Source organism: Onychostruthus taczanowskii, unplaced genomic scaffold, assembly GCF_017590055.1.
Source record: "Onychostruthus taczanowskii isolate IOZ18803 unplaced genomic scaffold, ASM1759005v1 scaffold3, whole genome shotgun sequence".
Taxonomy (NCBI): domain Eukaryota; kingdom Metazoa; phylum Chordata; class Aves; order Passeriformes; family Passeridae; genus Onychostruthus; species Onychostruthus taczanowskii.
The window spans coordinates 10,178,744-10,467,101 of record NW_024500349.1 but is presented as its reverse complement, the minus strand read 5'-3'; the positions used below and the strand labels follow the sequence as shown (position 1 = coordinate 10,467,101).

Below are 288,358 nucleotides of genomic sequence, written 5' to 3'. Positions count from 1 at the left end.
AGTATCCCTGTTGTTAACACTAGATACATGCAATTCTAAATAAATACATGTAATATTCATCTGAATTGCATTCCCATGAATAAAGCTGGACTCAAGCTCTGTGCCAAAGGAAGGAGGACCCTGTGGGTTGCTGTTTTCAGAGCAGCCCTGGCAGAGGGGGACACTGGCGGCAGCTCTGCCCCCGTGCTGTGTCCAGCCAGGACCATTTCATTTAACCAAATCTCTTTGCCTTTCCCAGAACTCTCAGGTTAAAACAACATTGGCTAATTCATGACACAAATGCCAACTGAAACACATCTATTTCCAGTAGCAGGAGGTAACACTTGATTCAGCTCTGAGGAGGCTGTGCAGGGCTTCTCTGCCTGTCCAAATGGCAAGGACTGAGAATAACTACCCACCAGCTTTGTTGGGCTGCTGGGCACCCATGTACATCTCTGCTCTTCATGTGTGGTCAGAGCCAAAGTTGCTCAAGATCACCCCTACTGACATGCTCTTCAAGCCTCTCCCCAAAAACCTGGATTCCCTTTACCCCTGTCACTCACACTTTTTTTTTGCTGTATTTACACATGAAACTAGAAAGTAGCAACAGCAATAACTGAGCTGTTGAAAAAAAGTGAAGTGAAGAGAAAACTGGCCAAAATGGAGAGGAGTCCAAAAAGCTAGCAGGGAAGAAGGATGAGGAATGAGCCACCCAAGTGAAAAGCAGTGAGCGGATCTGAGCACAAATCCCACAGTGAGAAAAGCTGGTCCTGGCACTCTGCTGAGGGAACAAGGGTGATGTGCCAGGAAAAAGAGATGTGGTAATGAAGGCTAAGGACAGAGTGACTGACAGGCACTGGCACTGCCAAACACCGACGTGTGAAAAATTGTCCTCACTGTCCCCTCTACTGGTTTGCAGCTTGACAAACCTGTGCCCAGCTGGCTCGTAGGAGGTGCTTGGAAGGACTGGGGACAAGGAGTAGGTACAAGGAGAGCACAAAGATGAGGTGCACCTGAAATCTGAGGAGCAGATATTTGGCAGGAGGACAGAGGCATTCAGGGACACTGTGCTGTCAGGATCCCTCTCCATCCATCTTGGCAAATCTGCAACAGTGCTTACTTATACTTTCATTCCTGAAATCTAGTACCATGCTCCAGAAACAGATCATTATTTCCAGCATGCCAAGCTCAGAGTTTTTCACTGTGCCCAGAAAACAAGCCTCCCCACGGCCTGCTCCATCCCTGACGGTCCTGCAGGAACACTTGGGTGAGGAATATCTCACTGTGGCTGACTAAGTTTTTCCTTTCTGATTTCAGTGACATAATTAGGAAAGCACAAATGATGAGGCTTTTTGAGAAGGCATGCTCCTTCCCTCTTTACTGGCACATCTGTAGCAGTCCTTCACACTACATTTGTGTCATAGATTTACTTCATTTTTGTTGAAAGAAGGGGTTGTCAGAAATTTGAAAATGGAAACTGAGCCAGGGTCCTACCTTAATCCTTAAAACTACACAGCTGCCTCAGACTCCCTCACACAGATTGCTTAAAAATGTGGTGGTATGCAATAACTTACCATCATCAACTGGCAGGGAATGGCAGATAGCACGTCAGGAGATACCTTCAGATTATAAAGCATGTTCCTTCTAGAATGTTCCTGAAGCCCAGTATTAAAAACAGTCAGCAAAAATTATTAATTCTCATTATACTTGATTAAAAGACCTGCATTTTCTCAACTGTGGTACAAGTGATGACCCTAAATAAAAATGCACATGCCATTTCTGAAGCAAGAGAAAGAAATGTTAATTGATTCTCTATAAATTGGAAAAACGTAATTCTGTTACCAGCCCCATGGCTCTTATCACAATATCAAACTTCACTGGACTGTTACCAAAAACAATCCTACAGCTGATTCAGAAAGCACAATAACTCATTCACGAGCTTCTTATTTCCTCCAGACTCAGTGATTAAGAGAGGGATCCTTCAGGGGAATTTAGTGGTGCTAAGTTCCCATTTGCCAGAGGAACAGTCATACATTACCACAGGTGATGGTTACAAACCAGGTCTGAACGTGGTGGGCACGGGAAGCAGAGCAGGTTGTCAGTAAGAGCCGTGCATCACCTACAGCCAGAATGAGTTGGTGAACTTGCACACCCAGCAGTAAACACCCATTCAAGTACCCCCACTGGAAAACATGACATTTACTTCAACAGGTGGTTTTCCCTCGGCAGAGGCAGTGTCCTGTGGACAGTGCTCCACTGCAGGGGTCTGGCTGACCTCCATACAAATGACCTTCACTTGGCTTTCCTTTGAACAGTGCCTCCATAGAAAACATTTGGGAAATACTAGGCATATCCCTGCAGAAATCATCAGACAATCCTGTTTGACCCTTTAAGAATAGATGAAAGGTACAGAAATGAACCATATTTCTCAATCGTTCTGCAGAAATAATTCAATTATTCAAAGTGCTGCCCTATCCCACGCTAGACTGTTGCTCCAGTACATAAAATAATGTGTGAGACTTGTTCAGCATCCAAAATTGAAGTCATCAAGTTCTACAGATGTTGAAAGTTCATATACAGTCATGCAGAAATGACAAGAGCTGCAGGCAGCTATAAAGTATCGTGGCATCCATAATCACTTTAGAACCAAAGAAAAATAAAAGCAACAGTTGACTAAAAAAATCCCCAACATACTGCAGTCAGAGCTGCTTATTCCTTGTCCTACCTGCCAAGAACACAGAAAAACTTATGCTTCTTGCAACAACCCTCTATATATTTAGAGATTTGAATATTGCATGTTCGTCTCTTTCACAGGCTGCCCCAGGCTAAGCTCCCCCTGTTTTTTCAGCCCTTCTGTCACATCATGTTTTGGAGATCATTGTCCTCATTCTCGTCCAGGTTCTTTCCAAAGTGCAGTCCACAAATGCAGACTCCACCCTCCACCTCAGACCCTCCTTTTCTGATTTTGCAGACAGGAACATAGCATGTACCTCTGAACTTGCTGCTTTCCTGCAGCAGCAACACACTGAGACATATCCTCAACTGATCTCCAAAAATAAGAAGTTAATCTCCCTGTTGCAGATTTTAAGGCTACTCCAGAGGATATTCTTGAAGAGTTGTCTGGCTAAGGCAGTCCAAATATCAGTGCAGGAGGTAACTGCTGGCTGGGAAGGGAGTCTGGGAAAGCTGGCATCAGCAAGGTGTGTCTGAGATGCACAGCCAGTACCACATTCAGCTTGTGAGACACAGATGGGACCTCAGACATCTTCCAAAGCTCTGCTCCCCAGCCGTGTTCCTGTGATGGGCTCTCCTCTGTGCACAGTTGTTCTTTTCACTAGGGAGTTTCATCTCATGCTTTTTTCAGAAAAAATACTTTTCACTTACTGTATACCCCTACCTTGTGAAAGAAAAGATCACATTGTAGCCAGAGTCACCTCTTACTTCTTTTACTTTCCTTGGTCCATGCTGGAACAACTTTTTTTGGCATTCTTGGGACTCACACTTTATTTATTATTTAAAGGAATTGCCAATTCTCCTTAACTCCTTTTTCCTTCAGGCTTCCTCCCTGAAATTACGTACTAATTCTGATTTTACTCCAGACTTTTTGTCTATAGTTTGTTCTTCTCTCACTTTGTATTCCTGAACAGCAAATACATTACCTTTTATCTTCATAGTCAACCCGTTTTGTTTTACTGGTTAGACTCAAACCTAGAATTTACCATTTTAAATTACATTTTATATCTATAAAGAAAGTGAAAAAAATCATTTTCCATCTCATTCATATAGGTAGGAACAGGCACATGTATTTATGAAACACATTATGGTGACAAGTGCTGGAATTTCTCGCCAGTCTGCATCCCACTCATCCCTTCCCAGCAGATGTGCAGATGATTACAGCCCTCCGTGACCGCCTGCCATGCTGTGTGCTTTGGATGACACTGCTGGATGCTGAAAGGCAGCCTGGTCCACCTGATTTTCCTACTACAGAAGCCTGCAGGAACATGTGCAGCCACAGTGCTCCTTCTGTCAGAGCCAGTACCTCCTGTGAAAGCCTTGTCCTCCTCGTGGGTGCAGCACTGCCGAGCACGCAGCCATGGGGGCCTGTGGAGTTTCCTTCTGCACTGGTGGGGTTCAGTCCCCACTGCGTGTTTGGGCAAGGAACCAGCCAATCTTTCTTCTAAGGAACAGGTTCGGACTTCCTTTGCAGCGTTCTCTCTCTCATTAGCAATGCTGCTGCAAACCCTCAACCTCCCAGCTTTTGCATTTTCAGCATCCACTCCATCTGGACCCCTGGAATGACAATCCTTTCTGTACCTGACTTTTCCTCACCCAGGTCTTGCAGTCTGCTTCCCCAGAAGTTTCCCCAGAACTATTCTCCACACTGGAGCGTGGTGGTCTCCTCACCTTCACAAAGAGAAGGATAACCTTGGTAACAGCCCAGGACCCAGGCTGAAACACAGTGTGTTTGTGGTGACCATGGGGCCTGGCCCTCAGAGAGGCAGGCCAAGGCAGGTCTGGGCTCTGCAGCACTGTGCTCCACCACTGCTGCCTCTCAGGCTGTGTCCCAGCCCAGCTGTCAGCCACCTGAAATCCTCCTTGGTACCCTGTCCACTCTCAGGTGCTGGGGCTGGGTGTTCACAGGCTCTCTCCCAGCCTAGCTGCCTCCTGCTTTTTTATTAGATAGCAAAAAGAGGGCAGAGATGCTACTTCTCATTAAACTGATGTAGCTGGGGAAGCTGCAGCAGATGGCTCTGGCTGGAGGGATTATGTGGCTGTGCTGGGATTCTCCATAAAGTCATCTCAGACAGAACCACTTTTCTCATAATCTGAAAAGGCCAGATGAGAAAGTCTCTTAAAGCAGCTGAGGAGTAGGAGCAGCATGAAAACCACAACAAATCTCCTTCATTAGCTTCTGAACAAAGGTATTGCTTCTGTCTGCCAGTGCAGCTTGTCCCACAACAGCAGAAATGGGGCTGGCTGCACCAATTCTAGACATCAGCTCTTTTCATTACAGGATTCCCTTGTCAGAAGGAGAGCCAAGATTCGCCTAGGTGAGCTGATGTCTCGTCTAAGGAGGGACCTGCATCAAAAGCCCAGCATTTGAGAGACCTGTTTTTGCCTCAGTGTGCACAGGTACCATTGGCTTTGTTAGCAGTTACTATGTGTGTCAGGCATTAAAACCCCCAGTATTCAAAAGGAGTCAGGTAGAAGTTTTCAGCTGCATCATTTTAGCTATTTTTCTCACCATTTGTGTTCAATATCTCTGAAAATATTATGAGGTTGGCTTTTTCTGTGTTGAACATTATGAACACTATGAACATTATGAAAGAGATGGTAACTATGTCCCCCTACTTTTTTACAGTCTATTCTCCATACAGGTTATGTCTTAACCTACCAAGTTAAGATCACCAAGTTAAGATCACCAAGTTAAGATCACCAAGTTTCTCCAGTCTCAGGACTGTGCTAAGATCAAATATGGGCAGGTGGCTAATAAAACAGGGCCATTTCCAAACTGTTTATGACCTGATGCCTTAAATTATTTTCCAAAGAATCAGGAATAAATAACTCAAGTTTGTGTGTCCTCTCAACATTGAAAGAAGTGTTTCTGTGTATTTAAATAAAGAGATTTCTGCAAGCCTACATATTTTTTGACATCTCCAGAAACACTTAGCAGTTTGGATTTTTGTTTTGGGGTTTGTGGTTTTTATTGTTGTTGTTGTTTTTGTTGTTGTTGGGTTTTTTTGTTTGTTTGTTTGTTTGTTTTTTTAACCTGTAACATTTTGAAGTTGGCATCTGCAGCATGGTACCTCAACTACAGGACCTGGGAAAGGCTGAGCTCTCAGAGGCAGGGACTGCTGGGGAGTGGGAGTGTGATAGCAAAGTAGCAAAGGGAAGCAAGTTTGTAGAGTTGTCACTGATGGGTAACTTACATAAAGTAGAGTAGGCATGGGGGAATAATCATGCCTAGGTCAGAAAATCTTTCCAAAATTCATTACTTATATGCATGCAAATGTTAGAGGGAATTTTAGACAAGCTAATTCACCTAATATACTAAATTATTGCTGATAGGAGTTCAAACTGATTAATAATCAAGCCAAGATACCCAGTTTCCTCTTTCTTTTCTCAGTACTTTTAGTAGTTGTCATTGCATTTTGTTTTGAAACATACTGGCTGTGCAGTGTGAGGGTCATTTCCTAGTTTTTGAAATGCTCCAAATCATTTTTGGGACTGAGAAGCAACTATTTCCTATCCTCAACTAAAATTATGAGGGCCAATCCCATAATTTCTCCCAAATCCAGGCAAGTTTTCACTCAGCCTGAGCACTGATCTACTGCTGGCACAACCCAAACCCACAGAAGACACTGTGACCCTTTCAGCTGCCTTTGACCCATGAATGAGCAAGTAAGGGACAGAATCTCCACCCAGGTCACTCCCAGGGAAATATATTCTTAATTCAAGATATGGGATTGTGGCACAGAGGAGGTATTTTTGCTGAGAAACCAGCCTGTGTCCAAGCATATTTGGGAAGTCAAATATACAGAAGCCAAGTCTTAGTTCTCACATTAAAATCACTCACTTAGGTTCTTAATCATCTCATTGCAACATTCTGTTTATGCTGCCAAGCTAGGCTGGTCAACAGAATTTGTTTTGTCTCCAGTATACTCCAGGATGAGCACAACAGGCTAAAATATCCCACATCTTGTGGGAGCTGCCAGGGCCTCCTCCTTTGTGAAGACAGAGAGATGACAAATCAGGGCAGAGAGCAGAGCAAAGAGAATGGGCAACACAGCATTCCCAGTCTCTTGTCCAAATTGTCTACCTCCCAGATTGCAAAAGCCAGAAATAAAAGGAAGTTATGCAGCCCTGTAAGAAGCAAGGGACACGTAGACAGAAATACAGAGGAGAGCTGGTGTCACGCAGCAACAAGTTGTTCCAGAAGAGAAGATGCAACCAGGAAAACAAAGCTGACTGGCAAGGTCCAAGGGGATTTTCTTGGAACTGCTCTCCTCCATGAATAGAAGCACCTTGTGAAAATGTCTCTGGGAGTCACAGCCTGCAGTGCCCCTCTCTCAGCAGACTTGCACTGGGAATGCACCTCCAGCAAGTGCCAGCAGGAGCCAGAGCCTCCCCACAGAGGCTGAGCACTGCCACACTGCCTCCAAGTTCTAGGTTCTGAGCACCTAAGAATTCAAGTTCTCAATGTGCAGAAGGTTTATGGCTTTTGTCAAGCCATAGCCTTAGTAAATGGAACTTTGATCAAAATCTATTCCTCTGTCTCTAGATACCCTCAACCCCCTGGTATATTCTCTCTTGGTCAGAAACTATTAGCTTCACATCACAGATTTTTGGCATGGCACCTCTGTAAAGAAACAGGTTGCAGCTGTAGCCAAGCATTTGGCTTAGCTCAGCACAGCAGGAGATGCTGGAAGCAGGGGGTTAAACATGTTGGAGTAACCACAGCCCTTCAACTTCCCCTTGCAGCCAAACTCAGAACATGCCAAGTGCTGCGTTCCAATAAAATGCAACTCACACAATCTGTAAGTGCAATAAAATAGCTGTTAACAATTCTGTAACTCTCCCTCTTTTAGCTTATAAAAGCCTGAAGGTCAGCTGGAAGTCAAGCTGCATTTCTTTGGAAAGAGGGCAGGCCAATCCCGGGTGACCTGTTCCTGTCCTTTTGCCTCCTCCGCTGGGGTTTCTGAAGGGCAAGCGCTGTGCCTCGAGGGGGTCTTCTGCCTTATTCCCACCACAGGGGAGCCAGCAGAGCACAAGGGTGTGTGCCCAAAGGGGAGCAGGTACCAAAGGACCTTGCCCATTCCAGGGCAGCTCAGCTCTGCCTTTCATCAGTGACACTGAGTGAACATCTCAGTTGATGTTCCCCCTTCTCTGGACTTGACATTGCAGATGCTCAGGACCGTGGAGTGAAAAGAAAAGCAATTTCAAACCCTGTCCCTCTAGGAATGAGCAAGTCTTAAAATCATCTGGCGACCCCCAGGTTGGCTGAGGTTTGGGGCTAGGTATGCACACCAAACAGTGCTCCTGCAGTCATGTAGGTTGAAATTTAGGGTCAGGGGGCTCATCGGGGGGCTGAAGCAGCTCTGCCTCGCATGAGAGTGAGGAAGCAGGATGGTGAAGAGAGGAAGAACAAGGGTAACAGAGGCAGAAAAAAATCATCACAACCCTTCATCACAAGACACTTCATTTCTAGTTTGGCAAATCAAGTGAATTTACTTGTCATCTCTAGGCTCAAAAGCCTCCTCACGTAATCACTGAGATTTGGAGGGACAGAATGTGCCAACACTAAGAGTAAAAAGAATGAGGGTGAAAGCAATGTTTTCCCCAGTAATTTCCCAGTTGTGTTCCCAAGTATAAAAAATTCTTGAAAGAAAGAACATCCAGACAGGCCAGACAGAGGGCTGAGCCACTGGAGCAGCCCTGGTGAAAGCTGCAGTCGTTGCAAAATGGCATAATCCTCTTCAGTTAATTACCAGTTGAGAGAGCAAAACCTTCATGGCCAGATCCTTTTATTGCTTTAGTAAATGTAATGTTATTATATTTTACATTTAAACTCTGATTATTTCAGCTAAGAAAGGAGGGACTCAAAAGGGAAAACAAAGAAGTGCACTGACCTGCAAAACCAGTTCAAACATAGGCTTTGAAATCAAGCATTTTTTCCAGGATGACACAGGAATACTCAAAACCCTGCTCTTCCTAACAGGCTTTTGCTCACCATTACTTTATTGTAGTTGAGGCCAGGGCCTTCAGGGGGAGATTTGGATGAGCACTTCGAGGAAGGAGGAAAGGTGAGGCTGAGCACCATCAGCAGACTGAGTACTGCCCTCCCCTCCAGGTGCAGAAAGCCCACGTGAACAGAGGAGATTCTAAAGTTTAGGCAGATCTGCAACACTCACACAGATCAAGGGCTGACCTTTTAATATTTTTTTTTTTTATTTTAAGAAGTGCCCTTTAGAAATTTCATTTGCCATAACACCATTGGCAGTAGGATACAATGGCAGTGTAAGTAACAGCAATATGCACTAAAATAATGATGAAACACATTCTGTTTTTCACCCAGCTTTGTGTCTTCAGTCTATCTTTAATCAGGGAAAAATCTGGGTCCCTTGGGGGTTTGATTACAGGAAACCAGCTGTAGTGCTGGAAGAAGACAGAGCCTTTCCAGAGGGAGCTGGTGGGGTTTGTGTCTGATGTACTACAAAAGTTCAGACTGGCCTCAAATCAACTCTGTTCTGCACCCTCTTCTGGGAAGCACCATGGAGATATGGTTAAGGTGTGGGTGGTAAAGAGCTGGGGAAACAGCAGATGAGTACAGAAAACAGCCCTGGGATGTGTCACGCAAGGCTGGCATCCTGTCACCTTCACCCGCCAGTGCGTGCCTCCCCTCCGTGCTGCTGCTGCCGCCACTTTGGGGAAAACAGCTGGATGAGGCCAGTTTTGTCCCGAGCCCGGCGGGTCCCTGTGGCCTGATCTCACCGTGCTGGGACAGCGGGGGGCGATGGGGGGCGGCGGGGGCGATGGAAGCAGTGGATGCAGTGGAAGGCGGTGGAGGCAGAGGGAAGTGATGGCTGAGGCGGATGCAATGGAAGCGATGGATGGGGTGGAGGAAGATGAATGGATGCAATAGATATGATGGATATGGTGGATTCGATGGATACGGATACAGTGGATTCGGTGGATGCGGTGGATACAATGGATATGGATATGGTAGATGCAGTGGATGCAGTGGATGCGGTAGATGCAGTGGAGGCAGAGGGATACGATGGATGCGGTGGATACGATGGATACGGATACGGATGCGGTGGAGGCAGAGGGATACGGTGGATACGATGGATATGATGGATGCGATGGATACGGTGGATACGATGGATACAGCGGACGCGGCGGAGCCGCCGCTGCCCCGGGCGGGCGAGGACAGAGCCCGCGCGCGCAGCGCCACCTAGCGGCGGCCGCCGAACGAGGATGTCCCAGCGGGAGCGGGAGCGGCAGCGGCAGCGGCAGCGGCAGCGGCAGCGGGAGCACTCCTGGGACACCGACTCACATCAGCGACAAAAGGATCGCCCTGACCTCCGCTGGACGCGGGGTGAAACACAAGGGATGAGGAAAAGGCTGAGGTACTTAACGCCGTACTGGCGCAGGTTTCCACAGAGCAGCTGTTCTCTGGGTACTCAGCCCCTAGGATGGAAAATGAAGATGGGGAGCAGAATAAAACCCTCATAATCCAAGAGGAAATGGCCAGCGACATGTAACACTATTTGGCCAAGAAGGCCAATGGCATTTTGGCTAGTACCAGCAATAGCGTGGCCAGCAGGGCCGGGCAGTGATTGTCCCCCTGCACTCGGCACCGGTGAGGTTGCACTGGACTCAGTTTTGGGATCCTCAGCACAAGAAGGACAGGGCTGGAACAGGTCCAGAGAAGGACAGTGAAGCTGGGGAAGGGACCAGAGCACAAGTCTGATGAGAAATGGCTGAAGGAGCTGGGGTTGTTCAGCCTGCAGTAAAGCAGGCTCAGGGGAGACCCTACCACGCTCTGTAAGTGCCTGACTGGAGGCTGTAGCAAGGTGGAGGTCAGTCTCTTCTCACACACAGGGAGTGACAGGAAATCATCTCAAGATGCACCAGGAGAGGTTTAGACTGGATATTAGGAAAAAATTTTTCATGAGAAGGGTGGTCAAGCACTGGAAGAGACTGCCCAGTGAAATCACCATCCTGAAAGTGTTCAAAAGATGTGTAGATGGGGCACTTGGGGACATGGTTTAGTGGCAAATATGGCAGTGCCAAGTTAACAGTTGGATGCAGTGATCTTGGAAGACTTTTCCCTTATGATTCTGTATTTCTACATGTGCTGCCCACTGAAAACTCTGTCAGGGGGGATAAGGGAATTGCCCTTTTACAGCCGAAGGAGACTGACAAAAGGAGGTGAAGAACAGCAGGAAGACAAAACTAGGCAAAGGAAGATGAGGCCATGATAGTCAAAACTTCATCACCAAGATCATAAAAATGCAATGGATGATAAAATCCTACCTAGAAAAAGAGAAATTGCATGACTGAAATATCCCAGCAAGACACTTTGGTACACAAATGAAGAGGGGACACAATCCCTGACCAAAGATTAAGATCACTAACAGGACATTGCAAGCAATTTAAGAGACATAGAAATGTGCTGAGAAGAAAAACAAGCCTCAAACAATTAAAAGGAAGAGTAACATTTCTAATAAAATGGCCCCGATGGCTCAAAATGGAAGAAGTAATCAGGCTGATTTCTCAGTTCTGTGAAGTCTCTAAAGCCACTATAGCCTACTTCTGCATTGATTAAAATGCATTAATAATCTCTGAGTTTTAGATTAATATTGAAAAGCAGATTCAGTTAAAAATATTTCCCATAGTTCATGGAAGTCCTGTCACTCATCCCAGGAAATTCCAGAAAATGTAAAAGCACACAGAAAAGACAGCATTTAATGATATTGAATACAACTTCACTTCAAAATTTCCTATCTGTGCAGAACTCAAGAGTGTAACAAAATGAACAGGCATTTCTGATTTGACTTTTACCTTTTTCCTTCCCTCAGCAAAGTACTAGGCCCCACAGCTTTTTTTGAATTCAGGGGTTTTAGGGTACACTCTTTCTGACAACACTTCTCATTTATGTACAATTTGCTTGGAAAAAAAAAAAAAAAAGATGACAGTATTAAAAAGGCACATCAAAAGAATTACAACTCTGCTAGATTCCCAGGTAGAAATTCTATTTCTTGAATAACTCTGTGTAAATGAATTAATCATTCCAGTTTTAAAAAGAAAATCTTATAAACTCTACTATGAAGAGGTACAAAATATAAGGTTATTTCAATATTTCTACTTGTCAGCCTGGGATGCCATTGCTGAAAAAATGTGATTAACAAAATTTCCTTGTGAAAAAAATATTGCAATAATCCAAATCCCCCTGGAGTTGAACAAAGCAGTAAAAAGAACAGAATGTCATTAAATAGATTTTTTTTCTAAACAACAATGTCAAAGTCAACAGCAGGTTTCTTTTAGGTGGTCCCATCTAAAACTATACATCACCACAAAAGCCTGAGGCACTTCAATGTTTTCACACTACATCTGACAAAATCTCGTGCCCATGGGTCAGCACACAGGATGTGAGCAGAAGTTAATCTTGTGATATGAGCAGCTTACCTAAAAATAGTAGCAGCTATTTGGGTCAATGCATGATAATGAAACTCCTTTTCAGACTACTAAATGCTGAATAATCAATCTATAGCATGCCTGAAGTAAAGTCTCCTACTACGTTCTATCCAGGGATGATGTGTGCCACTCCCAGCTGCAAAAGGCAGATTTGTGTGAAACTCAGACCACTGTCAGTTTTTACCAATGCCATGAAGGGCACTCATGTGAAACTGCAAAAGCATTGAACAAACTCCCATGAGCCACCTATCAAAATGCTGTCTTCTGATCAATAAACTATTCTAAACTGAGCCTTTAATCTCAAGTAGCTTGAAACAATTGCTGACATTTCAGATTAAAACAAGTCAGTCACAAAACTACACCTAACATATAAACTCCACTTAATCTTATACTGATCAAGGACCATCAGTACTGACTCTGGGTACTAGAGAATGTAAACAAATTCAAATATATTAACAATTAGGAGAGAAAGCCATGAATGTTACCTAGGAGAGAAACACAGAGATTTAGGGGCTTATACCAAAGTTTATTCTGGGTGGAGTATGAGAGCCCCAAAATTGGTGACATTGCTTTTTAAGCAAAAGGAAACCAATATCCAGAGGAACAGGGGTCTGGCCTAGCATTACCAAAATTAGATTTGAGTTGGCCATAACAGCAGTGCTCAATGCAGTTCAGGAGAGTGCTGACACTGATGTGGTTTTCTGAACACTCCTTTTGGTGGTTCTCTTGCTCTGGCTCTCCAGATTTGGATGCCTTGCATGTACCAGAGAGATTCCTGCATTATGGAGCTGCCTCAGCTACTTTAGCACTAAGAACTCCAACTGGGTAAAGAAGTACCAGCCTAAGCAGAGGCTTTTTATCAGGCCATGCACTAGGTCTGTCTCCTGAGCCAGGGGCAGCACTGGACCAGCTCAGATACCACATTCTGCACCCCCTCACACCCAGCCTGGCACCAAACAGTTTCAGCTGCCACACAAGTGAGGCAGATTGTCTGGAGATGGAGAGAAAACACATACAGTGACAGAGCCCGTGCCTCTCTGTACCAGCACAAGGGCAGAGCTCTGCTGAGCACCTGAGCTGGCCCAGGAGCTGTGGCAGATCCCCAGCCTGGCTGGCTGCTCAGGACCTGCAGCCAGGGCACGTGCTTGCTCACAAGGCTCCCGCAGGGGAGTCCGCAAGATCCTCACACAACAACCAAGGAGTTCAGGAAATGCTCCAAACCCATCAGATGGCAGATGAGGACAGCCAAGCAGATTTTCTCTCTCTTGAGAGAGGTTTGGTTCTGATGAGACAATCCAGCACCAGAATAGCAGTTCAGTGTTAGTTTAACAAGGAGTAGTAGTAGAAGAGGAATAGCATTTCCTTGGAGACAGTGCTTCCTTTATATACCACACCAAAGATGCACAGTTTACTTTGGGATGGGTGCTTTGTTTAAAATATATTAAGAACATGCTTGATAATTAGACCTTGATTTATGCTTACCTGAAAGCTCATGTTAATAGAGCAGTTTGATTGTTAGAATTTTGTTCAGATGCACAGAAGGTACAAATTCAGAGATTAAATTTTCAGATGAAAGCATACATGCATCCAAACATGCTTAACTTGGAGCAGGCTCTGTGTCCCAAGTCCCTGCTCTCTGCATATGTAGCTCAGAATTTTAAGAGCATTTGCCATTTGAGCTTACAGCTAATCCAAGTGTTACTCTGACCTGCCCTTCAATGTCAGAAGGTGTCAGCCCTGCCCGTGCTTGGCTCCTTGGTGTGAGCCCTGTCAGCCTCTGAAGTCAGTGACATATTCACCAGGCAGGTTTCTGCTGGGGCTTTACTCCCTGGAACACTTCAGGGCTGGCAAAAAGGCCTCAGCAGGAGCACATCACCAGGAGCAGGGAAGCAGTAAGCAAGGGTCTGTTCTTTCTGCAGGAAGCTGGGTGTCAGATAAGCTGAGTGAAGCCTCACCCACACGGAGCAATTCCTTCAGTGAAACAACCTGTAAGGCAAACCAGAGTCCTGGAAAGATCTTGTCCTATCAATGCAATACATATATTCCACCCTACACACATCCACACCCCTGTCTCTAATTGTCCAGGTGAGGAGGTGCTGGGGGATGTAAGAATAAAATACACAACAAATTAATCGTCTTCTTTTAATTAAATGAAATTCAGATGCCACCCTAGGTCAAAGTGAACTCTGGGAGTTTTTACCCTAAAACCAGAGCAGTATCAAGAGGTTCAGTTATCCATGATAACTGAACTGAAATGTTACTGCAAGCAGAAAGGCAGTTTTATTTAGCAAGTGAAGACAGGGACATGCTGTCAGTGGTTTAATAGCTTTTCCACTTTAAAAAAAGTAGAAGACTTACTGTGAAATTGAATCTCCAACACGAACAAATTTAATAAACCTTCCAAACGGGGGAAGAAAAATCCTTTGCTCTGAGGATGGAGAGCAGCAGCTAAAGAAACCTGGGTGGCATGATGGACATCCAAGTTCCTTGGCACCATCACGTAGTCCAGGCTTGCTGACAACACATTCACCTTCTGTAGCACCATCTGCCATGGGCTTTGGTCATTTTACCAAATAACTCTTCCCAGGGTAAGTTTTCTGCTACTAATGAGGATGCATCCAGCAGAACAGGAACCCCAGTCAAATTCTCACAGCATCCCAATTACACTGAAAAAAGATGCAAACACAGAATTTTGCCCAGAGAAGTAAGACCTTGTCAGCAAATCTGCCTGGCCAGGCAATACACTGAAAAAAGATGCAAACACAGAATTTTGCCCAGAGAAGTATGTAAGACCTTGTCAGCAAATCTGTCTGGCCAGGCAACGGAACTGTCCAGGCTGTTCAGAACTCTAAGGCAACACACTAACTGATCTCCATGGACCAACTTCAGATTTGGGAGAATGAGGAGAATCAGTTTGTGACTTGCACTTAAATTCTAGAAATTCTAGCTGCTGATACAGAGGACTATGACAGTATTTTCCATGAGTGTTTTTTTTTTGTAACAGACAGTGAAAAGGAAGATGAGGTTGAATTAACATTCTGAGCATCACTGTATTAACACACTTTTACACAGCCAGATTCTGAGATTTCAAACTGGAGCACAGGGATTAGTCTTTGAGCATGGTGCTGCATGCAGGAGTAGGTAGCATCCCTTTGCAAATGCTCTCTGGCACGTGTGACTAACAGACGGTGACAAAATACTGTCACACATACTGAGTAACTGCTGGAAAGATCAGGTCACTCAAGCTGTGTTTGCAAGCCTGCTGTGCTAACTCTGGTAAGTGAAGCTGTGTAGTACAGCTGCACACAGCCCATCAGCTCCAGGGAGGACCATCCAGGATGCAACATCCTTCCCAGGATGTTCCTAGCTCCCATGGGAGACAGAACCTGACAGCTCATTCTCTAGAAAGTCCTAGTTCAGGTGGGTTAGTGCCTTTATTAGGGAGGAGAAAAGTGCTTTGTGACTTTCAGATTCTCAGCTACCTGGAGCCCTGAGTGGTAGAGAGTCTACATCAGTCCTTTCCCTCAGAGAGGTTCCCCAAACAAAAAAGCCATAGTTGGAAAATACAGAAGTCTGTATCAAGGAGCATCTAGGAAACAGTTCCAGATGGGTTAGTATAGCAGCAGCAACACAGGCATCTATTGAGGTTAGGAGGATAAAGCTGATGCCTACAGCTATGAAAGACAGTATTTTCGAGCATCTGCTGTAGACCAGAGACAGAAAATAAACTTAACAGATATCTAAAAAGAGTGATGCGTAACTGGAATCCAAAACTAACAATGCTGAAAATATTTTTTTGCAGAAGTCAACGTCTGATATGGATCTCAATTGCAAATGAAAGCTTTTGCTTGACTGACTACAGGAAAACAACTGTCAAAAAAAGGGATTTTTTTCGTTTTGCTAGGCAACAAAACATATTCCTCCCATATCAAAAGCTCCAATTCTTAAGAAATAATATAAAACAAAAAAGAAAACCAAAACAAAAGAAACCTCCACATATCATTAATCAGCAATGATGGGCAGAAGAGTAGTGCTGATGTCACTGTGATAGCACTTTAGCTCAGAACATTTCTCTGCTGCAAACTTCCAAAAGTCGAGGCATTTTTTTAAAAACATTCAGATTTGCCTCATTATAATCTTGTTTCTAATCTTGTAATCATGTAAATGAGATTGATTTGGTCAGGACAAAATATTCCAGGATCAGCATGACATATTCACAGAAACATCCAGCTAATTCCAAGAATGGACTTGATATTTAACTATATATAGAACAGCTGTGTGTTGATACAGAGGTGAAGTGATTGCCCCTCACACACAGCGGGCTCACGAGTCCCTGAGGCACCATGGCAGTGATGCTCAGGGTACATCAATCTTTTCCTTGCAGCAGAACATACAGTACTGCCCATGGCAGCCAAACTCACAGCAACAAAGGACTCTGCTTTGCTAAGTCCTCAGGTTGTCACCACAGGCAAGATGACACTGGAATGAAAGGGTGACGGTAAGACATGGCCTTCTTTGACCCACTGACTTAGGAGGCGTGGCACAACTACCCAGTATTTTCTCATGTATCTTTGGGGATAGTCCTGCAATGAGGCTGCTCCAAAAAAGAATGGATATTTTAAAAATTCTTCCTGGCCTCAATTATACACTCTTTCTGAACATATTTTTAATTGCAACAGTAAAGACAGCACCAGCATCCACCAAAAGATAAGATGCTCCTGCCAAAAGAGATGCAATTAATGAAACAAGTCTGAAAAGAAATTTGCATTGCTACAGAAGATCAGTGTAGGCAGGGAAAGTTGATGCAAATTGAGCAGTTGACCACAGCACCTTCAGATCAGGGTCAGTGAAAAGAATACATTCACCTGCAGAAGAATTAGAGTCCCTCAACAATGAAGTAGAAACACGAATTCCTTGATCAGTCATGTCATTTTATAATCATATTAAGCTGCTCCTGCTGTAGTCCTTGAGCATGCCACAACATGTGACAAATTACTAGCCCAATGGCACTGCCTGCAGTATGATGTACCAGCTCAGACCATCTCCTCAGTTATTCTGAAGGCTGTTTTTCTATTATGCTAAACAGGTGCTTAGCAAATGCATAAGAAAATCAAAAGCAACGTATGCAACAACAGTTCTTGCCCCAGTTTGTTATCACTTTTCCATGACCATCTCTATGAAGTAATTAATACAGAAAACACATCCCACAGCTCCAATAAACACCTTCTGAACACCTGCCTAGGAAAAATACAAGGTTTGATTCAGGGGAATTTCACTTGATTTGACTTACAGGTGCAGAGCAATTCAGTAAAACCCATTTAATTAACCAATGTGAGGGATAGCATCAGCTTCAGGATGGATAATTAATGAAAAACTGGTAATCTAGTAATAGGTCTCAGCACACCTGCTCATTTTTGTCCAGCTTCATATAGAAGATTTGATAGGGAGGAGAAAAATCCATGTTTTTTTCCCCAAGGAGTTTACAGAACGCTGGCTTTGGCACACTACAGAAGCCAAAGAGGGTCTCCAGATCACACAGTAAGGCCAGGACTGTATTTGCATCTTACTGAAGCCATTTTGAAGGACCTTAACCTGACCTACACTCTTCAATTAATGCTGACTTTAAAGCAGTGCCTGCAATTCCCTTCCCTAACTTGTCTAGTACTAGACAAGTCTGTCAGGCTGTCCCTCCTCAGCTGACAGCAGCTCCAGGTGTTGGAAGGGTATGGGGGATGGGGAGGAAAGCTATTGCATGGGGAGCAAATACAGAACCCAACAAGGTGAGGACATGTCACTAGATGGTGACAAAGCAGCCACCTTTACTGCAGTTAGGGAGGGCATCACCTGAAGAAAGAGCAAGTCTCTGTGTGATGGGTATTTATGCAGGTGGTTTGAGGGGGTTAAAGTGGCACATTAATCCTTGTGACTCCCAAATTATCTGTGACCACTCGTACTTTATGAAAGTTTTCAAGTGATAAACAGACTAGCATTTTTTAGGCTGGAAAGGACACTCTTCTGCAAAACTGCAAGATCAACAGGCAGTAGTTAAACATAAGAAAATTAATTCAAAATAGAAATTAAAAAAAATAATCCAAAATACTTTTCTAAAAATAAAATTAACTTCTGAGGCTCATTGATATAGGATGTTATAGAGGGCAGTATAACAAGCAAAAGGAAACAAAATAAGCTCATGGAAAATAGACCCAGCACATCTGTTAAGATAGAAACCACCTTTGTCTCACCAAGTAACAAAACAGCAAAATACCTAAACTAAGGACAGCTACTGGTGAGAGATCCCTTGCACACTCCCATGCACTTCACATGCTATCTCCCTACACTTGGGCAACTTCCAAAAATAGGATGCAAAGCAAATATGAAAGTCTCAGGAAGAATTTTGCCACTCCATCTTGGGTCTCTAGAAATGCAGAAACAATGTATGCTCCAATTAATTCATTCAAGATTACTCCCATCTTCTGAGAAAAATCAAACATCTGCATGATATGAAACACAACAGAACATACTGGGTTAAAAAGTGAGTAAAAATTACAAGTTCATCTGTCCCAACTTCCCATTGTTGTTGTTAGTTAGGTATTTCAACATGCTCCATTTGCAATGTTTTGTTAAATCAGAGCATTTAGCTTCTACTGATTTTAAAAACCTGATTTTAAAAATCAGTCCAAGCTCACTCAACACAAAAATTGAGTACCATTTCTGGTGCTGAAATTATTTTTTAGGAACAAAACACAAAATATCACATGTTCACATGTCAACATTTGTATCATTAAGTTCTTTTTTTTTAATCCATCTCCTATTATCTTTCCTACTTAACAGACTGCCGTGACATATACACCTCTACAAGTATTAAACTAGAACTGCCATCACGATTTCTGTCATTTTTAAGCAAAGAAAAAGTCACGTTTATTTTGTAGTAGCAATAGTTTCTTTTTTATTTTTAATATACTTTAGGAAACAATATACAAAGCTGAGCTTTTCCACCATTTTCAAATGGTGAGTTGCTCCAATTACACAAATTCAGCGTCTTGTGATGGTTAAGAACAGCAGTCAGCACCAGACTTAAACAGTTAGCTACAACACAAACATCCTTCGAAATGAAATGTCATAATATCAAGACAGGTAAACCAGGAGTTAACATATGACAACTGTTGGGGAGGTGTCTTAAATCATCCTTGTTGAATTTTATATTTCCTTAAATATTTTATACATATTTTCTTGTTTACAAGTTTTAAACAAAACCTTCCTTGAGGAATTATTTAAGTACAAAAATGTTCAACAAGAACAGTTCTAATAAAGAATCCCCAAAAAGACCAAATTTTAATGTGTTGACCAAAGGAAATGAAAACCAGTGTTTCTTTGCTTTAACATGTTTATTACAACAGATACAATTCACATCTGACTAGCTTTTTTTTTTTCCTCTTTCCCCTCCCACAACCATGTTAACATGTTCATTGGGCTATTTCCTTATATTTGAGCAAGTAATGTACTTTCAGCACACATGCCCAGCAGTACTCTAAGTCCATTCTTACAGGGTGCAAATGGAAATACGTTTCAATAATTTATACAAACAAGTGGGTTATGCTCAATCACTGCAATTTTAAGCTACTGTACACAGGAATGAAAAGATTATAGAAAAAGTGCCATAGCAACAGTGCCTTAAGAAAAGAGAAAATTAGAAGCATTAAAAAGCTGATAAAATCAGATTTAGGATTTCACGGGGAAATGGAACACAGAAGATGAAAAACATTTCTCTGTAAAACAGAAATGGAGAAGCACTGCTCTCGACTCGGTGCAAGTGTGGAAACAGTTGTTTCGTGGTATTTTGTACATTGCCCAAACTGTTGCAGCCTTAGACACAAATCGCCTGGCGCTTGCATTGAATTTTAGGAAATGAAAAATTTCAAAAAAAAAAGAAAAAAAAAAGAAAGCTAATTTTGCAGACAGGTTTACATGTAAGAGGCTAGGTATTTAGCCACCTCAGCATTGATTAGTTTTGGATGTCTAAGCTCTGATACACATGGCTTCCCATGGCTTCACTCTACAAAATATATTTACAACGTGAAGAATACATCTACAAGAAATCTACATTTCAAGGGTTTTACAAATCATTCTTGTATCTTTCCCCTGAATTTGACTCCCTCCTGTCCCCTTCCCCATGTCAACTTTTTTTTCTGCCCAGCTCAACGGTCCAAAGTCTACTCAAATGCAGCTCAAAAGTGTTAAGACTGGGCATCAGTTTAATAGTTCCTGTACTCAAAACCATGTGCAATTGTTTACAATTTTTCACACCATGAAGGAATTCTGATTCTTTAGCTTTTCAAGTTCTTTAATTTGTTGCCTCAAAAATAGTATCCTGCAAGAGAAAAGAAATTAATTAGTATAAACTGTTCCACTATACAGATGTATTAAATAAGCATCAACACAAGTACTTTTACAATTTCAGTGAAATATACCAATTTCCTTAGCCCCATTAAAAAATTCAGATATCAAGTTAATTCCCAATCTATTCAATAATCTACAACGATGTGCAGATGCACAAAGGCTTGGTATGTTTGACACTTTAGTTAAAAAAACTAAGTTGCTGTATTTCTATTATGACTGATACACAGTTGTGTTTAGGTCTGCTTTTCACTTGAATGTAACTTCCAGAAAAAGCAGGACACTGGCAAGTAAGCCAAGTAACTGAATAATCGGGAGAACAACATTATGCCTTTGTCATGCAGTTTTCCAGATTGTAAAAAAATCTAAAGTGCTCTTTTTTTTAAAAAAAAAATGGAGTCTTCTTCTCACTTGCTTTTTAAAAATATCTGCCTCTGTGGCTAACAGTAGTCTCTACTTATGGTAAGCTCCAATCTCAAAAATATTTGAGGCATCATTAAAAGGCATGCAAGATAAAAAGTAAAAAATACACCTTGCTTCAAAACAAATTGTATTGCTCACAACTTCTTATACCTTTTTTCTCTTCTTCTGAACTGACATAAAACAATTACCGTGACTAACAAACATCTGGTTCACAGGACTCTCTCCCAGAATTTTCAATTAACATTTTGAAACCACTTTTCATGATGCTGAAGTGAAATGCTAACATGTCAGTGAAATAAGAAAATACTCAGGGAGAATTTAGGTTTTATAGAAATATTCTATGAAAGCTGAAGTAACTTTAACAAATGCAGAAAAAGGAACAATTCAGCACTTTTGTGGAACACTTTACAAATATGTGCCCAGTTCATTAAAAATTAATTTTCTACTGAAAAGTAGGTGGAAAATAATGTATTAATATAGAGACACCGAAAAGATAATATTTAGCTTCAAGGCATGGGCATATAAAATATATCAGTCAATGAAAAGTGCCTTTTCACATGCTGTCAGTTAAGATTCAAACAATGTATGTGTTTTATCTAGAGATGAAGTTCCTTCTTGGAAGAAATTTAAGTAGCACTCTTCTGTGCAGAAGTACAGAAATAGTAACATCACTTAAATGTATTGATTATGATAATCCCATCCTTTGCGAAAGCCTCCCCCATCAACTTGGTTACTTATGCCTTGTATTCCACATCTTTGGGATTGCAGCAAAAATAAAAGATACAAGTTACTATAGGCTCAAAGTCATAATAATAATTATCCATTGACAGCTTAAGGATACAAAGTGTACAAGAAAGAAGGTGCTATTTAATGAGCTGAACAGTGACATTTGACACATTACTTCAGATCAAATGTGCAGAGACAAATGACACCTTAGGAAATTAAAACTGTAAGAAACCAAGCCATTCACTAAATATACTACAGAAATCATAATTCATGTAGTGAAGTTATGAAATAAAGCTTCAGAAAGAATGGGTATCTTCAATTCTTTATCAGGAAAGGTTTACAAATATACTATAGCCTGCTTCTAAAGGATTGTTTTGCTATCTCCCAAAATTCAAGAGCTTCTAGAATAAATGCAGCTATTTTAACAGCATGCAACACAATTAAGGTGGCTTCAAATAGTAGGTCAGAAGCACTGTATTCAAACTGTAGTGTGACTTAATAGTTGGGATAACATCATTGAAAGAGGAAACTGAGTATGGAAGCAGATACAAAATCATGACTACTGGTGAATATTCTGAGCATGTATTTTATGATTACAGTTTCCAATCTTGCACAAAAGTATTCAAAAGCCTGGCTGTGTATCACTGAAATGATACACAGGACACCTGCTATCACTGACTTCAGAAGCCAAATCTACTTTGCTATAAGCAAACATTAATTTCTCCTTCACTTGTGATGTAAATTACACCTGTTCAAACTCGCTCTGGCTTTAGATCTATTGAATTTCTCATATCAACTGTAGTGTTTCAGATCAGGATAAAATGTGCAGACGTGCATCTATGCATTATGTATGGACTGATACTCTAGAAGCATGCTGAAATACTGTGAGCTCATCAGTTCTTTGTAATGCACTAAGGTTTCTGCAAGATACTTCTTTTCTATCCAAGTAAAAGCAGATACAGAAATTGCCTATCTGCTTCTGTTTAGTGGAGAGAAACAGGCAGAATGTACACATGGAAGACAGCTTGCAAACATGGCAAGTACTGGTGTACTTACAGTCATCAGTAAACAGAACTCATGCAAAATAATGCAAGAATGGAAGTCCTAGTAACACCCTAAAAACTGAAGATAAGCACAGAGCACACACTTACCTTTGCTCACGCAAAGTTGCTTGAATTTCACATACTCGAACTAAAGACCTTAAATTCTTTAATTCAGTACAAATTTCTGACATATGCACACTTCCCATGTTATGGGCTTCCTCACGTAATCTTGATGCCTGCAGTGGTTAAACAAAGGTTAGGATTTTGAATCATGCATTGGAAACAACTGGCAGCAGCCAAAGAATTGCTGGATCAGTGTCTCTTGAAACAGCAACGCACTCTAATTTCAAAAGGCAGTATTAAATCAGAAGCACATTAAGTTCTCTACAAAAGCCCATTCTGAATCACAAATAAACAACACTGCTGCCCAGAAACTGTCTAACCTATGCCTATGCTAAGGCAGGGCTAGTTTAGACTTTTTGGATCCTAAATGTTTAGCCAACCATCTTGAAACATAATACGTGACAGGGCTTGGAGTTTCTGAAATAATTTTTTCAAGTAGTTCAAAGTCTCCAACCATTATTCCAACAGCAGACTTAAATTTCCCATTAATCCTTACTGACAAAAATAAGTGAATGCCATCTTCTTTCTAGCTAACTTCTACCTGACAAAAAAAAAGCTTTGCAACCCTTTTCAGGTGTTCTCTAACAGACCAACTCCATTACTTGAACATTCCCACTTTGTCAGCTGGAGATAAGCAGGAGTGTAAATTTAAAGAGCATGACCTATCCAATTCCCAATTTGTGCATTTCTTGCAGTGTCATCACTGTACTGCATATGACTCCAGGGAGCTCCTCAACAGCACCAAGGATACCAGCATAATTATCTGAGGCCCCGTGCATTACACTGCAATAGGGAACAGGACTTCTTTCAAGTGGCACATGGAAAAATTGTTTCAAAATACAGCCTTCCCTACAACATTACTGTTTAGCAATGTTACCCTCTGCTACACTGGGTCTGGCTGGGATGGAATTAATCCTCTTCATAGAGAAGAGAATGGTGCCATGTGGTGCCATGTTTTGAAACTGTGACCAAGCCAGTGCTGACAACACAGCATCGGGGTTTCTCCCTTTCTCTCTGACCTGCTCTCCACCCAGCAAATCCATTGTGGGTGGACAACAGGCAGGGAGGGAACAAAACTGAGACAGCTGACCCAAACTGACCTCAGGGATATTCCATACCATACATGTGCCATGCTCAGCAGTAAAACTGGGGGGGCAATGTTCCAGGGTTGCCATGGCTCGGACTGGCACTGCACTGGCTGGCTGGTAGTGACTGCTTCTGCATCACTTTCCCCCACCCTCTTTTACTCTTTGACCTGCTTTTACCTCAACTCAACTTTTCTCACTTTTGCCTAATTGTTTCCCCTATCCAACTGGAGCAGAGTGAGCAAGTGGCTGTGTGGTGCTTAGCTGCCTACTGGGATTCATCCACATCTGCTTAGGTACTTGTACACTTAATTTTCCTTCCCAAAAAGAATGTTACTTAGCACAGGTCTCCATCAACTTTTGGCATTTCTCCAGTTCAAAGCAGCATTTTGTGTTCTAATTCCTACATTAAAAGTTTTTGTTTCTGGAGTTTATTAACATCCAGGAGTAACCTGGTCTCCAGTAGAATATAACTGCCCATGTCTTCTCTGCACAACTCCAGTTACTGAATTTTTTTCAGTGTCCCATGTTAAGTGCTTTTTATGAGTTCTGTGAGCTAATTGCTATAATTCAAGAATGTTTTAGCTATTAACTACTGCACAGCACATTTCAAGTCCAACTGCTTTAGCACATACCTGTCCTGACTCTTCTAATTTATTTATTTATTTTTCAGTTTACTCCAGCATGTACTCTTTTGCCTTAAGTTCAAATTACACTATATATCTGGCAATGATCCGAAGAAACCAAGGCACTGGATTTTTAGTCTCTCCACTTTGATCTATCTTATCTTCTTACTATGTACTGCACCTATACTTTCATTCACTTTTATATCAAATATCTCACTTAAGTGCCTCAAGTGCTACTATTCAAAACTGGTTTATAAACAAGACCACCATGTGAAATCATCTGAAATAGCAGGCAGGGCAATACAGCACAAAGGGAGAAGTATCCAACTGAGTAATCACTGCTAGCACTAGCTGAGTTTTTTTGATCTCTTTATTACCAGCAAGGGAAAAAGACCCCAAAGCCTATGCACTGCATAAATCTGCTTTCTATATTAAGATACTTGTGAATTCAGTACACCGTGAAAATAATACTTTCAAAACTACAGACCATGGCCACAGGTAAGTGCCTGTGCTACACTATTTCCAAGACACTCTGCAGCAATGCCTCAATGTTTGACTCAGTACAGGTTGGTAATGTCTTAAAACCAACTTTATCAAATCAGGGAACAGAAGCAGGAATCCTAACAGGGTCTCAGTTTAGACTGTGCTTGTGAGAGTCATCTCACAAGTTACTATCCGAAAGTCTCCAGCGTAGAATTGTGCCAGCATGCAACAACTCTTCAGAAGACCAAATTAAACTGGGCTAGGTAAGATTATTACCCCAAACAGACTGCACCAGATATGGCTGCCTGTGGAAATAACTAGATTCAATAACCAATATGGTTCCTTTGAGTAATACATTCCAAGCAGCTGACATGCATCCAGTTTCCTTGTATTACTACAACAGAACAGGTTTCATGTAATTAGCTATAATATATGGATGACAGTTTGAATGGATTTCCCATTATGTAAAAATAGCCCAAATTCAGTCTGAGTATTCTACAATAATTTACAAACAAGGTAGTTTCTTTTTCACTTTGTAGAACTAACATGTCAGTAACTAAAATAATGGAAAATTCTCAAATAGTCTAATTCTGTACCTACTTTATAATGTTTTCCACATAACCAAAATATCATTATGAAAAAGTCTTGAACTCTATGTTCTGCATAAATTTCAACAGAACTTTAGCAGTATGAAAATAGTTATGAGGATAGCTATTCATCTGAGGGAGTTTCAAAAGCATTGACACACCAAGTGAGACTGAAAATACCCAAGCACTGGAAGGCAAACACATGTAAAACCTGCAGGTCTGGCCTAATCTCTCTCTCCTCTCTTCTGGCTGAGGACAAGAATAAGGGTTTTAATACTTTTAATTCCTAGAAAAAACAACATGAGTAAGAAAGCCAAATTTTAAGCTACATATTATGCACTCTGACAGGTAACAAAGCAAAGGAGCACTCACCTGCTTTTCTGCGTGATCTGCAGGCCAGCCTTGAACGTGCTTTATAAGGTTTTCATTGAAGTGTGCTGCTAGCGTAGGTGTTAATGAACATGTGGGTCGTACAGATGTGTTCTGTGGTGCAGGTGTTGAGTTTGATGCACTACTGCTAGAGGTATGATTTGGACCTGGTGATGGACTTCTTTGACTACTAGAAGAAAGAATTTAAAAAAGCAAGTGAGTGTTTAAAAACATATCTGACTCTATAGGGAAATGAACAATGAAAATTTCATTGCTTCCAGGCACAAAAATACATAAAGTGTTCAAACCACAAGTAAATACTTCTGGTAGACCAAACATGTGCCACCTTTCTACAAACCCCTAACTTTAATTGGAAATGAGTGCTACAATGTAACAGGAGGATTTTGTTGTTTGGTAAGGTTCTGTGTTTGTCTGGTTTTTAACTGTGGGAGCTGTTCAAGAGATGTAAGCTGTGTCTAAATGGTGTTGGATAGAAAATATATGTATGTTCTTCCTTAGAACAGCTGAAAACCTAAGATTTTCAGTAATGATGTATCAGATGGGAGGCAAACAGGTTTATTCAAAAGAGGTGTGCCAGAATCATTAAGAACAATGTCTGATGTCCTGATCTCAAAATACAGTCATATGGGATTTGAGGAGTTTACTACTCATGTCACAACACAATCTACATGGTTTTGTGACACTGTACATCTTTACTGAATGCACTCAGGAGAACAGAAGTACCACAGGAGCAGTGTGTTTGTAGCCAGCAAACCTGACTGCTTTACTGAAACACACTCAGCATAACAGTGATGGTACCTCACAGTTAAAATGTTCTTTGGCGCTGCCCGTACTGAGAAATAGTAAATAATTTTTTAAGTGCAAAACTAGGTAAGTGCAACTCTCCCACTGGCAGAAGCTTTTCAACACAGGCCATAAATTCAGTCTATTTCTTAAAACTTTGTATCACTTGCAGGCAAGAAGAAAGTATTATGAAGGAGAACCAAATTTTAAAGGACTTCTGATTCACCACCTAACCTGCCAGTCCCTTTGAAGACTGAAAAGTTCCTTACATAATGCAACTATCTCTCTAGTCCAAGGCCCAGACACTTACCCTAATCAACTCACACTTGCAAAGAATTACAGCATTAAGAATTACAGCCAACAAATTGGATGTCTGACTGGACCTGCTGGAACAAAGCCAGAGAGTCACCAAGCCAACAACAGGGATGAAGCACTTCTCCTATAAAAAAGGCAATTCCTCCCCTCTTTTCAGAGCTTATGAGATTCACAGTATCCAGAGCACAGTGCAGTGGGAAACCTAAAACCGGACAAGAACTAAACTGCTATAGCAAAAGAATGGGGCAGAGGATCACACAGGCAACTAAGGGGCTGAAGTACCTGCTGTATCAGAAGAAGCTTGAAGTGCATTTAGTCTGGAAACCAGAAGACTGAGGGGAAGGGGACTGAGGGGTCTTTTGGCAGATTTTTACTACTTTTGGGGAGAACAGACTTTTCAGAGATGCACAGTGATAGCACAAGAGGCAGAGACAAGTTGCAACAAGGGAAATTCTAAGCAGACATGAGAAAAAAAGAATCACCATAAGGGCAGTGAAGCATCAGAAGACATTCTGAGATATTAAAAAAAAAAATCACCTAACAATGCCCTTAGCAATTCAAACTTGCCAGTCCTACTCTAATTGGACCAAAGTAGACTGCAGCTAGAATTCCGTTCCAAAATAAATTATTCTAAGTTTCAATATATTTATTTAGCGTCATTTAGCAATACATTAATTTAGCACAGTGATAGTGCACAGACAGGCTACTGTTATTAATTAAGTAGAATTCACCTTATCTATTAAGTAGAATAACCTTATCTACTCCTTAGCTCTACTAGAATTAAATTTCCCCCTCTGACTTGCCTCCTCTTCATTTATCAGCCTGTCTTCTCCTACTCCTACTTCATTAGTAAACATCTTCATTAATAAACTGTAACATCAGAAATGTTTCAAGAAAATAAATAAAATTGCGGGCTTCTCAAAAATGAAGTTGTATCTTAATTATGACTAAAGCATACTGTCACAAAATATCCTAAGCACTGCTGTGTCAGCAGCAGGGGGAGCTACGAATGCAGCAATGACTGTTCCAAACTACCACAGTATTTTTAAATGCTTCACTAAAGAGAAATACTTGCCTTAGCTGAGTTAAAGACTGACTATGCCACAAGTAACAGAATGCCTCCAGAGAGGCAAAAATATCTGTATCAAGGGTATTAAAACATCATGGTTCTGAAATATACTACTACAAATGGCAGAATTTTACAACCTACAAAAAATGCAATGAAATACCTCCCTTCACAGCAACTTCACAAGGTAAAGGAAAATTTCTCTCAGTCCTTTCTGAAAACAGAAAGAAACTACCAACCTGATGAAACTATTAATTATGGAAGTACTAATTTAGTTTCATATTTAAAACAGCCATAATTGATTGTGTGTCTTTGGAATCATCTCTAACAGACAGACTCAATGTATGCATTGTGTTAATTTCCCCACTTAAACGGCTGAAATGTTTACTTCTTGAAAGTTAACAAGAGCTACTCAGGTTTTCTCACACTGTGTTTCCACCCCAACAAGTCAAAAATAATTTTACCTCCATTTACTTAAAACTTTTAACGAGCCACGGAAATGCAGCTGTGATGAACTTCTGCTCAATTAATCAGAATTTAAGCTGGAGAAAACCTGCACCCTTAATTCACAGAGCTAAAAAGATTCTGGACCATCAGTCCACAGTTCAGTTTGCTAAATTGTTGTTCACTCCTATAAAAGTAAAAACTGCTTCCAAGAGCAATTCCCAATCCAACCAACTGCTTTCACCTACAAAGGAATCATCTGTTCCCTATCAATTCAGACATACTGCCTGGACACAGCAGATCTTTTGCAGGTAAGTAAATCATTATCTCAACTGGTTCACTTTCATTCAACTCCACCGCAATCAACAGAATACCAGTCACACAGGTTTTTCCAAGTCACCTATTCCTTAATCTTCCACTTGTTGCAAATGAGACACTTCCAAAGCGAACGGAACTGAACATGAACTCACATGAACTCACGATGCACAATACAGCAGAGTCACAAACATGTATTAATTTGAGAGACACAGGATACTGAACAATACTAACACTGTCTCAGTATCTTTCACCCTGGCCTGCCACTGCCTCCTGTCCTCAGCCACGAGAGCGTGCTACCTGCACATTGTCCCAGTGCTGGAGCAAACTCAGCTTCCTCCACCAAAACGCTGATGTCAAATGGAGCAAAGGTTTGCAGAGGGACAGCAGATCCCTCAACTCACTGTAGGTAAGGGTCATGCTGGAGTACAAACTCATGTAACCCAAAGGAAGGGTGAGGTATGGACTAGCAGGCCAAATGCCCACCAGCATCAACTCACAGACTCTAACCCATGGTAAAGGTCTGCAAGAAGACTATCTCTCTTAACAAGATTTCCTGTGCAGAGAGAGTGATGAGCAAAGAACAAAAAGGCCTGTGACTGAGAGCTGTCCCCCAAAACCTCACCACTCATAAAAAAGCTTAGCTTGCTGCAAAGTGTAACTTTATCTTTGGTACTAGAATTCAGAAAAATTTAAATAGCATTCATAATTGCTAGGGACTGGAGTTGGACACTTTGCCTTTATTCTCCTAAAAGAGATAAATGAGTTATAATGAGTTGTAATCCACCAAAGCTTAGAATCAAGTGTCTGTAAAACAGCCTACATTAAAAACTCAAAAACTTCTGACTTGCTTGTGTCTGTACCCTCAAACTGGTCAATACTCCAGGGTCGTCAGTAAAGCCAGCTTCTGGGACAGGAGTGCCAAGCACACAACAGATAACCCAGTTCCCCAAAACACCTCAAAACACACATCTCTTCTCCCCACAAAACAGCCAAAACCAACAAAAAAACCCCAAACAAACAAACAAAAAAAAGCCCACAAAAACAACCCAAACAAACAAAAAAACCCCAAAAAAAACAAAAAAAAACAAAAAAAAAAAAAAAAAAAACCAAAACAAAAAAAACCAAACAAACAAACAAACAAAAAAAACCACCCACCAAGAAAAAAAACCAACACCAAACAAAAGTCCCCTTTGTTATTAGTCCCAGAAGGGCAGATAAAAGGATCTCACTATTTGATTATCTGGAAAGCACCACCATGTGTAGCTTCAGGTATGCTGACAATGCAAGAGTATTGGGTTTTGGTTTTTTGTTTGTTTTTTTCATACCCTATCACACCACACACCTTATTCAATCACTCTAAAAATCCAGCTATTAAGAACTGCTCATTTACAGAACCTCTAAAAAAGTCAACTTCTTCCTACTACAGTTCTACACCATGACACATCTGACATGACTCATGACACATCTTTGGTCACAGCCCCTGGAACCAATATGACAAAAAACAGAGCATCTGACACTATGCAGAGTCCATCTTCCCAAAAGAAAACTTTCAAAGATACAGATTCCAAACCCACCTGGTAAATCAATGGTTAAATGTTGGTACCATGCAACATCTTAGTAAGTTGCAATGTTGACAAAAAAGTCTGGCCAAGGAAAGGTATTTGTAAATTACTAAATTTTAATGTTTTTCATTAAAAAATCACGTGACAAACCAAAAAATCATGCTAATTTCAAAATCAAATTACACTACAGCAAGACACTACAAACATCTAACACTAAGCATCACAGATTCTGTAACTGCACAGAGACAGAAACTCCAAACTCTGAAATCACAATACAAAGAATCACTTGTAAAATTGCCACCGGAGTGAGAGAACACAACTGTGAGTTCCATTCTGCTTCTGTGAGAATGGTCTAATGATTACCCCAACAATGGAGAATCTACCACATTAAATACGTAACAAAGGTGCTTAGCTGCATCATCTCAGTAGCAGCAGTTAAATATAGCAGCAGTTCAATAAACTGGCCAGAGAGAGTGCACGAACTGCAACATATACAACACACATTGAATGCAGATAAAAACTAAAGACAGAAGAGAGAAGCATTTCAATATACCTTGAACGCTGAAGACTTCGTGGAGAGGCAGGTTCATGACCTGCCTGCTTGTCAGCTATTACTGGCTGCTGAGGTGCTGCCTGGGAAGCTGGTCCTTGTTTAACACCTGGAGTAGCAACCTAGAAAGTTCAAAACTTCATTAGAATTCCTCCACACTAAAAAACAAGTGTAAGAAACAGAGAAAACCAAGGAAATTACAGTTTCAACACCTGTAGGGTTTTTTGATAAAAGGCATTTTGCTGACACAATTTTTATTATCTTCACAAGGTGTTTTTTTTAAAAAAAAATTCTAGTTCCACAGCTGTGACAGAAAGGTGTTTTTTTTACTAAGAAGGGGTTATTAATAGACATAACAGAAGCAAATTTAGACCCATGTGACTTGTCAAAATACTGCAAGCTTATTAGGCAAAACAGTTCAACTCAATATTATTTTTGACTGTATCTCCCAGCTGAGCACTGAGCTCATTTTCAACCTCAGAAGATGTGTTCAATATCCAAACAAAATCTTCATGTACAAACTTAAGAGTTCTCTACTTGAAAATACATTACACAGTGTCAAGAACATAATTACATCACAAGCATATTAAAAACATCTCTATCAAAAACGGAAAAGAAAATCTTAAGCATACTTATCAGTTTGCTGCTCCCTTTTCTCTAAGTTCTAAACTCATGGGTGACTACAAAAATAGTCATCAGTACCTTCTTGCTTTTCCTTTGTACTATACATTCAATCCAAGGTATCAAAATACCAGCAGTAAGATACAGTCTTTCCTGTGAATTTCTGAACTACATCAGAATGAGAAGTTTGGGACTCTAGTAATGTCTAATTTACAGCAAATGAAGTTCAAGACACTTCATATCTTGCCCAATGCTCTGCATACATCAGTCAAGTTTGAAGTACGTACAAGAGAGGTTAAGCTTCAGAATTTATCCTTCATTTTGCAAAATCAAGCTAACAATTTTGAGAGAAAAGGGAGAGAGCAAAGAAAAAATGGCTTCTAGGGATCCATAAAGACAAAAAAACCAAACTGTCCAGCAGCTCTGGCATTGGCTGACTTCACATTAGTGTAGATTACTAACTACTGGTCACCTGAACCTCGAGAAATACTCTCTATTTCAGAAACAGACTTCTATGAAACGAACCACAGATGGTAAAGTAAACTCAAGACATAACTGGATTCATTTAAATATGCGGGGGGGGGGGGGGGGGGGGGGGGTCTTAATGCAAATTCAAACTCGTCACCTTTTAAAATTATCATCAAAACGAAAATATGTTCTTTCTGGTTTTTAGATTAATAGCCATATACTAAAGAAGTCTGAGTAGCACATGAGAAGTCCATGGTACTAAAAGGAAAAAGCAAGATAACTGTAAGATCATTCTGCCGTTGAAATAAACAGAACTATATAGCTCAGGAGAGTGAAAGAGTAGCAGATTGTAAACTGATTTATGAAAACAGACTACACAAGTACCTTTATGAAATGTATGACATCAACAACTTTGCTATTAATGCCTGCATTTTGCTCAGCCTGTGAGCAGACATTAAACCACCAAGGCTGTTGAAACAGAACAATTTCAAAAGGGAAGTCCATCATCAGTAAAGGAATCATACAGCAGATCCAAACTGGTAAAGTAACCAGCTCCTTGGCTGGCAAAAATAACGAAGGACCATGGGATTTGTGAAATAAATGAACCACAAAACCTCGCAACTATTCCATGTCTTCAAAGTGTTTCAAAAACTGTAAATACATATACCAGAAAAAATAATAAGGGCTAAATAAATTTTAAAAAAACCAAATAAACCAATTGACCAAAAGAACATTCTCACTGAGTTTGACAGGTCTGTGTAAAGTGCTTTACATAACTACTTTGCAGAAATTCAGAACAGTTTCTGATCACACAATACAGGCACAGCTAAAAGGCAGAAAGTGACCTCCAGGCTCCTGGAGTGTGACCCCTGAGCTGCCACATGCACACAGCACTCCCACAGGCAGCCACAGCAGCTTCAGTCTGAGAGCAGCACTGACATGTTCAGTCCTAAGCAATGGTACTGTGCCACTGGCACTACTGTATCCCACAGCCAGCTCAAACCCCTGTGCATCTTCTCTTACACAGAGCCAGTTCAGCTTTGTTGGCTCTAAGCCCATGTGCTCTAAAACCAAGTGTGTCCTGGCACAGCACCACATCTTGCTTAGGCATAATTTACCTCAACCTATACAACTGGACAAGCTAGCCTGACTCACATATCCAACGGGCTGCTAAAACAGAGGTGCTCACACCAGAGCTATGACCACCTAAGTTCCCATCTCATGGAACTGAGTTACACAAATACCAGAACTATCAAGACAGTTATTTTTTTATTGAACTGGCAAAGTATCTGCTGCAGAACAAAAATTTGTTACTTCAGGGACTCACAATCAGTCTCTGGATTGTAGAGACCAGAAAAGATCTACTTCCAGTTATTGACAGTACACAACTTAAGAAGATTCTTTTTCATATCTCAGCTTTGAAAGTACCAAATATCTCAATCCTGCTGTTTGATAATTTCATTACTTGCCACCTAGCTATGGGATGTGAACACAGACTGAGGATGCAATCCAGGGCCAGAAACCAAGGTAACAACCAGTACTGGTACGTACACACATGAAGCTTTGCAATTCATTGTATCACTGTCAATCAAAAGAAACTGGGAGGATCACTTGGTTTTCTTTGTACCCATGAAAAAAATCTGATGAAAGAAAATGACGCATTCTGAATGTAATGAGGAATGTAATGTGTTCTCCTGCAGAGAAAAGTATTCCTCAAATGCATCCAAGACATCAGATGTTCATTTGTGAGCAGAAAATTGAGAAAAACTGAGCTAAGCAGGAGTGGTGATAGAGAAGATGGATTTTAGGAAGGTGGGGGTGTCTCACCCCAAAATCTACAGTTATGCTTCTCAGGAAGAACCTCAGGAGTTTATAGGTGAGCTTCAATTTACATTTCCTAGTCACTGACCCAATGAAGGAATTCTGAATGAAGAGAGGTGAGGGGGCAGGAAGGGAAAGGAACATTACGTTATTGATCTGTAAACACCTAAAACACTTCTGAACAAAATCTGAGACTACTTCAAGTTAATTTCCCCAAGAAGTTGTCTCCCATTCTAAACATCTTTTATTGGCTAAGTCTAAATAATAGTATCAGTTGTTGCCCTTGAAGTATGCTTTTATTTCTATTTAAATATGCTAGAATACCAATGCATTGGTAATATCTCCAGACAGCATCTGAGGGCAGCATTAAGAATTTCCTCAAGAAAAGTAAACTAGATTTCATGCTGGAGCTGCACTGCCAAAATACAGTCAAGTAGTTGCTTCCATTGATTGTTTCTACTGGGAATAATACATATTTTATTATCCTATATATAACTGTTAACACATGGATATATAGGAACAATATTATGTACAATGGCTTCTTAGTACAATATGGCCTAAGTCAAAAGGAGCTTACCTTCTGCTGCGATGATACTGGTGGCGTAGTCATCAAAGGTTTAAGTGGAACAGTGTTAGTCTGCGGCGTGCTTATCCTTGGAGACACATATGATCTTGGTGATGAGGCATCAGATGTTAAAGACATTGGAGACTGATTAGATGGCTGAGCTGTAAAGGAAAAAAAAAAAAATCTTTTAATAAAATCATGTACTATTGTAAATGCGAATTAGATTTTCTTTTGGTACTCTGGAGTATGCTACATTAGATGATACACAAACATATATGCTCACTGTGAACAACTAGAACAATCTAATGTGAAACAACAATCCTAGCTAAGGAATTGCATTTCCCCCAAACTCCCCACATCTAAAATTTCAGGGGAGGGGAAAGAGAAGAAGCTAGTGGGAAATGCTTTTTACACATGTAGAGAATAAATCATATGTGATTCCTATTTTAGAGTGCTCAACTTGATTTAACCGAAAGAAAGCATGAAGGGTTTATATAAAAACTTATTAATCCATTCTAGGCATATACTAACAGTTCCTCACCTATCGTTAAAAATTACCATTAGCACTGCTTACCTACTCAGTAAGATGATTGCATTTATTGTTTTGGTTTAAGTTTCCAAACTTTAAAACTTAAGGTTTTTTTAAATTAAGTTACAAGCCAGAACATACTGGAAATACCTGAAAGAGTATCTTGTCTGGAAGGTGAAAAAAAAGCAGTCTCCACCAGACAAAGCAAACTTTCTTTTAAGAATTTGAAGCCTCCCCAAGAGTCACAGTTGCACAGTACTACATGATGGGTGTTGAAGTAAGAAAGTTGTGTTTTATACTGTTAAGTAACACCTAATTCCAGAATTTTCACATCACTCATGTAGAATTTCTTAACACACAAAGAAAATCCCAAAAGGTGAGACACAGAAGCATGTTTACTTAGTAGTGTGTCAGGTTCCTGCTGCTCAATAACAATTTTTTGCCCTATCTTTGGAAAAAGAAGTCATTCCACATTCTCCACACTGTGTGGCAAAAGATATGACAAGAGACAGATTCCACAACTGTATCAGCCCTTTTAAAACGTTGTGTAACAATTTATGTAAGTGAAAAAAAAAAAAAACCTCTGAATACCTTGCGTAGACAGTTGTGCAGCTTGAGAAATTAGGGAGGTGATATTGAAAGCAGATGGTCCAGCAGTAAGAATTTTATGGAGTATAGACTGCAGAGAGGCTTGTGTCACAGCTGCTGTTAGAACTGAAAACAAACATTCTGTTTTACTGACAATTCTAGAACACCACTCCAAACTGTTGAAACTGGCTGATTACATTTAAGGTATGTTTTCTTTCAGATTTATTTCCCATATCTACCATGACCAAAAATCCACCTGAACTGTTCTTCAGTTACTTGATTTCAAGGTGACTTGGAATGTCTAGCAAGCCCTTTCTTTAGTAGTTTTAACTTTAAGGCATAGACTTAACAAAAAATTCTTTTAAAAAATAACGTTGAGTCTTCTGGTTGACCTTATAATTAGTAATAATTCTTGTAAACAGCAAGAGAAAATTTGCTCAATTTGCTACTGTAGTAAGCACAACATGTGTGAAGATTTTTTTATTCTACAATAATTTTTTAAAAAAAGCAAAAGGCAGAATCCCTTCAACTCAATAAAAAAGATGGGGGGGCAGACTTCATGTTCAAGAGGAAGACAAATCTCTTGAAGGTTAAAAATCCACGTTTCTTCTTACTAACAAAAAAAACCCTTATCTGTTCTGGGTTTAGCTGTCCAATGTCAACTCCCCACCAGTAAAAAAAACCAATCATTTTAAACCATTTTAAAACTGCACAATACAGGAAGAGCATCTTGCAGTATGAGATGACAAGACCCTGAACTCGGAGCTTCTGAATCAACCTTTCCAAAAAGGTCTACAGGCTCTGTGGGATACTTCCTGAACATACCTTCCAGCCATGCACACTCCTGAAAAAACTGACTCACCAGCACAAGCACAGAGTAACTCTGAATCGTGCACACAGTAAGGCCAGCCCTGCTATGCAAGGTGAAGTCACTCTGTTCACGTGGACACAGCCAGGCCCTCATGACATCAGAACAATTCTGAACACTCTTGTTCCAAAACATACAGAGCTGCTGCTCACATGGCAAGAGAAAATTACTAGAAATTTCACTGGGCAGCTTTTTAATAAAATACAATTGGAGGTGAGTGGACCTTTCATTTTTCAACACAACCATAACACTTCTTTTTTTAGTCCAACCTAGTGCACTACAGTTTTAAAAACTTTCCCTCCATAGAAAAAGAAACCAGTGACCTACTCACTTATTAGTACTGAATGAAGACAGAATATTTGCTGATTAAAAGGAAGCAATTGACCTCTTTTTCTGATGAATAATTGCAAGGTACACAATACTTTGTAAGTAATTTCCCTTAACTTGATTTGCACTTTCCCAAAGTTAAAGACAATTAACTCTCAGCTCTCCACGTCAATTTTACTTCCTATTTAAATCAGTGATCCTTGCACGAGAAACAAACAAAAAATCCTACACCACTTTATCAGTAACCTGTCACATGCAGACACATTAGATAAAACTGCAATCAAAGTGCATCAACTCCACCTGCTCTTGCAGCAAAAGGCACTATAGGTAAGTGATAAACTGACTTCTAATAACCTAAGCCAATGCAACCAAAATCTAAGGGACGCACCGAATAAATGTACAAAATTCCAGTGGCTAGCAAAGTTACTGATACGCTACCTGTATTCAGAGAGGCTTTCTTTGTTACGCTAAAGAAAAAAAGTTGTTAGGCAACAAGATTTAAGAACCCCTAGAAGTTTCACTATTTGCAACACACGTTAATAGAACAGCAGCACAAACTACAGAAAACAAAGAACAGCGCACGAAACAAAAGAACAAAGAGCTCTACGGAAATTTTGTGCAACAGACAAACACTGATACAGTGATTAAGTCACCAGTTTCAATTACACTGCTCACGTACATCAACATTTATTAATTTGAAAACCTTAAATGTTGAGAAGGTTTAACAGAAAAAAAAAAACGCACAAAAATCTCCACTTTACCTAGGGATTCATTCATTCACTTTTCAATTAAGATAAGGCTTTCATTTACTACAGCCTGGTATGCAATAATATACGAATGTATGTAAATGAGAGATTACATGAACTTTAAAGAATCCTTACCTTCATTGATTTTGGATATATCTACGCTAGAATTATTAAGCTGCAAGGTGGCTTGCAGAGCAGGCAGCAGCTGTCGAAGGAGATTTGGGTCCTGAAGTAATGGAGGAATTGGTGATTGTGGGATAGGTGAAACAGGAACTGTAGGAGCAGATGAAGCAGGCGCAGAAGTTGGATTCAGTCCAGAAGCAGAAGATGTAGAAGGAGTTGTGCAAGAATGGGATACAGACTTGTCCACAGATGCAGACTCTGAACAGAAGACAGACAGTATTTTTCATTTTCCCCAATACAACCTGACAACTCACTAGTACAATACTCAAATTAAGATGATCAAATGCCTAACTACCATTTTAAGAAAAAAACTCACAACATTAACAGAACAAAAATTGAAGATAGGTGAGTTCTAATGCAATTTACACTATGGAACCTAATATTTATTATGAGCACACAAATGCAACTTTTCCACTTCAAGATACTGGATGAAAAACAGCCAGTATTAAAAAATGGGACATTTTTTTCCTTAACTTTTAAGGCAAATGTAGGCCAAAAATTCCATACTAATCTCCTACACTCATATTTTACACTCTTCCTTATAATCTCAATCTTTCTTTGGAAAATATACTATGAACAAAACCCATGGATTTTTATAGCCCACGGATTTCATATATAGGTTACTGTGTCAAATTTGATGGGAGGGTATAGGCCATGCTTCATTTATGAAGAGAGCAGTGCAAGAAGCCACAAATATAAGTGTATTGTACAAAATCCAGCTACCTTGCTGAGGATTTAGAAAGGACAATGAGCTGTACTAGAAATGTAAAACAGTGCTGTTAACATCCCCACAGCAGAGTGGAAAAATATCTAAGAATGTGTCTGCTCATAATTGATTTTAACTTGTCAGCTTCTTCTGAAGCACTAAGACCTATATCCTTTAGTTTATTAATACGATTTTAGGAAATATTACCACTTATTCTCCAGAGAAACACATAGTACTTAAATACAAATATACTATATGGCAATTTGTTCTGATTAATATGAGTTAATTAGTTTTAAATAGGACTTCCACTTAACAGAAAGTTGTTCCTCCATTCCAATACAGTGAGAAATCTCTGCAAGGGAAGTATTTCAACTTACTATAGGTGTACCAACAGTCACTTCAAATATCCTTCTGTTAAGAAACCTGGACCACCATATCTCAATCTTAGCTCCCCCTTCTCTCATCCCCACTAAACCCTCAGAGATCCCTGCCCACAAATTCAGTCAAGACTAACGCATCTATAGCACCAAAGAAGTTGGATGCAGAGCATAAAGCTATGGATCCAAGATCTCATGCAGGATGTTTGCCCACAGTAATGAAGATCCAGATTTTAAACCCACTTCAAACCGGGCACAGAAGGTCAACCTGGATATTCTATGTTTCAGGCAAAAGTCTATAAGTTTTTCCCAAAAGTAGAGAAAATGGGCTGGGAAGTTCTTTTACTTTAAGGGTGTGCTTGGTTTTTTTATTTGGAGAAATGATCAAAGTAAGATGATGCTGACTTTATTAGTAAAGAAGTGATATGGTCTGGTTTGTTTTACTGCAAAAGAATAAAATGTCACAGAATTTCTAACAGCTTTTGTATTCCAATAACCTTAACTGCAACTTCCAGGACTAATATGGAGAAGAACCCTAAAAAAAACAGACAAAAAATTACGGAAGTAACAATGTGTAAATCTTTTCACTAAGATTTCTAATCTCACTTGGAAGAGGATTTCTGCTTCCATGCTGCTACAGTATAAATAGCTTATAAAGGTCACAAATACTCCAGAAAACTTTTTCGAGACAAGTAGCTGAGAAATCTGAACCAGAAAAAAAACCTGCTGAAGAATTTGAAAGCTTGCAAGGATGTAACAGCCAAGACACAGACATATTTTGGAGTTTCAGACAAACTTCTGAAAAAGATGTGCTCCTATCTAGTTACAATCTCCTCAGGTTGGTAGCAATGGATCTGTGAAGGCGCCTGGTCATTTGGCCAGGAGCTTTTGTAAGAACAACTTAGAAAGGGACAAAAGGGTTACAAAGATTGAAGATGGGAAAAAAAGAAAAACCTTTTACAGGTTTTCTGCAGGGTTTTCAGTAACAGGTGAACTAGGACAGCTGATTAGGTATTAGTTACCATGAAACACTAAGTTATTAGTAGAGGTTTTTGTTATAAAGTATTGCATCCTACGTTATAACGTTCAAAGTAAACATTAAGACAACTTCAGGTCAAGACATATCTAACAAACAAGAATCTTATCATACTAAACAAAAATATGTGAAGTTGAAATTGAACTTGGATCTGTCACAGTCCAAATAAGATCAAGATACACTGGCAGACAAAAGCAAGGGAAATAAGCACAATGGAGCATGTTAGTACTTACATATACAAGCTAGCTACCTACAGTTTTGAGAACCTTACCAGAAAAACAACCATTAAAAAGCCCCAAAACATCCTCATTTCAAAATGAAAAATTACTGCAACTACCAGCACTAATTTAAAAACATATTTAATGTATTTAGGCTTGTCTTCACAGTTAAATATTAAGTTATTTTAAGTGAAGAAGCAACTCACTACTGTATTATTTATTCATGTAAGCAAATACCTGATCCTCAAACCACACCACCATACCAAACAGCTGGAAGTTCTTTTCACCCATGCTGCAGTTCTGAACAGAAAATACACTGAATCAAAGGCAAACTCAAGATAACAATGCAGTTCAAATAAACCTTATACCAAATCCATTCCTGGCTATTCACTTATTTCTTGAACAACAGAGCTCAAAACATGTCACTCAAAACCACTGAATACCATGAGGTCTGTAAAACTACTTTAGTTTGAGTTTTTATGCTCTAAAAATGCACACTGAATTGCATCAACACAGTACAGGCAAGTTATTTCTTTCAGACAAGATGGAGACACTATTTCACATAGCTGTATTACTGCAGGCATTTTAAGTATAAGTTAAAATGTATCATGAAAGGTATTTTTGTACAATCACCCTATCAAACCTAGAGAGAGGATACAAAGAAAGGATAACACCTAATACTAACATTCCAATATTCTGAGATGTTTAGCAACTCAAAAACAAACCACTAAATGTTATAAAAGAATACATCTCTATGATTACGACTACCTATGTGTTCATCACATTAGAACTGTTATTTAACATCATAGAGGATGCAGAGTAAAATGACTGTTCAGAGTATCACTGGATTACACAAACTGATTATTATTAATGAAATTTAAGCTATAAACCTATTTCTGCCAAAAAACCCACCAAAATAAACCTGTAAAAATACTGGTAGAAATTCAAGTATTTCTCATCTGTATTAAGTAGCTGTGCTGGTTCTGGCCAGGACAAGGTTAATTTTTGGAGCAGCCAGAGTGATTGGGTTATCCTATACCACCTTACTTCACTACCAGGGGCAGGGGTAAGGGAGTAGTTTTCCAGCCAGTGTAGTGTGAATTGTTTCTCTTGTACACCCTTTTATTAATATTGAATCTGTTAAGTGTTCATTTCTTACTTCACTGCTGATTCCAGTAAATTTTTCTTAACTCAACCTGCAATCTTTTCCTTTTGTGCATCCAATTCTCCTCTCTAGCCTGCCACAGGGCAGAGGGAGGAAGCAGTGAATGAACAGTGCATGGAGAACAGCGATCATAAATCTCAATAGCTTTATTCGGTGCCCAAAGGGTTGAGATAATCAGATCTGACCAGACCAGTTTGAAACAAATTTGGTTTAAGCATTTGTTGTACAAGGCAGGGAGTCAACAGTAACAATGTTGTTTGGTCTGTTCACATGGTTCACACGCACCTAACCCTGTATATATTCGTGTATTGGCCCTGTGTGCCCACCATGGCATTTTTTTCATACCAGGGAGAGAGAGGGATCAGAATTGCTGTCTTGCTGTATTGGGGGAGACCAGTTTATGACATGTGGGGGGCAATGAGAGACATCTGGGATGTGTGTTCAGCAATGCTCTTTTACCCTTCCTTTGGGGCCTACCTCTGGCAGTCCATTAAATTGTACCTAGTCTGTGGGGGAACAGGGGCAGGTAATTTCCTCCAGCTTTTTATGCCCTTTGTCATAAACCATGCTATTAAACCAGCTTTTGAGAATTTTGGATTTCCTCTCGCTGTTAAAAAAAGCATGGTCTTGTTGCTCTGTCTCTTGAGTACAGTCTGTACCACGTCTAGAGTCAGTGTGGCCCACACCATGTTCAGAATCCGGAGAGAGGTTTCTAAGGTCTGCTCCATGGGTGGATTGTCACGAGTGGCATGGAATGTCGGAGAAAATGGGCCAGTTTTGGGGGAAATTCTCTGCTTCAATGGTTTGGAAGTTCACCCCTGAACAACTACAGGATACTGATAAAGCAACAGTGTGTTTTCAAGGAGGACGGTGTGACATCTCCGGAAGGGAGGAAATCAGTGTGTTGGGCAGTGGTTATTCTTTACCAGACCGCGCTCAGTACTAGACAGTCCCTCAGGGAGAACAGGAGGAAAACAAGCAGCCACTGAGACCACTCAAACAGCAGCTGAACCATAGGATGAATCTGTGCCAACAGGAGTTGCCCTATACGTAAGAAGAAATCCAAGATCAAATCAGTTCACTTAGTGAGGGATGAAGAGGAAGCAGAACCCTCACAACAGCAGGAAGAGGAAGGGCCAAAGATAATCACCCAATCCCAACCCCTGAGTGAGCTGTGAGACGTACAGGAAGATTTCAGCTGCCGTCAAATGAACTCCTGGTCATCTAGCTGCTCCAATGCTGGGGCTTCATGGCCCATGACATGAAACTAGATGGTAGTGAAGCCCAGCAACTGGGATCCCTGGGACATGGGCACTGAAAAGGGAATTGGGAAAAAGACAAACTCTCATCCTTTGGAGGTGACTCCCGTCATGCAAGAGGGAAGGTATCGTCCCAGGGACAATCTAGTACTCCACTCCAGCAGGGAGAATGCCATGGAAAAAAGTCATCCAGTACATGAATCAGATGTGCTGGAGGTAACTGACAGATTCAAATAACAAGCAGTCTCCTGTAGAATCAGATCAGGTCCAGTACACACAATCCATATGGCAGAAGTTTGTACAGAGCATGCCTCATATGCCAGTTCACTGGCATTAACATCCAGAGAAGGAGAAACAAACAGTACTTCATGTGACTTGCCAACTCCAGCAATGTGAAGATCATCTTGACCCACACCTCGGCTGTAGAGACTGTCTAAGACTTTGGACAGACTCGAAAAAGCCAGTGAGGAAATGTCCCATGCCCTGCAGTACAGACCAAGGTCTCGGCTATTGGGAGCAAGCACTCCCCTGCTCAAGAGAGAAGACACACACAAGAAGGCAACCTGTGTTTTTATTGCGAGCAAAACAGAGGACATGAGGAAGTGGGATGGAAGATCCACCTCTGCCCTAGCAGCACGGGTATGTGAGCTGAATGCTTGGAATAATAACCACAACAGGAAATTCTTCATGGACAAATGCCACTCCAGTCTTCAGTGGGCAAGTCCTCAGACAGAAGAGGTGATGTTACTTCTGACCCTCTAGAATAGACCTCCAGTTCATATTTACAAGGCGTGAGCAATGAGAACTATGACCAGGACTAAAGGGGTCCTGACCCCAGCCAGAGGGGGGAAAGGGACAATCAGATCTATTGGCCCAATGGATCCAGTAATTGCATCCAATGGCTGGCACATCAGACCCACAAGAGTATAAGGCTTTAGTTGATACCAGCACACAATGTACCCTGAAGCCATCCAGATAACGTAGGGGCAGAATCCATACGGATTTCTGGTGTGACAGGGGCATCCCAACAGCTGACTGCACTAGAAGCTCAGTGAATTTGACTGGGAATGAATGGCAAAACTACCCCACTGTGACTGACCCAGAAGCACCATGCATCCTGGGCATAGGTTACTTTAGGAGAGGGTATTTCAAGGACCCGAAAGGGCATTTTTGGGCATTTGGGACAGACACTCTAGAGACCGAGGAAATTAGACAGCTGAATACCTTGCCTGGTTTGTCAGAGGATCCTTCTGTTCTGGGAATTGCTGAGAGCTGAAGAACAACAGGCACCCAATTACTACCACAACGATTGTTGTGGTCAACAATACCACACCAACTGGGACTCTCTGACACCCATCCATGAGAGAATTTGTGAGCTGGAAAGCCAAGGAATGTCAGCAAGACTCACTCATACCTGAATAGCCCATATGACCAGTGTGTAAGTTCAGTGGAGACTGGAGACTGACAGTGGACTGTTGTGGCCTGACTGAAGTCACACCAACACTGAGTGCTCCTGTGCCAGACATGCCTGAACTTGAGTATGAACTGGAGTCCAAGGCAGGGAAGTCAGGCCACCATTGACATTGCCAATACATATTTCTCTATTCCTCTGGCAGGAGAGTGCAGGCCACAGTTTGCTTTCACCTGAGGAAGGTGCAGTACACTTGGAATTGACTGTCCCAAGGGTGCAAACACAGCTCCACCATTTGCCATGGACTGATCCAGAATGTACAGGGTGAGGCTCCAAAACATTTGCAGTACATTGATGACATCGTTGTATGGGGGAATACAGTAAAGGAAGTTTTGGAGAAAAATGAGAAGATAATTAAAATCCTCCAGAAGGCAAGTTTTGCCATAAAGCAAAGTAGGGTCAAGGGACCTGTCCAGGAAATTCAGTTTTTAGGAGTAAAATGGCAAGATGAACATCATCAGAATCCATGGATGTGGTCAACAAAACAGCAGCTATGTCCCCACCAATGAGCAAACAGTAAGCACAAGCTTTCCTAGGTGCTGTGGGTTTTTGGAGAATGCATATTCCAGATTACAGACAGGTAGTCATGCCTCTCTGTCATGTGTCATGGAAGAATAATTTCAAGTGGGGTCCTGAACAACAAACTTTTAAACAAAACAGGATCATGCAGTAGCCCTTGGGCCAGACAAGACAGAAAGATGCAGTTAGGGAGAATAGTGCTTCCTGGGGTGCCTGGTAAAAAGCACCTGGGGAGACTCAAGGACAACCCCTGGAGTTTTGGAGTTGGGATACAAAAGATTCAAGTCCTGCTATGTCCCAACTGAAAAAAAAGATACTGGCAACTTATGAAGGGGTTCAAGTTGCTTCAGAAGTCATCAGCACCAAAGTACAACTACTCCTGGCATCCTGACTGCCACTGCTGAGCTGGATGGGCAAGGGAGAAGTCCCTTCCACACCTGATGCCACTGATGCTATCTATGTGGAGCAATTGGGTCATGGTGGTTACACAGCAAGCTCAAACAGAGAAACCCCAATCACCCTTGGATCTTGGAAGTCATCACTAACTGGCCCCAAGATGAAAATTTTGAACTATCATCATCAGCAGAGGAGGACGAGGAAAAGGTGACATGTGCTGAGGAGACCATACCATACCATCAGCTACTACCAAGTGAAAAGTGGTATTTTCTTCACTGATGGTTCCTGCTGTATTGAAGGAACACACTGAAAATGGAAAGTTGCCGGACTCTTAAGATGCAAGCCACAGAAGCCTGAGGGACAAGGTGGATCAAGTCAGGTACTACAGCTGAAAGCCATCCAGCTGGATTTAGGTATCACTGAATGAGACAAAATGGCCAACACTCTACTTCTACAGTGAGACATGGACAGTCACAAATGCTCTGTGGGGGTGGCTGGACTGATGGAAAAAGACCAACTGGCACTGGAAAGGGAAAACCATCTGGGCTGCTGTACTGTGGCAAGACATGATTGCTTTGGTAGGGAAGCTGACTGTAATTATCTGTCATGCAGATGCTTTCTCTACATGAGAGTTGGGCTACTGAAAAACACCTCAACAACAGAGGGGTGGACCAAGTTGCCAAGCTTAAAGTGTCTCAGATGCATCTGGACTGGCAACATAAGGGTGAATTACTTATTTCTGGCTCAGTGGGCTCATGGCACCTCACATCATCAGGAAAGAGATGCAACATACTGACAGGCTCATGACTGAGGGTTGGGTTTAACCATGGACAGTATCTCACAGGTTATCCACAATAACTGCACTGCAATCAAGCAGACCAAGTGGGTAAAGCCCCTGTTGTACAGTGCTCAATATTGAAAAGCACAGGGAAGCCTGGCAGATTGATTGTATCACACTTTCACAAATCCACCACAGCAAGCTTACAATGATAGGAACCACTGGATGGCTGGAGACATACCCTGTGCCTCACGCCACTGCCTGGAACACCACCTCGGGTCTTGAAAGGCAAGTCCTGTAGTTGCACGGTACCCTGAAAGAACTGAATCACTCCAATGGGACTCATTTCAAAAACAGCCTCATAGACACCTGGGCCACACTATTGAGTGGGTATATAATACTCCCTATCACACACCAGCCTCTGGGAAAAATGAACTGCACAACAGACTTTTAAGAACCACACTGAAAGCAGTAAGTGGTAGTGCCTTCAAACACTGGGAGTTCAATCTAGCTGAGGTCACCTAGTTAGCTAACACCAGAAGCTCCACTAAGCAAGAAAGCCCAGTCCAAACAAAACTTTCGTGTTCCACAGAAAGGGATTAAGTCCCTGTGGTGCACATGAAGAATGTGTCAGGGAAGACAGTTTGGATTAGTCCTTCCTCAAGCAAAGGCAAAACCCACCCACAGGGTAGGCAAACCCATCCACGTTTTTGCTCAAGAACCTGGGTGTACTTGGTGGGTAATGCAGAGGGATAGGGAAACACTATGTGTACCTCAAGGGGATTTGATTCTTTTGTGAAAACAGTCTGTAATGTTGAATTTTAAAACTCTGGCTGCTGAACGACACTGTCACTGTATGCTATAACTACCGTGGACAGTGAACAGGGACTGCTTCAGATATACCAATCAGGAGATTCTGATACATCCTGCAATTAGCTGGGAGCACACCAGCTGGAAGGTGCAGGATCTGGGCACGATGTAGGTGGCATGCAATAAGGGGTGGATAACGTCCCGGATTTGGCCAGCACAGGGTTAATTTCTGCAGCAGCCAGGAAGGGCAGTTATTTTGTACCACCCCACTTCACTGCCAGGGCTGGGGAAGGGAGTCTCTCTCCACTCAGATAAGGTGGCAGCAGCTCCCATATTGCAGCTCCCCAGTGCTGAGCTTTTGTTCGCACGTGAATTTTTCACCTCTCTTGTACACCCTTCTAATAATATTGTTGCTTTTACTGTTCATTTCTTATTTCATTGCTGTTTCCAGTAAACTGTTCTCATCTCAACCCACGATCTTTACCTCTTTGTCACAAAGGGAAACTCCTCTGTGATGGAAAGTCACATGTTAAAAATACAGTCTACAAATTAGTTGCATATAATCTCAACTTTCTTTATCTTCATTTAAACCCATCTATCTTATTTCACAGCTCAGACAGGATACTAAATCCTAGAATTGCTGCCAACAAAACAAAGCCTCCAAATATTTTCACATCCATTTTTGGATAATGTAACTACGAAGTTTAAAACCTGGTTTAATTTATGATGCTGTACGGAGTCTACAAGTTTTGCCTTTTGAAGTTAATTTAACTAGCTAGAACTCCTCAAGATGAAATATTTGTCTGACAAAAACCGTCAGACATCACTCACTGGGGTGTATGGATTTCCCGTTTTTTCCACAAACAGAAGCAGAAATTCCTCTCCCTTCTTTTCCTCCCTAATTCCCTTTTTCTGAGAGAGTGTTTAATTGTTTATTTTGCCACAGAATTAAGTTTACTCTCCAACATCTAAACACTACTTTTCAGTTTATTAGAGTTTTTACAAATGCCTATTAATAATACAATCCTGTGGTTCTTAAGAGCACTTGAAGCCCTCAAACATCATGAAACGCAGTTCAAGATGAACACTGCATGCTGGTAAAAGTTAAACATCTCCACAAATTTAAATCCTGTAGTTTCACAATACTGATACACCGCTCCCTACACCTGTGTAAACATCAGTTCATGTTCCTTGGCAAGCAATCTACACTATTACTGCAGAATAAGGATTTGGATTACATGGCAGTCATTCATAAACCTAACCTGAATCATTAAGCATCAGACTAATTTTAAAATGACAACTGGAATTCTACCAACACAAAATGCAAATTAATCCATGTCTTATAAAAAATTGTTTGTAACAACTTAAGACTTTTGCAGGCTTTACAGCACAGACTATGGTTGAAGAAATAGAACAGGGCAATGCTGCAGCCTCTCCACTGTCAACATCAATTTCAAAACAAATACAGTGCAAACTCTAACCTCACCTAAAACTTCAGCTTTTATCATGGAAGTCACAAGGAAAGCTTTTTAAATAATAAAAAAAACTAAATAAAAACTAAAACTAGAACATAGCATGCTGCAATCTCTTCAACTTTTAAGAACTACATTAAATAAAATTTGTTTTATCTCTTCCTCTGAAAAACTAAAAAAAAAGAAAATTAGATCATTTTTGAAGTTACTTTTTGTGATTTTAAAAATATGGCTTTGCACCAATTTTTCCACTATAAGCTACGCACAATAAAGTCTCAATATCTGGAGCTTTTATAAAGCTAAAAATCCATTCATTTTGTGGCAATAACATGAAAATACAGTTTGCTTTCTGACAATTATGCAAGTAAGTTTATCAGATGCAGCCTACATACAGACCTGTATTATAGAACTAAACAACCTTCTGGACCATCAACTTCATTCACATGGAGAAAAACCCCACCAAAAATAAAGCATCCAAAACAAAAAAGAAAACCATGGAGGAAAATTAAGTAAGTGGATGGCAAAAAGAAACACCATTAGATTTGGACATTAACTTAATGGGAAGAACTATTAATTTGCTTAACATTAACATGGAGCAGGAAAAAACCTTGTTATAATAAAAACAATTTCTGAAAACCACAATGACTAGGGAAGAGCTTTCTGTTCATAACCCTCCCTGTTGGGAGTGTGACCCACAATCACATCTTTTGAACAAAAAGGAAAGAAATCCAAGTTATCAGTCAGAATTTCATATGACAAGAACCTGTATGACACAAGATGCAGTTTGTTTTAAGTTTTGTGAAGAGGTCTGCCAAGTTTTTGTTGAAGTAGAAACACCAGTTCAAGACAGAATGGGAACATCCTGGTCTGATGCTTACAAGTGGCGGGAATTTTTCAATAACATGGCCAAACAATCATTTCAGAAAAAAACCAAAAACCACATCATTTTCAGCAGTCGCACCAAAATGATCCTCAGGTTTTTTTCTAAGCATCCTTAGCTTCTCAGTTTGAGTCAATACATAAACATGCTACAGAATCTTGCCATCACCAATCTCTGCCTGTTATGACAAGAATTTTTGCACCTGAGCAAACAGCTGATCTGCTAGGACTGACACTCTGAAAGGCAACCCTGAGCCTACCAGCCTGAGTGCAAGGGGGTGGAAACAGAAGCCTTCTGACTGTTCAGCTACTCTGCTTCAGCGCAGAGCTTTGACACCGACAGTCGCACAGCTCGGCTGTGCTGCTGCCACCCGCCTGTGTCTGTGCTGTGAGCACCTGTCACTCGCTTGCTCTCCCTCTTGACCAGGCTGTGCCGAGCTCATCACGCACATGAGCGTGATAGAGAACTGGATGTGGAAAAAAGAACAGAACTGGGAAATGCCTTTTTTGTGAAGAAAGGACTCTCCTTCACAGCCCTCTTTCTAACAGCTAACATACTTGTATTCCCTGCATGACTAGCTTTAAATTAATGCTCTATATTAGCTTGTTCTTACTCTGATTTATAGCAACAAAGACTTATTTTCAGTGACATGGAAACTACCAACTACTGTTGACTAGATGATTCCTAAATTATTAAAATGATCCTTTGAGTGTTCCTACAGCTTTTACTACTGATATTAATTTTTATCCCATTTAGAACAAAACAAATGCATCCAAGTCCTTTGGAAGCAACACTAAAACATTACCTCACCCTCTTGTGAGCTTGAGCTGTTATCTTTGCACTGCTAGCAACTATTAGGCACTAGTCCTCTCAGTGTGCTCTCTGTGGGAGAAAAACTGTACTACAAAATTTTCAGAAATTTGTATCCTGTTGCCCTATAAACCTCATCTCTGCTTCACTGATTAAAAAACTACTACCCAGAACAGCTAACAGAACTGCTTTATTTCCTGCTCATGATTAAGAATCAAACACATTTTCTGTGCTAAAGCACCTGGAGGATACAGTCGACCAACTAAACTGTGAGCACTGACAGTCACATTTATCTGTTTTACACAGTTCAGTTCTGATCTACTAAGGACTGTATGCCACAACAAAAATACGTAAATATTTAAAAGCAATGCATTTTGTAAATGCATTTGGCCAAATGAAACTATAGTAACAATAGCAACTAGATTCTCAAAATACTCAAATTATCTAAAATACAAAGGAAAAAAAAAATCCCTATTTCTCACATTTGGTCTACTCCAATCTTGAAACTGAAGGTTTTTTGTATTTTACCTCTGCTGTCAAAATAAATGTAACAGCAATGTTCAGCAAACAAATATAAACTATTGGAAGAAACTAACATTCTCACGTGTAACTTTTTCTAACCGACATATGAATTGAGTAATATACTTGAAACTGCAAAACTCAGCCAAAGAAGATGCAACAATACCAGAAGCAATGTTAATAACTGACCACTAAAGCTAGCAAGTGTTACAAGAAAACCACAAGGGTGAGAAAAGGAAAAGAAGCACCAGAGTCACAACCCACCCAGCACTGCACTGGCCAGCTTGTTGTGTTCTCATAGAAGTTTTAGAGTACTGCTGCACTAGAAACAGAAGTGCTGCCTTGATGGGACTTGGAGGAAAGGTGTGAGAAGCAGTATCCTACAGACAGACACACTGTTAAGATATGGACAATACAACATTTCATTCTGAATTAGAAATAGGAAAATGTGATGTGCCCTACAGATAAAGCAGCCAAAAAGTAGGAAAAGCAACCCCACACTTTACCTGCATAAAGCACTCACAGTGAGCACAAACAGAAGCAGCAGATTCTGACTGGAACATTCAAACCAAAGGGTAGAGGTCAAATAGTTCCCCAGGAACTCTCCACTACTGCCAGCCATTGAGGGCAGAGGACTACTGCTAACAGCTGAGCTATAGTTCAGCCAGGGATTTTATTCAATCTCCTTGTGGGACTACAACATACCCCTGTAGCAAAAGAGATTGAGCTGAAAAAAGCATTGTCGTTGGGTTTTGTGTTTTTCTCTTGTTCTGCTGTTCAGAACTATTACTGCTTTAAAAAATACACACTGAAATCAGAACTATTAAAACAGCAGTACATATATGCTGGCATAAGGCAGCCAGCAACACATCCACAAGAAGCAAGAATTCATTCAAGGAAGGACTACTGCACATATTATTCAGTCATTTGGACCAACCTATTTTTTTTAGGCAAAAAAATAGTTTTACCTCTTTCTAGAAAGAGAGAGGGATGGCATAGTCCCTCCCATCCCACAGTGAACAGAAAAAGAAGATCAAAGGCTTTTTGCTTTACTACTGTAAACATAAACCTCTCACACTATTTTTGAGTTCTGCAAAGACTTTTAGAAGATTGTTTGAACCAAGTGTCTCAGGACAATTACTGTATTTTCTATTTGTATAACAGCTATAAAAAAAATATTTTATAAACTGCGTATTTCTAGTACTGCAGGTTCACAGCCACACCTGAGAGAATGCGTAACAGTAAATCATCCAAAGCACTGCTTCTTCCCCTTTTTTAAAAAAAATTAAATATGTAAAATGCTACAGAAAATTTACTGGTTTAATATCCTTAAAAAGACAGTCTGACATTCACCAGAAAAAGCAAAGTCAACTGAATGTACGGCTTGATGAGCTTTTATCACTACAGCACTCGCACTGAATTCTTCTCTTTCTGTGCAAGAGGTAAAGCAACACGTAAAATCTCACATTTTCTACAGTAAGAATTTCAAGCCCAACATTCACCTATTCTAACTCTTCAATTATTTACTAACTTTCTGTAAATGACCCTTTTCTGAAGCTCAGTAAGTACAGAATTTGCTCACAATCAAGTGCCATGAAACAGATCAATGAGGCATGATTACTACAAAGAATCTATTCATTTAACCCATATAAAATTTAAAAAAACACCTATCTAAGAATACAGAAATTCAGTGTACTATTTAATATGGAACAATCCATGGATTCTAATGTAAAATTTACAAGACTGCCCCGTGTGACTGTTTTCAATATTATACCCAGCTGTATGTTCTCAAATTAATGTTGTATGAAAGAAATATTTGAACTTTCCACCAACATCTGTAGCAGTTGTCAAAATGGGAAATTCCTTCAACTTCTGCAAGAGTCATCTCTTCAATTAATGAAGATGTGCAGCAAGGTAAAGAATACCCAGTATGAAATCTGATCACACACCAAATGGGAATCAAGAACATGCCAGAATTGAGTAATAACAAGAGGGGTGTTAAGTGTATTTTAAATATAGAAATGGAGTAGATACACTAAAGGAAAGAACACTTGACATAGATGTTTTGCACTGTAATGTGTACAAGTGCATCAAACTGCAGTCAGAAAAATTCAGGCTTAACTGAAGCAGATAATTACTGCACTCAGTACAAGAACCATACTTGAACTAGTACACCTTACTTTGTGCTTTACTGTGTTGAATAGGAAAAAGCTTGCTGAAAATAACCTGTTCCTCTGTAGTTTACACTCAGTATTAATGACTCAGATTATGTAAAAATTGCACAAAGTGTCAAGAAAAAACTTAAAACTTCCTTTACATGCACAATTACCTTACAGTATTTGTCAGTGTGTGCTATTGTTTGAATATTTTGTGTGGCCAGCTGCTCTTAAGTCTGCGTAGAAGTTGGAACTCTTTAAACAAAAGTGGAAGAGTCAAAAACAAACATAGAGCACAAGACTAGTGTCAGACCAGAGTCTGTTTTGGTCTTCTTTTTAAAACTATTTAACCAGGTCAACTTCCAAGTATGGACAGGGCAACAAGCCATCTTTCAAAAAAAAGAACTCAATTACATATTAATTATACAATATTTTAAATTAAAACACATGATTACCAAAAATTATTTTCTCCCTCCCAAAGCCCTCTAAATAGAATTTTCTTACACAATACTACTCTGAAATCTCAACTACACCAAAGTAACACACTATCATTAATGACACACATCTCATTCTCACAATCTTCTTGAGCTCTTCATTCCTAATAATGAAGTAAATCTAACTGAAGGACAGAGGTCTGAGAGGTCATAAACAACACACAGTGAAGTCCTGATCTTCACTTGACTGTAACTGTATCTACCAGGTATTATCAGATAACAGAAACACGTACTATCAGATTTAGAATTGAAGATCCAGTATTTCTCAAGACACAGATCAAAATAGATTAGCTCTTACAAAAATGTAGAAAACTGCTTTCTGTAAGAACTGTGCTTGTGTTGATTGAAAGGTTTGACACTGGCATTCCAAACAATAACAGCAGTTCATAAAACATAATGGTCCAAAATGACTTTCAAATTGTGTAACTACATGACAACTCAAATAAATGGCAAAGATCCAAAACAAAAAGAGAGAAAACAAGAATTAAAATATGTTCTACAAAAATACATATTTCAAATTATCATTTGAAATGTTAATTTGCAGAATAAAGCCTTAAATAGTAAATATCACAGCATCAATTTGAAGTTGTACAAGACATAGCAAATTGGGTTTGGGGAAAAGTAAACACATCAAAACAGTAATCAGGTTCTAAAAGCACACACAATCAAAAAGGAAAAAAATCTTTAAATTCTAGTACTAATATACTTTGAACAAGCAATATAAGGCAATGCATCATCTTGAATACCAGAGGGAATTTCATTAGACATACCTTTTCTCTCTGTTTTCTGTGCAGGGATGGAAGATGTGGATGTAGACAGTTTTGATAAAGTAGATGCTCCATTAGCATCAAAGGATTTCTTTGGCTGGTGATCAGATTGTAGAGAAAATGGACTAGGAGGAACAGTGCTTGGGGTAGCAGTTGGATGAACGACTGTTTTGATGGGATGCTGTACTGGAGTAGAACTACTGTGAGTCTCTGCTCTTGGCAGTCTGTAGTCTCTGTCATTGTGCCTGCTTGTTTGAGACAAAATATTCTGTGGGAGCATACTGCTGGTGTCACTGGAATGCTTGTCTTCCACTTTTTTCAGGATTCCCCAAGTAACGTTGCAATTAAAAAAAAAAAAAAAAGATTAAATTAGAAACAAGTCTAAGATTGCAGTAACTGATTAATACAGCTGCACACCAACAACTGGAGCTGATTGAACTTCTTATGATTACAAAACGCTTCAAGTAGATCAGCTTCAAAAAAGACAAAATTTAATTCGACTCACTGACAAAATGCATTTTCTCTGACCTTTACTTGATTTAGAGCTCCAGTTAAGCACTGTGTTTTGATGAAAGGCTGCTTTATAACGAGTGTTACAGTCAAGTTAACTTTTGAAGTCTCCTAAAAAGATCTAAATCAAGATCTATTATTTCCATCTTGTATTTAGTGTGAAGAGATAATTTATGCCATTTTTCTTTTGTTCATCAAAATCCCTGAACATCAAGTATAATTTAACAGTTTGCCATTCTAGCCTTCAAAGAATTCCTCTTCATGTCACTTGAGTACTACTACAACAAATTTACAGTTAATTCAAGGCATTTATATATATTAAATGAATGACTCATCTGTCACATGATCATAGACTAAAATATGCTACTTAGTGAACATACCAAGTAAACAGAGAGTAATTCTTTTATAGATTCTGACATTTTCACCTGTCACAAAACAAATACTCACTGCATTATACATGACTGCTATCTTTTTGCAGCATCCAGTATATTTTAGCATATACAGCAAGTTTCAGTGTACACAGAAAAATACCCCTTTATACATCACCTTGTCAAATCCCAAGAGCGTGGGTGAAGAATAATACTTTGGCTTCTGCTTTTAAACTACCCTGAGAACTACACTACAAATTTATCCAAACTACATCAGCATACAGACAGAATCTCACAGTACAACTGTTTTCCAGAAGAAAGCCGACAAAGATTAAAGCTAGGTAAAAAAAAAAAAAAAAAAAAAAAAAAAAAAAACACACCAAAAAAACCAAGAAAAAAAAAAGAGTTGAAAAAAAAAAAAAAAAAAAAAAAAAAAAAAAAAAGACAAAAATCTCCAAGTTGCAGAAATTCATAGTCCAGGGAAGATTTTGCAAAGAGTATTGGTGAGGTAAAAATATGCTCTTGATAACACACACAAGCCTCTTGAAAACCACGATATAAAAATAGATTGAATTAGGTTATTATTGTTAGATGTGAAATCTTTATTTTTAATGTCAGAATATGACATTAGCAGGTCTCAATGATCACAACAGTCCAACTAAACTACAGATTATGCAAGTTATTTAAGTAACTATCCATGAAGATAATTAAACTCGACAGCAAAAGCCACAAAAAGGAAAAGCATTAAGCAAATGTTGCACTAGTAAAGCTGTTTAAAGAAACCCACATTTGGGAGAGTTAACTGTGCTACCCACTTTGGCTTTTATAAATGAAAAGGTGAGAAAAAGAGCTAAGGAAAGGGATTTTTTACAGTTTTTGAAGTTTGCAAAAGAAAACATTAATGCAAACAAAGCAAGAATGTATTGCTGTAAAAAAACCACATACTTCCACTGGCAAACCCACTGGCAGCTGTCGCCTGCATCACCTCTCTTCTGTAATCCCTATCTTTTGGAAAACTGTTAACTGACATTTTGCTTGCTTCTTTTTGTCTCTGCTCTCTGAAAAAAACAAAACAGAAGTCAGGTAAAAACGTACATTATTTAATAATAAAACAGTCTTTCTAAGTTACATGAGATAAATTAAACTGTTAAGAGCTTGCTGCTACAGGGGGGGTTAGCAAACTTCAGCCACTGCTTCCTTACATGCATGCTTGCTGAAGCCCACAATATACCAATTCAGCTTACTAATCTTGTCCAAAAAAAAAACCACCCAAAAAACCCATCCTGAAACAAAACATTAAGTACAACACTGACCCAGAAAACCAAAACAAAAATCCAACGGAAACAAACAAATAAACCCCAGAACAAGACAAAAACCAAACCAACCAACCAAGCAACGGAACAACAAAATCCTCCCCAATAAATCATCTCCACACAAACCAACCATACCTCCCTCTCAGGCTCTGGATTGTCAAGGGATAAAAGAGGTGCCAGAGGTCATGGTAAGGGTAGGAACACAGCAGACTTAGAGCACAATCTTTTATAGCAGTAATCTATTAGATAAGCTCAAGTGCTCTGAAATGTTCCTAAGAATATTTGTTCTTTATACAATTAAAACAAATAAAACCATATACCTTTCCAGCCACTCTTTTGGTTTTTCCCACTGGGAAACTTCTGTTCGGCAGTTGTAGTAGTATTTTTTGCCTGAAGAGCTGATGTGTTCAGACCAATCATCCGCAGAATCATAAGCCTTTAAAATACAAACAGTGTTGGACAAAAGACTACTTGAGAGTTTTGATGTACAAATTTAACAGCTTTCACTGTGTTTAAAACTACATGGCACCTTTTATGTACCCATATCATTGCCTTCCACCACCTCTAAATGACAGCTTGAACACGTGACCAGTATCCTCCTGCTGCATTCTGCAATAGTTTCCTCTGGTTTATTCCCATCAATCCCTTTAACAAAATCTAGTAGTACATTTAGTGGGATACAGTAAGGTCAATACTGATAACATTAGTTTCCTTCAACCTTACAACATCCCCAGAATTATTATCTTTCCAAAATTTTTCCACTGACCACAAATTTACTTTACTTTAATTTTGGGTTTGGGCATATTTTTACACCACTCTAACTACTAAAACTTTGATGCTGAAGTGACTAAAATTCACAATACGTAATGCATTTCAAATAAGTAAAATCACACTGTCTGCTCTGGATTTACCACAAAGTTAATGGAAAATATTTCTGTATCTATGTCATTTAAACAATCTAGTATTTTAAAATTAATGACAGGTAACACAAAGCTCTAATGATTACCAATTGGAATAGTTTTAAAACATGTAACAACTGCAGGTTGGGTTTACACACTGTTTATAAAATAAACACTGATGTTGGAAAACTCAAGCACAATGTATATGCTGCCTGTCTTAGACAAAATTATGAAAATATGGTGTGTATGGACAGGGCAACACATTGATAAAAATCAATCACAAATACTCACTGCATCTGAAGTTTTGCCTGGATTATTGCTGGGATTAGAAGAATGGGAATTTGAACTATGAAGAGCACTGTGGTTGTGTGAGTTTTCCTGTGGAGAGTAACTGGTCCCTGAAAGAAAAGAGAAAGACCATGTAAGATTTCAAAGAAATCAACCATCTGCATTCTAAGGAGGTGGAAGGGCAAAGAAGAGGGAAAGGGAGAAGGAAAGTTGTCCAAAACCTGGATCACAGCCAAGTGAAGCATAGTTCAGATCGAGAAGTATTTCAAGAGACCACATGCACATTTCTTTTTCACACAGGATAAAACGCACTTTGATTTTATAACTGGAGTAATGCAGTACATCCTTTCACTGGTCTAACTCTCAAACTTTATTCCATCACTAGTGAACAAACAGCCTTTATAATTTCGATGCTTTTAAGAGTCCTAACATGCCAATTCAGAAATTAACAGACATTTTCTCCTCAACATTAAATCGGAAAATTTAAATAGGCTTATCAACAGCCTATATGGTTAGATGCATAAAATCAAGTTTTAAGTTTACTGAAGCAATCAACGCTGTTTCCTTAAAACCGTTGTTTTCTTTTGAGACTAATTGTTATTAGTTCTAGGCAACTATTTCTGTTTATGCACACTGAGCAGACTAAATTTTCCTGCACCTCAGTCTCTGTAATAAAGGTACTGGCATTTAGAACATCAAAAGCAGCAGCTCCCAAATGGCCACCTGCTTCTGGCCTCCCTACCAACTACTCTTCAAGGCAACTTGGTTTTCCTCAATGTGAAAACACTTGAACAGCCGAAACAAGAAATGAGATAATCCTCATCAACTTTTAGATCTGTATTTGTGCCTAAGCTCAAGTCACCTGAACAGTTCCATCTACAATTAAACAAGGATAACCACACTGCAACCTCCTTTTAAATTTGCTGCTCTTAAGGCCTCCTATTTGTCTAAAATTTCTAAGCAAGTAAAAACCCTTCCATTATTCTTGATTGGGTTTTTTTAAAGTTCCAAGTGTTCACATAAATCGTCACCAAACTAAGTCATTTTCTTACATGTTTCAGAGAAAACCCAAGATATTGCAAATGTAACACTCTCCCATCTTTTACTTTTCCTACTGAGAAATTTCTCAATACCCAGGGGTACTACATGAAGTACCACTAGCTTCACAAGTTGTACAGCAATCTAGTATTCATAGTAAATAAGAAGTCAAAGTAATTTGAAAATGGCAAAGACTTTATCTTATGGGCAATTACAATAAAGAACAGTAAAGGACTGACATATAGGAGTGAATGGAGTAATAAAAAAATAATTGTTTCCAAGTCTTCCGAGAGCTACACACACAGAACACGACTAAATGACACAGTATGGTGCAAAATGAGAGCTATTATAATGCAAATTCTGTCTTCTGAGCCTTCTAACTACACAAGCAGTGACAAAATTGCTATTTCAAACTTCTTTCTCCCCACCTTTAACCCTGCAGGTTAGAAAGACAGTCCATCACAAAAGCAAAAAGAGATACACCACCACCAAACTATTTAGTATCCTACAAAGGTTAAAAGTCAGTTTGCACAAACATGAGTTACTGCAACCTGAACCAGCACTACCTCAAAACCTTTCCCTACACTATTTTGGCTAAAATTGCATGTTATTCTCTGTAAAGATATAAGGGGAAAAAAGTAAGGATAACAGAGCAAGTCTCATACTCAAATACAGTTTTTCAAAAGCTAGACCATAATTCTACACCAAAAGTAATCTTGCATGCTCAGGGCCGGGCAGAATGACTTAGCATGGGGTCAAGTTAGGCTTGTGAAAGCAATAATTACAACCATGACACACATGTGATGCACATGCCTAACAAAAACAACAAAGCCCCATTTATATATGCATTTGATTCTCCCCAAGATATAAGCAGTGTATCATAATTACAAGGCTGTACTCCACAGTTACACCAACAGGCTCAATTTTTTTAGACACTGATCATGTAGTGAAATAACTGCTTAATATTTTTGTATTAGTCATTCTTTTAGTATTTATTAACTATGTCTTTCTACCGAGGTAAAAATAATTAAAATTTCTTGTGTGTAGGTTGTTCAACATAGACATATTCTAATTAATTTCTGCTAAGAGGTAAAATAATCTCCCTTTTTCAAGGGAAAAAAAGAGATGAAAATTTACCAGATGCCTTTGTTTGAACAGTACCTTCAAAACATCAGAAAGCACCAATGCATTTAATTTACCTGTTAATTAATTCATCCTGTACCACAGCTGCACTATCACCACATTTTGTTCAGCATGCTCAAGATGTACATGGTGATTTTTAAATACTGTATTGGTGTAAATACACCACACCGTGATTCTAATCTAACAGGCATTTCCCAAACATGAGAAAGAGCCAACAACATACCTATTCCATCAATAAAATACTGTGGAGCCAATTCTATCCAGCCCATAAACAAACCACACAAATTCACTGTACAGACTTTGAAACCCCACACGGTGTATCAGCTCAGCAGCACGCCCCCATTCCACACTGTGCCCAGCCCCAGCATTGAGTCACCAAGCTCTCTGCAGGAGTATCAGAGCAGCTGCAGCAAGTCACACCCACCTCCAGCTGGCCCAGATAGGCCAACACTAGTGTGCACACATTCTTCAAAAGGGGCCCCTGGGCCTCTCTGAGCTGCAGTCCTCCCGGACAGGACAGTCCACCCACATGCTCCATCCAGCAGGAATCCTGTCCTACCTGAGCTGGCCTCAGCTGCATAAAAACTCATCGTGGCTGCTCCAGCAATGCCGACTGCCTCCTGTCACCAGGACAAGCGACGTGGGCCTTTGCAGGGCCGGCCATAAATGCGTGCTGATGTGCAGGGTAACTGCAGGTGTGGGTTCACCGCCCAGACCCCTGTTCTGTTTTACACATAATACCACTTTATGTTTGGATCTGTATGCAAACTTCAGGAATGAGCATACAAAAGGACTGCTGAACTGCTGTTTGCTGTTGGAAAGCTTACAAGACTGAAGTGGATGACACTCTGGAGAACAAGAACTTTAGGCACTTCAAACAAGTTAAGGGCTTAAACAATGTATGTATACATGACAACCATATTACCAAATTACCTTTTTATACTGAGACAGCAAGGCTCTAGTATGTGGTTAAATCCATGGACAGCTGTCACCTAGGAATCTGACAATCCAGCCAAGCAAGTGGTGCCAGATCAAGTTGTCTGGGAAAGTTGTTGAGGACGTTTAAAAGGCCAGAAAGCAACCCACAAGCAGAGGTCTACCTCTAAAAACAAGAGGGTTCCCCTCACTTGAATGATAATTTGCAAAGCCTAACCACAAGTCATTTTATGGTGGCTCTGACTTGTCACCAGCTCTGCATCTCCCAGCTGCATGCCCGGCAAAGCAGAAGATGATAACAGGATCACCAAGAGTAGTCCATACCCAAAAAACAGGCCTGATAAGGTAGAGAGCATACAACTGTCCCTTGAGACAGTGTCTCGTGGCAAATTCTCACCTTTTGCTCTTACAGTTAGACATTCCTTACTAGCTACACCTTCCTCAGGAAAGAGGAACAAAGACTTGGTTTTGCACTCCTTATCAGCGTATTTTCAAATTTAGCAATTGCTGTTATATATCTTTGATGCACCATAAGGAAATTCATATTGTGTTATAAATACTCCAATTCAGTTTCAGAATTCCCCATGGAAATGTTTACTGCACAATCACAGTGAATTTCCTCAGTTTAATCATTATTTTGAAAGCAGCTGAAGCTGGAAAGAGCTACTCCTAACTGGAAGATGGCCAACAAGGGCATCAGCCCTACAGTTATATAAAACTGTGGTGGTGCAACTGTGTGAGCAAGTCTTCCCTAGTGATTAACAAGTCACAGGGCATATCAGAGTCAAGGTTAAAATATCACAGCTATCTTCTAGTCTTTCCAACAAAAATCACATCTTCCTTACTAATGCATGAAAATCAATTCTGCACTAATGCAGAAAGTACAAAGAGCAAGGGTCTGGGAACCAATTCAAAATTGACTTCATGCCTACTACAGATTTGAGATTCTGTTAAACTAGGACTCCTTTTAATGTTTTTCTAAGTTTTCTCCACATCCCAAGCGCTGAATCCAAGACACTTCGAACTGCAGCAAGGGCTCAAAACTATCCTGGATTTGAAAAACTGATTTAACATAGGCTGAAATAAGAATACTACATTTTGCAATACAGTCAACTTTCTCTAGCAATTATCACACTTAATTAGCATCTCCATTAACATCACTTCAATTCTGAAGGTATAAAAAGTTCAAATTTTGATTTAAGTAAAGATCAGACTGCTCTAATAAAGCACCCTTCTCCCCTGCCATCTTCAAGACCAAACCAAAACTCCTTCCTTTCCAAAACCTGTAGACCTATACTGGCAATTACAACATCCACCTGAAACCATTTAGGTGGATGAAATTTACTTGCCACTTGATTAGAATAATCTCATACTTGACTGTGCATTATCCACCATCCTTCAAGTATCTTAGCCTAATTTACTCTTTTTTGGTTCATAACATCATATAGTATCAGAATCATAAAATCTTCTACTGAAATGCACAAGTTGGAACAGAGAGACATTAGAGTTGCAGTATATGTACTGTTGTACCACATGACAGTTAACTTTACACAGCTCATTGCTGATAGAGCATTCATGTTTTCTTTTCAGCCACAAAAATACCTTGCCAATATCCTCACTCTCATTTTGTTCATATTAAAAAGTGTCAGTGTAGATATAAAATAAAGGAAGTTAACAAGTGCTCACCAGCTGGAACTCAAAGATGGTCTGCTGCTCCAGTACCTCTAGAGGGAACTGGGATTCAGGAAGGGCTTTAGGAGAGTCACCATTACTGTGCCCATATACTAGGCATGTGGAAAGAAACACTGGGCAGCAGAAAAGCAAGGAAGATCATTACCCTTGTGACAATTCCATCCACACTTTCTATGATTCCATATTCCACCTTTTAGCTAATATGCAATCAAATTCATGAAACTACAGACAATATCAGAATCTGAACTTCCTCAAAAGAACAAATACTACCAAGTGACAGATACCAATTGGTTGTTAACAGAGAAAATTTAACAGCACAGTAAGTCTATGGTGGTGATACTATATGAGAATAACTAATTAAGAACACTTCTCCAAATGGTAAAAATGACAGAAATTTATCTAGGATAAGTCTAAACTAAAATGTCTAAAGTGTATTTCAATTGGCTTTGTTACTTCAATGCAAATCTTTGTGCAAAACACTTTCTAAAGTACTGCATATGGGAGGAAATAAAGAAACACAATAGGAACACAATACCCAACATGCCAGCAGTAACAGAACAGCCTATCATGGTCATTTTGATTTGCCAAATGTTAAAAGTAGTAAGACAAAACAATTTTTCTTCACTGCATTTTTATGTGGCCTGGTGTATTGAAATAAACATGGCTGCCTTCCACATGCAACCAAAAGCATAAAAACTTGCAATTTTCCTAGCAGAGCAGTGGCCTCAGAGAATACACCAACTGTGTAGTAACATTTTCCAGAAATTCATAACTTACTAACTTGAATGCGCAATGCTTTGCCAAAGAAAGAAAATCCAGCCTGATCACGGTACTGTCCAACTACATACCCATTATGCCCCCCCAAATAAATGCTTTATACCACTCAAGAAGTAGTTCTATTGAGGAAAAAAACTTACAAAGCTTTATTTCATTCCCTACCCTTCTCTCCTGCCACACTGCCAATCCAGCACAGCAAAGTCTGTACTGTTTTGCAATATCCGATTCACAGGGTAAACATTCCAATGTAAAGAAGTTCCCTTTTCCTCCAAGTCACCATTCACACAGAATTTCACAGACATCAGCCAAAAACATTGCTATGAACAGACCAGGAGTCATACATACATGGAGTAGCACAAATGACCAAATGTGGATGAAAATGATACTGTAAACATATAGTTTTATTAAAACCAGAATATTTCTTCTAAAATGGTAGTAACAAAGTGACACCTTGAAAATGAAAAGGGAGGAGAAGTGAATTAATGAAAGTCAAGAACTCATTTTACTAATGTAACACTCAGCAAATGCAAAGGCATCACTGATTATTAAAATGAAAAAGATAAAGTTAAATCTTACATATTGCATAATGACCAGTAAATTTTATTTTGCTATCTGCTGCTTACTTTTCTATTTTTAATTAGTTATACTCCATTTATTTCAGAAACTGAAGCTTAATTTTAGGGCAAACAGACCGAACTGCTCTATAAAGAACACCAAGTTATTCCTGCCCACCAAAAAGTAAAGCAAAAGGTAATAAAATGTCTTAAACTAAATTCAAACTTTCAGTTTTCAAACAACAATTCAGGGATTTACTACTCTAGCAGCTGTTTTCCTAGGGTTGTACTTCAGCCTAAATGAGTAACACAGCTTGGGTTCTCCTCATTGATAAAGCAGATAAACTTGGTTTTGTCCAACCATCCTATCATTTGCTCCTTTCCTTGTTACAGCTACAGCTTAATAATTAAATAATTTTGGGGTTGTTTTCTTTCTCCCCTCAGTCCACCTCCCAGGAGCAAAGAGAAATCACTTTTCAACTTAAGACATAACTTTGGAAATAATCAGGTTCATTAACAAGGTCCACTAAATGAAGGGAGTTTCTGTATGATTCAGTACTCAAATGTAACAAATCAGAGCTGAAAAAAGCCTAAGGGATGAAAAATGGATTTTCAGCACACTCCAGACGTAATTCCTACAGATTTTCTTCAAAGAAAATCAATATGTGTCAGTTTCCTTCATAATTCACTACTGAAATAACAATAAACAAAGACTGGACAAATAATTTTACCATCACCCATAAAGATGTTTATTCTTTACTTTGAAGTGGGGTAAACAGTATCATTTGAAAGAATTTGCCTGTTTCTCAGTAATTAAGGCAAATTCCAACCAGCTTCTAAACATTTCTGGTAAGACTCAAACGTTACTAAAATAGATTAAACAAATTATAATGTACAAAGTGGATTTACGTGGAATTAAAAACTATGGGTAGACAAGTTCTTCAGATTAATGTTTGCCATTTCCTCCCTATAGGGAACTTTAGGTTCAGGTCACCTAATAAAATAAAAAATGCCAGCAACATCCTCAATACTGCTGAAGATCTACTAAGACATGCACTTCATTTGAGATCAATTGACTTGAAAAAAGCAGCTGAAGCATTTCACCCATGGAAAATGCGAGTGAGTACCATGAACTTCAGCAACACAGAGTCATATTCCTAACTCTCTGGCTCATGACACCAGAAGATTTCAGCGTGTTTAATTAAAAAACAAAATCCTTGTTCAGTATCACTAATGACAGTTTCAAGTATTTTTAAGCTTGCAACACTAATCAACATGACCGAATGTGTACAAGGAGTGGGACACTGCTCTAAAAAGAAAGGAGGCAGGTTGAGAAAAAGCTGAACTCTGCCTTCATTCTGGACTGTGGCTCCCAAAACATTTACATCTCTAATACGGTGTCAGAGACTGCCCAAGAGAGGTTCTTCCAACCTCAACTAAAAGCTTCATATAGAGACTTTTTAATTTATTATGATATGCAAAACCAGATGTGTTAAACTGACAGCTAGGATCCTTACCACAAACTAACAACCATGTTATCTGAACTCCAAATGGATCAGCTCAGCAAATGGACAATGGAGTGAACTTCCCCCTTCAAAGACCTCCTCAGCAACACCACAAAACCCAAATGAGCCTCCCATGAACACACTGTAATACAGCACTAAGAGAGTCAAGCTCAGTGATGGAAATCTACACACTTCCCTACCTCCAGCAACATTTCCACAAAACTGATCAACTAAGATTAAGCAGAAGACCTGGTTCTCTATTTCTGATTCACATTAATTTTCAGCAGATAATTCCAAATTTAGAAGTTTTTTCCTCTCAAAAGCCAAGAAAAACTAGACAACTCAAGACATTAAAAAAAAAACACATTAGTCATCTGGGGCAACAGGCACATACTCAAATGCTTCATGAGAATTAGGCTCAAGGGATACTGAAATGAATAACAATTCCTTTAACACTGCAGGAGGGGGAGGGGGCAAGCATCATAAATTTTACTTTTTGTTCAAGGAGCTTCCAAAAGAACATAAAACATTGAAAGAACCATTGATATTTATCAACACACACATCAGATGAGAGTTACTCAAATGAAGACACTTCACAAAAACTCTGGATTTCAATATTTTTAGAATACAAACAGGAGAGTAGGACTGTGAAAGACTGACACATCATAACGCAGTCATCACAAACTCTATTTCCATTAATTTTAGGGGTCATGCAAAACAATTTCTGCTTATAAAGGAGAAAAAAAAGCAGTTTCCCAAACAAATATCTGAGACTATTTCCCCTTTTCCTATGTACCCCCAGCACCAAATTAGCACCCTCACTCAGAAGCTCCAAACAATTAAGTAAGCGATGACAACTTAATCTCCCTAACAAAATCCACTGAGCAAAAAATAATGTTAACTAAGAACAAGGCCAGGTTGTTTAGCAGCTCTCAAATTTCTTTTGATGTTTTGAGTATAGCTTTTGGAGGACAAAGAAGTTTAAACAGAAGACCCTGTGAATGCAGTACTACTTAAAAATGAACTTGCATTGAGTGTTTCCATTACTGGGCTTAGAATAAGAAAGGTGAAGCTAGAAGTTTTTATGCATATAGGTAGTGCCACACAATGACAAACGTTTGTGAACTTCATCCCATCTTAAATTTCCTTCATCTCAACTGAGCATACACTATTGACAGTCAGCAATTCAACAAGTACACGGTGTCGTAGAAGTACTAAAAAAGGGAGTCTCAGTTACAAAGCATTACTGCAATCCTGCAAAAAGGTTAGTCACACATAGCACACTTCCATATCCTTAATCAGAAGGATGTGGCAGAAACAATGTCTAACCACGTTAAAATAAGGCAAGAAATAAAATGCACCATCTATCGACCTTCTTAAATGTGTCATAAAAACAGTAACTGTTAGTCAGATTATCTCAAATTCTTAAGATACATCAAACACAATAGAAGAACCAACCTTCACTTCAATACCAGATAATTCCTTGAGTGCTACTAATATTTGTTATTTGAAGAGAACTTTCTCTTCTTCTAAGACTACAGCAATGTCCATGTGTCAATAAAACAGAGAAAGCATTATTTCACCTAAAATTTAGATACTGACTGATCTGCCTATAAAAATTCTGGATTATTTCTGTTTTCAGAAAGATTACTCTTTTTTTTCCTGGACATGTTATTTCTTCATCACAAATGAGAAACCTAATTTGAAAATATTTAGTATTAAAAGCAGCAATTGGTCACTACATTTTTATATCACTCGGGAAACTATTAGGTTTAGACTAAATACATTTTTAGTTCTGGACATACTATGCCATGTGTATTTATTACAGTATAGATGTGCAACAAGCATAATTTTAATTTCATGCTTATTTAATTTTCAACTGGGAATTGGTTTTGAAAAGACAAGAAGAAAAAAAGCAAGTCCAATTACTGTATTACTTTCTGTCATGTAGAAATTCTTCAATAATAAAGGAATGCTGGCCCACAGCTCTGGGAGAAAGCAAAGATGGCAAGCAGGGATTGACCTAAGAATTAATATATATAGTGGTGTGTTTAAAAAAAAAAAACAAAACAGATTCACAGCTTCATTTCAGGCTAGCCCAGCTCAGCTTAACAAAGCTTAGCTCAGCTTAACAAAGCTATTTTGCAACACAGTTTTCAAGCATCTAAAGCACAATAGGTAACAAGACAATTCATCCCTCTTCCCATTAAGTAATTCTTAAATACATACATCAAATTCAACTGGTCTTTCCCGGAACTACCTTACTATAGGAAAATAAATACTCTCAAAAGGACTATACAAAAACTGCAATCATTATTATCGAAAGTGTCTAGCCAGTATGAGGTGAACTTTATACTACTTGAAGAGGATCATATTAATTCTTACATTAAAGCAAGCAGAAATAACATTCTTTCAAATTAACAGTTTTTAAAATGAAGTCTGTGTTAATCTGTCAGCAGCAGGTGTCTGAATGAGGAATCTACTCAAACAACTTAACTAGATGAAATCTAAACTCCTCCCTATGTTATTCAAGGGGCACAGCTGGCATGAACACACCACCATCCAGAAGAGCACAATTATGTGAAATAAACACAGCAGAAAAAAAAATTAGGTAGATCACATTACCTAACTTTTATTGTGGCATTTATGCACAAATATAAATTACTTATTATATACCTTAATTAAAAAACCATTTGTTGTGGGTTTTTCCACATTTGGGAGTGAATAGGTATGTTTGAAACATAAAAATGAGATGAGCATGACAGACCATAATTTCCTTTCCCTGTTTTTGCTACTGATAGACATGGATAATTGATAACTCTGCTGCTCCAAAAACCTCAGTAACAAACCTAGAAAAATACTGAGGAAGACTGTTACTTTGGAGAACATAAAAAAGCACAATATTTAAGAAATCTGTGAAACCATCACAGAGGAACTAATTTGTGTAGCTGGGATGGAACTATGAATCTGCTTTGTAGAGGTATGGCATTACTAAATATATATATAGCAGGTCACAGAAATTATATTGACAGGCATCAGAAAAGTAGTAAGAAAAGTTTAGACCAAAAAAAGACCTTCTGAAGATTTCTGCTGCTCCTCAAAGACAGGGAATTTAGCTCATATAGCACACTGTTCGTATTTCTGGCCGCCTTGTCCTTGTCATGAAGCACTTGAAAGCTGTTTTACTTCTCTTTTTTTGAGTGATGACAAAAGGAGGGTATTGTCATTTTTTATCATACCTCTACTGTAGAAACAAAACAAGTTATGTTTTAACATTGCAACAGAACTTTGACAGACTGTTCCTTTGCAACTCTCCTTTCTAACAACTGTCACATTAAGGAACAGATGATTATTCCAGAGTACTACAGGGCCTAATCATAGGTCTCTAGGCCTCATTTTTTTATTTATTTCAAACACAATGTATGCATGCATACATGGAAAGTCAAGGCCACAAAAGCTTAACAGACATCTCTTAATGCACCTGGTAAAAAGAGTGAAGTCTCTTGTCAGTCACCTGCTCAAAAATCTATCTCCCTTTCCAGTGACCTGAAGGACAGACTTTCCAGCTGGACACACCAACGGTGACTCTCATCACTGTCTACAAGCATCTGCACGGAGGGGTTAAAGGATGGATCCAGGCTCTTCTCAGCAGTGTCAAACAACAGGTCAAGAAGCAATGGGCACAAATTGTGGGGCAAAAAGTTCCACCTGAAGGAGGAAGAACTTCTTTACTGCCTGAGTGACTGAGCACTGGAGAAGGTTGCCCAGGGTGGTTGTGGAGTCTTCCTCACTGTAGAGATTCAGGAACCATCTGGACACAATCCTGTGCCAGAATGACCCTGCTTGAGCAGGGAGTTTGGACCCTGTGGCCCCTTCCAATCTGACTCACACTGTGATTATTCTTGAACAGTATTCCATCAGTCTACTTCCAGCTAGCAGGCAAGTACAATTTGTGCTTTAGAACACACATCTCACTTCACAAGCTTGCAAACAGAGAGAAAAAGGGAAACAATCCTTACTGAAGAGCTACATAGGGAATGATCCCTCCGTACAGCAAGAGGTTTTTCCCTCAAAATGCCCATGAAATTGCATAAACACCTGACTTTGTAGACAAATGCAGTTACCATTGCAAGTTGTGTGCCATTAAATTACTATTATTCACAGAGAAGTTATTACAGAATTAACCTGCCCTCTCAGGCAAAACAGAGGCAGAGCATTCTCTTCCAAGTTCTCCACAACTTCAGTGATACTTGGCTCACTAGACACTTTACACTGAATAGGTAGAAATGGCCAGAAAAACAAATGTAAACTGCCAATAAACAGTGTTTCTCTTAGAAAGCAGACGTGTCCCAAAACATGGCTAAGGAACAATTCTGATCAGGGGCCATTGGGGAAGGCAGAGCAAAATGCTACATAATTTACGAATTGCTGTCCTGACTGCGGCCTAGCAGGCAGCTCATCAGAAATGAAAAGTTTTCATTGCTTCTTTTCATCTTCAGAAAAGCAACCCAGAAGTACGAGTTTAGTAAACTGCATATTCCATTTCTGTTAAGTAACAGGCAAGTAGCATATGTTAAAGCATGATGCTAAGTAAAAATCATTCCCTTCTGATTAGCTCACATACCAAAAACAACCAAATTCATCAAATCTTGTATACTGTCAGTTATCTTCTCTTTTCCAAAACAAAAAATCTGAGCCTGCACAAAAGCTTACCAGGTCTAGCAGGCAGACTGACTTGAACATAGTACATTTACAATCCAATGAATTCTTACAACTAAGATATAGATATTCGCTTAAACTGAACAAGTATAAATGGAAACCTTCAGAGGAGCTATTTACACATCTGAATTCTATACTCTAACAAATAAAAGAATGTAAAAACAGTAAGTGAAAATTCCCAAAGTCCTAATAGCAACAGAGGCTGGGAAGCAGCTGCATCAACAGGTAACAAACAAATAGCTCTGCTTATTAACATTTGATGTATCCTCCATTTCAGATCAAGTCTCACACTAATACATCTTTACTCTAGCAACCTACACCAGATACTTGAACTTCATTAAGAGAAGCAGAGGACTCCATCCACCTACATGAATAAAGACTCAGCATTTAATACCACCATATTAACATCACAATTCTTACCTAACATCAATAATATAAAATTAGAGGGTTTTATCTTCCATTCTGTGCTAGTTAAAAGCAAGCTTTGCAGGTACTTTTCAAAAGCAATTTTCAATATTAACATTCTAAACCTCTAGATTTAAAAAGTATAAACATAAGTCAGATCTTTTACTGTGATTCTACCAGCACATACTTTGCAATTTCTTTTCTACTACAGATCCTTGCAACAGAGAAACACAAAAAAATGTTTATACAACTGATCCACAAAAACTCACCTCAGAAATACTGCCAAATCCACTGAGTAAATGGAAAGCTACTTTCTATCTAAAAGTTCTAAGTTTGAAAGCAAACTTTGAATTAAAACCCTGTCTGAAGGCAGTCGAACTAATAAAACTTAAAAGAAAGCTTTTATAAATATCAGAAAACAGAAACTTACTTTTCCCAATTTTTTTAAATATGAAGAAAAACTTCTAAAATGTGAATGATCCTGGAAGCAATTCTGTTTTCCTTAAAAAACAAACCAGCCAACCCATACCTCCTTTAAAGCCATCCAAACAGCCAATATTCAAGGAACAGCGAAGTGAATCACTAAATCTACACTTTGCTGTTGGGGGATATTCAAAACATGTTTCATGGAGAGCTCACTGTCCTTTGTGATCAGACTGTTCTCATCCCAGCGTTGACCATACAGTTACAGTGATGAAATGGTTTTCAGAGTAACAAATAATTAACATTAACAGCAGTTAATAGTAACTACACAGATGGAATCTACTCCAGCTTCCTCCTGAACCCTTCACTATGTTCCATTACTCTCAGACTTGTCTCTTTCCGCCTAACCTGCAATTTCCTCTCCAAAAAGCCCATTGCAGGAGCATCCTCCATTCTCTCTTAGCTGCCTTAACACCCCGTCATTGTTTGTTTCACTAGTCAATGATCACACTAATTTAATCAGCAGTTCCCTTTTACTGCCAGGGCTGCCAACACAGGAGCCTAACAGAGCTCTCTGTTCAGGCCTGTTTGCTATCCCTTTGCTATGAGGACTCTGAACTCCTTCAGGAACCAGTGGAAACAAAGCAAGCCAACAAAGAATGACAGAAGCTCCCACCACCACTTTGATAAAAATACTAACTCATTTATTTAAAATATTTAACTCAGCCTCTAATAGCAGTAAGATTTTAAATCTTGGAACTGTATTAGTCAGTAACAGCACTCACTGACAAATGTTCTTAATTGCCAATTAAAAAAAAAACAACTCACATGCAAAAGAAACAGTCACAATGCTTCAATTATACTTTGGAATTCAAATACCACAAGTTATAATCTAATTTCATTAGAAGAGCCTACACTGCACAAGAGCACACAATTCAGCAGAAGATTTCACGCTATATACATTTACACTCCCCAGTTGTTATTTTAAGCAATTCAGTAAGACCATGGCATGAAGTAAAGTTTCGAAGTCTCTTAAACATAAATGCAGTGAAACACGCAGTATTTTCTTCACAGTAAGAAACAACTGAGTACAGGCAGCTTAAGTGAACAAACCTTGTTTGCATAAAGTTCTACTGTGTATCTTACTGTGGGTCATCCTGCTCCATACAGTTAAGTAGAAACACCCTCTGCCCTTTATATAACAAGGGCTGCATCTAACGTTTTTACTTTTAAATTATATATATTTATAGCTATATATCTCCCTTTCATTATTCCCAAAGCTACTCTACTTATCTGGCCTCTTTATTTTCTTTCCTGGACACCAGTATTTCATCACTCATGCATTTTAAAAGACATACAACAGCCTTCCATCTTCAAGAATGAGAGTCGTCAAATCTTTGTATTTCCCTTTTTCTTTAATGGAAATATTTTTCCACATCTGCAAGGCCCTTCATAGTTCTATTCCCCGTAAACAATGCTGGCTTTAAGTCCCTATTTGTTACTGTTAAGAAACTTCACACTTGAGCTGGTCTCATAAGACCCCCTAATCTCTTCAAACCCCACACTTGCCTATAGCAGCTGACCTATAAATAAGAGATGCACTGAGGGGGGGAAGCTGTTCATTATGTTTTAAACACTTGCATACAGAGACAATGCCCCCATGCACAGGGACCCGAAAGCAAGAACAAAGTTAAGGCACTTTTTTGATATGCTGCATGTACAAGTGCTCTTAGGAAACCAGCAATGTGACAAAAGCTTGCAATTACTCCATGGTGTTTAGTCCAAGGTAAACTTGGAAGTCCCTCTCCAGAGAATGACTGTCTCTGTACACAGTCTCTTTGCACAGAAACCATGTAGTAAGCAACTTTGAAAAATGCTTTGTTTGCACTGTATGGAGGGCTTACCCATAACACGTTTTAAAACCTTAACTGAATTTCTCCCCATGGATTACAATTCTACAAAAGATTCTGCCATGAATATTACAAAAATAAGCTGTTACAAAAAAATACCTTTATACATATACTAAGGATATTAATAGGATGTGGTGCTACGATTTTTGACTAATTGATTTTCAATCAATTCCTGCTTATATTTTAAATGTGTACACAAACCTTGAGATGACATTTAAGCGACATTCGGCATTTACCACAAAAACATGAACCAGTCATGACTGAAGCAGTGTGCTACACCACTGAATCTTCCTGTTTCTCTTCAGAGCTAAAATTACTAGGAGATGTACAGGAGTTCTTTCCAAACATTGAGATGAGAGGGAGAGATCACGTTAAATCAGCTTTATGTTCAGTAGTAATACTCCAAATTTATGTTCTGTTTTGTTTTCTAAGGTATGAGAGAAGAGATTGTTCGTTAGGGATTTTAATTCAGTTTAGGAAAATAAATACTAGAGATGTTTCAATGAGATTTGCTTTGTTGAGTTCAGCTAGATCACAGGAAGGCAGTAACACCTGTAGTAGTTTCAAACTGAGCAGATTCAAATTTAAAATAATGCACAGCAATCAAAAAAAAATAAAAACCACTCAGCTTCTTTCCTCCTCTATGAAGAATGCAAAAAGAAAACAAGACAGGCAATTATAGTAGTATCATAGCAAATTAATAGCTCTTGGTCATATAAAGGCTTAGATGAAATATGTTAGTACTTTTGTAATGTTTTTCTTTTTTCCACTGTACGTCTCTAATTGCAAAACTAAGGGAATACTATATCAACAGCAACCCTTCAGAGTAATTCAACAGACAGATAAAATAGTAAATTATTTTATTATATCTTTTGCCTATTAGCAATATGCAAATGCTCATTACACTAGAGCATTTCACCTATATTTTAATACCTACCTTCAATTCATACTGACAAAAATATTCAGTATATCAAAGAAAAATTAATACCCTTCTGCCCACATTTGCTCAGCTTTGGTTTACTACATACAGTACAGAGGATTTAACATAATTTTGGTTGTTTTGACTGTATTTTACAGAGGTGAAACTGCGGCCAAACTAACCTTACTAATGACACACACAAAAAAATCACTTATTTACATTAAACAGTACAAATGTTAAACTTTTAAAATTAGTAATTTCCCTTACACTCTTGAAGACTACTTCCTTCTTCCAGTCTGTTAACACATGATGTGAAAACACCTGCCTTCAGATGAGAATAAATGAAACTTTCCACTGTCTTAACAACTAGGAGAAGGTACTGTGGGGATGGTGTTCCTTCCACTCACAAAACTAGAAATAATTTATTTTCCTTCATCCTGACTGCATGCATACACACTTCAGACCATTCCCCAGCTATTACATCCATTTGGACCTTGTAAGGACTTCAGAAATATCTCTCCTATCTTACAACACTTCCAACACATAAATAAGCAGAAGCACTCCCCACACAGAGCCTCAACCTCCAGATATTTTCATATATGCATGATTCCACTAAATGCAGCTCTGTTCAAGCAGAAAAAATAACTGACTGTAGCAAAACTAAATAGAATTGCAAGAGAATGTGGGACTAATTTTTGGACAGGTGAACAGAAAATAAAAGAGGACACCTCTGCATCCTGAAAAGTAGCACAGAATAGCAGCATATGGGCATCACACATGCATTTAATTCTGAGATTACTACACTTTCAATTATTATCAGATTCAATGAAAATCAGCATATTAACAAAAGAGGTATGTTCTTATAATGCATCTACACACTTCTATGACATTAACAGTGGTCTACAGAGCCTCAGCATTAAGTCAAAGAAGGAAAACCAAATAGGATTTATAAGAATAATTTCCCACGAACACATTTGTAGGGTTAAACTGGTATGTCATTAAAAGGTACTTGAAAGATACTTATTTTATTTTACTATAACTATTTTATCAAGTAAAACTAGTGCAGCAATAAACATCTATGTACATTAGAATTTGTCAGCTTTATATACAACAAGGAAGCACTGATTTAAAGTTCCACATTCTCTACTTGAATACTTCACCTTGTACCTTGACACAAAAGACCAATCAACAAAAGAAAGAACAACTGAAAATTCAGACAGCAAGTGCAATTTTCTAAACTCTGTTTGTTACCTAACACACTTTATTACCTGGAAAATCCTACTCTTTTCCTAGGAAGCAGGGATACAAAATAAGATCAGTTAAAAAATACTGGGGATATTACTACTGTTTATAAACCTGTAAAAACAGAGGAGGCTGACTTGACTGTGAACACAGTTCTTCAAGCTCCTGCCAAGAAAGGCTCTAGTATGTGCTACCTTTGATCATCTATTAAGAGTTCTGCATAGCAGCTGAATACAAAGAAGCTTTTTTCATTTCTGATTGTGTTTAGTCTATGGAGCATGTACCTACCCACTAGAGCACCACAATATGCAAAGTTATTAAAAAGGATGCAAAACAGCCAATATTAATTGCTAATGAAAAATCCAGAAAACTATTTCATGTTATCTTAATAAATAAGACATACTAGTTAAAATAATTTTAAAAAGAGCTCATTTAATCTTAGGGGCTATAAGAAAAACTACCATATCTGTAAAGAACAGAAAATTAATAGGTTTTACAATGCCTCAATGATTGCTTCCAATTAAATCCCCATTTTGGGTTCACTGCAGTCACCCTAGCTGAGTACAAGGCACATTTAGTGTTAGGACATCACCTGAGTGATAATGGCTAGTTTTGATGAGAAATTAGTAACTGTAGAAGTTTGTTAAACACAACTTACCACCATCCCTCTCTCTAACTCTGTGAGTGTGCACACTTTTTGCTTTACTGTGCCCTGTGTTGTCACCGTATTTGTTTTCAGGGCTGTCAGAGCGCCGCAGCATTTTATTTGGTGGTGAAGGATCTGTGGCGTCTCGCATCTTGTCATGACGGTGATCACCACCACTGGGGTGACTCTTGGATGTGTACTTAAGAGCCTGAAACAGATCACAGGAAAATAGGCATCGACATTAGATACAAAATTTTGGGGTTTCTTCTTCTCTTTCAAAAGTACTTTCAGAAGTTAATTGATGTTCATTTCTTATTAAAAAAAGTCGTCAGCATTAGTTTCTTAGTTTTAATTACCTACATGAAAGCAACAAGTTCTGTAATTAGAACTTAAACAAATTTCTCCCACTATTACATCCAATGCAACACTTGCTGTTAAGAAGAACCTATTTTCTCGATCTTTTCACTGATGGACTACACACTTTCAGCAGTAAATGGGCCACAGTTCTTCCACACTTTTGGGACAAGAACTAGCCTCCACCTGTTATTAGGAAAACAAACTTAACAGTTACACTGAATCAGTGTAAACTTTGAATATGTCCTCCACACTCTAGTCAAGACCAGTTGGTTTCACCATAACCTTGAATTTCTGTGATTTTTTTTTCAGTACTAACATCCCGGTAACATGTGTAATTAAAAAAAATAATTCTAGGGGGCCAAAATATGTAATGTAATAATTCATTCTAAAGTTTTTACCAAAAATTACATGTTCTGCCTCACTCTGACCTGCTTGGTTCTGTGAACTCCTGAGTGGCAAGTGTTTACATTTACGTGAACTGTCACTGACAGCTGCCTTGGACTGCCCTACTGCACTCCAGTGATTCAAATACAAGGAAATGCAGTAAAACAGTTCAATTTAGGGCCTATAGAGAGCAATATCACAACATATGGCTTTCCACAGACTCAAACCTCGACAATGGGGTTTCTTCAGTAGACACAGTAAAGAAGTGCAGTATTCACCTTACAGAAATTGAGGCTGTTGTCGGTAACTCAAGGATTTTATGGTTTCTGAACATGCCTAGCAGCTGGCAACTGCAGAAATTGATCCTTACTTACAACCCCAAAGTGGTCAGGGTCTAAACCCGTGCCTGCTCAGGTTATAGCCCACAGCAGCAGTTTTGGGGAGAAGAAAGGACTTTGGGGAGGGGTTGGGGGGGTGGGGGGGGGTGGGGGGGGGTGGAAGAATAAGACTCCTTTTGTTTTTAGAAAAAAAACATTCACCCCTCCTGGATCTCCACTCCACCGCAGGTGACCCCGGCTCCCTCTCCCGCCCCTCGCACCCTCCCCGACTTGCAGGCCCGAGCCCCGCACGGGTCGCACTAGGCCGCTCCTGCTCGCCCCGGCTCCGTAGGCCTCGGCCGAGCACCGGGGCCCCGTTCCCTGCTCCAGGGCCGCCGCCGCCTCTCCGCCCCGCGGCCCCGGGCCCAGAGCGCCGCCAGGGGCCGGACCGGGGCGGCCGCGGCACCGCGGCCTGCAGCGGCCGCCGGAGCCTCTGCTGGAGTAGCACCCCCCCGCCTCCCCTGCTGCTCCTCCCGGCCCGGCGGTACCTGGTAGGGCTGCGAGTCCCCCCTGCGGTCGTGACAGCTGAGGAGAGAGCGAGAGAAAGAAAGAGAGGCGTTAGCGAGCGCCCGTTACCGGCCCCGCGGCCGGGCCGAACATGGCGGAGGGGGTGGGGGGGGGAGCGGCCCCGCGGGGCCGGGGGGTGAATTTACCCATCACTGAGTCTCTGCTGTTTCCTCGCATACATTACCATCAATGCCCGGCCTGTGTGTGTGAGGGTGAGGGGACCAGGAGGGCACGGCCGCGGCCGGGCCACAGGCGCCGAGGGGGGAGGCGGGGGCGGCAGCGCTCCGGGGGCAGGGGCGGGGGAAGGGGGCGGCTCGGGCAGCTCGGCTGGAGCGGCGCTCACGGGCCCATCGCCTCGAGAGGGGAGACGCTGGCAGCTCGGCCCCGCGCGCGCTGAGACACACCGGGAGCACCGACTCGGCCACCGCCGCCCCCCGCCGCGCCCGCCGCCGCCGCCGCTCCAACTACATCCGGGGAACTCGGGCGACGCCGCGCTCGGTCAACGTCGGCTCTTTCCGGCTCTTTCCGACGCGCTCCGTCCCCTCTGTCCCCTTTGCTCTCGGGCGACTCTGCCTTCGGTAAACATCGGCTGCGTCCGCCGAGCCCGACGCCCCTCAGTCCCTCCCTTCGGCAAACATCGGCTGCCTCCGCCGAGCGCGACGCCCTTCAGTCCCTCCCTTCGGCAAATATCGGCTCCTTCCGTAACGCTCGGCCCTCCCTGCCCCTCCCGCCTCGGCCCACTCTTGCGAGCGCTACCTGTCTTCGGAAAACATCGCGTTTTTCCGGAGAGACGTTTCCGCGCGGCCGTCGGGGAGGCGCCGCGTTCGGAAGCGCTCGGGTATTTCCGTGACCCCTCACGGGCCGGCGCGGTCGTTGGCGGGCGCACGGTTAGCCGAGGGCAGCGCGGCCTCGCTGGCAGAGCCGCTCCCTCGGTGGGGAGGAATCGCGATCCTGCCAGGCAGGTGGGGGCAACAGGGGGAATTGCGGGGGGGAAACTAGGAATGGGCCGGTCTCCTCTTACCTACCCCCTCCTCCCCTTCCGCCCGGGCACTCGGTGTGCAGACAGGAGCCATTTTGTGCGCGGCGCGTGTTCCGCGGGGCCGCGCTCTGCGGCGAGGAGGGTGTTAAAATGTCCCTGGCGCGGCGGCCGCGCGGGTCGGGCCTTGGCCCCGGGTGTCCTCGGGGCTCTGAGTGGTGGCACACGTCGGGGCCCCGGCACACGCGATCCGCGTCACCCCGGTGTTGGGAAGCTCCGGGCTCTCGCTGTGTCGGGAAGATTCCCTGGTGGTGTCGGTGCCTGCTGAGCCCCTCAGGGTGGTCCCGGTGACAGGAAGAGGAGCGATGGCCATAAACTAAAACACAAGAAATTTCGCCTCAGAATGAGGAAGAACTTCCTCGTGTTGGGGGTGGAAGAGCGCTGGATTAGGCTGCCCGGGAAGGGCGTGGAGTCTCCCTCTGCGGACACATTCAGAACCCGCTTGGATGCTCCAGGTGACCCTGCCTTGCCAGGGGGTTGGACTGGATGATCTCCAGAAGTCCCTTCCAACCATTCTGTGATTCTGTAATTTTTGCTTATTTCTGACCAGCCCCTCGAAGTTTGAGGTACAAAGCGTCCTATGTTCAGGATTGGATAAAGGTATTATAAAAAATATACTAAATGCTTTGATACTATTGCTATGACAGTTTCATAGGGGCCAGCAGTTTTCAGTAAAGGTTTAAGACCATTTACCAAATTTTCTTCTGTCCCCCTCCTGACAAGGGAAGAGATGTGGCTCATCTGAGAATGGGCATGTTAGCCTTAGATAGAGAACCTTGTCAGGTAGCTCCATCTGTGCTAGTGAAGCATTATTCGCGGCAACATCTTACAGATTTTTTTTTCTGTGTCTTTGTTTGTTTGTTTTCATTTAATTGGAGTGCAGAAGGCCATTGCTGAAAGGGGACTTCAGGGAGTGAGTGCAGGATGACTCAGCAGGGAGCTGTTCTTCAGGGTTACAATAATGAACTAGTGAAATGCATTGAAGATTTATGTATGCAAAAAGAAGAACTGAACAAACAAATCCAGCAAGCAGAAGAGGAAAAGAATAAACTCCAGCATGAAATCCAAGTCCTCAGTGAACAGCTGGAGTGTGTATGTGAAAACCTGGCCCAAAAAGTGGCTTCAAGGAACGAGCTTGATAAAATACTTGCTGAAACTGAAGCTGCTTACATGAAGATTTTGGATAGCTCTAGAACTTTACTTAATGTCCTCAAGAAGGAAGTGGGAAGCTTAAAGCATTCACCAGATCTGAAAACCAATATAACGTGAAACAGTCAAATGTTTGGACTCTGCAGTGCTAAAATTCCACTAGGTGAGAAATGTGGTCAGCCGCAGAACCTTACAGCCACAGTATAAGCAGAGAGGGATTTTCTTCCAGCCTTTCTGTATGTTTTGTTATTTTCAAATGCACTAGAAAATAGTTGAAATAAAGTTGCTATTTTGCTTTAAAAAATCTACTTAATTGAACACTGCCAAAAATAGCAGCTAGGTAGTTGAGGCAGATGGGAGACTGTCAGTTTTGACATCTTTATGCTTAGAAAAAAGGCAGGTTTTATTGGTTGACTTCAGATGGCTCCCAGTAAATTAGTTTTAGAAAACTAGTGGATGCAAGTCAATCAGATACTACTTCTTTTGACTTTACAAATGCTTAGGCTTTACTGTTGGGACCAAGTAGAAATGAGCTATTTAGCTTCCTCTAGGAGCTTGGAGTTCTGTCTGATGTATGCACAAAGACAGCCCTGTTTACAGTGATTGCCTACTTGAATAATAGAGGGATAAGGTGAGAAATCAGGAGTAATGCAGGGCATGGAGGCTTAAAATTTATCACTGTATGTGCTTCATGCATCTTCTGAGGGTATTCTTCAAAGCCTTGTTCAGAAAGATGTGCTGCAGTGAAAGCTGGGTTTGGTACAGGTGGAAAGACAGCTACACCGTGAATGCTTGGACCAGTAATTCACTTGGGGGTACGAAAAAAATGTCAATAGCAGCTAGAAGACCTGAAATACCGTTGGGGTCCAGTTGAAAATACGGAGGAAAACAAAAAACCAAAGAAGATAATCCTGGCTAAAAGCCAGTAATATGATTTCTGGAAGCCTTTTTAATGCCTTTTAGCTCTATACTGATCTGTTAAATAATGGTAATAAGATTGTGGAGAATGAGGAATATCCTGAAATGATGTGAAAGAAATAAAAATGAAAGGTGAAAGAAGAAAATTAGAAGTGGTTTGCAGCTATCAGCCACTCTTAACAGAGGACATTAAAATAGAACTTAGTTTAGAGATCAGGGATGACATAACAGCATGGCATAAATTTCAATTTAATGCTGTTTTTTGTTTCTGCTGAACTTCTCTGTTCTGCAGAAATCTCTCAGCAGTGTGTGCACGTACACGTGCATTTGTCCCACTTATTTGTGTGTTACAATAGTAACTTTTTAAACTCTTTATCTTGTCAAATCTTCATTCAATACCAGTTAACTAAATTGAAAGAAGTGCAATTGAAATCTCCTGACTTGATAGTGGTGTGTCTGTCAGGTGCACATATAGAGGGAATGGAGATGTGAATAGTTTTGGTAATAGCTCTTCATCAGTAATAGGGAGCAAATTTTATGTTCTGCTTGCCAGGCTACATCAGGGATGAGTGTGACTGAGCTAATCACAGTTTACTTGTGTGGCACTTCCCGGGGCTTCCCTCTGGGGGGTTCCCAGTGGGTCATGCAGAGGTGACAGAAGTACATTATCTCAGGGGTGTTGCTGTTGTAGTACTGCAGCACTTAGGACCACTTTGTTTATGTTGAAGGAAAACACAAAAAATTTGCTATTTTTAGTAGCAAAAATGTGATTTATTTGACTGTATGCCAATCTGTCTGCCCTTAGACTCGTAGTAACTGATTTGCTGGAAATAGGAAGATTCAGGAAAAACACTTAAGAGCAAGAACTTTGAGTTGCAAATGTAGGCTGCTGCCTCTTATTAGCTGCACTGGAACTGGAAATTGTGAAAAACAATTTGTATCATAGAAAGCTCATTTATGGAGAACAGTACAGTTAATTTCTAGTACTGGTCTCACACAATAATTACAGGTTTGTTTGCCTTAGAGTAATCATAAATAATGCCTCTTGTTCTCCTGGAGCTGATAAAACTAAAGAAGCTCTAAGAGAAGCCTTGTAAGACTTTAAAGAATCTACTTCACAGCCATTAGTGTGTCTAGTTGTAGCTATTACAGTGTCAAAACTAAACAGCTGGAGATGCTTGATTTTTCTTTTACTAAAAAACTAAGGGAAAAATGTAACTGTTGACTAGTGCTTACGCACATATGGGGGCCTCCCAACATTCAAATAAAAAGTTGAAATGTTGCTAGAATTCCATTCAGTGATCCCAATCTAAAATTTCCATTTAAATTCACATTCAAAAGTGGAGAGAAATAACAGATCTCTAGGGCCTGCCTATCTTTAGAATAACTCCCTAGTGTGGCAGTCATCGTGCACCTGTAGAGTTGCTACTCAGAAATAGTGTTTAGCATTATATTTTGTATTTACCCAAATGAACCCTTTTATTGAAGGGTTTCAATAAAAAACCTTATTATTTCTTTTTTCACTGCCTTTTCAGACACTATAAATCTTGACATGAATAGCTTTTGTTAAACAACTTCACTTTGTTCAGAAGACATGCAGACTAAGTTGGTCCAAAGTATTGCTGGAAGAGAAGTGCTAATTTGAAGATGGCAGCAGCTGTGCAGGGATAGCCTGAAACAGAAAGTTTACCTGGAATAAGGCAGGTCATACGTTTAAAGTATCATACTTATTCCTAACTTAATTTTTATATTGAATTTTTATGACACTCTGAGTTTGACCTGGTGCTTTACTGGAGTGCTTACAGTCTAGGAACCTTACTGACAAAAGTTGGGTTCCTAATCTAAACTGCTGTGTTGGATGTTCTGTATCTTATTTAATATGTGAGGAGACAGTTTTTGAAACTCCTACCTGTGCCTGATTCAGAGGTTTAGTGAAATGCATCTAGAGCAGTTGGCTAAAGCACTGAATTTATGTAAAGGCACCTTTACCAGGTTTCCAAATAATAGAACATAACTGGAAGAGATCTGATGACTCCCTGCTTTTATAGAAGTACCTGTTGAAAATGTGCCAGCACTTAACTCACTAGTGATCAACAGTTTTTTCAAAACACTTGACTGTTGACTCCTTGCAAGTAAACTGAAGAGATTTTTGGCAGTTACCAAAGAAACTGCTTGTGGGTGGTATGTTGGAGTACAAGTCATTTTCTGTGTGGAAGTGATTATAGGAACCACTGGGTGAAGTGCTTATGCCAGCAGCCATTCACACCCCATTACTGTCTCTTCAAGGTGCTTACCCTGCAGTTCAGGTGCCTCCCACATGCAGTTTCTGTTAATCACCTTACAGAAATGGAGGTGGGTGGACTGGGGGTTCACCCTAATTTTAAGGGTAGGGAATAAAGAGAAGGTATGGATGTGAAGCCCTGGTTAGGGACGACTGGAGCGTGATGGGGTAGGATGATAGAGAGGTGGGGTTTGTCCTAATTTCTGTCTGCTCTAAGTGTACTTGTACTGAGCTACTTCCTACAGTTCTTGCTACCCAGCAAATCAGATTCTGTAAATCATTTGAGCTTCATCTGAGCTCTGGACATTTTCCCCCTTTAAGCCCACGGATGGTTAGCAAAAGAGGCAATCTGTATTTTGTTTTCTCTTTCTGTTCCAGCAGGAGACTGGAATCTGAGCCTGTTTGCTGGGTAAGTGTGCTGCTAGGCTCACACAGGATGTTGTTTCCTGTTGTGGTTGCTCTCCTATGAACAGTCCTCAGGGAATTGCTCAAATTTTATAAAGAACCTCCAGTTCTGTGTGTACTTGATGTAGTCTGCATGTCAGATTGACCTTGGAGAGTTTAGGCAGAGGATGGGCAGGTTTTTGGCTTTTGGTGAATGCAAGATTTGTTTCCTTGGACTAGGAATTCTTCAGACCAGGAAGACTAGGCATCTTCAAATACCCAAAAAATTGTACATTTAAACAGTGAAGCAAACTGTAGTCTAAAGCCAGGTGACTGGACCTTGGATTGCTGTTTCAGAATTGAGAATCATTTCCACCTAGGTCTTGGGGTAAAAGCATATTCCGCTCCCAGTCGAGTAAGTGGATTAAGCTGAACTGGTAATTCTGTACCAAGAACTTTCAGAAGTTTGCTAGCCAAAGGATTAAATGCCTACAGTTAATTCATCATACAGATGAGCCTTGTGCAGAAGAGCAATATCTATTACTCCTTAGATGATTTTGCTGGTTAGGAGAGATTTGAGTGATAAGGTGTAGCTTTTGGCAGTTACCTTAACTTTGAGCAGATCCTAGATTCTTGAGAAGTAGACAAAACAGTTATTTCTTTATAATTTATTTTCTTTTTTAATTTCTTCCTTTTCAGGAATGAGCAAAGAAGTATTAATAAATAGTGTTGATTTATTTGTGTGTGTGTTGGTGGTTTTCTTAATGGATGAGTAGGCAAATTTTCCTAAAATCAGAGTGCTCTTCTAGCTTTAATGTATGTGTGTGTTTTTAAATATAGATGTAAATATTTTCTTTTTTGGGTGGAGGACAGACTAGCCTTTGATTTAATTTGTGCACCAATTGCTTTGTCAGTGTCTGTTGTTTTACAGGGGTGGAGTCAGGCACTGTGGCCACTTCTTGGGTGTCTGTTCTGTGTCTTCTTTAAACTTGGGATGGGGTTTTTGTTCTTTGCCCCTTAACTACGTATAAATCTGTCGGGGATTTTATTAGATGCCCCAGAGTAGTCCTTGGTGGTTGTCTACCTCAGTTGTTTTCAGATGAAGTTTGGTTCACTGTCTAGCTGTAAAACCCAGCTACTGGCGTGTTAGGTGTTGATCAAACATGGAGAGGTTCAAGCTTGCAGAACAGGGAGCGATATGGTCGTTCATAGCTCTAGCTTGTGGAGGTTGTGTGAAAAGTAGTGCAGTGTTGTAGTGTGTATTTGCAAAAATAAGGTGTTAGTAGAACTGGGGCTAGTAGAACACTTCCATCTTGTAGTGGTTTTGGAAAGTAGTTTTACAGGATCTTGTGGGGTGGAACACTGTGGGGTTTTTTTGCCTGTTTGTGCAAGACTATGGATATGCTGCAGGAACTACTACAGAAGATTTGTAAATTTTAGTACAAACTTAGGTATCTTATTTAGCAGCACAATGGAAAATAACAGTCTAAAATACATCCATTTTATCATAGCACACCCATTGTTTGTGACCCGCTGCAAAGCTGATGATATTTCTAAGTATGCTTAATTTGAATGTCACAAGTGGGGAAAATATTACTTTTAGGAAAGGATTCATCCATATTAGAGGAAAACAAGCATGTGTAGACAGAGATCATGTTCGGGAAAAGGCGTTTGAAAAAAGTCCTGTCAGTCATGCTCTAGAGGTGGAATTAATCGTGATTAATTGTGATGGGAGCTTTTTTTCTCTTGATACCTCACTTCAGGGCCTGTGAAGTTTCATGGGGTGGCTTCTCCTCTCAGCCTTAGACCACAGGAGTGTTAGAGACTATTAAACAAAGAGGCTAAAAATTTTTTAACACCTACTTTGAAAAATGTTTAAAATTATGAAACCTGATAGATTAGTCACAGAGCATTTTGAAGTTAAATCTTCACAGGTCGTATTTTTTGAGCTTCATATATGTAGGTTCTCTTGCTTCAGTCAGAGCTCCCATAATTGGCTTAAGATTTTCCATTGATATGGGATTTATGGGAACACTTCTAGAAAATTATTTACATCATAGTCCATGACAGATTTATAATTTACATTTTTTTAAAAAACCATATAGTTGATTTAGTTGAACATAGTAAAAAGTATCATATTTCTTTCCTAAAGGCTTTCAAATCTCTGTATTCAGAATTGGATCAAAGTACTATTTGTTGTTGTTATATGATTAGTGAAAAGATTCTGATCAGGCATGTCTGTCAGTTCCTGACACAAAATCCTCTTCATATTCTGCAAGCTTACACTTTTTTAAAACCTCTTTTTCCTTATGCATTAAGAGCACTTTAAGTTGAATTTCAGCATGAGAGAGTTTGTTTTTTGTATGTTTTTTTAATGTAGTTAGTATTCAGGGATGAATGATATGCTTGTCAAATTTGTATATTTAAAACAAAAAACTGGCAGTAATTCTTAAATGGTTTTGCAGTTGTTCGGTAACAGAAATCCTGTTAGACATTTGTGCTGCTCACTTCTTTGTAGTAAGTGAGATCAATTGCTGTAACTCATGAATCCAAGGTGCTTTTTGTTAAATACTGAGTCTTTCTCAAGAGTTGATGCTAGCATGAGTGGAATGGATACTCCATTCCAGGGAACATGAGGTGGAAGACAAGCTGCCTTTTTAGTGGAGACCACCATCAGGAAAGAGAGGGGCATCCTTGTTAGCCTTGTTGTAAGGTCCACCACACTGAAAGAAAGAAAACGCAGTCCGTGCTGTCAGTCACAAGGAATGTGATACCCACTTGCAGCCAGGTTCTCTTTAAAGCAGGAGCTCAGGTACAGCTGGAAGCAGTGTAGCTGGTGCAGAGCTGGCTCAGTGAGGGTTGTTCTGCCCTGCCAAGAAGCAGTTGGCCCTGTAGACACACTTAGGAAATCTGATACACTCTGGAGCCACTGAACTTGTTAGAAAAGTGTGACGTCTTCCTGTTCTTGAAACTCAGGGAATTCTGCATCTCAGTGACATTTGACTTAGGGACATGACTCCATGAGAAGGATATTTATTTAAAATCCTGTACATTTTAGTGTTTTTTTCTCTGAAGCCTAAAGTGTTCTTGCTTTAGATTCAGGTTGTTCAAGTTCAAATACCTGTGACCAAAAATACAGATGCCCAAGTTCCACTGAAGCCCACAAGCTGTAAGTTCTTGGTATTCACTGTGTAGTACACAGAGTTCTTGGTTAAATGCAGTCTTAATCCTTCAGCCAAGTTGCAAACTTTGTGGCTCCTCTTAGTTTAAATTATTTGCATGAAGTGTTGCTTGCTGGGTTTGGAATGTGCTTCCAGTTTTTTGTTTGTTTGTTTTTTAATGAAGTATTCCATTGAGGGCTCCCGTGGCACTCTGCCATACACATTCATGGTGTGCCTGTGAGAATGTTTTCTTTGAGCATGTCAGAAGGAAACTACCTGTACAGCAGCCATTTAACTGAAACAAAATTTGGTTTTATGCCATGCTGGTTTTGTTTTTCAAAGTGTTTAGAAATGACACATGTGTAAATAGATATATTTGTATAGGCTGTATAAACAAGTGCTTCCAATGAACTGATCACATAGTACCTCACAGAGAATGTTAATATCTTTATCCCCTTGATTGACAGTGACACTCAGTAGTAATCTGCTCCAAATAAGGGACAGATCTGGGAATGGAGGCTTTGCTTTTTCAGCCTTAATTGAATGCTCTGGAGTGGTTCCCAGGGATTCATGTCCTGTTTGGTGTTTTGACATAAACAGACAGGATTATGCATTCTCAACCTGTGTGTTGGGGGTGGGGATAGATATAACTGATTAGAGCCACACTTTTTTGCTGTTGCTTCCTCCACATTGCATGCAGCTTGATGGTGATGTTTAAATGTGTTACTCCTTTCTCCGTAGATAGACCCTGCGTGACAAGGTATCCCAGCTCCTCAGCATCCACTTTCTCTTTCCAGACCTGCTCTTTTTAAGCCCCTGCTTTGGGACCTGTAGGAGGTGAGGCAGAGGAACAGAAAGAACTTTTAATGATAGTTGTCAATTAATTACCTTTCAAAGCCTAACCTTTTTCAGGTACCTTGTCTTTATAGACCGTATTATTTTATCAGGCTGCTTATTACCTTATGCTAGTGCATGTAAGACCACCAGGTTTTTTAGGCATGGAGGTTTCTTGATGCTTAAAGGTAGTGGGAGGTCTGAATTCTAGTCCATCTATAACAGCATACAGAGCACATATAACAGCAGCAGGCTGTGGGGCAGCCATATTCCACTACAGCTTGTTTTGGGTTAATGGATTGAAGTGGCATGGCAAGGGAGGAACTCTAGACCTGATCTGGAGAGATGGGGCTCTTCTACAGTGAGAATAAGCTAGCTGTAGAAATTCAGATTAAGAACCTAGGACAGGTGACCCCTTACAGCAGTATTCATATATTTACATATCATATCATATACATATATGTGTGTGTATGTGTGTGTGTGTACTCACACATACATTAAAATGTATATATAAATACTCAGCATTTCCCTAAGTATGGAGTGTTCTCGGTAGAAAGCTGTCTAATACTTCAGTATTATTTGTCATTAGAAAAGACAATTCAAACAGGTTGGACATTAGCAACTTGCATGAGGTTGTGTACCCTGTTTTTTCAGTAGTCTTCACAGTCTTGCTTCCACATAAGCCATCATTCGTGGCACCATTCTCATCTTCCTCCTGCAACAGCTTTTGTTGCCTCTAGTTCCTAGCTGCCTGTTCACCATGTGGTTAGTTATCCCAAGCTGCTGACCAGAAAGGTGCTGCTCTTCTGACATGTGGTGGGTCAGAGGTGCTTTCACTATCTTGATATTGTCCAGACATGTTCTGGCACACTTGGGAAAATTGTTTGCATGATGAACAGGTTACATCCAATTTGACAGTGTCCCAAAAGTTATGATTGGATGGGGTGATAATATTATATTCCAGGGAAACAACAGACACCTGATTCGAGTTTCATCCTAAAAAAAGGATGTAGGTCAAAGCAATGGATGGATGGGAATTTTCCTGATATGCCATGGAGATTAAAGAACAGAAGTTTATTTTGTTTGTCATTGAGTATAAATAATATTATCTTCTGCATAAATAGGTCTATATGAGATGTTGTAATTTAATTTGTATAAATATGTGTTCAGAGTGATATGAGTTTGCTTCAGAAATGTTTGATCTGTGTTTGAGAAAAGATTATAACTTGAAATTAGAAAGAGGAAAAGGAATAGTGTGCTGGATCTTGCAGATAATGATCTCATTGAGGAAGCTGTTATAGGACAGCTGTGTCTTCTTCAAAGCTCTGAGTGTGACCTGTATTGCAAATTAATAAATTCGTGGTAAGACAGAGTGGAGTATGGCACAGTAAGGCTACTTGGAAAAAGTGACGTCAAGGCATTGTACGTATTCAGCAATTTTCTTTGCAATCCTGCTCTATTTTACAACCTAATCTATTCCCCACTAAGATGTGCTAGAGATAAACATTGCAGATGCCTTTGTGTGCAGAGAAGAAGGAGAAGCAATTAAAAGTCTGCATGCTGTGAAGTCTCTGGGTAGCAGCAGTGTCTGCACAGACCTTTACAATGTTTTAGGGAACAGTTGGTTTTCCTGCTGTCTGGGGTGATCGAACGCAAATAGTTTTTGAATGAGGACAGTAACTCAGTTATTTTCATGCTGGCTAAAGTCCTGCTGGTTTGCATAAAGGTTTCCATTTTTATTTACTGGTAGCAAAGTCTTGGTGACAAAGCGGTTCCTCCAGATCAGACGCTGTTTCATTAGAGTGCATCATTTAATTTCTGACAAAGAGAGGGCAAACTTCTGATAGTGTAGTGAAAGAACCTGGGGCAGAGCAGTATCTGGTGTTGGTCTCCATCAAAGACAAGGAAAAGCACAAAAGAACAAAACTGCTGGCCATGGTGTGAATCAGACTGGGCTGCCTCCAAGAGTAGCAAGTGAGAGGGCTTTTCTTTCTTTTAACTTGCTTCCTCCTACATCATTATTGGGCTGAGTAAAAAAAAAATAATTCTTTTGAATAATAATAAATGGGATAATTTGCTTCAAGAAAAGCTAGTTCTACATAGGAGGCAGCTAAAGCTGCTCCATGGGACCTTTATTTATTTTTTTTGTCAACAAATTTTCGTAATGCAGATTCTAAAAGCAAGCAGCCGTTGTAAGGAAAAGAGGTCATTGCAGACCTTTTATACTTCAGTAATTTCACTCCTATGTGCAGATTCTTGGCTGTAAGTACTGCTTGTCCAAAACAGATTTTTGGTCTCAGATTTGTTCAGTCTAAAATGCCTTTCCCTATTTTAGATAAACTTAGTAAAGCAGTATATGTTTTTACTTATAGTGCATGTATATTATATATACGTGTCATATATTACTTATGTAAGTATGTTGTTACTTAGGTATGCAACTTAACCTATAACTTTTAAGTACGAGGTTTTTCCCACGGTTTACTATGCCATGTATTACTACATGTGTTACCACACTGATGTAGCTGGAGTGAGGCTTGGTTCTCAAACATTAAGATGACCTTTGAACTTTGATTATCTGATAAGTATTTTATAGTTTCAAGTGTTGGCAAAGTCAGAAGCAGCCAAACATTGGGAAGTGTAACTTGACTTTGCAGATTTAAATTAGAATTTGCATATTGCCTTACATGGAGCTTGCCTTTGTTTCAAGTAAGTTCTGCATCTGGTTGTGTGGTGGGAGAGCACAGCCAAATGTTTTAAAGAGCTATCAAAAGCCACAGAACCATTTAAATTGGAAAGACCCTCCCAGGTAGTCAAGTCCAGCCATTAACCCAGAACTGCCATGCCCACCACTGAGCCATGTCCCTAAGTGCCACCTCTAAGTGTCTTTTAAATAAATAATAGCTGCTTGAGCTACTACTCTGCTACACTGGGATTGTTACATTGAGAAGCTATGATGTAACTTGTAGTTAAAATAATCTTATTAGCAGGAGCACAAATCCCCTTTAACTAAACTACAGTGTTACTGGATTTAACAATGTAAACTTCTGATTCTTGTGCTGTGGCCTGTATAAGAGCTAAGAAGGTAACAAAACATAATCTTAAAATTCTGGAATGAGTTTTGAGATATTAGAATTTAATAAGTGCCCAAGGATTTTATGTCACAAGACTCACTGAATGTTAGTGGGTCTTGTGCCCTGCTTGCTGTTGCTCTGGTTTTTAAGAGTCAGGATTCTGCATGCATTTCTCAGAGGCCTGGTTCCTGAAAGCTGGGCATTTTCTGTGTCTTTCTTCCTGCTGCCCTCTGAAGTTACATTTCTGTTTCTTGTAAAGAAAAGGCTGAAAGCACAAAAGCAAGTAGAAAGGCTCAGAAATGCAAATATAAACAATTCTAAATATTTTTCATGATTTAACAACAGTCTCACACTTCGTGCTTGGCCTGATGTGTCTTTTTCAGTGCCTGAATCTGGTAATGGTCAAAGTGCTATTGCAAATTTCACACCATGTTATACTTCAGTCAAGTCAGATGCAGTGATGGCTCCAAGAAAGGCCCCGTAATCTGTGCCTGTAGGACATAACTGGCTTTCTATACATTAAATTCCTCTCTTAGTACCTTGATCAACTACACCCAGCTTTCCACTGTCATTATGGGTTACACAAAGCTGTCAGGGAAGCTCCTTTTAATCCAGCCTCAATGTGATCTGCAAGTGTCAGGGAACAAGGTATGGTTTGGAGATGGAATTGTGGAGCTTCCAGGCCAGCAGAAGCTGGAAGCCCTGTGGGATGGCAGGGGAAGGGAGGGCTGCTGACTCCTGGCAGAGAGAGCATGCAGCACCAATACAGCAGCCAGAAGTACTAACCTGACATGGTGCTTCCAGAATCAGGAATCTTAGAGGAGCAAGCAATTTCAGGGCTGAAAGAGGCTCCAAGGGATCTCCTAACATCACAATGTATTTATTCCCTGCAAGTGAATGCAGGAAAGGTAGATGGGAAGGTGACTGAATAGAAGGGGTTTGTAGTACTTGCAGAGCCTGCTTTGGAGTCTGAAAGGCCAAAAATATGATCACGACATCTAGCTGAAGACTGAAGATGTGATTTAGAAATTGAACAGTTTATCAAACTGAAGCTAAAGATTGAAGTAAGTATGCTGTACAAAGGGTAGGACAAAGACATTTTATTTTAATAAAGCTAACTGATCAAGAGAGAATAAGCAACTGGCAACATCCAGAGGAATTTTTCTGAGAGGAGAACATCAGAAGCACTGCCAGAATTGTATAATTTTTCAATCTCTTTTGTTAAAACATATAAATTAGTATCTAACATGAAGAAAAATTTATCACAATAGAAATAATTGAATCCTTGGCAAAATGAACGTGATTTTTTTATGCCATTCCACGATTATTTTTGACAAATGCTTTTAATTTGGCCCAAACAATAGCAAGGAGGGTTTGTGGGTGTCATAATATGCAATCTAGACTTGAATGATTTGTTTCAGTCATCATAAAGAGGGGACAATAGAGGAAGCATGACAAAAATATAGACAACAATGAGTAGGGCTGCACATAATTTTGGCTCTCCTATTTTCATAATAAATCTTTGTGGTTTGCTTAAAGCCTCAGCTCCCAGATTCATGTAGTAAATAATCTAAAATTTCATTACACAAAAAGAAGTTTCTAATTGCTGCAATTGGAAAAAAAAAAGCTTAAATACAAAGCAAGAAGAGGAACCAAAAAACATGTTTTTAAGGGACAAAAAGTAAAATCCACCTTTACTCTAAAAAAATCCCAAGGCATAAAGACTTGATGCTGCTATTAGAGCTCAGGTCAGTATTTATAGCACGTTGGTTGCTCAGACAGACATTCCAAGGCCTTGTATACCATCCTTTTTCTTTCCTAAGCAACATTCTCTCAGAGCCTGGAAAATAACATGCCTCTGTCTTCTGTTTTATGTGCTTTTTCCTTCAGCAGATGCTGCCAAGCCCAGCGTCTGATTTCAGTCCTGATCTGGAATAACTCCAGGGGTGTGCACGAAGCCATCTCTTTCTTCCCTCCTAAGGGGGTGGTGGCAGGGAGGAGACTCAAGACTATTGTTCTCCCTCCCGGTGTCCCTCCTGCAGCAGCAGCCAACATTGTTCCTTTTTATTTACTTCCCCCTCTCTGTAAACCAGCGGGGCTCGCAGCAGAGGGATGCAGCTCTCATTAGAGTAATTAGGCTGATTTACGAGAGTGAAGGAGAGCTTTCCTAATGCAGTGTTCCCCACGGGAGGCTGGGCACCCCTCAGCTGCTGGCAGTGCAGGCTGGGCCTCCCTGAAGGCTCAGACTGGAGAGCCCCCTTCTCTTCAACCTTTCACATCAGTGAAAATGGACAAACACACACAATAAATGCTTTTTTCCTTCACATTCTTCAGAAGTTGTATGTTCCACGTTAATATTAGAAGTCTAATTAAAGTAATAGAGGAGAGGGATCCTTCCTTAGTGTTAATTAAGTCTATGTTTTGCCAAACTTGCTTCAAGCATGTTTGCTGTGTCACTGGAACAGCAAGAGCTTCTAGGGCTTTGTTCCTCTCCTGCTCTGTGGAAGTTTGGCATTACTTTTATGAAAGGCTTATGTATGATGAGTTAGGAAATTTCCTTCTTCCTGGGAAAATGTTACGAATATCCTTTGTTTATCACATCCTTGGTATCTTCATGGCAAGATACAGTGGGAAGTCCTGCTGCACTTTGGAAGTCCCATTTGAAATGTACATGGGCCTATTTAAAAACACATTTAAGCTTTTAAAAATGTATTATACAAGCAAGCAAAAAATAAAATATCATTAGCAATGCTGCCTGTTGTGTTTCTGCCAGGCACCAGGATCAAACTTGCAAAACTTGCCAGCTGCCTGCACTTCCCAGTGCAATATTTGTGGTCACCTTTATGAAAGAAATGTTCCCATCACTTGTCTTCACTAAAAGGGTAGTATTTATAGTGCCTGAATGGCAATTAAATAATTTTGTAATCATCCCTCAAGTCTATAAGAGCATATTTTATCTAGGAGCATTTTAGTGCTGCTAAAGGCGTGTTCAATAGCCTCTCACATTGCAAACTGAAAATCCTCAATGAACCCAAGGAACTGCCAGTAGAACCAAGCCAGAGAAGTGAAAGCAATAAAGGAATGAAGCGTATGTTATAAACTGACATGAAAAATCTTACTGCAATTGTAATCGCCTCAAAATGCCTCATACTACCCAAAGAAAAAGCACATAGGCATTGTTTTCTGCCACCTTCACATTGTCTCAAATTCTCTCAATGCACTTTCAACTGGAACATTTGCCTCTGCCTTTTGCATACACAGAAAAGCAGTGCAAGCCCCAGTTTCATTCATTCCATTCCTTCATGCAAAGCCTCAGTGTATTTTTGGCTGCTGATTGATAATCCATGAGGAAATATACCCCCCCCTTTTACAGACTTCCATTCCCAAAACTGAGTAAGAACATTCCTCTTCATTTTGTAAAAAAAGAGGTGGGGAGGGCAACCCCTGGGACCTTTACAGCTGGAAGAAAATCTCTCGTGCGTATTGATACCTCATTAGTCTGTGTTCACCACAAAACAGCATCTAAAATGTATCCAAACCACAGCTTTATTCTCAGGGGTCACTGTTTTGATAAGTAAATATGTAACCTAGTTTTTTGTGCCTCCAGACAGTGATTTCTCTGATGGATTGGGGCATTCCCATGGGAGGAGCTTATGGTGTTGCTATGTGGAAGGGTAATCTGTGAGGAAGAGACACTGCTATAAAATGGAGAAATGGTTAAAACACTCTGCACTGTGCCTCTCTCCTAAACAATCATACTGTACTTGCTTTCCTTCTCAGAATTGCTGCCTTGGGGAGGTAACGAATTACCATTGCCATAAACCGTAATCAAGATCAGATGTGCAAAGGGAAAGGCCTTGCTCAAATATCAAAGGGGTCTTAAACTGCCAAAACAGCAAGAGAGAAATCCTGAGGGAATCAGAGATGTAATTTATGACTGACCTTCATTTTAACTGGGAAATTTGTGTTCTTGAATGGCAGTGCTCCCATGAATGCACATTTTATTTTGTTTCAGCTTATTGGGAATCTTTGTTGCAGCAGTATTGATGTAAGCTCCCAAACAAAGAGCCAGGGACAAGGACTCATATATGCATTCCAGAAACATTTTTCTGCACTGAATCCGTCTCAGCAGTGACAGTGCCTGGCTTTGTCATCCCCTCTGCCACGACGCTGCCTTCACTTCTTTGTGTTTGCACCATTGCTTGCCCAAATGACTCCACATTTTCTGCATTCTCATAACCCAGTTGTATGGGAAATAAAGCGAAGTAACAACTCTTCAAGGGGATTTTTGTTGCCAGGAAAGCAGCTGATATTGATGAGCTCTCAGTCATTCAGAGTCCAAGCAGTACAAGAGAAAATAGACATGTTAAATCTTTGCAGTCAAATATAAAATCAGTGCCACAGTGCCTCAGCTTCCCATGTGCTGCCTCCATTTTTGAATTTCACAGGGTAATATTTGGGGCCCCACTATGCTGCAAAAAAGTTAGACTAAAATCTAGTTCCAAACTTGTCTTTGCAACAGACCCAAACTGCACACCAAGCACAGGAGAAATTCAGATCCGCATTTCTATCTGTATTCTGTATTTCATGGCCCAATTCCAGCCATAGTTTAAAACAAAGATGCTTAGCTGTTGTCAGCTGAAGTGCTGCACTGGGTTCCCCTGGCTTCCCATCAGATATGCTGTTTTAAAGCAAATACTCATTTACATCATCTCAGAGTTACACTCTGAATTCTTTTTAAATTCCAGTTAAACATTTTGATGCAAAAGCATGTCTTCTAAATTATCCCTTACACTGAACATGAATTACAAGCAACAGAAGTGCTTAAAAGGGACAGTGAAAAGAACAGATTGTCAGGAAAGCCTGTAGAGTTGTCCATTCTGAAGAAACGTCACCAAGGTGTTAGCTGTCTGTAAGCTACACTTCTGGTCTGGCAATCAGAAAGAGATATCTGTCATAAATGTCACAACTCCTTCACAGTTTCCCCTCTCAGCTTCCTCTGTGAACAGCTGTCAATATGTGTATGAAACTAAGTTAAAAAACCCCAACAGATAGGTTTGATGGCTGATTTAAACAAAGTGATTTTTTTAAACTGAGCTTTTGCAGGTAAACCCCCCTTTGGAGTTGGATGGGAGTTATTTTTCATCACTACAAGATGTTGTTCTGCCACACAAAATATGTCCATTTTCAGTAAATACGGAGACGTCTGCAACAAATTAACTTCCGAGTTTTGGAAACACAGATGGTATTTGTTGCACTTTCCCAAAGGGCTACATTTGCTCTAGAGAAAGCAGAGCTTTTAGCTATTCTGTTATTTTTAGGAGTTTGTTCATCCCCATAATTTCCACTTCCCTAAGAAGAGATAAAATCTGATTTGCCGTTTGTCTGCTACCAAGCAGGCAGATTAAACAATTCATTTTGTCACTCGCGCTGTGTTTCTGCCGCCTCAGGCATTTAATTCTAAAACTCGGTATGTCTGTAGGGTGAGCCATGGAGATTCTGTGCTCGACAGGGAGGTCTCAGCGTTCGGTCCATCCCGGGCAGGCAAAAATCCCCCGGCGCTCCGTCCCTGTGCGCTTTGGCCCGGCCCGGGCAGGTCGCCCGGACCGCCAGGAGGGGGCGGTCCTGGATTTGGGAAAACAAGCGTGAAACATCTCATAGCAGCCTTTGCTGGATGGAGCTCGCGTTTATGACTGTCTGCATTTTTGGAATTTTTCACCCCCATCATGCCGTAAGAAATTTAATTTAGAACACTCCCGGGAGGGCAGAATTCCTGCGACCTTTAAACAGAACGGGCAGTGGAAAGGCAGAGGGTGCAGCAGGGCCTGCCTCCGTCCCACCTAAACACGGGCATCCAAGGGAGAGGGCTAACTGGGAAGCCAGTTTGTCTTTGCTTCCCTCTAGAGTCGATGGATAGACCTGGCTCCTTCGAAAAGCGATTCAGCACATACAGCTGTCAAAAGCATCGCTCAGTTCACCATCCCCTGCTCCCAGGGGAAAAAGAATCAGATTTTGCGGGCAATGAAACACAACATGCTTTTTGTAAATCCTTTATTGTGATGCTTAAGTCATTCAAAGTGAACACTGTGAAGTAAATTAGTACTTTTTCACTTACAATGTTAAAACACACAGAAGATGGCTTAAAGATGTAACTTGCCAGTGACAAGTTCTGTTAAGAAGAGAAATATTCTTGTGGCAGAACTGTCATTGATTGACTGGTAAAACATGCAAATGAATCCAGGGAGGAATTCAGACACCTCTCAGGTGACAAATTCTTACTGCAAGTAGATCAAATTCTTCTCTCCTGAACAACACATTTGACTCAACAATGTTTATAATAAGCAAATGGTGAGTTTGAGATAAATAGGAGGGCAGGGCAGCAAACTGCTCCTGCTTGGCAGAGCAGCAGGACTTCCCTCTGCACCCTGCAGATTCCTTTGCCATCTGGGATTCCTCTGGCCTTCCTGATTTGACACTTTCCTTGCTGTTTCTGGGATCAGGAAACACAGTTTTACAGCTTTTACAACTCAGTTCCTGCATATGGCTTTAGGATCACCCTTGTCCACAATCCTAAAGGTGTTCAGCAGCTCAGTGAAATTGGTTTCTACTGCACAGAAACTTGTAAAGTCCTGATGGGTGCCTAACTGCATGTGAAGGCACCTAAAATCCTTTCACAATCTGGTCCTTGCTTTGGCCCCTACCTGCTTCATTCCTCCAGCTGACTGATGACAGTGAAAAAGCAGGATTCAAATCAGGTTTAAACTTGCTGACAGCCTGACTGCAGTATCTTGTATTGCTCAACAGGTGGTCTTTTACGTAGGTCCAGGATTGTTTTTCATTTGAGATTTTTCTATCTGTTATATCTTGTCTTCTTTTTTTATTTTTCCTACTGAACAAATAAAGAGAACAGCTCTACTAACTTAGAGTCATCTTTAGTGACCTCCTCAGGGATGGCATCCCTCAAATCTTTAAGCCAGAGATGCAATGCAGTAATCTGCATGGATTGGAGAGAGAAAAGCTATCTCCAGAGCTGCTCCCAAAACCATCACCATCTCCCTCTTCCTGTCTGGGAAGTTACACAGCCGTGGCTGTGAGAATGGCTGCAAGAGCACAACCTGCAGGTTCCAGTCAGGAAGAACAGGGGCAGATCATGAGAAGGTAAACACAACACTGAGCCAGCTCAGAAATACTGTGTTAGTGGAGCCTACACTACAGATTTGGCTACAAGCCCCTCCGGGGGATCACATCAGAGGACAGGAACTCGTGGGCAAAGGGCCACTGTGCAGAAGCAGTCATTCTGGACCCACATGCATATCCCAATTTGCACAGGATATTCCAGACTTGCTGCATCTGTCCTCTGGCTACCAAGATGGTGAGTTCATGGTTCCATGTGGTTGCTCTCAAGGTCTCTTGAGGCTTTGCACAGCGGCCTTCTTGTAGGCTCAGACTTTCTTCCTACAGGCAGCACAGCTCCTGGGGGAAGTGGGGTTTCCAAGATGTTCTCGTGCTAGCCTTGATCCAATTGCTTCTTTGCAATTACTGATGTTCACACGATACTTAGCACTGCTGTCCTTTGTGGAGATGGAAATTGCAAACCATTGTTCACTTGCCAGAAAGCTCTTCCTTCATATTGCATGTGACCCACAGTAGCACATACAGACACAAACTTTCTTCCCATGGCAGCTGGCAAGCAGTACTACGTCCTCATCCTGTGGTCACTGACTTGTCCAGTTGTATCTTACATTTGTGAAACACCTTTACAGATGTTTGCAGCTAAGCCACAATCTTCCACCTCTGCTGTGTCTCTCCTGCAACACTGGATGTCTCTTGTGGTGTGTGGATCAGCAGTGTGTGTGCGTCAGGTACCAGAGTGAGCTGCTCAGCAGAAAGGGGCTGTGCACACTCAGACCCCAGGCAGCTCCCACAGCTCCCAGCTGAGCACTCGGATTCCCTGCCACAGGAGCAAAGGCATCCCATGTCCCAAGGCCTCATTTCTTGTGGTGTCAGATCTCACTGTGTCCCACTGCAGAATGAACTGAAGCACTGCTGGTGTAGACGTGATCCTTGAGGTGGGTGCTTTCCTGTCTGATACCTTGTGGTTAAGGTAAGTGTGTGATTGCCACCAGAAGCAAGAAAGGAGCACTTGGGCAAAATAACAACGGGAATTCAAAAAGGAAGTGGTCAGTATTTGCTCATAACATCTGCAGAGCTTATTTTCTCTTTGTTGCCTATATCAGGAAAATCTATTATAGTAGTCAGGAGAGGAAAATATTTCTTTCTGTTTCTAAGCATGTGAATCACACTCCCTGCTGGCAAAAGCTGCCCAACATATTGTGTTCAGTGATGTGTAGAGCCTGCAACTGTACACTGCACCAGAAGCAAAATGTGTGGCAGCACAGGAACCTGGGAAAAGGCTTAGCAGGGCAGGAACCTGGGCTAGCTAAGCCCCAGCGAGATCCTGCTTTGGGTAAGCCTTTGTTTTCTTTTTAAAAAAGGGAAATTACACCTGTATTTAATTTCCTTTTTTTACAAGTGAGAAGTTTGGTGTTTTGAGGATGTGGCCAACTTCTGATGAATAATGTTTTGATGATGAATGCAATAATTTGGGAACAGATAGAGATGGGTGGAAAGAGGGGGATGTGTCTTCCAGTGGCAGGTATGGTGTCATGCCCCACTCCTTTCCAGGGAAGCAGGGAAATGTGGGTCTGAACAGAACAAAAATTGGCTTCAGTGACATGTCAGGACTGCCCATGTTTCCTGGCTGGTTATGAAAGCTCTTGTAGCTCGTGTGTAGCCACACTGGAATAGCATTTGATGGAGCTCCTGCCTGTTCATGTCAAATGAGCTCAAGCTAAATGTCAGCTCATGACAAAGATGAGTCTTTAATTTACTTTTTACCTTTGAAGCTAGTGGAAAAGACCTTTAAGGGATATTGGCAATTATCAAATTTCTGTTAAAAGCATTTTACTTCTAAAGCAGCATCTCCAAAGAAGCACTAATTTAACTAGAGAGGTTTTTTTTTTTTTTTTTTCTTTTCTCTTCTCCTGGTCACTTCTGAGCATTTATAGTATTCTTTCAACTTCCACTGTTTCCCCCTTTAATTTTATTTTTACTTTTTTTATTCCTGTGGTATGAGTCCGTGACAGTAAGTATAGAACATAGCTAGGTGAATCCAAGTTCACAGGGAATGCCAAATCAATTTCGTATTTCACACTGAAGTCCTCCTTTAGCACTTTTTTGCCATTGTTTTACAGCTATAAACCCGCCAGTCTCCACACCACAATAATCTCATCATATACCCTTAGGAATACTTTTGCCTAGTGACCATAAGATAAAAACTTCCTTGCATGAACCTTGATATACATTGCCACAGATCTAGAAAGGATAAGAAACTTCCCAAATTCTCATTTAAAAAATTCCTTTTTCTGCTTGTCTGTAAAGACCAAGTACACAAAAGCATGAGACCCTAGCTTCCAGCATTTAGAGGACCCTGGGAAGTTTTGGATGCCAGAAATCTTACACCAAGGTAGAGCTACTACCTTTGCAATTACTTTCTATTCCCATAAGGTACCTTCAGCCTTGTCCTTTCAGGGGAAAAAGCCTCTCTTGGTCCTTCTTCCTAGAGATTGTTCCAGAGAGAATGAATGTTTACACCTGTCTCTGACAAGTCTTCAAATCTGGTGGTTGAAAATGTGGAAAGAGCAGTTACCAGCACCACTATCATCAGATGGTCACAGCAGAGCAACTTCCAGCCCTGAACTTTGGCATGCAGTAGAGGACAGCAGAGGGAAGTTTTTGCAGTTGAGGCCAGAACTACTCAGTCTTACTTGCAGTGGCAGAGAGGATTCTGCAGTCACTGCTTGGGTGGCAGGACAACCTTAGTGGGAGAGGTCCAAGAAAAAGAAGCAAACCCTGGGAGAAATTATAATGCCTCAGCCCAACAGACCAATCACAAAAAGGCTGTTTATGTGCCTGAGTCTATGGGCACTTGAGCATCATTTGTATCCAAACTTCTATTACCACACCTGTCCGGAGATACAGCCAAACCAGAGCCTTGCCAAACTGAGCAGCTCCATGCTTTCTTCACGCCTAAGATAGCAGCAACTGTGGCAACTTTCATTTCAACCCACACAGGTTTGTGCAACAGCCTAGATGCTGAGGCTCTTGCTCTGGAAATAAGCCACCACTTTAACTTCCTTTTCAGCTGAAAAAAACTAAGTCAACAGTTCCAATGACTGTAGGTCACTAGGCTACAAAATTAGGTGGGAACAAAGTCCATCTCTTTTTGAAACTACATCAGTGCAAGTCCAAGAGTGATGTGGCTAGGAGGAGAGGAAATGTAATGGAGCCTTCTGTGGTCCATAAATCAGGAATTTAGCTGAGTGTAATCTCAAAGCAAAAGAGATGTGGTCATCACTGAGGTGGCAGTGTAATCTCAAGGCAAAAGAGGTATGGGAACTAGTCCCATAAGAATATATAAAGTCTTCAGCAACCAGAGTTCACCAGCTGCTGACCTGAGTTCATTTTTCACTGACTGCAACCCCCTCCTGTTGCTCGTGCACTCTGCTTACAGCCCACTGTAACCATTTCAAGAACAGTTAATGAAAATTTTGAGGTTACTAAAAACAAAGGCTGAGGCCAGATGTAAAATGAGCAAATATATTTTCTAGGTCACATTAATCTTCATTTGCAACTCTCAAATCTTAAAAATAAAATGCCTGAGAACTCATCTCCAAAACCCCGTAATTAAGGAGGCTAAGCCATCTAAATGGCTTGTTATGGGGAAAATACTTAAAACCTCCTTTATGGAGCACTGTTGTATCTCTGGAATTTGGATGGTGTATTTCTTGCAAAAAAATACTTAGTTTCTCAATGAGAAATCCTCTCCCAACCTGTACCTCTGTTTGAGCTGCTCCATTCTTTCTCATTCATGTGCTACTGATGAGTATGGAAAAGAGAAAAGGAGGCATGACAGACTTATATCTTTTTTAGTCCCTGCCTGACTACATAAAAATATGAATCCTGTCAGACCTTATTCTTCCTGGGAGCCTCAGGGTAATTCTGAAGGACTTTACAGTCCTCTCTTTGAACTTCTGCAATCATTTATGTTTTATTTTCTTTTAAAAAACAGTGAGTGGAAAATGAGTTGTCCTGTTCTGTTTTCATCCTGCCTGTTGTTTCTGAGGCAGGAGGCCCCCTTCTGAGAGAGGGGTGTGCAAAGTGAGAGCTGAGTTTCTGAAACTGCCACTGCCTCTAATGGAGTGGAAGGACTGAGATCCAGGGAACCCTTGGAACATGTAGAATGCTCTCTCTGGGAGTATTTAATGCAACATTTAGTGCTTATAGTGCTCAGAACAGCAGGTCTTCTTTTCAAACACAGGCTTCTGAAGTACAAGGTTTACAGGTGATGCAGTAGTAACACTGCTTGCCTGTTACTTGCTCTGAAATTCTCAATTGCACTGAGCATGTGTCTTGAAAAATTCATTCTAGCTGAGACTGGGGTGTCAGATAATAGATGTGTTGCTCCAGTGCTGTGAGTCAGAGGCTCTCTTATTCTTTATCTGTGGCAGTGGGAGCACAGACAATGAAAGCTGTATCTATGACAATTCCCTTATTGAAGTGCCAGGCTTATTGTGCTGCCTGTAAAGTCATAGGAAAGAACCTCTCCAGGTTTCTTTTTCTTTCCCTTTATTTTTTTTTTAAGTACAGACGTGTTTGAACCAAGGCATTCCTGCTTCCTATTGCTGCCAGCTCCTGAGCACAAGATTCAATGTTTTCTTTTACTTGCTGTAAAATGCTTAATCAAAGCCTTCCCTGCTCTGGTATAGCTGTTTCATTATTTATTAATCTAAAAATATGAATTGCTGAACTTCAGCCTTGGCAGATAAGTGAAATTGGAATGAACTTTCAGCTCTTTGGTTTCAGAAGGTGAGTAAATCTCTGGTGGAGCTTGCACACATGGTTGGAATAGTTCCCCTCGTTTACCCTGGCACAGCTCCACCAACTGCTGCTGCACTGCTCCGATTCACACTTCCAGCAGCAGGGAGTCAGAAACTCAGGGGCCTAAGACAGCTGTAACTTTTTCAAATTACTTGTCCAGCTTACATTTAAAACAGAAAATTTAAAATCATACATGAAGAGAATGGTTATTTTTCTCCTTGGCTATTAGAGGTGACTTGACTAGAGAGAGAGAGGAAGGAGCTGTAAGTGGCACACTGAAACTGACCCTGGAAGAAGAAATGAAGAGAATGGTTATTTTTCTCCTTGGCTATTAGGGGTGACTTGACTAGAGAGAGAGAGAGGAATGAGCTGTAAGTGGCGCACTGAAACTGACCCTGGAAGAAGAAAATAAATAACAGTACAAATATCCTTTGCCTCTTGAACCAAGTCACACACAGCATTTCTCATCTCTTTTACATAATGCCCTGGCAATAAGGAGCTCCTTTTAACCTGGTTTCCCTAGGAAATGTTGCATGTATGTTCACACCGTCTGCTCGTCACGTCTCCCCAGCCTTCCTCCACTTGTCCACTTCCTGGTGTGTGACAGAGAAATTCCAAAAGTGAAAACTTTGTCCGGGAGAGATGAATGCCTGGCCTCCCCAGCTGGGCAAAGGGAGCAGCACCCACTGGAGGGGTGCTCCATCGAGTGTAGCTGCACCAGGATGCACTGGATGCCTCCAGTCTGCCAGAGGGGATGCCCAGGCACCTGGAGATATTGCAGGAAGAAGCAACGGCACTGGGGTGCAGGAAGGAACTGGGAGGGTAAGGGGATGTGGAAGAGAAATCCATAGGAAACCAGCTTCTGTGAGCTTCACTGCACACAGCAGTGGAGCCTGACACCAGACAGGCGCTAAATTAAAGAAAATCCCTTAAATAGGCAGATGTGCTCTTTCCAAAGTATCTGTGAAAAAAAAAATGAAGCCAGTTAAATTAAGCATCCATGTTAGCATCCAGCAGTACAGCTCACCCTGATTTACCAGTCTGTTTAACTACAGTCAGCAATGTAAAGCTGGCATTTTATAATTTAGGATGGTTGATTCAAGTGTTGTTTGACATACTGTCCGCTTTTAAAAACCAGGGAACACGAAAGTGTCTGCTGGCCTTTGGAAAAGGAAATAAATATTAACTTATCTGCACAATGTGTGAGCAGATCTAGCCCTGTTGCAGGAAACTCATTAATCTCACATGGAAAATAAATAAACCAGGAGAGAAAAGGATGGGTGGGATTTCAACTTCCTCTATTTCCGTAAATCGTTATTTTATACGAACAAGAGCATGCCAAAGGTTTGAAAGAGGAAAATTACTGCAAAGAACAAATAACTTCATTGAATCTTTTAAAAGCTTTGCAGTAGTGGGATAATTTAGGGTGGCATTGGGAAAACTCACCTGTTAAATACTGCCTGATAGTTCCTGCTGTTAGACCACATTTTCCATTGCTGATGCTATTGTCAGTCTTCAGCCACCAGAGCTCACATTTTCCATGGCAGGTGTCTGCCTAAGGCTGGATAAGTGTGATGCATGTGTGCTTGTACCAAGAATTGTCTCAGACTGTATATAAAAATTTCAGCCAAGATGCTTTTGCATTTCAACAAGTATAAGTTTCCCTCACACTGAGAAGAATGGCAACCTCATCTTTAGACAGTCCCAAAGGTCCCATACTTTGGAGGAAAAGCATTAAATTTGGCAGGAGTGCTTTAGCCACCCTGGAAATCCAATTCAGCCTGGATGAATTATGAGCCTTAGCAAGATCAGTTTGGTCTTGACAGAGTTTCACAGCTTGGTGTTTCAAAGATCCTGCCTTCAGTGATTCTCTGTTAGTCTGGGGCTGACTCAGGTGGTTTTCCTAAGCAAGTTTCTCATTTACTACTTTGGACCCTGTTGCTGCTATGGGGAAACCCAGAAGAAATAATCACCCAAGGAAGGAACAGAGAGGTGTCTAGAGAGGGAGAGGTGTCTGGACAGAGAGCATGGGGCAAGGGAAGAAGGTTGAGATGAGAAGCCAAAGAGAGTGATATAGCACAGCTGGTGCAAGACAGGAATGTTGCAAAAGAGATTCTGGATGGAAGAAAGTGATCAGAGGGTCTGTGGCCACTGTACCCACAGTCAATGACCAACACGTGTGCCCTAGGATAAGGTAGAGGTAGTTTTCTTTGCTGACAGGGTTCAGCTGGCAGAATCTCACAGGAACACTGACAGAGCATTTAGAATAACACAGTTTTGAGAGTCACAGAAAGCATGGCTCATGCTCAGTTTCAGTCATGGAAGAGTTGGACTTTCAAGGTATAGCCATATTAAAAAAAAGAAATTGGGAAATGGGTGACTGGCCCTTTTCTTCCATAAAAATATGACTCTGCACTTGAAAACAGCCACTTAGTCAGTGGTGCTCTTGCTCCCTCATCACAGGTGGGACATATTGTCCCCAATGCCTTGGAAAGTCAAATACTCACTGAAATGCCATTAATATAGCTTTAAATGTTGGCCTTTCCCAAAGACAGAAGTCTGTGACCAGAATAGCCAGTGCTTCCACAATCATCCAGGTATTCATCATACATCTCCAGCATTCTACATCTGCTCTCACACCGTTTGCAAAACTAGAAAGTGGAAAAACAGAGTGTGCACTGAGTGACCACCAGTTCTCTCTCTGAGCCCAGTGGTTTATTCTCTGATCACTAAAGCAGTTTAAAACTGAGTCATTTGTATGGCATTCACTGCCAAGAGGCACCTGTTCCTTCAGAGTAAACCACATTCTTTAGTAATCTGTGATTGTTAATAGTAGTAATTTCTAACTTCAAAATATTGCTATAAATACTCTTCTTTCAGGTTTTATGACAGCCAGATCATTATGTCCTAAGGACCCCAAAAACCATTCACCACAATCCAGAGCTGTATTTCTATAAAGATGTAAAGCTTAGAAAAGCAGGTTTAGAATATCTATGAGAAACAGAAAACTTTTAATTTAGGCTGAGAACTAGTGAGAATGCAAATTTAGAGTCATAGGATGGGTGTGCCACTGATTCAGACAAATGTCTTCCTGATATGAATACAGGCTGGAAAAGCAAATGAAAGCCAAGTGTGGAAGAGACACAGCCAGCCTTAGGGGAGTGCAGGAACATCTGCAATCAAATTAAAATATCAAATAGCCTATGACCACAGGAGAGCTTTTTTACAGTATGTATTTGGCAGAGCAGGCAGGGGGTAGTTGAAATGCTGGTTTGGATGGCAAATAAACAAAATTCAAATCTGAATTAATAAACTTCTGTTGTGTTAGTTGGGAGGCAGGAATTAAATTTCAGGGATGCAGCTTGGGGGATATTGGGACAACACTAGGTGGAAAGGAAAGGAGGGCACAAGTCATAAGTAATGGTTCATCCCTGCTTTTACACTGGACAAAGAAATGGCAATGGTACAACACTCTATACACCAAGTGTCTGTACTGTGATTCCCCCATTTTCTATCCATACAGAATTTTGATGGAAGCTTTTATAGTGGTTTGGGTGCAGACAGACATTGCTGTCTCCCCTGAAGAGATTCCCTGACACCTAATAAGAGCTGAGCTCTTGTAGTTTTTCAGTGTGGAGTCACCAATTTTAATTTCTTTCTTCTCTCAGCTGCCTGTTTTCAGAAAATTAAACTCGCCTCTGAGTAAATTCAGATATGTTTGAATTGAGTCAATTCTAATTCAAACTTGGTAACAAATCCAATAATTATTGGGGAGACATGGACATCTAAGCCTTGACTCTTTAGAAACTAAGCAGAAAGGAAAAAAAAAACAAGCAGAGAAAAAAAAAAGGAAGAAAAGAAACTAAAGAAATTAAACATTAAAAGATCTCTTAATATTTTGTATGTACTGAGAATCTGAATTGGGTTAGCCCAAGCACATCAAAGTCTAAAAGTCATTAGGATACCTTCAGATGTCTGTGAAATCCTCCTCCGCACAGCTATTTCAAAGCTTCAGCACAGTGGAGGTGCTGCAGCTGTGAGTGCAGCCCTTACACACAGTCCTGTGCCCTGCATTTGTCTCCTGCATGCTGATGGGAATGCAACTGCAAGAAGGAGTTTTGAAGCCTGAAGTACTGCAAATAGTGAATCATGGCTTCAATGGATCATCTGTCTGAAGGCCCTGTCTCAGCAATTTGTAGCTGTTTCTGACACCAGTGGATCATTATGAGCTTCTACAGCAATGAAAGCTACCTCCCCAAAATACCACACCACTCAGCCTAAACTCGCATGCTTGGATTTTGCAAAAAGGAGTCTTCTCCTTCATGCTTGGATATATATACAGCATGAGCATGTAATAGTCTCTGGATGTAGTCTAAACTAGGTGATATGGTTTCATTTACCAACTATTTTGGGGCAGGGAAAGATTTAAAAAGTTACTTGCATAGCCGGTTGTATAGGACTACATTGGAATTAAGTTTTCTGCCTATAATTTAGATATTAAGAAATTTACTGAAATGAGCTATACTCGGTTTTGATCTCTATCTCAAGGATCTCTGTGAACAATGCATGATAGATGCACTGTGCTGAGACCCACAACAGAAGAACTGGAACTTTTACTCAGGGGTGCATAACTCTTTGATTCAGGCATAAATGTTTTCTTCTTTATTAAAAGTTGGCCAGGGGAAATCAAGAATTCTGGAGAAGAAATTATACATGTTTCTGATCATCTTGATATATGCCTGAGGAAGAAACTACTATTCCCCAAACAAAAACGGGTAATTAAAAGTTATACTTTGTGACTCCAGAATTTGCAGAAAAAAAAAATCATGTGGTGTCTAATTAATGTCTATGTAAGTACTTTCATGTCTTTTCTCAGGAGTAAGATATTTATAGCCACATACAAAAACAAGAAAAAGACCTAAGGGAACACAAACAAAACCCCACCACCCAGCACCTTAACTGCAGCATCTGCAAGCCAGCAGTCATGGAATACTTGATGAAGTGCTTAAGGCTAGAAAGGCTGATAATGAGATTTCTTTTAAGTTCACAGTGCTGCACATTAAAGAGACATTGCCAACCTGATTCTGAAAGGAAATAACATTACATATCACAAACAGGCTGGGTTGTTTGTTTTTTTTTAATAGAAGAGTCCTTTTCATCACCCTTTGCTGGTGTCTAGAAAGACAAACAGGTTTAGTAAGCAGCATACTTGATCCACAAGTTTTCCCTCAATAATTTTGCATTTTATTTGTGTATTTAGTAACATTGCAGTTCTGATGCTGTGTCTGGAGAGTGCTCCAGAGAGAAGATTGGGATAGTACCTTACGTAGAATATCCTAAAGGCCACCTGCACACTGTGACACAGACTGCACACAAAGTGCTGACACATGTACAGCATAAACAACCTGGAACCAGATAGTCCCACCTCTCCCTCTCTCTCCCTCTCTCTGGTCTGTTCAGTGGTAGAAACAACCACATTATTTGCTGCAAGATTATTATTATTATGGTATTTCCAGAACTACAAATGAATCATCAAGTTGAAGAAAAATCAATCACTTACTTTGTCTACTTTCCAGACATTTTCATAAAAACAAATCATATTTTCTGGTGCAGAAGCCTTTTATAGAGGGACTATAATGTTTCTTATAAAACAGCATATGTGTAGTCCTATGCTTATCCCAACATAATTGCTTCCAGGAGTTTGTCTGCAAAAATGTCCTTGAACCCTGTCTGTTGGCCTTTCTCATTCTAAATAACAGTGAAATGGTAATGCCAGCATGTTCCATCTGCCTGCATTGACTAGTTCAAATTAACTTCCCTGTTTTTCTTACTTCCTATAATTTTTCTCAGCACCTGCTGTGAGGAGAAAGACTGTGAGCTGCCAAACAGGTAGAACACAGGAATGGATCTGTATTCAGAAAAAAAAAAATATATTCCAACAGTATTAATATTACACAATCAACCACTAAAACTTGACAAAGCTAATTTTGTAATTCTAACTTTTAGCATAGTTTTCACTTACAACACTGAATATTTCTTTTTTGGGCCTGGTGTGGGTATGACACAATTCCTGAACCAAAAGTATCTGTTGTCTGCCAGACCCTTGTTCCCATTGTTGCAGAAGATGGAAAATGAATGATGAATGATGCCACAGGCAACTGCATGAAGAAATAGGATTGCTTTACAAAAAAATCATGGTAGCAGAACTCTGTCACTGGGGGAATGGAGTCTGCTTCTGTAAGAAGGTTTCAGCAGACAAGTTCTTATTGTGCTACTCCTTAGTTTCATATGCTTTGTTTTGGGTGCTGATGTCATAACTTTGGATTTGATTTGTAGACATGCTGAAGATAACTGTAGCTGAGGATACAGAAACTGCTTTGAACATACAAAGTAATGCACAGCATTAGGTATTACCAGGAAAAAGATCAAAAAATCACAAACTGAAATTGGGGGATATTTTTAATCTAGTTTAGTATGTAGGTTTTACAATGTAATGCTGTAACTGATACAGAAATTGGAAGTGTTATCCATATCTGTTCATCCCCACACCCATCTGATGCTGCAAGGCTGGATGCCCACGATGTGGTAAAAAGCTACTGAAGACAAAGGTGCCACTTTAACAGTACTGCTCAGTGCTCTCCTGAGCTGCAGCCACCAGTGCCTGAGCCAGCTGTCCTGGCAGGACAGGAGAGCATGGCCTGCCCTGGTAAGGTCTCATGAGGGACACTGTCAGATTTCCAGCTGAAACAAAATACCAACACTATCCCAATCACTATGTTAAAAAGGATTGTCAAGAGAATGAAAGAAATGTAGCTGACTCCAGCTCAGAGTAACTGCTGGTACCATCTTACCGGGGTTAGATCAGTCCACGGATGAAGCCTTCAGTCATCCTTTCTCAAAGAGTTTCAATGGTAACTGAGGTGTTACTCTGTGGTAAACATTTTCAGTGGGCTCTGTGCAATAAAACCACTCCCAGAGCTCCAGGGAGTGATTCCTACAGTAGTCTCTGCTAACACCAGCCTCATTAAACATATTTGGTCATCACATAGAAAATTCCACATAGACTCTTAAATGCTGATGGAACCTGTCTGATCTTAAGTGACAGATTGGCCCCACCCAAACAATGTTGCTGCAGAGAGAAATGAAGACCAGCACCATGCATGGGCCTGTGTGCCATCTGTGTGGCATTACAACCTTCTGCACACAGAAACCTGGAGACAGCTGGAGTTTTCATTAAACACAACCCCAAGTAACAGGATCAACCTACCCTGAACACTCACAGTTATGCCCATACACCTTGGTCAGAGGAGGAAGATCAGGAGCTATTTCCAAAAGAAGTGCAAGGATCTATTCAAGAAAACTGCTAAGTACAAAAATCATTATCTGCTATTCATCTGATGAATACTACAATACATTTAATCTACAGCAGATTTCACCATTTTCATCTTGCCATAATTAATATGATTGATAGTTTAAAATCATTAAAAGCCATATTGTTACTTGAGATAGCCAGACCCTCTGCTCCTGTTGTCTGGAGCCAGAATGCAGCCAACAGCCTGACCACCAAGTGGTGGCAAGCAGAAAGCAAGTAAAAATCGCATTAGAAAATCTAGAGGGTCCACACTGGGAGACATGCACACACAGCATGTGACATTCTTGACTTGCCCTGCCTGCAGTGTCACTTCCAGGAATGCCCACAGTCAGCAAACCTACCCACCATGGGCTCCCACATCCCTGCTAGAGCCAGCTGAGTGGGCATGGTGTGGTCCCCTCTGGCAGTGGCCAGCTCAGCATGCAGGTAGTGCAAGGGTGGGTCCTGTGTCCAAACAAGGCAGCTGCTCATGTCCTGGGCTTCCTCTTGTCTTCTCAGAGTGTACACTTAGCAAGTCTTTGAAAGTAGATGATAATTTGGCTACTTTTTGTTTTGTTGCAATTGTTGCCTTATTTGTTTAATTCCCCAACATTCATTAGAAACAAGCCCTTGTATTCAAACTCCAAGCCAAGCCTAGCATTTACTCCACATCTCCTTGCCCAGTTTTTCTGAATTCCCTCCTGACTCTTTGTCCTGGCTCTCTCTCATCTGGGACTGCTCACTATGTCCACTTGCCAAAGCCACCCACATCCAGTAATTTCTAGGCCCATGTGTTTCTGGGACTGCATTCTCAGAACATATCCCCTCTTCATAGGAACTTCTCTATCAGTTTCCTTTTCTTGTGCCTCAGTTTCTTGAGCAGTTGCCCCCCCCAACCCCCATTCTTGCATTCACCTCTTCAGCCTACAACCCCAATGTTCTGGATCTTCAGTCTCTGCCAAATGTCATTTTCTCTAACGGCTTCACAACATTACTGCATTAATTACAGTATTCCTATCCTGCCAATCTTGAGTTTTTGCCCTCTCTGCAAGTCCCAGTTTTCACCCCACATACTCCTACTTCCAGTTCAGCCTGCTGGTTTTCCACAGAAGGCCTCAGATCTGGCTCTTGCACTGCTTGCCTCTGAGTCAGGCAGTTTCTTCCTTCACATTGCCTAGATGCCAACAGAGAGGTCACTGAAAGTGCAGCAAAGTGTCCCTGCTCTCCATTTGTTGCTTGGGCCCAGCTCAGCATGTGGCAGCTGGAAACAACCATTATTGGGAAATTCTGTCTCCATCATATAATCCTGGGTTGTACCATGTGTAGTGGCTTTGTACTGAGAGTGCATGCCCAGGCCAGGAGCTGAGAGGGGCTAGAGAGCCTTATTTGAACTGTGGGAATGATGCACAAACAGGACTGTAACTGTGAGAGTCAAAAGCTTGCTCTGGGACAACCTTAACCCTTAAGCAGTAGCAAGTCTCTCCATAAACTGGGATTTGAAATATCCTGAAATTTGGGCAAATGAGAGTAAATTTTCTTTGGGGCATGAAAAAGCAAGTGACAAAGGCCTCCTTTGCTCAATTTCAAAACAAACTTTCTCCATAAAAAGGTTTGGGGTTTTTTTCCCCCATTGAAAATCAATGTACCCTTCCTAAATTTAATTTCAGAAATTACTAAACCTTTTGGTTGATATTTTCCCCAGGCAAGAAAAATACCAAGTGATGCAGACAACCAGTATTGACTTTTCCAGTGTGAATCAGGGTAGCCTGGCACAAACAGCTGAAAGCTGGGTCCTGCACTGGAAATGTCAAACCCTGTGTAACAGGCTGTATGGGCTCTTTAAAAACTCGGCAGAGCAGCTCACCCTACCTTGTGCATGTGTTGGGAATCAGCTGAAGGGCTGATTCCCATCAAGCAGATTTAAATAGGTTTCCAGCTTAGGGAGAGAAATGGATGTTTGTCTCTTAGGGGAGCTATTCCTCCCTCCCATCCCTCCCTTATATGTGCACATACATACACTGCAAAAAAAAAGAGCGGAATGGGGATAAAGGTATTCTCCAGGCAGGAAAGACCAATCCCCTGCAGAGACAGAGCAGCATTGCTGGCAGATCTGGACAGTACTAGAGTTTAAGTGAGTTGAAAATAAAAGACTTATAATCAGATTTTGCACTAGATTGGCTGGCTTGCACTGGCAGGCAACAAGCACAGCCAGCCTGCTTACAATTCACTCTAGATGAGATAAGCAAAAATAGAAACCAAAGAGCCACAATCTGTTATCCAGCCTAGGGAGGTAAAAATATTTACTTGAAAAGACCACCACTCACACGAAGTGACAGCTCTAAGTTGCAGCCACTTGCCTTTCTCTCAGTTAGATTCAGAAAGCACTAATCTTCCACTTGCAGAAAGAGTAGAGCTCACAATTCAGCCTTCTCCAGCGCAGGCAGAGAAGAGTGTGAGCACAGAGGAGTGTGGCATTCACCAGCTCTGGTCAGACTCATGGTCCCTATTTCTGCTGATCCTGAGTGGCTTATGGTCCTGTTAGTCTAAATCCCCTTTCACAGGCAGGAGCTTGTGCCCAAGCATAGAGGAGTTCTAGGAAGGCTGAGAAGCAATGACTCCTTCATGATCTTCCCAGGATGGAAAAATGGTTTGCCAGTGGATTTATCAAGAAAACACACTTTTTCTGGATTCTAGCTTTGCTGCAGCCTGAACTCAAAGCATCTCCACTTCTACTTAGGAAGAGGTAAATCTCACTACTGCCTGCAAGGAATTCGCCTGTGCTTGAGTCATCCGAAGACAATAAATGAGCACAGATATAAAGAATCTGGCGCTTACCAGGAAGCTTCAAATCTTATGCTCTTGAGGCACTTTGGTGAAGACTAAAACAGTATAGCTGGGTGAAATCCTGATATTAAGGGTAGATTTTACCATACCTTGTTAGGTACAAGAGAAAAGTATAGATCTTGCTGGGTCCTGAAGGAAAATTTATATTCAATTCGGGTGTCTTTCCTGGTATCTGGAGGAGTACGTGGCTCTCAGTTTTTGTCACATAAGTCTAGTAAAGAGAAGTTTAACTATCTGATAGAGAACAAGTATGCTTAATAATGACTGGTAATAGCTGAATAAATAATGAGCATCTTTCATCTTACATTACTTATCAGTAATAGATACTTATTTTTCAGTCCAGAAAGTTCTGTCTAAATGCACAAGTAAATGCACAAGTGCTGGTGGTGCATCTCAGGCACTGTGGCTCCTCTTCTGATATTCCCCAATTTGCAGCCACATACATAGCAACGCCTGTGAACTGGGAGAGCAAGGTTAGCTCCACAGCAACCCTCTTTCCCTCTGGAATTGACTATTTGCCAGAACCACTCAGCATCAGTTGCCCCATGAGAGAATCTTAAACTCAAAACATGCCACAAGTGTATGCTAATTTATGAAAAATTGCATCTGGCTCCCTCATCTTTATTAGTTAATGTGCTTTTGTGGGACTGTGGTTGCATATTTACTGTTAGCCTTGGTGTCGTGTCTGTACCTGAGCAGTGGCCTCTTTTCTAATGCATTTCCTAAAAGTTTAGCTCAGTACTTCAGCTGTACATGATGATAATTTAGGATATATTAAAGGGAGATCTGTTTTCTGTTCAGTTCTATGTTCATTCCAAAGGGAATGGAGCAGCAAACTCTGCTCCCTGTCTTAGCACTGGGGAGGATTAGAGAGGGCTTTGTGGAGAAAATGTAGGCAAATGAGATCAAGCAATCAGATAGCAAATTAAAATGAAATGACAACTGTTTATCTCACTATATTCTATTTTTCTTCATACTTCTGCCTGCCATTCAAAAACACAGTGGACCCCATTTCCCAGCTTCTGACTTTGATCTCTGAACATCAGTCTTCTCTTCAGTCTGTGAGGGGAAGACTAAAATGCAGATGCAGGATCACTCATGGAACAGCACATTCTTGGCTTGTAGCCACATCCAAATTCATTAATAGTAGTTTTCTGTAACTGCCAGGAAAGATAAAGAAAGCAGTGATATTTTAACTATCTTGTGATGCAAACACTTCACCCTCCCAGGAGTTCAGCAAAGTAAAGTGGAAGCTTAATTAGGAATGATACATTCTAAACTTTGCACTTATTATGTCTTTAATTCTTTCACAACTCCTCCACAAATCCTGAAGTTGTTTTGTAAGAAACTTTGGCATCAGCAGTGAACTCATAAATATACCCTGCTTTTGACTTATTGCAAACAACTGTATATTTTCTCCTCTTCAAATACCATTTTGAGATATAATATTAACATTAAGGAAGTATGAAGGACATGCCTGCTTTTGGTACAGTGCAGTTTGGTGGTGGCAGGTGGCTCAGTTAAGTAAATGCAAACCATTAAACAATATTAAATAAGATACCAGTAGGTGTGCCAGGGATCAGGAGGTGGCAGCAAAACTCTGAGGAGAAGTTTGGTTTCTGCATGTCAATAATGGAAGTATTTTAACTACAAACCAGGACTGATAAAGCATGTAAAATTCTAGTAAGAAGAACAAGGGATGGTCACTGATCATGCAATGAGGAATTGTATGAAAAACGATAGAATTTTGTGAATTGAAAACCAGCCACCATTAAACCTGAAATAGCATTAATAATTAATGTAATACATGTAACATTTCAGAACAGGAAGACTCCAAGTTGCCTGACAGAACTTCTCAATCCAGATGGAGTAGCATCAATGAATGTTTTGCAAAGCTCAGCAAATTAGACAGGAGTCTCATGATGATCAAGTTTTTAAATATATATATATATATATATATATTTATATATATATATATGTAAACTGAATGGCAGAAAGGATCAACGTTTGCAGTAAGGAAAACTTTAAGACTGAGTAAGCAGAACAAGACATTTGGAGTAGGGACAAAATTCACCTTATTTATCAAAATTGCATGAATGTTCAAAACAGCTTATGCACAACAAAAACATCCGTGGTAAGCTCACCAAGCATGCAGAACAAAAAGGTCAGATCTCCATATGTGTGTACTTCTATGATAGCTGGATCCTGAGGAGCAATTATCATATACTAGAAATTCCTAAAGGTGGTCCCACAGAAAAACCCTGGGTTCTGGCTGAGTACGCTGAAGATTAGTACTAAGACAAAGGTTTGAGATCATAGAAGAGCAAACTTAGCTCGCTCAGACCTCAAGTGGGAGGGATTCCATGGAGGATAAAGGAGTTAGTGAGCGCTGGGAATTTTTTTAAGAATGTTCTCCTGGAAGCACAAAATGTTCATCCCCCTTAGAGGCAAGAAAGCAGGTGGAGCAAGAGACCCCTTGGCTTTAACTGAGAGCTTCTGTGTTTGCTCAAATGTACCAGAGATGGAAATAAATGAATATTCATTGAGAACTACTAGGGTGTGAGGAGATGCAGTCAGAAAAGCAGAAGCTTGAGTTTGAAATGGGCCAGAGATGTCAAAAACCACAAGGAAGGGTTCTTCAGGTATGTAACCAACAGAAACAAAAGGGAAATACTGGCCCGTTGTTAAAGAGGAGAGGTGAATTATTCACCAATAACACTTAAAAGGCTCAAGGCTTTCTTCACCTCTCTTTACCAGCACTATTGGGCCCCAGGCCTTGGGATCAAAAATCCATATTGATGCAAACATAGACCCACAATCAGTGAATGAAGAGTTGGTGGATAAACTCTACAGGAACTTGACCCCATCAAATCAATGGAGCCTTACAATATCCACCAAGGGTGTTAGGAGCTGGTTCGTGTTGTTATGAGGCCACTCTCCTCAAGCTTTGAGAAGCTGTAGAGACTGAGGGCAACCCAGAAGACTAATGTCACACCCATCTATACAAATGGCTTAAGGGGTGCTTCAGGAAATTATAGGCCCATCAGTCTTACTTCAGTCTCTGGGAAAATTATGGAATTAATCCTTCTGGGGCTATCAGATGAAGAATGTGGTTAGGAAAAGCCAGCATGGCTTCACCAAGGGGAAATCATGTTTGGCAACCTGATCATCTGATCACCTTCTACAACAAAGTAACCTGTTCAGTTGATGGGGGATGAGAAGTGGACATTATTATTTCATCGAGAGCCTTTCTCCAAGGCTCTTGATACAGCTTCCATCAGGCTCCTCCTAGAGAACTGAGGTGTTATGGTCTAGACAAGGGTCCACATGGTGGGCAGCCTGAAAGGCTGCACCCAGAGCAGGGTGACAAACAGCTCCTTTCCATCTGCCCCAAGTGGGGCATCCTAGGGACCAATACTGGGCCCAGCTATGTTTAGTATCTTAAAAAAGCAATTTGTATGATGGAGTCAAGTGCACCCTGATAAAGTTTGCTTCCCCTGAACTCAGTGAGATATTGGACACTTTGGGATGAAGAGCCACCCTTCAGGAAGACCTGGATAGGCTGGGAGAGTGAGCTACCAAAACATTATGAAGTTAACAAGGACAAGAGTAAGGTCTTGGGAAAGTGTAATCCCTGAGTGCAGCACAGGCTGGGATCTACCAGCTGCTGGGGAGAAGCTCTAGAAGCTGGGTTGAATCAACGAGGGCATCAACAGCACAGATAAAGATGTCATTATCCCACTCTACTCAGCACTTGCCAGACTACACCTGGCTTAGTGAATTCAGTTTTTGTCCCTGCTTCACAAAAAACAGATGGGCAGCAGGAGAGGCTCCAGAGAAGGGCCACCAAGATGATCCAAAGGCTCAAAGCCTGCCGTGTGAGGAAAGGCTTGAGAGAAGTGGGCTTGCTCAGCCTTGAAATAAGAATGCTCAGGGGAGACCTGATGGAGGTAATGGTTCTAGTCTTTAATGGGTGGCTACAAAGAAGATGGAGAGTCAATTTTTAAAATGAGACACATTTAAAAGTCAAAGGGCAATGAGTACAAGTTACATCCGCAGAAATTCCAATTGGACACAAGAGAAATATTTTTAACAAGAACAACCAACCACTGGAATAATCTCCCAAAAAACATGGTGGATTTCCCAACTTTGGACACTTTTAAGATTAGTCTGGGCAGGATGCTGGACCATCTGGTCTGGATGATACTTTTGCCAAGAAAGATTGGACCAGAAAATTCTTCAGGTCCCTTCCAACCTAGTATTCCATGACTAATATTATAGACAGAAAATTTTACAAGGTGAAGGGAAAAAAATGATGTATTTTGAGACTTTTATAAATATAATGAAAGAACAAAGTTAAAATTACCTTATGAGCAGCTAGAAAAATTTCTCAACCTAAGAAAAATAATGTTCAACATATTTCAATATTTATTTATACTACTGTATTCAAGCTCCATGTGCCCTACACAAGCATGACAGATTTCTACTGTATCAGTCAGAAATCTGGAATCTCTAGAGCAGTTTTTTGCTTTAACAAACTAGGATGTTACTACAAGTTGCATCCGTAATAGGAAGACCATACAAATAATGTGTACACTTAAATGTGCATGTTCTTTCAATAAAATAATTTGCATAATTCATTTACTATACCTAGATAGCAATGCTTCAGAATATTGCTGAAAAAAAAATCAGAAGGTTTTGCAATTATAATAGGAAAAAGTGAGAAAACAAACTAAATATGCCTTTAATAAATGAAACCATTTTAACATATTTTCCAGTATCCTTGATTTGCAATGACTGAAACATTATATTTTCCAGTATCCTCAGTTTGCAATGACTGAAACAGATATTTTGCTGGTTCCAGTTCCATTCAGCCAGTCCTTTGTGCTGTCCACAAGCCTGTCTGCTGGAATACTATGAAGATGAAACAGTAACAAAAAAAAAAAAAAAAAGAAAAAAAAAAAAAAAGCAAGTATTTAAAAGCAACAGAAAAAATAAGTCTATGACTATCACTTGCACCAACAATGTTGGAATTTGAGATGAGAAATAGAATAAATTGTTTTTACTCATATCAGAGAAGGAAATAAACTTGGCTGGAGACAGCTGTCATAAAGTATTTTTGGAGCAAATAAAATAGATGTGAATAAAAAAAAAACCCACCCAACCTGTTTTCTAGAAAATTTTCTAAACAAGCAAGTCAGGTAAACTCTTCAGTAAATGTAATGTAACACAAACTGTGTGCCACAGCCCAGAGAACACAGTTTGAATGCTGGGAACAGAGTGGGAGACACCTGAGATGGCTCTGTTAAATTATGCAAGAATCTCAGCTATGCACAGCAAAAGTGTCAGTGTCAGGAGGTGAATAACACCAAAGCAGTTTCTAAACACACACAACTAAACATATTTGAATCAGGAGTTCTCAAATTGTACCACAGGGCTGGCCACACTTTGAAGAGAAACTGGCTCAGTTTCACTTCCCATTAATGATCATATAATATCTTTGTGCCAAATACAGCAATTGCCTGCATGGAAAAATAATTTTAGGAAAGTATTTAATATGCTTTTAACTGTCTTGTAAAAACAACTTAGCAACTGAAAAGAGAGATGCCAACACCTTGTGATGGGCTAAATCTTTAGAGGAAACCAGGAAGATTCTGTGGGTGGAATGTGTACAGTGATATGCAGACATGGTACCACCCGAGAGGTCTTTCTACTGTTGCCTCCCCCTGAGAGAGATGTAGGAAGCTGCCTTTGCAGATTTCCAGCCATGTCAGCAAGACAGAAGAAAATACTCCAGACATGTCAGTCATATCTGGAGGTGGGGACCAGTGTGTCTCAACAGCTTCTGAGGTGTCTTATTTCTTCCCACCATTTTCCACCAGAAAAACCTCTGGGAAGAAATGAAAAGGAGCAGGTCATCCAACCTGCCTAAATTTACTTCCCTAACCATCTTTTCCTAGTCTGGCTCATAGACTTTCAGACTTGGACTGATTTAATGATTTTGAGATGCTTAGTTCTTAACCAAAGTCATGTCAAAAAATATTATTTGAAGGTGGCTTGGAAAAACCCCTGGGTTTGGAAAAAATACTGACCTGTGGAAAATTCTTCCTTGTCTCCTTAGTTCCATCATGTTTGCTATTACTGAATGTTCAGCTTACAGGAGTTTCTTTGCTTTGGATTTGTGGAGAAAACACCCTTTTTCAAAACCAATAGAGGGCTCAACTCACTCTTGCCAAACCCTACAATAGGAAAGCAAGGATAATACATGGATGGGCACAATGGCAATTCATCTTTCTGACTGGAAGTCGTGTTTTGGAGTTCTGTTGCTTAGTGTCTGTCAGCACTTTCATCCTGGGGAATTTAAACTTCTCCAACAACAGCCTGACGCAACTAAAACTTTGCATATAAAGTATCAGAACTCAGAACTATTTATTTTTAACTTAATTTTCCAAATGGGGTTAAGTCTTAAGATACAGTACTTGGGTGCTGCTCAGCATAACAAGAAGGAAATTATTAGCTTGGCATTTGTTTAATCTTGTGAAACATTTCTTTAAAAGGACAGTGAGATGAATATCTAAAATGTGATCTCAAAACCCACAAAAATATGTATTCATCCAGGAACTGAGCTACATTTGATGTGTCTAGCTTTTCTAGGCACTGTAATTACTCTACTGGCTTTGAGAATAACTTATTCAAAAACTAACCATGTATGTTCAACAGGTTTCCTTTCAGGAATGCTTCAGCTGCTGATGGATCACAAAAGGAAGGACCATATCCTGTCTTTGAAGATATGGATAAAAGGGAAGTAATTGTTAATGATTTGCTCATCTAAACAAAAAATGACTGACAACATAATGAAATCCTGTAATCATGTAGTGTGTCAAATACTGCAATTTTAAACTGAATAGGAACAAATGTCAGAGGAAGCTGAATGAGAGTAGTTGCATTATACACTACAGAACCATATGTCTAGTAATAAAAGACATGAGAGGAAACTGTAAGAAACTAGTCTTCTGGAGCTGCTTACGTATTGCAATGAATTTTTGGCACAATTAAGCACTTCATTCAAAACGCTGATTGAAGACAATGCTGAAAGGCCTCTCTCAGTGCAGGAGAATTACAGCTGTCCAAAACCACCTGTAATGACATATTTTGAAGAGATTAGCCAGGAACTGCTATCAATACAGCATGCTGTAGCACTTCTGCAGGCTGGCAGTCCAGTGCACTAAAAGCTGAGTTGCTTTGGATGTTGGACTCCTGTAGCAGACATACGTATTTATAATACCAGTGTATTCCTTTGCTTGGAAAATACTGAAAGAATCCTTGGCATATTTTATATGAAAAACAAACCCATTAAGTGTAGCTTCACCGAATTAGTAAAGTCTCGTTCTTTCACGCACAAGTAGGACTGTAGCCTCTTCTGAAGCCACCCAGCCTGCCAGCTGCCAAGCCCTGTCCATCTGTACCGCAAACCTTTAATTGTCCTGCTCCTCGGCCTGGCGCCCTCCCGGAGCCCCGCGGTGTCCCCCGGCCGCGCAGCCCCGCAGGTGCCGCGTCTGGGCTGCGGGCACGGCGGAGGCACGCGGACCCAGCCTGAGGGATCGTGCCTGCTTCAACACTGAGCCTTCAGAGGGAAACAAAGCAGGAGGAAACAAAACCCAGCAGGCGAAGCAAACCGAAGTATTGTTTTCCCACCGTACCTTTTCAGGATATTTTCAACAAGCATTAGAGGAACGTCGTCGCATTATCGCAAAATAGTTGGATCGCAGTGAAATAATGTGGTTCACTGCTAGCATGTGCATTAAACAGAAGGCACGGAGCTGACAAATGAATTAATTTGCTTTGTCACTACTCCTTCCCGGGCTTGGACAAACAGCTGCTGCAGATCGCTGCTGTTCGCCTGTGCACAGCCCTGACCGATGGTTGCCAGCCTTTGCCTGCAAGGTCTGAGGGCTCTGCTGCTAAAACGGTCCAAACAAGATGCGAGTTCATACATCCAGCAAACAGTTTTAGAAATTTTTCAGAGAGGGAAATATGTGCATGCAAGGTGTTCTAACTCAAAGACTTGAAATACATTGGCATAACAAATAAAAATAGGAAGAAGCTTAACAGCACAAATGGTAACTGTGCGAAGAGCTTTGCATTCGCTTTCGGGCAGAGCCGTAATGAATTTTTGGCAGCCCCGGCCCGCGCCCGGCGGAACGTGAGGGGGCTCATCCCTCAGGGGGCTCATCCCTCAGGGGGCTCCCGGCACGGGACCCGCGGCCCGGCCCCGCCACACGGCGTCACGCTCCCCCCGCGGGCCGGCCCGGCCCAGCGCGGCGGCGGCGATGCGGAGCCGGGGCGAGCGGAGCCGCGGGTAGACGGAGCTGAGCCACACTCGCCCATCAGGCCCGGCTGCAGGTACGAACCGCAGCCCCGCGGGGGTCCGCGAGCTGGGGAGGGTCGCGGCAGGGGGCTGCGAGGCGCTCCCGGCGCGCCGGAGGGATTTTCCGCGGAGGGGTCGGCGGGCGAGCGAGGGGATGCGGCAGGTGCCGGGCTGTGGTCGCTCGGTCCCGGGGGCGCGGCGAGGCGCCGGTTCCAAGAAGGCCGCCGCCGCCTCCCCGGGGAGCCCCCCGGAGGCGCTTCCCTGCCCGCGGGGCTCCCTGGGGCGGGCGGCTCCGTGCGGCAGCGCCGGGTCCCCGAGACCCCCCCGCGGGCAGCGCCGGAGCGGGCGGGGGAGCTCACGGTGGATCTAATCACGGCGAGTGCTCCGGCTTTTAAAACCTGCCGGGCTGCCGGCATTCGTTGCGCAGAGCTCGTTCTGGCAAGTAATGGATGTGACTGAGCCATTAAGGGACACCGGGCTGCGCAGCCGGGCTCTGGAGACTTATCAACTCCAATTTATGGGGTATCGGGAACACGAGGCGTTTTTATGAATTGGCTGGTAATAACTTAATTCACCTGTGAGGCCAGCGCCTGTTAATGCCTACGTTTAATCTGCGTGGAGCAATAAATAGCTATTAATTTAGCGTGTTCCGTGTGGAGAAGGTAGATGATATTTCAGGAAGGAGCTGGGAAGAGCAGTAGGTGCCTTTGCATGCTACTTGTGTGCTTTCACTTCTGAATTCCTAGCTTCGTTTTATTTTACCTGTGTTTATAACAACGTGCCTTTCTGCACTTCCAAAGCTTCTTAATTGATTTGATTTCTTAAACAGCCTGCCATATCTTTGCTTTTTATTCCCTCTAAATAAACTGTAGAATAACTTCAGGGGATGTAGCTTTCAGCGATCATAGAATCAGCAAGGTTGGAAGAGAGCTTTAAGATCAAGTCCAACTATGAACCCATCAACACTATCACTGTAACTCCTAAAGCACTAAACCATAGCACCCAGCACCAGAATTCTTCCCTCTGAGGAAGGCTAAACAGTCTGGACAGTGGTGATCAACATCATTAGACCTCATGGCTATCTTTGGTAGCTGAATTCAGAATTTGTTTTTATAGTTAGGTTTTTTGGATGAGGTCTAGAGTTCTTATTTTAAGTTTACTTAGATCAGGAGCCTTTTAATGAGGCATGTTTTTTAGGTGTTCATTTTAAAATATAATAATTAGAATTTTGGTATGAAGTATTATCATCCATCTGGTCTCTTTCATGCAGAGATGCTATATCTTGGCCATTTTTATATAGATATCATACTTAATTTACTACTAGGTTATTCACTTGCTGAAAGTATTCTTTGTCCTTATTTGATGTGGTTGATCAAATCTATAATCTCACTTAGAATTAACATTAGGATTTTGCTAGATGTCTCTGTTTGGATTAAGATTTTTTGCATTCAGGGTGTGTGATTGCATGGAGCTTCTAAAAGCTGTCTTAAAGCAACAGTGAATTTAGGGTTTGTGATTTAATCATGCAGAGCTAGGAAATGAGTGAATGAGAGTCGTCAGTTTCAGCTGTGCCAGTTTCTTCATCTGTATGAAAAGGAGTAAAGCAGTAACCCAAATGCTGAGGACTTGATTTAAATGATTTCAGACATCGACTAGGTTTGGACTTTATAGTCAATGTGTTTATATTTACATGTGTACACTTAAAAGGAGACGGGAAATCCCAGAGCTGCAGATTGCTGTCAGCTGGCAAAGTACATCAAGGAATGGTAGCTGTATGTTTACTCTGTTCTTTTTCTCTATGCACCCACTAGCAGTACTTATTAGACACAGGATACTGTGTCAGATGGACCTTGAACCTGAGTTAGTATTGCAGTTTTGTGTTTGTAATAAAATGTTTTTGTGTAGGAGCATGTAGGAAGCTAAATTTTGAATTAGGCATGTGTCAGAGCTGTAAGTTTTTAAAAGTACAGTGTAAAAGTCAGTACTAGGTACAGAAAAAGCAGGCTAAGGAATGTGCTATTACTTTGGAAGTTTATTTGCATTTTTGTTAACATCCCAACACCTGATAGGAAATGGTCACAAGTATGTTTTCTAAGTGGCAACTTCCAGTCCTTTCCTGAGTGCCTTGCAGGAGTACTGTGCTTCTCACGAAGATGGTGTGAAATCTGCTGCAGCTCCCATCTTAGGATGTTGCAATGCTGCCTTTCACTGAAACTCCAGCCATAGTTCTGCTTTCATGCACTGAATCTTCCCATTCTGTGTGGCAAGCACCTGGGCCACCCGTGAGCCTTTCATTTAATTCTAGCCTGTGGAAGGGAGCAGAATGGGTCTATAAAAACTCATTCAGTAGTATCTTCTCTCCAAACTAGTTCTTCTTTTAAAGTTTTACTGTGGAACTTGCTATGATAATGAGTAGAAGCAGGAAAAAAATCCAGTCTTGCTGCTAGCAAAGTATCTGTTAGTTGCCTTGTAGAGTATGTTTTGGAAAGTTGTTGCAGTGAGTTAAGCAAGTTTGACCATCTAGAACTGCATGAATTATGTGTAGGAGTTATGAAAGTTTCCCACATAGCTGTGCTAATGCTGTTTAATCCCAGGCTATGGTGTGTGTATTCTTCCTGACTTCATCTCCTGCTTGCTGCTGGCTTTTGTTTGTTAAAGAAAAGATAGAGTATATTAAATTGTGTCCTCCTAATTTTAGTCTTAGAACTACAGTAATAAAGCTGAATTTATTTATACCTGCTTTCAGTGGATTGTGGATATTTCTATCACAAGTGATATCATATACTTATCTAATACAGTACCTTGCCCTGTATTACAGAAATAGACAGAGCGCAAACATTACTTAATACACTTCAAATAACTTACACTGCAGTATCCTTAAAAGCCCTTGACAGTCCGGACCACTAGCTCTGTCCCGTGTCATGTTGGCCATATGGCAGTTCTGAGAACAGCTCTGATGCCATGTTTTTGTATTTTACTGAATCGTTTTGGAGCATTACCATGAGGTGTTCAGTAAAGTTCATTGACAAATGAGTTTTCAAAGACAGAAATAGATGATAGATATATTGACATGCTCTTTATTTTAGGTGACACTCTTGCATTTAGGGGAAACCCGTCAGAAATTAAAAATAAGGCATGTCTGAATATGCACAAAATTTTGATGTTCTTGAATATCTGCTTTCATTATGCTTAACTACCAAAGAACACAACTTGAATTTTCCTCCCCACCTTTGTAGGCTAACAGATTCCATGTGTTCTTAACTAGTATCATTAAGCAGACTAGTCTTTGGGACTCCAGATTTTGTCCTGAAAATGTTTTATCAATCTACATTATGAATCATGGCTAGAATCAATCTTATCTCACAGTTGTAAGCTCTGAAGAAAAGATGAGCTGCTAATATAAGAGGGTTTTCAATATCTTTAATCTCTTGGAATCACATCTTGCTACAGTGGCCAACATTTTTTTTTTTGTTTTCAGTGATGTAATAAGCCCGCAGCAAAAAGCTCACGAAATGAACTCATTGTTTCTCTCCTCAGTGACATCAGTATTTAAAGATAATAGTTGAATCAGTCCATAAACTGTAACTACAAACTATATTAAAGAGGAGTTATATTATATGTAATATAAATTGGAGATAGGAACTGTATTGTAGTTTGCAGTGTGCAGAGGAGATGGTGACATATGAACATGGAAGGAACAGGCCTGCCTTGATCCTGGTTTGACTGTCAGGTGCTTGCCATGCACGCACCAGGTCTGCCCCTACGTGTGTTCCATGGTCTGCTGCTCCAGTTCTGCAGTTTATTGCCAAGGGGAGACCTGGATTGTTCTCACTGTGTAGGACTAGGCAGTGCATAATGGACATTTGCTTGATATTGGTGTGCACAGACAGTTACGGTCTGAAGCTTATTGCTAAATTTCAAAGCAGAGTAATCTGCTATCATGAAGCAAAGAAATGAGCATCTCTACTACAGGCAAGAAGGGCTTTTTAATGTGGAGACATTCAGTGCAGTGGTAGAAGGCTTGCACCTAAAATTTTGTATCAGAGTTTGCATATTGTTCATGTATAAAATGGGATTCTATGTCTGAAGTCTTACAGGTGTTTATATGTTAGATAAAGCTAACCTATACCCATTTTGAAATAATTACTTTGCTTAATTATAATTTTAAGACAAATTTATCTAGGACAAGTGTGGAAGCAGAATAAATATGCAATTTAAAGTCCTCTCTCCCCCCAGCTAAAATAAGTCTTTTGACTTCTCTTGTTTCTGCGGAATTTCCTAGAGAATCAGATACTTGGAAGTTAACTAATTTAAATTTATTCTCCTAACAATTATAAGGAAAAAATGCAACTATGTAGTATGTCCAGTACTGACTAGAATGTCGTATTACTATTACCTTTTCCCTTTTCTTTCAGATTCCATAGACTCTCAGCTTGGCAATTTGAAAAATGCTTTATCTTATGCTGCTGTTGAAGTGAAAACAGTTATCAAGGTAGGACTCCCTTTTGATGACTCTTGCTCACTGTTTTCTGATACTGAATTAGGCTGTTGCTTGTTTTCTGCCATCCTGAGCAATAAATAGATGTGTGTAGATCAGTATTAAAGACCAAGAGTAATTTAATATCATGTTTAGTATTCATAAATAAAGTTATGAAAGTGTTGTACCATTATGTGGTGTAAGTACTGTGTGTTGTCTAATTGTGTACTGCTTTATTGTAAAGACAGCTTCTTTTTTGAGTCAAGCATGACTAAAATTTCTTACATTATTTCATCATGTATATTAGGAGTTTTGAAAAAATAAGGAAGTATTGCAAATACAGCCAACAGTAGTTAGTGAGGACTGACTTCGAAACATGTTGCATTACAAATTGTGTAGCAAGTTTAGGCATAGAGTAAAACTGTATCAGAGCTATTAATTGTGTCTCAGTTTGAGAACACACACATCCATGTATAAAAAGAGCATAGAAAACCTTCATTGCTTTCATAATGTATTGTTTAGTGGATTGAGCTTGGTTTAGCCTGTGAAGCTGTTCTGAGAGGAACAAAGTAGTTTCAGATACGAAGTGCAGAGCTGCTGTTTCACAGACAATATGCCAAGAATGCTATCTAAAGAAACAGACTTGACATTGCTAATTATACATGAGAGTGAAGTATATTTATTTCACACATTGATGTGACCGAATCAGAAGCTTCATCTGGCATATGGGGAGGGTTTTTTGTGGTTTTAAAAAACATCTTACAAGTTCAGCTGATAAAAAGCTTTGCTTATTTATCACGGTCCAGGAGAGCTGGAAAACAAGAACTAAATCTGGTCTAATTCTGAATCTAAAGAAACAGTCCTGAATTTCTTCAGAGATTTGACAGATACAATAATGAAGATTTTCAGTGGTTTAACAAATACTGTGATAGACGTTTTCAGTGAATAGCCGTTCATGAGCAGTTAATTATCTCATTGTAATCTGGGTCATTTGGGAAGCTGTGAACACAGTTAACTTCTGTGTTAGGATTGCATTGTAACTGAAATGTGCATGTGGAAGGAGGAAAGCCAAAGCTGCATCATCTTGAAACCAGCAAGGCTGGAGAAGTGACCAAAACCAACCTCTCAATGAGCAGCTTGCTCCCTAGTTAAGGTGAATGAAGGCTAAAGCTTAACGAAGGTGTGAAATCTCTGATATAAATCGTATCTGAAAATCCTTGCTCCTCCCTTAATGCTTTCCCTCCTACCAGCCCAAGGCAGTTAGTGCAGCTCCCACCAGGACAAACAGCAGCCCTTTGTTAGTTGTCTTGCCGGGGGCACACCCTGTCCTCACACTGCTGCTGCTCTCTTGCCATCTGGGAACCCCAGAGACCCTGAAAGGAGCCTTTTGCTGCCTAGTCTCCAAGATTAACTGATTCATTAAATCTGTGTTACCTCCAGTACACATCGAGCTAACCTATAACTTCAGTTCCAGCATTTAATTTCCTGTGGGGATGGAAACATCCAGTACCACAGCTTCTAGGCTTCTTACTCAAAGATTGGTTACTTCTCCAAGGATCCAAATCTGTGACTTTAAAACATCAAAATTATACGTGCTAGAAACTTTGTCTTGGTATTGAAATGACAAAAGTACTACAGCCCAACAAGTCTGAAAAGGCTTGAGCTGCAGTGCGTGACTCTCTGCTTCGAAAGCTTGTCTGAGTGTTTGAAATGTGATACAGACAGTGACTTGGACCACCTTCCAGCTGCCTCCAGCAGTCTGAGCAAGGGTATCGAAATGGCAAGCAAACCTCAGAGGATAAAACTGTGAATGGCATGCTTTGAGCCAAGCGCTGGAGGGTGCCTTTGGTCCCTCATCTGACTGCTGTGAGAGTCATGTGTCTGTGCTGTGGAACCTGGTGAGACACCCTGGGTGCTTCCCAGGGAAGACTGACTGTCTTCAAGAAATCTTGATGGTTAAAATGGAGAGCAAAAATCATGTGCAGCAGCTGAGTACTGGAGCAAGATAGAGATCAGTTGTCCAGCAAATGCATTTTTATATTGGGTGTAGAAAAGACAGATGTTTTCCTTTGTTTAGAACCATGGCTGCAACTTGCAAATGTAGATCGTTGAATGTTGTTGTAGTCTCCAACTGTTTAGAGATGCTGGAAGATGCTGCTTCTACTGGATGGCGGGCATGCTTTCAGCCAGACTGAGGGAGAAGCTGTCACTGGAAATAGCAGCTTTCTGGACTGCAGCAGGAGAGGAAAATGTCTTCCTGAGCAGTTAGATGTGCAAAGTTCTGCTGTGAGTGCCACCAGGGAAGGATTCACAAGGTAGTTACCAGAGGAGGGAAGTTAAAAGGGACAAGTTACAAGTGACTTACTGGGAGTCAAATGACCATATTGACAACTGGAGAAAAGCTGAAAACTTCATTGTGCCAGCTGTGAAGGCTTTTCCTTTCCAGAAGCTATAGAAACTTTTCTAACACTATGTACTGTATTAAACATTATCTCAACTCCCAATTTCATGACATATGCATTTATTACTTAATGAAGATAGTGAAGATTCCTTCTCATTAGGGCCTTTTATTAAACTTTGTCACATTGATACATTAAGACTATTAAACACCTTCTTTTACAAAGGAAAAAAGCTTGGGATGGGAACAGAAGGGTGTTAGAAACCAATATAGAAATTTGTCTGAAAAGAAGTCTCTTCAACTGACATGGCTGTGGAAGAAGATGTTAAATATTTTAGGTACAGAAAGACACTCTAGCAGAGCTGTAAAACATACTTTTTTGTAGATACCCGAATTAAAGAGTCATGTGCAGGCATTAAAATGACAAATATTTGGATTTTGAGAAAAAACAAGCCCACACATTTCACACAGCACAGGAGTCTTAGGTAATACCTGTTAGGAAAGGTTTGCAAACTGAGTAACCTTTTCTCGGAAGCTGGCTGATCTGCTAATTATATTTAATAAGTCATAGAACACCAAGGGAATGTAAGAAATTTTGCCAAATGCTCTTTTAATATTTAGAGAAGAGTTGTCTGGGGTGTGTGTGTGACCCAAATCAGTTCTGGTTGGTTATTATCACCTTAACTGACTGTAAAAAGTACAGAGAAACATAACCAACATGTCATATGAAGATGGATCATCTCAACCCAGTAACTCTGTCCCCAGTGGTTCACTTCTGGGTCAGCAAACCAAAGGTGCTGTTAGCTTTTTCTTATGGTCCAGAACTAAAACATGCTGTAGGAAGATAGGCTTAGGTAAATACACTGTTTCAGTGCTCTGTGAATAGAGGCAGACAGAAATTGTAACACAATGTTTAATTCTGTAGCTTTGTTGTGTAGGCGGACGTGTAATCAGTGATGGCTGTTGAGTAAATGTCATTTCATTAATGTTGGATTTGTATTTTACTCCTCAGACTTTCAGCTTTACCACACTATTTAATGAATTACAGATAGCTGTTTTGACTTCCTGTGGGTGATAGCAATTACACTTGAAAGAAAACAAGAGGTATTCTAGTTTCTTTATCCAAGGTCTGAGCTCACCATTTGAAGTGCTGCTAACTTACATCAGGGAGTTAAATGTCCTACCTTATTAAATCACATACTCTGTCTTCTCTAAAGCTTTCATTTGGCTTTGATACAGCATTAATATTTAAAATGTATGTATCAGTTCAATAGACACATGCATTACTTATCAAAACACTGCAGCTTATTAAAACAAACCTGCTGTCATCACAGGTGAAAGTCTTAGAGTGACATATAGTGCCAGGAGGTGTGTTGTACATTTTTACAAGGTGTTCACTTGGGATGGTGGGTACTTCAGGAAGAAAAAAACAAAGCTGTGGATGCCTCATCCCTGGCAGAGATGGGATCAAGGCTGGGTCAGATGAGGTCTTAAATAACCTCATCTAGTGCGGGGTATCCCTGCCCACAGCAGTGGACTTGGAACTCGGTGATCTCTTAGGTCCCTTCCAACCCAAACCATTCTATGATTCTATGAAAAAATCACCTTGGTAATACGAATGGAGTATCTCCAGACTGCTGACAAGAAAACATACATGAACATATGGTCTAACAATAACAGACCATAGTAACAGGGAAGTATTAAGTAATATTCTGTTCAGTGTGTCTGTATGAACAGTTTCTACTGTGTTAGAGCAGCTACGTTTTAATTGAGATCTCTTACTTTTGCCCACATTGTAAATATATAAGTAATAAATTTAGTTATCCTCAGTTGTCTAAAAACAAATCTTATCTTGTGTGTGATACTTATGGTTAGACATTTGTTTAGCTGCTAATTTGCAGCTCATAAGGTCACTCAGCAGTGGGATAAAAATAAGAGTGTATCTTTCTTCCAGTGCCTGCACAGGCGTGGTTGGAGTTGCTGCTGTCTGTCTGCAGGATTCCATCGTGCTTCTGTTGCTCCTGGCTCCCAGGCTGCAAGGACAGTGTCCTCACTACAGAGGCCACACGTCTTCATCCCTGTCCTGGCACTGGGGTGCTTCTCATTCACTGGCAGGTCAAATTCAAATGCTGATTTCACTTACTTTTAGGTGTGCATTTGAGAGGACAGTGAGCAAAGGGCTAAACCTTCCCTTTGTGCCCTCCAGTTAATGTGGGCCTTTCAATCCATGTGCTGGCCATCACACACAAATGAAAACCGTATCCTCACCCTCTTCCTCTCTCAACAGGGCTAGGTTTTGATTCTGCTTTAACAACTGTTATTGTCTCTCTACTGTTTTTCCTTATATTATCTCCTGAACAGTGGAAATTAAGAGAATATATATATTCCTCTGTATATATTTTGCTGCCATTACAAAGAAATAGATCCTTCTGTAGTTCTTGGAATGCTTTTTAGAGGCATTAAATAATATATCATTCTGAATTAGTAAGTAATAATATGACCTTTTCTTCTTGAAAACTCATTCTTGAGTAGTATGCCAAGACGTTACCTCCCCACTTGAATGCCTGACTAGAGATAGGAGATTTGATATGGGTGTGTGTGACAGCCTGCCTTCCCAGTGGAGAAGAACATGCCACAGCCTGACCGAAAACCTAATGTCTAATTACCTTGTGCTAAATCTTGTGATGTTTTTTACTATGTTATAATAGGAAAGGTAATCCAAAATCCAGTGTTTACATGTTGCAGATCAACTCACAAATCTAGAAACTAGAAGTTACAAACACATGGGAAATGACATATTTTCTCTCTTCTTTGTAGTTAGATAATATTTTTTTTTTGAGGGAGGGGTGCTTGGATGTTTCTGTGCATAAACTCTTCCTCATATGCATGTCTACTGTACAAAACATTCTTTCATAATGTATGTGTTTAAGTACAAGACAGTCCTCACTGCAAGAAGACTGAATGTGTGTGGGCATATGTGTGCATCTGCAGCTGTTACCAAGGGAAACATTTGACCTTGACTTTCAGATGATTGTTGCATCAAACCCCTCTCACTAATGAGTCTTCCCCACCTTCCTCGTCAGTGAAACCTTTCTCAGGCCAGGCAAAAAAGCACAGAGTGATGAGGTGCAGAAAGGAAAATGTCAGATGCTTGCCATTTTTTTAGTAGAATCAGCACATTTCAGGAGAATTTTTTTTCTGAACTTATTCTGGAAGGGAACAGAGAAGTAGTTCTGGAAATAGTAAAGCTAAAGGAAAAGCTCAGCTAATCCACTGGATCATACAGGAATCTTGTAACAAAGGATGGATGGTAAAAACTTTAAATAAAATGCTTTTTCTAAAGGGTCAAGGGATGAGTTGTTCAGATCACAAGGTTTGGAACAGGCTTCAGCCCTGACATGAAGTGATGTAGTGGTACCCCAGCCTAGGTCAGTGGTTCCCAATCAGTAAGTTACATTGTCATGGGGCACAGTGTTTGTTCTCGGTTTCTTTTTCTTTGTTAGACAGTGCTGAAGAGAGAACAAACAGTATTGTCAGGCTGGCTTGGACTTCTGCTTGTAGTAGTTCCTTAAGTTATGCTGAGAGGTTTCCTCCATGTAGCTGAACTGGGCTGTGTGCTGGCAGTCAATGTGAGCCAGATTTCTTTCTCTGTTGCTGATGTCTTATCAGAGCATTCTTGATCTGACCTATTTTCATGGGAGTCTTTGGCTTATGACTTGGCATGGGATTTAACCAGCTCCCAGAATTACCTGTGTAGTTTTACAAACTTGGAATTAAATATAAATGAAGAAAGAAGAACCTTGCCAATAAAAACTGCAAGTTTTTGTGACTATCAGCCTGAAACCTAGCATAAACAACTACTCCTGAGATCCCCTAGTCATATTTCCAAGACAGTATTTCAGAAAGTATTGTTTCAAAAAAATGTACTAAAAAATGGCTGTGCTACTTGAGACACAGCATTCCTTTACTGTCATTGCAGTGACATAGCAAAATAATTCAGGCTGCCTGTAAACTGACCAGGGGTGAGTGTAGGAGAGTAATCAGAATATCTGAGAGGGAATTCTGTAAATTGTTTGTGGGTGCAGTTTGGAAGAAGCAGAAGACACAAAGCATGAGTATTTTGGGAGGGGTGCAGTTCTTAGCATATGCATATTTTCTGAGTGCTCTAAGTTAGTTCTGTATAGACAGCTTTTCCTTTTGTGTGCTTACAGTGTTTCTGAATAGTTCAGTTTCCTTTTTTTAATGCTTCTCTTAAGGGAAAGACCTTTTGTGATACAAAATATTCTTGGTAACTTTATTCCACTTGAAGGTAAGCTGCAAAAATGAATTATACTTCAAGCAATTTGTGTACTTACAATTTTGTAATATTTAGATAAATGAAAGCCAGTTCAAGTAGATTTCATCCTTCAGTTTATTTACTTTAGTATCAGACTGCTGAATGTCAAAATTTGTCAGAGGTCATATATATGATATTGTTATAGTTTTGTATTTTGCTATCTAATACTATGGCAAAATAATCAAAACAATTTAAAAACAGTTAACTGAAATTTATCTTAGCATTATCCAATATATCCCTTTCTATATGTGACGGAGAGAAATGCAGCTTAAGTTGAGATGAGTATTCCCACTTGGTGGTACAAGGGAGATCAAGTGGTGGATTAGGACGAGGCTGTATAGAGGCCAAGAAGCAGAAATCTCTTTGGTACTTCCAGATGAAAAATGATCAAAGACTTGATGTGGAGTTGCAATGAAGATGTGAAAGGGGTCATTTGAGCTTGGCATCTGCTGCTAAGGACCAGCTTGCTGAGGTTAGTAGGGTAGGTCAAGGAAAATGTGTCTGTTTATTCTCAGCAGGGCTAATGGGAAGTATTTTGTGGTATCTTGCAGCACACCTTTTTTCAAACCTGTCTGAATTACGCAGTCGTATGTCTAGAATATACTATGAATCAGATCTGTAGGCTCTTGTAGTGAATAAAAGAGTGTATGCTGTTTGGATGACAGGGTTAAAAAGCACTGGTATTCTGTTATAAGCAGATGAACTAAAATAGTAGGAAAATGCTGTGGTGTGATATAAACAAACTGAAAATGGACTGTAATGCTGTCTTGCAGCTACCATGCTCGGTGCTTTACTAAGAGAATAAAGCTAAGTAAAATACAGATTGAGATTAATTTACAGAAACCATATGACACAAGTTTTATTATTGCTCTGAAAAACTTTCCATGGGTTTAACCACAACAGTTTTGCAAGGAATAGGGATATATCTCTAGATGTAAAGCAAGTTGAAAGGCTGGTATGCCTGAAACACTATTTGCTCTTTCAGGTTACAAAGGTTAGTCTAATAGAATGTGTTATTTCTGTGACTGTTCATGTCTAACCAATTGTCTCACACCTTCATGATTGCTGTAGTTTTTCTGTTTAAGGAGGGCAAAAGTGGCGATTTGAAGCTTTCAACAGCAAAGCTGTTTCTGGCTCCTCCTGATGAAGATAGTAAGGGTTGTAGCAAATCAAGGGCCCGTTGAGCATACTAGATGTCATATTGTTTGGGGTAAGATGATCTGTGTGTGTGTGCAGAATGCTCGGGGTGCAGATCATAGGAGTGCCTGGTTGCATGGAGACAAATAACATGAGCTCTTTCAGATTTGTGAGTACTGCATGAGAGGTGTGCTTTCTGCAGAGGCAGCAGGAAATGATGAGAAGTGAGGTTATGGGTCTAAGACATTTATGAAAATATACTCTGTGAAGTTTATTCTTGGCAAAGTTTGTCCTGCTGTGATATTAATATCTGGTTTTGCTTTCTGTGGTGTAATTATTTTGGGGTATTGCCTGACAGATGGTTATATCTTAGAGTTGTATCAGAATGATGTTATTTGCTTGACAGGTATTGTTCTCTTAGGAACGTGGGACAGGAAAGGACCTGCCTATTCATGAAGTTTATTTTCATGCTCTTGTAGGCTTTATGTCATACAGACATAGCCATATGGAGCGCTGTCTCAAAAGCAGCTGAGCCTTTTTCCCTCACTATTTTAATTAGAAGCCTCTTCCAGTGCTAAATTCCTCAACACGATGAAGCTGCTTAGAGTGTTCAACCTAAATTTATTCATCATCAGTTGGTAACAATCTTGTGCCAAGATTGTCCTTTTATTTTAAACAGATTTTTGTTACTGTTTTATAATTATTTCAGTGTTTTTATACACAGCTCTTGCTTTTCTGCTCAGCTTTATTTTTGTTAGGCTAAGGCCAAGTCCTTGCAGCCTCCCTCAGTTCTGTTGAAAGTAGAGCAAAAAGAAGGAATGGATAGTTGGAGACTTTTCAGCTTTCAAGCAGCAGGTTTTTCCAGTTCTCTGAGAAGGGCGTGTCTTATTCTTTGTACTCTTGTTGATAAAAGAAGTGAATAGTTGTTTCCTTGTTATTGCAGTGCACCAACAGAAACACAGATAGAAAATTTTGTATTTTGAACTCTCTGAAAATTGTCTTTGAGTAGCAAGATTGTTTAAACAGTAGGGACTCGTGGTATGTCCTCTGATTTAGGAATACAGACAATCTTATCAAAGTGGTGTTGAAAGGCAGGCAGATGTTTGATTGCTTCAAGTGCGTGAGTTCCATTTTGTGGTTTTTGTGCTTTTCCTTAGGCTGTTAAATGTTCAGATCAGTATTCTGTGGCTGATCTGTGCACAAATTCTTTGTGCATTTTTAATGACTTACTGCTAAAATATGTGATCAAAGATAAATCAGACCTATTACAAAGGAATCAAAAACTGGAATTATGTTTAAATATTTTTCTGACTAATATTTATAGACACTTGCTACTTGTAAGGCTCTCAGTAAATCAGTGTTCTCTCCAGACATTTATATTCGAAATATATTAATGGAAGGTGTAAAAGGCAGATACACTTTTCAGAATTTAGCGACAAAATGTTATGAAAAAAAAATTTACAAAGGCTTCAGTAGGAAGATCTGACCGAATTTCTTCCCATTTAAAATCTTAAAGGCTGCTGTGTTGGAAAAAATAAAGCAAATACTGTTTAAAATGCAGTGGAAGGTTTTATGTCCCAGGTTTTGACAAAGAACATAAGCTTTGTAATGTTCAACACTGCAGCTCACAACATTCAGGCTCATGGCTAAGAAAGTATGGAAGCAGGTATCTAAGTACCATATGATGATGAGATTCTCATTTCCCAGTTAGAATTTGAAATCTGTGATGTGCAGCACTGGTACAGTGAAGCTGATTGGCAGGAAACCAGGGTATACCTTAGACATTCATATGACCCTTACTTACATTTATCAGAAAATAAATCCCATATCCCTTTCTGCAGTTTTCTCTTAGGAAGATGCTTTGGGTACCTATCTTACATGTAGTAGACTAGCAATTAATTAGCTGATGAGTCAAAAAAATAGGAGGCCTTGTTCCTGGGTCCTTCTCAACCTGGGGGATTTCAAGTCCACATTTTTCTCTTCCCAGTGGTTCATGTGTGTAAGGGATCTAATCACCAGACTGCAGATTCACACTTCTTGCCCACTGTCTGGAATCCATCAAGGTGCATTTCTGACTGTGTTGTAGAATCATCAAATGGTTAAGATTAGAAAAGACCATGGAGTGCAAGCATTAACCCAGCACTGCTGTGCTCACCTCAGAACAGTGTCCCCAAGTGCCATGGTCACCTTCCTCCTTGGGAGGATATGGCAGTCCTGGACAAAGTGTCCTGCAGGCTGATGTGTCAGGTGTGTTCTCTTGAAACACTAATTCAACTCTTCTTGCTTTTCCAGGAAAGCAAATTCTGTGACTGGAGAGCAGGAGAATTAACATCTAATCAATCTGGTTTTATTCTAATTTAATATTTTTAGCAGTTGTTTGAGTACTGTTTTCTACTTAATGTTTGACCAGAAAACTTTTTAACAACTTGAGATACTGTAATAAGGAAATGGAATAGCAATGGCCATCATTGATCAGATCACTTCTGGGCATGAAATTTGAGTTGTTTCAATTCATGGCTTTTTTTTTTTTTTTCCCCCTTTCCCCTTTTTTCTTTTTGGTTTTTTTTTTTTTTTTTTTTGGTTTTTTTTGTTTTTTTTTTTTTTTTTTGGTTTTGTTTTGTGTTTTTTTTTTTTTTAAAAACCCTCATGTATGTATCTGTTTTTTCAAAGACATTGTCTGTTTTGTTGTGTTTTGGTTTTTTTTTTTGAAAAAACCCTCATGTATATATCTGTTTTTTCAAAGACATTGTGCTTTTGAATCCTGATACAGGAAAACAAACAGGAATTTATAGCTATTATGGTTTAAAAGAAATAAAATATATTTTCCATATTTGCAGGCTATAGTGGACAACCAACTGTGAATTTACTTGCAAAGTTAAAGAATTTCTTTTTTGTTTCTAAGTGGTGGCATAAAACATATGCAAAAAAATTCCTTCTCTGCTCAATTAAAGAAGCCAAGATTACAGTGAATAGGAGACTTTAGAAGAGGGCAAACCTAGCTGTGAAATCTACTGTTAAAATTCAAAAGAATTCAAAATTTTTTCTTTGCATTTTTTTTATGTTGTTTTGGTTCCGTGTGTGATAACCCTCAAAAGTTAGGCTTCTACCTGAGGAAAGTTGTAATAGAATGAAGTTTAGTCACCTTTGGCTCTTAATAAGTTTCTTAGCTTGGAAGTGAAAAAAGAATGAGAAGAACTTTCCTCAATGAAAAAAATTAAAATAATCGTGCTAACTGTTGATTTTAGCTGCAACCTGCTAAATCTTCTGTGTTTCTCGGTGTGAGACAATGGTTTCCTTCATGCATGAATGACTTCTTTAAAAATACAATTCCTGGGTGCTATGAAGCAGAATTGATTAAAAAAACTTGTTGAACACTGGTATGATTGCACACTTTTGGGGTTGGCTATAAAGCAGAAAGAAACAATGTGTGGCCCAGACAGCCATTATGGGATGGCATTTAGCGTCCTGTATTGTGTGGAATATGAAGAAAGGGCAGCCCATACATCTGATCTGCAAGACATCTTGCCTTAAAGTGGTTTAGTTTTCATAGCTGGCACAGTTCGCAGCAAGGAGCACATGTGCTGTGTCTGAGATACCTCAACACAGCAACTTCTGCCAAATTTCACTCATGTTTCCAAATGTAATATTATGCTTATGTCCTATCCTATCTCTGGCACTGAATTAAAACAGCACCTGTTAATATTAAGAATAAATGAAGTTACTGTAGTGTTGAGGATAAAGAGGTTTTGGTGAAAGAAAATTGGATATGAGATTTAGATTTCCTGCCTTATTAAATATTTCAAGTGGTGGTGTTCTACTTCAGTTTTATTTAGAAGTCAGAAAGCAGTATTGCAATGTTAACGCACACCTTTTTACTTAAATCTTCTTTCATGAGCTAGTATTTGCTGATATTCAGTTCAAATGCTTTAAGGAATAAAGAGAAACACTCTGGAACATCATTTTTGTTTTTGAGATAAGTGGGTTTTTTTCAGAAGCTTGTTATTCCTCTGCATGTTGTTTGATTCTCATTTGCATTTAAATCAGCTTTAGCAGAGTTGTGTAGCTTATTGGTGTTCCTCTTCAGTCTGACAGCTGAAGAATAGCAGATGTAAATATGAACATTAGGCTAAGGCTTGCATTGTGCAGCCAACAATCATTTGTTCTGGTACTCTGGAGTAGAAAGTTAAAACACAGATTTCTTTTTGCTTCAACCAGTGAACATTCCTGAGTTTTCTGGGTTCAGTTCTGCTTTTGAGAAGCACTGAAATTGCTAAAAGCAGCGAGCACCTGCACAGTGGATATTACTGCTATGGATAAAGAAGGATAATGCTATTTATGCACAGTTGTTTCTCTAATACTGTAGCTGTCCTTCAGGATACTGTCTCAAAATAATGTGTTTTCTTTAAGACTGAAGAATATATTGCAAAAAAGGTCTGGACTCTGTAACTGAATTTCTCTTAAGAGTGGTGGATAAAGGATCGTGATGATCTAAGCACTGTTCTGTTTCTAATGGGAAGAAAGAAGTGGGGGCAAGATTTGATAGTACCTTTATTAGGATATCAGCAAGGAGATGACTGGGGAAGAGAATCCTCTCTATTGCTGCTCAGAATGAACATTGTGTGGCTCCTTGGATGGGAAAGCAGGAGTAGCTGATTGTCAAGGACCAAGAGATCTAAAGAAGTTGGGCAATGTCTACCTTGCACTGAGGAATATGATTAACATGATAGATTTTCCAAAAGACTAATTGTGGAGGAAGTTATTTGGGGAGAGGTGGTTCCTTGGTATGAAAGTTCAACACTTTCATCTCCTAATATCCATAATGAAAAGAACTGAAAAAACAATCAGAAAAGGAGCAGGAGAACTAGTGATTTTAGTTGAAGAACACTGTTTTAGAAGTTCTTGTGAATGTCCATTGCTTTCAATGGAATTAATGGAATAAAAACCCCCCTGCCCTCCAGATTTTATGTGATGATAGAAGTACCTTTCTTGTCTTCTTGGAAAACTAGGCTACTTCAGTTTGATATACTTGTGCCTGGGTGTGTCTTGTTCAAATGTCAGTCCTAACTTAGAAGCTACAGAGGCATCCTCCTCAATAAATCATTACTTGAAGGCAACGCGCTAGGATTTTTTTAAAAATTGAAGTGGATATTTTTGGGCAGATGCTATTTTAGGATTATTTTAATGGAAGGGCTTCCTATTTTTTTCAGTTGCTCACTCACTGGTGACAATAGAAGATGAAAGCTTTGCATTAGTTGATCTGTTGGGGTACAGAAAAAAAGTAATGGATTGTAGTTTGTTTATAGGGAAGTAAGACCCCTTGTTTTTCATTTACCATGTTGTTAAGCTCAAAAAAAAGCTAAAAAATAGTTTTAGTAATAATGATATTAATAATTGTATTTTTGTGCACAAACCTAAGTTTGGTTTAGAAAGGCTAAATTATTTGTGTGTTGTTTTCCTGGATCATCACTAGCAGTTTCCCCTTTTTATGCTTTTGGGATGCAGATTGCACAATCGTTTGTTCAAGACTGGATTTGATACATTGCCACTTTAATTATTCTGACATAGTGTCACTGGTTAAAACCACGATTGTATCAATTACAAAAATGTAAATTTTTCATTGCTTTAATTGTCTGAATATATACTGTGAAATTTTAAAAAATAGTGTTAAAATTGCACTGGAAAGTATTTTGTTAGTATCATTTATGGTTTTCAAGTAAATTATTAGAAACACTTATAATTTTAAAAAGCTTGCTTTCTTGAATAATACCATTCATAACATAATGTCATTACCATTTCTAAAATTCCTTTTATATCCTTTAATGATTTTCTGTGAATGATGCCATTGTTCTGTCACTCACTTGAGCTCATAAACAGGAAAATATTTTACAAATTCAGCATTGTGTCAAGGCTATATTTAAGTCTTAGTCATTTCAAATCCTGTAGTACTATCTTTAGGATATATTCTTTCTCATGGAGTAATACGGCGTAATCTCTTTTGTCAATTGCTGTGATGTATTCTCTGTTCTTGTAATACACAGGATCTGGTTGTACTTCTCTCTGAAACAGAATTCTGCTGCAAAGAATTTCCAGGAGTGTTGATAGTATCATGTCATTCTTTTTTTATTCTGCAGAATCCCTCTTTCTAGGTGAGTTCTATACAGGGTACCAGGCTCTCTTCAATAGTCCTTTCCTTGTCTGCTCTTGTCATTAAGTTGCCAGTTATCTGCTGATTCAGGGGGTCCACCTCCAGTCAGCCCTTAGTGACTGCCTTCAGATCTTCCTGGGAGCTTCTTGAAGCTTTCTCTCACAGAGTATCCTAAACCAGAAGGCAGCTTGACCCCAGCTTGGTGGAGAATTGTCTTCTGCAGCGGGGTGCTGAGGGGAGAGCTCTGCCTCTGGTGTGTGCAGCAGTCCCTCAGTCAGGGCACGGAGCTGGCTCTGTTCTGACTGCTCAAAGCATGCAGGTGCTTTGGATTCCAAGTAACCCTGCACTGTAACTTGCAGACATACCTTAGTTTCATAGCTGCAGTTAAAACTCTTAGCTTTTTACAGCGTGGTGTGTAGTTTGTTAGCCTTGAATTAGATCTTAATCACAAGTAAAATTCTGAAGGAGCTGTCTTGAAACTGTTGACCAAATACACAATACTTCCAACCTAAATCTATTGTATTGGGATCTAAGTCACAAGCTGCAGTTTTAGTTACAGATGCTAAGGACTTAAGTACCCAAACGTTTTCTTACACAGAACGTGCTTTAGCAATACAAACAACTTCCAAATTGAAATTAACTTGCTTTTTCAAGTAGGCAGGTTGATCAGGTTTAGAGAAAATAAGCAAAGACATGATTTTATTAGACACTATGGTTATATAAAGCCCAAGAAACAAAACAAAAACCAAACACAGGAATATTCTAATTTGCTTTTGAACAGTCTCATAAAAATATCAGATACTTAATTTTTTTAGTGGGTATAAGCTTCTACCAATTTATACAGGAATTGGTCACAAATGTAACATAGGTAAATGTGTAGGACAGATGAAAGAAGATGCATCTAGAAAAAGGCAGAAATAGTCATGTTTCTGTCTCTGTTAATAAATTGGCAAAGACAAGACATTCCAGTTCAAAACAGAATGAAAATGGATCCAAGTGCATGTGCAGACTTATTTTGTATCACAGTGTCTGTTTATTAATAGAATTCAGAGAAAAGAAGGCAAACTCAATTTGCTAATCTCACTGAATAGACTTATTCAGCTTCCTATTGAGTAATTGCAGAAGGCATTTTTCGTTTTAATGAGTATTCTGAGTTCTTTATCTCTTGGTTTTCTCTGTTTTCCATTAGAAATCTGCTGTCTTAAATGTGTTCCTTAGCCCTTTGTCAATACTGTATTTATTTCTAGATCAGTTAAGAAGTGACTGTAATGTGCAACTTAAAATGACTAGCTTAAGGAGGTATTGAATTGAAGGACTTTGTGACAGAGAGTTGTGGTTTATTATGTGAACATAGTGAAATCTGCTTTCCTAATTGGGAAAAGCATTATAGAAACATTATAGAAAGTGTCAAATGGTAGCTCTAGGGTTTTAAGTTAGATCTTATGTGTGTTAGACCCGGTTTGTTTCAAAATAACAACTTCCTTGTTATGACATGAATAAAAAGTACTCTGGAGAGACTGCTTTCTGTAATAAATGATCTTGGCTGTTGCATTCTAGAGCGTTCACAAGCGACAGGTAAAGATCTTGCATTTCTTTGCTGTATTCAACAGATATGTTAGGGAAAACAGACATTTATGCTTAAACATAACACTAAAGTACTGGGGGTTTATATATTTATTTAATGGCTAATGACTGATTGTTACAACCTGTATGCTGTTACTCACATCACAGGTTTTCTGCTTGTTGTCACTTTTATATGTAGTTTGGAGTTCCTGCACTTGGCACTGTGATGCCATCTCTCATCCTGCTGTAAATGGGTTTGTTTCACTTTTGTCTGGGATAAGCCCAGAAAAGTGTGTATATGCACATCTTAGACTTTAAAAACTGTTTTCTTTTAACATAGGTTACTACGAAAGCTTGTTTTGGAATTGCACTACAAAGAAAATGTCCACTTTTGAGGTTTGGGTGACAGGAAAATGCTTGCCTTAAGAAATTGAGAGACCAGGATAACTCTGCAGCAGAGTAGTGAGGCTGTGGATTCATTGTTTTTCCCTAATCAAGAAAGACAAAAGAGATATGCAGCATTTTGTAATCAGAAGTAGAGCATGTGTCCCTGTTCCATCACCCTCTGCAAGTCTCATGACAAGATGGGTGTTGAATTCTGTGACCCAGTTATTGTGTATGGGCAGGTTGGGCCCTGCCTCCTACATTCTTGCTGAAATGTTCTGATGTTTCTGAGTTTCTGTACAGACAGAATAGAAATAAAAAAAATCTACAGCCTGTTTCCAAAATCCTGGGCAAAATTACTTCCCACCAAAATTTTGTAAATGCTTGAACATTTGCCTCTTTTCTTCTGGGATATTTAGCCACTGTAATAAAAAGAGAGGTAATGGGAACATAATGAAATGGCTTCTCTGTTTAAAAAAAAAAAGTAAAGAAAGTAATTTTGGTTTGAAATAGAGGTGCTTGAAGGAGGATATGAAAGATACTGGGAGGAAATAAATAGAAAATTATTTATTCATGTTTTTGAGAATTTGGGGTACTGAACACAAAAAAATGCTTTACACTTGGCCTAAGCTATAGAACTTATTTTCACAACAAATTGTGAAAAGTCAAAACAAAAAAATGGGTTCAACAAGGAGCTTTGCAAGTCTATCAGTATTAGTGGTGATAGTTCAGAGTCAGTCTGACCCAGGTGGATGCTGTGCTGCTGACTGGTGGGGGAGGAAATAATTTTTACTTGTGTCATCTTCAGTGTGTAGTAGATACTCTGTGCTGGCTCTCCTGAAGATACAATTCTGTACCTCGTGGACTGTTGCTCTGGCTGAGTATTGAGTGGTTTGGGGTGCTTCCTTAGTTACTTTTTTATCTCCTTTTCCAAGTTGGCTGTTGAGCAGGAAGGTGGTGCCTTGCCTTTCTCGCAGTGGGGGAATGTGAATTGTTGGGCTTGGGTCACCAGATTATCGGTGACTTGCTTTCGTATTGAGGACACAAAGCTGACTTTCCATCTGTGTGCACATTATTCACAAGTGGATCAAAAAGCAGCAGAACAGAGACAGAGTAGTGGTGGCAGTGATTGCAGGTACATTCTGCATTAGTAGAAACTTAAGTGATGGAAAGTAAGTGCTAGGTATTGATAATTTTATACTAGAATACAAGTTAGTTACTTTCCCAGGTGTTTTGTTTTTCTAAATTTCCTTTTCCATAAAGTATCAAATCAAAGTGGTCACAGAACAATTGAGATCAAGCATTTCCATGTGGAGTGGAATGGTCTCTCATCCCTTGGTTCCAATTTGCTCTGGTAGGACTGAAAAGACAGCTGTAGAGTGTGCAAGAGGGTGACAAGGTTTTGTTCACCCTTTCTTCTGTACACACCATGTGATGGGAATTGGGACAGGTGATTCCCAGGCAAGACCAGTAGTTGTTGTTTTATTAGCTGCAGTTCAGATTTGATGATGGCTAACGAGTGCCTAAAGACACAGTGTGGGCATCTTACACTCACTAAAATAATATTTTAAGTATTGTTTTAGAAATTTAAATGCCTACAGGCCAATTACAGCACCACTGATTTGTGACAAATGAGTTTGACCTCTGAATGACAGCAGAGTCTCCCTACATAACTAAAAACTACATAGATGAAAACATTTAGAAAGTGGAGAGAAGTCTGGTGGGGTCATTAGGTGAGGTATACCTTTTTAGGATCTCAGCAGAACATTTTATGGTGCTTCTATCAACTGCTAAAGCAAAGTTTGTTATATCATTACCTGAATTACCTGAAACACAGAAGATTGGGACAGCTGCTTCTAAGGTCCTAAGGAAAGTTATAGCCCTCAAAATACTGGAATCTGCCTGTGTGAAAGACAAACAGAGCAAAGGAGTGTTTTAATGCCTGGCATAGGCAGTGAGAAGGAAAAAGGGAGACGACTTCTCAATAATCAATGTCTGTATCTGTTTTATAAGGGTGATTGTTCAGCATGTAAAATGTTTGGTTTTGACTGTACTTGAGGTTGTCGTGTGATATAAACATTGTGTTGACAGAAAAATCTAGTTCTTTTTGAGTAGCCTGTCCTCAATGCAATGTAGGAATCTTGTATTGCAGCTGAATTCTGAACTTCCTGATTCAGCAGAAGGGTTGATGGCTTACTGGGGAGATACTTGATTCATAATAAAACAACCATCAGTTCTGTTTTCATTCTACTCTATCTTCAAAATGAAATAAAAATGCAGTGGAATATATAAATGTGGTTGAATGTAGGAGCAAAAGACATACAGTGATTCTGCTCCTACCAGATATTTCTGGTAACTGGGAAGTGTTATCATTTTATTTTTTTTTTTTGGGGGGGGCAAAGTGTCAAGATATTTGTTCTTTTTTGTGATGTTTTAAAATAATTATTTAAAACAGAAAAAAAATGTAATATAGAATTACTTTAAATAGGAACATGATACAATTATTTTAGGAATAGTTTGTCAGGAGATATATAGATGTTTCTGTCCCATGTTTTTGTAAGTAATGTAGGATGTAAACTGATGTGTCTTCTTGTGAAACTAGAAGTGCTGCCTTTTACTTCTCCTGCAGTTAACTTAGAAAGCATTTTAAGAATATGAATAATTTCACTCTTACTATTTCTTACTACTTCACTATTGTCAGAGAGTCTGACAATAGTTTTTTACTTAATATCAGCAATTGACTGGAAAACAAAGTGCTTTCATATGCATCTTTGAAGCCGAGTGAACAAGTGTGTTTCCTTCCTGTTTAGAGAATTCAGGCTTTCACTGTTGATATTAAAATACAGAAACTATAGCTTGAATGGAAACTCAGAACAGATCACGGTTTTGTCTCTCTATTACACTATGATAATTAAAAAAATTAAGTATTTCTTGTTTAGATCATGTGAATTTGCTGAACACAATAAGACATTTTGGTCCCTAGAAGGTGCATGATAGGTTATTCCAAAAGCTGTTATAACCAGGGGACTTCTTAGTTTTACTTCTTTGAAGCTTTTGTTGCAAATTCCAATCCTGTGATAGAAATGGGGACTGCAATAGGATTCCTTGGGGAGCCTCTGCTTCTCTGTTTGGTACATGGTTCCATCTGGTGAATTAAAAAGCTTTTGAAATAGTAGCATACAGAGTACATTAATTTTCTCAATATTTTCCTGCACGGTGTTTTTTTCAATGTGTAAATCCAGTGTTGCTCCCTCAGGTCATCATTAACTTGTTTGTGTATCTGAATTAACTAACTTGGCAGCTGCCCAACACCTCCTGCAGATTAATAAGAGCAAGTTTCACCTTGGTTTTTTTGGTCCTTTCGTGACTTTACATGTGACATTCTTTCTGCTGTTTGTCCATGACTGGTTTTTTTCTGAGCTGGTATTTTAAAGAAGACATGTGTTTTCTTGAAAGTGAGGAGAACAAATAAGGTAGAACAGTTTATTGTGCCTAAACAAACATTGATATAGATCTCCCTCTTCCTCTGGTGTTAGGTTGATGTGTGTCTTTTCTCCTGGAAATACAAGGAAAAAGTTTGCATTTTCTCATTCAGTTTGGAAAGATTGTCCTTTCTAGTGCAGGAGAGCTGTGGAGACTAAAAGACTTATACTAAAGTTTTGGAATATCTGTGTATTGTTTAGGAGTGGGCCAGGGAAATTTTGTCTTTTTACGTTTCAGATGATGCCATGTTTCATGTATTCTGCTGAGCTGGTTTTGCATCCATGGCCTGCCAAAAATATATGAGCTGAGAAGGCCCTAAAGGCTATGTAGCAGAGCCGGTAGTGCCAGTTTTTGTGTGGTCCAAGTGTTGTGCCCTCTTGCTGCTGTCTCTGTACCTGGTGGTAAATGATTGCTGCTGCTTACTGAGCACCAGCCACAAGGACTTGTGCAGGGTTTCAGAAAGCCCCAGTTTGTTCAGCTCCTGAGCCACGGAGCTGTTGATTGCTTGCCATGATAATATACGTGGATTTTGTGTTAAGACTGATTTCTTAATCAGGGGAAGCTTTTTCCTCACCACCAAATCTGAAAGAATATCAGAAGAATAGTTGTCAGGTGCTCTAAAATGGAGCAGGTCTGAGCTTTGCACTTACAGCTTCATTGAGTTCATTTTGTGTAAATGTTTTGTTGGTCCTACATGATACAAGATGCTCTTTGAACAGATGTCTCAATCTCAGTTATTGTCAAAATTGTAAGCCTACAGTAAGGCTAGGTTATTGCAGCTATGTCAAAAGGTTGTGGGAAAGGGAAGGTCAGCAATTGTTATGGCATCAGAAACTGGAATGGAGAACTACATCGTGCTCTTGCCTCTGCAGCTAGGGTGTTCTAATGAGTTTAATCACATTTTAATTAGTGTTTCTAGGTAATTAAAATTTTTCAAGAGCTGTTGCTAAATAGATATACTTGAGTTTGAGTTTCCAGTGTGTGTCTGCAAGCTGGCTTCCAGGTATCATCTCTGTCTGTTCCACAGAGGCTTAAGTTCATCCTAACTGTGGTGTTGCACATATAGGTGTTCATTTAACTGCCCTTAAATGTTAGATCATCTCAAAAAAGAACTACAGATTAATCAGGGCTCCTGACCTAAGGCCATCTGTGCCTTCTCTTTGAATCTGGGGATTAAGTACAATGATGCTCTCTTGCATATTTTGGAAATGTATGAAAACTGTAAAACTACACTATAGTACAGAGAACTTGTATAAGTCAAATTGTTTTGTAATAAGCAGATTTTACAACAATTTGTTAGCATTTGCATGAAAATAAATTTCTAGATTTGTATTTGCCCTGAAACATCTGCACCTTTTCTTAAGACATTAATTCCTTTTAGTTAATGACAGTTTTTCCTTACAAAGACATACAGTGTACTTCCATACATTTTAATATAAACAGTTGGATAGCTTAACATGAATTTTCTTATTTTTTTAAACTTTTACTGATAAGAACAAAAGGAAACTTTAATTTTTTTAACATAATAATATTTTTGCTCTTAATTTCAGTGAAAGTAGCCAGTAAGTAGTTTTTGAATTGCAAGCACAAAGAATGTAATAAATAATTTTATATTTCAAGTAAAATTCAGGTGCGCATTCCTATGATAACACTTACTAGTAAATATGACTATAGCTTCATGAAAAAAATGAAATACTAGCCTCCATTATAATTTAGTGGAATACATTAAATTTGCCATCCTTTGAGAAAGTAGAACAAGCAGATCTTCCTGTCATGCTTACCTTTTCATTTGTATACAGGAAAATGAAAACAACACTCCTGTGTTGAAATTCTACTCGGTCACTTGGATTTTAGGCTAGTTGTTGAATTGAACTAGTTGAGCAATTTGAAATCAAAGAAATGCTCTCTGCATATGTAGAAAGGCTGTGATACTATCCAGGGTAATACTTCAAAAAACTCTGTCCCTTGGAACCTCTTTTAATATATTATATTGTTAGACTTTGAAATTTAGACAATTCTATTGGATGAATATTTTTATAGGTATTACCTTTTGTCATTTTGGGCCATGATTATGTACTTGAAATAACAGGTGTCTTTTTGAAATGCACTTTAGATTTTTTTTTAAAGTGAGAATTAACTTCTAATGTTTCAGTAACTTTTAGTATATTGAGCAAGCAGTGTGTAAAATGCAGAAGCAGCAACAGGCCATCCTGTCTTCAGAGCTGCTTGGGCTAGTTTGCAGCAAATAAGGCCAATACACAAGACAGTAAAGCCAAGTTCTAGTACTCAGTGAGCATGGATTGTCCATGCAATGAGAGAAATGGGCTGTATTTTGGGCAGTGTGAAGACAGAGAATTACCACTTACAACTGTAAAATAGGGGCTTTGATGCAAGATACCTATGTTAACACAGAACATAGGTTGCTTCAAGGTATACTTGCTAGATTTTCACAGGAGGAGCCACCTTCCTCTTCCAAGCTGGCTTTTATGTTGAGATTAGATATTGAAAGTGTCTTCATCAAGGTTTGGAAGTAACGCTGATAGCAAATTCTTTGGTCATACTTGCTTACACTTTGTTTTCAGGGATTCTTTTAGCTCTCAGTGAGTGCCAGGGCAATCTTTTCCCCCATTAGCCTCAGACCCTTCTCCTCCCCCTTGCACACATAAAGACTGTTTTGCAGATTGCCTTAAACCCACAGGCAGGGGTGGGTTTATTTGGGGTTGAAAGATAAGAACAGTGAAACATGCAGAACTGCTCATTGCAGACCATCCTGCTGAGCCACTTCCAAGAGAGGTGGCTGGTTGTGTACTGCAAGGGTGGCTGCTTTCTGGTGTCTCTGCTACAAGACATGGTGGTTGGACTGGTAGCTACTGGTGTCTGGCTTCAGGAGTCAAGCTGACCAGCTGATACTGGTGGGTTGTAAAACTAATTAGGTCCCAAAAATGAAAGGGAGAAGAGTGGTAGCTAAGGTGGCCAGCTGAAACTCAACTGGTCTGCATCTGTATCCAGTATAGAACAGCATGTTTCCATGTTTTTCATGGTTATGAAGAACTTACTGAGTGCCTAGTTGGTGTAATTTTTTATTCAAAGTTGTTAGAGCTAGAGGATTTGTTATTCTTATAGGCACTTCCCTCCCCCTGTTTTTTTAAGTTCCTCATCATACAGCAGTGATTTATTTTTCAAATACTTACGCGTTTGCACACTGGTAACTGTTCCAGAAGTGCTGGTGACATTATTAGTAACTGATCTCTAACATACCATAGATCTGAAGGCTTTGGTATTAAAACTGATAGTGTTGTCTCAGGGTGTTTGGTGAGGCAGGTATTCTGCAAAGCCTGTTGTTCCTTCCTCTTCCCTGTGACTGTGGGGAGGTTAGAGGCTGGGCATGCCCACTGTAGTTATTCTGTATTGTTCAAGATAGCTGGACAAAAGAGATTTTTAAAAAATCATCGATCAGTGCTCTGATTTTGGCATTGCTTTCTAACCTAGAGGTTCTAGGTTTCAGTGTCTTTGTAGTTCATGAGGGCTTGAAGGGGTTTTGTGAGTGGCCAGAAGAGGAAGGAGATTATTAACTCTTATTCGTCTTCTTTTGTGACAATATGTAAGATACATATTCATCACAGAAGCACACCCTACTGATCTTCAAAAATGCTGTTTCATTATTTACATGTACTTACTTGTATATTTTGTGTGATTAACTCCTGGGGTGGGGCTTGTTTAAATTTGGTTATTATCATTAATCTGTTTGTCTCTGTTTACACACTCTGCTTGAAATAGTGTGATGTGGTACTTAATGAAAAAAAGTTATTTCGTAAGCTGCATTTGTATCTACGAGCTGTGAAGTTATGAGTCTCTTATTTCTACTTGTTTTCACACTAGACAGCAGTGTGAAAAGAGTTTTCTTTCTTCTCTCTGCCCCTTTGCTGTCTCAGCTAGGTAGGGGCAGGGCAGAGGCAAGAATTTTCAGAGGAGACTTTGGTGACCAGTGGAGCTGACCTTGGAGCAGCACAGCTTGGGTTTCACGAATGTGTTTCGTGACAGCATATTTAAAACAGAGTTATTTCAAAAGAAAATACTTTTTCTTTCTTCCCTTAATGTGTGCTTGACATTTAAATGGAGAGAAATTTCCTTTTGAAAAATTAATTTGAATCTCTAAAGTTTTGGTCCATTTGCCTAACAATAGAGACAGCTGGATGGGTGTTATTGTTCTCTGTGTTCAGTTGTTTCTTCCATTGGGCTGCTGGATTTAAGAATTTAGGCCACACTGAAAAACTCTTCCACAGAACTTGTGCTTCTGCACTTCCATTTCCTTGCCGCTCCTTGTGGCTGTTGCTGGCTACATTCCTTTCAGTTGAAAGGTGGTATTTTTTTTTTTTTTTGTTTTAGACTGGTGGACTACATAATGATGAAATATCTTCTGGTATCCACTTAGTAATTTCTAGGGAATTAACTTCTAGGACCTAATGTCTGTTTAAGCCAGTTTATAATGTTATGAGTAACAATTACACTATTTGTGAAAATTAAGTTACATGTCAAAGCCCCCTTAGTATTCTTTAATCATACTGCCATACCTGAAATGAACTGTGACAGTGATATTTTGGCAAATAATATACCATGAAAAATAGTTATACTCTAATATTTTCCACAAATCTGAAGCCTACCGATGAGTGAGAGAAGAGTAGTTATGAAACTGCATGAAATTTATACTACATAATTATATTGCTCAACTGCAAAAGCTGACACTGATGTGAAATTTGGCAGGAAATATTACTGCTGCTTTTGCCCTTCTTTTGATCTTTATGACTTTCCTTTCTTTCCTCCTTCACCACCCTAGTTGAAGGTCGTAGAAGATGCAAAGGGAAAATTTTGAGCCTCATTTTTCTCTATCATGAGGCCAGATTTCATTGATGAGTAGATTTTGCTGTCAATCAATTCTGTTTTCAAGCACAGAGCATTAGTTCAAGAATATTACTGTTGTCAAATGAGGAGTTACATAGACCAGATGGCTAATTGGTTGCTGGAATATGATGATGTTAGGTTTTATATTTCTGATTAAGCTGAGAGCTATGTGGGAAATGCTAATACAGTCATCAGTAAGGAGCGGAAGAAATTATGAAGAGGAAGCTTCATTTCCTTTGAAAAGAAATACAGAATGTTGTCACTTACCATATAGAAAATAAAACCATTTATCAAAGTTGATATATATCAAAGCATTGGTTAGGGAACCTGGAAGGCTGAGAATTTTGATGAAAATGGAAGAAAGGCATGTAAATTGGGAAACAAGTGCTTACCTGGAACATAAACCATTGCGAGAGGCAAATATGTGATTACCTATGTATGCCAAATGACATCTTACATTTTTAACGTTTTTCCTCTTCCAACTAGCACATACTTTCTAGTGAGGAATTTTCACAGACTGACTTCTTTCAATGGGTAAAAATTTCTTGGACATTCTTTACAAGACTTAGAAATAATGACTGGCTCAGTCTTGGACATTTTAACTGAACAAGAAACAAGAGACTGAAAGTTATCTCCAGGATTAAGGTGTGTTAGTTCAGTTGTAAACGAGGCATTTCACTATGTATGTATGTAGTTTTGAAGAGAAGTAATTTAGAAATTTGCCATAGTGATAACTTTTAAATACCAAGTCAATTTTATTCCATGAATATTGCCTCAACCTAGAAAATGTTACTGGTATCACAGTGATGACTGTGGTGTAATTAATGTGTTCTGATAGAGCACACTATGAAAACTTGTGTTTTGTTCCTTCTGACTTTTTGGTTATCTGCTCTTACTTTGTGTAAATACTGCCTTTGTAGTATGGAAACAGACCACAAAATCTGTGAAATATTTTTTCATTTATCCTGATTACAAAAGGAGAAAAAGAAGCACTTTATTAATAGCTATTCTAGATTGAAATGTTTTATAAAACATCACCTTCAAAAAAAGAAGGATTGACAAAATGCAACTGTGAAAATATTCTGCAGTAATAAATTGCAGATATTTGTTTTAGCTGGCATTTCTCCAGTTTCCGAACTTCCTGAAAATTACCAAAATCCTGTCCCTCATTTCTTGTAATTCTAGCTTATTCAACTTAGAAATAGGAAAAACACCCTTTGCTGTTAGGAAATTCAGTGGGGTTTTGTACCCATTGTGTTATTGTTTATAGATCATGTAATTTCACTACTTAAACAGTTTGCAGGCAGTTATTTCAGTAATGTTGTGTATGTAATGTGAAAATGATTACTTTTCGAAGGAGGAGAAATAAAATTAATGGTAACGATTTTTTTTTAAACAATTTCAGTCACATATAGTTAGAGCATTATATATATATATAATATATTATATATATATTATATATTAAGTTTCATATTAGATTCTTCTTCTTAAGCTATCAATTGCAGACCTGTGCATGGCATGAGATGAGGAGAACTGCTTTGTTATTTCCAATGCGAAGATGAAATCCTCATTGACTTATTTGAAAAGTGCAGGAGCTCCCTCTCCTGGCTTAGAGCGCTGTAAGTTGCAAGTTCCTGGGAACGTTTGCAATTTATCACATTTAAAGAATACCTTATTTTAAATACTTACGTGTAGAAACACTTTTCTGGTATCTTGAAAGTCATGGTGAAAATTGGTTTTGATGCCCATTTGGATTCTGCTCCGAGTGCAGTGTCTGTGTTTCTGCCATCTGGCTTTGTACCCCCACAGGCAGCAGATGATGTCCTCTCTTGGTGTGGTCATGCTGGAATGACAGCAACATTTAACGTACTCTGAAGTTAAAAATCCAATATGTCCCTTCATTAAGCTACACCCATGCTTTTCACAGCCGTTGGAAATAATGTAAGTCATTGATGGTCATTTTGTACAAAGCCCTGTAAATCATCCTAAGTTTAGAAAGAAGTTAAAAAAAATTTAAAACGTTTAACTGTTGATGTATATAGTGTGAATTCTCTCGTCCCCTCCCATCCATCGGGAGAGCAGTAAGAGAGAGGAGGCTTCCTCGCTGTTTGTTTGTTCAATCACTCTCCTTTCATCACCTCTTCAGCGTTGAAATTCATCAGATGGTTTTGTAGATGCTTAAATTTTGTAGTGTCTTTTATACAACATAATTTTCAAGGGTAGGAACCTGACTTGAAAAGGTAGCACTGGAGACACATCTCTTACCGTAGCGATTTAAAAAAACCCCAATCTAAGCAAAAAGCCCATTTCTGAATTCTGAGAATGCAGGTTGATTAAAACATGTATTTAACTCATCTCTATCAGTGTTGTACCCTTAAATCATCTATCAAAATAGGAGCCAAGAGTGCCAGATGAGCCCTAGCCCCTGTTCTGTTCCATATCTTGCCATGTCAGGGATACTAATGCAAGGAACACACATTGGTACGTACTGAAAGAGACCACTGCTTTGAAGTGACTACAATTTTTGTACCTGAAGTAAGCTTCTCTTAGCTGAACTCAGTTACCTGCCCTTTCTCTGTTTTGTTTTTTTTTGACTACTAGGTATTTTTAGCTTTTCAACTGTTTTTTTTTTTTTTTTTTGTGACTACTAGGTATTTTTAGCTTTTCAATTCAGAGTTGACCTGAGGTTACATCCTGTTACACGAGTATAAGGGAGTATATGACATGTATGGGAACAATGTACAGTCCTGTATTAACTTCTTCAGTGCTATTAGGGAATTTTCAATGACCGCTCAAGGAAACATTTTACTGTAGAATAGTCATGCATTGCATCATCAAAACTTCTGTATTCACAATATTTTATTTTGCAAAGCACTGCATTTTTAAAAGATGTTTATGCACTTTTATTTAGCTTACTGCTTCATTTAGCACCTTTGTCATTTCCCAGTAAACTTCAAGATATGTAAGTTGGAGAGGACCAATGAACAACAAAAAATGCCAAAGTTTCACTATCAAATTGCTTAACTCTGATTTATACAGTTTCAGACAAGGAAAAAAAAAAGAAAAAAACACCTTTGGTATTTCTAGCAAATGCCAAAATAGAATCAATGCAGCATTGTTCACCTAGTTAAAATTCCAAAATCCAGGAAATGCAAACATTAAGTTTCCAACAGCAACATTAACTTGGACTCTTTGCATATCCTGTATTTTCCTGGTATGCATTAAGACTTAAAGCAATGTATTAAGCTGCGAGTTAAACAAGAAAAACAGAAAAAAAAAAGACTTCATGTAGGTAGCACTGCCAAGTTTAGTTCTGTTAGCATTTGTGTTTATTGACCTTTTATAATTTTGAATTATTTTCTTCATAAAGATTGAATATGGGTTTTTTTTGCCAAATAAAGTGAAATCTGAGAGCTTGTTTTCACTGCAGTGTGAACTCAACATACAGTTTACCCCTTGCCTTAAACCTGACTCTTCATGTAGCAGTATCTCAGATTTTAATTAAGCAGTTTTAAGTCTTGGAAATATGACTTTTACCTCAGAGGCACTCTGATTACTGTGGGACTATTACTTGGTCTATATAGGTTGGCAAGACAGAACTTAGAATTAATTCCAGGTGATATCTTTTTTGCTAATTAAATTTCTACATAACTTAAGTGTGCAGGGTGACTTGACTCGTAGAGTAAATCAAACTTAAAGATGGACTCTTAACTATATCTCATTTTTCTAATGTATAATTTTGTAAGCTATATATACTTATACTTGTATATATATATACAATATATATATATTGTTTCCAAAATTTTTAGAGTTTTGCAGTTGCCTGTAAGTAACTGAAGACACAGGGAAGTTCTGCTCTGAGGGTGGTTCCATCCGGGAGATGGCACAGAGCTGCAGGCAGACAGACCTCCCGATGTGGATGTTGCTGTCTGCAGCTGCTGACACGTGCCACACACTTCAGGCTTCTTGCCTGTTTGAACTCGGCTAATCCTTGTTCTAGAAGAAAGGGAAGAGCCTTAAAGGCAGTATTTGGAGAGTAATAAAGCAAGGATTTGCTGGTTAAAAATAGATTTGGAAACTGACTATAGAAAGAAATGGTGTGACAGTCATTCACATTTTCCCATGTGAGCAGTGGTGTAAAAGATCAGTGAGATGGGAGTGGAATTGGAGGAGAAAGAGAAAACAGGGAAGCAAAGTAAGGGAAGTAAAAGGAAAATGTCAGGAGATGGGAATATTTATAAATAGAGGGGGTAAAGGCCAAGTTCATTGCTGGAGGTTCTTGGATTCATGACAAGAATAGTGAGTACACAGCAGTGTCATAAGGGAAAAGGCAAAATGAATATCAACATGAAGCAAGAAACTGCAACGTAGAATTTGGACAGCAGGGCCTGAGAGGGGGAAGCTTCTCTCCTGGAAAGAGGGAAATGGAGAAAAGGAAGAGAATGAAAATAAAAATGTAAGGAAGTATATGCTTGGTGACAAGTCATACAGTGGCTTTGATGCAATGGTGCTGCCAGAGTTTGCCAAGCAGGAAGAGGGGAGGGTATGCAGTCAGAAGAGAGCTTTTCAGTGGCATCTGGAAATTAGAAGGAACTAGAGAATTCAAGAATGAAAGATGGTCACAGGGAGCTTAGAGAGAAGACAGAAGACTGCAAGAAGTGTCTGTTGTGCTTAATGTACCAGCAGTGCAAAGGCACTGGAATGTGTCATTGATGGGCTATTGACCTTCACCTTTCTTTTCTTTACAAACTTAAATCACAGAAGAGTGATTGAGAAGAAGCTTGTAAACTGATGAAAGTCAAACACAGACTTCTCTGATTAGCTGTCTTTCCATGTGCAATACTGTTTTTACTATGCATGTGTACACTTAAGGAATATTTTTTGTTATTTGTGCAACTAATAAATTACCATTTAATAAATCAAAATGTTTTTCAAAATTGAGCTGAAGGTATACTGTCCAGATTGCTCACTGCATTTTAAAACTTCATGTTGGAAAAAGCAATCTGAAACTGATTAAAATGAAAATTATTGTAGTGGGTTTTTTTTCTTGGATAAAAACACATAAGAAGAAAGTGGGGTTTATTCTGATTTTGCTCTCATAAAATAAACCCCGTGCTTAATTATTAATTCATCTCTTTTCTTTACCCATCCTCTAAAAAGAATCATCACATTTTGACAGAGGAAGATTATGGAAAATTATGCTGAACAAAGAAGTGTACAGAAGATTAGTTAATCTGAAAGAGAAGTAGTGATCAAAAGTTCTGTAATAAAATTTGGAAGGACTGTGAAATATCTGTGCCTTATTTGGCTCTAGAGATGTTCAAAATTTCGAGTTAGAAAAATAACATTCAGACATTGGAGGAGGTATTTCTGAGTTTGAAGTAATAATTTGAATATTTATGTAATTGTGGGGATGATTTTTGGATATGGCTGTTTAACAGACCTGAGAATTGATGCATACATGTTTTGTTGGACTATGATGTAAATAAGGCTGATGACGCTAATATGTGGCTGAACTATTTAAGTTAATTAGATATTTACTAGTTTCTTTAGGATGTCCTTAATCCTGGTTTTACTTCTATCACAGATTTCCCATTCACTTTTGTAAATGTGGGCTCAAACTGCATTATAATACTATTAAAATATGAAGTATATTTCTAAAATTGGAGTTGCAGAGCCCCTTGGTGCAAAACATTTTAAATTGTTTGTTAGGGAGTGTTGAGGTTATTGGGTGACTCATTGCAGTAGGTTTGGCTGAACTCTCATTTATAGAAAAATTGCCAAATTTTTCAGTATTTTGGGGGTCAGTAAGGTTTGTAATTTACTGTAGGTAGTTACATTTTTCAAACAGACTGTCAGGAAACACTGCCAGAACAAAACTATTTGTGCAGGTAATTAATGGAGAGGCTGTGGTACCTGCTGACAGCTATTTTCCAAGGAAAGGAATGGTTTGCAGCTAGGGGAAAAGTGTTAAAAGTGTGCCCAAACCAGTAACTCAGACTGAAAGAGCAACCTTTGATCTGAGACATAGTTTAGGTCACATTTTAATGAATAGCTTTATTAAACTAGTATATTAAACTAATATTATTCTGTCAGTTGGTACATTTTATTTGCAGAAAATTGGATCTGTCTAAGGGTATTGGACATCTACAGCAGTGATGCTGGTTAAAATTAAACTGGTAGCTTTAGTGTGTTTATTTAAAGGAATGTTTTTGTGCATTTAAAGGAATGTGTTCAATTCAAACACTAACGTTAAAAATCTAAGTCTGGACAGAGCTCACGTAGGGGTTTTTGTGTTACCAACTTTTTAATATCTTAATATATTTTGTATTTTATTTCTGGTTTTTCTGTTGTATTGACTCATTGAAAGAATTATTTCACACTTGTATTTAGAGAAGGTTAAGATAATAGTGGTATCCAGATAAATGGTCCTGCTCCAGACCATTAAAGAATATTATGGGGGAAAACAGTCTGAAAAAGGAAAATTGTGATACCAGTTTCAGTGTTGCTATTGGAGTTGTTAAAGTAAGTGAGATTTTTCCATTGACACAGGATTACTCTTGTCAGGAGAAGAAACCTGTCTTTTGCTGAAGTTGTGAAGGAATAAAATTGTACATTCTGCTCTTTTCCTTCTCCCTGTCTTCTGAGCCCTTTGAACAAACTCAGTCAAACATGAGAGAGGATCTCCCCCATACAGGAGCTTCTGGCGTGTTTTTGGAAATGTGTGGTCAGGTAGTGATTGAAGTTGTGTGTTTTCTGTTTATAATCCAGCAAGGGAGGTGTCTAGTGGGAGCTCATCCTTGAAGAGAAAGAGAACAAAATGATAAAGGTCCAAACATGTAGCTGAGACAGCAGTGAGGAGGGCCACTCACTGGAAATACGCCTGACTTTGTGTTCTGGTGTTTATCCAGTTGCTGGAAATAGCCACCACAGACTGATGGGGTAGTAATTTCTACTGTCTTAATGTTTTTCAGTACATTATTTCTTAAATACTCTCTCTTTTTATTCCTTGTACTCAAGGATTTTATCATTTAGGTAATCCCTTTTGTTTTTGCATCTGTAAAAATTTTCCCATAAGTAGAGACCAGAGACATCTCTCTCTGATGCACTGACTTCACAGTCAGATTTGAGCCATGCAAGTAGAAGTCGCCCTACAAGATAAAATGATTTTAGAAGTTTTTTTTTTCCCAAACTGCTGTTTGTTAAAGATGTAACCACAAATGTATAAATTAAATGCCAAGCAGTTACACATTTTCAGTGGATGCTTAAGAGTGCCTAAATTATCTACTGTTCTCAAAGTCTTTTCACAAAGTGAGGCTCTTTCTAACATATCTATGGTGTAACCTAAATAAAATGGAGAACACTGATAGAACATTATACAGAAAAATATGCAGAAGCCTTTAATTTTTCTTATGGCTGAAGGCTGATATGAAGACAAGACCATGAGAGAGTTAGTGAAGGCAGCTGTTGACCTTTCCAGTTTGGGGCAGTTGGTGTTTTCTGTGTTGGTGTATTAGTTAATAACATTTGGTAGTTGCCATAGATATTTCTGAGGTTTTTAAATGGAATTCATACAGAGAGATCCTTGTGATAGTTTTAATTTTCGTTACATGCACAGCTGAGTGAGTCAGAGGTAGCTTCTTCTGCAGCATCTTTGAAGACCCATCATGTTTATGCACATGTCCTCTATGCAGTAATTCAAGTTGAAGATTTTTTGAATGTTCCTGTTGCCAGCAAGTATGTACTGAGTGTAGGGGCGGCTGAGCAGCTTTGGAAGCCTGTCAGGAGCCACGAGCGGGTTCCAGTAGCCTGTCGGAGACCGTGTGATTAAGGAGGTGAAACCTTTTTCAGAAGAGTTTAGAAATTCACTAGATCCCCTTACATTACAGCTTCCAAAAGAGTCCACCACCATTTTCAATTCAGATTTTGTCTACTGAAACAAATTTACTTCTCCCAGTCTAGAAAACCCCCCTTGGCAATTTCCTGTGCTCACTGGGTTTTGGAGTCTTGTATACATGTCTGTAGTCACTCAATTACTTGAGGCCCCATAATGAATACAAGGCTGACTGGCTGTCAAATTTCCTGTCTCCACATGAAATCTCTATCTGGTAGTTTGAATACCATTTGCAGACATTCTGGTTTAGTCCTGGAGATCAAGGTTATAGTCGTCATAATTGTAGCATCCTTTAGAAAAATAGCTTGTATGTTTCTTGTATCTAACAACCTGGGTTTATGTGTCCCATCCCCAGCCTGCCCGCCTCCTGATTTGTAGCATTGCTATGTTCATACTTCTAATGTTTTTATCTGTCATAAATTAATCAAAAGTCTTCAGTCTGCTTTTCAAATATGAAGAAAATCAATTTATATTCATTAAAGTGCCAAAATATTGGGTAACTTGTAAAATATCCTTTCAGAAATAAATATTATGGAGTTTATTGGGGTTTGTGTGGGAAGTCTGAGGTAGAACCAAGACATCATGTGTTCTGTCTCCAATTTGCCATAAGTACAAATTTGAATTAGCTTTTCTACCTCATCTTTTCTCAAAGAATGAACTTGACTGAAATAAAGTGTATCCATGACTGATGGAGTCATTTCAATTCAAAAGAGGATGCTAAAGGATGGTGGAAAGAAGCTGCTAAAGCTGAAATTACATGGAAGGCCATTCATCTTGGCACTCTGCAGCTGCCTCCCACCTGCTTGCTTTATCTGCCCGACCTCTGCCTGTTCTTACCAGTCCTGTGTCGCCAACAAGATTTATCCCTCATCCTTTGCTAAGGGGCCTCTCTTACATGTGAGATATGCAGAAAAACAGTTCCCTTGGAGAGCTGTAATTCTAGAATTTTGTGGTTTGGGATGGTGCTTCTGGGAGGCTTCTGCCCCACTCCTGACCTCGTGCATCCGGGGCCCGTCACCCTGGTGAGTAATGTCACTGTAATGACCTTGGTGGTGACGGTGACCAGGGCTGTGTCTGGCTTGATGATCCTACAGCGTGTGGGAGCTGCTGGAAAACGGGAGCATTTCTGAGCTTTTTACAGCCGAGGCTTTTTTTCCCCCCCAACACCTGCCGTTCAACCAGAACGCCTTAAAATAGAGATGTCTTTCATTATGCAGATAAACACAGGCAGAAACAATTAAAATGATGAGTTTTGTTATTTCATCTCAATCCATTTGCATTAAAACAATTAAAAGCAGAAGCAAGGAAGGCACGTGTAGCCCTCGCGAGGGCCTGCTGCCCGCAGCGTGTGGGGAGCGAGGCGGGCGCGGCGCCCCCCGCGGCCGCCAGGGGTCAGGCGGGAGCCGTGAGGGGCCGTGAGGGGCCGGCCGGGCCTCGCTGTTTCCACGCGGCGGGTGCCAGCAGAACCCGATACGGTGCGATCTATAGAAGCAAGGTACAACTGGAATAATGAAATTTCAAAAATAAGCCCTTTTTAAAGGCTGGTTGTAACAGTTCTGCTGGGTATTGTAAATGCCTCAGGTGCACTTGATACTGCTGTTACGTTCCTGGCCCTGGCTCCTAATTTTTATGGAAAGATGGATTGAACTTCAATTTAGGAATATTCGGTAATCCCTCTCAGGACATACTGTAACAGCTGGTATTTCTGTGTTGCAGCAAATCGATTCCATACAGCAGTCAGCAATGCCTATGGCTGGGCTCCGGCAAAAACTTCCAAAGCATTTTAAATGAAGTGAGCCAAAGAAAATAGCATCATCACTGCAAAAATGTAGCTTAATTTGCACGTTAGGAAAAAAAAAAAATCCCCATCCCATTCCAGCAAAATATTAAGCATTTTACTGGTAAGGATTTCATCAGGTCATTTATTTTTCATTAATATATATTTAGGATCAGGGGGCAATAACTTTATGCTGTATATAGGTTTCTTAAATAATGAGGAGCTTGATTTTTTTTTTGTACTGAATGATTTACTGTGAAATAAAGAAAAATAAAGAAAATTATGGAAATACATCTCATACATGTAGATCAACAAGGTTTTCTGCATTTTGCAGTGAACTCTTTTTAAGGACCCTGAATTTCTGGTTAATAGTAATGTGCTTATGACGAGAACACCTTGATTGGTTGATTTTGGTGTTTTTCTGGTTTTTCTTTTTTTTTTCTTTTTAATAGATGAAAGTACTTTAAGATGCATGTAAATAAAAGATGTTTCATTAGTAATCAATAATTTTGTTTAACCAGTTTCTTACACGTGTTAAAGTAAAAATGCCTCTCTCCTTCACACGGCTGCTCTGGTGTGCTCGCGCTGGGGACTGTCACTGGGTTTGGGACAGGACTCCTTCTTCATGTGTTAAACAGAAAACAAGCAGAATTAATGTAAAGTGAATATGTTCCATCTTAATTGGTACAATGTGTCCTTGGCTATGATGTCTTTTTTTTTTTTTTCCTCCTTTAAACTGCACCCTGGCTAGCTTTGCATATAGATGTTTTACAGCTCTTGTCATCATAAGATGAGCTTTCACTCTGGAATACTTAATTTCCTTATCCGTGCTTTGAATTGTAAGTTAATGGACTTTTGTGCTGATTTGATGAATGTCAAAATAATTTTTTTTGAAGCTGATTTTTTTTTTTACTGAAAACTTATTTCTTTGTAAACTTCTATAATTTAAAAAAAAATCCTTAAACCCTAAACAATCTTAACAGATAAGCTTTTAGGTTTGTATTTGGTTCTTTTCATCCCAGAAGAAGTTGTCCAGGGAGGTAACTTCTGCAGTATTTGCCTTCTTAACCAAACCACCCAGATTCACTGGGTAAGTGCCTGGGGGACGTAAAAAACCCCCCGTACTTAAAAAAAAACTGCCAGACTATTTAAACTGTAGGCTTATGCCTGGGGACAAGTGAACAACTAACTTATATCTAATTATTGCTTTAAAATTTATTAAACAAAATCTTGTGGATGGCCCTTGGTATGCTGCAATATTTTCAGCCATGTGGAGATTCTTTTCAGTGAAAAACAAAATTTTAAAGAGCATACACTGTTTACAGCACCTGTATATCACTCTTCCACAAGACTGCTGCCAAGTTAAAATGGGTCCAAAATATGCACTTTAAGAGCCAACATGACTTCAAAAGTCATTCTGATTAATATGAATGTGTTTTAAAAAAACCAACAAAACTCAAACCAGCAATAGCAGCAGCAAAAATGCTCTTCTGTTTGTTTATTTTCTTTTGCTAAAGCAGAACTATGCTGCTTTCTTTCTTCAAGGATCCTTTTTGTTTACTGAAGTCTGGCAAAAAAATCCTTATTTTCTGGTAGCTTCTACTTCCCTCTCTCCCTTCCTTCTCCCTGCAAACACATCAGTCCCTGCCCTGCTCTAAGTAGACATTTGCTGTCTTAACTTGGAATTTCTTTTTGTACATTTGCGTTCCAGTTTCATATTTTAACATACTTGAATACAAATGCGTTCACTTCCATTTGACATTAATTTTAATTTTTGTTTCATGTACTCTGAATTTTTCTCAAAAAGTGGTTGAAAGAAAGACCTAAAATTTACTATCAGTAGACCTGTACAATTATTACAAAATATGTGTTAAAAACCCACTAACTTTGTCATAATGAATCACAGAAAAGTTCCTTACATGGTAATGGCTCCATCAACTCCACGAATCAAACTGCTATTTACCTTAGAAAAGTATTTGCTCCAGTCCTGCTTTTTACAACTTCAGTTAAAATTTAAATTATATTTCCAGATTGCAAACAAAAGTCTTAAATGGCCTGAAAACAATTGAAATGAGGTTAATAGAAACACTGAATAAATTACCATGTTAGTAAGCAATTTTACTTCCCTGAGATAAGTAATAGAAAAAATTGAATGCCCTCAATTATTCACAGTTTTAATAAAATACCCCATGACTTTATTTCCAAAATGCCTGACATGCTGGAGTTAAAGAGTATAATTTGCACAAGAGAAATGTGTTAAATTATTGTTAATGTAGAATGGGATTATAGGCTGGACTGAAGAAAACAAAACTTGTTTCACCTGCAGGAAACCAAAATCTTAGCAGTCATAAATAAATGCCTAGTGCTTGGTTTAGAGAATCTTAAATAAAAGCTTATTTCATGAAAATCATTGGATTTGATTAGCTGCAGTAATACACAGTTTAACAATGTTCTTAATTGTACAATTCTATTTCTGTTCTTTCCAGGAGAAGCTGGGAGATAACATAAATCTTTGTGGACTGCTTGGCTGCAAGCAGTTAAAGCGAAATCAACTCGTGCTTCTGGCCGCAGCGCTGGTTTGAGGTCTGCGCCTGACGCTCTGCAGACTCAATCATGCCGGCGTTATCAACTGGATCTGGAAGTGACACAGGTACGCCGGCCAAGGAGGGGCCGTGCTTCCTCCACGTCTTGTTTGTTAAGTCTGTAGTTCAAGTAAGATAATTAATTATGGTCTCACCAGATTTTTAAGACTTAAAACATAACCTTTTCTCCCTGAAGTTAATTTAGATACATCAAACACCACAGATAAAATATATTCATTTTGAAAAGTTCCACCACCACCTTCTTCCACTCTGTCCCCAACCTCCTAAAAAGAACAGATCCAAACATATATTATAGATGGATCTGAAGAATTTGGATTCATCTCTGAGCATGGTTCCTACAATGTTAACTTGAAAAAGGAGGAGGAGGGAAAAAAAAGGCTGATGATATCATGCGTGCCTTAATATTTGCAGCAGTCTAGACTATCCCCTCTGTGAGTTACAGTTATCAGTGGAGTTATTTCTGAACACAGACTATTCAGTTTTGACAACTCTATAACAAATTAGGAGAAGAAAAATACTGTCTCAAGTTCAGTTTTTTCACTTGCCTTCCACGTCAGAGCCCAGCTCCTGTCACTGACTGCTGGCAGTGGGATTGCAGATACTTAGCTTTCCATAGTTTTCACCTTCTTTGTGGCAATATTAGGTTATATTCAAAGTTAAATTTCATCTTCTTGCTATCCTGAATTCTCCCTCTCTGACAGTATTTTTGTCCCTCTGTTTGGGATAACTAAAGTTAGTATTTTTGCTTAAGAGTGTTTGTTAAAAAAAGGGTGATCCAGCTGAGGTTGCAGTACAATACAAAAATCACTGCTTTCCACCTCTGTGCCACATAGTTTTATGCACAAGAAGTAACAGGGTGATCCAGCTGAGGTTGCAGTACAATACAAAAATCACTGCTTTCCACCCCTGTGCCACAAGTAACTGAAGGATTTGGAAAATTAGGAGGGACATTTCAAATCAGGAATCAAAAAATATGTATTTAAGTATGTATATAAGGAACTGCATTTGATTCTTTTTTTTAGTAGAATGTACAGGGTGATTTTGTTTTCCCTACACATAAAATTTATCCTAGATGACAATATTAATCTTTACAATTAGGGTGTGAGTCTATTTATTTGTTGCCATGGGAAAGGAGAGTTGTTTGGTTTTATATGCTTTTTTTGTCTCCCTATTCCTGTGTTTAAGGGATTTGACTGTGACTTTGCCAAACCCTATCTCTGCATACCTTTCTTTTCTCTCCCTCTCCTCATGGAAATAAGTGAATTGAAGCTGTTCAGTATGCTAAAGCTGAGTTTTGGAAGATGTGTCAGGGTCTGCTCTAGGCTGATTTTCCACTCTGGACCTTTGCTTTCTTTATCATGCACCTTTTTGTGTCCTTTCAAAACCTTCCTTAATTTTTAAAAAATTATTACTCGTTTATTTTTGAAGATTGTATATATCCAAAAGTAATAGTCATGGACTTTATGAATAAAGAAAGAGAGAAGGGCTTCAAAAAGTAGAAGATAATCCTAATTTTGAAATAGTGTGTGTTAAAATGCCTCTAAGTATGTTTTACTCTGCTATTTAATCCATATGACAGTGCAAACATACCTTTAATAATTAAGATCTGTGTTAAAACTCAAGTGTCTCCATTGTCTCATGAAATTTATAGTAAAACATGATACATGCCATTAATATCTTGCTGTTAAATAATACTGCTTGTTAAGTCCTTTTTTCTTTCTTCCTCAAGTTGTAAGTTGTTTCTTTAAATAAAAGCTTGCATTTGGAGTGAAAAGATAATTATTTTTTCCCTTCCACTTTATTTACAATACTTCCTGATTGGGCTGATATGGACTTAAGTATTTTTGGGATGGTTACATCAAACTGTGCTTTCTACCCTGCCTGTGGTTTCTAACTGGAGTCCTGCTTTTCTGCTGTTACTCTTACTCTTAGATTAAAAAGTAGTGATGTGCATAAAGTTTTTCCTACCTCTGTTCTTCCTTTGAGGGTAAGCAGTCTCACCCTGCCTGCACAGACTGGTGTTGTGACACGTGACGAGTTGAAACTGCCCTGGCTGGGGCACTGAGGACTTGGCAAGTCACTTAGTGGGACCTTTAGGATAGGGGCATAACCCTGCTCAATCTGTTTGCTAAGACTCTCTTTTCTAAGTACAATCAAACAAAGTGCAGCCTAACCTAATTTTGTGTGTGTTAGATGTTGGGTGAAATAAAAGTAACCCTGGGTTTAAAAACAAATGAAAGCATTCCATGAGGGTTTGTAAATAGAAATGCATTATCTGTGAGTATTGAAAGTTGCCATGTCATGGACCACTGGACATTCAGTCACCAGTATGGGAACATTAATGAATTAATTTTTTTAAAATAGTCTGAAGTACCAGTTCACTGTCAAAAATAGGATAATGTTCATGATGGGCTGTGTTTGATGTGACTAAATGGTTGTCTGACTATGTTCACTTTAGCTTGCTTGTACTTGTGTCAACAGCTTCTATTAGAAGTGGCACCATGTACTTTCAGCTGCTTTCTTCATATGCATTCTTCATATACTTGCTTTTATCCTACCTTGTTTTAACCTATATCTTCTTCTGAACACAAGCCATGCCTTTTAAATCTGTTTTGAGGGGCATTTACCTCTAATACCATAATCTATGATAAATCAAAGTATGGCTACACTATTTTCAATATTTTAAAAAGTTTGTTTTAATTTATTCAGATTGCAATAGTGACTTTAAATTTAATCTTGTACCTTACCAGATTGATCTGGCTTCACTAACATAAAGACAGAGGACAAAGGCTTACGTGCAGATGCTTCTTGCTCTTCCACTCTCCATTAGCCATATAGAAAACCTATTTTTAGATAACAACAGTAATAATGGAAAAGCTGCTCATTGTGTATAACATCTGTGTGACCCTTAAGGTTTATGGTCCTGTCAGTGTCAAGTCAAAGTTATCTTAAAGCAACCAGCATGAATGGAAGGCTGAGCTTATGCCCCGGGCTGGGTCAGAAATTTTCAACAGTTTCTGTGTTGCAAAAGTCTGCTTGCCCTCTGTGTGCAAGCCCACCAAAAAGACTTTTTGAAGACTGAGCAAGAAGACTCGCGTTTTTGCAGGTAAAGCAAATCTGTGAGATCTGGCATTCACTTATCTGCTATATTTAGGAAGGTGCAAAATTGCAGTTCTGGCTTCATAGTAGTAGATGGCAGCTTTGTTGCTGACTTTGGTGGAGCCAAGATGACATCATTATGCTTTTAGTGTTGTTCTAATGTGAAAAACATCGTAAACTTGTTGCAGATTTCTTTCCTCCCAGCCCTGTATCAAGCTTCCTTAACTGACAAACTTAAAAATGCTTTTCTGTTTGTTCTCAAAAAGCAGCGCATGAATGTGCAAAGCAAACATCATGTTTTTGTTTCATGTGTTGTCAGCAGGAAAATCACATTTATGGGCCAAGCTTAGGCACCAAGTAAAGCTGTTTCAGATTGCTTATATACAGTGAAAGTCAGAAGCAGTTCTTGGAATTGAGTATTGTAAATTATAGAAAGAGAAAATGTGTGAGGGCTTATGTTAGTTTCTCCTTGAGCACATAAAGGAGCAAGCACTGTGCCAGATAGTGGAGTTTTCTAAGTATTACAAGGCTGCAAAACTGAATACCTATTAGGTTTTTAATTTAAAAAACTCCCACGTTTGTTACTTACCAATTTTAAGTTCATATGGCCTTTAAAATATTCCTGGTTTTCGTATTTTCTCTCTGTTTTGTAATAATACTAAATAGAAACGTGAAATCTGTTCTAAATGTTAGGTATTTTTCCAGAATGCATTTATAGTAGTATATTCAGTGATTCTTTAGAATGAATCTCAACCTCTGAAGCTGCATACTGTTGATGTGGATATGTTGAATGCTGGTAGAAATATTTTGTTAGGATATTTCATATGGATTGAATTCCCAGTGGTCAAAGACCACTGCAAGCAATGTGAAATTTATATGTTGAATGCTGGTAGAAATATTTTGTTAGGATATTTCATATGGATTGAATTGGTCAGAGACCACTGCAAGCAATGTGAAGTTCAAAGATGATTTTGCAGTCACCTGAACACAAAAAGAAGCTGTCACTTGTTGTTTTCATATGTCTTCTCTTTATCTACTACTATATTAATGCATTTTATCAGCTTGCCAGTTTTCGAAAAGGATTTGAAAATAAAAATGATAAAAAGCTGAAGAAAAAAAGTAATAATATGAAGAAAAAGCTGAGTAGTTGGCTAAGCTGAAAGGGGAGCATCAGAAACCTCTATAGTGGAAGAAAGACAAATTAATCTGAAGTGCTAAAATTTTAATTTTAGCCTTTTAACACAGTTTTCGGTATTCAGAGGAAGATAGAAATCAGAGAGTTCTATTTTTTACAGCCTATTTAAAGAATGCAGCAACACAAAATGGTGACCAAAGATCTGGCCATCTCATTGCTATGAGATGGAGAGAAGGGGAATTTAGGAGAGCCATGAAGGAAAGTTTTCTGGGAGTTGTTCTTCTGTTGGAGGCTGCCAGGGCAAAGCCTTGCAGGGTCATCGGTTCCTGCACCAAAAACTGCCTTTACTTCCCCACTGGCGTCCTGAGGTGGAAACAGAGCAGAGGGAAAGCCTTCACTTGCCTGCTTTACACCTTTGGTTATAACTTTAGGCATAGGTGTGCTGCAGCAAGTGTGCTGTGGTATGTAGTTGCTTCGGCTGCATCACCATTTCAAAGCTGCTTTAATTCCTCAGCACGCTGAGGTGCATAGGTATGGCCAGATATTCATGAAAATGGATATGACAGCCGAGGCAAAATTTATACTGAATTAATAAATAGAGCCAATAATTTATCCTTGCATTCTTGATTTCTCCCCATCTCCATCTGCCAGAGGCACTAAATGGCTTTTAGGATAACATTAATTTGGAAGATTTGGGAAAGTATGAGATGTATGGCTAGCTTTAATTGCAATCTGATTTAATTTTTAAAAATACAACTTGCTGGTGTTGGAAAGGGTATTTACTTTGGTATCAATGTATTTATGATGACTTGGAAAATTCGTTCAAAGTGAAATGGAATTTCTCTAAACTGTTCTGTTTTGTGTTAATATTGCTAGACTGATTCAGTAGTGTGGAATTAGAAAGTGTGTGTATGTATGTTTGCTGATGGTAAACTCTTTAAAACTGTTACAGTTTTTGGGCACATTTAAATTCAAATGGTCGGGCAGCTGAAACAATTCCCCCCCCCCCCCCCCCTCCCCCCCCCCCCCCCCCCCGCGTTTTGTTTGGTGAGCAGTGTGTAGTTTTGTAGTAAATTTGAAGGTACAATACTGTTTCTAAGCAGAGGCTTTGTTATGTATTGTTCTGTTTGTTGGACTGAAAGCTGTAGCACACAAGGGTTGACAGTTCTAGTGACACCAGGTGTCCTTTGCTGAGGGCACGCCGTGCTGCCCCCATCAAGTGTAGCTGTGCCAAGCATCCAGGTTAGCCAGCAGAGCCTGCATACTGTGTGCATTTAATGGCAGCTTCTGTGGCTTCTCAGCCCAATATCACATCAAATCCTGCCTGATTTAGAAGAATTAAACCTGTTAATCAAAAGGCAGTTTATTACTACTGAGAGTAATGAGAAGCTTTCCTGCGAGCTGGTAGTTGCCTGTTGTGAAATACAGGGGTTCAAAATTGATTTTTTTTTTCTTAATAACACATTGGTTTAGGAAAAAACCCAACGCACACAAAGAACACCTCAAAGCAATGTATTAGTTTTACAGATAAAGGATGAAATAATTTAAGTATTTCAAATAGTTTACTTTCCTAAACTTACTTTCAAAAAAAGGTGATGATGTAGGATCATGGAATGGTTTGGGCTGAAAAGGACCTGAAATATCATCTAACTTCAAACCCCTTGTTGTGAGCAGGGACACCTTTCACTAGGCCAGGTTGCTCAGACCCCCATCCAACATCACCTTGAACACTGCCCTAGCTTCTGGGAACAGCCTGTTCCAGTGCCTCACCAATCCCACCACAAGGAATTTCTTCCACATAGTAATCTAAATTTCCCCTCTTTTCAGTTTGAACCATTACTACTTGTCCTGTCAGTATAGTTCCTGACAAAGAGTTCCTCTCCAGCCTTCCTTGTATGCCCCCTCAGATGCTGGAAGTTTGCTGGAGGTCTCTATGTACACTCCTCTTCTGCACACTGAACAGCCCTAACGTTCTCAGTCTGTCAATATAATTGACTCTTTAAATTTGTGTATATTCCTATAGTCTTCTATAAACCTTTAAATCAAGTATATGTGGCTGCATGTGTATGACTGATTGTGTAATGGCATAGCTTGTTTGGAGTGTTAATTCTTAAACTAGGTCCTACAGTGAATCATAACACTGAAATAATATACTGGCTTGATTTCAGGCATCAGTACTGCCTAGGATTGTAGGACTTTTTCTTCTACTCTCATGACAGAGATATCCTGTATGAGATACATGCTTAGCATGTATCTTGACCATGAGAGGTTGAGATACATGGTAATCCAACACTGTTTCCATTATTCTTAGACCCAACTGATTAGAAAATAATGTTGATTTCTATTGTTAGAAGTGTTTTTTCAAGCTCTTAATGAGATATTCTGTCTTCCTTTTGCAGATGTAAAATGCTATGTTTAGTAGTCCTTGCTGCCCCTCCCCAGTGCCAAGTGTCTTATAACCTTGTAAACTGTGACTAAAGGGTTAAAACATGGCCGGTGTGCCCAGTGCCTTCCTAGTGCTGGAATGAGTTCTTTCCTGACTGCCTGCCAGGTACTTGCTATTGCCTCCTCTAGGGCTGATGAAAATCAAGATAGAAATACCAAAGACTTGCCAAGCTGATGTCTATGGAAAGGACTGGTCAATTAGTCAAGGTTATTTGAGGTGCCATAGTACGCAGGCTTCATTGGAGGAGACAGGAGTAAAAAAAAAAAAAAAAACCCCAAAAAATTGGTATGAGTTTTCCACAAGCTGCTTGTTAATTTGTCCTTGATGGGTCACTTTAAATCAGTTTTATGTATATGTTATTCTTGCAGATAAAAGGTGGGCTTTTGAATACTCATAAAAGTACATTTTATGAACTTTGAAATGATCCATGTTGACACAGTGTCTAGTAACTACGTTTTTGAGGGGGTTTGATTTTGAAACAGCTTTGATGAGCCATAGGAGCAGGAACTTTGCAGCAAGTCTTGCCCTGTATGGATGCAGATAGAGATCAGCTCTTTAACTCGCATCAGAACGTTAACGGTATGTGGTACGTTAAATCTGAAATACACATGTTGAGACAAATCCTAAAAGACCAATAACTGGTTCAAACAACCGCGTATTCTTTAGCTCTGGGAGCCAAGTTCCAAAACTAAAGACTTTTCCATTTTGAAGGAAATAATATTTTTTAAAGCGATGGGTTTAAATAATTACTCATTGAACATTTTCTGTCATAACATTGTTTTAAGGTGGGCTAACAAATTTACTGTAGCTTTGAAGAAGAAAAATCAGGTACGACTTTAAAGTTAAAATACTACTGCTCTTATGAATATGCAGTCTCGTTCTTTGAGGATACTTACAGCAAAATTCTTTTTTTCATTAGAAAAAATATACAGCATTGGTATTTCTATTGCTCTGCCATCTGTAAGGATTTCAGCATTTTACTTTTTTTGTGAATTAGCAAATAAATCAAAACAGATATTTTTCCCAAGATGCCGATCACTTGCGTGTTGTAGTTATGCAAGTGCATGATGTAGTTACTTGGTGTTCTGTATTTTGAAAATTAATTTCTTTTTGCAGAAACACTAAACTGCAAAATATAAAAAAGGTGCTTACTGGAATGAGTTAATCCATCTGGCTCTGCAGAGAAAAATTGTTACTCTTTAACTTTTTGTAGTGTTAGCAAGCCTATATATTTAGTGGAATTACTTAAGAGAACATAAAAAAAATTATTTGTAGCACATAAATCTGAGCACATAGTGGTCTTTTTACAGCTGGAGTCTGATAGGACAGTGCAGTGTGTCCATCCTAATATGCAGACATACTGCATATGTTTTTATTTGAACCTGTGCTTAAATGCTAATCTCAAATTTCAGAATGAAATAATTTTCAGTGTGTGGTGTTAGTGACTGATTTTGTTATTCAACAGCAAGGATGTCAGAATAAGTGCTTCTACTGCAGTGATGCTTGGTTGTGTGTAAGGCAAATGTCTGAGCCTTCATAGAACTGTAAAGTACAGTTCAAATGTGAAAAAATGTTAGCTTGTTATAAATGGCAGCAAATGGTGCTGATTATTTTACCTTTGACAAAGTGGAAAATTTAAAGGTTGGTTTGTCCCATTTTATTAATACAATAAATTTTTTACAGTGTTGTTCTGGGCCTTTAGATATATGTTCTTTAGTGTTTATTATCCCTCAGTTGCTGTAAAAATTCTAGATTTGAAGCCTGGCATCATTGTTCAGAATGCTAATTCAGGAAATTAATTAGCATATGAAAGCAAAGGCACATCCATGTTTCCATTTCTTTCCTTACACTTACCAAAACAAAGTTGGTGTTTTCTTGTAATATGCAAGAGTGATGGAACGCAGAGACCATATTTTTTATCATTTAGCACTAGTTTATAGCTTCCACAGACTTGTCCTAATAATGAAGCTATGAAGGATATGACAAGAATGGTGATATTAAATTTCTCTAGACTAACAGTAAATTTTTCCATTCTGATGTCAAGAATGTAGAGCATCTGGAATCTGCAATGTGAGTGGTTCAGTACGGGAACAGTTTAATCAATTGCTTAGCCATTTATTCTCCTCCTAGGAACAAGCAGTCTTCTGTAGAATGTAACACTACAAAGGAAGCAATTTTGTAAAACTGGAAAAATCTTTTATGTCCTGTTGTTTCTGATTTAAAAGGTTTCCATTGCTTCTTACTTAAATCCGATTGCAGGTGCAAATCTACTGTACACATTTTTAAATTGGAATTAACATTATTCTACATTTTGGTCTTCAGATCAAGTAAAACTAAATTGTATTAATAAGTTTAGAAAAAGGTGAAGGTGCTCTGAAGACAGTAACTGCTTAATTGTGTTGAAAGAACACAGTTGAAATTTATCGTTTATCCTTTTAGGTGTGATTACATTGTGATGGGTTTTGGGGTTCCTCTCCCCTGAGCTGTAGGAATGACCAGACTTACTTCCCCTATTAAAATTGCATAATTGTCTTACATCTCTATATTTAATCACATTATTAGGTGCTTTTTTTTTTTTTTTTTTTTTTTTTTTTATGCTCAGGTCTTCTGGGAATAAATGATCTACTTTTAAAAATCAAAATACATTAGTTTTTCTTGTGTAAGTCATGTTTATTTTACTGATTTTTGACACCTGGAGTAGTTTGATGCTAATAAATTCCAATGGGTGCATGATTCCTTTTGAATATAAATGCTGGTTAAACTTAGGCAAACTAAAAAAAATCAAGAACCTAAGTGGAATAGCAACTATTAGTGTATAATAAAAGCAAAAAAAAATTTTTTTGGCACCACACAGTGGTGCCAACATCAGGCATTAAAAATAACAGGATTTTTTTCTTGGCTTTTAATGTATTTTTTTGAACAACTTCTAGATATATTTTGTTTTAAAACTCTTGGTTGTGTTCATTTATGTTGTGGGACCTTTCAAAAAAATGTGAGGTCCAAGCATGCCATATGATTCAAGAAGGTGGGAAACATCAAAACTGAGACCAAAAGCACAATCAGGGCCTGGCAGGCAGTGCCATTCAGCTTGGAGGTGCTGATACTTTGGATTTATGCAATGAATATGCATTTTTAATTTGCCAGACAACCTGTATTTTAGGGAGTATCACTGTGACCTTTGGGAAAGTTAATTTTTGCTTTTAGCAGTAATCAAAAGTGTTCAGTGTGGCATCCCTTCACACTACATAATTGCTACTGGAACAATTTAAAAAAAATCTGGTTTTAACTGCCTGGCAGTACTTAAACCATTGTTAAACTTGCACTTTTTTCTCATGGTCTTTGGCTCTGACTTCTAAAACCACCTGAGATACTACTTAGAAGTTTTGCAGGAGGTTTGAAGTTGATCTGTGGCACTCTACTATGAAATTCAGATTACTTCTGTTGCTGGATGGCAGCATCTTTGTACAGTGAGATCTTCCAGGGCTGCAGGAGTTTGAGCTACTGCCCTTCACATGTAGGAAGGATGCATGTGTCAATTGTTCAGATTTGATAAGTAAAATTAGGCCAGTATAGTGGTGTCAACTTTATTACCAGTTTACACTAACTTGACAAATTATTGTGTCCCTGTCCATATCACAAAAGCCCTTTCTTTAATGTGCTGCTAAAGTCACATGCCAGCCACAGTTTTCGCTGTTGCTTCACAGTGGAATGAATAACATCAACACATTTAATGTAATTTAGACACAAGTAAAAATCATGTTTTACTTGGAGGTGTGTGTAGAAGATCCACCTACTTTATTTCTTAATAGATAAAAATCAGAATGCCCATGTGACAATTTTTGATTCTGTGGTACCGTGCACCACAGACGGAGCAAGAAGACACAAGGGGAAAGGTAAGCCTTCAGAGGTGCTACCACGCTCTTCTGCCATTGCCTTCTGGAGCTGAGTCAGGTGATTTGTAATCACACAATTTTTTTCTTTAGATATGTTCTAGATCTTTGTCTTCTGTTCTCCCCAGGTTAATAAACTAAGACCTCCTTCTGCCTGATTTTTACTTGGCTCCTTGATGGAGTTGTTTTTTTAATTCCTGGCTACACAGTGTTCACTTTTGGGAGGAGTCTGAAGAGCAAGAGCGTGGTGTTCTCCAGCACGCTGCATGGCACAGTCCTCAGTTTCCACTGCTGTGGAGAAGGGATGGATTCTCATTTCCTTCTGGCTGAAAGCTATAAACACTGGACTCTGGAGCCAAAGCAGGGAAGAACTAGAAGCATGGTCATGATATTGGATAAAATCAGTCAGCACCTGTCTAATTGTCTCCACTTCCCCAGGGGAGTTGCACAGACGGGTGCATTGCTGTTGAAGCTGGAGTAGTGCACTAGGAACATGGACACGCGTTTCCCTGGAAGGGGCAGCTCAGGGCTGTACAAATAAATACAGCCCACAGAAACTTCTGAGCTGGATGTGAAACCTTCATGTGTGTAAGGACCTGCAGGTTCAGCACTCCTGGAGTGCTGGCAGGTGGCGTTTTTCTCTGGGAGTTTTGTGTGTAAAACCAAAGTCTCATTATGGGCTGATTCAGTCTCCCCCTGTGTCACTAATAGTTAATCCATCAGGAAATACAAACTTTCATTTTATTTTTCACTAGGGATTTGATTATCAAAGTGTTGAGGAGCAAGTTACAAGGAGAGAATAGTTTTTATAGTTGATTACATGTGGAATTTAAGCAGATCTGATGGATCAAGGAAAAGAAAGCTTAGTCTGTTACATGCCTTTTATTTGAAGCAAGTGTCTGAAGTTACTGTTTCTTTCATCTGAATGACACACAGGAATTGTCCCCAGGCAGTTATGTCTCAGTGCAAGCTTACATTGAAAATTTCTATTCCATTTTCTGACAGCCTTCAGGTTATTTTGAGGTAAATATATTTACAGTAACAAAAGTGGCCAAGTGTAAAGAATTTTTAAAATTTTCTAAATTAAAAAAAATATTTTCATTCTCTAAATGAAACTGTTTTCATAAATTGTGTGATAAAGCAACCATTTTTGCTAAGTTCTGAAGTTCTAATAATCTGGGAAGTTGGAGTCACAAGTCCCACTGAGACCTCTTTTCTCTGGCTATCACCTCAATAAATGATTGTGTCTTGCTAGGCAAAGCTTGATGGTCTTTTTTTCTGTCTGCAAAATTGTAGTGGTTTGTATCTTCATTTTACAGTATTTCTGAAGCAGAAACAAGAACAGATTTAAATAAAAACAGGATTCTAAGAGAAATTAATGTGAACCACCAAAAAATTCTTGAAGCACAAAAAGAATGTATCTGGAAATAAGTTTTTTTCCCAGAATATTTTACAGAAGGGCAGAAAAACATGAAAATATAAATAATCAGAACCCAAAGGTGCTGTATGCAATGTTGAAAGTGATATGTACTGTCTGAAAAGGTTGTGAAATTATGCTTAGTAATAAATATTCTAAATCTTCTAAATCATAAGTTTCAGGGAGATAATAAACATAATAACAATAGGCAACCTGTAATTTACAACAATGTTCTTTTACCAGAAGAATATGTTGTAAATCTGTTCTTGTGATGAACAGCAGCACTTACTCAGACTAAAAATAATAACAGGACCGTGTATCTTGGATCCCAGGAGACTATTGGTGTTTTTGTAGACAGCAGACAGGAGAAAAAGGCATTTTGTCCTTTTTACCCCAAGTAATCCCAGTGGAAAATTAAACATGTGCTATGAATTGATATCAACTCATGCCAGGTTACCTCCCTAAAGAGGACTGCTGCAAACACTGTTGCTGCATTTCTTGGACAGCACTTTGATGGTCTGTGTGCACGATGGATATTTTATGCCGTACGCTACTGTGGAACAGTGTGCTACTGTCTGCCCCTCGGAGACCGCTGCTGAGGTGTGCCACAAATAACTGAGAACAGCAATTGCTTTAGCCCTAGAGAGAATCTCAAATACCTGCAAATTAAAAATGTTACTGAAATATTTCTGTGTTCGTGTGTGTCTGGGAAAACTGTGTTGCTTTTGTTTTCAAAAATTTAATCCTGCAAAACAGAGAAGGTGCTTTTGTATTGCTGTGGATCCTTGCTGAACACAGGATTGAAAAAAAATATTAAGCAGTATATTAGCAAGAAATATTTAGAAAAACCACGAACCTTTTTTTAATGGACCACCCTATCCAGTTTCTGTTCTTTTAAGGAAGTTTTTCCTATGCATGACTCATTTCACTCTTTGGCTAACATCAAGGGAAATGGAATAACGATTAAGCAAAGGAATGTATGCTTTTTTCTGGGTTTGTCCTTTTCTCAAAACCTTTATGAATTTTCTGCATAACCTTGTGTAAATATGTATGGATGTAGAAGCTTGACAACTGTGACAAGGTAAAAAGTACCCTGCTAATACTTGTTTCTTAGTAATTTTTTCTAAATGTTCCTTTTGGTTATACAAGTTAATGTTGTGCTGGATACTCCAGACTCCCTCTTCAGTTAAAATGACATGCTCCAGGCAGCCAATTACACAGAACTGTTAAGTGAAATTAATGAGATCACCCTAGATCACACTTTGTGTTTTATTTTCATTTTATAGGTCTGTACGAGCTGCTGGCTGCATTGCCAGCCCAGCTGCAGCCACATGTGGACAGCCAGGAAGACCTGACCTTCCTCTGGGATATGTTTGGTGAAAAAAGCCTTCATTCACTGGTGAAGGTAAATCACATTTAAGTCAGATTCTCTTTGAGAAGAGCATATGGAAAAATGTTTTGAGCGCCATCTAGTAAACCAGTGACCAAACTGTTGCTCAGTGAAAACAAAACAGCCTTGTTTTAACTATGTTTCTGGCAGGGTGGAAGTTGTTAAATAAGATTTTACCAAAAATACATAGATGATTTCATTTAAGAGTGATGTTTTGGCAGTGTAATGCTAATGCAACAAACATGTGTTGTTTGCCCTTGTTTAGAAAAAAAGAGTACGAAATAGTAGCAGGAAATCTGACACTTCTTTATGGTCAACATTCAAGACCTGGAGTTTAGCTTAAATAAATAAACGTTCACAGCAAAAATTAGAAGGAATATATTTTCTGAGGTCAAGTATGGCAAGAGTTCAGTAGCCACATTAATTTAAAATAATTTCCTTTAACAAAGTCAACTGAAATTCTAGTAAGCTGTTTCTTTTATTGGCTTGTCTCCATTTAATATTGTGTTTTGCTCATAAATATGCTGGACTAAAGTACAGCCTAAAATAAGTTGGATGAATACTTGAGTAAAATATTATGGTACAGAAATGATCAGCACCAAGAAATCAAAGCATGCCGTGGGAGTGCACAGAGCTATCCCAATAATCTTAAAATTGTGTGGAGCTGAAAAATGGGACCAATCAGCTGGTTAAAAATATTCCACTCCTACAAAACGGTAAGTATGTCTTCAGTCTCCAGTACCGAGCTAATTCAAGCTGGAAGGAAATTCTGAGGTCTGAAATGAGTCCGTAGATGGTAGTAACCCATGCCATGAATATATCCAGATTTGTGCAGCATTTGTTGCCCTTGTCAATTACTGATCTAGAAGAAGCTTAAAACTGGGATTATTTCTAAGTAGGTTTGAAAGAATCACATTTTCCCATTTTTTTCAGCTATTTTATTCTGGAAAAAGATGTAGTAATGTTGATACTTGGTCAAGTGCTTGGTGATACTCTTCAAAATATCTGAGAATTTACATATAAAAGTAAACATAAATGCTCTCTGGCACTTGATACACAAAGGCAACAAACAGTGGAACAGTGCTTGGCAATATTTGTTTGCCTAAAGAATTTCATCAACGTTGCTGAAGTGCCATGACTCCTAGACTCCTTGTGGCTTTGCTGCAGCTGTCTGTGCAGGTGGCTCAGAAGATCACTGTAAGAGGAATACCAGTCATCTTTCTGATGTAGGCTGACAATGGTGTGCATCTAAGCAAAAAGTTATGTCAGCTGCTAAATTAGTTTTCTTTCTGGTTTGGGAATTAAAGAAGGCTGGCTAGAAAATGAGCGTGGATCTGTGAAACATTGACACTTCAACATTTGCTCTAATTTGTTATCGAGGCAAAACCTAAACGTTTTCAAACTCCACTTAACTGCCTTTTAGCCCTCATTCCAGAAGAAGACAGCAGTTAACTGGTTTGCTCACTTGGACTGTGCTCTCAGTATGGAGCAGTTGGCTTTCCTGGCAGCTTTCCTGGTTGCATGTCCTGGTTATCTTGTTGTTTGTTATTGCAGGGTGGATTGGACTTTCTGTCTGTAACAGAAAAGAAAGATGAGAAAGGGGATCAGTGAATTGTCACTATGTTGCAGTTACAACAAGAAGGCACAGAAATATTCTAACCATCTTCATTATTTATCATGTGCTCTCTAGGTCCAAATAGACCAGTTAGACATACATGTAAATTTGACCCTGTTGATGCTTCTTTTAAAGTCCTTTCAAGCCTCACACTATCTTAAAATAGATATAATTATTGAAATCTAGAAACTGTCTTTAGTGTTCACTAGTTGCTCTTCTTTAATACAGTATATTAATTTCATTTGAGTTACAAAGTTTCTTAATTGCAAGAATTAAGACTGTTAAGAGCATTTGGTCTGACACAGTGCATGTCACAGGCTACCAAACCTCACTTTTGATTTGTGTGAAGGTCTGGTACATAAAATAGGGTATGAAGAGCTTTCAAAATGTTATCTAGTTCATATACTTGCCTCAAGATGGGCTTAACTGTATGTGGAACTCATAGTATTGGTTTGACCTTTAATGCATTTTTAGAAGGATTGTTCAGTACCCTCTCAAGTTTCAGAGAAGACAGTCCCTAGCCTTTTTGGAAGAGAGCTGTAAGAGCAGAAGAACAAACCCCATCTGTCATAGTTTTTCCCTGTTACAAGGCTTCAGGAGTGCAAAATCTTTTTCTGAGTTCTGGTGTCTTATTTGAAAGACTGTTTTTCCTAGCAGTAACTTCTTAAAGTCAACTGTACTTTCAAAGACAAATGTTTTTAATTCTGCAGACTGAGAATGATGACACATATTTTGTAATAACAAAAAAGAAAAGGAAAGGAAAAAATGTGCACTAGTCTTGGGCCAGGGATGTTGTGATCCTGGTATGTGGCAGTGTAGGAAGAAAATGAGCATGGATATATTACCAATTAGCACCGATATTTCTCTATTTTTAATGCATTGCTTAATAAAAATTTCTACACCAATCTTCTTACCTTACTGCTTAGTAATTTCAGATATTATAAAAGAGCTTTTACCTAGGTTATGAAATGGATAAAATGGTCCAAAATTATCGGAAGACTTACGTATACAAGGAACTTTCTACTTTTTCTACAGATATACTAAGTTTTATGGGTATTTAATTACTATAGTTTTTCTTCATGGTTGTATACTATAGCATATGGTTTGCTATTTTGGCTCTCTTAATATTGAGAAGAAAAAATGAAGAAGAAAAATAAAAGCCCCAGTCCTTGTCTTGGAGTTCTCTTTATTCAGTATTGTTGGATAGAAATCTCTTTGAGAACTTGGATGAGTCTAAGCTGTTCTAAGAAGTCAGAAATGGAAAAGTTGTATTAGATCATCCAATCCATTCCCCTGCAAATACTGGATTGTTCCCTACAGCGCATTCCTATTGTAGTTAGTAAAACCAGCAAACACTGATGCAACTGTTCTCGCTGTCCCTTTTCTTCACAAAGGAATCTTTTGATTAGATTTTAGTTTACAAAGTAAAATAAAGAAGAGGGAACCCACAACTGTTGTGGACAGTATGGAAGGGAAAACTGGTTCTGGATGGTGTTTAAAATTTGCCTCTGCTTCCCTCAATTTGTTATTTCCTTGTCTTCTCACATGAATCTCAAATTTTACCAAAAATCTTCAGCCATCTCATTCCTTTCTCTATACCAGAGACCCCATTAATTCTGTAGAGATTTGTAGGATAGAAACATGAGGGGAAGATCCTTCAGGGTAATTATGAGCATTGATGTAGCTGACACCTGAAATAGTACGCATGCTCAGCTTGGATATTTTTTAGAAAGGATAAATAAATATGTGCTCTAGCTACTCCTGTGGATTATTTTTAGAGGAGCGGCAAGAATTTCCATGTGCGTTTGCTTGCTGTTAGTGCACCAGACACGTTTTACTGTTTGTCTGTTTAGCTCCAGGATGAAGCTTCCACTCGCACTGCTGCCTTAAAACATTTCTGGTTGTGGATGTAATGCTCAAGAATTGAGTAAACTTTTCTGTTGCACAGCTACCAAAGTATTTAATAACCAATTGCAGTTTGTTTTTGGCCAACTCAGTACTGTACTTTCCATTATGAAAAAGAAGCCACAGCAAGTAGTGTTGCACTTTCTCTTGATAGGGAAGAGTTTGCACATTCAAAAAGTTATATGTTGCACTAGGGAAAAAAAACCAAAACAACAAACTACTGCAAAACTAAGGAATATCTGGTGAATCAAGTCTGATTTTATTGTAACTGCATAGTATTTTGATAGCTGGCCCTGCAAAACCTTAATTTGTGCTGATTTTCCTAGTTTCACTTGGATTTGATTTGACTTGAAGTTCTAAGAAAGTATATTTTCTATGTGCTAGAGTTTGACCATGTAAATTGCTAAAAACATATCAAAAACAAACTAGTTAAGTATATCCTGGTGAAATGTCTTTGGCATGTAAATTGTAGTGCATTATTACATAGCCCAAATTTTACAGTCATTGTGGTATAGAAGCATTGGAAATTTTCACTGTGAGTACTCAGATTTTTCAATATGTAACCGTAGATGCTTTCTGTATGTGGTTCCATTTTTTGGCAATAAGGAAAATAAAGATAGTATTTACAAAATCTAGGTTGACTAAGGCAAAGCAAAAGGGGTTGATTTGACACATCCTCAGTGATAAAATCAACTATCTGCAGATGACATATTAAATCTTCAGTCTGAACTGTTTGTGGGAAGAGATGTGCGGTTATTTTGGCATTTGTGGAAGCTCACGTGGTGCACCTTTCCCTGCCCTGTGATATGTCAGCTGTTCTGTGTCGCTGCCGGCGTTGTTCAGAGTGCTGCGACCTTTCTGAAGAAGCCTCTTGGAAAAGGCACCTCGGGGGCAGAGGCACGGTGTGCTCACACCGGGTGATTTCAGCTCCTCGGTGAGCCAGGTGACACAGGAGGAGAGATGGGGTCTGCGTGGGGTTCCAAGGACAGCCTTTATTGAGCGTCTTCCTCCAAGGGATCCAGGGATGAAAGAGCCCCTCAGGCAGGGAAAGCAGGGGTTAATATAGGGATCTCAAAGAGCAGGACAGAACACCAGGGCCAACGGGATATGTTCAATCTGCATGTCACATGGAGGTGTGCTGGGAGAAGCCTTTCTTCTCACCCTAACCAGGAGGCTGTGGCTTGAGGGGTTTTCCCTCCAGAGGAGTGTTGTGGATTCTTTCCCTGTTGGCCCACCAGCCTCCACAGTTCTGCAGCCAGCATCCAGGTGTGTTCTGCCCACGTCATGTGCATTCACCTTCTGTGTTGTGCATCCAAATGCAGCATGCTCCTGCCTGGGCACAAGCTCAGGCATCCAAAGATTTGGATCTTCTTCACTTAAGAATGTAGAGAAAATGGACTTGTGATTATATCAGTTCTGAGTTGCAACTGATTGTTCTGAATGTATTGTTCTGTATTTTTGGTGGGGATGATCCACAGACGGAGGGAATGACATCTCTGAGTGTGGCTGAAAAGCGGATGGTGGCTGAAGAGAGTGTATTAGGTAGTGTAAGACCAGAGCATGACGATAAAAAATGAAGGTTGATGATCATACTGAGATAGAGTTGGCTTTGTGCATGGAAGGCTGATGATGGAATATGTTGACTACTTCTGCACTTCAAATTTGAAACTGACATTGAAATACTTTTTGCTGGACATAGAAAACTTATTTATTTTTTCCATTACTTTCTTCTTCATATATGCGTTCTCTAGAATTAATATGTATACAATCTTCTAATTTATTGTTCAATTTGTCTACTTTCTGCATGTCTCAAGACTTTTCTTTTTCCTGTTAATCATATAGAAGCGGAAGAGAGCAGGGTTTGTTTGGGAGGGGATTTTGGTGGCTAATATATTTGCACCTGTTAAGGCAATGGTGAGAGTGGTTTCTGATTTCAGGGCAGACAAAACCAGCCACCTCAGAAGGAACTCAGAGGAGCTCCACTACACAAGAACTGCAAACCTGTAAAATGCACAAGAAGAGAAAGTGGGGCTGGGGTTTTGTTGTACCTGACCTCAGTTTATCTGAGTGAGAGGGTTGTGATTTGGGGAAAAAGCACTGGAGAGTTGGAGAGGTGTATGGTCCACCTTGGAGTGGGCGGAATAATTGAAACTGATAGCTCAATCAGAAAAATGCTTCTTTGATATTTCAAGTCCTTAAGGTTCTTTACTGGTGAGTTCTCAACCATATTTATTTTCAAAAAGCTGTCCCTCCCCAGTAAATGGAATAGGCTGCAGTTCTCTAAATTCATGTGGAGCTCTGAAGTGCTATTTGCCTTGGAGATTGGAAAAATGAAGGAAAAGGCAGTGTGAGTAAGGATTTAGCACCTGGATGTCAGGAGGAGGAAGTGTGAGTGTGGAGGAGGTCGTTGATAGCCAGTAACAAATCATGGCCAATGAAATTTAATTGTTCTTCGTACTTTAAAGGAGAATCAAGCAAAGTTGCTTTGTATCTTATAGTTTACATCTTTCAGTCAGAGAAAGCAAGCAAAGCCTCCTCATGGCAGAAGTAAAGTGATCACTCTTGTAACACAGGCTGTCCAAACAGTGCACAGATGTGATCCGTTGTGCTGGTGTGGAAATTTTAGCTATTTCTGGCAAGAGGAGAAGGAATTTACTATAGTTGAAGTCATTAATAATGATGAATTAGATAATAGGTGGCAGTTATTTGTCATTCTTTAAATCCAAATCATCAGGGACACGACACAGTTTTCAGATCTAAAGAGCTACCTAGGAGTGGGTATAGTGGGGTGTATGTAATAGTACTAGGCTGCTGACTGTGCAAAGGTGTTTTAAAGCTGCAGGGAAGAAATTAAAGACTTTTCTTTTTCTCTTTCTTTTTCTCTTTCTTTTTCTCATTCTTTTTCTCATTCTTTTTCTCATTCTTTTTCTCATTCTTTTTCTCATTCTTTTTCTCATTTTCTGGAGAGTAAGGTTGATTTCTAATTAATTTTTTGAAGCTTCCTGCTTGAGTTTTATGTACAGAATATATATGGAGGAATGCTAGAATTTCAATACTCATCTGATTCAAAGTATTTGTAAGTAATAGTCTAATTAATATGCCAAAATATGAACTTGCCCCATGCTTTCTACTTAGCTAAAGCTGAGAATTATTGGGAAAATAATGCTCTGTAAGAAATCCTCTTGATGACTGACAACAGTTTGCATTCATATTTGGAGTAATTGCCACTGAAGCAATGAGTCATTTTGCTTTCATCACAATGATTACATTTTAAAAAAATGTAATGCAAAGTATTACTCCTCATGAAATGCCACATAAACTTAAAGTGTTACTTTTGAAGCCAAAGTGATTTTTTGAGACTTGCTAAATTGCCAGCAACTGAAATCTGTAAGCTAAGAGATCACTCTTAGCTGGAGGCAGTCAGCTGCCTTTAAACTTAATTTCCATGGGAACAGTGATCAGATTAATCAAAATAAGGTAATTGAGATTTTATAGAAAATAGTACAGGATCTTTACTTTGTTCAGGCTGATATTGTTTCCATGAAAACATTTGGAAAAAAAGGTAGCTAGCAGCCAGGCATTGAGCAAATGATTGCTTCTCTTGTTAAGATTCATGTATTTTCTGGTCACTCTGTGTGTGCTGAATCCTTTGACTTGTTTCTGCTTTTGTAGTGTAAAAATGCCATACATCAGGTAATAACTGGGCAAACATAAGCAAAATAAAAATGGATTCCTTTAGAAATAATAGCTAAATCCCTAATATTCCATATTTTGTCTCTAAGTAAAGACAAAGTTGTTTTTCCATGTGTGTTCACTCATACATACCTGTGCTTATTTTTGCCTTCAATTACCTGAAAAAATGCACCTCCTATTTATTTCAGCATAGCTTTAGATGGTGGACGCTTATTGGTAGAATAATGCAGGTAAGGGCCAAGTAGATGAAATAATGCAGTTGTGAAATATGGATTCTATGTGATGGTTCAACTAAAAATATTTGTTGTAGTTGTAGCTAGTATGTAGTTTACTGGGAAGTAGACAGCTGGTGGACATAAATAATAATTTTGTCCTTCCATTCAAAGTCTGTTGAATGGGTTCTCCTTTGTTCTCTTTTGTGGTTTTTATGATGTATTTTTATTTTGTGTATTTTGGTAGAAATTTAACTGAATATCTAGTGTTAACTTCTTTGTCAGGAACATAGTGTGTCTAGGATCTTTCAGTTTCTACATCAGAGCTGCTAATGTGTTTAGTAATAGGCAGTTGCAACTTTTCATCTAGATTTTTATGAGCAAGTCCTGTTCCTGTCATCAACTCCTCTATCAACCCGCTTCGTTAAAAATAATAACAAAAAACTGAAGATCAGATCCCAAAAGGATCAAATTGTCTTGTTGACAGTTTAGTCTCATAAAAACTGTAGAAATTAGGTTGATATCAGAAGTCTCTACAGGTGGATATACCAACAAACTTTTAAAAATAAAAATAAAGCAGATAAGCTTGTGAAATGAGAGGTGTGAAGTGTTTGTCTTTGAGTATTACTTGAAACTTGTGAATAAATCAGTGCTTTGGAATGTGAAAAAACTTTGGTTTAGGTTAAAGTCCAGACAGAGGCTTTTTTTTGGATCAGTGGTAATTGATTTAAAGTTTCTGCTGGGAAACCTCCAAAGAGTAGCAGAAATCCAGCCAAAATGTACTGGACATAAAATAAGAAAATCAATCCTTCTAAGATAAATAGTTTGTAATTTCATTGTTACCAAGGGGGCAGTGTACCAGCCTGGTGACCAAACTGGTACAGCAGTTCAAAGAGAACTTTTAGAACTGAAATCTATGCACATACCCAGATTTTTCTTGTCTTTCAAAGCTTGTGCAGTATTTACTTAACCGAAGTGATACATTTTTTTGTCTGTGATACTGAGACTAATGAAAGGTCTCATAAGCTGCTCAGTAATAGTCTGATAAATCCAAGACATCCAAGGATAATGTAATTTTAAACTGTTTTTCTACAGTGTTCTTTTTCCTTGGACCAGAAGTTCTGTGGCAGAACATGTGAGGGAGTGTTTAAAACAATTATTTTACTGTCTTGGACTGTTTTCCTTTTAAGAAAAGAAAGTCATGACTACCCAAACCAACCTCTGCAGTGTGAAAACATTGTAAGAGTTAAGAAGGATGGGATCTGATAGTTACAAAATCTTTCTGAAGCATGAAAACTGATACAATAAGATTTAATAAAAATTGTGCTTTTAAGATCCAGCAAAAATGCCTGCTGGTGTTTCCTACCAGCAGGTTTTGTTACTGCTTATATTAGCTTTCCTTCTTTTTTTTGGAAGTCTTGGTTGTATCCTTTGTCCAGCTAATTCTCGTGAAGTTCATTTGTAATGTTCACTCATCTTTGCTACATTACACACATATTCACTGTCCGTAGTATGGTCGGTGTGCACTATTCCTTTGGACTTTCCCATGACACTGTTCACATAGCTGTGTTCTCTTAACCACAAGTGGTTTTCTCTAATAGCTGTTTCTGTGTATCTTTGGAGAACCCAGTGCTCACCTTGCAGGTCTGGTGGTGTCAGTGAAGTTCAAACATAAGTTACGTTGAGAGCTGCGCTATGTAAGTGCTTAACATACAAGTACTTTCCACCTGGTACACAGTCACTGCAGAATAACCAGGTAGGAGCTGAATAAATAAGATTTCAGAGCATGCAAAGGATAAGGCTTACTTTCTGTGCAAGTGTCATGGGTTGACTCGGGCCAGATGCCAGGCACCCTGGAAAGCCGTTCACTCACTCCTCTCTGCGGCTGGACAGAGGAGAGAAAATTTAACAAATGGTTCACAGGTTGGGATAAGGACCAGGAGAGATCACTCAACCAATACCATCAAGGACAAAACAGACATCTCAACTTAGAGATACAAAGTGAATTTATTGCCAACAAAATTAGTGCAGGATAATGAGAAGTAAAGTAAGTCCTTAAAAACACCTTCCTCCCACTCCTTCCCAGCTCTACCTCCTACCCCAGTGGCGCAAGGAGACGGGGAATGGGGGTTATGGTCACTTCATCACCAGAGGCTTCTCTGCTGCTCAGGGAGAGGAGTTGTTCCCTTGATGCACCCTTGATGTGGTCCCTCCCATGTGAGACAGTTATCTGTGAACTTCTCCAGCATAAGTCCATTTCATGAACAGCAGTTCTTTGTGAATTGCTGCAGTGTTAATCCATCCCACAGGCAACAGTCCCCTGTCCCCTGTCAGACTGCTGCAGCGTGGTCACTCTTCTGTGGGGTGCAGTCCTCCAAAGACAGGCTGCTCCAGCCTGGGAGCAGAAGCCCCTCTTTCCCCAGGTCTCCCACTGGACCACAGCCTCCTCCAGGCATCCACCTGCTCCAGCATAGGCTCCTCCACAGGCTGCAGGTGGATCTCTGCATCCCCTGTGGATTTGCAGGGGCACAGCTGCTTCACCATGGTCCTCACCACAGCCCGCAGAGCAATCTCAGCTCCAGCACCTGGAGCACCTCCTCCCCACTCCTTGTCCACTGAGACCACAGTTGTTCTCACATGTTCTCACATCTTCTTTCGTGTTCTTGCTCCTTTCCTTCTCTGGCTGGAATTAAAACTGCACCACAAATCAAAACAAACCTTTGTTTTGAATTCTTCTTAAATATGTTAACACAAGAGGTGTTACCATCATTTCTAATTGGCCCAGCCTTGGCCAGCAGCATGTCCATCTTTGGAGCTATCAGGGATTGACTTTGCTGGACATGGTGAAAGCTTCTAGCAGCTTCTCACAAAAGCCACCTCTGTGAGCCCCGTCCACTAATAAATACCAGGCCATACAAAAGCTGGACAGCAAGCCAAGGATGAGTAATTTATTATGGACAATTGCTGTAATTTAACTGTGCCTTCAACACAATAGTGAAACCTAAATGTACAGATTTACTCTGACATAGCATCTTGATCAGAATGGTGACATAGTCTGTTTCCGTGCTGCAGAGGAAAGGGCTTCATGCTTTCTTGATCCATCCGAACCACTCTGAGGTATCAGTGGTGTAAAAAAATCTTTCTTATTGCTGTGGTGACATGGAGTGGTGTAAAGTTAGAGTTGTCTTGGATTTGTTTTCAAAAAACACTGGTGCCAATTGGGCCATCTAGAGTTGCACATGCATACTTTGTGGTCAGGTATTTTCTGTCTTCCCCCACTCCCTAAGACCAGCTTTTCCCCCTGTGTGTTCTCCCATGTATGTCTGCAGGCTTGTTCTATTTATTGTCTGCTAAATAATGCTTGGATTAATTCCTTGTCTCTTAGAAAAATTAACACAGTAAGTCTATGAAGAAGAAATATTTGTATGCCATGTTAACGTGGTTATATAAATCCCTAGGGAAAGCACTGCTTTCGTCTAGTTTGCTGCATTGCTTTCATGTATTTGCAAAGTTACGCTGTTTCATTAGATGCAAACTAAGCGATACTCCATCACTGCTGGAATTGAAGGTATTTTGAGATTTGCCAAGTGTAGCAAATACCAGGACAGGAAGACTCCTCTGTCTTGGCTGCAGAGGTGTAGTCTGGTGCACTAAAAGATGGATGCAGCCGCTGCTGAGCACCTGCACCAGTAGCCAATTGACTAGAAATGCTACCACAGGGTGAGCAGTGCTTCAGCCAGCACGGGCACCAATGACCTTCATGTGAAAAAATAGCAGGCAGCCTGGTCCCATTTCTCATCTCCAGCTGATCAAGGCACTGCTGACAACACACACCCTTCTGCTCTCTAGATTTCTAAACAGATCCATGTTTGTAGATTCCTCAAATTCCAGCACAGGTGTTGAGTCCAGCTGAATAGCCATGCTTGGACCCTAAGCTCTTTACCCAGCCACAGGTTAAGACTGTAAGTCCTGTCAGCTAAGGGTCTCCTCTTATTTGGTGGCTATGCCAATAGGGAAATACAAACATACTCTTTTCATCATTTTCTGGACTTGGATCTGACACAGAGAGACATACACCCGTCAATATTATTATCAATAAAATAATATACCATTTTGACTTCTGAATTCCTCTGCTTATTTTAATTCCATTATCTATAATTCACACACTGTACTAGATGCATCAGCATAACCCTTTTGATCCTTTTGCTAGCCAGTGCTTCAGAACAGTTTGTTTTAGAGAATGTCAATGCTAAGTTGGCACTTTGTGCTGTCTCCTTCAATTTCAGGTTGTTTTCCCTCTGATTTTGGTTGTGCTGCCTTTCTCCTTCACTCTGTTTCATAGAGCACTAACATGAAATAATTGTTTCCCAGAGGAGGAGATTTTGAACCTTGGAGCCACTGACTCAGCACCAGTGGCTCAGGTACAGTGTGACTCTTTATGAACAACATGGTGTTTACTGAGTGGAGAGCATGGTGGGGGGGTAAACAGGCTTTGTCTGTTGGAAATTAAATCTGTGTTGTCTTCCTATCTCTTTCTAACTTTTCTTGTTGGCTTTTGCTAGCAATCACAACATTCACAAGGTAATTCCAGTGATTTCAGTTATTCACAAACATGACTGCCTCAATTATTTTGATAGTAGCAGTTAAAAAACACTCCAGTCCTGCCAGCTATAAATGCTAGGGATTATGTATGGGATAGCCTTGAGTACTGCTTTATATTTAGTATGGATATCATCTTCATAAAGTATTTTCAATTTTAATGTGCTTTACAGATTTGGTTTCATGGAAAGGAGCAGTTTTTGTTGAGATTTAGTGATTAAATAATCCAGTAATGACACTGCAGACATACACAGCTTTAATCAGGATCAAACCATAAATCAGGGTGTAATTTTGAATTTCCAAGTTTCAAACATTCTAGGAAAAGAGTAACCCATAATTGTCATCATGTTAATTGGCATCTGAAATACTAAGCTGATCATACTGAAGTTTAGTGTATCATTAAAGGCTAACTACAAATCATACCCTAGCACGTGCCAAACAACAAAGTATTTGTAATTGTGTGCCTATGTGCTTTCATTTGGAAACATACACTTTCCACCAATTGCTAACGAATAATCTGACCAAGTTTTATTATTGCCTTCTCCCAAAGGGGAAGCAATATTTTTCTTTTGTGGTATATCAGGAAACCACTGCGGAACACCTATGTGTAGCTTGATCCCGTGTTCTGTCCTGCTTCTGCTCTTTCTCTCTTTGTTTCTGAAGATGCATATTGGTCCTTTAACTTACTAGAACTGGATTCTTTGCTGTTTATTTTTTTTCTATTACTAAATCAATTTTTAATGTATGAAAGCCCTTTAATTCCCTTTGTGTTATGTGCATTTATTATCCCTTCATAACCATTTGTCATGGTTTCTCTGTGACAATGTCATTGTGGTTTTTACTTACTTCAGCTTTTCCACGGGTTTAATAATGTAGGCAAGAGTGACCTCTCATTCACTTGAGGCTGATCATTTAAAGATGGGTATGGTTAAAGTACTTCACTGTACTTTGCTTGAGGTGGGGGAACTCAAGTTAAGTTGGATCATTATTTTTGTTCTCTTGTTCTGTCAAGGGTAAATGGACATTTTTGCACAAGAGAAAAGGAAATGTGTTGCCTTTTTGTTCTGTTAATGTTATGATTCATGGCATAAAAATGTAAAACAAAACATCGGTGGATAATGATACTCTTGGTATTATTTAAATTTTTGCTGGTTTCATATTCAAATGCAGTGTAAATCAGGCTAGGTCATGCTAGCTAGTGTTTTGGTTGAATCCTACTTGGAAAAAGGGGACTGGAGCTGGGGAACAGTTCCAGGTTGGAAACTGTCAGGAAATCTCTTGGCATCCCAGCAGCTGATAATTTTGTGTTGCTGGTCTGTATATTTATAGATACTTATTACATGAATGAAATTTCTAAATTTATCTCTATATTCTTTTTTTGTAATGGTAGAAGTATCAATGCAGGTCCCTTATCTTTGTTACTCTTGTCTCCTCTTGGGTAATTTCTGCTGTTTTCTACCAGCTTTCCAGTATTTAAAGATACGGTGTGACTGTAATTTTGTACACCTGTGCAAATACATTTGTGTTACCCCTTCCAATATAAAAATAAATTAGTATGTATGCTTTGATTTGAAGCTTCCTGTGAAACAGGTTTGCATGTTTAGGTGATTTAGTGCAAAACTTGAAGTGCTCTGGTCTGAAAAGGTATGGGGAAATGGCAGTAAATCTCTCCTAAATTACTGCAATTTTCTTCCAATATTTTGTCATTATTTTTCATATTCCTCTTTTTCTACAGCACACATTGCACTTAAGTGTTGGTGTTTCTCTGTCCTCTACAGGGAAGGTTGAGAATTAGTTTTGTCTTTTAAAACTATTGTAATTTTCTGGTTTAAGTTACTTGGGACATTTTACTCCTAATGCATCTCAGTATCCTTTTAAGTGATATTGAGATGCTGTCTTCATGTCTTTTTAAATTAAAATTGTTGCTATAAATCTTATTTGTTGGTATTAATTGATTTATTAGAATCTCTTTGTTTTGATTTCCATGCAGTTTAAAACGTAGCCTGGCCCCTGGCTGCAGTGTGCAGGCCTCAGAAGCTTCTCTTCTTACCTTCTGTGCCTTCTGAGGTATTCACTGCAAGTCTTTGGTTGCCTGCGAGTCTTGTTTTGATTGATCTTAACTTTGCCCCCCTATTTATATATTTTCTCCACATTTCAAAAATTTTTTTCACCTACTTTTACCATTATCCCCCCCGCCAAAAAAAAGAAAAAAAAAGAAGTGACTTTGTGTCTGTCCCTCATTGTCCAAGGTCTGTTTGGTATGTTGTAATCTGCTTGGAAGTCTTTGCAACCAATCACCTCTTTTGGAAACAAGGGAAGGCTTGAATGCAAAGCATGTCTTCACAGGCATTCTTTGCTTTCATGGACATGATTTCATTAAAGAACTTTTAAGTAAATGTTTAATTTTACTCTGGTGACTTGTCTGAATAGTCTTAAATATGGACATAATGTTCGTGATTAATTGTTTCCTGGGGTTTTTTTTGCATGTTTTTTTGACATGGACAGTATGCAGACAGAGGGAGAAGGGAATGGTGATGTTTTTAGTATGCAGACAGAGGGAGAAGGGAATGGTGATATTTGTAGCTCCCTTGCCTGTTGGAAGAGGCTGATAGAGATTTTGCTTGGTGCATTTAAGCACCTTCACATGCAGCTGCTTTTTATTTGCCTGTCTGTCTTGCCTAAAGTTGATGTATGTGGGAGTTTACCTCTGATGGCTTTTACATTTGAAGTTCTTCAGCACTGTTTATTTGCATGACTTAAGTCCCCTGCAGTTTTAAGTCCAGAATTGACTAAAAATCCATATCTAGATTTAACTTTTGAGAAATTGCATTAATGGTTAAGGTTAGTCCTTAGTATCTTTTTATAGTTGACCTCTTTTAAATTTATTATTGTGAATATTTAAAAAAATATTTACTGTGTTGTTTTACTAGGGTTTTGGGTCAGGATCTAGTATTTGTGGGACTTGGATGCAGTTTTAGCAAAAGTTGTATTTACAGCAGAATTCTGCTCTGATGATGGAGGCCTTCAATAAAAGGGTTTTTTGCATTATCTGATGTTTCAGAGTAGCTTGTTTTAAAGAGTGGCAGATTTTTCTTGAGGCATGTGATAGGGAAGCAAAAGAGTAAGAATAGAAAATAGTAATTAAATTGTAATTGTGTTTTGCATGTGTATGGATGCCTAAAAGATTGGAGGTTTTATTCCTATCAGTAAATTTTCATATGTATGGACATGCAGCTTTCAATGTCAGTGTTTTTCTTAAAATGTAATTTATAAAGGAAAAACATAATGTTGTGAATTATTCGGCTTTTTGTGTTGTTGTTGTTGTTGGTCTTTGTTGATTTTTGTCTTTGCATCTTTTATGAATTATGTGACCTGTGCTGTATCATGACATGTTGCATAGGATGTAGAAACGGCAGAAAGTGAGTTGCGTATTTCTCACATCGCATAAATTGTACTGACCCCACTAGATGGTGCTAATTGATAAATGTATGTCTATGTATATTTATATAGATGTATTTAATTTTAGCTTAAAGCATAGATGTCCGTGTCTGTGAATGAAGTCTGGGTATTGAATGAGTTAATTCTGTAACTGTGCTGCACAGAAGTGATCTCTTCAGGGAACCCAAATCGAATTCAGTCTTGGACGAGCTTGCATTGAGTACAGACTGTAAGGATGATTACTGTACTAAGCAGGAATAAACACAACTCATCATGATTTAAAGTTAGCAGTCTCTGTTTGAATAGTAAAACTGAAAAAACCCAGTTCTGTGCCGAAGTGTCTTAGCCTGTATGCAGCAAATCCTGTTTTCTTAAATTAATATTTAATTGGCTTTTCTCTAGAATCTTAATTCTGCAGGGAATGGAGCTTGCTGAAAAAAGCAACCACCTGACAATCAAACGAGTAGTTTAGCTGTCGTTCCTGTTAGAACTGTGTTTACTCAGAGAGTGGGGTTAGGAAAGTTCTTTCCTTTGGATTCATATTGTTAACAGAACAGTGGAAGCCACTTTCTTTTGAAAAAAAGTCTGGAAATTTTCTTCTGTATAATGAAATAAAAATATCAGTTTAAATTTGCGATGTTTAAAAACAGTAGTATCAGAAGAAATGAAATTTACAAAGCAGAACATTTACAGGCAAAAACATACTTGTGGGCGAATTAGATCTTTTTAATGTTTATATAAGTGTAGGTGTTTTTTGAAAGAAAACATTGAGACATTTGAGGCATTATTGAGGTAAGTATTAAATCTAGGCACGTACTTGTTTTGTTTCTAGCCTCTAAATTAAATCCTAAACTTAGACTTCAAGGAAGTTTACTAGCAGTGAACCGGGGAGCTGCTCTTGCTACGCAGAGTTTCTGTTTCTTAGCAGATTTCCAAAGACAGTTCTAATCTTTCAGTTCTGTCTCATGTTAAAGTTTCTTCTTCCGCTGTATTTATTTGACAAAGCAGGACCATACAGTTGTTCATTTAAAACCTGTCCTGTTATCTTTTTATTTGGAAAAATGCTGTTTTATTTTCATTTAATTTAATTTTTTTTTAACAGGCTATCTCCAAATTCTTAGCAAATTATCTCTTCAGTCATCTGACTTGAACTTTGGGAGTAATGTAACATGAATGGGTATGAGTATTGGCACAGAAAATATTGTAAATTTTTGTTTGAATTCACTTTATGTCTCTTTCTTTCCTAACCAACATACCAGCATAAAGAACTAGGAAATAATTGAATATTGCTTTGGGTTTTTAAAAATCAAATTCAATCACCTGTCATGAAATGTTCAGGATTGCCATTTTCCCAGGTGACCCTCAGCTGTAAGATGAGTGCTGTTTTTAGTATGTTTTCTTCTTCGGATTTCAGATAATGATAGTTTCTAAAGTGCAGTCAGCTGTTGATGTGATCTTTGTTCTTTACATTTCAGCAGCATCTCCAGTTTTGTTTCTTTCCTTTTCCCATTCATATTTATCAGTATAATTATGCATATCTAACTTAAATATTTTTTTCTTTGAAGTATTCAAATCTGATATTCAGGATCAAAGAATGATTATATTTTTCTGATTTTTCTAAGGAAAAACTCCTCCTCTCAAATTCATAAAGATCTTTATATTTAAAATACAGGACCTCAAAAGGAGAAATATTTTTCTACATAAAACAATAACATTATATTAACCTGTATAAAACAGGTTTGCTATAAAGCTGAAGAAACTTTTATATTTCTGAAAATCAGACCAATACAAAGACTTGAAGTTTTTAATTGCTGATGTTTTAGATCAATTATTTGTTATACATGGTAAATGAAGTTAGTTAGGCATACATTTTTCAAGTCTTTGTTGTGCTACTTAGACACAGCCAGGTGATACCTAAAAAAGAAATATTTCAGTGAGAAAAAATGAAAGGTGCCCTTAAAGAAAAAACAAAACCTGAAGTTTATTTTTGGAATGTAGGATTGAAATAATAGAGACATTTATTTGTCTTTTTCTGATAATTTTTATTTGAAAATTTTTATTTTTTATTTGTTAATTTTTATTTGAACTAATTTTTAGGTCATTATTGTCTTGAATTAAATGTTTTTATCAAATTTTTAATTAGAATCATTATATAAACAGCTATTTGATTGTTGCATTAAATGTTTTTTCCACCTCTGTTTCATTACAACTGTGCAATTTTTCTGTGTGCTCTTCCTCAACACTGAAGGTCTTCAGTGGGAGTTACAATTCCTTTCTTGCTTGCATTAAGTATTCTTTAAATAAAAGTGTATTTTAAAAGTCACTTAGAAATAAAGATTTCCTAATATATTTGACATATAAACAAATATTTCAGTTGGTGAAATGTATGTCATTATCAGTAATTGAAATACCAAAAAATGTAAGATTACAGTACTTTTTTCTAAATAGATGTCTTTGTAGTAATATTGGTTTGGAAATCAAATACACTTTTTGTCTGTGATTAGTCATTGTCTTCCTTTTGGTGATGAGGCAAGTGATGCTTGGTTCCTTTGGTAATGTGCTTTTAAATCTTTGGATAAAATATTGTTATAATTCTGAGTACTGTTACCACTGAACCTTGCAGTCTTTATGTATGACTTTGAGAGTTTTGCTGTATGCATGTTCAGTGTGCTCTGTCTGCAGTACTGCACAAAATTTCCTGAGATCTGAGTCAGGATCTTTACTGAAAGATTTGGTATGTTGTGTTGTGATTGATGAACCCTTATCATTTTCTTAATGAAAGAAAGAGAGAAAAATAGACACTTATGTGAGCCCACTTCAAATTCTGTCTTCCATTTAAAACTGATGCTTCAATTTGAAAAGTGTTTTTATGAAAGTAATAATACTGAGGGGAGGAGGAGGGAGCATCAAAGTGGGAGTGTATAGATAGAAGGGCCATAAACTGGCAAGAGCAATTTGAGACCTGGAATCCTGAATTCAGTATTGCTCTAATGAAATATTTCCCTCAAACTTTTATGAATTTTAAGGTGTGTTTACACAGGTCAGTGTGTGCTTTTGGAGAAGAGCATTGCTATACTTTTATCAAATTCTGACTGGTACTATTGAGACTGGGACATGACGGGTTTATTCCCCATATATATATATATATATGTATATGTATATATATAATTTGAAAATATATGTATGAAGAGTAGTGTATTAAAATTGTAGGGATCTTTCAGCATCCACAGACTGCAGTTTGAAGACTGCTTGTTTCAAAGGAAAAAAGTCTGATGTTCTGTTCTTTCTGTTCAAGCACCTCATGTCCTTAGCTCACATAAGAGAATTTCATTCAAATTTGGAATTGTTCTGATGCTCCTTCCTTTGGAATTGGGGTTAAAAGTACAGAAAAACAATTTTGAAAATACTGTGTACAGTAGCCATGTAGACTGCTTGGCTCTAAAGGGGCAGGGAAATTTATTTTGGAGCAAGTGCAACTTGTTTAGCTTTGGTCTGAACTTCCTCTGTCTATCTAGGGACCCTTTTCCTATAAGCAAAGTCATCAAAACCTTTGCTTATTACTGACAAAAAAAGGCCTGTTTCAATGAAGTCTGTGAAATCTCATATAATAGGACCTTTATTTTATTGTATAAGGAACAATGAATTCAAAGTGAATTTTTAAAAAAGTAAAATAAACATTTTTAGAAGCTCTGCATGAATAACTGGGTTTGTAGCCAGTATTTAATCTGTTTTGCTTACCATTGCAAAAATAAAATAGCAAATGCTATTACTGTATTACCTCCTTTTAGCAACAAATGGAGAAGGAGAATTGCCATCCTTTAGTGGGTGTGGGGAAAAACATAGTGACAAAGAACAAGGAAAAGGCTGAGGTACTTAATGCCTTCTTTGCCTCAGTCTTTAACAGTAAGATCAGTTGTGTGGATACCCAACCCCTGTGCTGGAAGACAGGCACAGGGATCAGAATGAAGCTCTGTAATCCAGGAGGAAGTGGTGAGTGACCTGCTACACCACTTAGACACACACCAGTCTACGAGGCCGGAGGGGATCCACCCAGGAGTACCAAGGGAGCTGGCAGAAGTGCTCACAAAGCCCCTTCCCGTCATTTGCCAGCAGCCCTGGCTAACTGGAGAGGTCCCAGTTGACTTGAAGTCACTAAATGTGACACCCATTTATAAGAGGGGTTGGAAGGAGGATCCAGGGAACTAGGGACCTATCAGCCTGACCTCAGATCTTAGGAAGCTCATGAAGCCGATTGTCTTGAGTGCCGTTACTTGGCAGTTACAGGACAACCCAGGGGATCAGGCTCAGCCAGCATGGGTTTAGGAAAGGCCGATCCTGCTTGACCAGTCTGATCTCCTTCTGTGACAAGGGGACCTGCATATTGGATTAGGGAAAGACTGTGGATACGTCTACCTGGACATGAGTAAAACCTTTGACATGATTTCCCACAGCATCTCTGGAGAAGCTGGCTGTCCATGGCGTGGATGGGTCTGCTCTTTGCTGGGCAAAAAACTGTTGGGATGGCAGCAAATGTTGGGGAATGGACCTATGTCCACCTGGTCATTTGTCACCAAGCTCCCCAGGGCTTGGTATTGGCGCAGTTCCATTTAATATCTTTATCAATGATCTGGACAAGGATGTCAAGGGTCCACAACCACCCCTGCAGTGCTACAGGCTGGGGAAGAGTGGCTGAAGAACTGCCTGACAGAAAAGGACCTAGGGGTGCTGGCTGACATCAGCTGAATGTGAGCCAGCAAGGTTCCAGGTAGCCAAGAAGGCCAATGGCATCCTGGCCTGGATCATCAACAGTGTGATCAGTAGGACCAGGGCAGTGATGATCCCCTGGTATTCAGTGCTGCTGAGGCTGCACCTCAAATTCTGCATTCAGCACTAGGCTTCTCAAATCAGGAGGGACACTGAAGTGCTGGAGCATGTCCAGAGAAGGTCAGCAAACAAGGCGAAAGGTCTGGAGCACAAGTCTGATGAGGAGCAGCTGAGGGAGCTGGGGGAGTTTAGCCTGGAGAAAAGGAGGTTCAGGGAAGATCATACTGCTCTCTACAATTACGTGAAAGCAGGTTCTAGCCATCTGGGGTCAGTCTGTTCTCCCAAGTATCAAGCACTAGGACCAGAGGAAATGGCCTCAGGTTACACCAGGGGAGGTTTAGATGGGATTTTAGAAAAAATTTCTTCACTGGAGGGATGGTCTCCAGCACTGGAGCAGACTGTCCAGTAAGGTGGTTGAGTCATCGTCCCTGAGGTATTTAAAAGATGTATAAGTGTGGCAGTTAGGGACATGGTTTAGTGGTGGACTTGGCAGTGCTGGGTTAATGGGCCTCAGTTTTAAAGACCCATTTTAAAGGCCTTTGATCTTCAGCTAAAGGGAATTCATGGTATATGAGCATAGTGGAGTTATTTATTCATTTTCTCTCATATTCTTTGGTGATACTAGCATGAAGACAGGAAATTTTAAATTAGAAAAATTACAAGACATAGCTCTGAGACACAGATCTACAGACACATCCCACTGTTCATGCTTCTGTTTTTTGGAAAAAAGGCTTAAAGGAGAATTGCTCATCTCCTGTGCTAAAACTGTTTGCTGTAGCAAAATGGGCTAGAATTGAGATCTCTGAGTATCTGTTTTTAAGCCTTCTGATTCTTGTGACAATCTCTCAGAGGCCTTTCTGCAATCACTTATTTTATATTTGAGGCAATTTAATGTTACTATGAGGATTGAAATTGAAATGCTCATTGCAAACTTTGAATAGTTAGCTATGATTTATTAATTTCTATTTTATTTCTGTTTTCTAAAGTACACTATGCTAATTTCTTAGCAGTGTTCTATCTCTAACTGCAATTCAGTTGGTATGGCTAGAATGTGATTTAAAGGCTGTATGTGTCCTAGGTGTTCATCATGCCATAGCACTGCAGAGTTGTTCATGTATTTAAGTTCCTTCGTACCCCAAAGCTGTTAAGGACTATAGGAAGGTTGGGGAACAAATGAAGTTTTGCTTTCAGTCTGTATTTTTGTCCTGTATAAATAGGTTTACAGACCACCACTGAGTGATAAAGATAAATCAAAGACTTGGCTACTTTTTCTGTTATTTTCATATGATAGAGTATGGTTCTGGAAGGAGAAAGGCAGGGAATTAATCTTTTAATTAAAATTCTACATCAAGCAAAATATGCATTCTCTTTCAGCAGAGATGATGTTATGTAATTATCATTTCTGAATGGTTTTAATAGTTCTTTTAATTTGTTTCATTGTAGCCCATAATTTCTTTTTTTCGTTCTTGTTTATTTACTTTATCTTGACCAAAGTTGTTGGTAAATTTAGACAGTGAACTCAAGAGTCCAAATCCCAGAGTTAAGGTCATACTATTAGTGAAAACCTTAATTCCTGTCTTGAAATCTCACTGTGAAAATGTTGGAACTATTCACAAATGTGTCTTTTATGGTCATGAGTGCCTTGGAATTATTTCTCTTGCTTCAGATATTTCAGATGCAGAACACACATTGCAGATTAAGCCAAAACTAGCATTTACTCCTCCCTCAAGTTTTTCTTTTGCTTTCTTTTTCCATTCTCTTAATCTGCTGTGGCTTCTTCATGTATAGATGCCCCTCTTTGTAGTACCACCACTTTGTAGTGGTGCCACTAGAGGAATTAAATAAATTTTTGCAAATGTAGGTGAAACTGAGACTTCTGTGGACAGTTATCAGCTTCTCTGCATACAAGAGTCTTCCATTATGCATCCATGTAACTGACTAAGCCAATAAATACAGCAGCTGCATGGCTTTTGTCAGTGCTTTAATTTCAGATACTCTTGCAGTTGATATATGATGAAAAATACAATGAAGGGAGCACTTAGAGGAGATGTTCTCCCAACTGTTATGGACTTTCTCCAACAGTATATTCAGTGCCTGTCTTCTAGACACAACTTGATGCTTTGTGTGTGTGTTTATAGTGACATTCTAGTTCAGATCACTAGTGTATTTTTTAAAGCAATTTCCTATCTTCTCAACTTCTGCTGCTTTGGTTTTACATCAGCAATCCAGTATATGAAATGGGTTCCTTTCTGCTGAAACTCAACAAGCACATTAACTGCTAGCAGGCAGCAGGCAAGACTAGGATAATCGAGAGGAAAGCCCCAGAAATGAATGTGATGTGGTGCTAAAACGCATTTTGCAGGTACAGTATCTTTATGCTGAGTGATAGCTCATCTCATGAAATAAAACCCAAATAAGGGAATGTTTATACAACTCATAAGAGGATATGAGCTTCTGATCTTTCTCAAAAGGAGAAGCACTCTGGTCCAGAATTGCTGTCTGCCCCAGAATGATGGTCAGTGCAAATACTCACATGCTCACAGGATCCTCTTCAGCACCTCCTCTCAGGGAGGTGTCATTACCATAAAAAAAGCTCTTATCCAAAGGTGTTGACGTGTCTGAGTAGCTGGTGACACCCTTGTGTGGTTGGCAGAACATTTTCACACTATGTGTGTGACAGTTCTTGTCTTTTATGTGCTGGTATGGCTCATTGATGACCAGTGCTTTTTGGGTTACAAGTGTTTGCTTATTGTACTTTTACATACACTTACTCTTTTCCTATCCCAGCTGTTCTGTCAACAAGACTGTTTGTCTTCTGTTAAGTCTTTGGCACCTTTGGTACATGCTTATCCCACTCCCCTCTTTTATTTTCAATCATATGATATTAGAACTGTACATGGAAATTAAGAAATCTAAAAGGAGAAATTAAGCTTATTTTGTAGGACTTTTTGCTTAAGATTCTTATTTTTCTGACTTTCTGGCTGAGGACACTACTCTGCTTTATTATAGAATGCTTAATTCAGTCTCTCTGGGAAAATCCAGAAACAATTTTTCTTACTTACAAGTGTGCCAAAAATTGTATTAGTTTGCAAATGATTATTTTTCCCTCTTGGGGCATAACTTCAGACTAGATTGTCAGTTTTTGCAGAACCTCGTAGTTCTTCTTACTCTACAGTGAAAAGAATAGGTAGTCATAAAAAAAACCCCAACAAAAACCAAAAAACCAGAACAAAACAACAAAACACCCCGCACAACTTAGTCATCTGTTCAGCAGAACAGCTTTTTATGTTTTATTTACAATATATAATTTATGCTTTAGCAGACTTGGTCTCATCTGTGAAGAGATTTTCAGCATTGAGGCTTTACATGTAAATGTCAGAAGAACTTAAAACAGATGTACTATATTTCCTATTTTTAAGCGCAATACAGTCCTGTATTTTCTATATGTTGTTTAAGTTTCTAGTAGAAATAGGGCAATGGTATTAGAGTTACTGGACATCCAGTATCGCACTGTAAGCTGAAGTTGCCTTTTGTATGAAATAGAATTCTTTAGATTGAAGCTCAAACACATGGCTACAAATATGACACATGTTATTTTGAGTAGGTGAATACTCTTGTTTTTACTTTTGAATCCACTCTCATACATCTCTGAAAGTGTTCCAGAGTGGTTTTAATTTCTGTTAGAGTTGAATTTCATTGAGTGACGTTTGTAAAGGGACAAACTATTTGCACCACCTTGTCCTGTTTTGTTTTTCATTTCTATGTTTGGCTACTTGACATTATTCATTTTCATCAATGTAGTCACTTAATCTAGGTGTTCAAATTTCAAATTCTACTTGTGTAAAAGCTGAAATTTGGAAATGCAGTACTTGGCATACATGTAGCACATTAGCATGATGTAAAAATTTCATATTTGGGAAAATAATTAACTGAAAGACAGCATGTGGAGAGGTTGCCAAAGCATATGGCTGCATGCACAGTAGTTTCTCTAAAGGTGTTTATCATAAATGCAGTCATTCATCACCCTGAAGTCTGGCAGATTCAAAGGCTGCCAGGTGAGCTTGCAAATGTGCTCTGTCATTCTTGAAAGACAACAGAGATGACCTCGTGCCCAGAGAGTAGGAAAAGGCAAGTGCTGTACTTGTCTTCAAAAAAGACCTAAATATACAACATGAAGAACTAGAGGCCGGTCAGCAGTGCTATAATCTGTAGGGGAAATTATGGAACAAATAATCTTGGAATACATTTTTAGACACAAGGAGGGAAGGAGTTGCCTGAAAATGCGTTTTTGCCTCACTGAAGTTTTTGCTTTATCAGTGGAGTTGCACTAAATCTCCTGTCTTACTGCATTCAGGAATGTATTATATAAAAGTGATGCATGCCTTATGGATACATTACTGATCCAGAAGTTAGAGGTATGAGGTAACTGTTTTTATGATGCATGTGGTAATTTTATACTAATAAGAAAGGTAATCCTTGTATTGCACAGTGATTGCATCTTGGTGCACAAGACCAGTGGTTATTAATTTCCGTAGGTATATCCTTTAAATTACAAAGATGTGAAAGACAGATGTGATCTAATGATCTGATTTTAAAAATAGATTCAACTAAGAATGCAAACTACTATCAAATAAAATCAGATATTTTGGGGGAAAAACGCATTCTGTATTGCATCTCGAATGGAAGTGTGCTGAAGTTGCAGTGTCTGTTACCACAGACCACGGAAAAACGCATTCTGTATTGCATCTCGAATGGAAGTGTGCTGGTCTGTTACCATAGACCATGAAACGTTTATCCCTAGAGTCACTCATTGTGCTAGTACAGTAAATTAATAAAATTTTCAACTTGATTTAGAAAAAACCAATACCATAGACCATGAAACGTTTATCCCTAGAGTCACTCATTGTGCTGGTACAGTAAATTAATAAAATTTGCAACTTGATTTAGAAAATCTAGAACTGTCTAGTATCAGTTAAATTTTCTTGCTTCCTTGTTTAGCTTCTGGTTTTTTTGGTTAGGCAGTTATTCTCTACAGCACCTCCCTAATGATTGACCTTAATGACCTTAATGATTCTCCTTAAATGCTTAACTGGAATCCAATGTTCACTCTTAGGAAAATAAAAATTTCTTTTCAGTCATTTCTGCAATTTCTGGCTATAGATAAAGCCAATAACAAGTTCAGGTTATGCTGGGCCACCTCTTGAAAACCTATTTTTTGTTGCATGAATTTACAATTGTGTAACATTTTTCTCAAAGATGGGTTAAGCAAGACTATCTCCACTTTTTTTTTTTTTTTGTCTGGTTGACTTTTTCCTTTTATTAATTTCAGTGTTAAAGATATGTACATGTTGTCCAGGATAAAAGCAGCTTAATCAGCAGTGGCACTTCTATTTTCTCTGAGAAACTAGGGGGTAATATAGACAGCTGCTTCTGACTTCAGAGCTGACAGAAGCTCAGTCTGGATAAAATCAAGATGTTGTCGAAGCAATCAAAAAATGATGGTTTTAAGACTTTTTTATTTACTCTGCCTTTTAGTTATTCAAGTCAACAGTCCAAGTAAATCACAAATTTCTGCCAAACTTGGGGAGCTGCAACTCCCAAGTTGTTTAGTTTAGTTTCTCTGCTTTGTGAGCTAGAAATATGAAGTTGCCGGTCACTTACAGTTTCGTGAAATCAGTATGAATTACTCTAAGTAATTGCTGAGTAAACAATGTCTACATAAGTGATGTAAAATTCAGATTCATCTTCTGGAGACAGTAGTGCTTTCCATGTAGTTTCCAAATGAGAACAAATTATTTTACAGTTTATAAATTAAGCGACTGTACTGCCTTCATGCTTAACCATGGTATGTCAGAACTTCAGCATCCTTTAACCAATGACATACTGAAATAATCTTGTTAAGGCTGCAGAAATGATGAAGGAATCAATCAAGACTTAGACCTTGCTATATTATATTAATATGCTCTTTACTTTGAAGAATGTACAGTCTAAATGAGGAAAAACAGATGTGGACTTCGGGTTATGAAGCACAGCAGAAGACAGGAAAAATGGCAAGCACAAAGGTCACTGACATGGCATTATCTTGTTATGGACATACTTGTGAAAGTTCAGTGTTAATTAAAAAGAACGGGCTTAAAGAATGAGCTTTAAATTAAAGAGTGAGGGGGTCCTAGGCAGTGAGAAGAGTGAGTGCTGCTGGAGGAGAAGTAAGCAGAGAAAAGCAAATGTGGAAGAAGTGGGGAAGGCTGGAAGGAACACTTGGTGCAAAATGGAGATGATCTGGTCAACTCTGAACAATTTCAATGTGTAAAGAGTGGTTTGCTTGCTCTTTAAATCTGTCTGTGCTGTCTGGCATTTGTCCCGCTCCTCCCCTAGCAGAGTGCTGGGGAGTGCTAGGGTGTCATTGGATCACTGGGGATCCTGTTTCCCAAGGACATGAGGGAGTCCCCAGCCAAATTCTGCACCCCACAGCCTCTGCCAGACCTCGTTTTCTCCTCCTTGCCAAGCACAGAAGTCCCTGATTTAGCTTCTTCTGCAACTCCTCCAACCATCTGGAGTTCATGCCTCCTTCAGAGCAGCAGAACTAAAGCGCAAAATCTAAGAATGGGATATATTTGCATTAGTTCAGACTCCTGTTGTCTTCTTTTTTGAGATTTTAATTAGTATTTGTATATTCAGGAAAATAATGTTAATAAAGTTAAATGTTTAATGTAGTCTTTTATGCTATTCTGAAATACCTACAAAGAAACTTGTTAGAAGTCTTAAAATACTTTGGGTTTTAAAAGCATTCATACTGGAAAAAATATAAATTTTGAAATGCATAACTTGTGGAGGAGGTAACAGGGCAATGTTTAAATAATGGTGTATCCTTTCTCTTTTAGGAAGAACCAAAGCACAGTGCATCTTTAATGTTGATAATTATTCATTAAAAACCTTAACTTGCTGAAGGACTGCCTCCTTCTTTCAGATGTGTTAGAATTAATATTAGCACTTCTTTGCCCTTGTTTCTGAATTATTTTAATGATGGCAGCCGCTCTGTCAAGTTGTCTGTCAAGATGTGGGTGGCAAGCTATTATTTCACTTCATAAATCATAATTTACAGGGGTTTTTATATCCATCTTGGGGATAAACACTTTATGCTTTGTGTTTTCAGCAGCAATATAAAATGTAATTGATACTTGAAGCAATATGTTAGAAATATGGACAGAGAAAGCCAGGAGAGAAAAATCACAAATGTTTAGTTTTTCTGTGGGTTGGTCTGCATACTGAGCATTTTTTCCATCTGATTTCATATTCTTAGCACTTCAACAGAGGATGATGATGAATTGCATTTACATGATTACTGCCTGTAGGTTACTATAAGGATGTTTAGTTACAGTCAACAGACTCAACAAGGTTATTTTGTACTGTTTCTCATGCTGCTAAATAAACGTATCACTTTGTTCTATTGTCTTCCAGATTCATGAAAAACTGCATTATTATGAAAAACAGAACCCGATGCCCATACTCCATGGTGCAGCAGCCTTGGCAGATGATGTAAGTGTCCCCTGCTGAGATCACTGGTACCAAGTCTACCAAAACACTGTCTGCAAGCAGAACTCTTCATGGTGCAAACATATGAATGTAATCCTCTGAGCTGAAATCACAAGAAGCTGCAAAGGTTTCCAAAGCTTCTGTCATCACTGGGCTTGTTGCTGATATTACTTTGATTTTTATTCACTTGCATGTTATAAAAACATTGCATCTAGGTAGCCTCTTGTTCTGCTTTAGTAACTAAGCAATAAAAATTACAGGTTGGAACTCTACTGGGAGGGGAAAAGCTGTCAACTATTAGTGTTTTGAGAAAGTCACAGACAAGAGGAATGCTTTGGAAAAATAAAGACAAATGAGATAGCAGCACTGCTGACACAACATGAGAAATGACAAATAATATTACAGAAATGAAGCATATGAAATGCCTAGAATGGAGGTTTGTTGAAAAAAATCAAAACTATTTAAGAAAAAGTACAGTAGTGATTTATTGATATTGGAGCTTTCCAAATTACCTTCATAACCAAAAAATAAATTGTAAAAGTGGTCAGCATTGATGGAGTAGTTAATTTCCTGTTACTATAATTTTTATTTTCAAGAAAAAAATCCAACCTGCCATTTCTTGCTATTTGGTTAATTCTAGGATTCAGATGAATTGTGAACACACCTGTATAAACTATGACTGAACCTGAGGTAGGCCAGAATAGAGAAATGTTTAATAAACTGTGGTTTAGGTGAAATCCAGAAATCTTTGTTGCAATTGATGATGTCAGGTTGCTTTTTGGAAAAGGCAATATGTATTAGAATCCATTTCCAGTACAGCATGTTTGAAACTTCACATACTTTATAGATGTTTTAAAATATTAACTATTTATATAATTAATAGATTTTGAGTTTTAAATTTTACAAATTATTAAAAATTGTGAATTGAGATTGGTAGCATTATAGCAAAAAACTAAATTAGACTTATTTGAGACTATTGAAAAAAGGATACGTGGTAATTTAATCATGTTTCAGTAGGAGGAGAGCTGTATCCTGTAACATACCAACTATAATAATACATTAGCCTTGACATCGGGCATATATTAGTAATATTTTTTTAACCTTTATATTGCTTTGAATAGTGTTGATAGTAATTTTGAAAATTAGAAAGCTGGTTGAAATTCTCTTCATTAAGTTCTTGCTGACATATTAATAATGCTTTCTAATATTTGTGTTATGGATCTCTGGGCTAAAATTCTTAATAAAAATAATTTCTTATTTATGGATACAAAACTTAAGTTTTTGATACTTTTAGAAATGCTGAGCAATCTCACTCTTTGTTCAGACCCATTTAAAATGTATAGTTTTGAAAATCTCCAAATTAAAGTACTCTGTCCCTCCTCAGTTGAGACAGGTTGGGGCTTTTAACCCTATGAATGTATTATTATGTACATATGGTAGTATTTTTAAGTGTACATGTTGGGACAGGATTGTGTCTAGGCATCTACCTACTTCAAATGTACAGCTTCTTTTTAATAGACGCTCTTGCTGCTTCTTCATTAATTACCTGTAGGTGAACAGTGGCTTTTATGGGCACTGCCTCACAGGATAGGGATGTCCTTTGGTGGCTGCAGCCAGGCTGGCACATTGCAGGATTTTCTGTGTTTTGGTAGCTATCAGCAAATTTTGAGGGAGCAAAATTACATGCAGTGGGCTTTGTAACTCCCAAACTCATGAAGTTTCAGGTTTAAAGTGCTATTCATTTTTTGGCATGTTTGTCTGACTGGTTGTCAACTTCAGGGATTTAAGAGCATGTTGGTGTTATTAAACACACATTCATTTCAATAGGCTTTAAATTACTGTTTTCTCTTCCTACTGATAGTAACTGTTCTATAGTTAAAGAAGGCAATATTTTTATTAGCAAGTAGATATTTCCTGCTTGATTTTAAACTCAAATCTGAGGTGCTGCTGTCATAAATAAAACTGTTTAAGGAGTGTATTCTTATTCTTGTGGTATTTTAAAGCAGTTTTAGAAGTAACAATTGTGGCAAGGCTTTTCTAAACATTTTCATATTCCCAGCTGCCGTACCTTCTCTCTTGTCTTCCCCAGGGACTTTTAGGTTGAATTTATCACACATTCTGTTTTCCTCTTATTTTGAAGCAGCAGTGTCTGACTTAGGACTCAATGATTTCATGCAAATGATGTAAACATCTCTTTCGGTTCCAGCCAGGACAGTGTTAATTTTTTGCACTAGCTGAGAGAGGGCATGATTAGGACATGGAGGTTATTCCATACCACCTCATGTCAGTTCAGAGTTCATGAAAGGGACTCTCTTCCATGAAGAAAGGGTTTGTTTCAGTCAAGAAAAGGGGGTGGAGAGAGCCATCTGGTATTGTCTATTGTCAGGGGTTTTTTCCAGATGAGTAATTCATTTTCTTACACCTTTTGTTATTAATATTGTTGGTATTACTTATTTAGTAATAGTATATACATACAGTATAGTGCATTGTCTTATCTCATTGCCATTTCCATTAAATGGTTCTTACCTCATCCTGTGATCTTGCAATTGTGCCTCCAGTTGGAGAGGGAAGGGAAAGTGGTGCATGGTTTTAGTGCATAGCAGTACTAAATTGGAGAATACCATTCCTAAACCACGACAATATCACTGGCAGGATAGCTGTATACAGCAAATAAGGCCTCAAGGATGGTAGAAAGACTGTTCTGGCAAAAGAAGTTTCAGAACTTTCTCCAGAAGCTTTAAAGACCAGTCCTTGGTGCTTCCCACCTTACCAGCCTCACTCCACATCTGGCCCTCTCCCTTGCTTTTCTTCCCCTCTCTTTAGTGGCAGCTTTTCATAAAGAACTTGTTGAAATGTTGTGGTTCCCTCAAGAGATCATAGAGGAGGTTTTCAGACAGCTTTTGCTGCAGTCTTTAGCACAGGAGGAGATCACTGTGTCAGTGTGTCCCAAGTATGCCATGTACTGCTGCTGGTAGCTGTTTCAAATCTCAGCACTTTAACAACAACAAGAATAGCAAATAAAAATCCAGTCTGGACCAGCTGAGGTGGTATCTGTTTGCTCATCTGAAAACACAATTTAGTCTTTCAATCTTTGTTTTCCTCCTCTTCTATCACAAGATATTAAATGTGCCTAAAACAATAAAAATATTTGGAAAATAGTATAAATCACATGAAGGAAAACAAGTTTTAAATTATTTTATCTCTGAAAAAAATTTACTAAATTGTGAGATTAAAATGTCTGTTTAAGCAGTAATGAAGTATTTTTTCTCACTGTTCTAAACCTTACATATGTGCATTTGCATTTGTACCACCAAAGCCAATACCAGTTCTGCTGGAGTTAATACTTGTGCACAATTCATCTGAGGGAGAAATGCTGAAATGGTCATTCTGCTGAGTGGTTGCTTGTCTCCATCAGTGAAACACAAATTAATAGATTGTATTTCCCAGTGATGAGCAGCATAATCTAAAGAATGAAAAGACAACCAAGGGTAACCCGTGTCATAGACCTGCTGTCATTCCTATCACAGAAAATTTTCAGCTTTGCAGGGCTTTTCCAACACATAAACTCAATTGCAGTCAGATTACCTCAATATTTGGCTTTGATTAAAATATTTAATCCTGATCTTTCCTACAGAGATTGTTTTCTAATCTTTTGGTATTAAGACACAAACATTGTTAATATTAGCACTGAGGTACTTGCTGGATGTTTTTAGCTATCAATTATAGTTAAAAGTCTGTAGGATGGTAGGTGATGAATTTTTGACACTGTTTAATTTGAAGGTTAAAAGAAAAAAAGGTATTCAAACCATATCTGATGTCTATTATGGCTTCTTCAAATAGATTTGTCTACTATATATAATTATGCAAAATATACATCCATCCATTTATATTGAAAATGTATACAAAATGAAAGTACAAATTTAAAATTAGCTTAGACAAATAAAATTACTTGCTGCAAATAGCCAATCTTCCTTTGATACATTTTTATGATACTGATTTAATGCAAAGAAAACAAGTGATTATCTGAAATCACATTTTGCATTATGAGCCATGTAGCTTCAGAATTTTAAATCAAAGTTCAGTGTTGTGAAATGCATTTTAGCTTTTCCTTCTTCTGGAAAAATAGTTTGAGTCTGAAATCTTGCAGTAAAATATGCCTCTTGGGTCCAAATTAGTTGAGAAGGGCATGATAAGAAAACCCAAGATGTGAGCCAAATGGCCATGGGATTAAAAGTTAAACTGCTGCTCTATTGTTCACCAAGCCACAATTTTGTAGTTTAACCAAACATAAATTACTGATCTTGTTTTTAGGACATAGTTTGTGCATTTTACAGACTTGAATTGCTGATGACCTGTTATAAATTATATTATGATTAACTTGCCTCACGTTTAACAAGCTCCTTCCCATGTATGTGTAAACATAATAAAAGGTTCAGATTGCTTGCACTGTAGGGGCACTTTGCTTTCTTATCCCAGTCCTAAACAGCGCAGCTACTGTGGGTTTTTGGAAGCAGTGTGGATTTCACCACCTCATTTGAAACTGTTTTTTATAGACAGTGTCAAAGTTTGATCCAGTCATTTTTACAAGCAGTTCTTTGTCTGCACGCAAAGGACCATTCACTTAAATGAAGTGCTGGGATTTGCCCCCTTTGCTATAAATCAGAATGTGATCTGGCTGCACCCTTGCCAAAAATGATTACTTGTGTTAAACTGAGCCAAAAGGCCTGGCTTAAATCTGGTCCACTGAGGGCCAGAAACAGAAGCGCGGTGATTGATGGTGTTTTCCTTCATGCTGGCTTCTGTTTGAACATGCTGGAAAGCAGTAACCTTGAACAAGATAGATTCTGGGTTGTCACTGATGCACTGGGTAAAACAAGGCTTTGCTAATGGTCTTTGTGTTGATTCAATCTCCCACCCAGCTGGCTGAGGAGCTGCAGAGCAAACCGCTGAGCAGTGAGATCAGAGAGCTGTTGAAACTCCTTGCAAAACCCAATCTCAAGGTGAGGATGAGTTGCACCTGCAAAGTGCATTCTGCATGGGTGTGTGCATCAGCTTCCTTGGGCTGTGTGTGGGTTTGTCTGCTTTAACAAGTGCTATTTAAGAATGTATGCAGTGTTAATCAGAAATACCTGTTGTGAAGAAACACATTTAATGTTGTCTGTAAATTATTATGCTATTACTTGTACTTATTAAAGAAATCACTTATTTGCAAAGGATATTTTAAAAAGTAGATTATTTCTTTTTCTTTTGCTATATTTTAATGCATGCTTCATAAGTTTGTTACAACTGTGCTTTTAGTAAAAGGTTGTCAGTCGTATCATTGATTGAACTGCATCATGCATAAAGAGTGCAGCCTGGTACTCAGGACAAAATTCATGATGGATAATGTTTTTAAAAACATCTAATTTTGAAATCTTTCTGTAAAACTGCTGGGGTTCTCTGTGGTGTTTTCGAGGAACTTGATACCTTTTATCTGACAGTAGGCTATAGAACCACCGAATCACTGAGGCTGGGTGGAAGTTGTCTGGTTCAATGTGCTGCTCTAAGCAGGGTCAGTACTGAGTACACAGTACGTTGCTGAGGGCTTTTCCCATCAGGTCTTGGAAATAAAGGCCTGGGAAAAAACATTCTACAAATCTTTTGCATGGCCTATTCCAATTCCTAATTACCCTCCTAGTAAAAGCTGTTTCCTTATATCCAGTCAGAATCTCCCCTATGCATCATTGTTGATGCACAGAATCATATTTTTTCCATTACTAAGATAAAGAAGACCTTGGTGCTTTAGATGCTTATTGAAATGGTAATTAAATGTAGCAGTTGATAAGTTGAAATGAAAACTGCAGAGTGGAGAGGAACTCCTTTAAAGGCAGTTGCACTTTTATCTTAAGTATAAATACTGATCTCAAAACCTGAGAAACTATGGTATCTTCAAAGTGCTACAAAATTGTAAAGATCAGTTACACCCACTTTTAGACGATTTTTGCACTGGTACTTTTTCCATAGTTTGTAAAATGACAAGCTGTTTTTTCTTTGAAGGGGTAAGTAATGCCAAGGGCATATTAGAAGAGGAATGGTTGGTGCATGAAATTGCAGAGATCCTAAACTTCACTGTAGGTATTTTCTTTGTGATTGTCCACATGTGCTTCATACTTTTGAAGCTTTGGTGGGCTGAGTCTGAAGACAGCTCCTTTGCCACAACGGTGTCTCTCCCGCTGCTTTTCTTGCTTTCTCTCACTCATTCCCTCACACACTTACTCTCGCTGTCTGTTCCTTGGTAGCAGTGAAAGGCAATGTGATAATCTTAGTGGGATTTCAGGGAAACAAGTGCCTCTCCCTCAGAGTGGTTAATGTGATTGAACAACTGCAGTTACTTAGCAAATGTCTTTCTTGGCTGCAGGGGGAGATCCCAGCTGCAGGGTACCAAGCCCTTTGCATGGCCAGACTGCCTAATCCTGTGCAAGGCGCATGATTCCTTGCCCTGCATGGGCCTTGCAGGTGTTTATGTTGCACTTTGCAGGTGTTCATGTGTTGTAGGGGTAAGAACTGATGGTATGCAAGGTATTTTGCTTGTCCATTATCTTCTCCCCCTGGCATGTCATGGCAAACATGCCTCAGAGTGATGGTAAATTACCACTGCTCCCTCCTCTGTCACATTGGCCAGGTGACTGTGCTGCATTCAGTCAGAGGCTGTAGTTGAGATTCTTCTCTTGGTCTCCCCTGTTCTCTCTTGGACAGAAAAGGAAAGTAAGGACATTTCTGGGACTCAGTACTTGCAGGTCCTCCCCAGAAATGTCCTAGTCCCTTCAGTTGTGTCTGAGCTTATACCATATCTTACATAAGCTTTTCTAGCCCTCTGCTATTAGTTTTATGGCTAGAGAGGGCTTCTTGGTTTTGTTCTAGATTCCTGGGACAAAATGATGGCTAGAGCAGTTCTTTTTTACACACCTGAAATTACTTGGGATAACTGATCTGTCTTTTCCAATGATGTTCCATAAACTTTATCTAAAAACATATATGGCTTAATTTGGGATTGACTTAATGTGGCTGTACATTATTTTGCAGGGGAAACTTTCCTCTCCTGACCAGATTTATAACTGCAATGTTAGCTGGAGCCAGGAGAGCTTCCACTTTCCTACAGCTCTGCTCTAATGTTTATGGCATGGTGAAGGATGCTTAGGGTTAGTTTACTGCACTACAAGTCACTGCCTCCACAAGTCTGATCATGTAAGGAGAACTTTGCAGGTTTGGTTGATGGGCCAAGAAAGGCTGGGACAGGTGTGTAATCATGTCTGATTCAATAAATTTATATTATTTTAATTCTGTATTAAATATTCTTTTGTTGAATATGTTTCTAAGTGTTTGCATCTGATGAGTAAAACTTTGACAAGTTTGTGGTGCTTGTCATTTTCATCCACAGAGAAGTTTTCTAAAGAAGAAAGTAGTTTCTCTGAGGCAGTTATATTTATCAGACCTGAGAATTTCAAAATGTCCTAGAAGTAATTCCAAGGTTTTGTCAGGTGCATTTTCTTCTGGAAAGAAAAATAAATTGGGCATTTCTACTCTGCTAAAAACTGCATGAAGTATCCAGTTACAGAGTGGGTTTTTTTCCCCTGCTCTCAAATGTGGCATCACTTACCGTAATTAAATGAACTAATAATGATTGTGGTTTATCTTTTCTGATTAAAACAGAACTCTGGAAGTAGAACAGAGCATGTAGCTCTGGGAAATCAAGTGGATTTGTTTAACTGTGTGTTAGACATTTCATTTGCATTCTGGATTTAAAATATAATTGTGTAGCCCTGTGGATACAGGCCAGCCACACTTATTATTTTTAATTTTCAGCACTGAATAAGGACTTAGGGTTTGCATTCTTTAATCTTGCTTTACCTTGTTAAAGATATCAAGAAACAGAATAGTATTTCCATACCCTAGAACCTAAATCCAGTTGAATACTTTTAAGCAGACCAGAAATTAGCCCTTCGAAATAGAAGTATAGAATAACCTAAGTTGAAGTGTATGCACAAGGATCATCAGAGTTCAGCTCCTGGCCCTGCACAAAGAATCACACCATGAACCTGAGAGCATTGACCAAATACAGTCAACTGTCACTCTTGATGCTGTGACCACTTCCTTGGGGAGTCTGTTCCAGTGCCCAACCACCCTCTGCTGTCCAACCTAAATATCCCCTGACACACCTTCAGGCCATTCCCTCAGATCCTGTCACTGTTCACCACAGAGATGAGCTCAGTGTCTGTCCCTCCCCTTCCCCTCATGGAGAAGCTGTTGACTTCACTGAGGTCTCCCCTCAGTCTCCTCCAGGCTGAACTGACATAGTGACCTCAACCACTCCTCATGAGACTTCACCTCCAGACCTTTCACCAATCTGAAACTGCACTTTCAGAAGTCTAAAATACATTTGCAGAGAGCTGGGCAGGCAGACTCAAGGCTGATCTGTTGGTGTTTCAAATCACCCAAATACGTCCTCGCCTAGGTCCAAACACCATTCTGACCAGAGCTACACAGCACTGCCTGCAGGCCGGCCTGGCCTGGCCATGAGTGTATATACCTATAAGTTTTGTGTCTTCAAGATATACATTCTATTGCAATTTAATAAAAACAACCAAGCAAAATGCCCATGCACCTCACACACAAACACAACAATGTAAATTTCAATACATTTTGTTGTGGTTATTTACCATCATTTTAATTTTGACTTGTTAAACTCTTGAGCTGTTTTAAACATGAAGACTAGAATGTATAGTTGGGATATACATCAAGAAATGGTGTTTCTGATTTAAGAGAGGACACTCCTGTGAGTGCTTTTATACAAAATATGAATAGCATAAAGAAATAAGTGTTCTCAGCTTCAGTGATTTATAATTTGGCAAAATTTATGGAACATATGTGATAGCAAAAAATAATGTCTTTAAAGAGGAGAGTTGTAAAAGAGGAGAATTCTGAAAATAATGACAAAAAGTTTAAAAATTATGATGTATCAGATCGGCACCAGTGCAATTGAGAGAGATGTCTTTATAAAAATTTGGGGTTTTTATGAATCTGAAAGTATTGCTGTTGAGAGCACTGAGCTTTTTTCTTTTTTTTAATTCTCTATAGACAAAATATTTTTCATTGTCATGCAATTGTGTAAATTGGAACATATAATTGGAAGACTAAGATTCAAGATGCTAACACAAAATACACCTAAAAGGGAATTTAATTTTGGTTATTTAATGAACGTGTCACAAGCAAGTTAGTGAAATGGTCTTATCTGTTAGTAGGGATGGAAATGGGAAGAAGTGAAGTGATCACTAGAGTAACTCTGTCAGTAACAGGGCAGAAGTCCAGTGAGGAACGCTGTAAGAAAGGAGATGTGCAATGACAGATGATCAAATTCTTTTCCATGTTTAATTAAAAACTGGCTTGAGTAACTAGGTTTCAGTTCCTTTTCTAACAACCTGGAAGAAGCTGTGTTCTTTTTGGGATGGTGCCATAACAGAAGAGCATAATTGTTATTTATTTTTTAAATTATTTGAAAAACTGAAACAAATAACTATAGGAATTAACATTTTACTTTATTGCCATGGCTGTAAACAAAAAAGACTGTTAAAGAATGACCATCTCAGTCCACTGAACAATGTTATCCCAATTACACTAACTTTGAGACAGACTTGGGACATATTCAGATCTAAATAACATTTGCTTTGTCTTTATAACAGCAATTACCTTTGTGATCATTAAATATCAAAATAAGCAATTTACTATTGAAGTTAATCTCTATTAGGGTAAATTAAGTGGTTCTAATTATATAAAATTGTCCTTTGTGGTCATTGGTGTAATGGGCAGAACAATAATTATTTCAAAAGTTAATGCCACTGTGCTAAAACTACTCTGAAGAATGATTATACCTTTATGACCTGGAGGAAACAAAGCCGCTCCAATGGTGGTTCTGCTTGTTTCAGTGGAGTTTAAATTCTGTTTATGTGTGCTGGAATGTTTGCCAGCTGCTAGTCTGAAACATAAACCAGGTACCTAAACAAGGGCACCCGGCAGGACTGTGAATGAGTTCAGTGCCTCATGGTGCACAAGAATGTAAAGTGTTTGGGTCACTTTGGGGCACTGTACCTATAGCCACAGAGGAAGCAAGAGGTGGACATACAGTATTTTTCTTGTCTTCTCTCTTATTACCTCATAATGAACAGAATTTTGGAAGTTAACTTTAAGATTACTTGCAGAGTGAAGGGAACAGTGCACTTGTGTGGCAGGGAACATTACTGTTCATACAAAATACAGATTCTTTATTTTAAGTTGGGGGGTGGGGGGTTTAATTGCTTTCGAATGGCAAAGATGCATACACCAGCGAATTGCAAGGAGGATTTAAGCTTGCTGTTTTATTTGCAATTCATTTGTGGTACACTTGACTTTCAGTGTCACAAAATAATTTACATTTGTAAATATTTTAATCTAATTTCACCTCTTTGGCTTTCCTTCAGAACAGAACTGTGCATTAAACAGAACTAAAACTGCAAATAATGAAGCCAGGGCAATTTGTTCTTCATTTTCAAGTGAAGATTTCATTTTCAAATCCTGTAAATTCCTGTATTTGATAAGGTTTCTTTAAAAAAAGAAGTAGTGCTTCTTTGAACATGAAGCATACCTTTAACGTTGTCCTGTCCTGTTCTGGTTTTCTTGTATTTACTGGGAAGTTTGTAAATTCTACCCTTTATTTCATAAACAACTGCTGATACCATCATCCCTGCCATCTGAGGCTTACTAGGCTTGCATAGTGGCCCTAATAGACTGTTCAGATCAAAGTGTGGCTTGTTCTGTTAAAAAAGCAAACACTTTAAGCCTTTATCAGCAGAGCCTTCTAAAGCTGCCTTTCAGTCACTGGTGAAAGTCAGCAATGTAAATTAATGTCCAGGAGACTGTGAGCTTTTTTCTACAAGAACTTTAACATACAAAGATACAAAGCACTGAGAGAAAATATTGAGCTATAATAATATAAAACAAAATCCATTTTTGCTTTGAGTAGTTAATGAAGCATTTCATGTAGCATGTAATAAAAAAAAATAAAGTTAATCTAAGCTTTGTCTTCTTTCCAACATTTCCTTTGTAATTAGACCTGCTGAAGATTTTCCATCAGGGCTTTTTCACTGAGCTATGTGTTTTCTGCAAAGTCAACATTTTCCACTGGAAATTGTTGGGATTTGCCTACAACTGTTCAGGTTTTGTATCTGAAGAACTCAAACACAAATTTCAAGTCTGTTAAGATCTGAGCTACGTTTGGGCTGCTACTGTATCCTAGGCACTTGGTGGATCTTTTGGCCCTGTCACCTCAGAGACCTGTATTTCCAGATGTACCAATGTTTTCTACTTTGGCACGAGTCTGTTCTCCTCTTCATGAAAGACTTATGGTTACAAATGGTAACACAAGCTACAGTATCTACAGTATCTATTCTAAACTAGTTTAGGAAATGTAATTTCCCGTGATCTTTAACTATTTGCTCATCAGTGATCTGCGAGATGTATTGATAGGACTGGTTGTAGGAATTGTGCTCATATATGAAGAGATTTTACTGTACAAACACTTTGGAGTCATTTATGTGGTGAGCTGGAGTACAGTGAACTTCATATGTCAACTAAAAAGTTGCCTACGTAATCCTTACTTGCAAAATCAGATGTCATTAATTTGTAAACCTACAAGAATGTGCTTGATTTTTGATCGTATGCTGTGAAGTATCAGCAGGGAGATAAAAATATTTATTTTTTCCTCATGAGTAATAGATGAAGATGACTGCAGCAATTGGCAAGGACCACAGCATTGATGGTTTGATGTCATTGGTTGATGGATAGATATCCCATAGATTTTCTGAGCGAACCAGCCATGAAGCTGTGGCAGAGGGGACAGTGCTGGGAGACTTTTCTTGGCAAATGGCTGAAATCCTTCTGCCCAGTGTTTTGTGTCTTTGAATTATTTGCCACTTTGGGAAGCTATCCATCACATATTTTGGCAACCAGCTGGAGGAAAAATATATTTTATTTGTAACTCATTTCAGCTTTAGACCTTGAATTCTGATTTCCATTTCTGCTTGCACCCATAATTAAAAAAAACTATAAAGAAAATTCTTCTGCATAAGGAGAGCTGGGAAAATATGTTGCTGTCTTTATTTTTGGAATGTTGCTTGCATGGAATAAGGAAAAAAAATACATATATACATAATGGTGAAATATTCCTTTTAAAAACAGCAAGAAAAACCTTGATTTTTCACATCTGTCAGGCAGAGAAAATCAGAAACCAGTTGTGGCACACTCTTATTGTTGTAGGAACTGGCATGTAACAACATACAACATATTATAAGCATTGAGACAAAATGATAGAAGGGAGGTGAATGAATATACTGCATGAGAATACTTAAGTAACAACCATCGTGTTACTCTGGAAATGCTCTCAGGTCCATCTGGTGATAACTCCGCTCATGTCCAGTGCGGAGCTTGTCTGTCAATCTTAGACGTATGGATACGAGAATGCTCACTAGCAGCCAACATATAATAAACAAAGTGATAGGTAACATAAACAAAAGTGAAGCCAGGCAGGTTGGCAGCAGAAAATATAAAATCTGAAAAGTAAATCAAAGAAATTCTTTGGTTATATATACAAACTTTCCAACATGAGGGAACCAACTCTCACCCACCTAAGAATGCAGAATTGCATGCATGTAACTACAGCATTCAAATACAGATCATAAAAGTTGGCAATGTTGCTGAAGCCAGTAATTTAGGAGGAGGAATAAGTCACGACAGATAAAATCCACATCCCTTTCAAGTAGTAATTCCATTAATCTACTGAAAATAACTAGTAAAATGGAGAAACTACACAATATAAAGCAAGTCGCATCTTTTTTTAGATGTAATCTTTTTACTCTGCTTTTTCCTTCAGTGGTGTTTTTCTTTTGCATTTGTTGGACCATATTGTGTTTGGACTCTCCATTCAACAGTCTCCTTTTTTCTACTTCATTTTTATTTAGGTTCCCATGTAGTAGCAGTACTCTATAGCTGAATTTAAGACCTCCTTATCATAGATCAATACATGTCGTTATTTTCCGGAGGAACTAGGTTTATTCAGATTCTTTTAACCTTTTGGATCAATAGATTTTTTTTCTTTTGAGGACTTTAGACATGATGCCAATGTCAAATAAAGGCTGAGTCATTCCTAGAGACGCTTTTTTAGAAAAGACAACTGCATCCTCAGCTTTTACTTTCTTTATGTTTTCATATGATTTCTTTGGGGTGCCTTTGGATGGTTTTAAACCAAGAAAAGGTACATGCTACCACTGTAGACACTTAATATTCTTGGGAAGCTGCCATTTTTCTAAAATGAAATCGATTAGGGATTGCCAAGATATTGTAACAGTGCTGCTGTCTCGGCATTTTCCACTCTGACAACCATCTATTTGTACTCTTGGAAGTTACTTAAACAGGGCTTAGATCTTCAAGGACACTTTAGCTATATGAATCATGTTGCGAATGTAAAACAGACTGTTCAAGTTCTTTACTATTGATTTAAAATCAGAGCTTTTTTCGCTGTTATCCACAACTGAGGGAAAACATAGGGCTGTCATCTGGAAGGGTATTAACACCTTTACCAGATGACACGGATGGATGGAGTGCGTGTTTCTGTGAACACTGAGAACAGTTTGATTTGGGAAGCATCTCCAGGGGCTGTGAACACTGAGCCAGAGGAAGTGGGGGTCTGAAGATGCAGAAAGTTCATTTTTCTGTTGGCTGTTGCCGTCTGGCTGCCAGCTGCAGGTAAACCCATCAGTTCAGACTGGTGAATCTGAAATCAAGAAATAGCATTTTCAGGCAAGGAAATTACCCTTTTGTGAGAGGCAGTTCACATGGTCATGAATAAAGTCTACCGTAGTAAAGAGGAAAAAGTAATAAATACTGAATATCAATCCAATGATGTTGCTGTGCTAAGATCATTAGTCCATGGTAGATATTAAGAACTCAAAACCACACATATACTCTGTATGTGTTATTATTTTGAACCACTGCTGTGACCCAGCTGCATCCAAGATTGGAAGAGAAAGGGATTTAATTGCCAGCTGGACAAGCTTAAAGTAGAGGGCAACTTTAGTTTAAGTACAGATGCAAGCATGCAAGTACACTTGCAAGCATGGAATGTTATTTTCTGTTTTGTACATATCTGCTGTCTTGTCATACAATGTATAATTTCTGCATATTTTATAAAGGATATATAGGAAAATATATCATTTGCAGGATGGAAGGAAGTAAATTAGCCTAGATTTTTTATCTCTTACTTCGTACACCCGTTGGTTTCCTGATTATGAACATAAAATTATGCTTAAGTTAAAGGACCTTATTTAATTTTTCTTACTGTCCCTGTCAAAGCTTTTTGCTTATGTTGATTGAATAGTGTAAGTGATCCTCAGTGGCAAAAGCAAATTGATTTAACTGGAAGTTAACTGATTTCTTTAACATTATGTACTCTATATATTTAACTTGGGAATTTTGTACAGAACAGATAAAGGCAGATTTCTCTTGGAAAGTGCTTGGAAAGTGATTAGATTAGTGCAGCATTGGAAATAATAGTACTACTTCTCTACTTGATAGGTGATTACTGTATCTTGTAAAAAATATTTTTGCTCTTACTTTTGCCATCCTCTGGGTACTTCAGCAGCACAACTGAGTTTCTCATGCCTGTAGTTTTACTGCTTGCTTCTGCTTCTGGATTATACTTCATGCTTTGGCTGAGATGGAATGTTCAGCTAGTGTGATTTCTTTTATCTGCTGATTGAGATGCCTGTCCTCACCTGCATTTTTGTTCTTTGTTAACCCTTATCTTGCATCAGGGTTAGAGTTGCACATAGTCCCTTAGCAGGCAGAGTTGGTGGTGCTGTTGATTTCTGATGGCTGCTTTACCACACAATGGCTAGAGCCTGTATGCCATCACCAGAGTGCTTCAGCTTTCTGCTGGTTTATTCTACTGTTTTGTAAATTCTTGCACATGTTTAGCTTTTATGACTTCTGCGCTTCTCCTTCCATTCTGACGCTCTCAATGGCCTTTCCTTCAGTGATTCAGTCTTCTCCTAGCTCTTTTCAGCTTTTCTTCTTTGGTGTCTATTGCTGGATGACATTACTCACATTATTCTAATTTTATGAAAGTTACTCATTAATTAATCTTGCCAATCTTGAATAATTTTCTCCACCAACATTTTCATCCTTTTTTTGTTTCTTCTGTAACCTTATCTCAAAGGAAAGCGTAATATGGCTAGAGCTCTCTGGAGGATGAGCTCTGCCAGTTGAGTTCAGGGGCACATTGCTGTGGTTGCTGATAAAGTTACTTTTCTCCTCAAGTGAAACTTTCCCGTGCCAGCCTCAGTGGCAGTTACTGGCGCCATGGCAAAGCAAAGAGGTGGGAAAATGTCTGTCTCACCTGATGGAGTTCAAGCTGAACTGCCAGAGGAGGTGGCTGGTGCTAATGATCCAAGCTGTGCACTGGGACAGCACAGTCATGGGCCATTTTGTTCCATTTTGCTGACTCTGCTGCCAGGGCAGTAATGTGCTGCACAGGCGGGGTCAGCACCGCTGGGTTGGCAGTGCTGCACTGTTGCAGTGTTGCAGCTGTTGGCTCTCCTAAAGGTTGGTTTGAGTTACTGCAAAGTTACTGTTGATCACTATTCACTATTTAAATTTCTAATAATTATTTTTTCCAAGTACTATTAAGAAAGAGGCTGCTTCTGTTTCTTCACCCATTCTGTTTCACTTCTTTAACTTACCGTTTTCTAAAAGGCTTTTCTAGACTACTGAACAGAAAGCATCTATGAAAAATAAAGCTTAGATGGAGATTTTTTTTTAATAATGAGAATTTAAAAACATAAGGAGCTGTGTTCATGAATCAGGGGCTGCTGCTGTATTTTTACTCTTACAGATCTCAAAATATAAGGAGAAGCAAAAAATAATATGAAATTTGTCATTATTTTATAATAGCAAAAATGTAATTAGTCTAGTTAAGTGATACACATTTTTCAAAGTGTAGAACTGTTTTCATTAATAACATTCTCAATTTAAATAAACATTTAAAATTTCAGAACTGTTTAAGAAAAAGAACTTACAACGTTTCCAGTGTCAGGTTTTCTTCATGTAAGTTGATAGTGTAAAATTTCAATTTATAAACTGTGAAATGATCAGTGATAGTTTTAATATGAAAAATATAGCGCTAGTTATTAGACATTTCAGAGGTCCGATGAAAGTATTCATTTCCAGCTAGATCATGTCTAAGAATTTAGCTGAACATCAATATTTATATTTAGGTAGCGCAGGAGTTTGAATCATACCTCCTTTCAAGTTCTAAATATGGACCATGTTTATATTAGTGAATCATGAGCATAGAACTTAGAGTTGAAATAAAATCTTTTTCTCCAGAGGTGCTTAAATATACATGACCCAAATCTCGGATCCTATGTACATAATTCTGAAGAGTTGTGTATTTGAAAACAAAACCAAAGCATTAAAAAAACCAAATTTGTATGCACTTCTTGCAGTTTCCCGTGAGAGTTAAAAAATGAGTATCATGGAAATGAATCAGTTCTTCACTTCTTATATACAAAAAGAGAACATTGCTATCTTTACATTGTGTATTTGCTGCACAATTATTCTGGGTAAATCTTGTTCATCTTATGATCCAAGTTTTATTTATTGGCACTTGCAATTTTTTTTTTATTTTTAAGTAAAGTCCCAACCTTCTCTATACACGTCTAGTGTGATACATCTTTTTTATACTATATTAATTGAATGGTACAAAGATTCTGCTGAAGATCTGTGCATACAGCAGTTTATTCTTGTATTCAAATAATACAGAAGGCTCTCAAGGACAGACTGATCACTTATAGTTGGACACATTAAGTGAAATCAAAATGGCTTTTAAAGTTTTCTTTGCAAATTAGTTATTGCCCAAAATCTGATGACTATTTCAGAGCAGTTACAGTGGGCAGAGTGTGGTGTGTTAAAAAAAGCAGCAATAGAAGACAAGAAGGAAAGAAATCTTAGCATGTTACTGTACATCATAAACAAGTTTGTGGTGACAGAAGCTCTTCTGAAAGCTTGACTGAGAAAAGACACATTGTTTCTGGCATTCCTGCTCTTATCTGAAATATATACCTTTGCACTGAGATAAAGTAGTGCTGCAGTTTGAGGAAAAGATGTTACATGGCTAACCATAATACATTGTGGTTTAATATGTTTTTTGGGGGAAGAATGGAATGGGTTGATAAGTTGTAGTTGTGTAGTTGGAGTGAAGAAAAGCATCATAAATACCAGGCATTGATTGGTATTGGTTTGTAGTACTTGGGATGCATCGTTGTTTTGTATGCAGTGTCCAGGATCCTGATCTGGCAGTCAGAGCAGGGAAGTGTCTTATTGACACTGGTGGCATAATTCAGAATTGGTTTTGCAAGTTTCATTGTCAAAGGTAGGTTCTTTGGAGCATGTTTTAAGTGTCTGCCTTTTACTCTGGAAATGGTACTTTGTATTATTTTCATCTGTTTTCTCTATCTGCCTGATTGTTTTTAAACTGCAGTATAGAACCTCATTAAATTGAACCAGTCCATGAATGTGCCCTAGCTTTATGTGGAAAATGTAATTGCAGAAGACTAGTTTAAGAAGTCTTAACTTTAAGTAGCCTGAAGTAAAAGCAAACACTACTTTTGTTTTAGTGTAACTTTGATATTTCACATACATCTTAGAGGACTGCATGTGATTGCATGGCTTTTACATATGTAATGCATCACAATAAACATTTCCAGGAGGATCCATAATTGCTAGCCTGAGGTTTTTAGCTCAGATCTAAAGTAAAACTGATCATTCATTGGAGGAAGATGGTAATTTCTGATGGTAAATAGTATAAATTCATAACTGTGTATTGGGAAGAAAAACAGAAATAATTAGTGTGTTGAAGTGCTTTTATGAAATTGTACAATGTGCATAAAGATTAGTAAAACAATAGTAATTTATCATGAAGCAGGCATGATCTTCCTGTGTGTTTGTTTTGTTGAAACCCTAAGTTTAAATTTACACTTCAGAATTTGAAGATTACCATATGCTCTTTGCCTTCAGCTTTTGACATGCTAGCTTGTAGCATTGTCTGGAAATTGTTTTTTGTTAAAAGTTTCCTCCATTCAGGAAAAGAAAAACCCTGGAACAGCATAATGGAAGTGTCATGTTTTTTAAAAACAGTTGTATTGTCCTTGAGAACATTAAGAGTTTCTGGTCATTTGTGTACTCAGTCAAATACTGGCCACCAATTACTAAGTAGCAAGGAAACTGGCATCAGAGAAATGTCACCATTTTCTGTCCTTTAATAAGAATGGCTGTTAAATACTCACATATTGAGAGGAAACTACTTGAAAACAGAGGCAACAAAGCAGTAGATAGGATTATACTTATGGCTGTTGCTGTTATTTGTGGTACAATATACAGTTTTCACTACCAAAGCTAATGCGTTACTTAACCATTTTTCACTGGAGTATTACAAATAATGAAGACTTTTTGAAATAGAAAAGAACTTCAGGAGTTCTGTATCTAGAAAAAACTGTGAATTTTGTGTTTTTACTGAGATTTTATCACTGAGTTTTTTTGAGCCTTAGGAGAAAGAGCTTCCTCATTTCCTTTGCCAAGATTTTTATTTCCTGAAAGGAAAATTCATAAATTATTTTATTTTTAAGCTGGAACCTTTTGTCAATCTTTGTTAGGCTTTTCTTTGAAAAATATGTTTTTCAAGCTATGCATGAACTGGAGAAGCAATAGAGAAGGAAAAGAAGCAGGAAAGATACACAACATGTGGTTGATAAGCACCTGCCTAAAACAAATTGCTTCAGTAGTATGTTCCTCAATGTCACTTATGAATTCCATAATAAATTAAAAATTCCTAAGATAATTTGAGGCTCACATGAAAGGAATCCAGTAACGAAGTAAGATTTCAGAGCTCCTGTAAAGAGAATGGTTGGGCAACAGCTTCATGTTATACATCTTTTGCTTGAACAGAAGTCTTGGAAAGTGCTTATTTTGTTTAATTGTTTCATAGGACTGCCTACTGCATCAAATAAACTTTTTACTTATATGGAAGTATAATTATTTACTTACTTTTGGAGACTCAGGTTTTCTCCTGTTCATAGTTCTTGTAATTTCAAGCTAGCATGCAAAGCACATGGTGTTTTTGTATATATGAAGACACAGTTCTCCACCCACAATTTACTAGCTGTATACATTATATACATATAAACATATTCTTTATGGAGTTGTTTCATCTGTTGGAAATGAAGTAAAATTGTATACAAGAATTATATTCAATCTACTTGCATCACAGTAGTAGATTCGGGGTATGAATAACATCCTCTGCTTTCCCTTCCCTAAACTTTTTAGATGCCAAATAATAATATACTGACAATTAATGTTTCCAGGCTTTGCTGTCTGTACATGATACTGTTGCTCAGAAGAACTATGATCCTGTCTTGCCCCCCATGCCTGATGATATTGATGAAGAAGAAGATTCAGTTAAAATAATTAGGCTCGTCAAAAACCGGGAACCATTGGTAGGTAACCCTGTCTTTTGGTTTGGGGTTTTGTGTTTGCGTGCAGGGTGGGAGGTGCTCAGATTATGAATGTGAATGGGGGATATTAACTTGAAATGTGGATAGGCAGACATTACACATGATTATTCATAACATAAAGTAATTCACTTGTGGCTTCCATTCACAGTCATTATTAGTAAAGCATATGAAATGAATAATCATCATCAATGAGTGATCATCATGGTGTTTAAGCATTATATATGTGGGCCAGTCTGAGCATTTAAATCAAATCTATATTTGTCTTTTATCTTGAATTCAAATCATGAACTTACTTTAAAATGTGAGACAGAATGAATCCCCAAAGAAATCTTGACCTGTGTTATGAACTGTAACTGTTAGCATTCATGTAAAAAAACATGACCTTTAAATACACTGAAAAGAAAGCATGAAAACATATTTTAAAATACTTGAATTGAAATCTGGGCAAATTTAAAATGTCTGTTGTTGTACTTTGCATTATGAATACTAGAAAGTTAATATCTTCATGGGGATATCTGGAAAAATGAAAGGACTAAACCTAGGTTGTATTACAAGAATATTAAAATGCTTTACTGATTTGGTTCTTTTTATTTGCTGTAGAGTGGGAGTCATCTTGTATAAAATTTAACTATGTTCTTTTTATCCTGAAAACCAGTAAGAGGTTTGTTTTATGTTATACTGAATGTTTGTTTTAATGGACAGCAGTGCTGGAGAAATACCTGCAAACTTACTTTGAGAAGGCCATCATTCTGTGCTTGAGATGACAGTGGGAGAGTGCTGCTTCTGTTAGACAGACAGGGGTACTTTGATAGAACAGTAGATATCTTACTTCACTCTAATTCTTGATGGATTTCTGGCATCAATAAACACGAAATGAGTTTTCTTATTGACTGACTGTAGGTGCCCATGGGCATAATTACAAGTTTGACCATGTGGGAAGTTCTTACTTTGTTTTAACATACGACATATTTTTTCCTCAAATATTTGAATAACAGCTTTAAGCTTTTTGTATTTTTTTATCAAAGACATTATTTGAGAAAGAAAACAAGCTTGCTTTAGGATTTAGTATCAGAAAGATTATTTGTTCTGAAAGGTACGTGGAGATTTGAACATACAGTATAAAATGAAGTCTGATTGAGTAGTTCCATTTTTAGTGTTAATTATAACACCTTTTTTTTTTTATTTGTTAGAAAAATCTTAATAAAACCTGAATTTACATTTCATATTACAAACTTGGTTTGTTACTAAGACTTAAGAGTTCAATACCATAAGTTAATAGTGTCTCAAAATGGATTGGATAATAGTATCTTGCAATTCATAACTCAGATATTTTCTGAAAACTTCTGTGAAATATGTACATTGTATATTGGTCTTCTAGATTTTAAGGTCTCCTTAAGAAACCACTTGCTTAAGGCAAAGGTTATCCTTGGATTGTTCCTCAAATTCCACTCTTGCCTCCTCGTTCCGGTGGGACACTGAGCTCTTCCAGATACCTGTGTGTCTGTTTAAGCAGCTCAGCCCCACACAGCCTCTCACTTATTTTCCCCAGTGGGATGGGGGAGAGAATCGGAAGGATGAACATGAGAAAACTCGTGGGTTGAGACAAACAGTTCAAGAGGTAAAGCAAAAGCTGCATGTGCAGCAAAGTGAAATAAGGAATTAATTCACCACTTCCCCTGGGCAGGCAGGTGTTCAGCCATCCTCAGGACAGCAGGGCTCCATCACTTGTAATTGTTTCTTGGAAAGACTAAAACCATCACTCCACACATCCCCCACTCCTTTTTTCTTCCCCCGGTTTTCTTGCTGAGCTTGACAGCACATGGTGGAGGATGTCCCTCTGTTCAGGTGGGGTTGGCTGCCCCAGTTGTGTCCTCTCCCAGCTCCTTGTGCATCCCCAGCCTCCTCACTTGTGGGGTGATGAGCAGAAAAGCCTTCACAGTGTGTAAGCACTGCTCAGCAATAGCTAAATTATCAATGTGTTATCAACACTGTTTTCATCACAAATCTAAAACAAAGCACCATAGGAGCTACCATGAAGGAAATTACCCCTATCCCAGCCAAAACCAGTACACTGTCTTAAATCCACACTTGTGGATTTAAGTTAACAACACTGTTGGTGTTAACAACTCTTGTGTTACAGAGGTAACAGAGAAGAGGTTTTAGATCTTTTACTAGACACGACAGCAGCCGTGGAAAATATAAAACGTGAGCAAACTAATTTCTCTAGTTTAAGACAGTTTTGTTTATTTGCCAATGTGAAAACAGCCTTACAATGGAATCTGTTGTAGACCTTTTATTAGGAAGAGGCAAAGGGTGGAAGCTAATTGAAGTGTTCAAGTACTTGAGGGTGGGGAGCTCACAAAGACAATAAAGTCAAACTCCTCAGCAGTGAAAGATTCTAAAACACAGGGCAGTGGTCACAAGGTGCAGCCCTGGGAGGTTTAGACTAAGAATTAACAGTAGTCCTTTAGTTCGGAAGTCCAGCACTGGAGCATACTAACTGGATATGTGGAGTCTCCAGTATTTCTAAAGTTTTACTTTACCTGTGTAGGAAAACTGTATTTGTGATCTTTCTAGATCCTGAGCCTATCTTGATGTTTTATTTTTGTTAGAGAAGAACTTATGGTGAGTCCTGTTCCTTGTTCTCCAAAAAGAATTCAAAGAATAGAGTACTGTGTCCTCCTCCTCTTCCATAATGTACTGTCAATCCATTTTAACATCATTCATGTTCACGTCAAACATTAATTTCTTTGTGTCAGATTTATAGAGACTTATTATGACACCATTACCACAATACATAACAAACCTATTGTTTTTGTCTTTGTCTTCTCTAGATTTTTTTCCCTTAGGTGGGGATGAGAAGAAACATGGGTAGTAATTCAGATAAGGTCTTACTGAAATGCAGCATGGCAGAATAACTGAAGACAGGCTTATACTATGTATATTAGATCTTCTGTGTTTATGCTTCCCAAAGTTATTTTTCTAAAGGAAGATACACCATGATCTGTGTTTACTAAACTAATTATAATTTCATTTACTATTTATTTCCATGTATTTTTAATGGCTTTTCCTTCAGAGCTTGCTCTGAAGTCTTGGATATTCTTAGTAGAGATCAAAGAATCTCTGCTTGTTCTGTTAATCGATTCATTCTCGAGTCACAAAGTCTGACTTCCATTTGCAACATTATATCAGGATTCTACTTTTAGAAGCAACTGAGCTTGAGATTGGAGGTACTGTACAATATTTTTACTTGGATAGAGATCATCTCATTTCTTGACTTGAAGATACTGAGCTCTTTAAACTTTTCTTCCACTCCAGGCACAGGCTCATAATCTATTTGCACCCAAGTAGTAGAGATTGTTTTCCTGCAAAGCCACAACCCTGGACATTCTGAATTGCATTTCCTTTGGATGATTTTCAGCAGTACTCACTGTGAAGCAATTAGGCACTCTCTTAACTTCTTTGGAATAAACCTAGTGACCATTTCTATATAAAACTGCACCACGTTTCCTCTTGTGCTCCTGTTCGTGCTTTTCTCTGAGTTAAGCACCTCACCAAAGTCCTTAGCTGGGGTTAATCATATATTGATGAAGCCTGAGTTCCCAGGAGTAATCATTTCAAGAGAGAGAAACACATGGTTTGTAGGAGGGCCTTCTGTTTGCCAGATTTCGTCAATTCAGAAGTCAGTGCTGAACTTTCCCCCAGTTTTTTGAGAGAGGTGTTTTAAACTTTTTGTTAATCCTTCCCCACAGTATTGGGTTTGGGGCTTTTTTAATGCTCTGTTAGCAAATACTGTTCCAGCAGTTTCTCCCTCAAGCGAGGTGAAACTGTCTTAGGATGTTTTGTTTTAACAAAGAAATTTGGAACATCTCTGAACCTTACATAAAGAGAAGTAGAAACATCTCTTTTTGGAGACAATCCGAAATTCACCTGTCTGTGACTGGACTTTTTATCAGAGAGCTTGGAGAGTTTTTACTTATGCCTACCTCTCCAAGACTTTATCAGCCACAGCCCTGTTCGTAGTTAGCATTCCTGATATCTGAGATGAATAACCACACTACCAGGGGTTCAGCACCTGGGCTCCTATTACTGCCAGCTTCCAAATGTAATACTCCAGGTTTGTTACAGCTGGTACTCTGCATAGGGTGCTTCTTCACATTAAGATGGTTGCTTCTTTGTCACAAAAATTCATTTCACATAGATCTGGTCATTTGAAGACTTAAGTTTTATGCCATGCCATGTCTATAGTCAAGGCAGTTCCAGAGGATGACCCATGCATCCATCTGTTTAAAATTCTTGGCTTAATGAAAGGATGATTCAGTCTCCAGAGCTACAGAAGTAGCCTGGACACCTAAATTGAACTATGTACCTGATTTCCATAGCTGAACTTGGTTGAAATGAATTTTGGTGATTTAAAGGAGTTGTTTATGTGTTCAGATGTAACAGCTTTCATCTACCTCACATTCTTAGTCCCTGTAGCTGAGTTCACAATAGTGGATGAACCTAGCTGGTTTTTTGGTGGGATTTTGGTGGGATTTGGATGTAGGGTTATCTTTAGTCTACATATAAGTGTACATTAACTTTTAAATAACTCCTCACTGTAAGGTAGGTAACTGATACTTGTATTTGCACTTTCAATAGAGAATGAATTAAAATAAGGCTTATTGGAATATTTATTTGCATTTGTCATCTGCATGTGCTTTTGTTTAAGAGACATATGCAACATTATTACTGATGTTTCAAATTCTCTTGTTAGTAATTTATTTTACAGGCTAGTTTTTCTTTCTTTAAAAAATAAAGACTTAAAATGTTTATATTCTGGAACCAGCAGATAAATGGATGAACTAATAAAAGTCACATCTGTGAAGCCCTGAGCAATGCTTACCCATGAGTGATGCTACATTAAAAATGGGGTGGGGGGGGTGGGTAAAGCAACTAAAAATGGTGGAAAATGCTTGCTGAAGGAGCTTGTATTATTTTTAGTGCTTTTGTATGGTATACCTTTAAGCATTTTCTTAGTCTGATCACCATATGGCTCCCAAACTCCTTATTTTTCCCTTTAGAAGTATTTTAAACTGAGCTATGCTATTACATCTGTATATGTCTCATTTAGGGTAACTTACACTTTTGGCTCACAACACTGAAAATATTTTCCAGCTCTCAAGGTCCAGTCTAACCTTCTTCCATTTTTAAAGCCCTAAATGAGGAGCTGCACTGCACTGAAAGTACTGGAGCTGAACATCTTATAAGGAGAATTTCTTGCCAGATTATATATACCTCGTAGTTTAAGCAGGGCTGGCAGCAGTACAAGAGAAGCTGCTTTTTCAGAAAATCAGCTCTTCAGGTTTTCAAAAAGAAATCCACTTGTGTTTGATGATTTAAGAGTTCTAAATTGTGAGGAAAGTGGAATTTATAGAACCGCCTTTTAAAATTGTGTACTAAAGGTACAAATACATAAACTCAAATAGTGTTTTTCATGGACCTGCCCATACACTTTGGGTTTGCCACAGAGGAGATACTGACAGCAAGCAAACTTGGGTTAAATAATTTTCTTGTCATTTTGAACTTGTTTTTGTCCTTTGTATGAGAATTCCCGTTACCTTTGTGGGGCCATCTTTCGGATCAGTTAATCTATGCTAGGAAAATTCATTTTGTGCCAGTAGTGATAATCACTAGATAATCACTAATCATAGAGCATGAAGTGACTGTTCCACTTGGACAAGAGCCTTATTGTTAGTTCCAGATGCTGTCTGGGTCAATAGTGTGGTCTTTGATTGCACACAAGTGTTTTTCTAGCATCTGTCTAAAGAGCCCAGGAAAATGAACTACCACTTCCAGACATCAGCGTGGGGCTGGGGTGGTGGGTGATCACAGGGGAGGCCTGCCAGACCTTACTTGCCTTTTGAATTTGGTGGCATTTCATGGTGTTTACTTCTAGGTAAAAGGCAAACAGCCCTTCCTATGAAGGCTTTTTCCTTAATTAATTAGGAGAGCCTGTTTTGTATGGACAGTGTAGTGGAAATATCCCATGTTTATATTTGCCTCTAGCATCCTAATGCTGCTCTTTTGCTTCTTGATGGATATATTCAGGAAAAAAAACAATAAAATCATTTTTACTTTAAAATAGCTAGAGCATTGCAGGTATTATTATAAATTTCAAATTAGCAGCTGTTGCTGGAAGGTCAGAACTTAATATTGAGATATAAGCTAGGGGGCTTAAGGCTGTTTAATAAATTCCTAATGGTATGCAATTCTTTTCCACAGAAGTCTAGTAATGAGTTTTTTAAGTGAGATTAGCTGCAGCTAAATCTTTATATTTGAAACTCTCAGACTAATTTGAAACTGTAATGCAAACAAGTGCATGCTGATATAATTGTGTAATAAACAATACATAAGAATAAGGCTGGCAAATTGCAGATTTAGTTTATTTATAGATAGAATTTCATAGTAATAAATTTAGAATGTAAAATGAAATGCACAAACACAGCACATCAGTTTTGCTTTGGAGTGCTGGCTGCTGTTGAAGTTTCAGCCAAAGTGAAGGGTGACGGTTTTAATTTTTCTATATTTGCAATAAATGCAACTTGCATATAAAAATATAAATTAGTCTCCCATTTTTTGTCTTTGTGACTTGTGCTGTATTTCCATCTTAGAAGTAGAGGGAAGCAAGTTTATTTACAGTCAGTGAAATTGCTAACTGTAGAAAAATCTCAGCTCTGTTATTTGTACAATTTTCAGCTTTATGTTCATGAAACACTTAAAAATTGAAGTAGTGATAAATATGATGTTCATATTTATTCTAAACAAATACAGCAAGGTAGCTATAAAAGCCATTAAATTATTCAAGGAACTTCCTTAAAGAGTACTTATGTACCTTACTCCAAGCACAACACTTCTCAGATGGAAGGAAATTTTAACCAGTGATGGCAGAGTGCATGTAGCACTCAGAGGTGAAGTAATACTGTTCATTCACTAACTGCAAATATGGAAATTTTAAGAAAGTTGACTTGCCTGACAGAATCCTTAATATCTCTGTTCATTAACAAAGTTAGAGCTATTGCAGGTAACTAACTAGATTAATATGGGAAAGTAACCACGTGCAGTTAAAAACCAGATGGATGAGGCATGCTTTTTTTTTTCCCTGTTGTTTTTTAAAAATACTGGATTAAGTAACCTTTTTGGGGGTGGTTATGTAGTATGACTTACCTAGTTAAAATCCCCATTGTAGTTCTGTCTCCCAGAACAGGGCCAGCATTTCCTCCCTGGCTCCCCTGGTTCTGCCTGAAAGGGCTGGCACTGCAGCGGAGGCAGCAGCTCTGCACTTCCGTGTCCCTTCTCACTTGGCACTGCTGCTGCCTGCTGCTTCCCCATCACCTTGTGCCTCTTTGCACTGCACCCTCACAGTTCTTGTTACAAAGGCATTTTTCTCATCATTAGACAGCTGTTCATTAGAAATTTAACTACACTATGTCATTTCACCTCAGTGCCCTGTGCTGTCTGTGTGTAATGTGTGAAAACAGCCATGACTAACTCAGGAAATATTCCCTTCCTCTGCATTTCTGTCCTGTGAGTATTCAAGGAGAGCCCAAACATTCAGGGCACTTCTCAGATGTGTGTTTGTTTATTGATAACAGTGTAAAGGACAGTGGTACACAGTGAGTTCTGAGCATAAAGTGCAACAACTATGAACAGTGATATACCTTCTGTACCTGTGTAGCCTATTTTAATGTAGGAACTATGTAGTATAACCTATTTTAATGTAGGAACAAGAATTTATGAATTTGAAGCAGTAGTTTAGTTTCAATTTTAGTAGCAGTCTCAAGTAAGCTATGTTGCAGTTGCCATTGAATTGAAAAGCTTTTTCCATCATTGTCCTTTTTTCTATAAACCTGTGTACTCATAGAATGCATGAGTTACTTCTGATTGAAAAAGAAGACACATTTTAAGAGGACAGAAATAGAGCAACATTTTCTATATTCTTTTCATAAGCAAGTATCATTTATGGCTTAATCACATATTAACATGTCAGCTTTTTGCAGTTTTATGTACCAAATGTTTTTTAGTGTAGTATATTAAAATTATGCTGAGACTAACCAAATAACTTTTTTTTTTTTTTTTTTTTTTTAAATCCAAGGGAGCTACTATTAAAAGGGATGAACATACTGGTGCCATTGTGGTGGCCAGGATAATGCGTGGAGGAGCTGCAGATAGAAGTGGTAAGGTGTTGCTGTTTAGCATTAGCCATCCAAGAGCTCAGAACAAGATGAGATAAAGTGGCATATTTTGTAGAAATTAAATACATCGCTATCACAAACACAAGTATTTGGGCTCTGAACAGTTTTCCAAAGTGATATTTCAATACTGCTGAGAGTATGCTGCTTGTTTTCCCCATTTCAGTTGCAGCAAGGTACCTTTGAGTTAGTGCATACAGAGGGGTTTATATATATATATATATATAATTACTTGTTTCCAATTGATGTCAGCTGTTTATAAATCATGGAATATGCTGAGTTGGAAGGGATGCATCAAGATCATCAAGTCCTACTCCTGTCCCTGTGTCAGACACCCCAAGAATCATTCTATGATGGCATATGCCAACCTGCTGATGGAGAAACTTGACTTTTTTTTTTTTAATTAGGACATCCATTTGGAGTTTCAGCTGGTAGTTCTTAATACTGCAGCACATCCTTGTTTAGTTTGGGATGCTCAGTGTCTGCAAAAACCTAAGCAAGAAGTTCTGAATCATACATTTAGGTGTCTCTTTTCACTGAAGAAAATCTAGGAGAGTTGTGCTTCATCCTTAAATGCAGTAATGGAGTAAATGAGTAAATCTAGATATAGATAGATAGATAGATAGATAGATAGATAGATAGATAGCTTAGCAAACATTTGTGCCACAAATTAACATTCCCTTAGTGCTCTTTGCACTATTTGTACCTGTGTAGCAGTAAGAAAGTAGTAGAGTTTAAAAAGAGTTGAAAAAGAATTGGCATAGATATTTTTGAAACATCTGCATGAAAGTCTGGAAAAGTTGTAGAGAAGGTGGTACTAATTTTTAGGAGGAAGACAGGAAGGTGAGTTAACCAACCACCTTATCAAATTTGTCTGAGGACAGTAGCTGTTATGTTCACCGTATATTCCTGTTTTTGTCTTAGAGCTTAAAGTGTATGAAAATTGGAGCTTAATGTATATGAACAAGGGAGAAACAAGCTGAATGTTAATGGCACTTTTTGTGTAATACAAAGCTACCGTTTCGCAACTTCTCTTTTTCTTCTGTAGGGCTTATTCATGTTGGTGATGAACTGAGGGAAGTCAATGGGATTCCCGTAGATGATAAAAAGCCTGAAGAAATAATACAGATTTTGGTAAATACCAAACATTTTAAAATTAATTTAGGAGAGTTAGGAAAAAGTAATGAGGCTTATGATTACTAGTATATTTCTTAGAAAAAAGTGTATTCTACTATAATGGCTTTTCTTCCAGTGCCATCATTTAAAAACCTGTCATTTCTCATAGAGTGATTTCCCATGCATTACATATATATACAATTATAGATTACTTGTGAAGAGTTAAAGACTGTAATATTGCCATAAATATGTTGCAGAGTGTTGCAGACTTCAGTTCATAATCCACAGTTTGTTTTTAAGGCCTACCATAATCTGTTGAATTTGAACTATTTTAAATGTATTCATTAATAACTCATTAATAACTCATTGTCACTCCCTGTGACAATTAATAGTACAGGAACTAGATAGACTGTATAACTGGTATATGAAGATTTTATATGACATTGATTTACAGTATATAGCCGTATATATTATTCTGTCTACTCTCATCTAAACTGCACAGTCTCTAAAGCCAGCTTGATTTCTCATTATTGAAACATTATTGCAAATTAGGAATTTAGACTTTTCAGAAATATTTAATATTTCTGAATTTATTTATTTATTTAATATTTTCTTTTTACTTCAAAGACATTGATGAGGGTCATGATAGCTTCATTGTTCATTTCATTGTTCATGCTGTATGGTTTTCCATATACATAAATACCTTGCTGTCCTGCTGAATTGAGCAGCTGTCTCACAGTTTTTGTTCAGGAACCAAGATCATTCAAGTGCTAGCCTGCTGATATTCATTCTTGCTTTATGGCTTCATGTTCCCTGCAGAACCATAGTTTCCTTCAAAAATTAATAATTTAAAATGTCTAGAAACAAAATACCACTAGAAAAGGTGTGAACAATTTCCCCATTTACCTTTTTGAGGTACCGTATAAACATCAAAAGCTAGTTAGAGCTTGTTTCAAAAGTAACAAAATTATTGATTCCAGTCCTAGGGCGGGTGAAATAAGACCTTGGCTGCTGCCTGTCAAGCAGTGAGCCTTGGATCGCAGACGCGCGGCGGAAGAATGTCTCGCTTGGTAGTGGACAGGCCTGTTTCCATTTTGCTTAAGTCGTTGGCTGGCTGTTGCACTCTGCTCGTTTTATGAAACTTGTCGGCTGCATGCAATAGTAGCAGAGCCTCCAACTGATTAGCACTTCCTTCAATAGCAAAATGTCACTGAGGCAGTGGGAATATACTGTGGTTAATAAGTCAAATGCAGCCAGACACACTTTAAGTGGGATATAGGGAAAGATGAATGGATGAGGTGGTTGCTGATGGCTAACTTGTTTTAAGATTTATAGCGGAGGGCTTTTTTTCCATTTAGTACACGTCGTCTATTCAAATATGTTTTGCTTTTCTAGTTTCTTAAAGTTGCCAAGCGAATAAATCCCACCCCTAATAGCTCTATATGATAAATATGGCACAAGCCTGTTCAAATTTTTCTATAAATTTTTTTTGAAAAATGAAATGTTAGTTTGATTTTTCCAGGGATGTCCAAACTGTGCCAGGAGGCCAGCAGTTGCTTCTAATGTGCATACATTTAAGCTGTAGCATTTTCTCCTGCCTTCAGTACAGAAATGGGACCTCTGAACCGTGCAGGTCACAGTTTTTAACAGTCCATCTGCCCCCCCCAGAGAAGCAAATGAACCCAGGCATTTTAAGTGGGTATTTTAATTTTTGTAATACAAAGTTTGGTTAAATGAAGTGGTCAAACTCCATCATGCTTGGGAGAGGATAGACTCATGTTCTTTTAAATTCAGTTGAATTTCTTTATCTTCTAAGATGTCTTTGAAATATTAGCTTAATTCTAAGTGCATTTTCTTTTCAAATGTTCACCAGGCTCAGTCTCAAGGAGCCATTACATTTAAAATTATACCCAGTGTGAAGGAAGAAATGCCAATGAAGGAAGGCAAGGTAAGCAAGACTATTTCAGAAGCCATGGCAGTAACTGTTATGCTGAGAATATGTATTTTTTGCTTGGATGACAGAACCAATAATGTGATTTATACCTGTGGACTCAACTTTTGTAATGTGACAGTACTGTACATGCCAGCACACTGTACACTTCAATACACAGGTGCTAAATTTATGAGTGGGTGTAACGTGGTTCTTGAGCTTGAACTCTCAGCTGTGTAGTTGACAGGTAATCTTCCACCTTCTGCAAGGACCTGGCTTGGTTCCAAGTACTCCTTCCATCGTTCACTAGGTAGAAGACACTTGATAGCACCATGCTTTAACAGTATGTTCTCCTCTCTTCCTCATGTGGGCACACTGCACCTGCCAAGTCCTGCTTGCCTTGAGTCACAGAGCCTTTGCTCCACTGACACTGCAGTTGCAGAAGCAATGAGTTGAACATTCCCATATGAACTTCCAATGCTAGACATCCATAAGGATGTTTTGCAGAAGTAAATATTTACATTATTTATTTCAGTGGTTGAACAGTAAAAACAGAAGAGGAAGATACCTTTGGATTGTATTTAGTATTTGATTCTAAAGATCAAACACTATTTGTTCCAGATGTTTATCAGAGCCTTATTTGACTATGATCCTAATGAAGATAAAGCAATTCCTTGTAAAGAAGCTGGACTTGCCTTCAGAAAAGGAGATATCCTTCAGATCATGAGCCAGGATGATGCAACCTGGTGGCAAGCCAAACATGAAGGTGATGCCAATCCCAGAGCAGGCTTGATCCCTTCAAAGCATTTCCAGGAGAGGTGAGCTACTGAGAAGCATAATTCCGTTATTTTTTGCAGTAAGAGACTTGGCATGTCTCTTGGCATGTGCCAACATTGTTGGCATGTGTAGTGCTCATAGATTACATGGGTACAATAAATGTGCATTTGCAGCAGGACAACTAATTTGGAAACATGTTGCTGACATACTCTGGGTTTCCTTATTTCTCTGGCTAGAATTAATAATGACAAAAACTGATAGGATTACACTGATCCAGACTGAAAGAAAAAACATATGGAAAATAGCACATCAGTATCTGCATTCACACTGATGTACTATGCAGGAATAAGAACTGCAGCAGGTTTTGGAGAGCTTACAAAAATTTTAGGCAAGATTTAATTTTTTTTAGGTTGTGAATAAATTGCATTGTTTTAAGTTAATTTCTTATAAAATCTTCTGCATATTTTGCAATAGTCTCATGATATTAAGTGTTTATTAATCCCAAATCTGCAGTGAAAACTGAGGAGCTTGTGTCTTTTCCCCACCACCTCCCATTTTATAGGAGATTTGCATTAAGAAGACCAGAAGTGCAGGTTCAGCCACTGAAAATTTCCAACAGAAAATCATGTAAGTCTGTTAAGCTGGAATAGAAATAATACTCCACATCTCTAACCTTATAAAATAGCAGTTTGTTTCACCTACAGGATGCATTTCTTCCAGGCACAACAGCCTCTTGATCCATTGTATCAGTAGGAAAATAAATGTAAATAATGTCGTTAAAAGCTTTAAAAGAAGCTAGAAACATTCCCAGACCTCTGATTTTGTTTTTGAAGTACTGACCACAATTAATATTTTGATATGTAATATTTCAAAGGTTGAAGAATATTCTTTTCCTGTTGAAACAGTGCAGAATTGGCTCAACAGTTTATATAATTTGGACTGCATCAACACAGTGAAATTTATAGAGTAAGATGAAAGGTCTGATAGTCTCTCCCTTTCTCCCCCATATAGTTGATAATTTTTTGTGTCCCACGAAGCAGTAGAATTTTTTAAAAGTCAGAACATTCAGTTCATTGATACACATTCACAGAATCACTTCTTACTGCTTTTTAAACAAACTCATCCTTAAAGTCTGTTTTTAAATATAGTAATCACACAATATAAGAAAAATAACCTCTAAGAAAGCACATACATTGCAACAAATATTTTTCTTCACTGGAATTTACATCAACATCTGTTTTAAGTATTATTGCATATTTTACTTGACCTGTTATTTCTTTTAGTTGTGCAGGCTCATAACAAAGTGAGCAATGTAAGAAACTATCATGCTACAGCAGGATCTAAATCTTAAATACAAACAAGATTGTGAGTTCAACTAAAAGTATTCAGAAAGCGGTCTAATATTTCCGACCACCTTTCATTATCTAACAATGAAAGAAAACGTATGGATACTATGGCAGACAGTGGATGCTGGCACATTAAGTGCCAAACTAAATGCTTTTAACTTTAAAACTCCTCGCCAAGGTTTCTGTTGCAATTTTCCTAACTTCTTGCTATGGTTGTTGTGTTCTGAAGCTTGACAATAACAGTTATTTTTCTGATAATCTTCATTTTCTATCTTTCATTCCATTTCACTCTTTGATTGTGTGCCCTAATGCTGTTGTTAACTCCAAAGCCCTTGCTAGCATTGTAATTACAGTAAATAGACATTACAATTGCACTACAGCTTTTCTATTTACATAGATCTTAGAAACAAGAGGAGCTTTATCAGCTTGTAGTAAATCTGTTGTTTTTCTAGGTTCTAGGTCAAGTTGCTCTGCCCCAGTTTTGGAAAAGTGTCTGATCCCAGGGTATAGCTATTTCTCTCTGCCCACTGTTCTTGAATCTGGATAATACACTCAACAAGAGCCTTCAAGTAAGGTGGCACTGGTGCTTTTGAAGAGGTAAATCAGCTGCTGCAGCAACACCGCATGAACCCTTTTATAATGGACTGCATCTTTCTAGTGACCTTCAGGTGAAAGGTTTTACAAGATGCATCTCACCCTTCCAAATAGGCAGCCTGAACTTGATTGGGAATTGCCAAAATTACAACCCAAAGAAGACCCAGAGTACAGTGCCTACTGTTGTCTCTGCTTTTTCCACTGACTGCCTTAACTAGCTTGAACAGGGAGAAAAATTCCTGTCTTCCTCCCCCTGCCTTTAAAATATGACAGAGCATGAGGGTCAAGCAGTATTCCTGTTACTGTTCTCTCTTGGAATTACTTTGAACAAAGCGTCTCAGCTAAATACCATCTAGAAGGCAGTGGTGCCTCTTGAAGGAGGAAATACTGCAGAGTAATATAGGTTTGTCATTCTCTCTCTTCCTTTTTTCTTAAGACAATCTGCTATATCTACCAGATTTTCATTGGAATAGGGGAAATGCTATTCTGAGTAGAGATTTATCCCTTCATTCAAAGACTAAACATGTTTTTAGTGTTGGGAGGGAATTCAGATTCTTTGTAGAGAAGACATTTTAAAGATCAGAATTTAGCAGTAGAAAAAAAACATTGTGTCTAGGATCTCAATTTGTTGCTCAAATTGCTCTCCGAAAAACCATCTACTTGCTTGGATTTTCAAGAAAATTCTGCTGGGAAACTCTGCACCTTTGTGATCTTTCTAAAGTTAATCAGCTTTTTTTGTGTTACCAAGCATAGCAGTGAAGCTGTGAGATACAGAGGCCGTGTCTCTATTTGTGTACAGCAATCATCTTGCCAAAACTGGGAGATGCTGGAAAATCATGCATTGCTCAGCTGAACAAACAGCTATCTGACAGCACCAGAAACATGTAAGGAAGGTGACACAGAGAACAGAAAATTGGAAAGAACTGCTGGGTTCAGTTTTTTTTTTTTTCTTTTAGCCCATGCGTGAAGGTGGGAAATTGATAATGCTTGGTTTCTTCAGGTTTGTTTTTTAATCCTTCATCTTAATATAGGGTTTTCCAGTGCTTGGAAGGGTAATTATGTGGGGAGACATGTTCTGTAGATCATCCTGAACTTGCTGTATATTGAGAGGCTGGTTGCTGTTGCAGTGGTGCAGTGGTTCCTCTCCAGTCGTGTGACCTGAAATTTCTTAGCAGTTTGGAGAAGAAAGGGCAATTTGCCAGTTGATATTATTATGCCTTACAAAAAAGATGAAAACCTGTTGATTTCAGGAAAGCTGCTGAGAGAAGTCCCTTTCCTGACAGGACTGGGAATTGCACTAGGAAGCATTCTTGACACTTGGTATGCAGCCGTGGTTGTTGGTCTGCTCTGTTCAGACAACTCATTCCACAAATCCCAAGTTTTGTAATGAGGAAAAAACCTTAATACATACCTTTGGTTTTAATAGGGAGAACTAAGGAAAAATACTCTGTTTTCTTGAAGGCCCAGAAAAAGTCAGCTCTGATTTCTTAGGTGGGATTCCTGGGTGACAGTGTCCTTCTACTTGAAAATTAATCTAAAAATCAGATAAAATCATATAATATGCAAGAAGTATCCTATAACTTCTTTTTTTTTTCTTTCTTCTCAAGCCAGTCCTGGATCTGGAAAGGACTGTTATATTTATCTATACAAAGAGCTCTCTGAAACAGTCAACAACTGTTTTTGCTTTGATAATTAAGTTGTTTCAAAAGCTGAAAGGAGATGGATTGAATTACTTCTGGGATGCCTTCTTTTTGTTTGCTGTTTTGAATTTTTCACTCTTTAGAGCATAGCAATGCCTGTAGTTGCTAATCTTTACACATATTTGTGTGTCATACATTTGGAAGCAAAATAAAAGTGGGCTTTTTTGGTGACGATTGTATCATACCCGTATTAAGGAAGGAGTGAAAAATACTTTCTACAAAACTTTTTCTGCAAGAATTATCTGCACTGAAATAAACAAACCCAATCTAGTTCTAAGTTATTAAAAGGATCGGTTTTTAATGGAAATGCCAATTCTTATTTTCACTTTAATAGCCAAGTTAACTGTTAACTGTGTCTGTGTGCAAATACATATGCCTTTCCCAGCATTTAACCCTTTCCTTGAAAGATAAAACAGAATAATTCTCACATTGTACCACTTAAAGTGAAAAGCATTTCACATGTCATGTGTACACTGGAGGAGGGGGCAGAATACTGTACATTCCATATTGAAATCACACTTTCTCATGTGCAAATGGCGAAGATGCACATTTTGATGGTATCTGGGACTGAAGATGAAGGAAACTGGCAATGTAGGTGGAGCCTGTGCTGACAAGAGGAAAATATAGAAAAAGTAGGAATAAAAATATAAAGGGAAAAGAGAGGAATTGAAATTTTGTATTGAGGGTGAAGGAAAGGAGAAAGTATTGCAACAAGGGCAATGGAAGAACACATGGACAAAAGCTGCCCATAAACCCCATTAAGCAAAACCCCACAGAGGATGGGCTTTGAAATCCTCAGATTAATAGAATTAACAGTAATATGCAAGAGCATTGCTATAGTCACTATTTGTGCAGTGATTCAGTTGCTTGTTGATTCTGTTTAAATAAAATACTCATATATTTACTTTGTAAAAGTCTTTGAAACAGTGAATGCAAAAATTACTGACAAGAGCTCTGACCTGATTTGTTTTGCTATTGTTGGTAGAAAAATCTTAGTAAGTTCAACAGTAATATTTTATGCATGAGATAAGTGGCTGTTAGGTGTTCTGACCTGCTGATAAGATTGATATGTTAATTCCCAGGCTTAGGGTTAGTGCAGAAGTGATGGAGGAATAACAAACCACTGAAGTATTTTCATAATTTTTTTCCATACTTAACAGCAATGACTTTTCAGCACAAAGCGGTCTTGTACATTAATACTGTGGGGAAATGATACCGGGAAAAAAAACTTGTAAGAACAAGCAGCATAGGAAAAAAAGTAGGAAAATGGAATGAAAGTAAAGGAACAGAGTTGCATGAGGTTGTGTGAGTATGACTAACCCTGCATGTGCTGGGATGGTGAATGACCCATGTACCTGAGTGAGTGTGAGGGAACTCTCTGGGATACAAAGGGAGGTTCTGTAGATGTGTCTGCCTGCGTGCAGTTGGGTTTCATGTGTCTGAGCTTGTGAGCCACTGCTGAATGCCAGCTCCACGGAAACCTGCTCACCTGATATTCCTCAGTAATACCTAACAGCATTCCTGGCTTTAGGTGATCATTTTAGCTTGGACAGCTTGTCAGCCAGAGCTGTCTATGTGAGTTCTCCTGTTGCTGCATGCTGGCTAAATTGGAGTGACATGAGACTTTGTACAGGGAACAATTATTTGTTTAATAGCTTCCACTCTGTTAACTTCCATATAAAGACTACTCATGCTCTGACTGCAATAGATATTGCCAACAGGTTTGGTCATTCTTGCATGTGTAGCTTACTTTAATTTGTAGGCAAAAGTGATAACCTGTTTTTTTTAAGGAAATAAATTCTTTGAATAACAACCAAATAACTTACTATTCTGCAGTTGTTATAAACTGCAGTAATCAGGCAAGAAATTATACTCCTTCAGCATAATTTTGCTTTCACAGTGGTTACTGTGTTTATTCTTACATTATGTATGTGTTGTCTCTGATGAAAATTACTGGTAACTTTATATTTTATACTGGTATGGCCTGTAAGCTCTGTCAACTTGTGCACTGTGTTCATATGTATATGTGTATACCCATACCCTGTGTGTACAGTTTAATATATTTATGTAGCATATATGACAGAGCTGTTCAGAGATGTCTTTTCCATGAAAATACATTTGTTCTGTGTACTTAATGCTGAATGTAAATACTTACTGTGATAAAGCCATCATCATATAGTTTTTCTAAGGCTTAAAACCCATTTTACTTTCAATTTTGATTTATGAGATGTGATTGGCATTGTGTGAGCAAGAGGAAAGACTTAACTGCAGCCAAATGGTGTTCATTCAAACAAGATGTAACCCAGTTTACCCATAGTTGAGTGTCTTTTGAATTGAAGATTATGTTCTGCCAACAAAAAAATTTAAGCAGGCTAGAAGAATAAATGCTTTGTACTACTTGTATTTGAAGACCAAACATTTAGGTTAAATGTATAGTAGAATTCTTTGTGCTTGTTGTAATTGCTGCACAATCTTAACTCTGCCTTTCTTCTCAGTATTTTTCTGTGTTCATATTTGAAACTTGATTGCCCACCTGCAGGTAGTTACGAGTACAAACAAAAAATAAACCAGACCTATAGAGTTAAATTAGCACATTAGCATTTTTATTCAGAAGTCTCCTGTCCTTACAAATCTTAACTTCCTGCTACCACAGAGAAATTAAGGAAACCTGAAGCTGGATGACATTTGAGTCAAGTTCACATGAGACAGAACTGGAAATGGATCTGTCCTTCACTGCAAGACTATCCTTCTTCATTTTCCAAATTATCTTCGTAGAGATACTGTTATCTGATTGTTTTATAAGAGAATTAAATTTGATCATTTTAAATTTCCTATTGCATTAACATACTTTATCATTCAATCTACAAAACTCCAGAGCATAAATACCTGCAAAACAGTATAAATGTTGATTGCTGTGTGGGACTGTTCATCACTAAAAAATCAAGAGTGTTTAATATATTCACTGTAATGCTGACTATTGTACATCACAATTTCTTGCTTGCTAAAGTATAGTTTAAGGAATAATGCAACTTGTTTGTGATAAGAAACTAGAAAAGAGCTGCTGGATCAAATTTTAGATTAAGAAACATTTAAGTAAAATTGCTTGGTGGAAATATTTTTGAAAGAAAGTCAACAAAAGCTAAAAATCTTAATCTGATGCTGGGCTGTTCCAAAGAGTTGAGAATGTTCCTGGAAGTGGCTCTGGTTTTGAGCTTCCTAAGTAGTATAATTTAGGTGAGGCCCCCAAAAACCAGATCTTGATTACATTTCAGTTAAAATACATATAAAAACACAGTGTATGTGATACTGGTTTTCATTGTTATAGTTTAGCATTATTGGCTATGCTGAAATCTTTCTAAAATGAATAAAACCACCTAAGCTTCCATTGTGCTTGTGTTTCCTATTTCTTTTTTTTCCCATTTGTCTTGTTACAGCTTTGTTGTCATTTCCTAAACCTGTTTCATGACTATTTTCTTTGGAACTTCCTCTCCCTTCTTACCACAATACATTTAATTGCTTGTATTTCTTCGTTTCTCAGTGTTTTATTTGTTCCATGTTGCCTTATGGTTTGGGTTTGGGGTTTTTTTCATTTTGTCATTGCTTTTATTTTCATACTTCCCATCAGATTTCCTCCTCTTTAGACTTTGACCTCTTTTAGTCTTTAACTTGTCCCTTCCAGCTGAAGACCTTTCCTTTCTCAGCTCACTTCCTTTTAGTGAAACTGTACTGACCCCCGTTCTTCATGTCTCAAAACTTTGGAACCTTGGGCACGTACTTGGTTCATGCATACAGCTGCTTCAGATGCACAGAGCTGTATTTAGTAGTGAATCACAATACGAAGTTTCCTGGCAAGTAACCTCTGACTTTAACAGGGACAGGCAATAGCTCTGGTAAAGGTCCTTGTAAAGTTCAAACTGGGAGCTACATGTTGATGACTGTTTATAGCTGCATGAAGCTATGAAAACCCAGTGATTTCCAAGATCTTTTCATTACAGACTGTTATTTCAACCTTAAGAGTAGCCCAAGAAAGTTAAGAGCAGTATTAAGAAGGAAGATTTTTAACAAAACACAGGAAGCTCAGAATACCTCTATCTCAACATTAAACCTCAGCTTGTGCTTTCTGGATTCAGCTGACTCACTTGGGAATCCTAATGTCTTTCATTTATGGATAAGCATGTTCCCTTTCCTGGCAGGGGTAGCCCAGAAGCCTGGATTCCTTTCAGTGTTCTGATTCTTAACTCCACTCTGTCCACGTGCACATACCGACCTCCTTTGCTCCTGATCTGGGTTTTCATGTTCATAAATGAGGGCTTACCTGTTACCAGTTAAAATACCAGACAGCATTTTAAAATGCACACTCATTAGTTAAGTCAAATAACTTTGTTGAATTCAAGAAACTTTTAAAATCTATTTTTGTGAATTGGCGTTGAGTATTAGTGACTTGTTTTCAGGAGATACACTGCAGTCTATTGAAAGTCATAGAAATGGAAATACAGAAAAACTTGTTGTACATCACAGAGAAGGAGAAAAGAGTTAGTACCTGGAAGCCAGCCTGCCATCCTAGATCCAGCTTTAGGCCATTTGTCAAGAACTGGGAGCTTTTAAGCTCAAGAGAGAAAAATTGATCCAGTGCTTTCACATTCAACTCACAAAACTGTCTACACTCTTTCAAGGCACCAGATGTGGTCAACCAAGAAGGGGTCACCTTAGACGACTTACCAGCCAACTTAAGCCATATGGTCGCCTTGACCATAGAAATAAACTTTAAATAAGATTCAGAAAAGTTTTCCAAATTAATATTTTAAAATGTAAGTCCTCAAGAAAAATGGTACCAAGAAATGATTGTGCAAAACAGTATTTTTCCTGCGTCAGAATCCGTTTCATGACATGAAATGAAAAGAGCTCTTCATGTGATGATATATGCAGGAGAATTTTGACCTAGCCTTTGTTTTGTACATTAGTTATGCATAAAATATTGTAAAATAGCTCTTGAATAATTTTTCACATTCTGAGAAAATACATGCTTCATGGAAAGTCTTTGAAATTATTATATTTTAACCCTATTTATCCACATTCTAAAGGAAATTTGAATGAGAGGTAGATTGTTAAATCTCTCTATAAATCTTAACCTTAGTATATAATATCTTTGTGAACAAGCATTCATTATATTTATCTTGCTTTTCTGTATAACCCCAAAGATGAATACAAAAATGTATGTTTTCTACTGTCAAGGCAGCAGAAATTTATTTATTTACTACAGGTAAGAAGAAAGTCTTATGTATATCTATTACATTAGGATAATGTCAGAGAAAAGATTACAAGAGTATGTGAATACTTCCAGTGTATTTTCAGCTGCAATTGTAAGCTTTCCGAAAAAAAAAAAAAAAAAGGAAAAATAGCCACAACCAAAAAACCTTTCAAAGTCCATCTCAAAGGGCAGCTCTTATTGTAAGTGCAGAAAAATACTGAGATCATGTTTATGGTAGTGATTCTTAGAAATTCTAGGTTAAGACTCATTGATTTGAACTAACAAACTTTGCATTTAATACCAAAGAGATCTTCCATGACAGCAGGGTAAGGTCATTTCTACCAAATGAATAGTAGAAGAATCACATATGGGAATTTAAAGTGCACATAGTATTTCAATGTCTTTTTACATGCTTTTCTGAGTGTAGTTAAACTCACTACTGGTATGTTGGTATATGCCTCGATATAATAGGTGCTGTCAAGAGAATTTGAGAGTAGCTTACATACCTGAATTTTTTCCTATTTATGAAGTATTAAACAATAATACTTTGTCTTTTTGGCTGTTCTAAGATGAGGAAGCGGTTGAGTGTGGTAGGTGCATTTTTCTTCTTCAATTTAACTTTTCTTTCTTAAGTTATGTTTTCACTCCATTTAATGATTTCCTTTCCTATTTCTCCTTTGTGCTTCTCAGAGGAAATTGAAGGTACATGTATAAAAGTTTCCCTGAATAGCCCAATAATTTTATTTAGAGAACATGTGTTTAGAATTAAATTGAATATGGTCCAGTGTTTCTAGGAGATATTGTATATATGATGCTTTTATATTGCCACCAAATACATTGAATAATGTTTTAAAGTAGATCAAAATACCAGAATATTCCTAGTTGCTTCATTTAATGATTAGTAATTTGAACTGTTGTTTTAAACTTCTTTCTCTCTCTTGAACTTCTGCAAGATATGTATAGAAAAGCAGTATGATAGAATAATACTGGCAGCACTTGGGTGGGCTGGGATGGAGAGAGATGGTTCTGAGTTAATTACATGGCCATGAGATATCCTGAGCTTCTAACTAATACTGACAATTTTCCTGAGATGGTAGAAGGTTCATCTATGTGGTATCATCATTACTGTTTTCCCTCTGCGTTTCCCTCTGAGTGTAGCCCGTTATTGTTATGTTTGCAGCATATGTTAAAGTAATAGCAGCTGATCTCTTGCGGTTTTTTTGTTTGGTTTGTTTTTTTTGGTTTTTTTTTACTTAAGAGGCTTTTGTTTATAAAAGCATTAGAAACTGTAGCTCATATTTTTGATCAAAGGGCCTCTGGCATGTAAAAATATACATTATAGCTATTTTATATTAAATAAGAGGATGTGTTTTTGATCAAAAACCTTTCTGTCTAATCCAGTGAGCCAAAGCATAAAGCTAAAGTTTGATAATGTATAGTTTACAAAAAAGCTTGATTTACATAAAATAATTTTACTTTCTTTTAAGTGGCATATTTTCTATTAACTGATAAAATGTGAATAATACAATGTTAGAATTTTTTTTAGAATGTTTGTTGTCATCACAACTCTTGCTTGAAAAGGTGAAAAGATCAGTGTGCATGCTGCAAAATCAAAGAATATCTCCAGCTAAAATATAAAACAATAAAGATTGTTTTATGTTTTTAAGAAAATGGCTTATTGAAGGCTTTTTAATGCTGTGCTTTGTACAGTTGTCATTTTAAAAATAATTTCTTCTGTATTTTTTGCTGGGCTTCTAACTTTTCTGCTTTATTTCTTGGCTCTTATTCTGTATGCTTTTACCCTTCGTCCAGAAGATGCTGAATGTACTGGTCACAACAGTGGATCCTATCTAGGTGAGCAATTGGTTACAAAAGACAATTTTGTTCCTTTCTTTCAGCTTCTTTTCCCTGGAGCTACTGTGTCTACTTTGCTTTTGGGGGTAATCTGTGTACAAATGTCCTTACTCTGCATGACAAATGCATGAATATTAAGGTTTTAAACATGGCTCATTGGATTTGACATAAAGGGTTTATATAGTGTATTCCTTTACCTGGTTAAACATAGGCTAATAAAATACTGGTTTGATCTTAAAGTCAAAATTTTTAAAGTACATGAAGCAAGCTATGTGTTTAATAAAACAAAAAGGTTACTATATCATGAAAAATTATTTAAAGATCCTCTCAAGGTTTTATTCAAGTTTTGTGTACACATTTTTTCTTTGTACACGTCTCTCTAACCATTTTGGGAGGATTCAGTAAGAATACAGAGAAAATTTGCAGGCACCAATTCTTTTTCCACATTACAAAATATCAGTCATAATAACTCAGTAGCTTAAATTTAGCTTTAAAGCTGGTCTGAGCTCAATGTATCATTGCGGGGAATGGGGAAGAGGAGGGGCAGGAGTCCTTTGGCTTCATTTTCAAGATTCCAAATTTCAAACAAAAGTAACATTTAAAAAAGGTGAATGTTCCATGATATGTTTCAACTTTTTAATTTGTGCCATTTTGAAACCTATGTAAAAATATTTTAGTTGAAACTGCCCAGAATTCCTGCCAGCTGAAGGCTGGCTGGAGCAGATTTTGTGGCAACAAGCCCTTTTCCCAAGACTTTCATCCTCCTACTATAAGAGGAGTGGGGAGAAACTTGTCAAAGTACTTTCGTATTTCCAAGCCAGTGGGCTCACTGAAACATCCTAGACCAATACTGTAAATTGGAGTTGTTTTCACATTGCACTTTAATGGTTTTAAATGTGGTATATAAACTACATGTGGCACACACAAAGTATATCATTGAAAGAACTGACCTGTTTACGAAACCCAAGTGTGGTATAATTCCATCCTCTGCTTGTGGAACTTGTGACTATCTGATCATGCTGAAAATACACTTCTGAGTAGTTTTGTTAAGTAATCAACTAAGTTCATGTTGAATTGTTGTAATTGTATTGAAATATTTGGTATGCTCAGAACATGATAATTTGGATGTGATTCCAGATGAAATTCATTTTCCTTATCAAATAATTTCTTTGAAACATGAACCGCCCCCCACCCCCCAGTCTTTTCTTTCTGTATGTAAATACATACTGCATGAATTCTTAGGCTGAGACTATCATGGTTTTGCAATCAGATCTTAGTGGGCCGCTGCTTTATTTGAGAATGAAGGTAGCAAAACAAAATCCACCTTTTCTAGGTACTGTAGCCTTTTTCACTGAAACATTTTGGTCCATAGTTACCAAAAAGACATGGCCATCTTCGGAAGGAGGCATCTTGAGGAAGAAGCTACTGTTATCCCAGAAGCAAAGAAAAAATTATCAAGATGCATTATAGTTTACTTAGGCAAAACTTTACAAAAATGATTCAGAATTGCTAAGTACAGTTCAGGCAATGGTTTCTTTCTTGAGAGCTTCCATGTTGTGGAATGTTGTCAGCAGTCCAGAGGAGGTACCTTCAGCCATCTCATGCTGGGTGTGTGGTTTTGGAATGAGATGTCAGAGAGGAGAGTCAGAAGGCAGAAAAACTAATGTTAGGACCAGTTTTGGGGTAAGCACACAAGTATATTCACTGATTGTGAATAAAACAAGTAGCTTTCTGGTTTAGAAATTCGAGGTTCCTTGGAACTCTTCACTAAGAATCATTTGTTTGCAATTTTCCTATCTTAAGAACAAGCAGGTAGGCTTTTGATAGCTGATGTTACCATTCTTTTGCGTGCAGTAACAGGACACAGTGATTTATAATTCAAACTGTCTCATGCACTCCAGTGTCTCCTTGTTTCACAAACCATATATATGGCTCTGGGACTGCAATCTGTGAACCAGATTACTCTGTGAACACCCAAACCTCTCTGAAAGGATATACTTCACACACATGCAAGGTACTCATGAGGAGCACAGGAGGAGGGTGTTCAGAAGGCAGAATGTCTGAACCATTTTGGGTCACATCTTTTATATCCAGGGCTATATTGCTATTAATTTGAACCCTCTCCTCTAAAGTGACTCAGATAAATTTAATGATTTTTCACCAAATTCTAATATTTAAGCCACGGTATGGTATCGTATGTTTCTGCTGTAATTTCCTGAGGAATTGCTGAGGAAAACGTTAGGAGTTTGCCTTTGCCAAGCTTCAATTCTGGTTACAGTGCTTGAACCTTTATGAACATACAATAAATATAGATGAATATCATCTGTTTACTATTCTCAGTTTCATCTTTAAAATCCAGACATAATCTAAATTTTTATTAACCCTGTCTAAATGTGCAAGCTGGGAATCAGTCCAGAAGCAAACATAGTAAGAAGTCTGCTCTGTGTTTGTGCAGTTCCTGTGTAACAATAGAAATCCTCAGTATACAAGCCAATGTAAAAAGAATACCAATATTTTGGAGGGAAAATAATATCCAGAAATATCTAGTAAAAATATTATGTTCATACAAACCTAGATAATGACCATGGTACCAAACTTACGTTTGTCAGTAATATGAATACAAAGGGTGCTCTTAAATGCATTTACAATTAAATAGAAGTTGTTTAAGATGAAATTAAATTCAGCAAAGAACATATGTAATTTAAACACATACTTTAATGAATGAAAATAACAAAAGCCCATGTAAGTGCTTTATAGCATTCTGGAGTCTTACTTGTGAATTTATGAAGCGTGCACGAATTTATATTTTATTATTTCCTGTTAGTGTAGTCTGTCTGAATTTGAGAAATTAACTTTCTGGTTTTATTAGTATATTTGGACTGAAATTTACACAACGTAGTTGCAATCTACTTCTTCAGAATTATGTCATTAAATGTAAATAAGCACAGCTATTTACATCATCATCCTTTTAAAATATTGCAAGGTAGGCAGGTTCACACGTTGTGTGTTTTCAGTTTGGATTCTGTGTGAGGCCTCAGTGGATTTCTCTGTGTAAGTGTAAGGATGTTGTTCTGAAATGACAAAATGTATACTGCTAATGGTTAAAAGAATAATCAAACTTTTATGCTAATGTGGTTTTTTTTTCATTCTTATAGATCTAAGTGATTTCTCTTTGATTTTTGGGCCTTAATTAAGTTTATTAAAAATGATTTTTTATTTCATATTGAGAAGCATAAGTTTTGAAGACATCAGTAGTTTGAGAACATTTGTTCTTAATATTTTCTTCCCAGAGCCTGCTCTTATTTCACCAAATCTGTTACATTCCAGCAGTAGTTTATGGGTTTGCATGTTCAGTAAGCTCCTAGACGTGTAGCTGTAACCAGTGAGCTGGTGCAAGCTTCTCAGTGCTCAGGAGATTATGTCGCTTTAGTGATAGAATTTTCCCCTTTTATTTTATAGTCTGCATACTTGGCAGCTAAGGTTAATCTCTGCTGATACCCATATTCCACAGACAGTTTAGCCTGCAGCTCCTTTCATATTCATCAAGGTTTATATTATCAAATATTCTAGGCAAGCAATACATTTTCCTTTTGTTCTTTGTAGAAATTTACTTTTAACATGAATCATTTTATAGAAACTTTTTCTGTTACATATTAGTATTGGATTTGGTTCTCTGTAATAATCATCACGGTATTTTCAATGATGCTCTATTGTTAATTTAAATATATTATGTTTTCAAAACTATAAAACATGCAAACAGTAGAATATCTTTTGCCTTTTCATAAATGTTTTTGTTCCTTGAAAGTACAATATTGTTTCAGTTCAGCTTAATATTTTTGTGCAGTCATAGTTCCCAACATAAAATGCAATTACAAATGCAGACATTCAATAGAAAATATATATTAGCATTTCTATAAAACAGCTTCTAGGTCACAGTAAAGTTAAGCCATATATGAGAGGCTATATAATGGCAGATGACAAGCGATGAAGATGCTTTCAGGAATGCAGAGCAGTACCATAGAAGTGTTGAATATACTTGAAACATCCTTCCTCTTGGAACTGTGTGTTTTCCTTGGGTTTGAATGCTATTTAAAGCAAACTTTCTTGAGATTCTGTATGGGCTATTCAGATGGATTTTGAGGAACAGTTTAAAAAACTTTCAAATTGAAAATAGTCATAAAGTGCCGAAGCAAACAGCATACCACAAACTTTTAATGGTCAGTAGTTTTACAGAGGATCTTCACCAGCATACTGCAGAGAGGCCAGCCTTACTCTGGTTTCTATGTTTTTTTCACATTTGTTCTTTTAAATTAGTGTATTTTATTTTATGTAGTGTCTAAGTTCTGGTTGAACTTCTTGTTGAGCTTTCCTAATACACAGGACAATATTACTATTTTCATTTTACCAATGAGTTTCAGTGGCAGAAATATCAAATATTTTATTCAAGGAAACACGTGTTAGCAGTGGAATCATATCATTTGAGTCTTTGTTATGTTTTGTGTGGAGCCTGTAAAAGTGACAAGGGACAAATCAGCCTGAAGACAGAGCTGAAAGATTTTCTCCTTTTTTCAAGGAGTGAAAGAAATGAAAATTCTTGAATAATCTACCACCTGATAGTTTGCTAATGAGATCGGAATAAATTGGTTGGAGAAAAGAGGAACAAGTTACAAATGTTTTTGCCAAAACCTAAAAGTGGGGATTGAATTGATAGGAAGATTTTGCAGAAAAAATACTTTTCCTGAAGATTGCACAGTTCACCATTTAAGTGGAGGTTGAGAAGCTGTTCTAATGGCATTTTGAGACTGATCAGGGGCATGGAGCTGTTGTTAATTGTAAGGTCAACACCAAACTGGAATGGAGACCACTGACAGAGCTTAATTTGTTCATTATTCTTACTTTTTTGCCTTTTCCACATACCTGGATTCTTGGTCTTGTAACAAAGCTCTTAATTTTGTAAACCATTAAGTAGTCAATGGTGAAGAATTATTCTTTATTTTTTGTCTACTTTTTGTTTTTCCATAAAATTATTATAAAGGAACAAAATGCAACAAACAGAATAATTTTCATGGTTTTGGGCAACTTTTTTTGTTGGTGTTTGGGTTTTTTTTTAATCAGGAGCATTTTAGATGAGGCCTCAGGAAACTTGTAACTCACTTCATGTGTCTGTAGTCTGTATTGCTAAAGCTACTCTTAATCTTTCTTTATATAGCTGTCTGTACACTTAGCTGTAGTTGTGATCAAGAGAACATCCTTGTATCATGATGGACTTCACCATAGGGCAGGCAAGATCTGCCAGGCCCTTTTGTGGGCCTTTGTTTCTGACTGCAGTCACTTCAATGTCAGTGTTATTTCAATAATAAAATAATGTAACCCAGTCTATTTCGATATGTTTTCATATATATATCAAATATTTTGATATTTTTCTATGTCAGCTCACCTCCTACTTAGTCTGGACTATATTGTACTTAAAAATATCATCTGCCCTTTCTGTGGGTGCTAGTTCTTCTCCTTTGTCATAGATTTTCAGTTTACTTTTCATATTTTGAATATAAATGGGTTGACATCGTGGTATTGTCAAGCAAATTTTTCTTCACCTATTGTGTGTATGCTTGTGCTGTAGATTCCCATAGGCATAGTGGTTCACGTGAATTAATAACTTGGTTAACATCCTCTATGGTCCAGGTTCTATGACAATTTATGCTCACTGAAACTGTATGTGTGCAAAATGCTATGCCTATAACTAAGCCTTGTAACATTTCTCTTCAGATCTTGTGCTAAATATTTGCAGAACTGAATCTTGAACTTGTAAAATATTACCTTTGAAAAAGAAATTATGACTACTTCTCAAACACCTAAACATAAGTGCTGTTACAAGAATATGAAAACATTTTGCTGCAAATCTGGGGTCACTAAAAGTTTACACGTTTACTGTCCCATGAAGTGTTCTGGGGAAAAAACACTAACAACTTTTCCAGTATTTAAAGTATAGCTTGTGTTTTACTCTACTACCACCAGACAGTGAAATCAGCTTTGCAGTCTTCACAGTCTTTCCTGTACTTCCTTATAGAACAAAAGTGGTGTTGTAGAGATACCAGTAAAATGTAATGTAATGCAATATAAAGGATTTATTTTAAAAACTCTGAGGTAATCATTAACAGAGGACTAAATTAGTTTTTAACATGTAGTGTAAAATGGGTTCTTGTGCTGTTCTGCTTGAAAATGCCTATGATTTTCTCCTTTGAGAGTGCTTAAAAGCTATGTGAAATTTCAAGTCTTCTCTATAAGGCACAATAGATATCACACAGTTGATGCCATTATAAATATAGATTTAATAGCAATATTAACTTTTAATTTCATAATATGGGTACTGTGTTGTCTAAGATGTTTCTAGTAGTTTGTAATTTAACTATGAGTGCTTGGATTGACTATAAAACATACTCAGGAAAGGTTTAATGCACGTTTTTAATATGCTATCATCATGGAGCTAAGCACAAGAGAATTGTTCAAGGAGTTAATTCTCATTAACCCTTTCAACCACCAGATGTATTTCTATCCTGTGTTGTATTTGATGTCTGTGTGCCATGGTGATTTAATAGACATGCATTAGATGTGGTATGAGACTCCAGCTTGCATGAATTGCCTTGTATATATATATATATATATCTATCAATTTATAGGATACTCAAATTGTCTACATAATCTAAATATATTAACAATTTATTAACAATTTTTAATAGCAATTATATTTTGCAGTGTGTTGTTGCAAAGGTTCTGATTTTATCGGTAATCTTAATTTTGCAGTTTAAATGGGTACCTGATATAGTTTAAAAACACGGGAAATGTCATTGTAATGACCTGGCTTATTAAACATAATACACTTTTTATTCCATGCTCCAATCCTTGAATGTTTGGAAGAGACTGTTTTCAAATGTTTTAAGAAGACTTATTTTCTTACTTTGAAAAAACCCTGTTCTTACTGCAGCTGGTTTTAGAAGAAGCTTTCGTCTTAGCAGAAAAGATAAAAAAACAAACAAGTCCATGTATGAGTGCAAGAAGAGTGATCAGTATGATACAGCAGACATCCCAACCTATGAAGAAGTTGCAAAATATAGACGACAACCTAATGACAAATACAGGCTTGTTGTTTTGGTTGGTAAGTTGTTTTCTTTATTTTTGACCTGGTAAAACAGAGACCTGCTGATTAGCACAATGCTTACCAGAAAGTCATTTAGACTGGAAGGGATCTGGTTCAGCTTCCCACTGAGATCAACACCAGGTTCTAAGTGGGTTGCTGATGGCAGCAGCTTTGGGAACCTCTCTTCCCATCATGTCTTCCCTGTCTTACCTCACACCTCAGTAAAGAGGTGGTTTCCATCTTTTCAATGAGTGTCAGAAGGGTGCTGGTGGGTTCCCCCAAGACATCTCTTCCCCAAGCCAGGCAAGCCCAGTTCCCTCAGTCTCTCTTACAGGTCATGTGGTTCAGCTCCTGACCGTCTTCAAGGCCCTCTTTGATCCAGTTTATCAACAGTATTTTAGTGCAGGGCTTGTTGTGGACAGAGTATTCCTCACAGGGGACTGACAAGTGCTGAGTGAAGGGGAAGAATCATTCCCCTCTATGGGCCAGGCTCTTGCTGGTCCAGCCCAATCTCCTGTTACCCTTCATTGCTGCCAGCGAGCACTGGGGACTCGTGCTTAGCTCTGCCAACCTGAACCCCAAGACCCTTGTCATCCAGCCAGTCAGTCCCCAGCCTGTAATGCAGAACTTTGTCCTCATCAAATTTCACTAAGTTCTGCCAGCCTATGCCTGGAGCTCTCTGGATGGAAGTCCTGCCCCTGAGCAAGTCACTTGTATCACCCATCTTGCCATGGGTAAGCTTTGTAAGGGCCTAGTCTGTGTCATTGGTATGCATGTGAAACAGAGTAGGTCCCAGGGAGTTCCCCTTTTAATGAGTCATAGAGCACAAACCAATAACCTCTTCCCTTTGAACATGCTCCATTTTTTCGCCTGTCTAGTAGTCCACCTTTCTAGACAGGATATCTCAGCTTGCATATAAGCATGCTTTAGGAGATTGTGTTTAGGGCTTTCCTAAAGCAAGGGGAGATGACATTAAAATACAGCTACCATGGTTACAAGTCTGAATGTGGCAGTCAAGCTGTACTAAAACTCAAAAGAATTACGTTGATATTCCACTCTTAGTGATCAATCAATATATCTATGTGGAAAAATACCCAAAAACAAACAAACCAAAAGAACAGGATAAACACCTGAGATCAATGAAGACAGACAATAAAAGTGGAAAGGAACAAAACCACCTACTGCATTAGAAAAAGTAAACGGACAAGTAGTAAGAAAGGTGGATGCAATGTGCACCTCTATAGGCCAAGGATGAATGTAAGCATAGCTGCAGAGGACTCAACATATAGCTTAGTCGGCTTTCTGTTCTTCTATAATCTGTCACTGCCATGGCTTCCTCACAGCATTTATTATGTAATCAAAATGCCTTGCTTCAGTCTCCCAAAAAGAGAAAGTGCATAATCTTAAGCTTTTCAAAGGTAACAATTGGAGTACCAATGAGTAATGAGTAACCTTCACTACGAGTGAGTAATGTCTCATTGATTATTGTTTCCTTGGCAGTAACACATAGGCTGATTCTTCGTTAGTAAAATTTCCTCCGTTCTGAAAGGAGCAGAGCAGAGAAATATGACCCTCTATCAGGGACTGTTAGGAACTGTTGAGTAGCTGTGTTTTTATATCACTCATATCCAAGGGAACGTTAAATTGAGTTTTTAATAAACAGTTTTGTCACTCTCCAGCACTAAAAATCAGCCACCTACTAGTGTGATCACTGTGAGATTTTGGGTAATATACAACAAGTAATAACATGGTTGAGTTGATTTTACAGTTACATCAACAGAGTGTAGTGCAAAAGTGTGATAAGTAGACTTTTTATAACAAATTGCATATGTCTGATCTAAGGAATGCCTAGAGATTCCATTTGATTTTTGTTGTAATAAATCAAATTAAGAAAGAGTGCTTTTTCAGTAACAAAAGCAATTCAGAAATTTATTGCGGACTTCAGTAATTCTAATGTTTTTTCTCTGGATATTAAGAGCAGCTTAAGTCTGGCCAATGCCATAAAAATGTCTTGGGCAAAATGTGGAAAAAACTAGCAGAGCTAAGCAATGCAGGTATAGTAGAAGCAAACACATTTTAAAAGCTTTTTGTGTGCCAGTAGCAGCATTCCATATAATACATCAAGTATAATTTGTATAGTAGTACTAGGAAAGGGACATATAATTAATTTATAGCTGTAATTGGTGGAGGCACTAGATGTCTTTTGAGCTAGGTCTAAATATATTATTTATGTTTAAAAGGGAACATTTAGGTTTGGTTTTGCCTTTTTTTAGTGGGAGGGAGTTTGACAACTTTAAAACAAGTTTCACTTCATTTTGAATTGGTCTAGGCTAATTTAAAGAACACGAATTGGACACCCAGTAATTTCAGTGCCCTGTTGTGTGATACACACTACTCTCAGGTTCAGCTCAGTGTATCAGTTTGTCAAGATTTTACCTTGCCTGCAAATCTAAGTTCATGAATAAAGCCCTGCAAATCCTTGGGGCTAATATCATCTGAAGCAGTAATGATACAAACATTTCTGTGTGCTTTTAATTGTTAGGATTGTGATGAGTCTGCTAAAAACAAAATTATCCAATATTATGTCGTCAGTCTCCTTCTAGTAACTTACTGTTCCCAAGCTGCCAAGAAATCCTTAAAGTCTTCTATCACAAATATTGCTTGCATCCTAAGCATTAGATACCTCACAGATCTATCAGACAAAGGTAGAATATTTTAATATGACTTGTATTATTTAGACACTAGAATTTTCATTTATATTAATGAGGGAAAAGCCCTGCTCACAAGGTCTTCTGCTCTGGTTAATTTTAAGAGCCAGAGTAGCATAAATTTTATTTCCTTAGAGTTAGAATGAATGTGCTGCATGCAATAACTTTATCTGGCACAGTTTCAGCTAAGTCAGAGTTTTCTGAAGGGGCAGGATAAAGTGAAGTTGTCAGTAACAAGCCATGAGCACTTGTCCTCAAGAACACACACTGCTCTGTGCATGCAGTGTGATCACTGGAGGTGTGCAGAGCCTTTCAGGAGCTGTGGTCACCCATGGTGATGCCTCTGTCCAAAGTGGGCAGTGGTGGAAGCAAGGACCAGAGGCATGTAGCCATAAAGGAGAAGTTGTTACTGGTGTCTGACACGATCAGAAAAGCCTCTGTCTCTGAATGAGGCTGTCAGTACTTCCCACAAAGATGTGCTTCTGCAAAGAAAAGGAATCTGGGACTGAAAAAGCTCTCCATTTGTTGTATTGCTTAGATTTTCTTTCTTTTTTTTTTAATCCATCACCTCTGGTTTTATCATGAAAGAGTTATGATGAGACCAGGTCTATTTCAGAGGAAAGGAGGATGAAATAAAAGGTGCTTTTAACTCACCACTTCTCCTGACTTCGCTTTAACATGTTCAGTAATGGCTTGCAGAGTCTTAATTGGTCTACAGCAGTAGTGCAGGAAAATGGCCTACCGTGGCCATGCTATTCCAGTCAACTAAGAGGACAGTGAAGAAAGAGACCTGTAATTCCTATCTGCATTAAAACTTCCTGATTGAAGGCATGGGAAGGTCAGCAAGGTTCAGGAGCAAATGCATAGGATTTAACATAGTGCCTAGCCTTGCCTATGAGAACACCAGTATGAGCTCACTGATCCTACTTCAGTGAACAGCAGATCTCAAAGTACGCTCCCACTGCTTGTTAAAATGTACTGAAACACAAAATAATGAGGTTCTCCTTTCCTACCACACTGAGCTGAAGTCAGACATGCATGTGCAGTCATTGCATTATAGTGTACTAGGAACTGAGCCACAGAGCCTCTCTCAAGGCATGTCTCCTACTGCGTTCTTGTGATCCCAGCAGGAACATTGTCATCTAACTCACAAAATCTTTTCTGAAAGACCACTTTTCTTTTCTTTTCTTTCCAAAAGTCTACTAGGAGCTCATTATGTGTCTGTGGGGGAAGAATGGCTGGTTAGCTTCACCCTCCCAAGACCTAAACTTAGCTTTTTCAGTTTTCTTCAGACGTGTCTGAGTGGTACAAAATTTAGTGCAAGTTTTAATGATTGGTAGTTTAATTCTGCAGATGTCTCTCAATAAAGTGAGGTAGGCACTGCAGTCCACTTGTGCAGGAGTTGACCATTAACATGACTTAATATGCAACAGCAAGCAGCACAAATGTTCCTTTAAAAAAGTAAGCAAAGTATCTCTAAATCTGTCAGCATAACTGTAAATATTGCTGCCTGGGTTGATTTATAGTAAACCAAAACTACACTACAGACATGGATCCTGCATGCTTTATATTTGACTATAAGAATCAGGATTATCCTTTTATATCCTGACACTTTATTATCTTTTTGAGTTCAAATTGTGTTCAGATTCATAACTATTAGAAACTGGCATCTTTCTGTGCTGTATGAAAATGAAGAGAATAGAAGGGAACTGTATATTAACTTGGGAGAGATAGTATAAAAATCCACATAATGGATGGCTTTGCTGAGCTGAAATCAGCCTTCAGTGTCCATATGCTACAGTTATGAGCACTCTGTGAAGACAGCACTGAAAATAAGACTCTACACTTTTCAGTAGTTCAATTTAAAGATGATTTTAAAAATGTTAATATGGAAGGGGAGACAGTAGTAGTGAAGTTGTGATCTGGAAACAGAGTTAAGCTAAGTTTCCAAAGCATGTGTCACAGGAAGTGAAGCCTGGACTCTTTATATATAAATAAAGCTAAAAGCATACTGTTGATTTGACAGCATATAGACTAAGGAAATAATATTTGTGTGGATTTGATGGGAAAGATTTTTTGCTTAAAAGTAATAGAGTGATTTTTAAAAACTGAATTCCATTTGGTTTGGTTTACTTTGCTTGGATATATTAGAGTTTTAATTACTTTTCCTATAAAAGTCCATATTTGCCTTAAAGAGCTAAACCATTATAAAAAGGAAAAAAAATTAAATTATAACAAAAATAATGCCATTATCTACATAACACATTACTGTCCTCTGCAGACATGCACCAGTAGAGGCTGCTGTACACCATACTAAATAAACATTTATACATACTGATAGATTAATTTACAGAAAGGTCAGAGATGGAACTTGAAATGTAGTTGTGTGTTTAACTGATGTGAACACATAGAAACTTTAAATGTAAAAACTCTAAGATTTTACAGCAGAACCACAGTCTGGGGGTAGCAGCAAAGTAGCAAGCACTTGCTTTTTCATCATTATGTGTTTCAACTCCAGACAGGGTGTATGGTCATTTTTACAGATAGGAACCTGAAGGTACTGAAGCATTAGTCTATTTTTGGACTCTGACTAGTAAGTAGTGGTTACAACACTATTTCATTGAAATGTTTATTAGGTTTTGAACATTTTTACAATGTTTAAAATGTGTTTGTTAAGAAGCACTCCATATATACGTGTATCCCTTTTACTAAATGTTCAAGAATTTTCCCTAAAACCACAGGTATTATCCTTGTATTATTTAGGATATGGTTTCAATGACTCATTCTCCTTTGCCTTCTGCTGTTGTCCTGGCTCTGTAGAAATGAAGGCTCTCCACTGTCAGAAATGTAAGAACATGCAGAGCTGAGCTCCCTTCACACACAGCAGCATGGCCCTGTCACCACAGTGGGCAGGCAGGCTGGAGCCCTGCATGAAGGGCTCCTGGGGACAGGCAGCAAGTGCCTGTGGAGCCTTTGAGACCTCACAGGACAGAGTGCCCTCACAGAGACCTAAGGCACCACTGGCAAACAGCTAAGAATTAGGGACAACTCGAAAGCCAAGAGGAACATCTTGCTCTGTTGCTTCTAGTACAGCACTGCTCAAGTGGAGGTGGAGGAGATGGGTCAAAAAATTCCATGCAGTCTTTGTTTCTTCCTGCCATCCTCCTTCCAAGAGTGGTCTCTCTTTGGCAGTCGCATGAAGAAGGAAACATTTGCTTTGGACCTGTTCAGACAGCAGGCAGGAGACAAGCACAGTTTAAAAGAAAATCAACAACAAAGAAAGAAACCCAAACATCCCAAATGGGTTGTGACCTGGCAAGTACTGCCCTTCCTTCCTCTCTCCATGCAATGCCACCCTCACGCAGTCGAAAGGTGTATGGTGACAGCTACAGGCAGCCAGGAGCTGGGCAGTGTTCCTGCCTGCAGCAGGGGCTGGAAGGAGCAGTGCTCCCAGGGCATGGGAAGGTGGAAGCAATTGTCCCCAGGGGCATCTGGTGCAGACAAGGGATGCAGCAGCAGGAGGGAGTGAGGCCATGCTGACACACAGAGGGCAGAGAGTTTGGGGGCACTTTGCACATGCCAGCTGGGGTCCTCTAATCTGCAACTTGAGGGTATTCTGGCAAAATAAACAGCCAAACCAGTTTTTGTTCTGGAAAGCTGCAGGTTGGCATACAGGGGTTTGTAGTAGGGCTGAGATGGAGGTGGGTGCACACTGAGGGTAGTTGCTGCAGAAAAGAAAATCTGCTTTGCTAGCAATTTATTTTCACTGATATTTCCTCAGTAATAAGGTCTGAACACAGTAACTGCCAACTTCATCCCCTGAAATTTGTCAACTCTGTATATGCTAGGAGAGGCTGGAACCATGGGCGTTTCCAAATCACTGACTAAAAGGCAGTAATGTCACAGCTACAGGCTATGTAGTCTCACCTTGGAACATACTTGCACCTGAAGAGACAAGAGACAACGGGCTCTTGGGAAACAGGACAATTTTTTTCTTTCAGGTCCTGTAGGGGTTGGGCTGAATGAACTTAAACGGAAATTGCTAATCAGTGATACCCAGCACTACGGGGTAACAGTGCCACGTAAGTAAAAATGCACTCCTGTTCTCTAATGATATACTTGCATTATTAGCCTTTATTATTGTATTACCTTTAAGGTACTTCCAAATTTGGGTCTCTAAATGCATGCTTGGCAACCAAATTGCTTTTCTTATTTTTAAAAGTGCTGCTGCAGTTCTGTATTAAATAGCATTGATTAAACTGATAGAGCTTTTTGGCTCAGAGGCATTGCAGTGCACTTTCAGTACAAGTTTAGCATGATTGATGTCAGTGAGGTTTAGTAAATGAAACTCAGCTGAAGAACACCCTGGATTTGGCTGTGAAGCACTGAAATGTACTCTGTTACCAATGCTTGCATTCAGCAAACTGGCCTTTATCTCTTAGGCTGAAAAATGAAGATTGATGATAAACAGTTTAATCCAGTGAATAAATTCATTCAATCCCTTTGATTAGCTTTGGGGATATTTTTTTCCTCTATCCTCATCTGACCAAGTAGTGTGATTTTTATAAAATTGAGTAACATTGTGTTTTATCAACTTCTACAATTCTTTACTGGGTTTTATTTAATATGGAGAACTCAACAGTTTTAGACTTTGATTTCTTGGTTTGCTTTCTACTTGTACCTTCCATAAGGATTTTTCAAAAATATGGCTCCAACATTCCAAATGTGGGAGATTCTCTCTCAGGTTTTTTGCAAGTGCAGATATTCTGTGAAGTGTATCTGTATGAACGAATTTGCTAAGTAGAAAAATGATTGCATTTAGTTTGGCAAGTAATTTCTTTCGTATATATTTGCTTCAACTGGGTATTGCAAGCAACAATAACAAAAAAGCTAGATGTTCCCAAAACATTTAGCACATTGAAGTATATGCAATCATTTGCCCAAAAATATTTGTCTAGAAGTTGACAGTATTCATCAAGCTGCCTTCTCTCTTTTCTCTTCCAAATTTGTGGTTATAAGTTAAAACAAACATGTAAAGGAATCCCTCTCCCTGAAATTTAGTAAGTCAGGACTTGGAGAGAGAGCGGAGTTCCTGTCTTGGAAATGTTCCTCATTGTGTCAGCCTAAGAAAAGGAGTGATAGATCAAATGGCATTTAAGTCTGTATTGCTGCAAGCAGGTTTTGTATGTCCTTATGTGATGAAGAAGGCATGATGCTGTAGTATTCAGCTCGTTTTAAATAGGATGTTTTAATGGGTTCATTAATCATAAGTGGCAACCCCACAAATATTATAAGCAAAACCCTTATACCTACTTGGAGGAAAGTAAGAAGTGCAAATAATACAAGGCTACTGAAAGAAAATGGAATCCTGTTTTGATCAGGGGATAAAGAAAAGCACTAAAACATAAAGTTCACACCCTGTTTTTTTATTACCATGCTTCACATACCATAGCTACAAGAGTTGTTAATGAACATAACATTTTATAAATCAGGATGGTGTGCTTTTTTCCCTTTATGGTCTCATATGCTAATAAGTTTAACAAGAGGCAAGGCTGGGGTAATTGTTATGGACTGCTGTTCTTTTTATTATTCATCTGTCCTCATTTTATTGGATTTTTCCACTAGTTAATAAAAAATGATAATCTGATACTTGTCCAATAGTTTTTTTCCCTGATTTTCCTGCATGCATTTAAAACTCAATCTTGTCATGTGCTTGTGTGCTGCCTACCAGATCCAGAGCAGCCTTATGTGCTTCAGAAGTGAGGGAAGTGCTATGCTTAGTATTGCACAAAGAATCTGTGCTTTTCAGCTTTTCCTGAACTGGTTTGCATTATATTGTTTTGTGCATATTTTCCCTTTTTTTTTTTTATATGATGAAACTGCAGACACTACCCGTCCAAGGAGAAGCCAAGAAAGTGATGGTGTCGAATACATTTTCATTTCCAAGCACTTGTTTGAGACAGATGTACAGAATAACAAGTATGTTGAAGAGATTTTTAACTAGAACTGCAATTGAAACAATGGTTTATTACAAAATGGGGCTGGTTGTTATTTTAGATAATAAGTCAAAGTGGATATAAGTTGCAGTGATTTGAAGATGTGTTAAAATTACTTGTTGTTATATAAGGAGCCGGGGAAAATACAAAGTAAAAAAATCAGTATGTGCAAACACAAGAGTTTCTAAGCTTACAAGTAGTTTCAGTACCTCAGCTCCTCAAGGAGACACTGAAATTATAGGTGCTTGGGATGGGGGAGAATTCTTTTAATAGAGCGTCTTCTGTCATAGCAGTAAAGCACTGCAGCTCTAGGGAAGCGGGGTGTGGAAGTGCTGCAGACGTGCCTGAGTCAATGTTTGCATAGTTCTGCTCTCTTTCAGGCCAGGCACTTCCTCTGCTTTTGAATTTAGAGATCTACACTGAAGCCCCTGCCTGTACACCCTCCAGAAAGTAAACTAAAATGAAGAGACAATGGTAGCATCGTGCTCCCCAGCAGCCTGTAAAATTCTGTAGCTTGAAATTCTGCCCCAGTTTCAGAGGGCAAAAGTGTATTAGACACAAAGCTGTGGGTTTTATTGAAACTTCAAACTGTGCTTTGCTTTTCTGGCAAATAGTGCTTGTACTTTTATAGCAAATAACCAGCCGCCTTGGTTCCACCAGCACCGTCATCACTCCTCCTCTTCTGAGACAGAGAATTTGGATATTCTGTAGTGTGCAATGAAATTTCAGTAGTTTCTATTGTTTAGCTTATCCACTGTTTTATTGCATTGCATTAGTTCAGAAAAAGAGGTGATGGAAAACATTAGTGGGCTGTTGGACTGCAGTGCTTTTTTCTCTTTAACTGTAATACAAGCAGGTGTTACTGATTTGAAAGCAGTAAAGTAGAAGATTTCTTAAAATTGACATGCTGAAGTACTTGACAGCATTTCCTTCATAAAACACGGTAGAACTCTCATGTAAAGTAAAATATTTTTGCTTCTGAATTAAATCTTATAAAGCAAAGTGGTAAGCTTTTTTTCTGGAGAAAATGGAAATTATTTCAGTTGTTTTCACCTTTTGCCACAGGTTTATCGAGTATGGCGAGTATAAGAACAACTACTATGGTACAAGTTTAGACTCTGTTCGATCAGTTCTAGCTAAAAACAAAGTTTGTCTGTTGGATGTGCAACCTCATGTAAGTAAGCATGTCTTTTGAACTCTTGTACTTCCCCATATTACATATTGGAATTCTGGTAAAAAATATTTCTCAAAAGGTGTACTTTATTCCACACTGAATGACTGATCAGTGGGTTTTCTTGCTACCTTTATCTAAGCAAGGCTCTCTGGAAAGAGATAAATATACATCCAGTAAATAAAGGAATTGGAAGCCTGCAGCATAATACTAAAGGTTTAATTACAGAATGCTCCTTTATTTCCATTTATCTTTCTGTTAGTTTGGGCAAGAGATTGTCTCTGAAACTTTAATTTCAGAATAGTTTTGAGTTATCACCGAGTCCAGCAACTCTCTTTCACATGTTTCACTAGACTGTTCATGCCAAGGGTTTCCATGCAGGATGGACATGAGTCAAGGAATGCACTAAATGTGATGTTGGCTGGATAATTGTTAAGAATATTCCTCTCTAAACCATTTTTTCTTGCATTGAACTTGTCTTTCAACCCTGCTGAACAGCTCCACTGGGAATTTTTTTGCTCCTAATAACCACAGTGCTTCTAGGAGCTGGACTATTTGTTTAAATCCAGCCAAAGCATCTCTTCTCCAAGGGTGGCCAGTGTATGGCTTCTGAGCCCTGGCAGCCTGTGTGCAGCTCCCAGGGCAGTTTTGGATGTGGGGCTGTGCCCTGGGAGCAGGGCAGGGGCTGCCCTGGCAGAGGAGTAGCCAGGGAAGCCATAGCCCGTGCCAGGGGAGGAGGGGAGCTGGCGAGTCCATTGCCTGTCCCACACAGCCTGTGCTCCTGCAAAGCACTGAATTCTCTTGGGGACCCAAGCTTGTAAACCATTCTGGGATCCCACTCTCCAGCATGGGGTTTTCCCGTGGACTGAGGCAGTGTGGAGAGGATAGAAAGCTTCTGACCATCAGCTGTGCTGCAGCTGAATCATAGACCTGCCTCTAACACCACAAAGAACTCACTCGGGGAAAATGAACAGCAGGGAGTTATGTGGTGGGCACACAGTACTGAAGAGAAAAATCATTGGCCTTTTGTGAACAAGTGTCACAGACGCCTCTTTCTGCTAATGTTCATGGGTACAGAAAGGGTTATTCTTGCTAAAATGGGTTGAATTTTCCCTCTTCCCCTGAGCACCTGCTGTTCCCCTCCATCCTCTCACTGCCAGTGGCACCGGTGTGCACGACTCAAACTTTGCCAGACTTCATGGGGCTCACCAGCAGCCATGTGGAAATCAAGACCAATGATCACCCTTGGAGAAAGAGTTTTCTTACCATTCTGAAGATTCTCCCTAGATGAATCAATGCTGGTCAGCAGAGCAGGATGGCAGTAAATGAAAAATACCTGCCTAGAAATGCTTTATGGGTTTTTTATGGTCAGTGGGGAGTTTCTTTTTTTTACAGTAAATTTCATTGTGCAAAATAAACTAATTAATTAAAATCTTTCCTCTTCCCAGACAGTGAAACACTTGCGGACGTATGAGTTTAAACCATTTGTTATATTTATAAAACCTCCATCACTTGACCGTTTGAGAGAAACTAGAAAAAATGCCAAGATTATTTCAAGTAAAGATGATAAGGGAACTGCAAAACCCTTTACTGTAAGTATAATTAGACATGGTAAATCAGGAGAATCTGTCAGGAGTTTTCTTGTAGCAGTTTACCTTGAAAATAAAGGTGATCTCTGGTTCTTATTGACAGCACTTGTCAGGGATTACATGAGCATCTTGCTGTTTCTCAACCTCTCTCACATTGCACATTTACTGTGGGGTTTTCTTTGTTTGATATGCTCATGGGTATTCAGTTTCCGTGCTCCTCTGACTTTATGTCATGAAAGAACACCCACAGTGAAAGCATATCTTTATAAGAGATAATGCTGTGGATTTTCTTTAAAAAAATTGCACCTGGGCTTAGATGTTTCTATTCAAATATAAGAATTTATTTGTTTTATCAACTGTATTAAGGGGTCTAAATTTAGAGGAAAATGCAAATATAAAAAAAACAATTGAAAAAGTAAATGGTACTTTAATAAAAAGCCCATATTTGTGGATAAGGGAAATAGAGGGTTTTTTTAAATGTTATAGAAAAATGGAACATTGTAAGAAAGAAGAAGAGATATCTAAGCAAGGAATAAATGCTGGTTTTTGTGAATAGTCAGAAAAAAACTAACATTACCCAATATTAACATACTTGCTTCCTTGTAATATAATGAAATCATATTTTAATTGAATCTACAGCAAAGCTGATCATCATTAGATTGTTTATCTGTATTTACAGTGTGTATCATTTTTCCTCATTCAGGTGTTACTTAAGTTTTTTTAGGTTTTGTTTCAAAGCGAGTCTCAGATATAGTCACAGACTGTATCTGTGTAGAATGTGCATTTGGAATAGTTTGGAAATTACTTTTTGTAAGAAAATGTTGGTTTGTGGTATATAAAAAGTAAGAGGAGTTTATTCTTAAGCACAACCTTCAGGCCATTGTTTAGTTAGGACAGGTTTCATCTCTCAAAGTAATTTAAAAAAATTACTAAGATTTGTTCCCTCCCCAAACATGAAATCCACTAAGCCAGATTGAACAAGACATAGAATGATTACTCCTACCAAACTCTTAAAAGAATGATTACTCCTACCAAGCTCTTAAAATGGCCGTGCTGTAAGTGCTAATAGCAAACTGAGATTAACATAATGAAACTTTAAATGTATCATCAAAGTAAACAGCTAGAAACATTTTCCACTGGTGCTGCTATAAGAAAATGTCTCCGTAATTACCATGCAGTGACTAATTGTGTCACTACAAAGCGAGAGAGATGAAAGAATTGCCTGTTGAGCTGAGTCAACTCATCAGAATATACTCTCTGAGATCACTTGTAATGGTAATCTCTATTTTTTTTTTTTTAATTAGAGGTACAGTTTCCATCTCCTGATGAGATAAGAAGTAAGCAATTAGATGATGTTTAATACAGAAAGTTTATGCAGGGTTGCTATGGATTGGCTGTGCACTGATCTTTATTGCACTGCTCTTACTAGGAAGAAGATTTTCACGAAATGATTAAATCTGCCCATGTGATGGAGAGCCAGTATGGCCACCTTTTTGACAAGGTGATAGTCAACGATGACCTCGCTACAGCTTACAGTGAGCTAAAAACAACTTTTGACAGGTTGGAGACCGAGACCTTCTGGGTTCCTGTCAGCTGGCTACACTCATAGTAACGTTTTAAATAGACAAAACCTCTGCTGTTGTATCAGCATCTAAACCTTGGGCATGGTTATGCTTTTACTTGATGGCCACTTCTTGGGAGGAGGGATTTCAGCTCTTCTGAGCAGCAGGTTTACTCTTCATGCACTTGGAACTGGTCTTGTTTTCCTGTGTCTTCAATTCTGCTGCCCACGGTTTGGGGTAGAACAGTCAGATTAAACCAGAGATTTACTGTGCTCCATAAAGTGAGCTAATACTAGTGTAGCACAACTGCCAAACACCTCTTTATCATCATCTGTGTGTTTCCAGGGTGAGCGTTTTTAACACAGAGTTTGCAGAAGATACAAATTGATGCTGGAGATCAGCATCAATGGTGGTTTTAAGCATAACTATTCCCATAAAAGAGCACATCAGCACTTGGAAGTTATTGCCCTTTCAGTGCTTGGGAGAACTGAAACAGGCAAAAGAGACCAACATTTTTATGAGGAAGACACCATGTATCAATGTGTTTTTACTTTTCTAGATGTGAACCTTGTCTTACATGTACAGACTGATTTAAATATTCTTTTGCAATTAACATAATCATGGAAAGAAAGATGTATTCAGTGGCTTAATAGTGAAATACTCAGCTGTGAGCATGCATGGATTGAAAATATTTTCAGGCATGCTCTGTGGCAAAACAAAGAAAAGTCATGGGAATAATTATTTAAATAGGAAAAAAATGTGGGGTATTGTGTATATAACTTCAAAGTCTTTGGGATTGAACTTCTGTAAAATCAGTGGCAAAGTGATGTGAATAGCAACAAAGTAGAGAATAATTCTTTTCCCTTTTAAATTCACTTTAAATATTTTTGGCACACTTTAGAACAATTTTCCCATCAGAAATTTTCAAACAATGAGGAAACCTTGGACATCTGAGAAGCAGTTGAAAGAGATTAATTCTTTTTATTGTTGAGTACGTACTGATACTTTTTAGTAGTGTAACATGTATTTTGTCTCCACTCAAAAATAAATTAATGCTGTAGAGTTCACTGTAAAAAACATTCTTGTCACTGGAAACAAGATAGTTGGAAACCCCACTTTAAGATTTGATGTGTCAGTGTTAAGCAAATGTATCTTAGAGGATGTATTTTTAATATAGATAATTTGGTATTTTTCTTTACTTACTACTGATATGCAGGAAATGAGTACAAATGTAAAGACCAAGTAACACCTGTGTGTTGTGTTGTGAATGTCTTGTAAGTACAGAATGTGTATAGGAACTTGCTGACTTCAGATCATCCCATCTGTGGCATTCAAACAGGAAACCATTATTTCATGTCAATCTGTAAAGAGAATATAGCTGTCTTGTTTAAAGAAAAAAGAATTTAGTGAAACTTTATATATTTATGAAAGGGTTGAAAAGGGATGTTAAGTTTTTAAATTTCTTGTCAATGTGATCATTTATTAAAGAGATTACTAGTCTGTAATTTGAAACAGTCTCTGTAAATGGAGCTCAACATTCCATGTAAATATTTTATTTCAGTTCATATGCTGATAAAGCCATGAGGTTTTGCAGTTTTATTCTAAATGTGTATTTAATGTGTGGGCCATTGCGTTTGGCTTAGAATCTTATAAAACAAATGAAATGCAAGAAACAACAGCAAAATCCCTGGGAGTCTGGAAAAGTTTATGCAAGAGTTACAGATGTACTGAGTCCCAGTATGGATACATGCTCTGCTTGAACTGCTCTACTGTAACTTCTGTCAAATTTCACCTTTTTCCTAAACTTTTTTGTAACATAAATAGGAATTTGTTGATTAAATTAATTGCATAGAGATTATCTGAGTTGAGAAAACATTTTCTATTTTTTTTAAATCACTGAAAATCAAACTGTTTTTCAGGGGATATGGAATTCAGTGGGTCGGTTTGCCTTTGCCTGTGAGATGCCTTCACCATCTCTTGAAAAGGAGAGGACCCTTGGCATCTCTCAGGATGTGGCCATGTCCAACAGGAGGGGCTTTAGTCCTCACTAAATCACTATTAGCATTATTTCTAACTTGGGCTGTCTTGGAACACTGGGGTACGGTCACGCTTGCATAAGGGACCTGCTTTTCTCTTTGTCAAGTAGATGCTAGAATAATCCGCAAGCTCCCTGGTAGGGACAGTTCTGGCTGTCCTGCAGGCTGTTTTTCCTGTCTTTTTGAAATTAATGTAATTGCCATTCCTGGGTTGGTGTGGTCTGGAGGATCCTGCGCGCAGCTCTGCCGTCCCGGGCAGCGCTGAGCAGCGCGGGGCTCCGCCGCGCTCCCAGACACCGTGGCTCTGATCCACGGCACAGCCTGGCAGGAGGCTCCCACAGCCATGGCTGCCTGCCCTGTCTCTGAGCCAGGAGCTCATTCCTGAATGGTAACACCTGCACAAGGAAGGGAATCTCAAAAACATAGATCCAACCAACAGAATAAAACGTGCAGTCTTTGACGAGTCAGAAACGTTTTTAATTACAGTACTAAATTGCTCTTTAAAAATCAACATTATTGCATTATTCACTTTCAAAAGCTAAAAATCAAAGCCCTCCACGAGGCAGGCAGAAATGACAGTAGGTCTAGGCAGAAAAAAATGTCTTAGTCAAACAGCTTCAACAGGATAGGAGCCTGCTTATCATGATGGATCCTGAGCTGTGCTGAACTGTTCTGGGATACCAAGGGGAACCAGGGGGGTGGATTGTTCCTTTGACTCCTAAGAATTTGGGAATGAAGACAACTAAACATGTTTCCAATATTCCACATATTCAAGTTGTGCTGTGTGGGGTTTTAGAGAAATGTATGTTTTGACAGTCAAGTCCAGATGTTTTTATTGTGTTTTAGCTGTTTGCTGTAGTCAAACAAAGGGTAGTATTTTTTAATATTGTACCAAACTCTATACTTGAATTCACCATCAGGTCCTTGGTTGATGTCTTACCTGAAATCTGATCTTACCTTCTTATGCAAAACAATAAATTATTGATATACCACTGAAGGTGTTTTTTTTTCTTTATTGAAAATTGCACCATAACATATCATAGACTCATAGAATGGTTTGTGTGGGAAGGGACCTCAAAGACCATCCTGTTACAACACCCCTGGCATTTTTAGGAACACTTTCACTAGACCAGGTTACTCTGAGCCCCATCCAACCTGGCCTTGAACACTGCCGGGGATGGGGCATCCACAATGTCTCTGGACAACCTGTTTCAGTGTCTTACCTCTCTCTACCTAATCTAAACCCACCATCCTTCAGCCATTCCCCCTTGTTCTATAACATATCATAGACTCATAGAATGGTGTGTGTGGGAAGGGACCTCAAAGATCATCCTGTTACAACACCCCTGGCATTTTTAGGAACACTTTCACTAGACCAGGTTACTCTGAGCCCCATCCAACCTGGCCTTGAACACTGCCGGGGATGGGGCATCCACAATGTCTCTGGACGACCTGTTTCAGTGTCTTACCTCTCTCTACCTAATCTAAACCAACCATCCTTCAGCCATTCCCCCTTGTTCTACTGCTACACTGACTTGTAAAAAGTCCCTCTCCAGCTCTCTTGTAGCCCCTTTGGTACTGGAAAGTGCTATAAGGTCTCCTCAGAGCCTTCTCTTCTCCAGGATGAACAAAATTACTTTAAAAGGTAAAATGCCTAAATAGTAAGTTATTTCATGGGACTCTATTAACTTTAATGCTCCAATTATCTTAAATGGAAAAACAAAGCACCCCAGAACAAGGATAACAACTCTTAAGATTTCAGTTTCATTGCCAAACTCTTCTTCAGAATTGATGTTTACCCTTTCCTGTAGCCCACCTCATAACAAACCATTTTCTTTCTGAGGGGAAAAGCTTACATCAGTGGATCAAACTGAAATATCAGCTTGTCTGGGCTTGCAAGATCTTGCAAGCTGTTGATTCAGAGTGTTTCACCAGACACATAAACTTCTAGGCCACGCACAAGTCCCATGGGAAGTTGTGCTCATTTGTAGGACTCAAAGAAAGTAATGCTTGAAGTCAGTTACTTTATGCATTGTATTATACCTTTTCCAGGGAAAAAAAAAAAAAAGTAGCCTAACACATACTAGGATTAGAAAGAAGACTTTAAAGAACCTTCTGTTTGTTTCAGTGCACTATTCTGCATTTCCCATATCTACTTCTGTTCAGGTTTCTACTGCGTGTGGAGAATTTTTTCTTCAGTAAAGCTTGTATTTAGCTTTTGTGAGATTGTTTTGAAGGATGAATAGTTTCTTCAGAGATTTGAAGTTAGACTTGATCTAGTCTGTTTTTGCTACTGCTCTCTCAACAGTCATTTCCCCACAGGATTAAGAGTTTTCTGTGTATCAGTGCTTAAAATCATTTGTACTTGATATTTGCCCTAGATCCTTCTGCTCTCAGAGTTATTATGTATTTATCATATATTACCATGATTAATGTACGATACCAAGCATTCAACAGAAAAATGTCTGAACACAAAATTAAAGGGAGACTGTAGGTGTATTTGTTGTTTAAGAATTCTAGTGCTAGATAACAGTTAAAGGTTTCAGCAGAAAAACACACAAAAACATTTGGAAACAGTTAAAGTCTGGTCTTAAATTTTGTCTTATGTTAAATGGCAGTACAAATGAGAGAATTTGGAGTTCTAGACAGCTGGAGACTTTTCCCTTCTTGATATCTGTGTCTGAAATACAAGTTGGATATTTGGAAGACTCTATGGAATGATTTTACATCTCTGTAGTAAAATAGTATGGTATTTTCTGTAGCTGAAATCCAACATTTGAACAAAGAGGGTAAATCGTGTGATTGTTGAGACTTAGTTTTGCTTCTGTTTCAGTTGTACACTTATGTCTGTTTAAACCAATTTTTGAGGACTCAGTGGCAGAAGCTGTCAGCTACACATTTCAGTCTGTGGAGAACAATATCCTCAGAATTTCCAAGAGGGTTAAATGGCTCAAACAGTATCTGAAAACTTGTTGATAAGAAATAGAGAAAATTAGGTCACAATGTCTTTTGTAATTAGATCTCTTTTCAGTAGCTGTACTAATAACCAGAACTTGCATATGCTAAAAACCCCCAGAAGGCATCCCATTATTTTGAAGTGAAATTTAGATGTGTTTTAACAAAGATAATACAAGCTTTCTATAGGATTATACACAGGCTCATAAAAACTTTGGGTTTGTGTTTTAAAGGGAGGCTCTGTGGGTATGGCAGAGATGAACTAAGAATGTTACAAATGCAAGTACTACCCTGAAAATGCATCTTCGGTTTCGTAAACCACTGAACAGGAGGTCAGAGACCTGGCTGCAAACATGCTGCGGTTTCTGTTCCTTCCTTGGTAAATACAAATAAGCACCAGTAAATCTTCATTGGTAAACAAAGCTAAAATTGTCCAAATTATGGAGCTGAAATGTAGTATTCAGAAGGAGGAGTACTCCAGATCCGGGTGATGCTGGCCAAAATGCTGCTTTATTTTCTTCTAACTTCATTAACTTTTGCAACAGGAGTACAGCAATCACAGCTCTAATTCAAAACTCAAAATTACCAAACTCTGTTTAGTCACTGGCAATTTCATTCTTTGTTTTCCTCTTCTCCCTTGTACAGTTTCAATATAGTAATTCAGTTATATAAGGAGGAAAAAAGGGACAATTAACTGATCTTGAAAAACAGACATCAAAAATTTGATACAAGGACATTTATTACCTCCTTCCCAATGGACACAGGAGTGGTGTGTTCCTGAAACAGAAGGGAAGAGCTAGTGTTTTTTCCAGATGGAGAGCACCTGAGCAGTGTTTTGTCCCATGAAAACAGAATTGCTCTGAGAGGTCCCCTTGGCCTCTTTGATGCATGAGAGCAGCGTGTGGTAAAAAAGACCAGGAGCAGTTGTAAATTTTATGCAGCCAGTGTTGGCTTCAGGGGTTCTTGGTTAAGGCAATGGCCATTGGTGTCAGTTCTGCTTGTTTTCTCTGTGACCTCTGGACATTTCCTGGTGTGTCCTCTCTCTTTTCTATACTTCCATTACTGGCTTGTTTTTAAGCAACTACAGTTCCCTAAAATTGGTCTAGACCTCAGGCAGTGGGAGTAGTCGTGTTTGACGATCAAGGCTGACATTCATGGTGGGGCAGTTGCCCAGATGTGAGAATGGGTTGAGACCACAGAGCTTTGCATGCCCTGTATGGTTTATGATTCCCCACTAAATGTACTTTGGTGCAGCTTCTGGAGCCCTACTAACAAAACCAGGCACCAAATGAACATGGAACAAAGACACAGTCCCAGGTCCAAAGGAGCTCACTAAATGAAGTGGGAGAGATGGCAGAAAAGTGGGAAGGTGCAAGGAGATGCACTGGACGCAGCTCTTCCTACCAGCTGGCACAAAGGCAGTGCTGGCCTAAGGGGGCTGTCAGACCTAGGATTCAGCATCTCACAGGAGGATGAGGTGGTTGGAGCACCCTGGCAGGGTTCACCCGTGCTGGGCAGCACCCAGGCACAGCTGAGGGCCCACAAAAGCCTGACTCTGGCAGCCGTGCAGCCAGCTGGACTGCAGGAGGGAATCAGCTGTGTGAATGGGCTGTGCCCTGCCTCCTTCCTGCAGAGCCAGAACAGCAGGGCTGGTCTTGGCCCATTTCCCTGCCTAGTGCCAGTGGAGGCAGGAATGCTCCAGGTCCCATGTGCAGTCCTGGCCACTACTGACTGTAAGGCACAAAAGGAGTTTTCTTGTTTGGTTGTATTTTTTTCATTGTTGTTGTTGAAAACTGGCTTGAAAGCTTTGCTATTATTGGTGCTATCTGGACAGTATGAAAGAGCAGCCTCTCTTATTGGCCCTGCTGGGTTATTATTCCAGATGTTTTTCTTTACACAGCTGTTAAGCAGGAAGTAGAACCAAAACCAAAGATTGATTTGAACCATTGCTTTGTCAAAAAACAGAACTGAACCTGAATTATTGTCTTCTCTTGACTTCATTGAATTCAGATCATCATTGGCCACAGCTGGAATCAACCCCAGCTCAAACCACAGTGAAAAAAGCAGAGTCTGAACACACCTTTGAATAGGTGAGATTTAAAGGCCAAGAGCCTGCATCTTGTCATGAGTGCAGCTGATGTTACCTTCAAGCCAACAGCAGCTTTTACTGAGCATGTGTGCACATGTACATATTGTTATGTATTTATCAAGTGCTTTAGTGTACACCAGTTTATTTTAATGAAAAAAGCAGGTTTATATTGCATAATTGGAAGATTAAGGGCAGCTAAAGAAAGAAGTCTACGTATAGAATACCAAAGTTTTAGCAAATAGATGTATAGTTTTACTCCAGCAGGACTCATACATCTCAGGAAACTCAGAATTTTACATTTCATATATATTGGTTTGCCCCTATTTTCTGAAAGTTGAAAGAACTTGATTGAATGCAGACTACAAACTTGTTCACTACAGACCTAGTTAAACATGAAATCTTGTGGGATTAGCTTAATTGTTCCTTAAATAAAAAGCTACTTTGTACACAGACTACAATTTTATGCTTGCCAGATAAAGAAATGTGAACCTGTCCAGAGACACAGGAATTTGTCTGTGTAGGAGTATCACTGGGCCAACTGTCTTGCCTTTTGTGCGATATTGTGGTGTAAAACACCACTCCACTGGTTTCATTTTACAGAAAATAGTCTCTGTGGTGGTACCCTGTGGGAACTGAAGGATCAAGTTCTATTTTCCCTTCAAAAATCCAACTCCATTCATACCCCGCTCCTGACACCGCTCTCCCCGTGAGCGTCAGCCAGAGCGTGGGCTCGGGGGATGCTGCGGCACGGCAGGGCAGCTGCAGGGAAGCTGCTCCAAGCACAGCAGGAGGTGCCACTCTTTGCCACAGGAGAGGCTGCCACAGGTGACACCACGGTGTTTGAAATGAGGGATGGTACCCCTGATAAGATTACATGGTAACTAAGTAAATGAGGAAAATATTTTATTATTCCAGTTTTAATTTTCAGAGGATTATGTGACACTTCTGATTATCAGACATTATTACTCTGACTGCAAAGTCTTCTGTTTTTCTTTGGCTTCCCTGCTGCCTCCTTGAAAGCGAGGGCTGCTGTAATTAAAGACTTTATTTGTTATATAAATGTAACCATAAAACATGTGGAGTTCCTATCTTCCAGAGCTACCAGACCAAGCAAATAAAGACAAAATTTCTGCAAGTGTTCTCAAGTGACCTATTCTGTTTAATCTTGTTTCCTTTCTTCCTAACCAGTCTTCTCAAAAGCCTCTCCATGTCAGGGGCCAATTGTTTAACAAAGGCAATGTGAAGCAGAAAGGAGAGGCTGGCCAGGAACCGCTGGAAGGGAGAAGCTGGGACACTGCTGGACTCTGAACACCAGCAAGTCTCCAAGACAGCACAAGAATGAGCAACCTATGTGTGAAAACAGCATGGGAAGGTGATTTGAGCAACAAGGTGTCCTTCACTCCCTCTTCACTACAAGAAGGAGCCATCACCACCCCTGGGCCTTTCACTTGCCTGCATTTAGCGGGGAGCTGCTGCACTACCCCTGTGTCAGGTAACACATTCCAGTGTGTGGTCCTTGACTACCTCCTGGCAGACTCTGCATGTGCTTCCCCTTCACAGTGTCACTGAATGTGGCTCTTGAATTTGTGGTCTCCAGAAATGATCTTCTAAAAGTTGTATTAAAACCTGCCTACACTAGAGAGTCTGTTGGAGTCCAACAAGTGCCAAGACAGGTGTGGTTGCAGTGTCTGTGTATTGCTGACGAGGTGGTTCCACTTTTAATCTTGAACCTCCTTCACATTTACCTGCTTTGTACCTGAGGGGTGGTGGTGGCCGGAGTTAACTCTTCTGCCATTGGCAGAATGTGGTGCATTTATACATTTGGTGTTTGTTATTGTCCCTGCAATCACATTTAAATACCCCCAGTGAGATACTCATGCTCAGATTTTCTGCAGGAGCTCCTGGGTCACTCCCAGTACACTAATTTGTCTGTCACAAAGTGTAAGTGGAAGAGGCCAGGTTCCAAATGTGAGCGAGCTCTGCAGGGAGTCAGTGCTACTGCTCTGCTCCCCTCTCAGCTCCACTTACAGCAGTGGTAACTTGGCTTGGGCTCATGAGCGTCATGTAAAATCCTTATGGGTCCTCACGGTTCCAGTGGTCAGGATTGATGATTCCTTCTTCTCTTTTAGCATCTTGTGAATAACTTAGAATTTTCATGCTAATGCAACTCCCTCTCTTCCTGGTAAATTGCCTCATTTTGTGCTATTGGAAAGTGCTTAGTCTGGATTGCTTCACTGTGAGTACCTAATGGCTGCTGCTGCTTTCTCTATCATGTGCTTGGGACAAGGGTGAAATATCAGCAGAGAGCTGACACCACTTCAATCCCTAAAGGAGTGATAGTAGGAACTCCTCCTGTAGTTAGCCTCAAATGACTTTCATCTGTACCACTTGAGCTCACAGGCTTGTTCCTGCAGTTTAACAGCGTGGCACAGATGAGATGGCAGCGGATGAACACAATAAACATGCAGTGCTAGTGAAGTTAGAAAAGTTTCATTTTTATTTTAACAGTATCAGAGTTTTACCTCTTGTCTTTCCATGCCTGGGAAATCAGGAATGCCTTTGCTCTCAAGACCTTGTAATCTAATGCCAGGTCTTGCTGACTTTTACAGTTGAACCTTAGTGCCTCATTTCATGTGTGGTCCTTTGACTTCTGTAACACTCCTGACAATGGGGTTGGCAGCTCTTACCCTGGAATCAAGCTGATTACTTCTCTGAGCTCAGGGTCTGGCTTTGAGATAAGATGCAATCAGGAAAGATGATAAATATTTCAGCAAGTAATCAAATGTATGAGAGTTGTCTGGTTATTATCTTTGGATTAGTATCTGAGATGAGTATCTGGGAGCAAACTTCAATACAAATGCATCAGAGTCCCATCGAACGTGGTGGTAAATACGTGTGGCTGATAAATCTATTGACTTTTTGTCTAAACTATTTAATGGAAATTGTGGGACTGCATTAGATGGCCCTGCCCTTTGTTGCTCAGCTGTCCTTTCAGCATTTCATTTCTTTTACACCTACAGTGTGGTCATGATAAATCTTCTGCATGTTTCTAAGTAATTTTCCAAGTGCTTTCAAAATGGAGGCAACAATTCATTGCTGTTACTGAAGGCAATTATTGCTGAAATCTACAAAAGAGTGTTTTGGAATAATTAACCTCAGTTAACCTTAAGCCTTGAAAGATTTTCTAGTGTTGCTCAGCAGCCTGTAAGCTGCCAGTTGTACGTTTGTACATTCAGAGCTGTCACAAGTTCACAAACCCTGTGGAGTGAGCTCTGTCTGCTTTACTGATTTCAGCTCACACAAAGGCACAGCACTGTACAGCTCAACTTGTAAATGGTGTATCTTGGGGGTTTTTGTTATTATATTTCTGTGTAATACTTTCCAAACTCTACTTTATTGTATCTTGCAGTTAAAAAACCACCTGGATATTCCTTTTCAATTCTTTTTTTTTTTTTTTTTTTTTTTTGGACTATCTCTAAGCCCTTAGCCTTGCATGTTTTTTTAATGTATAAGACAGACTCAGAGGCTTCAGAAGACTTGTGCAGCTGGTAGCTTTTTGATGATTTCATTTCACAATTCTTTGGAAACAAATGTGGGTACTAATGAGAACAATGAGTAAAATGTCAGTTGTAGAAAATATAAGTGATCTGTTCTAGAAAAATACAAACATGTCTGTCAGTTCAGTTATACCTGTGCATCATTCTACTTTAGCAGAGTATAAAAAGTAAAGTCTGATGGATGTATGGTAAGGACACAAATGTTTTGATCCAAGGAAACATCATAAATCCTTTATACTAGAACTTTTAGTGAATGTTTTAAAGACTAAAATGGGGATGGGGATATGTCCAGGTGTCATTTGAACCTTGTGAGATGATTAAAGTGAACGGTATAAAGCTGAAATGACAGTACTGACATACATGGAGATAAATGCATGGGATGGGGATTTACAAAAGAGGAACAGCAAGTTCACAGGAATGGCAAGACTGCCATGCATGGGAAACAGGGGAAATGAACATTTACAACTTTCTCCAACTGGGAAAACTGGTTGTGTGGAATCTCTTTAAATATCTTCTTTCACAGGAAGTAAAATCTTATTTATTTACCTCAAGTAAAATATTCATTGCTCTGCTGGAAGAAAAATGAGAGCCCTGATGAGCTGAAAGAGTATAGCCAGTTACAATCAGCATCTAAGGTCTTCATGAAGCAGTGAAATACTGAGTGCTAGAAGGGCATAATCAGTTTTATACATTTTCAAATTAATACAAAATGCTGCTCTCCCACTTTCGCTGTACAGCCTGGGTTTTAGAATGTCAAGAAAGTATTTGACATTTACAAGAGACTGCAGGCACTAATACAAATCATTTTTATCCATTTATGCATTTTAACCACCACGCTGAGTGAATTGTTGGCTCTGCGCAATTAGTCTCTATGCTTCTTGACAATATAACCACAGATTTTCACAAATTCTATTAATAATGCAAGGTGGAAGCTCTGTTCTCCAAGTTTGTTATTTTGATTCTAGAAAAACATTTAATTTCTTACAAACCTGATATAAATAGGCCAGCTGACAAGCATCCCAAAAGAACAGAATATGCCTGGAATAGCAGGATTCGAACTGACATATTTTTGGCAAAAAAAAAAGAAAAAAAGTTATACAAGCTGTATTTGTCTGAAAAATTAAAAATAGAAGCCTTTGTCATAATGGCAGGAGAGGCCAGGTTGAGTCATGATTGATGTCACTTGCAAGAATACTTTAAGCTTAGAAAATGACATCAGAATCATCAGAATTTGGTAAGATTTAGAGCAGTTCCTGAAGCCAGGGTGCTGGGGATTCAGGAAGATACTTTGTGGATGATACACAGCCAGACATCATCTGAACAGAAGCCAGGAGTTACGGTACTTTCAGATTACATTTCTGAATGATGGGTATAATTTGTTTTAATAACATTCATTTTAAGTTAAATGCATGTTTTTGGTTTTTTAGATTTGATGCAACCCCCCATTTCAGGCTGGCAGAGCAGTCTGTCACTGCCTGACCTCTCCCCTTATTCACTTACATGACAAGTTTCCAAGAGCAGTCAGGAGTGCTTTCCTTATTACCACAAGTCTGCAAATACAGCAGGATCTCTTTCCATTTACTCTTCTCCAGTTTTAGTGCTCAATTCCTGCTGACTTTACTACTGAGCATTTATAAGTCAGACTGTAACAGCACATATGTATGTTAGAAGTATTTCTTTTAGCTCCCAGGCTAAAACTAAACTTTGTCTGTCTGTCTGCTACTGCTGGTGTTAAAATGGAAGTAACAAAACAGAAAAGGCGCTTGGATTTTGCTTTATTAAAGATAACCAATAAATCGTGCGGAGCCCAGGTCACGGAGAGGCTGAGCAGAGCTTCTGCTGCGCGGAGTAGCGAACCTCTCAGGAAAAGTTTCGTGCATTTCTCCTTTGATTTGCCACATGCAGCAAGCCTTTGCTCCTTAAAGTCATTTTAGTGTGAAAATCAGTATTTTTAAGCTAAGTACACAATGCTACTTCTGATCTGGTTAGGTCTGTTTTGCTTTGGAATAGCTTTTAAACATGAAGGGAAAGTAAACTGCAAATCACATTTCTAAGCAGACTTGTGCTTGCATTTAGCAGCAGCATGTTTTGTTCCTAAAATTGATAGATATTAGTGAAAACCAGAGTTTTACAGTTGCTTGGCTGCATGCCTTTCACAATATGCATAATCAGTTTTCATAACTAAAATGAGTTAGTTCCAGGAAAATACAAAGTTCATCCTGCAAGCAGCTCCGTGGGTGCAGCGTGTGTGTCAGCTAGGAGCTGCCGTTATCTGCCGTTTCGATTTGCACGTTGTGCTCGTTCCTGGTCTGTGTGAAGAGCCAAGTGGTGGATGAATTATTCCTGGTATTCCTGACTTTTACTTCGAGCCAATAAACACCTGTGTGTGACTGGTCTGCCAGAGCCATTCCATGAAACATCTGGGCATGCTCCAGCCCTGAGGCTACTGGCGTTCAAAACAGTTTTCCCTGATCCTGCCGCTCACTGCAGCTGCAGTCGGGCCTGATTACATGCAGGAATTGGATCGGGAATCCCATTGCTCCCATGCACCCAACTCTCCTGGTGGCATAAGAGGCAGAAAAAAGGACAAGGGCTCTGGTGGATTGTGCTGGTGGTGAGGCAGCGGGAGCTGTGTGAGATCCCTTTGGGCAGAGGAGCGTTCGTGGCCTCCTGTGTTGTGTAGCACGCAGAGAGGACCCGGGCTGGAGGGTGAATCTCGGCATAGTAACAGTGAATGTGCTCTGTACAACCTGTACTCTGTTGCAGCTGTTGGAAGGACACAGTGAATGAAGCAGACAACTGCAGAGAAGAGAACATGTTTTCATGATTAAGGCATGAGTGCAGCTCTGGGGAACCAAGTCGTTTCCCTGCCTTTGCCACAGATTTCCTGTGTGATACGAGTCACTTTGCACACGGGGTTGTTAATTCTGTTTTTCGTGGTGCTTGGTATGGTGAAGTGTAATTTGTAGAAGTGCCACTGCAAACTGTAGGCAGTGGGAGCTGTGCTGAACACTGAGAAAGCAGGCAGCCTACATCCCAGCGAGGCAGGCAAGCAAAGTGGAGGCAGGGATTACAAAGATAAGTCTTCGTGACTTCAATTTCTGTGTTGAAGAACAGCTTGAAGGGGTTTGTCCTTCTTAAACTTTCCTCTATTTAAAATAAGAGCATATTTCTAGTTAAATACAGGTCCAGTATTTGTGAGCAATTGCTGAGTTTCAGATACATCTGCTAAGCTGAGAAGTAGTAAAGTTACTGTTTAGCACTATCCTTATCTTTCTTCTTTATCTTTTTAAATGGAAATGTCATTGCATCACTGAGCAGTTACTGAAGAAGTCCCTATTAAAGTAGCAGTCCCTATTAAAGCAATATTGTGAATACTTGTATGCTTTTACTGGCCATATGCAAAGTTAGAGATTCAGTAACCTTGTTTTCCCATAGTCTTAAAGGTGCAAAACAAAAGCTTAACAGCACAGCTAAAAGGAATAAAAGGACTACACTGTTCTGTTGGTAAAAGTTGAAGAGGAAAATAGGACACTTTATGGGAAGATACTTCTTGAAATGAAGAATTACTCTCCTGCTTACGCACAAAATAAAGCGTGATGGTTTGTGTTGTGGATATTATGCATCATTACATTTTCATTACATGAAAAAATGAATTTTGTATGGAAGCCATTCTCCTATGAAGATGAGCAAAGGCATATGTGAAATGGAACAATGAGAACAAGAAAGCATATAACTTCATAAATTTCTGCAATATAGTTTTGTCAGCTTAAATATTCCCATTCCTTGATGCTGTAGTTCAGTGCCAAGGACAATTACAATTTGCTCCTTAGGAGTGCTATTTATTTTGCATATTCACCATATTTTATTGGAAAATTCTTCAATTTCCCCACTAGTTAATCACAAATTTTTAAAACAATACATTTGGGAGTGCCTGTTTTATGTAACTGGAAGAGGTATGCTCCATTCCACCAGAGGTGTTAGTTACATAGGTGACTAGAAAATTACAGGATTTTTTTTTTTTTTACTTCAGTAATCAGAAACACTACATACTACAAACTACATCCTACTACTACTTCCATACTACAATGGAAATCCAGCTATTTTCTAAATTTTGTTTCTTTGACATGTAACCTACATTTTTGTTGGAACACAGATTATACACTCAGGATGTACACAAGGTACCAAAAGTGGAATTCAGGCAATCCAAATCAACAAAAGTGATTCAGAAAAGCTCTGCTTTACTGAGTGTAAAATCTGAATTCACTTGGCTCCATTGTTTTGCTCCTGTCACTGTGCTAAGTCCAAAGCTCATGTTTCTGTAAGTACATCGAACTCTCAATTTCTACCTTCAGTTTCTTTTAACCCCACTAAAAGACAAGTCTGGACATGGTTCCTTCAGGCAGTCCAGGTACCCTGAGCACACCTACCACCTACTGACACCACTGGCTGCTTCCAGGATGGATCTCACTCGTGTCCTGGGCTCGCGGGTGCTTGGCAATTGCCCGTGACCTTGTGGAGTTGCCCAGTAAAGTGGTGAGTTAGAGAGGAGCTGGGTTCCTGCATGCTTCAGAGTCCCTGCCTGACTGTGCAAAGCTTCAGCCTGTTTTGTAGAAGGAAATCCCACTGGACAGGGACTGGGGCTCCATGAGGAGCCTTGGGAGAGTTCCTTAGGGCCCTGCAGCCACACAGGCACCCCCAGGCTCCAAGAAGAAGTGGAGGGGTTCAGAAATCCCTCCACACTCACCATTCCTGTTTTGCAGGCTCAAGAGCTGAGTAGAGCATTGTCTGTGTGTGCAGTGCTGCATGTTCACAGAATCTGAGAGCTGTAAAATGTTTTGCTATGTATTTGAATATGGTCTGCTCTCAGTCTCAAACACTGCACATGTAATAATCACCAAAAGCAGCCATCACCAGATCATCCTTTACACTTACCAGTGTAGTAGACAACATCAAGTATTTCTAATTAGTGTATTCTACTTCTACAGAGAATAAAATAAAGCTGAGTTTAACTGTAAAGTCTCAATTGAGTGAAATTGCAAACAATTTGCCCCCCTGAAGATTCTACTGAATCCTTCTCCATGTGGAGTATTTAATTCCAGTTTAGCTTACTTTAAACTGAACGGAATTTTTGTACCAAATTAGGACAACTAAGTCCTTCCACGCAGAAAACTACTGAGCTCACTGAATATTTTTCTGTCTTGGTGCCAAACCATACAGTAATCATACTGAGGATATGGATGGAAGAAAGGTTGCTCTGCACAGTAATTCCATATAGGAATCACTATTGATTACAGCAAGGCTACTTTATGGGTAGTGGTAAATTATGAGGTTTCTCTTGTAAGTGAGAACATTGATTTACATGAGTAATGCAAAGGCTCACACGTAAACTGAACTCAGACTTTAACTGTCAGCTGTAACACATCTATTTATACCACAGATCTGTGCTTAGCTACTTATATTTAATTACAATCAGTTGTGGTGCCTCCATTTTCTGTGTTTACCCAGAGAATCACATTTCTGAGGTCAAATGGAATGACAGTTATACTGTAGTTATTCGAAAACATGCTTAGTTGTACATTCTGCCTGCATTTGAGGACTGGATTTCTGCAGAAGAGAGAGGATGAGTATGATTCACCAATCCTTCCTTACATGAATAAAATTTCACACACATCAGTTTTAGTCAGGGCATAGCTGTGCTGCACAACACGGTGCTGTGGGGAGATACCCAGAGCAGCTCAAAAGGAGCCAGCTCGGGTAACTGGAAGCAGTTTAACCACACTGCTTAATGCTGCACACTGTCTAATTTACCCTGGTTTTTAGCAAAGTAAATTAGCTTTGACAAAGCACTGCACAAATAGGTTACCCTGCTCCCAGTCCATGAGCCAGCTTTGGCACCGATTTCGACGTTGGGCTTACTGTGCAGTACAGCACAGCACAGCTTGTAGTAGATGCAAAAGACTGCTTGCATAAAAATGTGCAGATTCAGATCCTCAAATTTGATTCCACAGGTACTCATTTTAATGGCATAAAACATTTTTAATTATTAAATGTCACTGCTTAAAATTCAGTGGTATTACTGAACCAGAACATCAAGACTACAATAAATGAATCACTAACGAGCATCAGTTTAGGCTTGCCATGGTCAAACATGCTTTTATTGTTTATTTTATTTATTTACTGACAGCAGTAGCAAACTGCTAATTGGTAGTAGATTTATTCTGGCTCTTAAATCTAATTTCTACTGACCTTTGGCATCCTTATTTCCAGCGTGAAAAGCTTTACCAAAATGCTAACAGATCACAAGCTTTTCACACTGAAATCTCAGAAGAAAAATGCCATTAATAAGTAAATTCTAAACATTTTAGAATGTCACAGAACCTATATTTTTTTTAAAGACTCTGGAAAAATGAAGTTTTATTGCCTGTTTTCTGGCAGTACTGTTAATAGACCAAATCTCTCATGCCATGAAATCAATGACAGAAATCCATCAATGACCATAGGTGCAGATACTAAAGTCTCACCATATACAATTTTCCAGGAGGGGCAGAATATCTTTTCATATCTCAGAAATTATTTCGATCTTCCTAGTAAGACAGTCTTTTGGCATCATAATCAGCAACCTTTTCAATACCACAGCAGTACATGCTAACTTGATATTCCAGGAAAAAATGATGTTCAAACTATTCCATACTATTCTTCCCAAATCTAAACACAGCACATATACATGTATGTTGAAGAAGTGGCCCGCTTCAGCCCCCAAATTTTACATTCAGAGTTGAAGGCTTGCTGAAAATCAACAGCTCTTGTAATAAGCTAAAATATTAATTTATGCATAAATTGGATAGAAAAGTAAGAGTTTTAAAAACGACATAGTTTTAATCTCTATCTCTGCTTAAGGTAAAATATAAAAATATAAGAGCTACATGCAACTCCTTCTACAATAAAATACCTAACTACCTAACTATGGCAGAGCTCCAGATTCTCCAGAAGAGCCTTAATGATCCTAAATTTAAATTGAAATAGTTGAATGTATACCGTTATTACAGAAAAAGAAATGGAAAAAATCAGAGGAAAAATGTACCCATACGGAGGACTCTAATATCCATGGCACAGATCTTGAGAACAATACCAGAAAATTGGCTGAATTAACTGTATCAGAATGTACACTATGCAAGAAGACATGTATATGCAACACACATTTCTGCTTCTCTCAATAAAAATAATTTTGATAAAAAGACAACTTTTCTCCCCAGATTGAAGTTCTACTGTAAAAGGATTTGGAATGGAGCTATAATCACTGTTCTCATCCATGCAGGACTTCATTTTCATCCAAGCTGAGTGAAGATGTCATATTCATCAAACATATTCTGTGGACTTAGAATTGGTTTTTTATTTTGCTTTGTTTAATAGCTCACACAGTGCAATCACTATGAAGCAGAAATTTAGATAAATACATTATTTTTCTACCAGGCACTGGATTAATGCTCAACCTTGCAACATCCAACTGTTGCTCCATATTAATTTTACAGCCAATTGCTGCTCAAACCCTGTAGCGATTTGGCTTTATTCTGATCTGTACTCCTCTCACAATTTCACATTTTCCCATATAATATTACCATACCACCATAAATGATAGAAGCAGTCTCTTCAAAACCAGTGATTGCTCCAAGGTGCTTGAATTTCTGCCTTGAAATGACCTACAAAGAAGAGAAAACGTCCTGATGTCAGTCTTGGCTTTCTTTCTGATTATATAACAGAGGAAAAATGATACTTTTTTTTTTTTGCTTTTATTTTTATGTTAGTTTTGTAAAAACTGTGCTGAGAATTATCCAGAATTACTATTGGTGATTACCTAAGGAGTGAAATGGGGCTACCACAGTACTAACTGGGAGCTGAGTAACTGGGAAGTATTTTAAACTTCTCTCTAACCAAGTAGTGAAATTTTGTGTTCATATTCACACCTCGTGCGAGAATCTGCTCTTTGAGAAAGAGTCAAACTCTCTCTCTCCCGATTAATATCCCCACATTACAGTCCAAAATGCTTTTCACCAGTAACTCTCATTTTTTCTCTAGGAAAAGAAATTCAGAACTGGAGACTACTTATGACATTCTATTTCTAATTTTAAAACAATCTCTTTTTCACACTCCCACCACAAAACAAACAGCCCAATCCTTTTTTCCTTTTTCCCCTTGAAAAAGGAGGCAATTTATAGAAACTACTAAGAAAGCAAAAGGCATTTGAGCATGTCAGTAGCATTCACTTGCAAAGGTTTTATGTTTGAAAGCTAAAAATGCTGTTTTATGTTTGAAAGCTAAAAACACTGTCCGCTGTGTACAAGCCACACTGTCTGCAGTATTGCTTTTAATATCAAATTATTGTAAATGTCTAGCACCACAAAATAAACCTATAACTAAGAAGTGTAGCTAGCAGGTTTTCTGCATACATTTAAAAATAATTCTCTATTTTTACTTGCCAGAAAGTTGAATTCCTTTCAAAATTGCAAAGGTGCAAAGTGTTTCTGGATACACCCCACTTAGAGTAATTTGCAAGGTTATCACTTTAGTCCATTACACTTAGCACACATGTTTTTGATACATATTCTTGCTTTGATTTTGGTTGTGGTTTTTTTTGGGTTTTTTGGTTTTTGGTTTTTTTTTGTTGTTGTTTTTTTTTTGGTTTTATTTTTTTTTTTTGTTTGTTTGGGTTTTTTTGTTTGGTTTTTTTTTTTTTTTTGCTTTGTTTTATTTTCATTTATTCTCTACTACTTTGGAGAAAAGTATCACTGCTAAAGTTTCATTAATTTTTATAGTGTAAATTAAAATGCCTGATTTACACTGAAGTCTTAAAAGTCTTCTGATTGCTGCACAGAAACTGTATTAAATTTGTAGTTATAATCTACTCACAAAACCAATTCACCTCACCAATGAGCAAGTTTTAAAAGACACAAGCAGTTTGCATTGATACTGAATTGCTAAACTGTTAAGGTCAGAACAATTAACTAGTTCTAGGAAATGCGTTTTATCTGTGTATGAAAAGGCATAGATATTATTTCTCCCTGGAAAAATATAGGCAAAATATGGGGAGTTTTTTTCAGGGAAGAATCAATCATAAAAATAAAGAGGATTAGCCATTAATGCTTTCTGTGTGTAAGGGTTGTACCAGTACATGAACAAATTAAGGTGTCTCATTGAGTCAATACTTTAGTGACTTCACCTGTAAAAATCAGCATTTAAAAACAATTTCAAATTTATTCATATACTTAGAAAAACCTGCTTCAGAATAGCTTTCTCCAAAGCTTTCTCCCTCAGTATTATTATGCACACATATTGTTTTGCAAAAATTTTAATGCAAAATGTTACATGAAGAGGGAATTGAAGTTGATGATGCAAAAAGATAATGTGGGGATTAAAAATTAAAATCTTTGAATGTAATGATTCCCTACTGAAGTATTACAAACCCAGGGAAAAACAACCTAAGTTTCACTGAAGTGACATACCACCATCTTAAGGCCCCTGAAAACCTGACTTTTTTATTTTTTCAATGCTACAAAGAAAACAAATGAATGAATTTGCTGCATCTTTCAGAAACACAGTCCTCTAGCCTAGTATTCCAAATACTACTGCAACACAGTTACAGTCACCTAGTTATTGCACTAGACTGATAATTTCTTTCAAATTATAGTCAAAAATCTTCCAAAATTCTGGGTAAACAGAAATCAACAAAAAGGAAAAAATGGCCACCTACAAATAGAGGGAAGTCTAGTAACACAGTTCCCATTCTGAAATATTTTATTTTTTATTGATAGAAACTGATTAATCACATTCAATCTTGGACTGTAAAACATGAATTCCATCTGGAAGCCATTTCTAAAAAAGAGCAGCAGAATCTCTGTTATTGTCATCGTTCAGAAAATAACAGTGCAGATATTATCAATCTATCACTCATTAACCAAAATATTGTCCTTCCTTATTTTCTTTGAAGATTTTTGAGTAACTCTTTCTTTGTCAGACACCCATGCACACCCTTACACACCTCTGCCCCTTGCATGAAGTCCCACTTCAAAAGTATCCTTTTCTGTTTCTTAATTTCTAGGCCCAAGAGAGTGTATTACACAATGTCCAAGCCTGAAAAATCCTCACTGCAAATAATCTGTCATTTTTTTAAGCAGTAATTACCCAGTAAACAAGATGTAAGTAGGGGAACACAGAACAACACAGAAATTGGAGACTGGGTGAAAAAGCAGTAGTCCTTTCCTTTCTAAAGATTAAGTTGTAACATTGTTTTCCATAGAATCTTGCTTAAAGAAAAGACATAAACAATTCATCATGTCCTCTGCTTCATTTTGCATGCTCATGTGCATCGCCTCTTGAGCTGAAGCCCTGCCTTTCCACAAAGCACTACTCCCATTAAAAAAACCCAAAACAAAACACAACAAACAACAACACATTACAGGCAATTAAGATGCATAAAAATGCTTGTTAAGAACTCCAGGCACCTAAATGTTGCCTTTGAACTGACACAAAATGAAATAAAAGCATTGTTAAACCCTTTACATCAAAACCGTAGAACTTCAGGATTTTTTGTGAATGCCAAAAATATGTAAAATTTGCAAGAAAGGAAAGCTAATGAACAATAAAAGCAAATTGATTAATATTGCATTGTTTTCTGCTGATTTTCAGCCTGTGTGACAAACTGCCCATGAAGATGATCAGCTAAATTGCTATTTAACAGGAGGACTAGTTGGTATGATTGACCTTTTTTATTTTACGTTAAGCCTCAACAATTTTTTTTACAATGGGTGTTACTGTTCTGCTTCAACAGTAATAATTTACACCCTCCTCTGTAATAATGTGAGAAAAAATATACATGAAAAATTGCTTGCACATTCTGGCTGCAACTTTTAGATTGTAAGAAAAAATTTCCACTTGCCTTACTCTCCATGTTAACAAATTCTTCATATTCCCCATTTCTTTGTGCCAGTAAGAAATGATCTCATCTTTTGTTACTGGCAAACATCTCATCTACTGTTTTATAAAATGTCTTTTACATTCAAAATGTAAAAATAACACAGAAAAAGCCATTCCTACATAAATGTACTACTACTAATTTACAGAATTAGCCAAACATGGTGCAAATGCCATCTCTAGGTGGATGCAGCTCCTGAATGAGCTGTTTTTGTGAGCACATTGCAGCTTTATTGCCTGCAATTTTTTGCACACTTATTTTGGGACACCAAGAGAGTACTTTCATATTTCTTTAAGTAATTACTTAATATTTTATCTTTCAGGCAAAATTTTCTTCCAAGATAACAATTTATATTCTTGTGCTAGGTAAATGAAGGAGTACCTAAGTACTTATTTTTCAGTGATAACTGATGTAAGAAGGCAAGATTCCTTGTCATCCAGCAAGAAATGCCTGAATGTAACCAAGGGAATAACTCAGAGCACAAATACCAATGCAGTAACTGCAATTACTTGCTACAGCTGATACATGTCTGAAAATATGCAAAAAAAAAAAAATACAGAGCACAGAGACTACAAGCAGGAAGAGAAATTTTTCATGTCAATTCATTATTTTCAAGACCACAACCCTCTATAAAATATGTTTCAAATTTAATATTAGATTCAAAAACTTCTTTATAAAAGGGGAAGAGGATGGGGACCAAAACATAGAGACCACATGCTATAAATATTTCTTTTGTTTAAAAGTGTAATTTGATTTTATGAGGGCAAACTGCAATATTATATGCTCAAATCCTGCAGAAAGCTGCAAACTCATCAGCTGAAAATAAAAGTAATGGATTAAAAATTGGTTGATTTATTCAATTACAAGGTGACAACAATCCCCAAATGTGAAAACCAAATGTAATCCTAGAATGTAGTAGTTGAGAAGCTTCCAGAAGAGATGAAGACTATTAATGTCATTGTAATGGAACTTGGTGAAAGGATCTTTAGAAACAGTGTTAAATCTATTTTATAAAAAAAGCTCAGACTGGAACACAGGGCAATAAGGGATATAAGATGGTAAAAGAAATTAAGAACTTGCAGTCTGAGTCTAGAGGAACTGAACTGGTTTAGCCAAACAAAGTTAAATCTAGGAGAAAATATTCTAACCCAGAAAATGGATGTAAAATCTGTGGAGGAAAAGTAGGAAAAGCTGTTGAAAATAAGGTAAAGAACCAACGTTTGTACAAGAAAAAATACACAAAAACTAGTATACAAATTGAGGTTATAAATTAAATCAGATGGTTTCAGAGGCTTCAGAAGAATTAGAGCAATCTTCCAGGAGAAGTTGTGCTATGCTACAAACTCAGCATTTGCCAGCCACAAAGAAAAAAGTGGGAAACTTCTGACTCTTGAGCATCTATAGGCATTGCTTCTAATACCAGATCCCAGCAGCATTCCTCACTGCTGGCTTGCACAATCTGCTCTTCTTTTTCATTTCTGACTTACCTGTTCCCACAGAAAGTTCCACTGGTAACTAAACCTGAGCTGGTTACCAAAGCTCCTTTTATGGCCAGTGGGGATGCACAGCCTTTGAGGGCACACCATCCCATGTATCTCTGCCATTGAAATATCTTTTCTTCTTGCAGTTCAGTGGAAAAGAGTGATCTCATTTAGGGATTCTATTTCTTACTCCACCGACTTCTTGCTTAAAATACTCAGCTCTGTGTGAAAACTCCCTGTCTTCACTCCCCACCACCCATGGCAGGGATACTTTTATTCCCTTTCACATTTTGTTTCTTGCACCTTCTGCCCTCAAAATCAGTTTTTAAAGAGTCATTACTTCAGTAAAAAGAAGATATTTAATCCCTTCTGGAAATGCATTCATACATAGTATTCCATACAGAAAAGAAATTGCATGAAGTCTTTAACCAGGCTTTTAACTAAAAAAAATTCTCTTTGAGTTTTACCTAATAAAATTAGTAATTTTGTATCTTC

General features: G+C 38.7%; 3 protein-coding genes across 12 annotated transcripts; 2 read left to right on the top strand and 1 right to left on the bottom strand.

The window, feature by feature from the left end:
* Positions 1-19,550: 19,550 nt before the first annotated feature.
* Positions 19,551-76,885, bottom strand: WAC (WW domain containing adaptor with coiled-coil). 4 transcript variants are annotated; one of them, XM_041408886.1, is made up of 14 exons: positions 76,744-76,885; positions 76,541-76,577; positions 74,947-75,142; positions 57,029-57,135; positions 56,159-56,274; positions 55,471-55,583; positions 53,651-53,959; positions 37,767-38,012; positions 35,694-35,816; positions 34,586-34,734; positions 31,102-31,220; positions 26,043-26,229; positions 22,875-23,002; positions 19,551-20,548 (listed from the first exon to the last, which is right to left on the bottom strand). In XM_041408886.1, the coding sequence occupies exons 3-14, from the start codon at positions 75,083-75,085 to the stop codon at positions 20,479-20,481; spliced, it is 1,806 nt and encodes a 601-aa protein (XP_041264820.1). In that variant the 5' UTR covers positions 75,086-75,142; positions 76,541-76,577; positions 76,744-76,885; the 3' UTR covers positions 19,551-20,478. The 4 variants fall into 4 exon arrangements, with proteins under 4 accessions (XP_041264820.1, XP_041264818.1, XP_041264819.1 ...); XM_041408884.1 differs by having other exon boundaries at positions 76,706-76,840; XM_041408885.1 differs by having other exon boundaries at positions 26,043-26,226; positions 76,706-76,840.
* Positions 76,886-77,382: 497 nt separating this feature from the next.
* SSNA1 (SS nuclear autoantigen 1) lies at positions 77,383-91,268 on the top strand. Of its 6 annotated transcripts, none has more exons than XM_041408889.1 (3): positions 77,383-77,521; positions 78,479-78,907; positions 86,230-91,268. In XM_041408889.1, exon 2 carries the CDS (start codon positions 78,520-78,522, stop codon positions 78,862-78,864), a length of 345 nt encoding a protein of 114 aa, XP_041264823.1. In that variant the 5' UTR covers positions 77,383-77,521; positions 78,479-78,519; the 3' UTR covers positions 78,865-78,907; positions 86,230-91,268. The 6 variants fall into 6 exon arrangements, with proteins under 6 accessions (XP_041264823.1, XP_041264824.1, XP_041264825.1 ...); XM_041408890.1 differs by lacking the exon at positions 86,230-91,268 and adding an exon at positions 82,322-83,016; XM_041408891.1 differs by lacking the exon at positions 86,230-91,268 and adding an exon at positions 81,198-82,315.
* Positions 91,269-119,831: 28,563 nt separating this feature from the next.
* MPP7 (membrane palmitoylated protein 7) lies at positions 119,832-265,853 on the top strand. 2 transcript variants are annotated; one of them, XM_041408760.1, is made up of 18 exons: positions 119,832-119,931; positions 124,312-124,388; positions 160,876-161,039; positions 174,266-174,384; positions 202,114-202,191; positions 207,108-207,188; positions 221,670-221,801; positions 229,954-230,035; positions 231,099-231,184; positions 233,040-233,114; positions 233,718-233,914; positions 234,436-234,500; positions 251,598-251,768; positions 258,460-258,540; positions 260,344-260,437; positions 261,520-261,628; positions 263,074-263,217; positions 264,644-265,853. In XM_041408760.1, exons 3-18 carry the CDS (start codon positions 161,003-161,005, stop codon positions 264,821-264,823), a joined length of 1,731 nt encoding a protein of 576 aa, XP_041264694.1. In that variant the 5' UTR covers positions 119,832-119,931; positions 124,312-124,388; positions 160,876-161,002; the 3' UTR covers positions 264,824-265,853. The 2 variants fall into 2 exon arrangements, with proteins under 2 accessions (XP_041264694.1, XP_041264695.1); XM_041408761.1 differs by lacking the exon at positions 264,644-265,853 and having other exon boundaries at positions 263,078-263,129.
* Positions 265,854-288,358: the final 22,505 nt, after the last annotated feature.

Coding starts and splice junctions, on each gene's coding strand:
- WAC (XM_041408884.1), bottom strand. CDS start 76,746: ATGGTAATGTATGCGAGGAAACAGCAGAGACTCAGTGATGG. Junction 55,584..56,158: donor CCAAAAGAGTGGCTGGAAAG/GTATATGGTTTT, acceptor TGTTTTTTTCAG/AGAGCAGAGACAAAAAGAAG. Junction 53,960..55,470: donor CAGTGGGTTTGCCAGTGGAA/GTATGTGGTTTT, acceptor TCCTGAAAAAAG/TGGAAGACAAGCATTCCAGT.
- SSNA1 (XM_041408889.1), top strand. CDS start 78,520: ATGACTCAGCAGGGAGCTGTTCTTCAGGGTTACAATAATGAACTAGTG.
- MPP7 (XM_041408760.1), top strand. CDS start 161,003: ATGCCGGCGTTATCAACTGGATCTGGAAGTGACACAG. Junction 174,385..202,113: donor GCCTTCATTCACTGGTGAAG/GTAAATCACATT, acceptor ATTGTCTTCCAG/ATTCATGAAAAACTGCATTA. Junction 233,915..234,435: donor TCAAAGCATTTCCAGGAGAG/GTGAGCTACTGA, acceptor CCCATTTTATAG/GAGATTTGCATTAAGAAGAC.